Below are 288,358 nucleotides of genomic sequence, written 5' to 3'. Positions count from 1 at the left end.
AGTGGAGACCTCGTCTAGCATGCAAGCGCAGTGTAAGACGCCCTCCAGCTAGATGGTCCGACGACATGGGAAGTGTCTGGATGAGGAAGGCAGAGGATCGTGTGCAATGGCGCGCTCTCGGAAAGGCCCATGTCCAGCAGAGGACAGATACAGGCTAATGATGAGGTATCAAACTGATTTTATTGATTTCTTCTACCATTTAGGAATTAATTCATGACAAATTCATCATGTCCCAATCGCCGGGTACTTTGTCTTACAGTCAGATAGTTATTTTCGAAGGGTTACCCACTAAACGAAGTGACTGGTGACATGATGCTTATTTAGGATGGTGATTCCCATGTTAAGCATGGGAAAATATTAAAATAAAAGGTTTCACTGTTCGTTGTGTGTTTTTGTTACCCAAATAAAGAGCTCTGTGTCCTTGCGTAAAATTTCTAATTTCCAGGATTCTCCCCCAGTGGAAATTAGGTAAGTACCTACGTTTAAATGATTCATGATTTGGTATTTATTGTTATACGTTGCTAAGCTGAGATTAGGTAAAATAGAATATGAAACGGTGCAGTATAAAAAGTTAAAGCTTTCGTATGTCTATTCTGAGCCCCAAGTATGCAACCGTTCCATGTTATAATCTACCTAATATAAGCACATACTAATACTAAGCCGCCGACTTAAAAATATAACTTACATAAACTGCTTATGTATAATAGGATTCACAGACAATAATTCTTTCTTCTATTTACGTTGAAAGATGATAATTCTTTCTAAGTTTACTCTTAGCTGATAATATTTCTTTTTTTATTTACTTTAAGGCAATGATTCCGGACTTATTTACACAAGTTGATAGATAAAAAGCGATAGCGTAGCGGCGCTCTTGTCATGTGAAAGAAAACAAAATAAATAAAGAGATCCGGCTCTTAAAACGTCTGTGTAACACCGGGGGTAGCTTTTGGAAAGTAAACAACGGATAACGACGACACACTAAAATTAGATACTTAGTTCCTATTTGAGTGTTCGTTAAACTTAAATGTTCAGAATAATCCGCTAATACGTACCCATCTATTACTATAAAACTTTCGTGAATAATCTTATAAATAAACTTTGAAAACTATAACCCGACTACTTAAAAAAGGGTCTAACCTTACCTTATCTTATCAGCCGATAGACGTCCACTGCTGGACATAGGCCTCTTGCATGGACCTCCAAGCACAACGATCTCGAGCCGCCAGGATCCAGCGGTCTAAAAAGGACGAAACAAGAAAACAGTTCAGATAGCATAAATACTAAGTATAATGGCCAATGTACAGCCGTGGTCGCACCCATTATAAATGGAGGTGTCCATGGCGTAATCACAGTAGGTAGATTTGGCATAATCGGTAAAAAATATACATACATAACATACATAGACTGCCAAAATCATTACCCTTCCGCTTCGCCGTAGTCGGGTAAAAAGACGTCATGTTTATAACTTTCAAAAAAAGCTTTCTCTAGCTTCTCTATTCTTCTTCTAGCAATCAATTCAGCGTTTGAAAATTACTAGAGAGGTGTTTTGAATTAGTATGAATCTTCATTGAATCACACACTTTATGTATGACACTAAATTATTATTCGTAAGTATGTTATTCTGGTATAACCCAGATAACCACAAATTCGACGTTATGCGAGTAGTTAGGTATACTATAATCCTATAATGGAACCGTTCAGCTAAGTAATTCAATTTCGATTTCCGAAGCCGAACGCGCACTCTGCTCGCCCGATGAGACTCCCTCACCGCACCTCCCCCCATTTGTTTGCGGAAATTAACTGAAAATCTATAGCGTAGGCAGTTAAACTTATACGTATATCGATCCTTTATTGATGTTCTTCAAAATTTTAACGAATTATACAAAAAATATACTTAACAATATCATTGCGTAACAACCGAAAATCTTTAAAAGAACAATTTAAAAAAAAAACTACTAAACTTGATACAAGTGCCTACATCATAGTCGGTTTATGATGGTAGAGTTATGACAAAATAATACAAGTCGAATTGTGGATCTCCTTTCTTTGAAGACGGATATTTAGAATACATAAAATAAGCAATCAAGATTTCACCAGCAGGTTTTTTTTTGGCAAAATTATCAGCTTACGCTGAATTAACCTCCACTTATGGGTATATTATAGAAGACAGGTCTTCCTGATCATTTTGCATTTCTCAGATTTAAAAAATATAAATACCAATTGGAAGAGATTTGTTTTTAATATTGGGAAATGTGTCTTGTTTTATTCACATCTTCTAATACATATTTTGTTTATGGTAGATCAATGTTATTGGTCAGATTGATTACTGGAAATAAGTATCTAAAGTCCATAGTATAGTCTTAGTTTACTTTAGTGTGCCCAAGTATACCTTATACCTACCTAATACAGCATACAAGTGCTTTGTCACCTCTCACTGATTTTAAACAGCATCTTCTCAGAATATCACAAATAGCGCTTCTGAGTAACTCTTGACTTGAGCACCGTGTAGATGTTTGTTAAATTGGACATATGCCTATTGCAATATATTATACTCTGAATGTTAGTATTAGAACTTTTAAAGCTAATAATTTATCATTTGAAGTTGTGGGTTTTTGATTATTTGCAATATTACATAATTGGATTGCGCAAGTAACAGTGACTATCTTATGATTTAATTTTTTCAATCTCTGCAACAGTAGTCAATTATTTGTGGTATAATGTATGCTTTGACGTATAACAGCTACAGCCGTGTTTAATCTAAAATGATTAAGCATTTGCTAGGCAATCCGTTGCGCTGGATTATTTATTGTACATTTCGGTACACTAAAAAGCGGCAGGTGTGCATGGTAACCGGAGAGCGGGAGTCTCGAACCTTTGCGGCATCGTCGACGACGCGCGCGGCGAGATCAAAGCCGCAGCCGCGAGGGTCGACGCACGCGGCTCTCGATCTCGATTCTCGATCGTCCCGCGCCCCGCCCGTCCCCCGCACCTCCCCACAGCCATACAACAATATCTACGGCAACTTACGGTTCGACTTCGATTCGTTTCGTTCCCTTGACTCGGATCGGCGTCGGCGCGCGCAAAATACGTTCAAAGAGAATCTCTATCGCTGGACCGGTTGTTGTTTACAAACGACCAGCGTGCCTATATAATGGCCGTAAATTGCTTAGGCGAAATATCGGAGCTTCGTTCCTCGAAATGTGTTCCTTCCGCATAATTTGTCTGCGCCGAGTTTGAAGTAACTTGAGAAAAAAGTAATTTACATATACAGTGAAGCTTGAAAATATGTCAGTCTAAGTGTCATTTTATGCGACCTTGCTGTATTTGAGATTATGTTTATGAGCTTTTAGTTTTAGCCATATGAATAGTACAGCTACTTACTCGTACCGTAACTGCCATACCATAGCCATGTTATGGTCTTAGATTATTTATTCTGAGGTTATAGTTAGTAACCAATCATTTCCACCAAGGGCATATTCTGCTTTAAGAATAACCTGGACAGATGATAAATAATTCCTAATCAATGATGCCAATTATACCGTATAACTCGTCATTAGCTTCCCATGAAGTTCGTCCTTGAGGCAGCGGAATATCAGGCCAATTCACTAACTTTGACGTATGTTAGTCCAAGGTGTAGTTGGTAATTAATTTTAAGTCACGGAATTTCTTATTCACTATTTATTTAATGCTAATGACAGATTTCAGATTACAGGTAAAAATGTCATCCGGTGCCTACTAACAACCCTTCGTCGGTAAATGACATTGCCCAGTTGACATTGTCATTTTTGTTGGCCTATGTTGTATTCCAAACCTAAGCAAACGCTAATAAATACCTGCCTACCTACCTACCTATATATACAGTTCGTTTTAATATTATAAAGGCAAAAGTGTTAAATACATAAGGTTTTATACAAAAAAAATAGTATTAATGTAGGTAGGAACCTCTACCTACCTCATTATCCCGGAAACTAAATTACTATTTACTAGCGGACGCCCGCGACTTCGTCCGCGTAAATTTCGGTGTCAACTTTACTACTACCCCTACCCTACCCCTACCCTACCCTACCCCTACACCCACCCTACCCCTACCCTACCCCTACCTTACCTACACCCTACCCCCATCCTACCCCTACCCTCCCCGTACCCTATTCCTTTCCTACCCCTATCCTACCCGTACCCCTATTTCACGCCTATCCTACCACTACCCTACCACTTCCCTATCCTACCCGTACCTCTACCCTACCACTACCCTACCTCTACCCCTACCCTACCACTACCTTAAACCCGGCCCTAAACTTACCCTACCCCTACACTACCCCTACGCTGAACTGCCCGTACCCTATCCTACCCTGTAACTTCTCAATCTTACTCCTACCCTTAGCAAAATCGCTCCAGTCCTTCGAGAGTGGTGGTATGACCAAGAGAAATAGAGACTTCTATGCTAATAATATAAAGAGGTAAAGTTCGTGTGGTTGTAGGAGGTAATCTCTGGATCTACTGGACCGATTTGGAAAATTGTTTTACCAATAGAAAGCTACGTTATTTGCGAGTGTCATTGGCTATGTTTGATCCCCATATTCACACGGGAACGGGAACTGCGTAAATGAAAGCGCCGGGCGTCATATAGCGGAATTTCTGCGTCTTTTAGAAATTTTGTATTATCTCCGAAACTATTTAAGTAATTGACATACTGTACAGGGCAAATCTTATCTCCATAATATCCTTGTGATTATTAAATAATTTATTTTAATAAGGATTAAAGTTTAGTTGTATAAATAATGATGTAAACCTAAGTATATAAAATTAATAATTTTTAAAACACAAATGGTACTATATCTGCTAATATATAGAAGATAGATATATGGTGTTGCGGACTTTTTTGTAGAACTTTTAAAGATACATAAAGTCTCCATACATTAATTTCAATTTTACACAATAGTTAAGGCAGCGCATGCGAATAAGTCTGTTTAAAAGGATTTTCAGTCCGACCTGTATGACAAAAACTGTGATAACTCGGCTAATTTATATGATACCAATATAAAATATAGCCTATAGCACTCCCCGATAATGTAGCATTCTACTGGTGAAAGAATTTTTAAAATCGGACCAGTAGTTCCGAAGATTACCCCATTTCAAAGAATTGTTACAAACTTACAAACTTACAAACTTTACCTCTTTATAATATTAGTATAAGTATAAGTATAGTATAGAGCAGGGTAGGCGAACCTTTATGCATCAACGTGCCATTTTTTCTAAAAAATGTTTAATGGGGTCATTGGCGTGCCATCAAATAATTTTGACTTTCTGATTATATGGAGAATAACAATAATAAATACTATCAAAACTCTTTATGAAATAAAGTAAACAAAAGAGGTACATTTTGGAATGTTTTTATTACACGCATAAATTAAATTATTGTAAAATTAGTGTGACTTCTGTTGCTGCAGGTTAGATGACAAATAATTTATGTCAAATACCTACTTTACACATGTTTTATGATCGGCGACGTGCCCAAAATATTGTGTCGCGTGCCATCAATGGCACGCGTGCCATTGGTTCGCCTACCCTGGTATAGAGTATAGATATAGAAGTATAGATTACTAATGATATGGCTGATATTATCTTCTTTCCACACGTCTCCCTTAAGCTTTTCCCTATTATAATAAAATCTCCCTATTTTAATAAAGAATTGGTATAAATACAGAAGCTGTATTTTACTAATACTAGGTTAAATATTATTATTTATCAGAATCCATAGATCGATTGTTACTCGATCTATGGATTCGGCAGTTTGAATTAAATTAATTAACATGGTCGCGTTTACCGGGCGGGCGTGCCACTCAGTGTCTTTACAACATAATTTGCACTTCGGGCGGCAAGATCAAAGTCGAGGCCGTTCGATGGCGGCGCCTTTGATCGCTTCGAGCCTTTGACTGCCGCCGCCTCCGCAGGGCATGCCTCCAAATAGTCAATTTTGGACGCTGTTTTTTTGTAACTATGTAGGTACCTACTACAACTTTCTACAACTATTAACAGTTGCAATTTTAATACAATTTGACCTTGATTTTGACTTTTTAGAAATAACTAAAATTGACGCCTGACGAAAAATGACTTAGGAAGATAGGTACAAAAAAAGAAAATCATTGTGTCAGTAATCATTCAAACATTAACATAAACGCAATAATATTTCCATTCGTAGCTACAAAATGTAAATAGGTACGATGCCTTTGTATAAGTTTAAAGTAGGTACTTACCTACTTATTGACTACATTACAAAGCAACAGCTCGGAATTTCACTTTTTAATGCTCAAGCATCGGCTTAAACTTATAATTCTCTGGGAACTCTGCAGCGTTTTATTAAAATAAGCAGCTGATATCCAAATATAGGTAAGACATTAAAGTGTTTTTCAGCAATAAAACCCATCTTGTTGCAAATTGCTGAATATACTTAAAACATTTTTATTTTCTCGGAAGTGAATAAAAACAAAAAAGTGAAATTCATGTTTACTTTAATGTTAGTAGGTAATATCTACAGCTTGTCTCTTAATCGATAATATTTCTACAAATAGACGCTTCGAGGGTAAAAAGGCATTGTCAGGAAAAGAGGAATTCCTCTCCCATCACTCATTGTTCTGTTGTCTACGTAACGTAGGTAGGTATATATCTCTATGGGATTAGGTAGAGTTTCGAGTATTAGCTCCCATACGGTATGAGTGTTTAGCACATACCTAATTATGTCCAAAATAGGTATTGAATAGTAGCTGACATCCCGCGACTTTGTACTGACTACTAAAACTATCCAGTATCTTTTATTTTTATTTATTTATTTATATTAAAATATTTATAATATACAATACCTACGTATATTATAAATATTTACTACTACTTACTACTTCTTAGCTCACTCACGTCGCGTTAATTTTTCTTAATAGTACACCTTTTGACGATGGTATGCACGCTACTGGCGTCAATTTATATGGACGCTGCACATTCCTCTTATTTCCTTAAACTAAATTATATGTTTCGTCAACGCAGAGATTTTTAGAGCCCTATAAAAGAGCACAAACAGCATGCTTTGTTTCGTTAAAGGCATTCATAAGATATGAGATGGGATTAGGCAGCGATGTCAATGAAAGCTTCTAAGCCGCATGACATTTTCCGACACTTCCCAAAATAATTTACATAATATAATCAGTCGTTTTACACGAAATTTAGTATGTTCCTCACTACTACAGGAATAAGTAGGTACTGTGTATCCCACTGACGAATGCCGCATGAAAAGATTATCGCGAAGCGAACAGACACTCCACGAACTACCAGACAGACAGACGTGGCGGAGTATACTTACACTATGTAATATTTAATGAACCTAAAGAAATTGTATGCAAGGAAAAAGGAATGGAAAACTTAAGTCAAGAATTAAAACGTAATACCACTAACTATACCTACCTACTTAGTAAAGTTAGAGGTCGAAACATGCATTTAACCAATGTTGGCAGGTCTTGCAAGGCTGCAAGCGGTAGCCGACAAAGGGATAAAATATAGAGGTAATTAATTTGATGGCGCGTTGCAAGTCGGCGTCGCGTCGGTGCGATGCTATCGGGCCTCCGCCTCGCTTGGCCGCTCAAAGGGTAAACCGCGTGAGCTGTGAGCAATACGAGCTTCACCAAATATCGACTGTACATTTATATAGAATCTTTGATTTAGATGTTTGTTGCAAATTATTATTTTCGTATGTTCCAACATGCTATGTCTTATTAGGAAATAATTGTATTGTAGGTAAATTACAATAGTTGTGCAGGCTACACGGCCACTAAGGTTTGGTTTTATCATCATCATTATCAGCCGATGGACGCCCACAGCTGGACATAGACCTCTTGCATGGACTTCCAAACACAACGTTCTCGAGCAGCGGCTTGCAACCCGCTTGATGTCTTCAGTCCTCCTAGTGAGGGGTGGAACAACACTGCGCTTCCCAATGCGGCGTCGCCATTCCAGCACCCTGGGACCCTAACGTCCATCGGCTCTTCGAACTATGTGGCCTGCCCATTGCCACTTTAGCTTCGCGATTCGGTGAGCTATGCCAGGGACTTGGTTCGTCTGCGGATCTCCTCATTTATGATTCGATCATCCAGAGAAACTCCACTCATAACTCGCTTCATAGCCCGCTTAGTGACTTTGACTCACTCTAGTCAAGAACTCAGTTTTGGTTTACTTCTCTTTTATATATTTTACTGTAACCACACTTACCTGCCCTAAGGCTCCACTTTGAAAGAGCTTCTGTTTTTGCCCTCTGGTGACTTTGCTATAATACCTACCACACGATACATGATTATGTATTGTGTAGGTACACATTTGAATGAGTTATAATGTTCACATGCACTTTTTGCACACTGAGTTAAGATTTCGTGATGTAAGTAGGTACATAGGTATTTTTTAATCAATTAATTATAATTGGTATAAAGAGAATAAGTAAGTATGTTATTATCTGAAATCCAAGTCCAAGCACATCAAGTAGGTATCATAAAGTCCACCGCACTTCGGACATTCACCGACATTCGTACTGAAGACTCCACAAAAGGAAATAATGTTATGATAATCAAAAAAAGATTCTGAGGTAATCAAATAAATTGTTCAGCTTGTGCCGAGACAATGTGGCGTAGGCGGTCTCGTATAGCGGCGAAACATCAAAGCGGCCGAGATAAGTATCACTGCCGAGTGCCGGCGCAGGCCGAGGGCCGACGCCCCTATTTTTGGATACATTTTAACAGTTTTGCCTTTTATCTATACCTACACGTTGAGTTACTTCTTCTTTTATGGTTAATGCGATAAAAGCGAAACCCATTACCGGTTCTCAATTAATAAGAGACGAATAAAATATTACATTTCCGACGCAAAGATTACTTGGCAGGTAGATTATTATTATGTTTTCGACAGCGTAAAATGTGCTCATGGACTTTATGAATCTTTAATAAGTACCTACCTATTCGGGGTTAGACAAAACATCACATTTATGTACCTAAATTGTATAGGATGAATTGTATATGATATGATATGATATGATACTTACTTTGATTTTACCATAATTATTAGAAAAGCAGACTATAGTAGCGCATTTATTGCCCTCCTACCTATACAAAATACAATTACTTAGAGGTCAAAGGTAATTAGCCAAAATTATTTATGAATTAACTACTTAAAATATACCACCTAGTGTTGTTGGAAGTTTGGAACCTTTTGCCGACTAGGTTGGTAGGTACAATACTGAATACAATAGATTTTTTTTCTTTTTTCTTTACAAGTTAGCCCTTGACTACAGTCTCACCTGATGTTAAGTGATGATGCAATCTAAGATTGAAGCCGGGTAACTTCTCAGGAGGAGGATGAAAATCCACATCTCTTTCGGTTTGTACAAGACATCGGACCTGAACGCTAAATCGCTTGGCGGTACGTCTTTGCCGGTAGAGTGGTAACTAGCCACGGCCGAAGCCTCCCTCCCGCCAAAATGAATTTACAAACAGACGTTCAACAGTCAACGCAACGATAACTTCTCTGACGACTTGAGTAACTCATGGTTGTTCTATCTGAGGACAATCGTTGTACCGATGGGCTTTTTGATTGATGCAACATGTCGAATAAGAAGAAGAAGAGAACTTTCCGATAAAATCCAAAGAAGTACGTAGATATTAGTGGTAGATATAAATGATTGACTCTGTCTGACTATGTATTTAAAACAGCTAGAAATTAACGTTAAATAATAAATAGTTATCTACTTCTAGGTTAATGAGACTGGTCTTTTTATTCAACTCTATACAGTTACATATCTAAACTGACAGAGTATAGGCAGTTATGAAAAATATCTTCTCTGCCGATAAAAATGGCACGTGACTCGGAACAGGTCCTGGCCGGGGCTGCCGGGCAGGCGGCGGCGGCGCGTTTGACATCCGGTTTGTGTCGGCAACGATCGCCCGACGTCGTCGTTGTCACTATGATGTAGCCGCTTTAGCCGACAAAGAGCAGCGGTAGCGGAGAGCCATTGATGTCAGTTAAATCCCTTTGACGTCGCCGACAAGCATCCCTGTGGGAAAAGGTTCGCCCTTTACCTAGCGACACAACCAATTATAAACTGCACGCGTGACGATAGGACAATCTGCGATCTAACGCAGACTGAGATGAATACAGAATATTATTATAATACATAATACAAGTAACTACAAAATATAAATAAAATTGATGTCTGAATCCTAGTACTATACTCATGCAGGTGTTTGAAATTCAAATGTCTTTAATACATACTACACTAACTTTTGCCTGCTGTTGCCATTGTTTTGTCTTATTGACAAAACAATACTGCGATTCAGGTTGTCACTCGACTCAGGTAGATTACCGATCAGGTAGAGAGAATGAAATTTTAAAGTATATTTTTAAATTAAAAAGCAATCTCTATCTAATCAAATACCTAGATACTTAGTCCATAGTTACTAATTACTAAATATAGGTACATTAACAATACAAACTCTGCTTGCCCTTGGTAGTTGTAATGCAATCCAGAACGATAGAGCACTATTTAACCTATTTAAGGACGTTATTTATTACTTTCATTCCGTGCTAATACAAATAGTAACAAATTAACATTGGACCTTTGATTGTATAAAGCATTGGACATAGGAATGGAAATACGCTCCTGATGCAATGTCTGTCCTTGCACTTTGTAGTTGCAGGCTGATTAATAGTAGAATTATTAGAAATCGTAGGTATATCATAATGTAAAATTATTATCGATTTATTGCCTTTTTCAGTATCTATTAAAAGGCTTCCTTCAACTCCTTCCTTACTTTTATTTGCGGCACTTCTAGTACAACACTACGAAACGTTAAAATTCTACACGACTTTTATTATTTCGTCCCTATTTCATTTCCCGAAGTAGTAAGCAATCATTGGTTTACTGCATTTATCTTGCAGTTATCTATACTAATAGGTATACAAATAAAACTGAAGAGTTTGTTAGTTTGTTTGATTGAACGCGCTAATCTCAGGAACTACAGACTGGTCCGATTTGAAAAATTATTTCAGTGTTAGATAGCCTATTTATCGAGGAAAGCTATAGGCTATATATTATCCCCGTACTCCTACGGGAACGAGAACCACGCGGGTGGAACCGCGCGGCGTCAGCCAGTCCATGATATGGCCAATGCCATAGCTTTGTCTTTGTGTTATAAGTATCAATTTCAGTTATTTACATAACTGAACATAGGACTTTAAGTAAATTTCTTACTTCATAACTTTAGGTTTAAGGTTGCAGGGGAACGTCGTTAGATCGTTAGTACGAGTAATCGAAGAAAAGACGGTAGGTAATCCAGGATAAAGTTTCTCGAAGAAGTTTTGCACAGAGTAATCTGATATAGCACACATAGGTAGGTTTTCTATTCCGATATTTCCACAGGCTCTACTAAGTACCTACGTAAGTAGTAATATGTACATATTTGTATAGTAAGTAATTAGTAACTGTAATAACATTTTTATGAGCTTAAAATCGAAAGCTAATTAGATACCTACTTTCTGCTTTCTGCTCACAAGCTGATAAATAAACTGTCGCAAATCAAAGACGCGCGAGTAAATCTCATCAGAGGCTATAATTAAATCTGTGTTTCGTTATATAATAGCAATAATCACACCTCGATGCTATTACGACGGAATCGCTTTTTGAGAGCAGCCGACATGGGAGGGAACTGGTTTCGATGTAAAAAGAAGCGTTCACGCCAGGTGAGACGGCGAGTAGGTAGGTACGGTAATCGTATGTTATTACCGCTTTGAAGTGCCGACGATACCGCGCTTATACCATAGATTACATTTTTTTTAAACTATCACCAGGCTATGCATGCATGGTTGCTTAATTAAAATATTTAGATAACGAAAATGAATTAAGCAAGAAGGGTTTTCGTTTGATTTATGTGTACCTACCTACTTGTATAAACGAAAGTAGGTAGGTATGAATAGGAAAAGGGAACAAATATTTTGTATACTTACCGGAATGTTTTGACTCCCAAAACACTTTAGAGAGAAGTTAAGTACACCAACAAAGAAATCGTGTTTAAAACAATTATTGTACCTATAAATTAATTAATCGTAAATAAAGTAATGTGTAGGTAGGTAAAGTACCTATAACTAATAAAATAATGCTCGAACATTAAAATGTAACCGCTGATCAAAAGTTAATGTTCATTTGGTGGTGGTACAATATGGTTATAGGCAATTTACCTGACGTTCCCTAAATTAAGTCCAATTCTTGCAATAAGGTGTAGACGAGAACACGTGGGCGCCCCAACATCACGCAGCTTTTTCTGCCCTACCCCTAGAGTGTTTGTCAAGCGTAAAGCCAATGAAGCTCGGGAATGAGGTCCTCTAAATAATTGAATTACATACATTAACAAGACAATAATCCATTCCGTCGTATAAAACCTTATTATTATAACAAAATATGGTAGTCATAGTTCATGAACCTTGGCAGGTATGTAAAAGTTCTCAACGCAAAAGCAACCGCAAAGTACTATACCCTTTACTTGTAGGGTATTCTTAAGCTTAAGTATTCTATGCCCTTATGGTGCTCATGTCTTGTAAATAGAATAGTGGACAGTTACACACATATGACATACCCAAACAGCAAAAACCAGCAAAAACATAATTGCTTTGTTTACAAACAACACGCGATGCACAATTTCTTCGAGAAAAAAATTGAGAAATTTACTATTTAAATCTTAGATAAGTTTATATGCACATGACAATAGTGTCGTTGAATGCTATAATTTCATAAAAGTATTCAAAACAAGAAGATAATCGCACGAAATGACCTGGAATGTTGATAGTTGCGTTTTATTTCTGCTATTCAGTGAGCTGGCGCGCAGCCAGCTGCGACCGCTCCACTTCGGACGCGTGGGCTACGGGCATGGCCCACTCGCGGACATATTTACGTCGAAAATTCTTTAATTCAGTCCTTTGTAATACCTCCTTGCACACAATAAAATGGGGATGATGACTAGGTTTGAATATATTGATTTTTATGATACATTTGGGTAAATAAAATCAATGTTAACTAATTTATACATAAAAAGCAAAGATTGACTGGATATTTGCAAAATAAATAAGATTATAAAATTTCAAAATCTACTAAAAATATTTTATCGTAATTAGATGAAAATTCGTACAGTTTTAGCTTCCTTACATTAAATATGACATTTTTTTAATACATGAACTATAAACATAAACGCACAAATAACAAAGATATTAGTAATTTTGTTTGAACGCCCATACAAACCTAACGATCAGCGAGCCAACGACGTCACTAAATCGTGACATTTTGTATGGAGCGTTTTTCAGGGATCCGCGGCAGCGCCGCAAATCTGACCCTTTAAATCCCTGTAGCTCCGAAAGTAATGATCGCAGATACCCTGTTACTTTTACAAAATTGCTTTGCTATTAGTATACTCTTAATTTATATACAATTTAAAAAAACTGTCATCATCCCTATTGTAATGAAAGGATACACTGTAAACTTGGTATAGATTTTATTTACTAAATTCAAGGTTCGTCTAACCCTTTTATGTGGCACTGAGACCAAAACGCATAAAGTTAGTAGCAGTGACGTGCACTTTATAGATGCAAAAAAAATGCAATTCATCCATTTTGCACACTTTGTATGTGTAATGCGTACCCTAGTTAAATACCTTGTACATATGTGGGTCCTCCTTACATCTGGGTCATCACCAAGATCCCCTTCTACGCCTCGTAGTTCAAGGACTTGTCGCCCAGCGAATGAGGCGCTCGCGACTTCTTCTGCTGTTTGTATAAGTGTATAATATAACTTGTAGTCTTAGACCATTAAAAAGCTTGTAGTACCTAAGAATTCCATAAGTATTCATACACAAGAATTGTTCGTCGATGGATTAGGATGCTTTCTGGATCGATGGCCGTAGGTTCGATTCCCACAACTGTAAAATATTTGTGTGACGAGCATGGATGTTTTACAGTGTCTGGGCGTATTTATCTACACTAATATTATAAAGAGGAGAGATTTGTATTTTTATATCTAACGAATAAACTCAAAAACCACTGGACCGACTTGAAAAATTCTTTATCAGGGATTAACACGGATTTCTCCGTATTCCTAAGTGAATGTTCTTCTAGTACGTCATCTATGTATTGAATAATTAATTAAAAATTAGCTATCTTAGTACCCTCTACCTGGCTATGCTTAGAATTACCAGGAATAACGTACTGTGGGGCTAGATATTGAGCATGTGTGTATTGCCCAAATACATTTATTTATTTATTTAATTAAATTAGTTTAACCCTGCCTACATCTAGCCTACAGCATACGCATACCTGTGGTTTAAAATTGACAAGACGACGCAATTAAATGTCAATAAAACCGAACATTTTGATAGATCGCATTTATTGGGGTAGGTAGGCCTTCGGCGAAGGTCCGCAGAAAACGATGATGTAACGTATAAAAGGCTGCTCCAATTTCAATGGCCCGTGAGTCACGTTGTTCAGTTTTATGTTTTATAGGAAACAGAGTAGGTAACGATCGATTACGTACACAATACAGCACTCCGACGTCCAACTTTGTCATTGCCCGAACCTCAGAATGCCACCCAAGTCGATTCCGTTGACCAAGTGCTACGCATTTTGTTCTCTATCATGATAACTACATATTTCAATGGAAAAACCTGTCGTTATCTCGTATGAGTGACAGCTTTTAGATGAACGCATACTTTTATAATGAAGCTTTACTTTTGAGTTCATGGTGTATAAATCATTTGTGATAGGTTCTCTTTTGAAGAGATTTCTTCATTAATTCGCTGTTGCTATATTTTTAAAAGAAGCTTTTTTTAGCGTAGTAAAGAGTTGAGCCTGTTATTTAGAAGTGAGTTTTCATGATAGGTGACTGTATAAAGTTTGAACGATGGTTTTTAGTAGTTTAGGAATTACCTACTATTGATTTTTGTAAAATAACACCTTAGACACAGAAAACATATGCCTTAGATATTATTTTTACTGCGATCCACGCAGGATACAATATCGTTCTATGCTCAAAGATAGTATAAAATAATAGAGATTAAAATCACATGTACTAATAGAGAGTGGAAAGAAAAACGTGTACTTATTTGTCTGATATGGTCTGGCAGAAGTTTTTTATTAAGGATATAAAGCTGTGTTTGTTGTAAGTCATTTTTGGAATACGACCTCATCTTGGTCGCAGATAAATCGTCGACAATAAACCTAACACGAAGAGCTCGTAAAATTCTAATTCCAAGTCGACCGTAGCGTGCCCGGCGCCGCGATCCCTGTGAGAACAAGCTATCATAATATACTACTGTGTAGTACAATGATTATTTTATACTATAGACTATAGTACGCGCGTTAACAACTGAGTCTTAGGGCCATAAATCATTTCTCTATATCTATCTCGCTTGCACTTATGGGTCTTATGGAGCCGTCTAGTGAAGGGTGTAACAATGAAAGACATATTATCGATAAGTAAAGTTTATTATCGTATCTTGTTCACAAAATTAAAAAAATTAACAATATTTGATTTAATATAATACATATTTCATATTATATAATTATTAACTAAATAAAATTAATCTTCATCTGAGTCTTCATCATCAGAATCTTCGTCTTCTGCCAAATTTATTATAAGCGGCGCGTGATCTCTAATTAGAGCTTTTTGTAAATCTTTGTTTTGAAGTTCTTCGGCATGCCTAACACATTTGGCCCAGTCTTCTCGTGTGACATTTTCTATGGCTCGGTGGAGGTGATTTTCGACATCTGCTATCTTGAAGGTATTATTATTCTTCGCAACTTCTCCCTTTACTTGTGCCCAAATTAATTCTATTGGGTTATATTGACAGTGATATGGAGGGAGCCTTATTACTTCATGACCTCGTTCATTTGCCAGATGGTCTAAAGCGTAGACCTTCTGCGGGTTACTGGCTTTTACTTTTCTTATTAATTCTTCAATAATTTCGTTGCTGGAATATGGAATCTTTTTCTTTGTCAACCATTCCTGAATTTCAGCTTTCCTCGTGTTTCTTGTGGGTATCTTTTCCAACTGTATCGAATGATAGCTTGCGTTATCGACAATTATAACTGAGGGCTCTTCAAGTAGATTCAGGAATTCGGAAAACCATGCCATATATGTTTCGCCATCCATTTCTGTGTGGTAATCAGCATCCTTTGATTTCACCGCTTTAAATATTAGCTTCGCATCTGGAACGAAGCCAGTCCTTGCAGAACCCGCATGGCAAACTATTAATCTTTGGCCTTTTCCCACAGGCTGATTCTTGAAACCTCCTTCATCGTTGCTTCCAAGCCACATCCTCTTTCTTGCATGGTTTTGATTAATCCATGTTTCGTCTAGATAGAAACGTGGTCGCTGATCGTTAGTTCTTCTAAGTAAATCCAATTTCCTTAAAAAGTCCATTCTAGCACAAACAATATCAGTTCTTTCCATTAAATATTTACGTCCTTCGCTATTTTTCTTATACTGGAACCCAACCTCCTTCAGTAGTATTCTCATTGAAGTGTTGCCGCATTTAAAATCGGGTAATTGTTCACGGAATTTTTCTAAAATTTTCGCCACGGATGGATACTCTCCATTCTCATAAAATGAAGCTACAGTTCGCTTCAACACACTTTTATCAAAATCGTCAATATTAGTGACGGTTTGTGGTTTCTTAAAATTTGTTCTTGGTATACAGGTACTGCCTGATTGTGATACTTCCGTCTTGATTCGGTCCACTGTCGCTCTGCTCACACCACAAACAAATGCGGCCATTTCACGTGGTTTGTTGAAATTTAGAGAAGCCACTTTATTCGGATCACTTTTCAATTCATTGAGAAACAGGAATACGTTGTGAATCAGTGTTCGAGCTTGAGGGCTAATATCGCCATGTAATTTCTTCAGATCAACGTTAGAAAATAAAGTATCCATAGTGCGCAACGAGTAACACATGAATGTATTTATTTAATTGCAGTAAACACATTTATAGCAAAAAAAATACGCAATGCAATTACATTAGAAACCGACCAATCAGAATCGTCCAAATCATTATTGACTCATCATTAGCACGTGCGCAGGTAGCCGTTTATCGATAATTAGGGTGCGCAGGTAGGCGCGCTGCACATTCCTATCTTTTTTGACTTTTATGACCGGACGACTCAGATGATAACGCGCATACTATAGCTGACGCCGAGCGGTTTCACCCGCGTGGTTCCTTCCGTAGGAATATGGAGATAATATATAGCCTATAGCCTTCCTCGATAAATGGGCTATCTAACACTGAAAGAATTTTTGAAATCGGACCAGTAGTTCCTGAAATTAGCACGTTCAATCAAAAACAAACAAACAAACTCTTCAGCTTTATAATATTAGTATAGATATGTAACGTGCCTACAAAATCACTGCAAAAAGTGATTTGAATTTAGCGACTTCACAGAGCGCACATATGCACAATTTTGTGTTTATTTACATTATTTTTCATTATTTATGTAAGTAACTATGTTTTTACACTTCCTAAACACAAAACTCGACATTGTAGTTAATACTTGGATTTTACGTGTTTAAATAACTCCCGTTGTTCAATAAGCCATACAAATACGAGTATGTCCTGCAGACGACGTTTGCCGGTAGATGTAATGATGATTATGGAGATATGGTTACAAAAAATAACAATTATTTGTATGTATGTAACATAATAGACACCTTTTTAGGGTACCACAGTCCACAAGGAACCCTAATAGTTTCGCTATATCTGTCTGTCTGTTCGTTCGTTCGTCTGTCCGCGTTTTAGTGCAGAGACTAATACAAGTTATACTAGAAAGCTGTAATTTAGTATGAGTACCTGCGAGTATGTACATTAAAATATGAACTACGTCGTAAAATAAAATCTTGTAAAACCTTTTTTAGGGTACCTCCAGGGGGATAATTTTTTAACCCGTTTATTTCGTAGTGTTAGTAAGATAACTAACAACTTAGAGTATGTTATAACTAAAAAGTTGTAATTTAGTATGTATATTAATTACGCCTATAACATTTTTATTGGGGTTCCTTTCCTAAATGCAAAGTGATGATGACCTTTTATCGACTATCCCATGGTGTGGTACCTATCGTTATTTCTATTTTTGTGCATTAAATAAAGGGTTTCAAGTGCTAATTTAATCTACGGAACCCTCCACTGTGCGTGGACTTACACGTACTTGGCCGGTTTTTATAATTTTATCGTACGGTATATGAGTAGGTACGTACTAGGTGGAATGTGACACCAACTTACACAATAAAATTTGAACCCCTACGACTGTTATCTACGTAAGTACTCGTATGTGTAGATATATAATATGTAATTATGTATATCTACCTACATAATTATGTATCTTGCATCCATGCATGAAACTATAAAAAACTGACCTTTTGCAACTTCTGCGAAGCAACGAAGCGAGTAGAGGGTGCGTAACTTCGAATAGTAATTTTTCCAAAAAAACTTTGCCCTTTCTCGAAAACGTCTCTACCAATACATAGAACGACGAACGACGAAGTATAAATTTAAATACATGCGAAAAAATTAAATATCTAAACGTTTAGTTTTTACTATTCGATGCTATGTCCGCATCGGAAGAGAAACGTAGTATACCATGTCCAGATTGAATTGCGCTATTTGGTAAATAAACAAACCCTTTTGTCGATGCCAAACTTTCATAACAGTTTTCAGAACCATCAAACTATTAAAACACGCACAAACACTTTGTTCTTTACAATCCACCTATGGAGAATCATACAAACGTAACATTTTTTTAATTTACACAGGGTTTAATCAAAATTTTTAGAAATAAACGAAATTAAACACGAAATTATGCACACAGATTACATTTAAATGTTAATTTGACGTTTCGTCTCTCTAAGGTTGTGCCAAGTAAAATTGTCACCACAGATTAAAAATGAACGATTTACCGATTTTAAATATCGAATGTATTCCGTTCAGTATCGATATCGTAATTGAGTAATTTGAATAAAGTAATTTTTTCATAGCGCTGTTTAGTTAGTTACGTACTTATATGTTAAAAAAAGATAATGCGTTAACAAGTACTGCCTAAATTTTTTAGTACTCTTTTAATTTATAACAAACAGATACAAGTGAAAAAAATGTTATTTGATAGGTATTAATTAATATGCAACAGAAAGAGGTAGATAGTTAATATCGCGCGTATTTTGACTGTGTGATTAGTGTTGCCAACTTAGAAGTGAGTTTTTAAGTAAAGTGATTTTTTTACAATTGATATAAAATTCGATTAGTAGTAGTTATTTCTCGATATAGTTCATCAACGGCCCATCCCTAGGATGACGTCACAACTAATGTCAGTGATGAATACGGCCATATTTGTTTACATAATTTTGCAATTCTAAAAAAATGAAGTTTATAATTTGTGTGACGTTGTAAGCAGTACCTACCTCGTCATTAACAACCCGTTTTGAGCACGAGTCTCCTCTAAGAATGACAGGAGTTAGGCTTTGGTCCACCATGCTCGCCCAATGCGGATTGACAGACTTCACACACGTAGAGTATTAAGAAAATTCTCTGGTATGCAGCTGGTGTCCTCGCGATGTTTTTCTTTTACCGTTTGAGACAAGTGATATTTAATTTCTTATAATGCACTGAAAAGTTGGAGGTGCATGACCCGGACCGGATTCGAACCTACGCCCTCTGAATCGAAGTCAGAGGTCATATCCACTGGGCTATAAAGTTTCTTTTTAGTACCTACCTATGTTTAATCAGATCACTCAAGTGACACAAGTCCAATCCTTCGCGTATTATCTTGTGCCAGTCTGTGCGAGGTTTTACTTGTACCTACATAGCTAAGAAGAGTTCAGAGTAAACTCTACTAGTCATACAAAGGGCCAGACATAACTCTAATTGCATTCATATACATTTTTGTTCTACCTCATACTGGGTTGTTTGCCGTACTGATTAGTTGGAGGCTTAGATTTGTAAGTTTATTTAGTAAATGTGTTTTCTCACTCGTGCGCAAATAGCTCATGGCTACCTGAAGCTATGCGGTAGTCCGCTTTATGTTTTAGCGCTAAATAGTTCAAATATGTTGCAATGTACCTAAAATACCTGATGATAATGATATAATGATTATAATGTCATCATCATATCATTATCGTCGATCGATGTACGTCCACTGCAGAACATAGGCCTTTTGTAGGGACTTCCAAACATCACGATCCCGCCTGCATCCAGCGAATCCCTGCGACTCGCTTGATGCCGTCACTCCACCTGGTGGGAGAACACCAACACTGCGCTTTTTAGTACGGGGTCGCAATTCCAGAACCATGGGCCCCAACGTCCGTCGGCTCTTCGAACTATTGACTGCCGATAAAACTGATTGTGTGTCGCGATGTGCATAACATTATACCGATCGCGACCAACACACGGTCAGTTTTATCGGACGTCAAGCCGTTAGCACTGCAGGAATGCGGGATTATCGGATGGTGAGTTACTGTGATGACTAATAAGCCATAAGCTTTCTCCGCCAAAAGTAACTGAGTCAGCAAATCACCTAGCAGATTTATCTTGCAACAAAAAGTTTAAATAAGATTTAAAGAGATTACCAGTATGCCTTTACCGCTTATGAATTATAAAACGGTCTTTCTAGAAATGGAATAGATATACGAGCAACTTTGCTTACAAAGTTGTTGTTTTATCCCTTCTACAAACTCTTTTCTTTAGATCAATGCCGATATGAGTGAAGGGGCAAAGTCGCCAAGCTTCCATAAAGGAACTAGGTATCTATCTACCTACAATTATCTTTTTTGTAATCGGTGGTTTAGGGTCGTCGACCGCGCGGAGGCTGCCAACGTAGCGGGCCCATAGCATCGACGGCGCCTTCCTATATCTTAGTCCTAAACAGTCATTTCCATTTCCTATTTTCTTTGGTTTACAACAACATAATACTGGCCGGCGTAAAACCTAGAATTTCCATGCAAAATGATTTTTTACTTCTAAGGTAAACTTGAAAAAAAGTTCTACTGGTCAAGCCCTCGAGTTACAACGAGAATAAAAAATCACGAGTTATACAAAACTGCACATAGAGTGCAAAATTTCATTAAAAGTTTCTTATTTTCGAAAAAAAAAACAAATTGAAACGAAATTACAAATACCTACTCGTATTAGCACAGAATACACGTAATTATGTACAAGTTATTAGTACCTATTTATGGAATGTATACACACGTTTTGTGACGTGCAGTTTATAGATGCAAAAATGCACTGCCTACCCTGCATACCTATAAGTATATAGTGCTTACCCTATTTCAAAACTTTGTGTCTAGATAATAATTTCCTCGAATTCCCAGCGTGTATTCGCACTGCGAGTGTAGAGCGAGCTTTACAATGATACAAGTGAAGAGTATAATTATACATCATCATCATCATCATCATCATCATCATCATCAACATCAACTCATATTCGGCTCACTTCTGAGCTTGAGTCTCCTCTCAGAATGAAAGGGGTTAAATAGTAATCCACACACTGGTCCACTGCGGAATGGCAGACTTCACACACGCAGAGAATTAAGGAAATTTTCTGGTATGCAGGTTTCCACACGATGTTTTCTTTCACCGTTTGAGACACGTGATATTTAATTTCTTAAAATGCACATAACTGAAAAATTAGAGGTGCATGCCCCGGACCGGATTCGAACCCATACCCTGCGAAATCTGAGGCAGAGGTCATATCCACTGGGCTATTACGACTTCAATACACGACGTAAATCAGGATAGTACCTAATATTGATTTAACTGAAATTTGGTAAGTAACTAGAGATGAATTACCTTGGAGCAGAACATGGGCTACTTTTTATCCTGGAAAAATCTTGGGACTTACAAAAAACAAAATTTCACGCGGAGTCACGGGCGTCCGCTAGTATTTTTTTATTTTTTTTTAAATATTTTTACAAGTTAGCCCTTGACTACAATACACCTGATGGTAAGTGATGATGCAATCTAAGATGAAAGCGGGCTAATTTGTTAGGAAGAGGATGAAAATCCAGACTCCTTACGGTTTCTACAAGACATCGGACTGGAACGCTAAATCGCTTGGCGGTACGTCTTTGCTGGTAGGGTGGTAACTAGCCACGGCCGAAGCCTCCCACCAACCAATTAAAAAAAGCTCAATCGGCCCACCCGGGGATCGAATCCAGGAACTTCGTCTTGTGAATCCACCGAGCATACCCGTCAAATATATATATGTACTAGTATACTATAAAAACGAATACCAAAAAGCATCACCGGGGGTTAGCGAAATACGATTGTATAGGGGACGATTGGAATGGTTCGGTCGTAAAATATACGTTTTCTTAATCCACATAAAAGCTGTATGGAATTAATGGAAGTAGGTATAAATTTTCCAATATACCTGATTGTTAAAATATTTTCAGTTAGGTATGCTCATGATTATATATAATAATAAATGTATATTTGTATTGTACACAAGCATTGCTAAAAATGTATATAAAAATATTCTAAAAGGTAAATATTGTAAAAGTTCATCAAATTATTAATGAAAATTGAATTAATACAAAAATAACTTGTCTATTATTTTAAGAACATATTTTATTTAAATAACAAAACCTTTTTTATTTCAAAAATATGTTTACAAAATTGCTAAATAGAAATTCAAGGATCATTATTAAATACTAGGGTGACAATATTTTACGATAATATTATTTATTACAAGTGTAAGTAAGTGTACTCAATTTAAAAAAACAAAAATATTAATCTATCATTGCCTATGTTTACGAATTATAATTTTATTCATAATATGCATTTAGATAATGTTAGTAATTTCCTCCAAGTAGGTATTTACTACTATTTATTGATTCATGAATATTACTTTAAAACAATAACGGTTAAATGAAATCAAATACGATAAAAGAAATTTGTAATAAATCTGAAAGTAAGTTTGATATTGTAGAAATAATTTCACGTTTGGGGCTTTTACACGTGATTATGAAGGGGTCTGAAATAAAATAATAATTCTTATAGGGTTGTGTGTTTTCAGAACTTGAAAGTTAAACGTAGAAAATTCGAGCGATGTTGGGTTTTGTAGATTCATTTAATAATATATTTACTGGAACTTCTAATATTAAATAATAACTTACTGTTACGTTACTTTTACATAAACAATTTTTTTTTAAATTTTTGATGGCAGTTATTTTTATTTAATACTGATTTAGGTACATAATATACGAGTACCTACATATTAAAAGTTGGATCTGCATTCTGCAACCTGAACTAGGTTGCAGAATGCAGATCTATACTTCTATACGTACATGCAGTATGAGATTTATATGTCAATGTAATTTTATGTCAGTATTTATTATTAAAAATGTTAAATTAACATTTAGGGATCAAAATAATTATCTTTAATTCTTGTAATCGTTTGGATTTTTTTGTGATAAAAGAGCATTGTAAAAGATGTAAAACAAAATCACAATAGTTTAACATGAGCAACAAAAGATATATATATTATCATTTTGTGGCATCCCTAGTACCGGTAACGTGCGGCGTCCGCCGCCCAACCCGCGCTGCCCCTTCTCTTCCATCCATCAGTATTCAACTATTCAGTCAGTCACTCAATAACACGCAAAGGGGACGGTTGTACGCTCACTCGCCGCGCCCGATATTCACGCGGACAACTGGGTCACGAGGTCCATACGCGTATTGCCAAAGAACAATTATTTGTTTTGTGTTGTGGATAGTTACTGTGACAGTGTTTTGAGTTTCTTTGTGAATTAAGAAACTAGCGGCGCTTTTGAAGTATACGTGATGCGTGCGTGAGCGCAGCGCATGACGTGCTACGAAACGTTGAGAGCTTCGGCACCCGCCGCGGACGCCCCCATGGCGCACCACTTCGTCAAGTGGTGGCGCAACAAGTTTAGAAATGGATATAAGAAATTCAGCAGTAAGTAATAACTTCACTGAATCCATTGTAACAAAACCCCCTACAACTACACTATTGAAAAGGCACCGAGTCGTCCGTAAACACAACTGAATCGCATTTAGAACGTAGGTATTGAGCATTAATGAATGAACGTTTGACGGATCGCATAACAACCGTGAATATTAACTAGCTATGTAAGTTGTAACGAAAACTTAAATAAAAACACATAGCTCTGTAAGTACTTACAAATATTTACGAATACCAAGGTTAAGTACTCTTTGCTGACCTTTCTCTAACATATTTGCTGTTGTTTTGAAACTTTCGTTTTTAAATTTGTTAAGAGTACACCTATTTTTAAATTAAGAGTGTACAAAATACAAATCTTCGTGTATATCTGCAATAAAGATCTAGATCAGAAAAGAAATAAAACTACAGATCATTAATTGAAATAGTAATTCGATAACAAATCACCAATTTCATTATATACTTTTTTTCATATTTAGAGAGGAGTTAATCATTTAAATCTCTTAAATATCGGATCTTTAATCGTGGAGCTATTATGGCTTGACTTGACTTGCTTGATTAAAAGTTTTAATATTTTTGAAAATAGGGTAACAATCAATCTTATTTTAGTTCAAATTATTGTATTTTGTAATACTTACACACACTACACTGTGTCTACAGGAATTTAGGTATGTAATACCACGACACTGGCATAAATTAAATTAATATTAATTAAGTTGGTCAGTTAGATAGATAGCTAATACAGAAAAAATAAACTATATTATTACGCGTCGTAATTGTTCTAAGACGTTTAAGCCGTAACCGGAACTTATTGCAATTTGATACTTTATATCCGATTGAAATAATACCTCTTACTTAATTTTAAATCAATATAGACAATTTAGACACTTGTACTTTATCTAGGTATGTTGCCCAAATACAACTGAGCTATAAGCTTTGCATATCTGGAATTTTAGGATATTATTGAATAGGTATTTGTAAACAAACAAAACTATCAGACATATTATATGTATTAATATTAATTTCATGCAGAATAAGAAATATTTTATACATCTGAATAGACTAAATCTATTTAGATTATGTACATAAAGAACTTCAAAAAGGACATCCGCTTAAGAGATGACCATCCATTTGATACTACATACTTCAAAGTGAAAAGATTTTCCTTTGATCTTGCTCTATTTAGTTATGACACAAACGTTAGCCGAATATTTCAATTAAAAGATGATACAGTTTTCGTTCCATAACATTTGTTTCACGCATGTCAACTGTAAGGCAAAGTTTGTTGATATAATTTTAAATTCAAACTGAGCCGTGCCGCTCATTTGATTAACTTCAAAGAGAAAAGTTGAAAGCACTCGCCGAAGCGGAGACAATGATACCTTTTATTTGACATCAAAGAATTCTCCGCCCCGAGCTTAAAGCTCTTCTTTAAAGTGAATAATAGTAGGTACATATAGCCAGCCCGCTACAAATTGAAGTAAGCGGCGAACACAAAGATTTTTTTTGATTTTAGTTATGCAGCATTATTTACCATATTTCTCAAGTGCAATTAAATTTTATGATTGTAAACGTTTAAAAATAATAATTTAAAGTTTGAATGAACCTTTGATAGCTGATAATATTGCACTTTTATGATTTTACAGTGCTATGTTCATTAAGAAAGTCGTTTTATATCAATAATAATGAATCCGTGGATATTTTAGACAATATGTCGGTCACTCACTGACCCCTTAATTAACATTTAGCCTTTAAATTGTTAGATCAGCGATAGGTTTGCAACGTTTATAAGGTAATATAGATAGGGAAATACACAGTAACACACGCTGTTAAATAAATAGCATTCTTCATTGATTGATAGGACAATGTAGAAATATTTTTTTAACTCAGACGTGAAAGTAAATATCCCGCGAATTAGCATGTTTAATTGATGATGATGAATTGAACTAACTTCGGCTGAAACTTACTTTGGTTTTTATTATTATAATCATTTCATTTCACCATTTAACAATAATATAACCTTTATAAGATATTTTACCTATTTTCAATAAATAATTAGAACATAGGAGGGAGATACACAAGTTATTGAGAATAGGAAGAGAAAGTTGTTATTTAAGCGAAGCAGATCGTTGTAACTAGCTAGTTATAGCTACTCGTAAGAAATAACGCGCGAGAAAGGGCTCCTAATGAAAGAGAAGCCGAACAATAACTTTGATACTCGGAAGTAATAACAATATTCACCTTACAATAATAACTTTAGTCAAGCGCTGGCCTACATAAAATTAATAACTTTGCCGAATCACTATAAAAGCTTTTAGAAGTTTAACATACTCCAACTTAACCAAAGTTTGAAACCGAAATCAAATTATTACTTTTATAAACAAAAATTAATATGAATATTTTTTAAAATTCTTGTCTTTATTACGCCTACGCCATTCATCCGATTGTCAATATGCTATGATATCGACACGTAAACAGAAAAAAAAAGAAACCTTGGCTGAGATTGTTATGGGATTTTCTTAGTCCAAGGCGCTTTTGGAATCCTCGTAACTTATATTTTAAGTTTTTGACTTTAATTATCACCAAACTAGACGTTTCAAAAGTGAAGCAGCAGAGAATACGTAAGGTAGGAGAAATTTCTGAAAATCAACACGTACCTAAACCTAAAACGTTACTTCTAAAAAACTTTCCCTAATATGATACTATTATAGCCCGGGTATATTAAATATTAGGACCTGTCCTGAAATAAAATTAAAATTGGAAACCCTACATTAGAGTTAATTGAAAATGTAGAAATAATTTTATAATAGGAGCAGGTACCTATATAATTTTATTTTAATAATTTTATAATGTAATCATGAAAAAACATTTATTAATAATAACTTAATAAAGTAACATTAAGTTATTCTAACATTTCAATAGCAGGAATTTAATAGCTTGGAATTATATAGTACGAAAAGCTTCTGTTAGAAATCTATCAGATAAATTCTGAGAACATTTTTAAAAGAAAATAAAATTAGTGGCAGATGTGGGACGGCGAACCCAGAGCTTTAAAGCATTAGGCCCATGCCGATCTCGGGCCTTCCGAGAAACAACTCGACGCCCGCCCTGCGAGCCCCCGTGCGTCTAACGCCAGCCACACACAGCCAAGTATGTCGTCAAGTCTACAGCGCGCTTAGTGAGATAGGCAGTAAATAAATATAGTTAGGTGTATAAAAGTTCGATATGTATGTTGTGGGCTAATTTGTAAAGAATAAAAAATGTTTTTCGCTGTTTTAAGTATGTACTCTCGGACATGGGATACACGCCACAGCCACAAAACGTCGCCACTGACCTCTTTTCTGTAGTTTTCATATGTTTTATATGGACACTAGTAGACGCCGTGCGGATTCACCCGCGTGGTACCCGTTTCCGTAGGAATATGCGGATAATATGATAATGAGATGAAATACCTATAGCCTTTTATATTGGCTATCTAAAACTGAAAGAATTTTTCAAATCGGACCAGTAGTTCCTGAGATTAGCGCGTTCAAGCAAGCAAACAAACAAACTCTCCAGCTTTATAATATTATTGTAGATTACGCCAGTGGCCGCAATACGCCGCTTCCAGGTTTAGGTGGCGGTGTTTGTAGCTGAGCCACTAAGCGGCTGCAGATTTAACAGTAAACTTGGTCGTGTGTGGATGGCGTTACTATACCCGGCCGCACGCTTTACACAAAAATCTTTTGAATTTTGCCGATGGCATTCGATTGACTATTGACGTTGTTGGATTTATTTTGTGTACGTACTTGTTTGTGTACCTACCCACCTACCTGTTTTTTTATTCCTTTTTCAAATACCTAGCTGTGCCTTGCTTTACTCGCATACTTTCCGTTCCTGTCGGAATCTATACTAATAGCATAAAGCTGAAGAGTTTGTTTGGTTGAATGCGCTAATCTCGGGAACTACTGGTCCGATTTGGAAAATTCTTTCATTGTTAGATAGCCCATTTATTGAGGAAGGCTATACGCTATATTTTATCCCTGTATTCCTGCCGGAACGAGAACCACGCGGGTGAAATCGCGCGGCGTCCTCTAGTATCGGTATAAAAGTAAAGTATGTGATATTCCACTCTTTGGTACAGTAGTTAGCATATTGCACATATGGTTTCGGATCACGAGGTGCTGGGTTCGTCTTCTAAGTCGGGGAAGACTACACGGGTGTGAAAACGTGCGTGCGGGGAAGTGAGGTGCATCAGTCGTGGATTTTTCTATCATCGCTTCATGCCCCGCGGCCCGCACGGACCAACAGGAGTGTTACGAACGAAGTTGCCAAGCTCTATGTTAAACTACCGTAGGCATAAGCTATACCGGAACTATACCGGCTATGCAAGATAGAAAGTTGTTTCTCCATTGATTCGTAGTTCATACCTAATGACCGTAAGCAGTGCATTATTGCATCTATGACATGCACGTCACTTGTTCATATCCCCTTTCCTATAAGGAAGGAGGCTGTCCCTGTTAAAATAAGCTAATATTGATAAAGACAACGAGTTCAGTGACTTCATAGATACAAAAATGCCTAATTTAAGGGTTCCATTACGAACTTGGATGGAGGAACTTTTCTATTTTGTACGTTTAATGCATACCCTAGAGTAACTCCTTGTGCCACTGAGGTAAATGATATCTTTCATCATTATCAGCCAATGGTATTCCATTACTGGACATACGACATAGGCCTCTTGCATGGACTTCAAAACAAAACGGTCTCGAATCACCAGCACTCGACCAATACTGCGCTTTTTTGGTGCGGGGTCGCCATTCCATCTTCTTGAACCCCAACGTCCAACGGCTGCCCGACACTTCAGCTTCGCGACTCGCTGAGCTATGTTTGTAACTTTCGTTCGTCTGCGATTTCTGATTCGATCACGCTGAGAAACTCTAAGCTTAACTCGCTCTATCGCCCGCTGAGTGACTTTGAGCCTTCTAGTAATGCCCATAGCTAGCGACCAAGTCTCGGATCCGTAGGTCATCACTGGCAACAGGCACTTTTTGCAGACTTTCGTGTTCGGCACTGAGGAATTTTGGACGTAAAGATGTCGTGGAGTTTCCCGAACGCTATCTTATATCTATCTTAACTTAACTAGCAAACGCTCGCGACTACAACCGCCCTTAGGTCACACGTCAAGCGATTTTCAGGATTTCGTGATTTCGGGACCTTTCGCACTTATTATATAACTAGCGGACGCCCGCGACTTCGTTCGCGTGAAAATTTATGTAAATTTTCAACCCCTATTTCACCACTTAAGTGGTTGAACTTTAAAAATTCTTGAGTCTCATTATATTTCGTACTTTTTTAATGATTTATGAACAAATTTATAAAACTAACTCTTAAAATGAAGGACTTTTCATACAATTTTACAACCGCTATTTCACCGCCTTCTATTTTTATATTAGGGTCAAAATGTACCCTATGTTTTGATCCAAGGTCCCATTTACCACTATACCAAATTTCATCTTGATCAGTTTGAGTTTAGCCGTGAAAAGGCAATAGACAGACAGACATTTATAATATTACTAGCGGACACCCGCGACTTCGTCCGCGTGGAATTCAGTTTTTCACAAATCCCACAGGAACCATGGATTTTTTCGGGATGAAAAGTATGTGTTAATCCAAAGTGAAATCTATTTCCATTCCAAATTTCAGCCAAATCACTTCAGAAGTAGCGGCGTTAAAGAGTAACAAACATCCAAACAAATATCCATACAACGGCCTTTGACGGCCTCCGTGGCGCAGTGGTATGCGCGGTGGATTTAATGACGGAGGTCCTGGGTTCGATCCCCGGTTGGACCGATTGAGATTTTCTTAATTTGTCCAGGTCTGGCTGGTGGGAGGCTTCGGCCGTGGCTAGTTACCACCCTACCGACAAAGACGTACCGCCAAGCGATTTAGCGTTCCGGTACGATGTCGTGTAGAAACCGAAAAGGGGTATGGATTTTCATCCTCCGCCTAACAAGTTAGCCCGCTTCCATCTTAGAATGCATCATCACTTACCATCAGGTGAGATTGTAGTCAAGGGCTAACTTGTAAAAAATAAAAAGTACAAACTTTCGCGTTTATAATCGTAGCATAATAATAGATAAGATAATAAAATATATATTAAAATAATATAATTATAATTTCAGTAGGCACCGAAGGCGAGCGCACGGACACTGAAGAGTTGGTAGGACGAGCAGCGTCCCAGTGCTCTGCGCCGCCGGACATCTTGCCCAGCGAGGCCAGAGCCTTGCTGCAGCCGGCCACCCCGCCGCCTGTGCCGGCGAGGAAGACAGAACCCTACGCCAAGAGGCCGCCTTCACCCGAAAGACATACAGAGGACGTTGATGAAAAGCAGCCTAGACTGCGATTTGAGGTATGTACCTACTAATAATTTAAAAAAAAATTTCATCATTAACAGCCTAACAGAACCAAATGAGGGGAAACCAAAACTAAACTTCTTCAAGGAGAGAGGATACGGAGCATTTTTTTCATTCTTCACAAGTTGGCTCTTAATTACAATCTCACCTGATTGTAAGTGATGTTGCAATCTAAGATGGAAGCGGGCTAACTCGTTGAGATGAAAGTCCAAACCCCGTTCGGTTTGGAACGCTAAATCGCTTGACGGTATGGTACATCTTTGCCGGTAGGGTGGTAACTAGACTAACCAACCAAACTTGGACCAATTAAGAAAACCATTATCGGCCCATCGGGGTATAGAACCCAGGACCTCGCGTCTTAAATCCACCGCGCTGCTACAATGCGGCGGTTGGCTGGCTTAGGGTGATAATGTATGTAATGATTTAACGACCGCTATCAGATGTTAGAGATAATAGTGACTGGGAACTCTAATATAGACCCAGGATTCGAACCTAGAAATTTGTGACCCAAAACCACATTGGACCCTGAGGCAGTTAAAAAAAAATCTTTCGGAAGTCCTAAAACTTTGTGGCACATAATTTTGTTGGTATTTAATGCAGTTTGTTTAAGAAAGATGTACGAGTATTTTTTTAGCAAAAAAATAAACCCATCATAATTTTTAATGCTAAACAATTATGCGAGATCGTTTCCTACAAAGGGTTTAGCGTAAAAGAAATCCGCGCTATATGTTAAGCTTTCTTAAAAGAAAGATTAAAACATAGCGCGGACTAGTCACTCGCTTTAATCTTTCCGTTATAATTCTTTACACGGATTATTGTTATAATAAATGATAATTTTAATAATTCCAATAGTATTAGATCAACAAGATGATTACTGCAATATTATGTAAAAGTATTAAGGGATAAGAGAGTCTTCGACTTATAATCTAAATTCTAATACCATTCAGGCTTAATTCGAATTATCTACTCCTATAAAAATAAAACAATGTAACTATAGGTACTTAACTATTAACTAACTACTAATCATTTAATCTGATCAGTAACTAGAAAGCTAGAAGGTAGGTTGTACGTAATAATATTAGAGAAGGGCTAAAACCGTTGATTATATTTAGATCAAGGTAATAAATAGTAAAGGGATTTATTTCTACATCCTATTGAGTTTGTTATGCTCTTCTCGGGCCAAGACGTAACCCTTTCAATTTTAAGTTTTCGACCAACTATTATCACCATTATCAAATAGCATTATTACCTGACGTTTCAAAAGTGCTTGTATAAGCCTAATTGAAATAAATGATTTTTGATATTGACTTAGTAAAGTTTTAAAATCTATGAAGGAACTGCAAATAATACTTAGGCATGATCAAAGATACCAATGTTCGTTCTAGTATTGGATAGAAACAGGCGGACTAATAACTTTGCGGAATTTCATTGTAACAAATGTCATTGTCCGCAAAATCTTGACAAATATGTGCGACGCTACAGTTTTGGTAAAATTCAACATGGTTTCCATATAATACCTACCGGACCATGGGCCATTTAATATGTTGAATACATATAAAATTGCAGTCAATACAGCCTTTTACTTTCACAATTGCTTTTTACATTGATTGTAAAAGTTGAAAAAAAAATAGTTTCATCGGAATTTACAATGCCTTTGTAACATTATACCTACGTTTCCCAGGAAACGAGCAACTGTCTCTGGTCGTATTATGTAATACCTTGCATATTAATTGAATGTAAACTAAATAGTATTTTATCATTCATAAGTCGGCTACGCTATCGTAGTTAGCAATTTATTGAATAATGAGATGATTCATCTATTTGTGTCGTACCAGTCGCTGGGCGAGCGGCTCGCTTTGTTTTGTAGTATCTCTGTGATCGGAAGGCGCGACTAGTTTCCTTTTAGAGTCCGAGATAAGAACGCCTGTCCTCTACGGCGGACACGCGCTGTACGGCGCCACTGGTTATCGTTAGCTGGTAGTTACGAGCTCTCGGCTTTATGCTTCCTTCTAATTTCAAGATAATTTCGTCGTCAAACCAGTTTGGAGAACTTCAATTATGCACAAATGTGTTCTTCGCCTACTTCAAGCCCATTAACGTGACAAGGCATTCTACAAAATCGGGCTACGTGACAGTTTGGGAGGCATACCTGAAATTATACACATTGTTTTCGTGAAGTTTATCGGGAATCATTTAAAAAATCTCTCCGATTTACGTTTTAGGTCGACCATAGTCAGTGCCGGATAGTAATTTGATGGCTTAAGCTGCAATCTTCCCTTGTTCAATCCGTGGACTACGAAAAATAACAAATGGCAATACCTATGTACCGTTGTTAGAATATGTATCAACCAACCTCAATAACGTGCGGATTTTTAAATTGCTTGAACTTTCGTGTGCTCGTTGTTTTTAGTATATTCTAACATCGAAGAAGTCTTGCAAATTATGCGGCTTCTACCTATGAACTCTATTTAATTAAAAACTTCCGACTATTTTATATCAGTAGGTATATTTTTCAAGGAAATTGGAGATATAATACCTACAATATTTCGTTACAGGAGCTGACTTGCGACGTCGAACTACAACATCCGGAATCGTCGAAACAACAACCGTTGCAGTTTTCTTTTACGCTCTACGACCTTGACGGTCACGGCAGGATGACAAAAGACGTGAGTATACAATCATCACAGCCCTTGAGCCTTGACTATTACTTGTCAACCGTTGAATACTTATTCAATTGAGTGTACATATTTGTCGACAGGATATAGCGGGCATAGTGTCGACTATATACGAGTCGATAGGAAAATCGGTCACAGTTCCGCACTACGGGTCCAAAACAATACAAGTCCGTTTAACGGTTGTACCGGAAGACGGACGACCTCTCAACCCTCGGGATAGAAGAGAAAGAAGAAGAAGACGTCGAGAACAAGCCGACGTTCCCTTGACTCCGCCAGCAGAGTGCGCTGAGCATAGTGAGGATGAGCATCACGACAGACTGTCAAACGATGATGACGCATCCTCGAAGTCCTCGTATTCTGGAGATCGCCAGCCACCGCAGCGACCACCACCATTGCTAAGGCAAAGACCATCTCACCACCGACATGCGAGGAGGGAGCCGCGAGAAAGGAAACACTCGAAAAAGAGATCTGGAAGTTTACAGAGACGGGAGTTGCTTGAAATCATACAGGCGAACATGGAAAAAAACCACATGAGCTTTCAAGCTTCAAGGTTAGTAATATAAACACTACAAATTGTTTTCTTTTGTGAAAATCAAATTAATAAAATTCACGGTAACTTTGAAGATACGAGTACAGTATTTGGAAAATCCTTTACCGTATATTTTACTAAGTACCTACCTAGTTTCTTTTTTCCTGATTGTATCCGAGTGCCGTAGGCTCTTTATGGGACCTCAGCGGTGTCATCGGGGGGTTGTACCTATCTAGTCTTATCTTCTCTTCTGATGTCTAAGCGAGTAAAAACTCCGTTTCGTGCGATTGGTTGGTTGCGTAACTGTCAAAGCGAAGTTTGACTAGGTCCGCTAGTCTTATTATAAGCGGCTTAAGAATTAAAGGTTCTATTTGTCGTCGATAGTTTGTTGTGTTTGTGTACTAACCTATGAGGTGAAGTTGTCAATTGAATAAATCAAAGCGAAGCCTGTTGTGTCACCTAGTTAAATAATATGTAACTTAATAAGACTATAGTAAAATATACTGAGAAAAATTCCAATTGTTATTTGTCTGTTGTGTATATTGACCGTTTTTTTTTTTCGTTTTTACAGAAAGCCCTGCGAAACTGTTGCCAATGAGGAAGAAATAACCCACAAATATCAAAAACTTAGAAATAGATCGTACACTGTCAGCGATAAACCTGCACATGCATTCCAAAAATCAAAAACAGAGGCCAATAACAACGGATATTTAGACTTGGCGAGTGGAGGCGACTCGAACTTATGCAGATACGACAGGTACTTGCACGCAGTGATATGTTCCTCAGCTCGGCACGCACACACGGGCTACCACCAGAAGCATTCGCAGCCTCCAAGACACACCAGGACGCATCAGAACCCAAGGTCTCGTTCACATGATTTGCCCACTCAACATCACTCAACACAACAGCCAAGAGTGCTTCAAATCATATTTTTATAGAATTTAAGTATGGACAGTCAATGTCGGAAATAACTTCATTATAACATACGACATTTGGCTTCATTGCTATATTTTTTATTATCATCATATAGTTAATTATTGTGCTGAGATAAAATTATAAATGATGAATTAGAATCCATGCAAATAGGAGAAGAAAACTCACAATCTAATGGCCGAGTTGACTGTCAATGAAAATATGGGTACGACGTGAGGTGCTTATTCATTATGAACAATTTAAAAAAATAAAAATCATAACTATTTATACTCATATTTAAATAACCGTTTTTAGTAGTGACGTAATGGAAAGTTGAGCCCTGATTTATAATTATCAATGGTAATTTACCTTCAGCTAAAACTCATAACTGCATTAGCCCATTAGACATTACTTTTATAGCATGATTTCGACTAATATTCTATGACTAAATCTATTTTATTTAGAGAAATTTTTCTTTTGGAATCAAATTTTGATCTGCACCAATTTTTTTTCTATATATCTATTTGTATTTTGTACCTCACAATATTCGTATCTAAAGCTTTTGGAAGTGTATTATGAAATGCCAGTTTACAAATTATATATAAGAGTTGTGTAACCATATAAAATGAGCTAAAATAATTAACCATTCCACATTTTTTTAGTATTTAGCTCCAGTGACTTGAATATTTTGAAAAATTCTTTGTAACCATATTGCATTGCAAGCTTTTCTTAAAATGTCTTAACTGTTGTAGTGCCTTACCTTTATAAATGTCTACAAATAATTATTTTATTTGCATAAAGTTTTAAATATTATTATGGACTATTTTGATACATGAATGCTCATTAGTTAAATGTAGCTTGTAGATATTGAAAACTCATTTTAGAGTTAGACTGATTTTAGGTATAAGACTTAGGTGCTCAGTTTGAGGACATTCTATAAGTTAGGTATGTTTTACTATTAAACAATGTACTTAAGCGCTGCCTGTATTTTGATTGTGGCATTTGAAAATTGCTAATGCCATTTTAATTGGTACTCTTTTATTTTCATTGAGTTTGCATTACCAATATCAGTATTCATTATTGTAAGTAAATTAATGAATCTCTAAAATGTTTTATCTACCTCTAATTTTACTTTATTAGCTTAACTTTAATAAATATTTATTGTAACAGCTAAATCCTAAAATTATTTTAGTACTTTTTTGTGATAAAGAGTGATCTGATTTCATGACAATGTTTCACTCGAAAGGTGTTTTTTTGTATTATGGTGTTGTTATTCTTCTAAGATGGAACAATATCTTCCTAGATTTAAATCAAATGTCAATAGCATTTTCAATCATTATGTTAATAATATTACCTACTGATATAATTTTGTATAACTTGTTTTGAATATAAAAGTTATAACTTAAGCCATTGTGAATTAATAGTTGGATCTTGTTCCATTTTAAAAATGTACAGTGTAAAAAGTGCTAGATCTTGTCAAAAATATTTATTGTCAAATATAATCCTGGAAGTTTCAAATACAAAGTTTAATTTCATAAATATGATGATCTTCCTATGGTCCCTTTCCTTATCACATATATCAACAAAACAAAAAGTAAAACAACAGCAGACAGCATGATTGTATTCTCAGTTGGGAGCCCACATTTGTTAACTGCATATTCACTTGGTGATATGCTTACCTGGAAATAATATACCTTCTTAGACTAAATTTAGGTATAGACTATAGGATATACTTGAATTTCTTAGAACAATAACATTCCTTATTTAATTTTATCAGCTTACACAAATAAAAGCTAACCCAACTAACTTACTCTGTACAAAGCAGTTTGTCTATAAGACTTAAAATAAGTTAAAAATCAATGAAAAGATCAATGTTTGCAGATCATGCTTAGCGAGTGATGTATTTTTTTGTATACACAAATATAGTAAAAATTAAAAAAAGTCGTCGCCATGTTGTGGAAAAAAGAAAACACATAAGGCAATGGGTGTCCTCAATAAAAGCATGCTTGCAAGCTAAAATAAAAACATACTCACCAACATGTATTTAGGATCAGGCCTATTCCGCCATGAGAATGAAGGCACTGAATATTCTAGAAATTTCAATCTATCAAAGTGATTGTAGTTGTGCTGAACCAAGCACCCGTGATGTGTGTGTCCACCAAACGCGGCTCGTGGTTTGATTTTAGACACAATGTATTCTGTTGATTCCTTTGATAATGCATCAAATTTTATTCTAAACAATTTGTTTCTCCCTGGCAAAGGTGGAGCATCAGGTTCTGTACAAATGGCATCAGATACTCTGTATAGTGGGAAATGCTGAAACGTTTTAAATTATCTAAACATATTTGATTGATTTGATAATTGCTTTATTCACTGTAAAAATTGGATATGTAATAGACAAGGTAGAGTCCAGAGCATGCAACTTTACACTGATTGTACTGAACTTGAAGCATATTGGCAAATTCAGAATGTCTTGATAAAAGAATTTTTTTAAATAAATGAATGTGTATTTACATACATACTTGCATAAGTATAGGATGGCTGTAGTTAAACCTCAAATTTCCTTTATAACACTGATTTGCATCCTCTGCACATTTTGTTAGATTCTCTAAAATCAATAAATTAATTTTACAGATTGTGATTTTAATATAATGAGAGAAACAGTTAGTTCAAATATACTTATGCTAATTGCTAATTAATTAAATGGAAAAATCTTAAATATACACTTTAATGTTGTTAGTTGTATAATGTTCTTTGTTATGCATCAATCTATACAGTATTTCAAAGAAAATATTTTTTTTTTGTCAATATTTTGTTATTTATACCTGAAACTTTTTCTATCTTTTGCCTGGCTCCAGTGCATAACCTGCATGAGTCTCCTTGCAGTGCCATTGAGTTGAGCAGAACAAAATGGTTTCCTTTCAATATAACATGCTGCACTGACGGAGCTTTTAGAAGCTTTGTAAATCTAACAGCTACATCTCGTCTTATACTGTGAATAATTGTAAAATAATATGTATTTGCTTGCACTTGGATTACACCTCAAATAGAAAACTAATTAGAAAATTACATAAATAAGTAGCTGATAGCTCATGCAAAGTTGTGGAACTTTATCCACATGAATTTAGAATTTTTACTATCTTACAATATGAGCTCTTTGAGTTACCTTTTGATTTTGAAAGATTTTTACTACATCATAACAACAATCTACATTTCAACACAATCAGTTCAGAGATTTGAGCTATATGTTGATACCTACATCAGTAATGGTTGCTTTTTATATAATTATAAGCATAGCAAAATATATTTTAATCTATACTAATATTATAAGCATTAAATATTGTTTGTTTGTTTGCATTGAATAGGCTATGAAACTACTGGACTGATTTGAAATTCTTTCATTGGAATGGGACCTAAGCAGGTGAAACCTTGTGGTGTATGCTAGTAAATTATGTCACATACATTCTCATTCAGTGATTTTCCTCAATGTTCTCATCTCTACTAAATTCATAAAGCCTAAAGGCATGAAGCACCACTATACTTGAAAATCTACAGTTTAATTATACATACTAGTTATGAAATCCAATATCATGATTTCCTACAGCAACAAACATCTTGATATCATCTGGCAATGCAAATAATTTGTGGAAGCGCTCCACATATTCATTGAATTGCTCTTCGTCTGTCCATTCTCCTTCATCAAAAAGGTCTCCTGTGTTATTAATAAACATAATATTTCATGAATATCATTATTGATACTGCACTAAATAATTACACTCTGAGGGAATTAGAGTTACTCATATATTACTACTAGCGGACGCCTGCGACTTCGTTCGCGTGAAATTCGAACTTTCAATCCCTATTTCATCCCCTCCTATTTATATTTACGCATGTTTTATATATAGCACCTCCCTGCCAAATTTCATGTTTGTAGCATGAAAAATAAAGGACTTTTATACAATCTTTTGAGAGCCTTTATACCTCTTTAATCCAGCCCTAGCGCAAAATCCATTCTTAGCAGATACCTACTAACTGTAGACTACATGATACATCCCTGCCAAATTTCACCTTTGTGTGTTGTTGGTTTTCAAGATGTTGTGAGGAATGACCTTTCGCATTTATATGTTAAGATAAATTGGATACCCTTGCTATACTTGAATGTGGATTGTAAGTGTCACTAGTTAGGTTTAGTTAAGTAGTTATATAAGTAAACTGAATTTCAAGTAATGATAACTAGACCTGAATTTTAATAATGTTGTCCAATAATGTACAAATAAATAGTTATGTCTAAAACTCAGCCAGTGCTTCAGTTTAATAAGACAATCCTGTGCACCCCCTGCATTGCAATAGGCTTAACCATAGAGCGGTAAATATGAATCCCCATGCTTTCAGAATATCCCACAAATTTAGACTCCACTCTGAAAATGAGGTGTATGACTGAGCAGTGTAAAATAACATCCCAGCCTAGTTATAATAGCTACACAGTTGTGTATGTTGCTATTGCTATGCAATGTCAGTGTGGGCTAGAAGTTTAGAGCAAACTGAAAGCCACAATGTGCTTCACACCTATACTAAAGCCAAACTTGATGTGGAATATTTATCAACAAAAAAATTAAAAATGAAGCTGAGAAAAATTTCATTTTCATTATAAATCAAATAATAATTTAAATTAACTTGATCCAAAGTTTTTTATGGCTAAATAGTATAAGCCTCCACATAAAGTGTGTATTATTGTTGAAATTGCTCTATATCAACTATGTCACACTACTATATAACACAATATATTTTACCTTGTTACCTTACCCAAGACAAAAACAGCTTCAGGACTATGTAATTTTATTATTGCCTGAAAAGCCTGGTGCATTTGCCATTCTCGTCTCCATTTATCTAGCCAATGTCCCTTGTAGGGACCAAGTAAATGAGTGTCAGCTATGATTAAAGCTTTTAAATCATTTTCTGTATTTGCTTTCAACTTAGGCCAACCACACTGAAAGAAATAAAATCTCAAGATTTATAGGAAAATTTTAAAATAAACAGGGATTTCGGTACAAATAAATCAATTTACCTGCACAATTACTAAATAATAAACAAGGAACTCGCAATATATACCAGTAAAAATTAATCCCAGGACACATTTTATTAACTTTTTAGTAACTCGACGCATCTGTCTGAACAAAATTAAATCTTTTTCATGTATTATATTTCTAAATCACAGTTCCTAGATTGTTAGTATCATTCAGCATGGAAAATGGAAATTATTTAATTTTATTTAATCATTCAAGATTTAATTCATGAATTTTCAAAATTTCAAATCAAAAATGTCAAAATTTACCATAGATTAGGTACTCCAATTATTATACTCACAGATTAATAAACTCCTCTAGGCTCTATGATAACCAAGGAATAAGAGAAGAACGAATCTTCATACACGGAAACGTTGGACATAGCAGCGACATTATTTCCGCTTACGGCAATAATTTTAAATGAAGATTTTTGATTATTTTGGAGTTTACTTCTTAAGAATTGATTTTTCATTTATAGCCCCAGGTATGAAAGAAATATGGGCAGTAAAATTCGTAAGCAGTGTTACGTTTTTCGTGCGCAACCTATTCTGCGCACCTTTCACCATGCTCTGCCGCGAACAACGAGCACATGTGCACGCCGCGGCCTGCTGCTCTTCGGTTGCGTACCTTTCACTTTTCAGGCGTAGGTATTGAGACGTACATTGCATGCTGCGGGGCAACATGCAACATACCACAGACAGTCGATCTGAAAGAGTAAACTCCATTCATGCGTTGACACACACTTTTTTGCATAATCTCTTACGTCCAAAAGTCTTTGTACTGAAACTGAAGTTTCTGCCTCTTGATAATAACCATAATGTAATGATTGTTTTTTAGCTTTACGGCTCTGCATTCTAGCCCTTTTAAGTCTCTATAGCCTTATGCCCATTTTAGAGAAATCGACGGAAACACAGGCGTTACAAGTTATTTCTCAACAGACTTTATACTACTATTTTAAAGAAAGATTTGGTTGTTTACTTTGAATAGTCTCTGAAACTACCGAAACGATTTGAATTCTTTCACTATTGGAAAGCTACACTGTCCCAGGCTATATTTTATCCTTGTATTCCTACAAAACTATGGGAATAATAACGGTAGACTCGACCAAAGAGTAAATTAATTTATACGGTACTCGACGAACTCGACATTCCATGGGGCAGTAATCTCGTTAGGTCCAAGTAATAATAATTAATATTCATTGTTATTAATTATTAGAATTAGCAAATTATATCTCTATCCAAGAATTTCCTATCTCTAGGGCCAAAGTGAAGGTAAAAAACAAACAAAACAAAAGCAGTGTTAGTTTTATTTTTTAAACAATGAACAATATCAATAATAAACAGCCTCATTAACTAATTTAATGCTTATATTATTTGTAATTACAATTATAGTAACATGGACACTGAAAACTATTATAGATGAGTTATTTCATCAATTAAAAATTACATGTAAATTTCTCGTATTGTGGCCTTTGTTAGGAACTCCCCTGAAACGGCTGAACCGATTTATATGTAATTTTGTGTGCATATCATAATAGATCAGTGATAAGGGTGGTCATCCCCAAATTTTTTACAAGGCAAAATAACATTTGCTAGGTCATCTAGTTATAATAGAAAATTACGTAAAATAAAGTTAAGAATAAAAAATCTTAATTTAAAAATTCATTAAAAATTATAAAAATTGTTAAATAATATTACCATAGAATAAAAAATACTTAAGGGTAAATAATACTAATTATTTGGTAAATAATAGGTACATCACATTTATGTAACTGTTTCTAAAATATTTGGTAGGTATTTCTCAAGTTACTCGAGTCAATGTCTCTTCATGAGACGGAATTCAGTAAATTAAATAATTACTTGTAATTATTATTAATAAGTACTGTGGCCTGACGCCTTGACAAATTTATTCAGTATGATATGATTTAAAATTAAACTTAAAAAAAGTAATAAATTAAGAGTAAACATACAAGTATATCCATTAATCATCATCATGATGTTATAGTAGCAAAATATTATTTCACTTGTACAACATCAAAATTAGTCATATAATGCGTCATGCGTTCACGTCATTATTACAAAGTTTTAATGACGTCATTCATAAAAATAACAATATACCGATCTCGATAAACGTGGCTTAAAAATAAAGTTACATCATAGTCCAGGCGCTAAAGGTAATGGTGTGTGCAAAATATAAGAACCGAATCTCAATGGATTTTAGCATGTGCCAGCTCAATTTATTTCCTTTACAAAAAGAAGTACTTAGACAAAGAAAAGTGGACTGATAAGGTCCGAATTACTCTTTTTTTTTGATTGAGCTATTAATTAAGCTTTGATTTATTTTTAACTCTATTTCATTGGTAGCTAGATTTCTGTCGACATATTTTGCACACACGATTACCTATAGCGCCTATTCTACAATTATTCAACACTTACCATAAAACTTGCTATTTAACAAGAAAATAAGTAAGTTAACATTTATTTTGGCTTTTCCAAACATGTCCATAATAGAACAGCCTTCATACTGTTTCTGTAAAAGATCTTGAATATCAATTTCTATGGACTCCATCTCTACCCCCATAAACTTTCCTTTGACGGTGAAAACACCGTTGTGATTCGTTGGTGTAATTTCAAACTGGACATTCTTGAACTGCGATGTGGAGAGACCTTCGATTTCCAGAAGAACTCCTCTTTCCAATAATTTCGCGGCAGAATATTTAATCGTCAATTTGGATTTTATTTTTTTGATATCTTTACCTGATCTTAGACACGCGTGCACACTTCTGGAAAACAGAAAAGACAATAATTATAGTAGCAATTTATAAAGAGAATTTGTAAAAGAAAAAATTATTAGTAATAAACTTAGTCAAAAATAAAAAATGTATTTAAACACAAGAGTGACCTACTTCCGAGACAAAACCAACAGTTACTAATCTTTTAGTTTTTACACAGATTTCAGAAGTCAGTTTTTTTTGAAAATATTATACTTAATACCTAAATTCTCGACACTATTGAGAGCACTTTCTAACAATAATCTAGTTTTTTAATAGTGTTTTGTATTATATTACCATTGTTAAAAATTAAAAAAAAAAAACAACAAATAAACAAATGAAGGAAAAACATGGAAATAATGTTTTTTGTATATTTAAATTAAAAGTGTTTTTACCGTAAAGTACTGTAAATTGTTTGGTCTGTTATTTTAGTACATTTAATAGAATCAATTTATTATAATATATCTCAGACTAATTACATAAGGACTAGTATCGCACCCAAATTCACGAACAAAATTGTCTGTCATTTTAAAGGATTAGGAAGGAGGAAGATTAGGTATCTTATACTAAACTAGAAGTTTTTGACTGTTTTGTACACCATTCAACTACACAAGAATGTATTTGGAGCTCTTTAACAGACGAACACGATTACAATTATGAAACATCGATTCTATAGAGACGATTTTTAAAATCGCATTAGATCGTTGATCATATACTTTAACAGAAAACGTACGTCTAGCGAAGCAGGTCCCTATGTAATTAGTCTGAGTATTATAACAATTCATATTACACTTAACAACATATACCTTTTCCCAGCGTGAAGGTTAGCCAAACAGGATTTGATATACTCGTCATAGGACTTGCATTTCTCCTCGTAATACTTAGTCTTTTCCATTAGACTCAGTTTAGTTCGGGTCAAAGTGGCCAATGCCCTTCTCTGCGCCTGTCTATACTTCCCCTTATTGCATAGATCAAGAGCTATAGAAGTTATTAGAGCTTGATATCCGTCTTCTCGGGTTACGTAACCTTCGTCCTCGAGCATTTGCAGGTTGCGACGTAACTTGGCGATGTGCTCACGCAACGTCATCGCTTCGTCGGGCCGCGCTTGGCCGGAGTATATGCGCCTTTGGACCTTCTCTAGATACTGTTCCTGTTGTTCTCTGGTGGTGCCAATGCAGAGTGCTTCTAATAGATGTTCACCTTTAAAAAACCATCATCATATATTAATAAAATCATCAGTCTTAAGTTATTAACACACGAAAATTAATCAGCTTTTTTAATGACACACCTCTCTGTATTAAAGAGGGATATGGAGCTTTAGCAGACCACGTTGCACCAATGTGGATAGGCGGGCTTAGAATGATAATGTTTAAGTATTTTACAATCACTATCAGATGTACCATCACCATTTTCCCCAGTCCAGAATTAGATAGCTCAAACCCGGGACCTTGAGAGTTCTGAACCCACATCGGCTAAGGGCTAAGGGCTAAGGGACTGTGAATACTACCATATATTTAACTTTATTAACTTTTTACTAGCGGACCCCTTGCGGTTTCACACGCGTAGTTCTCATTCAACGTGGGAATACAGCGATAAAATATAGCCTTTGTTACACTCTGATAATTTAGATTTGTTTTAGTGAACGAGATTTTTAAAACTATGGAGTAGTTTCGGAGCCTATTTGCGACAAACAATCACACAATAAAACCTTTCTGTATAATATTAGTACATAGATAGCAGTAACAGTACTCACCATTTAAAAATGGGATTATTGCAACACATAACTCTTTGGTTTTAATGAAGAGTTTATTTAGATCGGTCATGTCATCTGCGGGAGCTTGAAATTTGTTGACGAGCGCGAGGCAAACTTCTAGTTTAGCGTTCTCTTCTGCGTCTCCTAATTGCTACAAAAATATAGCAAGGTTATTCCTAAGAATTTCTATGCAAGAGTCTTTTTCCTTCTAAAGATTTTAAAAAATCCGGAAGGCGCAGCACCGGGGTGGTAAAAATCGACATATGACCGTCAAATTACAGTAAGCGACACTTTTATGGTATGTGTCAAGTGACATTTTTTCAAAGGGTAGAATTTTTAATTAGTTTCACTAATGATAACGATTTTGGCAGGTAAAATAGGTCAATACCGATAGCGTACAGCATCATTAGTTAATATGGTTATTTACATTAGTAATTTTTTATCGTAAGCGAAATCGCATACACCAAAAGACAGCAAAATTGTTGTATCCAATATAATGATATATGTTAAGTTTCAATTCAATAGCACAAAAAATTTTCTCTTGTAAAATTTGGGTTTTCGGTTACGATTATCCAGCGATAATGGAAAATTCAACACATTTGAAATTTGTGGAATTTTCCATTAACACCCAGCGGATTTATTTTTAAATTTTTAGAGGAAAAAGGCTCATTGAATGAATGCATGACATGCAATCAACCCACAATTTCACCCACTTAGGCTGCCAGTCCACCGAAGCGGAGCGAGGCAGCGGAGCTGAGAAACAGAGAAATATTAACCAATAGAATCGCACAAAATCTCCGCTCCTCTTAAGTGAACAGGGACTTGTGAATTAGTTTAAAAATTTATATAAAACCGGTAGGCGGAGCAGGGTTAAATAAATTAAATCTAACATTTATTTATTTAACGTCTACAACTCAGCTCCGCATTAGTCCGTTTCTCCGCTACGTTTTCTTGCTAGACCTTACTAGCTTACTAGCTTACCAGAGCGGAGCTAGTTCTATTCACCGTGAAAATAACAGAGCCTATGTTGCCGATAAAATGGGGTCCATAGATATTCTATGATACATACTGAAGGAACATCCCGGGAAGCCAGTTGTGCCACTGACGGAACTTCTCCCAAGTCGTCGAGTAATTCGTTGAGTCGGTCGCCGGGGTCCGGCGCTAGTATGTCTTGGTACTCGATCAGAAGGGCATGAGTGTCGACGATTTCCTGCAAACAAATTAAAACGTCAGTTTTTTATGAAAATATTTTTTTTTCAATTGTTACAGCAAAAATAATCCTACTAATATTATAAACGCGAAAGTTTTTATAGATATTTGTTTGGATGTTTGTTACTCTTTAACGCCGCGACAACTGAACCGATTTGGCTGAAATTTGGAATGGAAATAGATTATTCTTTGGTTTAACACATAGGCTTCATCTCGGAAAAATCCATGGTACCCGTTTGTGAATAACTAAATTTCACGCGGACGAAATCGCGGGCGTCCGCTAGTATACAATACATCACACAGTAGGTAAATGACATTTTGTCATTTGTATTTTGATTCGATGTTTATTTTAATAGGTTGATAATAAAGACCATAATGAATAGACCAGCAGGTCTTAATTGAAATCACAATGCATACTTGATTGTGTACATTAGAGCGAATACTAGTATCGAAAGAGGCACAGACTACACGGATGGGATAGATTGATCGGTCCGATCGGCAGAGTGAGTGTCAGTTGCGTGTTTGTCAGTAGACTTTTTGTTATTTTGGAATTTGATTATAAACGGAAAATCGCAGCGAAAGCGCTGACCTGAACAGTAATATAAATATGAGGGTGGTGCAGTAGGGTCGCCTCAGTGTACTCGTCCACCGCGAAGTACTCCTCGAGCGTGGGCCCGCGGCAGCAGCGTCGGAACAACTCCTTCATCTTCTCGTGGCACTCCACGATGAATGGGTTCAGGCAGCGCAGGTGGCTGGACTCTTCGCCGAACTGGAAATAATGTAATCAGTAATTTTTTTTTTCGTAGCGATACACGAGAATACACATGTGGAACTGTGGTACGTATCGGCGCGGCTGGTGAGTCAGAGGCAATAGGTTATAGTCTGGCAAGGCCGTTGTAACACTCCCACGATATGCGGGCGAAAGGGGGAAATACTGCGCGGGTGTGAAATCGTGCGTGCGGGGAAGTGACGTGTTCACATCCCCCATCAGTCGTGGGGTTTACTAGATTGAAAAAAAATATCATTTTTGTGAAGACGAAGAAGTCAATTAATATGAATAACACTCACGATAGTTTAAATTCTAAAATTCTAAAAAAAGACGAAGAAGTGTTTGCATGAAAATTTAAATTTTTAAATATTTCTGGACAATGCCGAGCCAAAACATTGTCGGCCATGATGGTCTGTATTTTAACCGTTTTATGACGTCACGTTAAAAAGTCCAAACGAAGCGAACATTCTGACGTCACAAAATGGACAAGAGCGTTATTGACGTTTGGAAAGTTTAAGAAAATACATGATTTTTAAATTAAGTTTTTTAATTTTTTAAGTTTCTGAACTTTTATTAATTACTTAATATCAATATATTTCGAATACGAAATTAATATTGTTTATATTAAAGATATGAGTCAACTACCCTATTGAAAAACATGAGCCTGTTCGAGCGAACGTTCCGCAGGACATATAAGTTGCACACCACTGTGACGAGAAAAAGACAAATGTCGGTTATTAGCGGCGCAATCAAAAATATCGCTTTCTCTTTTCCCGTTGAAGCAAAAGAGAGAGCGATATTTCAACTCTGCCGTTTTAGTCGCGTCATATTTTCGATTACGTCGCTATTGGCCGACATTTGTCTTTCTCTCTGAACATTTTATATACTTTAAATATGAATAAATTAAAAATACGTAGAAATACTTACTCCTTTCTTAGCAGCTGAGAAATGAAGAATCTTCGCAACAGAGGCAAGATTCTTACGTTGATCCGTCGTCAACCTGGCTCCATTTGGCATGTTAATAATATGAAAAGCATCCGGTGCCACTATGGCCGCATTGAAAAATTGATAGTAAACCAGATTACCGATCACCTAAAATAATATAACAATTATTTTTTTATATGTACCTAATTTTTAAATCAATTTTGAGCATTGAGCCCGTTCCCGTGGGACTTGGCTATAGAATAGAGCAGCAGGCGTGACGTCATCGCTCATCCTCACCATTAAGCTAAGCTAACTAACTAAGCCTACATTCAGCTACGTACGGGGCTAGGCGGTGCAGTGCTCCAGGCAGACAAGCTCGAAACTTTACCCCATTTTCAAAATAAATTTGTCAGGTCGCTAACCGACTTTAATCATGGCAACGAAAATAAACCCTTGAATCTTTTCTATTTCGTTTTATTTCCCAATATCTACATCAAAAATTCATTGCAATTTATGTCTACTGTTTAATATTTTTATTACCTGCCCTGCAGTAAACGAAAAAGAGCTGATGATAAAGTAGCTTAGCAATTTTAATGTATTTTTTTATATTTTTACTTGATAAAACCTAACCAGTTTAGATAGTAGTGGAGCTTCATTTTTTTATTTGCATTTGCCACTGCCAACATTATAATGTATAATTATGTGATTTATGTAGTGTAGCTTACCTTCAAAACATCTTTTTCTGGCGTATGGGGAAATTTAGAAGTCAATGAGCGATGTAGAACACGCGCCATGTACGTTATACAAAAAGGTATCAGTTCTGTTGAACTTGTTATTTTGTCCAAAAATATGGTCACAACAGTTTTTAGCTGCTTAAGAGCTTTGTCCAATTTTGTCTTAACTTCTGGATATGTCAACGCTTCCTCTTGTGTCACAGTATAAGGGAGTTTTCTGAAAATAAATTACAATATAACACCAACAGATATACATAAATGCCATTATTATTGAATGTGTAATTTCGAAAAGGGCACATGTCTGAAAATATAAACAAGTCCAGGAATTTAAAAAAACCAAACCAGTGTATAATTTCTAAAAGTAACTATTGTGTTACATTTTGGTGTTAGTTAGCTTTCGAAAAGTAGTAAAATCATTTGTTTTAAAAATAATCTAAATATATTATTAGATATTTTACGTTTGTTAGATGTAGGTACGTACAAAATATCTGACATGTGCCCTTATCAAAATTGCATATTCATGTATATTTTTGCCAAATAAATTATTTAGACACGTGCATCCCGTCCCGTCTATCAGAGATTGCCTAAAAATATTTGTGGCACGCACCAATTATCCGCGTTTCTTTCATTGCATCCTGTCTCTTTAAATTGACGATATGATATTTTTTTTCAAATTCATTCATTGACAAATGACACTAAATATAAGATTGTCTTTATCGGGTAAGTACATCAAACGCATGCATATAAAGATGTAGGTATCTTACGAAATTTGTCCCGTTGTCGTTTCCAACTCATTTCTCCAAGCTTTGTATATTTCAATTGGCCCTGTTTCAATGTTCAAATCTTTATCCTTTATAATCATTTCCACCAATGGCCCTATAATAGTTTCAAGGCTGTTCAGCCCAGAGAGTTGTCTTGATAAACTGACAGCCATCTTAAGAACTAATGGAGTAGATGCTATTATATCAAAGGGTTTAACGACTTTGCAGCTTATTTCTTCCTCGAGAGTAAACCTGAAGAGCTTCAGTAATAGATATTCATCTCTTGCGTACGCACCAAAGTTATAAAGACTCAATACAACATTTTGTAAAAAAGAATTAGTTTTATTTTGCGGTATACAAAACAAAAGTTTAGACAAATACGTTGGATTTGTTTGCAATTCATAGAATAAATGTTGGTAACCATCCAAAAGGTGTTTACTTTCTTTTGTTAATGATTTCAAACCTTTAACAGCAGTTGTAACAGTCATTATAGGCCCTTTGCCGCTTCGATTTAAGACTAAAGTTGTAGTGTTGTGTTTCACTAAGTTGTTTAACTTTAGACCGTGAGCCGCAACTTCTTGCAAAGCGATGCGATTTTGGACTAACAGTCCTATTTTTAGGTCCATATCGTCTATTTGTTTGGAAAGTTCTTGATTTTTTCGTATAGATTGAACCACTTCTGATTTCAAGCTTTGCAATTCTATTTCTCTGTCATAGTCTTCAGTCGTGAAGTCTAACATGGGCACGAATTTTTTAACTACGCGTAAAGGAGGATTTGGTGAGTGGAATAGGGAAACATATGCATTCCTAGCACGGACACCTCTCCAAAGAGCTTGAATTTTTATTATTTTTTGCTCCTGAAAGAATATTATAAATATTAAATAATAGATAATATTATATTTCGTATAAAAAATGCTGTCTCATACATACCTGAGATTTATACCACGCCCATGGATTTTGCTTTCTTTCTTTATTAAGTTGAGCTTCTATTGCCTTCATTCTGAACAGAGTTGAATATTTCTTTTGAGTTAAAATTCGCCTCCACCATGCTTGTATTCTGATAACATATTCAGTGTGATCCCTGAAGAACTTCAACCTGTTTACTTTTTGTCTGGTCAAATAACCTCTACAATACGCTTGGAATCTCGTGATGGATTTCTCTAAGAGTTTTTGTCTGTAGGCATTGATGTGATGCTTATTAGTCTTTTCGATAATGACTTTGATGTCTTTTTTTGTCAAATAGCGGGCATAAGGAACAAAATCTTTAGGGGTATTCCAACTGTAGGTGTATGACTCCACATCAATGTAAATTGTGTTTCCTGTTTCTGTGTGGCATACGATCCAGGGACAAATGTGATGACCCTTTTTCTTGAGTGCTTTAGAAAACATTTGAAAATACACATCTCTACAGGATCCTTCAACAATTCCCAAGTTAGACAGTTGGGGGGACGTCAATGCTTTCCAAAATTCACTTACGTCATTTTTCACAATGGCCAAATTGAGCTGTACTATCGCATCCGTCAACTCTTTAGCTTTCAAAGATTCATTGTTAACTTCATTAATCGCATTAACGATATCGTCAAACCAGAGATTTTCAGAATCTTTTTGCAACAACCGTTTCTTCAAGGTTCTCATGTATAAATTATACTCTTCTTTGTGCAATGTCATCGGCAATTTGAGACACGAGCTTCTCAATAAACTTATTAAATTATCTAAATTTTCTTCTGCAACAGCTCTATTTATATTGTCAATAACCTCAACCACTGTAAAAATGTTCATTAAATTAATATTATTATAAAAATTTCAAATAAGTTAAAAATTTCTGATGTGTTCATGATTATAATTATTAGTCTAAACTAAGTTATCAGTATACTTACATTCATCATTATCGTCATCTTTCATATTGACCATGTCAATAGTATCCCTTATATCGTCGAGTGTAAGCAATGGACACTCGCATTGTTCCCTTACTTTAACCTGTAAAGCTGTTACCAATGCAGATAAGTAGCGTCGACGGCAATGTGGTCTGAGTGTTTCCAGTTGTATCTGTTTCGAATTCAAAGCTTTCCAAACAGCCAATTCATCTCCTCTTTCAACTGCTGCCGACACGGCCGCAACAGCGTTTAAATATAATGCAGACGCAGCTATTTCGCTTTCATTGAGATTTTTGTCCAACTCACATTTTTCTAGCCTCATTTCTTCAAATAAAAGCGGCACGGCATAACTATCTATTTTAAAATTCAAGCCAAGCTTCGAACTTGTTAGTGCGACATAAAGATCTTCAGGAGTGCCTTCATCTAGTGCCTTGTTAACAGAAGAAATTGCATTCTTATGTTCAATATGCTCGAGCGCTTTATTGTTACCATCATTAATTATGTTTTGGAAAATTTTGTGCCAATTTGTTATGCTTTCAACATCAATGTCTTTACATGACTCGATAATTTCCAAAACGACGTCACAATAAAAATCTAAATTGTTTGGATTGTATTTCTTAATTTTTACCCACTCCTCGTTAAATATTTTATGTAAGCTGTTTACATCATTATTTTTACATGCAGTACATAAAGTTTTCCATAAGAATTTGTAATTTGTAGCAGTAATATGCCCTTGTATTTCTACAAGTGTTAAAAGTTCATCATATTCATCAGGTACATAACTATCGTTTAATGAATGATTATGGGCTACTTGTACCTTTTCATACTTAGCTGATTTCAGTACTTTCTTATACTCATTAATCAGACAATTCTGTACATATTTTATTTTTAAATTTGGATTTAATAAAGCATGTGTTATAGATTTTTCAGAGTCCAATAAATTGTTTAATTCAACTAAAGCATTTTGAGTGGCTGAATTATCAGGTCCATTATTATGAGATAAAATGCCACTTATCTTTTGGAACATTGGTAGTGGATGTTTGCATTTTTGTAGATCTTTTGAAACTGAGTCCAATTGTTCATCTAAAATATAATTATTAAGTAGTGTATTTCTTATAAACCACTTGATATGCAGGTAATTTACTGCTAGTACTTTTTTTTTAAACAATGACAATGGTCTTGACTAGCACGTGATGTTAGGTGATAATGCAGTCTAAGATGGAAGCAGGCTTACTTGGAAGAAGTAAGTTTATTCTATTCAAAACTCATACCTCTTGATGGTTTCTACATGGCATCATACCGGAATATTAAATTGCTCGGCAGGTAGGGTGTTAAGTACCAAAGTCAATACTTAACCAGATAAAACATGAATTTAGAAATAATAAAATCCTAAACTGACTTGCTGGGAATCAAATACAGAATGTCTCTACTGGTAACCACAGCTCTACCAACTGCACCAGAGAGGTCAACAAAAAGAACCATAATTGTAATATTCCCTTGTACATATGGATACTGTGGTATTACTAAAAAGTACCATACTGCCTTTCTTGATCAACAAATTAATTAGAAATGAAAGTAGAAAACGCATGTCATTTCATAAGTTATTTATTAATATATTAACCATTATAAAAAATATATTAACCATATCTAATTTGTTCTAAGCTTATCACTGAAACTTATTTACATTAATTCAAGAACAAGTTAATTATAATTATTATTAGGTGTGAAAGAACTTGTGATTTATACCCTCATTTTTAATTGTTTGTTGGTAAACAGTACTTCTCCAAGGAGGCTGTAGTATGAGAGTAATAGTTATCAAGAACCCCAAATTATGAATTTAAATTTTAGTGTTGGCAGGCAGTTATAGTCTAACTTTTAACATTCTCAGAGCATTCTAACATTCAACAGTCTAATATTTATGTTGTACTTAGCTATGTTACTGTACTGTACTGTTAGACCATTGCTATATGGAACAACATAAATGATAAAACCCTTCAAAACAAAAAAGAATTTTCAAAATCAGTCCATACATGACGGAATTATCGCTGGATATACATTAAAAAAAACTTACATACAGCCGAACATAGAACCTCCTCCTTTTTGGAAGTCGGTTAAAAAATAATAATTACCTGTAAAAACTGCTTTACCAAATACATCATGAATCAAAGGCGCTTTACCAAGTTTAAATAAATGTGAGCTCAAAGCATGGAGACAGTAAATTACTTTTGGCATATTTTTATTATCATATATATCTGTCGTTTCTGGCTGAAATGTCTGCAAGTATAAACATATATACAAATGTTTACAATTAATCAAATAAAGTTCAAATAACAATAGTATGTTTATACACTAAAGGATAATACAAAAAATAAATCCAATGAATATAATTTCATTATAGAACTAGTAGGTTTCTTCTTTTTTGTTATATCTGTTAACATTACTAAATAAATAATACATAAGTGCTTAACACCTATAGAATCTAATTCAATCTTTATGACATCTCGATGGGTATTGCAAAATATTAGATATCAGAGATGTATCTTGACTTTTGTGTATTTTGTGTTCTACTTGTATGCGGCAATACCCGCAGCCACTTCTGGTTTTTTTTTTTGCTTTAAGGTAGTGTCAAACCAGCACAATCATCCACAGGAAACTTTGAGACATCATTAAGTCTTTGTCTGTGTTTCTAGCATATCCTGCAAGGTGCTGTGGTTTCTAAAAAAGAAAACTAAAAACAATTTTGAATTTTAATAACATGCACTTACCGCTGGCAGTTCAGTTCTTTTGAGTACTTGTAAAAATTTATTAATATTATCAGTATGCTTAAATTGCAATCCCATTATCTGCAAATAGAAGTTTTATTCAATTTTTATATAGAAATGAATTATAAATAAAAATGTGATTATTCAATCTTGCCTTTTTCTTATTATCTAATCTAAATATAGAAGTTGCCTGTGTCTTTGCCCAAATTAAAACTTTTTTTTAATCCTCAGGAGCAGTATTTTTTTTTTTTAATGAAATTCACAAGGCACTCATATTATTTTAGTTTCTATGTCCTCATAGTAAGTGCACTTCATAAATGCATAAAAATACTGCCTACCCTAGAGACTCAATACAAACCTATGTTGGCCCACAGAATACATAGTTAGACAAGGTCAAGGAGTTATCAAATTTTTACTTATTGTGCATACCCTAGTTAAGCACGCCACAGATTGGTTGAGTAGTTAGGGCTTAACATATAAACAAACTCACTTTTTCTTTTGTAGGCTATTTGCATACTTTTAGATAATTTTCATTTGTATTTTCAGTTTCGTCAGTCAGTTTCGTTGATGAAATATGAACAAAAAATAATTAAGTTAAAAAGACTATAAGAAGTATGAACATACCTTGTATCGTCTTAGATCAATGTCATAAATTTTGTTTATTGGTAGCAGATCCGGAGCAATGAAATTTCCAAGTTTTGCTAAATATACGCCATTCCGCAAACTTTCCTCAAACTCAACTGCAGGTGGAAGTTCTTCTCTAAGACACGACTCCAACCAAACTTTAGCCTCTTCTAACCGACAAAGATATTCATAAGCGATGGTCCTTTGTCTAATGATATCCATCTCTTGTGCAGTTTTCCGAACATCTGCATCGCCTAGATAATTCAAATTTGTATATAATAGACCTCTACATAGTTAGAAGCTCAAACATGTTGTAAACAACTCAAAAATCTCACAATCGTCGATTTTTCCAATAAGCACGTCGCTATCGTCTTTTCCCATGATTATCGCTGAAACTTTAACTATATAAATAAATGCATATTAACACTTTGATGTCGATATTTTGTTATTCTCTCATTAGCGGACAAATATTTATAAAACTATGAATTCACTTTCAATTTCAAACACACTTTCAATGTTTTCAAAATTATTTGACGGTTGAACCATAGACCATAGAGAAGTATGGGTTCAACCATAGACGAAAATTATTTTTTATTAAGTGACTGTTTTGGATTACAGGATTTTTAAAGTTTTAAAATCTGTCAATCCGTAGACAGAGAAGTAAATATCACGAACCTTAGTTAAATAGATAATCACGAAGAGTTCAAAAATATTGGCGACGTTTCACTTAAATATTATTTTGTTCTAATATTTTTTGTAGAATTTATGATTCTCTACGTTTCTAAATAGGCTACTTGCCTCTTTTGTAAACAGTGTTTAAACTGAACTATGGAAGTATTTTAAGCTATATTTTATTTTGTCCCGTCAATAATAACCAGTAAAAAATTTAACATAAATGAAAAAATATCTACGTAAATTTTTTGCCGCCGAAACACAACACATTAGCAACTGACGTCATTCATAGAGATAACAGCGTGATTGACGTTTGCAGTAATGTGATTTTATCACGTCACCGCAAGCGTCAATCACAAACCGATATCTTGTAACGAATGACGTTACAGTATATGGTTGGCGTTTGCGGTGACGTGATAAAAATTCAATTTTGTTTTATAAAAATATTACAATTACGAGATTATATTTTTCACAAATAAAAATGTCATTAGAGTTTCTAGGCATTTATACTGTCACTATGCCAAAAAATCTTCTTAGTTTTGTACAGCAGGCAAGTGGCCTATTCAACCTACGGCTACGTTTAACGAAATTCCGAAAGACCGTGTACAGATTAGCATCTGAAATAAGTAAATAAATCTCTCTCAAACCAAATAGGTACGTACTCAGAACAAAGAAATAATTCATCTGAGGGTGCAAGGATAGGAAGTATCCCACCCAAATTCAAAAACAAAATTGTCTGGCGTTTATTGAAGGCGATTTAAAAAAAAATTAACGGAATCAATCTGGATTCTAAAAATTTTATCAATCAATCAAAAACGACTATTTTTTAATACTCAACAATTATTTCGTTGAAATAAACTTCTCGATTCTTGTAGTTGTAATGGAAGAAGAAGTAGAGAAAGAAATCGAAAGCTATGAAAATATAACTTCTCAAGTATTACCAGTTTGTACATGTACATGTGACAGTATCGCAATGGCTCAAATTTCAATCGAAGAAACACCAATCTCAGAACGAAAACAAAAAATTCTAAGTACTGTTCAGAGGACAGAAAGTTATCTTCGGGAATATCGTATACCAGAACTAATTCGCTATTTACTTACAATGATTCTAGCTCATTTACCGAATAACCCTATATCTTATCTTGAAAAATTACTTGATGCTTGTATGTTATTTCGTGCAGGACATGGAGTAGCACCGGTACTTTATGAAAATAGGTATATTAGTATTTTAACAAATTATTAGACCTATTTGTGTTTTTTAGCTTTGATAATTGATATTATTTTACTTTTTAATCGATATTATACTTAAATCCATCATTAATCATCTTTGTCAACTATCCTCAATGAGGAGAGGCGATTGAAATATTTGATTACGAGTAGGTAGTACCCATAGATTTACGATTCGGTACACTATGGTAGTACCTTAGTAATTTTGAATACCAATAAAACCGTAGAATTATAATGTAATATTAGGTACTTGTACCGAATCGTAAATCTATGAATAAAACACCTCCCATCACGTCATTGTAAATGGACAATCAATGTGGTTTTAGAGCTAAATATAACTTCGGTAACCTTATGTATCATAAAATTTGTTGTTTAATATTTTTTTCAGGCACTTAGAAGCCGTAATAAAGAGCTTTGACCCTGGCCAAAGAGGCTGGTTAAATGGTGGACAAGCGCAGCGTGTTTATACAACTTTGGGACTTATTAATGAAGAATTAATTGAAGAGAAAATACCATGTGATGTTTTGTTGGATACCTTAAAACAAACTCAAGAGATTGAATTGTTTCAGTTGTTATCGGCTGGTACAGATGCATTTAATGATAAAAATAATAACAAGGAATATTAAACTATTGTGTTGTTTCACATAATAGTTTTCTTGATTTGCTGTGACATCCAATAAAAAGTTTTTCTAATTACAGACCTAATAACATAATAACCTAATAATACATATTATTAACTTCTGGATGACTTGATTCCCGTGTAATTTGGTTTGATCAGTTTAGAATTTCTCGAGAATCGACTTTGACACTACTACCATTAAAATACCATCTATATATATCTATATTTAATTACTTATAATAAAACTGGTCGAATTCTATACATTTATTCGCAATTTGAGATTTTACGTAAACCATTTGCTCAGACCAATTATTTTGATTAACGATCTAATGCGATTATAAAAACTGTATCTGTTGTAATCCTGTTAGTTGGTTAAAGAGCTCCGTAAAAATACCTTTCTGTGTAATTGATTGGTGTAAAAAAACGGGTAAAAACTTCTAATTTAGTATAAGATCTAATCTAGGCTCGTTTTTTTTTAGAAAATGACAGACAATTTTGTTCGTGACTATGAGTGCGATACAGGTCCTTCCATAATTGGTCTGAGACCATTTGTAACAACAAACATTACCGTGGCATATATTACTACTAGCGCCATCTAGCATCTATACTTATAATACGAATTCTGTACGTTTGTACATTCTGTGCATTGAAGATATTTTGAAAATTTTTGTGGGGGGGGCATTAAAAATAATTGATACTTTTAAAAAATGCTTTCGCATTAAATTTTTTTTCCGATTTTTTGTCTGTCTGTCCGTGTTTTTTTATTCGGGCATCACGCTGAAACTACTGAATGAATTCAAATGAAACTTGGCACGGTTTAAGACCGTAATACGGCGATGGTTATAGGATAGTTTTTATTGTGTATTATTGTATATTTGAAAATAAAATAAGAAGGGGGTGAAATAGGGGTTGAAATTTGTATGGAAAGTCCTTTATTTTTAGAGTTACAGTTTTAAAAATTTGTTCATAAATCATTAAAAAATACGAAATATAATGGGATTCAAAAATTTTTAAAATTCAAACTATAGTGGTGAAATGACCTGAAAGTTTAAGTACCTTAAGCTGGGACCTCAGCCGCGACATCTGTGTTTTTCATAATTGTCTAAGTTCCTTGTCCTTGGTATTTGATGTTTGTGGTATTGTGTAATCTGTGATCTTTTATCTTTAGTAGCATCAAGTAGTATCTACCAGTCTGTGATCTGTATCTTCAATCTTGTGATTTGCTTAATCTGTGGTGGTGCTGTGGACGTAGTATCCATTTGTCGTCTGTGGTAGTATCTATTAATCTGTGGTGGTGGTTTTGTTTTGCGTTTGATTTGTATTTTGATAAAAATATTTTTTTCCATTATTTTTACTATAGTGTGAATGAAAATAACTAGTTTATAAGGTATCTAAGGAAAATAACTTAAAAATAAAATGATTGAGTAGAAAAGGAACGTAGTATTTGTCCTACAAGAATTATTAAAAATTAATGATCGTGAAAGAGCGGCATTCGGAATCGGCATTAGGGAATTTCTTTTATGTTATTAAATACCGAGAAAAACGGTAAATTAGCCGTAAAGTATTGCAGACAAAATAATAAAAGAATTCCTAAAGTTCATTTTATAATTTAAGCTTTAGTGTACAATAAAACTGTCAAAGTGAAACTGAAATAATATAATGTTTTTTATTGGAATATTTGTCCATCTCGTGTTTTTGTTTTCTATATTTGATATATACTTTAAGTCTCCTATTGTGAACAATGCCGTTACATATCAACCTCTACACGAGCCACCTGCTGACCGCTTGGTCCTGTTTGTTGTTGATGGGTTGCGAGCTGAATCATTTGTGAATTACACTACTATGCCTTATCTGAGGTACGTTTCTTTATTTGTTAACTTGTCATAAAGGTACTCCTTAACCCTATACTCTGGTCACTAGTCCCAGGCTATGCTCTGAATTATTCTCTCTCACATAACGGACATGATGTTGCACAATGAATCCGAAAAATGCTTAGATATTTCTATGTAGTCTCTTGAGTCAACTGTGATTGTTTGGACAGTTGATGAGTTGGACAGTTCATCAGAATATGGTTTTATTAAAAAAAGCTTAACCCAACACCTTCAGCTTTCTTTAGGATGTTAGATTAATGGTTGGATACAGTTACACAGAAGTTCTTGGTACAGCATGTATTGGAGAAGGTTCTTATTCTGGACTGCCAATGTCCACTGACTGCCAGTTACTAGAGTACTCAAATTTACTAAGAGTGGAGCAGTGGACTGCTACAGTAAATTTTACATCATCATTGTTCAAAATGAATAACAAATGTAATGTATAAAAATAATTGAGAGAAAAAGGATTATTTCAGCTTTGAAAGATTTTTTTAAAAACTCTAACATAGTGCCTCTGTAGCTTTGTTACCTTAATGATAGTTGAGTAACAAAAAAAAATATTTTTCCAGACATGTAGCAAACAACCATGGACGGTGGGGAATCTCTCATACCAGAGTACCAACAGAATCTCGGCCAGGCCATGTGGCTATCATAGCAGGTTTTTATGAAGATCCTTCTGCAATTGCAAAAGGTTGGAAAGAGAACCCAGTTGATTTTGATTCTGTGTTTAACCAAAGTAAATACACATGGTCGTGGGGCACATATGATATTGTAGAAATATTCACAAAGGGTGCAGTGAAGAATAATATCTTTGTTGAGAAATTTGATCCGTACGACCAGTCTTTCAGCTCTGATAAAAATACAACACTGTTAGATGACTGGGTCTTCACAAAAGTTAAAAGTTTTTTCCTAAAAGCACAACATGATAATGACTTGAGGGAAAAGTTGCAAAGCAAGAAAATAGTATTTTTCCTTCATTTGTTAGGAACAGATACATCTGGCCATACCCATAAACCAAAAACAAAGTAAGTGTAATAATCTTGAGTTTTTTTTATAGTAATATTAATGGACCCATAGGCTAATTGGGCCACTAGGTGGAAAACCATTGCCTATAAAGAAGTTAACACTTTGCAGAGCAAGCATAGTAAACATCCTACAAAGTGCTTGCTTGGTTGTCACATGTAACACACACAAATCTATACTAATATTATAAAGAGGTAAAGTTTGTGGTATTGGTAATCTCTGGAACTACTGAACTAATTTTGAAAATTATTTTACCACCAAACAGCCATGTTATTTGAGAGTGTCGTATTTTCACGAGAACGGGAACGCTGGTGAAACCGTGGGGCCTCGGCTAGTACACAATAAAGGGAGGGAAGAAATAGAATATAAATGGTAGGTTATTCAATTTAATTATATATTTTATTTTTTTCTAGAAATTTTTTAACGACTATAAAGTTTGTAGATGAGAATATCAAAGAAATTGAACAAATCATAAAAGATTTTTACAATGATGATGGCAAAACGACATTTCTAATGACTTCTGATCATGGCATGACAGACTGGGGTAACTATGATTATTTAATTTTGTAATAACCATTACTGCATCTCTTTCAGCATAGCTTGCTCATATAGCTATTACAACACTAGTTTCAAGTCACCATTGGTTAAAGCCGTATTAAAACCTTGATAGCCCAGTGGATTTGATCTCTGCCTCTGATTCCGGAGGGTGTGGGTTAAAATCCGGTCTGGGTTGTGGGTCATGAGGTCACGCACCTCCAACTTTTCAGTTGTGTGCATTTCAAGATATTAAATTTTCACATGTCACGTGTAAATGGTGAAGGAAAATCATTGTGAGGTAATCTGCATACCAGAGAATTTGAACTCTTTGCGTGTGTGAAGTCTGCCAATCTGCATTGGGCCAGCGTGGTGGACTATTGGTCTAATCCCTCTCTTCCTGAGAGGAGACTCAAACTCAGCAGTGAGGCAAATATGGGTTGATAATGATATTGATGATGATTGGTAAAACTAAATATATTTGGTACTTAATATTTGACTAAATCTAAAGTCATCACAGAAAAAAAGACAGTTACACAAAAGATGGTACAAGAATGACAAAGAATAGCCAAAAAGAGCTCATTTAAGAATTCTAGAATGGGTTCAAGGATTACTTGAGTAATTGCTCTGAATCTTCAAACTAAATGAGTTTAGTAAAATTAATTGTTAATTAATTATAAGTACTAGAATAAGGGCTTTTTTATTTTAATTTATAGGTTCGCATGGAACAGGTGATGATGATGAAACAAAGACTCCATATGTCTTATGGGGTGCAGGAGTACAAACGGTACAAGATAATCTGAAACAGTTAGATCCAGAGACTGTTTCAATGTTGTTAGAACACCGATATGATATAAACCAAGCAGACTTAACACCATTGATGTCCAGTTTTCTATCTATACCTGTGCCAGTTAACTCTGTTGTAAGTATATGATCTCTAAATATATTGATGGTTGAAGGGAAATAATTACTAAGTGGAATATTTACAACAGGAAAGATATTTAAAGTTTTTAATTTCTTATTAGTCCTATGAGCCAAATCAAATCAAATCAAAAATCATTTATTTCAAGTAGGCTCAGTTTACAAGCACTTTTGACACGTCAGTTGACTATTTGTAAAGATTCTACCACCGGTTCGGAAGGCAGGTTCTGCTGAGAAGATACCGGCAAGAAACTCAACAGTTGCTCTTTTGAAAAAGTCATACAGTATTATAATTTACAATTAATAACAATTACTGTTTACATTTTTTATAGTTTTACTTTCTGTGTGAAGGTGGAAGCTGATCCAACGACCTCCAAGCATCTTTATCATTAAGGAACTCATCAATGATGTAGTACCCTCGACTAAGTAGATGTTTAGAGCCATGAAAGCACAGTGGATATGACCATGGCCTTCGATTCAGACGGCAAAGGTTCGAATCAAGTCAGGGGCATGCACATGTAACTTATTAGTTATGTGCATTAGAAATATTATCTTAATTCTCTAGGTGTGTGAAGTCTACCAATCTGTATTGGGTCAGCGTGGTGGACTTTTGGCCTAACCCCTCTCATCATCAACCCCCTCTGAGAGGAGACATTCGTGCTCAATGTTGAGCAAGACTTGGTTTGTCAATGATGATGATTAGTCCTAAATTTTATATTACCTTATGATCATATTATAGAGATTCAAGGTATTATTCAAAGAATTATAGATGTCAGGTATTCACATTGAGAGATAGTTTTTTGTAATATTTTCAATTCATAATAACAATGGATTTTTTTAGGGTCAGCTACCAAGTGGATTGCTTCAAATGTCACTTCCGAACAAAGCTAAAGCCATTTACAGTAATTGTAGACAAATGATTTCCCAGTATAATAAAAAGAGGTTAGACGTTGAAGCCAGTGCTATCTCAGTACTCTACCAACCATTTGAACCATTCGACGGAAAGAAAGTACAAGAGATTATTAGCTTTACAGAGAAATTATTGCAGGATGAACAATATGAAAAAGTTGTAAAACTCAGTGAAGAGATTATGCATTTGAGTCTTAGTGGTCTCAATTATTATCATAATTACTACCAAAAACCATTACTTTTTACAGTTACTCTCTCATTTATAGGCTGGATAATGTGCCTTCTTAAATTTTTAATTGAACAAAAAATGTTTGCTCAAACAGAAATGACAAGGAATAAGAATTACAACTTAATAAGTACTAGTAAAACTGCAGATGTTATTATAAAAGTGTTTTCTGTCTTTGCATCGATACTGCTATCTCTTATGATACAAGGTAATTTTTTTTATTTAATTTAACTATATAATATAATATATAATTTCAAGTTTTAATTAAAATTCATACTGAAATTTTAAACTTTTTTTTGTTTAAAGAATATTTGCCATATATTTTTTTAATAATAATTTATAGGTTTTTTTTATAAACTATTTCAGTTCAAGGTTTACCAGTTCAGTATCACATTTACTTCTTGATGCCAATATTTCTATGGATGTATGCTTTAACACCTGTCAATTTGTGGATACAAACTTTGTACTTGTTGAAGAATAGGAGGAGAATCTATTTACTGGGCATAGAAATACTTTGTTATACTTTAGGATCTATGGCTTTGGTAAGAAACTTACAAACATCCATGCTAATGTAGAATTCTTGATTTAGGTGTCTTAGATTAGATTTTTATAAAGATAATAGGTGTTCTGTTTGACCTCTTATCTTAAAAGTCGATAGACTAACGGTTATATAACAGCTAGACTATTGACTTTTTAAAGTAACATAAATTGCAAGACTAATGAGACTTGAATTTATATTCCATTATTGATAAAATATCGACATTTATTTATTTATTTATGCATATTTTGTACAGATGACAGTAGATTTATGCATGTGCCTTTTCCTTGAATATATTGCCAGGGGAAAGACCTTCAGTCTTTCTCCTTATCAGTGCCATTCTTATCTAGGCATCTAATCACCAAGCGCCATCTAGTAATAAATATTGCAACTTCAATCTACTCTCAAATGAAGTTATATATTTTTTAATGTAGTAAAAATGTAGACATAAATGGTTAAAATGCAAATGGTAGATTAATTATCTATTAAGAAAGTAATTTCAATTGTTTTGATAAAATCCCTAAGGTGATCAATTTATAATTTTCTTTCAGATTTTTAAAAGTTTTCTTTGAATTAGTTTTTTCAATGTAATTAAATATTTGAAGATATGGTTTTTGTTAAACATTTCAGATTAAATTACCAATGCACTGATATACTATTTTTTAGAAATTATTTTTTAGGTTTTTTAGAAGCAGCGATATGTGCATTAATTATTTTTCTTTCATTAAAATAACCCAATAAAAAAAAAATCTGTAAAAAAATTATAAAACTAAATGTAACATTTTAATGTATGGTGTATCTACCATTTACGTTTTATCCAGTATTAACGGAACACCCTGTATATTTAATAAAGTGCAAGTAGGATAATGTTAATAAAACTCAACAGATTTGTTATTTTTAGCATGTTTGGGTTTTAGGGGTTAGCGCTAACACATAGATGGGTGTTGAGTGTCCCACTGTTGGGGATGGGCCTGTGGCCATTCTTCGCAGCATCAATACAAAGCTTGCCAAAGTGGGTGTGGTTTGCATGGCCATTTGGATGTGTTTCACTGAGTATATTCTCTTTCATGTCTGTGATAGGAAAAGATACTTATATTGAATTAGTGTAAGTAATCCATTTTTTAATAAGTCTAGAGCACACACAGATTACAGAATAATAGGCAGATAGAGCGCACGGAAAACGGCAGTGATGCAGCCATTCCAAATACAAAAGTAATATAATCTCGAGTCAGTATGACATGAAGCGTCAGTAATTTCCAATATTATACAATATTTTTTTGCGATTTAGCTGAAATTTGGAATGGAAATAAATTTTACTCTGGAATTAACACATAGGCTAATTTTTATCCCGGAAAAATCATAGTTCCCGCGGAATTTGTGAAAAACTGAATTCCACGCGGACGAAGTCGCGGGCGTCCGCTAGTTTTTTTTTATATGTAGTTATAGATTATTAGTCTAATATGATATTAATATACGTAATTATTGTTAGTGTTAAATCTTAAAATACAAATTATGTAAAAAAAATTGTACGGTAGGTAGATTTATGTGGATGTTAAGGAGACACACGTGCTTTTTTATGGGTTTCATCCGCTTCACTGCGCGGCTTGTAAAGACTCATTCTGTATCATTCTCTATTCTGTGAGAGCACATTAAAAATAAATGCAACCATTTTCTGTTCTAACTTTAAATAGTAAGATAAATTATTATCATATCCAATTATTTTGTTCTGTTTTAGTGTTTCAGCTGGAATAATTTGGTTATTGATACACAGTTTGTTTATTTGGAGATTCCTACTCTCAAACAGTGCAGATCAAGATGCCATGAGGGAGCTGATTATAAGTATTATTCAGATATTCACTTTAGCAGCATCACTTCAAGCTATATATGTGCAATCAAAGAGGTTTGAAGATCATTTACCGGTTTCACAAACTCTTCAATCTATGTGTTGGATTATATCAGGTATATCAACCTATTTTTAACACTTCTGTTATGGTGATAATAAATATCTATACTAATATTATAAAGCTGAAGAGTTTGTTTGTTTGTTTTTTTATCGCGCTAATCTCAGGAACTACTGGTCTGATTTGAAAAATCCTTTCAGTGTTAGATAGCCCATTTAGTCGAGGAATGCTATAGGCTTTGTATTATCCCTGTATTCCCACGGTGAATGAATGGAATCACGCTGGTGAAACGGGTATAAAGAGGTAAAGTTTGTAGTGTTGTTGGGGGTAATCTCTGGATCTACTGAACCAATTCTATTTTTTTAACCACTAGAAAGTCACGTTAATTGTGTGTGATTAGGCTATATTTTATTCCCACATTCTCACATTATTTGTGAGTGTAGTAGGCTATATTTTATCCCCATATTCTCACGTTATTTGTGAGTTTAGTAGGTTATATTTTATCCCCACGTTCTCACGTTATTTGTGAGTGTAGTAGGCTATATTTTATCCCCACATTCTCACTTTATTTGTGGGTGTCTAAGGCTATATTTTAACGCCGTATTATTCGGAACGTTAACTACGCGGGTGAAACCGCGGGGCTAGTAGTTCTAATATAATGATAACTTGTTGTTGTTTTTGTTGGCCTTGTTGGTCTATCTAGCTTCGCATTATGAGGTCAACATCAACCCATAATCAGCTCACTCTTGAGCACAAGTCTCCTCTCAGAATGAGAGGCGTTAGCCTAGGTCCACCACGCTGGCCCAATGCGGATTGGCAGACTTTGCACACAGAGAATTAATAAAATTCTCAGGTATGAAGGTTTCCTCACAATGATTTCTGAATTGGTCCAGCTCTGGCTGTTGGGAGGTTTCGGCCGTGGCTAGTTACCACCCTACCGGCAAAGACGTACCGCCAAGCGATTTAGCCTTTCGGTACGATGTCGTGTAGAAACCGAAAGGGGTGAAAATTTTCATCCTCCTCCTAACAAGTTAGCCCGCTTCCATCTTAGATTGCATCATCACTTACCATCATGTGAGATTTTAGTCAAGAGCTAACTTGTAAATAATAATAATAAAAATCGTTTTGTTTCAGTATTGCTTCCACTTATTCCACTGTTGTACACCAAAAAGTTTATAAATCGTCTCTTGGGAATAAATACAGCTATTCTCAATTTCTATCTTCTTTTGTCTGTGGCGCATGAAGGCTTGTTTATGGTGACTATGATACTCAATGTGAACTGCTGGATGTTTATTGAATTTAAACTTATTAATTTATCGAATATAAAGGTAAATACATTGGAGTCGTTTACTTTATATACATTTATCGCATACATACATTTGTCGTCGTCAGGATACATTTGTCGCAAGTCCTCTCGTCAGGAGTTGCGTGGTAGAAATTACTTAGAGCAATAAGGGCGCCTTTGCATGCTAATTCTAAGTTTAAATTATTCATTTTGAATGTTTTTTAGTTATTATTATAAATTATCTCTTCTTCTTATTTATATGCATCGAAGTCTACTTTACATACAATTATATGCATCCTTTTTTGAAGTTGTTTAAAAAAGGTATTGTTCTTCCCAGGTAGGGTGTATTTCGTAGACGCTAAAATGCCATACCTATCCTGAAGAGTCATTACGAACCTAGACCTGGACATGGAGGAAGAATTAAGCAATTTATATGTATAATGGCTCCTTTAGTTAACAACGTTGTGCTGGTTGATCCAGCTGTTCTGAAAAGGTAGCCGATGTAATAAGACCATAATCTATGTCTATAGATTATGGTCTTATCACATAGGCTACTTTTTATCACAATACTCCCGCGGTAATGGGATTTACGCGCATAAATATCGTACTCGTAGTTGAGCTTTTCATATGTATATTGCACATAAAAACATTGCCATATACATAAAAGCATATATATTTAAAAATACTCTTTGATTATCTTATTTTGCGAAATAACTTTTCAGATAGATGAGTGTACATTTGAAGAAGACAACTCGAAGAGAGAAAAGCATTTGGCTTGTATAGATCGCAGTGTCAGCAGTCAGGACTTCAGGAGAGCTTTTTTCTTTGTATCCTTTTCATGATTAATTATATTCTTTTTGTTGTTGTCGGATAGTATAATTTTCGGAATCTGTCCTAAATTTTTTATAAAATATTTGGCCATTTTTTGTTTTTCGTTAAATATTTTCCATCTTATAAGGGTACCGTTTTTGTATGTTCAAAACCCTAAAAAAGAAGTACTACCCTTTACAATTCAATAAAACTACACTTCATTGGTTAAGTTACGGTAAGCTTAATACTTGGTCGTAGCTGAATTTCTCAGACTTTTATTAGAAATTATGAAATTTAATTGTGCTGTGTTAAAAATATTTTTTTTTATTTCATATTTTTGTCTTAATCCTTAGCTACAAATCCAGACATTGTATATAATTTTAGCTTATTTCGGCACAGGCAACATAGCATCACTCAATTCCTTTGAAATTCGATGGGTGTTGTGCTTTACAACTTCCTTTCGGCCATTTATTATGACAACTTTGATATTATTGAAAACACTCTCTCCATTTTTAAGTGTGGCTTGTTCGTTTAGAGCTATTCAATATTTAACTAAGGTAAGGGTCTATATTTTCTACATAATTTTTGGCTGGTGGGAGGCTTCGGCCGTGGCTAGTTATCACCCTACCAACAAAGACGTACCGCCAAGTGATTTAGCGTTCCAGTACGATGTCGTGTAGAAACCGAAAGGGGTGGATTTTCATCCTTCTTCTAACAAGTTAGCCCGGTTAAATTCTAACTTGTTAGCTCCTAACAAGTTAGAATTTAACCGGGAAATCAAAATATCTACTCGTAATTTTGACTGCCTAATCACATACCATCAATTCATGAAGCATTTTGTTATTAGATAAAATCTTTTTAACAAAAAAAATGATTTATTTTATTTTTGTGATTTTAAGTCAGTTGAATTTCTTTGTTAAAAAGATTTTGTTTTTCTGTTTTTAGTGTGTCCTAGCACATTTAACGAAAGCGGCACAGTGCGGCCAACTTTGTTATATTTATTTTATCGCTAAATTACTGAACCGATTTTCATGAAAATTAAATAGGACCAATCTGGAAGTTCTACTATTTCAAACAAAATTGGTTAAGAAATTAAGAAATTATGAGGTAAAAGACATCAAAATGAAAACATACGCATCAAATTGAGAACCTCCTCCTTTTTTTGAAGTCGGTTAATAAAAAATAATACTTTTACATAGATTAATAATTTTCAATATATGTATAAAACTTACTTACATTCTAGGCACTGATAAGAATTAGGATTTTTATTTATTTTTTATTGCACCAAACATTAATTACATTGATTTTTATTTTTAATATTGCTTTTAATTTTTATTTTTCAGGCTCCTTCGGGATGCTTAAATATAGTGGTGCTAATATATTCGAATATAATGGGACTCCACATGCTCTATCATGTAAGGAATACGGGAAGTTGGCTGGAGATAGGCACGTCAATATCTCAGTATATTATTGTACAATTAATTACTTTATTTATTGTTTTAATTAATCAAATAGCAAAAGTACTAACTGAAGTCGAAATTCACAACTCAATTTTAACTAAATTGTTTAAAAACAGAAAGAAATATGTGTAATTTTTTTTTCTTCAATTTTATAATAAAGTTCCTATTTTATAAAAATTGAGTAGTTTTTTTGTAGTTACTAGCGAACTTGGCACACATTGGTATGCAATGAAAATTCTCGAGTTATCGTCAACAAATCAAAAGTATGAGAAACTTAATTTTCTTCGTATTTTATTTATATTTTTCGATGTTTTAATAGTTCTAATTAATATTTTTATTCTCTTTCTACAAACGCTACCGCTTCGAAAACTAACATAACAAAATGTAAGGGAATGACAGACTGATCGATAATGATCACGTGACTTGTCGATAGTGAATGTCATTTTCGTAGCTATGGAAATTTCTCATTTTCGAAAAATAAATGAAGGGTATGAAAATCGCCTTGCCACATGTCTACAGGCCAAGGTCATCTCGAATTCTCATGATTTGAAGGCGTAACCCAGGAGCAACGAGGCATACTGGTCATCGTAGACAGAGAAGTTCTCTGTCTAGTGTCTACGCTGTTCGGCTGGTCACACTAGTAAATGTCAATGTCAAATATTTGGAATCGATGACAAATGAAAATGTCAAATCAAGGCAAATTGTCAGCGAAATAAACTTTTACTTGTCAAGCTTGAAAAAATTATTAAAGAATTGGAATTGAATTTTTCCTCAGCCCTCGCCGTGAGCCACCGTGAGCTGAGGCATTCCTGATGCCTCGTTTGCTTAAATTACAGTGCATTTAACACAGTTTCCAAATAAAAAACATAGTTTTTGAAATACTTGTTTGGTCATTCCAAAGTTTCTGTTAAAAGTACGTGACTGTGCCTAATTTTCTAATAAATAGCTACAAAAGATCTAAGAATTACCAGGTTACATGACTGACGATAATTAATTGAAGCAAAACGGGAATAATATTACAAATGTTCAATTCGTCTCTTGCTTTCATTGAACGTATATAACTTTTGTCTCACCATTACCAAATAATTAAATATATGGTGAAACGGCTGCGTATGAACAGCCGGCTTTTTATATTTGTGAGACTTTTAATAAATAGATCTATGTCGAAGACAAATGACGTTGGTTGTACCATCAGTCAAGGAAATGAGGGGTAAGTTCAAACCAAACCTTATGTTACCACATAAACATATATGTATATTATAATATCTTACTTTACGCTTGGTTTAAGCAGTTAGATCTTCTCTCTTGTCTTCTAACTACCAGCCTTTTCTTTTGTAAATGTACAATGTGTACTTATTGTTTTTCAAAATCTGGCAAGGATGAATATATTTTTACAAAATCTTATTATCTTGTTCTACTTTGATTAAGTTTCCAGTTACATTTAAGTACTGATTATTCTCCAGTGTTGCATGTAGATTTCAAGTTTCTCTAGAAAAAATTATCCCATGTCTATATCATTGAATAATATTATAAATTAATTGCTCAATCATTACTGCATGAGTCCCATCCAGTGTTTAAGTGATATACAGTAATAAATTAATTTAGTTAGTGACATTAATCAATTTCTCATAGTTTACAAAAAATTATCTCATTAATGAATTTCCTTTCAGATATACTGATGAAAAGCTGATAAGCCCTTCTGCTACAAGGAACAAAGACCCAATATTACAAGTTCTAAAAAGGTTCATTATAAGTGACACAGACCAAATTGACGATGAAAGCCCCTTATTTTTGGAAATATCTTCTGGAACAGGTCAACATGTGTCCCATTTTGCACCACATTTTCCTGGAGTAAAATTTCAACCATCCGAGGTTGATAAAACTTTATTTAAAAGTATTTCTTACTATGCTTCTAGCTGCTCTACAAATAATATAAATCAGCCCATATTCATAGATATTCAAAACAAATTATCATACTATGGATTTGAAGAAGGCTCAGTAGACTATATGTTTAATGCTAATATGATGCATATTAGCCCTTATGAATGTACAATCGGTTTGTTTGAGAATGCAGGAGTTTACCTAAAACCTGAGGCACTCATGATAACATATGGCCCATACAGTAAAGATGGTGTGATTACGCCTCAAAGTAATATTTCATTTCATGCTTCATTAAAGTCGAGGAATCCTATGTGGGGTATTCGAGATATTAATGATTTAGTTAAATTAGCAGAGGACAATAATTTGTCTTTAATAGACACAGTTGAAATGCCTGCTAACAACATGACATTGATATGGAAAAAAGACTAAGCAAATCTTTCAGGGATTTTAATAGTATTACATTTTGGTATTGTATACATTTTGCTAATATTATATTGTATATTTAACCCCTTACTGCATTTTGTTTTGCAGTAAAATGTTTTTGACAGTGGAACTATGTAATAACAGGTTGGTTTAAGGTGCTTTTTCTAAATTCTGGCTAATATTTAAATATTTTTATCAATGTCTATCTTTCCATATATTATATTATACATATTTATATGGCATTATTTATTGGCTAGGGATATTTCTGTTACAGAAAATAAAAACAATTTAATGTTAAGGGGTTAATAGAGAGCTTTATAGTTATATTTTTACTCAACAATTATTGCATCTGATGTCTAAGACAGTAACATTTTCTGTAATTAGAAATTTTTAAAAGTGGGTCAGGTATGTCTAAAATTATTTCAAGAAAAAAGTACTTGTGTATTGTTTTGTACAATTAGCACAATAATAAAACCGTATTCATTAGGTATAAAAATAGTTATCTAAACTTGTAATATTTATTGAATTTAAAAATAAATCTTTTTCATAATTATTTAATCTTTTCATTAGAAAGTTTAAGAACAAGAATAAATTGTGCCATACTTCAAGTTAGCTCTGATCATGAGGTGTGCGAGTTCAAAAACAGAAACAATATTATAACTCATTTATTACACAGTTACCTATAGTTACCCATATACTGCACAGTTTGGTACTGCCTATATTTTAAATACCTAAAACCATTCACCAATATATTGTAAGTTATTTACTTAGTGTGTAAGAAGGTGAGGGTGTAATTTAGTGCTCACACCTGTTATTTTATATTTTTTTAATAAGAGCATAAAAATATTTGTTTGAACCATAGGCCATTGTTAATCTAATTCTTTCACCAAAAGCTACATGATCTTGGAGTACTATAGCCTAAATTTTATTCCCGTATTCCCATGGAAATGGGAACTATCAGAGTGAAACCGCGAAGTTCTATACTAATACAAATTAGTAAAGTAGAGGTAAAGTGTGTAAGGTTGAAGGGATCTACTAAACCAATTTTGAAAATTCTTTTACTAGTTGAAAGCCACGTTATTCGTCAGGGTGATTTTGTGGCTTAACCAAGGCTTATCCATGTATTCCCATGGACGGTAACTACGCGGGGCATCTGCTATATTTTAAATCGTCGGAGGGGAGTAATTGATATTGGGCATTGGGCAGATCTAGCATTGGCTAATGAAAGTAAAGACTGAAACCAGCAAATTTAAAACAAAATTGTGGGCGTTCCCACAACTAAGTCCCACAACAATAGTGCCATAAATAATCTATTGTCTAAAATAGTGCAAATATTTAAATCATAGATTTACGAGTTTGTACAAGATTTAGATAACTGAAGCTCGATAAATTACAATTTAATTTTTTTTCAAATTGTAGTAATGTAAACTTGTTTTACGCTTTTTAATACAGATTAGAAGATATTTTTTTTGAATTTGCCAGGCGATTTCAGTCTCTACTTTCATTATCCAAAGTACAGTACCTAATGACTAATATTATATAAAATGACGCTAGATGGCAGAAGTAAAGTTTATAAATCTAAAATAAATTAAATTGAACGCGACTATGTTTTAAACTTGCCAGTGACAGCTGACAGGTGATATTTTCAAAATTCAAATCGATTTGTTTACTGCTAATTATGTACTTTAAATTTTAATCTATTACCCACATTTTACCCGACTGCAAAAATTATGAAGGGTTATTGTATTTAGTCGTATAAGTATAAGGTTTTTGTTGCTGAGTGAAGTGAATGTTGCCTCTTGTTTTGAGTGGTTAGTAAAATTAATTTAGCCGCTTGTGTCAATATGTAATTAAAAATAATATTGACTGCAATGCGAGTGCTATTCACAATTTCCTGTTGGCTTCTTGGTTATTCCGATACACTCATATTCATCTAGTCAAGCTTCGGATAAGATAAGGTATAAAACAATCTGTGATGTGAGTTTTGAGAAGGCAGAAGGCACTGTTATGGGCTGGCTACATAACAACTCGACGTGTGGCATGGGAAGACGCGAGAATAGGAGGCGTAGTGTGAACGAACTCGTCATGCCCCCTGTCATGCTCCTCGTCCTGCCCACCTCTCCTTATTTTGTCGGTTTTGAACAAGTGTGAATCGCGACAAATTGCGGGAGTAAAGCAGTGTGTAGCCAGAAAAGGCAACATTGCGGCAACAAACACACACTCCTTTCAGGAGTAGTAGGAACTAGACTAGTAGGAACATTTATCTCATCCTTATTAACTGTATCAAACCTTTTCATCTTTACTATGATGTATTTCCTTCAAAGTTCCTTGTCTTTTAAGTGTTAAATGTTTGTTTGTGTAAATATTTAGAATGTAATAGAATAGAATTAAACAGTTTATATATGTTATGTAAATGGTTCATATTGTTGTTTGTAGGTTAAGGATTACAAAATAATAACAACTATTCAGTAAATCTTCAATATTGATCTTGTCAAACCTGAGCTTACACCAAAAAGTTTTCTTCATGCCTTCTCCATCTATGTGAAACTGGCGAGCTAAGCTGTGCCCTGCCCAGCGACAAAGAATCATTGAATTCAATAGTCAAGTACTCAAACCAATAAACATTAACTCTTTTATAATTACAGGTCATTATTAAAATAAAGTTAAATAACAAAATATGAATAATATGGATACAGAGTTTGTTATGGAGTTATTTTTAGATGATAATGTGTCTACACTGAACAGGCTAATAGTGGCTACAGCAAATGTTGTCAATGAAAATGTGGAAAACATTGCATATATAAATGATTCACTAATGAAAGAACAGAATGAAACCGTGGCCTCTGTGACAAGCAGACATTTGACCACCATTGATTCACCATTGATGATAGAACATGATTTCTATGAGGACACACTGAAGAATTTTTCCCAGGAAGATTATTATGAAAGGTTTAAAATGAATAAAACAACTGTTGAGGTAATTTTTTATCTCCTGAATTGTATTAATTTATTAGTAAGTCTCAAAGCTAAAGTAGCAATGGCCAATGGATGTTGGGGTACCAAGTTGCTGGAATGGTGACCCCGCACCGGAAAGTGCAGTGTTGGTCAACCCCCGACTAGGTGGATGAAGGACACCAAGTGGGTTGCAGGGAAATGCAGATTGACAGACTTCACACATGCAGAGAATTAAGAAAATTCTCTGGTATGCAGGTTTCCTCACAATGTTTTTCCTTCACCATTTTGAGACACATATGTAAAAATTATTCTTGAAGTAATGATTATTTTGTTTATGTTTCAGGCACTTATTAATTTCTTAAACGTTTATGTGAAGCCTGGCTCTTTTATTGTGGAGCTGGATAAGAAGGTGCATGTATTTCTGTGGCTACTAACAAATGATGTGTCTTTTAAAGAAATAGGCGAACTATTTGGATTGCATAAGTCGTCAGTTAGCTACATTTTTCATGAAATAGCAACATTGATTGCGGAACAGAGAAATCAATTCATAAACTGGCCATCCTTGGAAGAACAGCATGTAACAAGAATCAAGGTCAATAGTAAATATGGATTTCCGAATTGCATTGGTTTCATTGATGCCTGCCGTTTGAAAGTTGGCTCCCGGAGAAAGACGAGACTAAAACCGGAGATTATTCTACTCCAAGCTGTTTGTGATGAGAGGCTCATGTTTATTGACATACATGTAGGTGACATAGGGATAACGCGCAAAGGCAAAGTGTTTAGAGAGAGTTTTTTATCAGAGGAACTCAAAAACTTAGTTGATTTTGATAATCATTTGCTAGGTGACTCAGATTTTAAATTGCGAATGAATTTAATTACACCATTCAATTGTGAAGAAGTAGTAACAAGTGAGGAAATGAGGTTTAATGCAACACTTTGGAAGGCACATAGTTATATCCATCAAGCTTTTGATATTTTAAGAGACAGATTTAGAAAGTTGAACCTCATTGATATAAATAAACCTGCAGCTGTGCATACATTAATTTGTGCAGCGTGTGTTTTGCACAACTTTGTGCTCATTCACGAAGGTAGTCCAGTTAAGGAGGAAGTGGTTACAACTGATGAAGGTGTTACTATAGATACAGATGTTGTTGTCACTGCAGCCGAAAAGCGACAGTTTTTATGTAATTATATAAATTATATGCAAAATCCTAAAAACTTTTGAATAAATTATTTCCAATTTGAATCTTAATGAAGTAATTATTATAATTTTTTTAAAAGAATATTTGTCATAATATCTTGAATGAAATATTATCTAAATATGACCAATATTCCCATTTCCCTCTAAATAGTCGGAAAAGACTAGACGACATTATTGCTTCATCATCATCATATCAGCCGATGGACGTCCACTGCAGGACATAGGCCTTTTGTAGACTTCCAAACATCACGATCCTGAGCCTGCATCCAACGAATCTCTGCGACTCGCTTGATGTCGTCAGTCCACCTGTTGGGGGGTTGACCAACACTGCGCTTTCTAGTGCGGGGTCGCCATTCCACCATCTCGGGACCCCAACGTCCATCAGCTCTTCGAACTACGTGCCCCGCAAATTGCCACTTCAGCTTTGCGACTTGTTGAGTTTATTTATTTATTATTGTTTGCCTATAGCGAAACATATATAGCCTAAATTTTTTCATTACAAATATGAAATAGGAATGATCAAATATTAGGCTAAATTTATTTCTGTTTCATTGCCTATGGTAGGTTGTGAAGCCAATCATTTTTCTTTGTATAGCAGATTGAATTTGTTAAGCTTAGATTGCACTTGACTATGTAGTGATCACTTTCAGATGTTCATGATTATGAACACATAACAATTAGGTCAACTGATTGAAGAAGTGATAAAATAAAACCATTTATAATATTAAATTAAAATGTAATAAAATGTTGGTCTACAACAATAACCAGGACAATTGATAAAACCGCACAATATTTATTTTTAATTTATTTATTTTATTATTACAAAGAATATAAATAATACATATCTTGATGTAGATACAATCAATTTAACCTGAATGTATATGTACATTATTTGTATAATGATACAGTAACAGTTTTTTTTTGCAATCGTAATGCAAGTTTCACATAATCAGTTAGTTATCTATAAAATATAAAAAACCTTTTTAAAAATAAAAATTTCCTAACTTTTAAAGAGTTTGTTTCGCCTCATCTATAACTATATAATATATAGAACTCTTTCTAAGGTTTACATAGCAGAAGACGCAGAAATAATTTCCACTTACTTAATAACTTTGTATTGCGGTGGGAATACTTGTTAATTTTTAGATCTCTGGTGGTTCTTTCAGCCTAGCATTCAAATTCACATTTTAGGATACAAGTTCACAAATTTTAATATTAGTAAAACAATTACCGACATAGAAGGACAGAATTTATAAAAATTAAATTGTTTAATATTGAATTATACATATCGCTAAGAAACAGCAGCTTAAGCTATAAAAATAATTGTCTGATTAACTAGGTAAGGGTAAATTAATATACAGCCTGCTGGTCATTAAAATTATAACTCACTTATCAATTTCGTAAGTAATTAATTGTGTTTGTATGATTGTTTTTTTAAGAGGGTACTTATACTATTCGTACAAGTAAGTATTTTGTATGGGTAGGTACAACGTGTCAATTGTGGTATGTTAATATGTAAACATCAGAATGGACCAATCATGATGTTTTTAAAAGATGGATGGATAACAATGGATCTCTCTATAAATAAAAATTTTAAATACATTTTTCGGAACAAGCTTTTATGTGTATGCTCTAACTTGAGTACCAGAATTTTTGCCAAGTCAAATGAGTGTAAACTTGATGAGCTTATAGGGGTTTCTATGGTGCTCTTTCGACTTCCATCATCAGGCCAGTTCCATGTTATTGCATTGTCACCGAAGATATGCAAGTGCAATCATTCGAAAGACAGGAAATGGCCTTATATTAGATTCTAAGATTTCAACCACACAAATAACACGTTAAAAAGCTTGTAAAGACAGTATTAATGATGTTTTTTTTCACGTGAAACTTACGTCTTGATTAATGACTTACAATTTCAATGCCAATCGGGGTCCAGGTTCATTTTCAAAGCTTTTAAGCTTCAATCAGACTAACAAGAGAATCAAAAATCTGTATAGGTATATATTCTCTTCCTGGTGTATCCTACAGTACATTAGGCACTAGATTGGCAACCTACAAGGCACTATGCAGTTAGCACAGCAATTTAACGTATAATAATATTATTATTTTAACAAATTTTATACCATTCACTATTTAAATAATTTCCAAATACTGTACAGCTGACATCAAACCCTGCGATTTATTTTTACAAGAAGGCCTAGAACTTGGGGATGTAGTTTATGCATTTTTTGACTACACCAATCACCTAATGGTAAGTGATGGCGTAGTCTAAAATGAAAGCTTGCCGGTAACTAGCCACCGAAGCCTCCCACCAGCCAAATTTATGCAGATAAACAAACAAAACGGGTATGTTACGTATTTTTACGTATTCAATCGCGCGTCGGTTTGTGGCGACTTTTGCGCTGCGCGTCCGTTAATCGAACACATACTAAAGAGTTATCTAAAGTGTCATTTGCGCTAATCTGAATATGTTCAGCAAATTTAAAATTTTCTGATTTTCCTAGAATGTCCACATTTTTATAATCACCCAAAAACTACATGATGTCATTGTCAAGTTAAAAGTGTGAGTTGTAAATCGCAAGATTTGTATCAGTTGTCATTTCAATATCGTAACAATATTTGTATTGCTCGAATTATCAATTTGGTTAAATTAGCTAATGGTCTTATCAAAACTGTTTTGTCATCTCTATGTCGATGTCCTTAAGCCCAGTCGCTAATATTAGCACTATATACACATTTTTATTTATTTACAAAGAGCTGCTCCGCAAATTTTACTTGCTACTTTACTAACATATGGAATGTATAATTATACCATTTAATACTGAATCGACAATACACGAAGATTTCCTTTGGAATAATGTAAAGTGGAAAGCGGATAAATACAGGCAGCGATTGTCACATTTAGTATTATATGTATCTGAAACCACAATAATCTCCGTAAATGATATGATAAACAAACTACAGGGCATTGAGGCCATTATTAGCTAAGACGTTTACGGTGAAGACAATTATAAGGTATATTATCAATCATATTACGCTTACAAAATGGAATACCTAGGTATATAAATTTGCAAAATTGTCCATGTTGATATTCATTTTATACTTAGATACTTATGAATAGATTTAATTAATCTAACTGATAACGTCGTACACAATAAAAACAGCCCCGTTTTTAAATTACACAAGTGGTTACAGTTTAAAATTCCAATAAAAAGGTCCTTTGTAGAGTTACTGGCGGCTAGTAACGTAACGTCTAAATGCATTTTGTTTACGTTCGTAGTAAAAATTAAACGAGTCTTTACTGTAAACTGTACATATAAACGGAATATTTACAAGTTCTCAGTTCCACAACACCACTTGGCACACTACACACTAAATTGTCACACTTTATCACTTCGCAATGGTACCGTATACAGTTTGTTGGGTTATGTTTCAAATGTAAGTCTTTTTCACCTTCTGCAGGGTACCACACTTCAAGTCTTTGTCGAGGGATTCGGTCGAGTTGCGCAGGTCGAGCGTGCGCTCTTTACCTAGCTCGAGGTGCAGATTGTCTTGTTTGGCGAGCGGGCAGACGTTGGCCACCATGTTGACATTCTTCGACCTCGGGGGCATGTTGTACCCCGAGTTCACATTCAGCGGTGTCTCTAATGGACTGAGCCTGGAAAATAATTGAACTGGTTAATATACTTTGAGAATTTTCTGATTCTTTACTCAATCTCTGACAAAATATACGACTACGCATTTAGGTTCAATAACCTGTATGAAAAGCAGAACCTGAGAAGGTCAGGCGCGTCAATTGATCTTTTTAAAAACCATACAAATGTATACAATCAGCGACCATAAACATCCTTACTAAATGTGCGTCCAAATCAGCATTTGTGTAAATTTTTCAATGTTTTTTTTCAGCCGCTTAATTTAAAAACATGTTGGTGAGCTTTTTTTAAATTTGCTTTGATTCATCTCATGTTTATTTTTTGAGAAAAATAAAACTACCTAAGCATTAGAGGACACTGCACAATTTTCGTGAATTCTCTACATGATTGTATTGTCAATTTATAAAGTCAATGATTAATCCTCACCTGTTTAAGTGGTTGTGTTGTTCATTGAACGGCGAAGTATCCGTGAAAAAAGGGTGACGAAATCGCCGAGAGAAAAGATATCCAATGACGAAGCCCACCATGAGAGTCACTAGACACGACGCCACCACGGCAGTCAGTAAAGCTTGCGCACTGTAGATATTGTTTTCTGCTGCCTCAACAGTCAATAAATCTGGAAAATATATTAATAAATTCATTTACCACGGCATTGGAAAACGCGCCAAGTTTAGCATTAACATATTTTTAGCTAACTTGAAAACATGAGACTATGTTTATTCAAAAAATCACGATCTGATTTGAATGGCTTTTTATTTTTAGACAAACATAATGCGGAAACCTGAGATTTAGATGGGTTTTCTTCTTGATGTCAAATTAATATTATCCAACTTAAAAAAGCTACATTTCACAGAATTCCGTTGTTCTGTAAATCTAAAGATGTTGTGTGATTCAAACGATTAGCTAACATATTACTTTTATATTTGGGCCACGATTACGCAAGGTTAGGAAAAGCTAGTTGCTTAATAAACAACAATGTTTTTACATAAATTTCTCACAAATTCAGGTTGCTGTGATTTTGTTAAGGTTACGTCATCTTAGTTTTTAGTTTTTATATTGCGCAGCCAAGCAAGGGATATTACGTGATCTATTCGATTTGCACCTACCTGTTTCATGTTTATTGTTACTGGAACCCTTTTCCTCTGACAAAACGTTAGTTTCGACTACTTCTATAAGAATTTCATTTTGGATATCGTTATTTGGTAGCAGCCTGTTTGGTTCTGTTTGCGTTGGTTTCTTCGTTGCAGGACTTCTGTTGTTGTGTCTTTCACTCGGTAAGAGTGCGGGTAGTTTATTGCAGATGTCAGTCTTTCCTGTTTCGATATTTTGTAAGAATCTTTCCGGATTCGGGAATTGTCTGTTCCCAACCCAGGCGCATTGTTGTTGTTTGGAATCCCACGCACAATGGGGATCTTGTAGAGCAACGCATTCTCTGTAAACGAAATAAATAAATAAGGAAAATAACACACAATTAAGTCACATCTAGTCACAAAGGACTCTTCCTTGTAACTTGTGTTATAGATTCTAAGACAAACACTCTCCAATATGGATGCAGATGGAAAGATAAAATATAGATATGTTTCAAGTAAAACGTTGTATAAGTTTAGCAATGTCAGTTCAAGAAAGAAAGCAAATTGTATTGAAATCAAACTTGTACACTACGTACCTGCATGATTGAATGTTTGGACAATGTGATAACGTGACAGCCTTTATAATATCTCCGGACGAGACGATCAGTTTCTCGGTAGTGAGAGCGACGTGCATTTGTTTTATCGGAACGCCCGGCGGCAGCACTTGCACTTCGGATATCACAGCAGTTCTTACGGGGTTTCTACTATATTCGTCCATGCTCGAATCAAAGACTCCCTCATTAGACGCTACATTGACAGCTTTAATGACTCTTCCGTCATCTGTGCCGACGTACATTACGTCGTATTTATTACCATTCATCGATTGAACTTGCGGATGGATAGCGATAGCAGAGAATCTGTACTGCAAACTGACTCTTATTAGGACCGGTCGAGCTAAAAATGACGGTACTCCCCTATCCATTAGTGGATGCGTTTTGATAAAGTTTATCGCAGAATCAGATAGTGTCCTGCTGTCTTCTACACACGACCCGGGTTGCGGATGCGGCACTTTTTCTTTTGGCAATGGCAGCCAATTCGAGTTCATGTTCTTTTGGCCCTTAAATGGTCCTTCGAATGCATCTAAAATATCCCTCATGGAAAAGGCGCATACTGCTGATCCACCGATTGCATTCTGTGGCGTAGTGAACACGGCGTAGACTATATCATTTCGGGAGTTGCCACTTCCATATATGCCGTTGATAATTTCGGTTGTCGCTTCTGTAATACACAATTGAATTCCGATAATGTAACTGATAGATCGCCAAATTAAATTTAAATTGCAAATGAAAAAAAAAAATCTATTTAGATAGCTTATCATTAGTTGTTTACTAGATTTAAGACGTGTCAGTTAATTAAGAAAACTTACGAATTTCATCAAAATAGAAAGGATATTCTCCGGCTATCGAGCAGTTCAATCGGGCTTTGAGAAATGAGGTCCATCGATCGTTGAAAGGGTGCGGGCCGCCTTTATCGTTCAAGCAAACTCTCGCTACTCTCGAATATACAGCCTGTAAAATAACAATTTATATAAATTCAATAAAAAAACTTTTACGAACAGTTTATCAGATAGGCTAAGATATTAATGCTCTTAGAACTGTACAAAGTGTATGTATATAATCCAAAGTTATGAACTAACTTTTGTGAAAACAAGTCTCTCCGATGGAAAATGTAGATTTTATCAAATTAATCTCCCAGTTTCTTTTTACTTTAATAAGTAGATAACATGAAACCATGGCGTAACTATAAAATATCAAATTGAATGTACTATTATTTACGTATACTAAGGTATTTACTAAATAGTAGTTTGGTATTAGATGATAACATACCTAAGTACCTATTACTTTACAAAAAGTAGTTTCAAAAAGTGAGTAAAACTAATACATAAGCCTTTGTGATTAAGAAATAATGCAATCGGTAACATAATCGCTATATGCAAGGAAAATGGAATTTAATAGAGTAGACCTCTTAAAATTACAGAGGTAAAGTTTGTGGTGTTGTAGTGGGTAATTTCTGTATCTACTGAACCGATTTTGAAAATTCTTTCCCCAATAGAACGTTGTTATTTGCGAGTGTCAAGAACTTTGCGGGAATTAAGAGGGTGAACCCGTGGAGCGTCGACTAGTGTCCCATAAAATACAGTTTGCATAGAAACTGACCTTTCCACAGTTCATGTACTCCACAGCAGTTTCACGGTAAAAGAAGTAGACATGGCTGGTAGATGACACAGCGCCGACGAATGAGGGGTCGTTCAACAACCGTAGGTCCGAGTGTTCAGTACGCACTGGTTCTCTGTATATCAGGGGTTCCGAGCCAGAGAAATCTGCCGCTGTCGCTGTATACAGGTGGCCATCTGTTGACAAATAGAAGAATTTAATATACGTAAAACAACATGACACCGCCCCTGCGCAGGATAGCGAGGAATCGCTGTCCGCGCGGGGCAACCGGATTTAACCCAAACCCCTAGGCAGAAAAGCCTGAACCCCGGGAGGGGTTAGAAGAAAACACCGGGGGAGCAAGATCCCCCGCGACACGCCCGGGCAAGGAGGCATTGCCTCGAGGCCCGTACCCCCACTCCGTTCACACGGGCCGGAGAAGACCCGTCGTCTCTCATGTCACCGCCCCGACGCAGGATAGCGAGGAATCGCAGTCCGTGTGGGGCCACCGGATTTGACGTAACCCAAACCCTTAGGCCGAAAGGCCACAACCCCGGAAGGGGTTGGAAGAAAGGTGGTGATTAGTGATCGATACTGATTCCAAAAATGCAATCAGTTTAATTTTTGTCTGTCTGTCTGTCTGTATGTTTGTTATAGAAACAAAAAGTAGGTTCTCGACAGATTTTAACGAAACTTGGTACAATTATTCTTCATACTCCTGGGCAGGTTATAGTGTGCTTTCCATCACGCTACGATCAATAGGAGCCGAGCAGTGAAGGAAAATATTGGGAAAACGTAAGGGCTGGATTAAGGATGTCTAAGGGCGGACAAAGTCGCGGGCGTCCGCTACTCGTCGTCTATTACTATGGTCGATTGTTGAAATGATAAGTACATTTTTTGGACTTAGCTGTATTTGTCAGAGGACCCAATTTTATTTTCAAAGAGGAGTTAGTGTATAGTTAAATCTAAGCTTGTGGGCTGTGGGGTTGCAAACGGCGTCTTGACAAATTAGGGCTAAAAAAATAATAAAAACCTTTTTTATAGTTGTTAAGTTAAAAACAACGTTTTGTTTAAATTTTCCCAAGATAGCGGCCATGGGACAAGGGTTGCATTGCATTCTCATAAATTTGTATTTAACCCACCAACACAGTTTACACCAACAGCTCATTGAAAATTCAGAAAATCTAAAAAATAATATTGCCTTCTCTTACAAATGCAAGGTTAAATGTAACTTTTCGATTGGCCACTTAGTTTCGGTCGGATTTGAATAGGTATAAGATTTTCGAGTCACACGAAGGTAGGGTAATATTAAGTACCTATTTTGTACCTGTATTCTATTGAAGTAGTAATTCATTCAGAATCGTGAATCGGTTTTGTGGTTTTGTGATTCATAAGAGTCATTAGAGGTTAGATTAGGTGACGTCTCTTATTGTAATTTTACGTTTACGTAGTATTTGATAATACATTATAAGTTACGACATTATGGAAGCCTTTAGTGTCTAACAATAAAGTAAATTAAATTAAAATAAGTGAATCTAAAAGCTGTTTTTACTAGAGAAAGACAACAATTAATTTAATAATCATTATCGAGTTATCGAGGTTACCAATACTCTCAATTGTCCCAATAAAAATGCAAGACAATAAAGAATCTACCGGTTTCTAAGATGACTATCGACGCTTTTGTCTCGCTTTGAAGCTTAACTGTAATCCGAGTAGTTATTAAGCATTTGTTTAAGACCAGTACCGTTCTCCGTTACTGTCACTCGAATAACTGCACATTAAATCTGAGAGCTGCATAGAAATTGGATATAACAGTAATGGTAATAAAATCGATCCATATCCGAAGTTCGTGCGCGGACAACCCCTCGCGCTGGCGGCGCGGGCGCTGTGCCATCTCCGTCACAGATCATTATGACTTAACGGGAACCATTTTGAAGTTGAACATTTATTTATTTATTTATTTGGGTATTTTACTGGGAGGAAACTTATTCGAAAGTATAAGCCAATACATATTTGTATAAATCAATTTTAGATAAAATTTATTTACTGTTTCATATGACACCCGCATAAAATCAACACTAAAAAAATTTAAAGAGGATAAATTTGTATTTTTGCTTGTAAATAATATACTCAAAACAATAACTAGTTTTAGCAAGATTCTTTCACTAACAGAAAGCTACATTATCAAGTAAAATAGACCATTTTTTATTCCCGAATTTCCATGGAAAAAAAGCGGACGAAACCGCGAGTCGTCTGCTAATTTAATTTAAAAAGTAATTAAGAATCTACTTAATTCTTTTCTGGCTAAGATTTTTATAAACAAAACTAATAACGAAAAAAAATATAGCGGACGAAATTGCTCAGGAAAGTGATATTCATTTTGAGATTTTATTTAAAGGAGTACAACGGATATTATACGTATTATCTCGAAGTTTATAATAGATGTATGAAAAACATACTTTATATTTACTACTGGAGCGGTTGATCCACCATGAATGATGTGTATAGTCTGGCAAGTTCGTTGATAACACTCCTATGATATGCGGGCGACAGGGGGAAAGACTGCGCGGGTGTGAATCGTGTGTGCGGAAAAGTGACGTGCATCAGTCGTGGGTTTTTGAAGTGTTACGAACGAAGTTGTCAAGCTATAGTAAAACTATCTTTCTTTTTTTAATTTACTTACCAGTGAAAATGGCGGTGGAGTTATGTTGCGGGTTATAGGGACACCTGCCAGTGCCGTCGAACTCTTCGAGATGGTGGTTGGGTGGGTGTCGTGCATATCTGCGACACATCGGCTTGAAGGCGTTGGTGCCGCAGACCAGCAGCCGACCATGCGCCCGCGTCGCTACTCGCAGGTAGTTCTGACAATCGTCTGCAGACTTCCCTTTCAGCTGGCAAAGTTCTCTGTGAGCATCTGTGGACTGCCATTCTATGCGCTGCGAACAAAAAAATATAATTATATCTGTTACTTATAATAAATTTGTAGAGAGGTCAATTCTGTACATGAAATATATTTCCAAAATAACTATCAGGGGGTGATTAGTGATCGATACTGATACCAAAAATGTAATTAGTAAAATTTTTGTCTGTCTGTCTGTCTGTATGTTCGTTATAGAAACAAAAACTACTCGACGGATTTTAACGAAACTTGGTACAATTATTCTTCATACTCCTGGTCAGGTTATAGTATACTATAGTATACTAAATTTTTACAGCGATACTACTGTAAGGGCTGGATTAAGGTATAAGGGCGGACGAAGTCGCGGTCGTCCGCTAATTAAAAATAAAAATAAAAACTTCACCGACTATCATTTGTGTGGTGGCGGCCGGCATTTGATACCCATTTTGACGAACTTAATGTATCTGCCATCTAGTGACGGCGGCCATCTTGGACCGATTTTCATCAAACATATAGCTTAGAATACTACTGAACTAATTCACTTTTCAAACATAAAAAAACAAAATGAAAACACTTCATCCGTTCGCGAGCTACGATGCCAGTAACACTCACACAGACACGTCAAACTTAAAACATCTCGTCGTTTTGTGTTGGGGATTAAAAAGAATTCCACGTTGACGAATGCCGGTACATAAAACATAAATTGCTCGGGGAATACCCGAATTGTGTGGGACAAACGGCATACCTAAACAAATGAGAAGCATTACGAGTTAAAACGAAAACGCAAGGTGAGACATTTTGTGGAATACCTATTCATTCATCTGCTTTTTTATTCATTTTTAAAATTAAACAACACAATATAACACTAGGTAAATTTTATTAAGAAAGTAGATTAATTGTACAATGTACTGTGATTATAATGTTTACCAGATCGATCGCACGCCTCTTATGGGATGCGTTGATGCAGTGTCAAAAAAGCCGTTTTCTCAAAACTGAAATTGTTTTCAGATAGATCGCCCTTACAGATACAATAATATGATTATGAGTCACCTAAATCAACTCAAATAACACAGTCTGACACGTAAAATATGTTTTTATAACAATTATTTTGCATAACAAAAGCTCTAAGCTGAACTTTCCGGTAAGACAATGTTAAACAACTTGCATTTTAGTCAATAGTTGGGTTACAACTATGAATAATTTTCCGAACCTTACGTCTATTTCTTTCTCTGCAATCTATTTTTGAGCATTGTTTTTATACCTTTTGCTACGAGTTTTTGGTAAGGCAATGTTATCCAACTTGCCTTTTAGTCAATAGTTGGGTTACAACTAGAAATAATTTTCCGAACGTAACGTCCATTTTTTTCTCTGAAATCTATTTTTGAGCATTTTTTTTACTCTTTGCGATTTGGTAAGTTAAACAATTTGCATTTGAGTCAATAGTGGTGTTACAACGTGGTTAACTATAAATATTTTTCCGTCCATTTCTTTTTCTGCAATCTATTTTTGAGCATTGTTTTTTATACCCTTTGCTATTTTTGTTTATTTGTATATTAAGCGGTATGGTGCGGCGATATCACCGTCATGCAATGCGAATAATTTGACAGAATTGCTCTAGTCACGTTATACCTACGCTGGTGATGGATGTACAGTTGTACACGCTAGGAAAAGTTTACTTGGTATTGACGTCACAGGTTGCGGTTATAATATGTTATATTTTAAAATATCCTTCTAATATATATATATATATATATATATATATTGGTGCTGTTTTTGAAACGCTTATCAAGAATAGTATCAAATATTTTACAATCACAGGTAATATCGATATGAAATTACATAAATTTATCTATTGAAATCAAATATCTATCTTTAAAATTATTTGGTAATGTAATCTATACTAATATTATAAATGCGAAAGTAAGTCTGTCTGTCTGTTACCTTTTCACGGTTAAACGGCTGAATCGATCAAGATGAATTTTGGTATAATGGTGAATGGAACCTTTGAGCAAAACATAGGACTTTGTGACCCTAAAATAAAAATAGAGGGAGGGGAGGAACAGATTTCGAAAGTTTGTATGGAAAGCATAAATACGAAATATAATGTGATTAAATTCAGCCCCTAAAGTGGTGAAATAGGGGTTGAAAGTTTACAATGGCGTCCATATATATATATATATATATATATACACATACAGTAAGAATATCAATAGATAAAGCTCGAAGTGTTAGTGCCACGCAATTGCAACTCATTCATAAGCCAGGCGATAGTCCACGCACGCACAGGAATGCTGTAACGCACTCTATCCGCTTTGTCAACATAAATTATTTACTTCGGGTGTCAAGTGCCAAGTATTACCGTCTGGACTACATACGAATATACCTATTCCAGTAACATCGGTACATTTGAGTTCCTATGATTCTATCTCATACAAATAAGGGATTTATGTTCAAGTGAAAATATTCTCTCTATTTACCCAATTTATTTATAATTCGTCATGGAGAATTAATTTGCTATTTTATTTAAATTTATGCATGTTAATTCTATATTACAGACTACAATAAAAATGAGGGTAGAGAGAATATTTTGGGCTTGTAATCAAGTGCGTATCACTAGGTATATCTAATTGTTTTAACTTGGCACGTGACATATCTACAATGCAGTTGTTAGTCTATAACTCAGCGCAAGATGACATTTTCAGTGCGAGACATCGCAGATATTTCATTTCATAGACTCTATACAGGCAAGCGAATGTGTTGACTTGTCAGGTTAAATTAATAAGGTATGCTTTTGTCTAAAAAGTCTGTTTAAGTCTTTTGAAAGTTTGACGTTGTACAGTCAAGCATTTGACAATAGACAGTTGACAGAACGCGTTGGTGTCAATCTGAAGGAAAGGTGAACTAAACCTCCAGTCAATACACAAACGCCAAGTCTGACAACTGACAACTACCAATATATCCAAAGTAATATGAAATTCCTGGAACAGTTTCACTAGATCTATGTAGTTACAGATTTCTCAGTACTGCTGCGAACTAGTACTAAATACTAATTCCAGATGCTGTGCTAATTTCGTAGGATTTAGAAAATAAACAGTTACCCGACAAATAGGTCGCAACTCGTAACTAAGAATAAGCAGAGGAAGGCTAGGGGCAACGACAGTCGTTTGCGTAAGATTAGATACATAAACCTAGGAGCCAACTGCTTAGGTTTAGTTATTCTCTCGTTGACAAGTTTGCGAAACTACAATCACAACACTGCAACATGACTACTACTGTACTAAAGCCAATCTCTATGTAGAAAATTTGTCAACAAACAAATTAAATATTATAGTAGAAAACTTATGTCATTTTATATCTATTTTTTTTGTTCTTAACTTAAATTGTCAAAATAATTAAAATTTTTATTGGGTATATGACTAGCGATGTATATCCATATTTTTTATATGTTAATAAATATTCCACATCGAGTTACTCACCTGCTCTACATTTTCTGATAAATCGTACAGACTAAGGTTGTAGACTGTGCTCCTGCAAAAAAGAAAAATATTTAATCAGATGTCTCATTTAAAACCATGTTAACAATACGGTGATTCAAAGGTTATTTATTATAGGTAGATACTCGTATGTCTGTAGAACACATGGTTCATGCAATAATGCATTCAGAGAATTTTTCCTTACTCATTTTCTTATTATTTCTTTGTTCATAGTTTTTTCTATAACATACCTACAGTGTAGGTAGGCACTTGTAGGTATGTAGTAAGAATGAATCCGAAAATGTCACAATTTTTTTTTTTTTTTTCTTGACAAGTTGGCCCTTGACTACAAACTCACCTGATGGTAAGTGATGATGCAGTCTAAGATGGAAGCGGGCTAACTTGTTAGGAGAAGGATGAAAATCCACACTCCTTTCGGTTTCTACACGACATCGTACCGGAACTCTAAATCCCTTGGCGGTACGTCTTTGCCGGTAGGGTGGTAACTAGCCACGGCCGAAGCCTCCCACCAGCCAGACGTGGACCAATTAAGAAAATCTCAATCTGCCCAGCTGGGAATCGAACCCAGGACCTCCGTTTTGTAAATCCACCGCGCATACCACTGCGCCACGGAGGCCGTCAAAACTACTGATATCTGACCATGATAAAATTTAACACACATATGACATGTGGAAATTTTGGCAAAGAGAATTTTCCTCCTCTCTTTTCCAAAACGATTACATTATAAGTAATTGTGCAACTCCAAGATTATCAAATGCATAAACTTAATTCTTAATTTTAAGTTTAATTCCCATAATAAGGGTTAGTTTATACTAGTTTAGGTTATTATTTGCAGTGCAAAGTCATAAAGTGAACTAACCTGCCACCAACTAAAATAGAGAAGTCATCTTTGTCTAGAACACGGAAGTGGTTTGGTCCCGTCGTGTTGCCCACAAACTGCTCCGGAGTTTCGTCGCCTGTAACAAAACCAATTCATAAGCTTCCATTTTGATACATAGTAACGTATCTTTGTAGGAATACAATAGAGGTAATATGTTGTGAGGAATTCCTGGAATAGCAAATAGGTCATAGGTTAGTAGATACATTGATGGAGCACTTTGATGAGGAAAATTGCATTTAAAATGTGACATCAGTACGTAATAGATATAAAACATGTAAGTTTACTTTATGGTAAGAGATTTCTGCATTTGAATAATGGAAATTGGAGGTCATATTGACTGACTTGTGATAGTTCTATTTGATCAATATTTTGTTTGTTAAGTTAGTTTGTCCTTACTTGCTTAAATAAACGATTAAATAATATTTACACTATTAATATATACGACAGGATTCGTCATAACAAATCTCAAGAATACCATTATCAAAACATAATGCTAATAGTGAAGTGGGTTTGTGAATAGAGCGACAAAAACAGTCTGTGTTATTAAGAGGCCCAAAGAGAAACATGTCGAAGTAGTCGTGCCTTCGCAATCTAAGATTTCAATCTTATTAGATAAACAAATAAATGGATTCAACTCTCTTAAACAGCTTAAATAAATATAAGAACAAAGAAAAAGTTTAAAATATTAAAAAGTTTACTGAGATTTAATAACGTAACATAAGAAGACTAAATGTAACTAATTAGGTACTAATCCCATTATGTATACAATTCTCTACATTTAGATTTCACATAACACTTTTAGACATGTAGTACTAAAACTATACAATAACTTGTAGTAATTTAGTTCAAAAGTAATTTGTTAAAGAGAGGGTAACCAGATAATAAACTTGACGTTTAACCAACGTTTGTTACTGTCCAAAAGATCTACGAACTGTCGTGGTGTAAACCGACGACTTAACAAACCGCAAGAGCTGACCCGACCTGCATTTTGCGGGTTAGACCCCTTAGAATACTGTCTGTCGGATTTCATATCTATCCTTTATGCAGTGCAGTGAAATGGATAAATTGTTAACACATTTTCACAATAGGTACATACTACATATATAAATTTTATAGATTCTTTGATTATCATCAAATGATTACCTATATAAGCATTATTTGTAAATTTACGAACGAGTATGTTAGAAGTTGATATGGCATAGCAATAAATTAGGTAGCATTGCATTTTACAATTACTCAAATCAATTGAAATTTGCAAGCAAAACTTTGTTAGTGGCATTAAAAATCGCACATTCATGCATAAAACTATGCATGTAGGTAAGCACTTGAGTAATTTGAATGAAGATATTTTTGTTTCTTTAGTAAAATACCCATTTGTGAAACACCAACAATCTTTGAATCAATGTCAGTAGAGCATATGTGTAGAGTTGTCGACTGAGTGAATTTAGACGTTGCTCTTTTCAATGGAGTTGTTATTGTTAACGCTTACTGTGTAATAATAATTGAGCTCGTTAGCTTGAGAGCTGTCTATTAGTTGGTCCTTCATAACCACGCGGGAATACTTCGGCGAGCGTTGTATTATGTTCTTAGGAGCTGTCTTATTTAATTACACATTATAATCTTTATAACAGTTTGTTTTTTTCTTTATTTTATCTCTTGGCATGGTACTTAGATATTCTATGGGGTCAATTAGGCGAAAATCGCTGTGACATTTAGTCTACAGATTTGTGGGAATTGATTGTGAAAGTAAGTATTTCTAATGAAATAAATTACATCTGAGTATGGCTTAGCTTAATTTGTCGTTATTCGCTTCACTAAATATCTATTTTTATACAAAATTGCTTCCGTAGGTTAGTTAAGACGGGTGCTGACGGCGGGACGGCACTAGGTAGATACTAAAGGGTCTTAGTAGTTTCTACGAAGGGAATTAAGTGGAATGGATCGTAAATACGACTGATCACCCGACTGGCGTTGGCAGGCGTTCCCTTTTATGTTCCCCTAACATTTACTTTTCATTTACAACTGTTATTATGTATTGTTGCCTCGTTTTGTGCAAGGGTCAATGTTTTGATTAAACATAATCGATTAAACAAAACTAATGTGTTTTTGTATGCACTTAACAATTATCTTGCCTGATGCAATAAAGTTTATTAATTTTATTATTTTTTAAAGACTACTTTATTTTTTTAGTCGGGTGCCAACAATTTTTGGTTTTATCGCCCAAAAATCGTTTGTACTCGGCTGGATTAATGGAGTAGTGCGAACTAGGCCTTATCCCTATCCTTAGTGCATGCTGAGACAACCAATAAGTGGGTCTGCAATAATTGCCTTAACTTATATAATTCTTTTTATTTTATTATAAGATTTTATTGTAACCTGTTGGTGTCCTGTTTTAAATAAATCTATACTAACATTATAAAGAGGTAAAGTTTGTAAGTTTGTAAGTTTGTCACATTTTTTAAATGGGGTAATCTTCGGAACTACTGGTCCGATTTTAAAAATTCTTTCACCAGTAGAATGCTACATTATCGGGGAGTGCTATAGGCTATATTTTATATTGCTATCATATATATTAGCCGAGTTGTCACAGTTTTAGTCATACAGGTCGGACTGAAAATCCTCTTAAACAGACTTATTCGCATGCGCTGCCTTAACTATTGTGTATAATTGAAATTAATGTATGGAGGCTTTATGTATCTTTAAAAGTTCTACAAAAAAGTCCGCGACACCATATATCTATCTTCTATATATTAGCAGATATAGTACCTTTTGTGTTTTAAAAATTATTAATTTTATATACTTAGGTTTACGTCATTATTTATACAACTAAACTTTAATCCTTATTAAAATAAATTATTTCATAATCACAAGGATATTATGAAGATAAGATTTGCCATTTACAGTATGTTAATTACTGACATAGTTTCGGAGATAATACAAAATTTCTAAAAAACGCAGAAATTCCGCTATATGACGCCCGGCGCTTTCATTTACGTAGTTCCCGTTCCCGTGTGAATATGGGGATCAAACATAGCCTATGACACTCGCAAATAACGTAGCTTTCTATTGCTAAAACAATTTTCCAAATCGGTCCAGTAGATCCAGACATTACCTTCTACAACCACACGAAATTTACCTCTTTATAATATTAGCATAGAAGTCTCTATTTCTCTTGGTCATACCACCAATCGCGAAGGACTGGACCGATCTTGCTAAGGGTAGGAGTAAGATAGAGAAGTTACAGGGTAGGGTAGGGTACGGGTAGGGAAGCGTAGGGGTAGTGTAGGGGTAGGGTTGGTTTAGGGCCGGGTTTAGGGTAGTGGTAGGGTAGGGGTAGAGGTAGGGTAGGTTTAGGGCCGCGCTTAGGGTAGTGGTAGGGTAGGGGTAGAGGTAGGGTAGTGATAGGGTAGAGGTACGGGTAGGATAGGGAAGTGATAGGGTAGGGGTAGGATAGGCGTGAGATAGGGGTACGGGTGGGATAGGGGTAGGAAAGGGATAGGGTACGGGGAGGGTAGGGTAGGATGGGGGTAGGGTGTAGGTAAGGTAGGGGTAGGGTAGGAGTAGGTTTGTTGGGTAGGGTAAGGGTAGGGGGAGGTAGGGGTAAGGTAGGGTAGGGTAGGGGTAGGGTAGATGTAGGGGTTGGGTAGGGTTGGGGTAGTGGTATTGTAGGGTAGGGGTAGTAGTAAAGTTGACATCGAAATTTACGCGGACGAAGTCGCGGGCGTCCGCTAGTAGATAAATAACTTGACTTACAGTAATTTTGCTTATAAGCTGTCTATTTAATTTATGTCGAAGTGCACAAGTAGCAGGAAACGCGGAAGCCAGGAGGACATTTTAGAGCTATTAGGATCTGAAATTTCCATGTGCAACGTAATCCACAAAATCACGACAATACCTAACAAGAAGATACATTTCGAATTGAGAAGAATGCGATGATATTGGTCGACGTCGAAGACAGTAAACGGTTGTTGAACATATTATTAACTTTTATTGACTAAAAACAAGGGAAAAATACAGTCATAACTAGCTGTAATGAATTTCTTTAGTGATGGAATTTGTATTTTGGAGCAAGAAGAAGGTGAAGTTGCACCAAATAATTTTAAAAAGTTATCATTGAAATTCAAATTGTTGAAAAAGCAAAATATTACTTGTTTTTTATTATAGTTAGCGGCTTCGTCCGCGTGTAATTCGGTTTTTCACAAATCCATGAAAAATTAGCTTATGTGTTAATCCAGAGTAAAATCTATTTCCATTCCAGATTTGGCTAAAATTTGGTAGTAGCTTCAGTAGTAGACGTTAAACCGTTTATAATATTAGTAGGATAAGTAACACTTACCATATTTGACATGAATTCTAGCGTTGGCGTCAGGCATCCATGCTTGTGCAGTGGATGCTAGCAATACCAGGACCGCGCGCGCGACGGCCATTTTGCTCAAAACCGATACATTGTTAGAGCAGCCATTGTCACTGCCTCCCCTGTAACAATAAAATGTTTTATGTTTATTCTCGTCATTCTGTTGTTTACATAAGATTTATCCTACCTTTTATTATAGGTTTTACTTATTGAATTACCTGCCAGATGTTTTTACATTCTATTGTTTTACTTAACAATTGGTAAGGTCCGTGTTTATTATAAATGTGATAAAAAGGAAATATTTTGCGGACTACAAAATAAAAATAAAAATTTATTTCGTGACGAATACTTAAATGAAACGTTTCAGGTATATTTCGACTACTCCTCAAAAACAAATATGGAAATAGCAAGTAGGTATATTACATTACATACATAATTAAAGAATAAATTAAATCTGATTATTAACAAACAACAAACAACAAACGGAAGTCTAAGATAAGCAACTAAAACTATCAACATAAAATCAATTTGAAATAAAAAAAAAAGTTTAATGGCGTCCAAGACAAAGAAACAATCCCGTAAATACAACAATTTTCTTTAGATACCTTTTTCAGAATATTATCTTCTTTAGAAGTATAATAAATTAATTAGTCTATTTGAAAATAATTGTAAAACAGTTTTCCTTTCTTCTTTAACTCTTTGAATAACTTTTGTTTTTGTCAACATCTAATTATAAAAGACAAAGCTAATTATTCTTAAGGCATTATCTTTCATTGTAAGTATTTGTTGATTATCAGACAAGATTATTAACTCAGAATAACCAGCAACTATGTCAGTGTTGGCTTAAATGATAAAATTAATATCTATATAAAAAAACTCGCCGGGTAGTTAGTATTAGGTTTTTTTTATATTTATTAAACACGCTAATGGTTACGCGTAGATAACAGTATTATCATTATATTTTATGGTTATCTCAAGTGTAAGCAAACAAACCTGAACTACTTAGCTATCAACGCCTACTAGGCATAAATAAATATAATATGTACTTCGTCTCAGGTTGCCTCATAATATCTATCAGGGATGAGCTTAAAGGGAGGACATGGAAGGCGGTTTGGTCCTACCTACTGGACCTACTTAGAAGATTTGAACAGTGGCGTAGCGTGCCTTGGAGGGGCCCTGTATCAAAATTAATTGGGGGGCCCAGAGAAAGGATAAGGATTTCTTACAAAAGACACAAAAATGCTCGCTTTAAATAAATATGACAGTGACTACCTACTAGGTAGATTGTTTCTAACTTTTTGGCGCACGCTTGACCGAGGAAAAAACGTTTTTTAGTTTTGTCATTCATGAAGTGAATATTCTGCAGTTTTTTTTGGGTTTTTTTCACGACGGCGAGAAACACCAGATTAATTGATTAGTACATTTTACTGATTTTCGCTTGCACACTGCAGGGGTCCCCCTGTAGTCTGGGGGCTCCGTATCATTGATACGGCTGATACGGCGGTAGCTACGCCCCTGGATTTGAAGTCAATCAAACATGCACAGATCGAGGATGAAAAAACTAACACAAACTATATTAAACCTGATTTTCAAAGGTGAAGCAGTGAATTTTAAAAAACGTAACGGAAGCGTAAAACGTTATAACATGAAACGGAATGTCATGTCGGAGTAATTTGTGATTCGGATGTGTACATGACTGAACCTATACAAGATCTAATTTGATCTAAGTTTGAATAATCTTAGCCAATCTGACGTTGAGATAATAACTAGGTAACCCACATTATATATAAGAGATTACAGCATGACAAAAAGTTACAATAAGTGTAATTTCCAATTATTTTGCGAAAAACACTTAATATGTAAGCAGCTATTTGTAATGTAGATTGTAGGTGCTTGTGTCTAACTTATTTAGACCTATGTAATGTAAGTAATGGTACGTAGGCCTTTGATTGTTCTACAAATACATGTAACCTATTACAACAGTGTGCTATGCCGGCGGCGTTTTTTTACGCCCAAAGCTTCGTTATAATAAGTTGAGGTGCCTATTCAAAACTTTCGCATTTCAGGGCTATCAACTTACGTAACCGTATTTCATTTAATTCAAGCTCTTCACAGTGCGCAATTTCGTAGCGAGTTATTACGTTTCGTTGTTTTATTTCCTGCAAATTGTTTATGCCAGTGAAAGTTACAAAGAGAATCTGAACGGGCTCAACATAAAAGAATAATGATGAATTTCACGTTGTACGGATTGCGTTAACCGGTTCCGGAGGTCAGATTCTAATCGGGATTGCTAAAAACTGGTTGCGTGTCAAATATGGGTTGGAATAATAAGCTGACCATAATTAAATACCTGGAAATTGTTATATGGAAGAAGACAATACACGTACCACGGAATTACTTAGATAATACATGGAATTAGCTTCTGTCATTTTTAGTTTTGAAAATTTTGCTATATAATTTTCTATGTTCATTGGTACGTACGAGTATCTTCTTTTTTACATTTTTTTGATACCCTGAGGTTTTACTCGAGTAAGATTAATATTCCGTATTCACAGCGTGCGAGATAAATCTGCTTACTTGGCGATAATTCCCTGCATGTATCCGAGCTTGCTACGTGCACTAGTGCGATTTAAAATGTATCTACTGCGTTTAATTTTACCGTTAAACGAAGGCGTTAAACGGTAGGTGAAAAATTATCATGATAATAAAATCAATCGAAGTAAGAAGTTTGTGCAGCTAATTTTTAGGTTTATATCAGTATCTAAGTATCGGATCAAATTGAAGATTGGTTTAAACAAAACTGAAAAAAAATATCATTCATTAATTAAATTTGTCTTCAATACAATATTTTTATGAACATAATTCATTAAAAATAATCTCATGCGTTTGAGCACGATTATCACGGCAAAGTATAACTATTCAGATAAAAATAAACGAGGCATACAAAACCGGATTCAAGACATTTTATTTATAAAGGAAATCAGTGATGGTCATTAATATACAAAGCATGAGTTTAAAATAATAGTTTATTAAGGGAGACAAGGGGGACAAGTAAAAAAATATATAGATAAAGGATTTAGTATCTAATAGAAGTAGTAAACCGAATTAGCTTCTTCCAAATCAAACGAAACCAGTTTTTACAAACTGATTTCTGTACTTTAGAAGTCTCGAATGCGTCTCTATGTTTCTCTGTATTATAGAGAGCGATAGAGCTAATTCAAAATACACACTATCTAGTTATAAAACATCGTCACAGAACAGCGCTACTGATTAAAGTTTTTGATGGAAAGTTTTACAAAATAAATCACAGCACTATTTGATGTAGAATCTCCATCAACACACACACACAAGCTTAAATAAACAACGGTGCTCTTGCATCGGATGTTATTAAAAAATTTAAACGGCCACTAAAGTTAGTAGACGGATTATTTAGTATTCAGAGCATGCAAAATGAATTCGCTCGGTTGACGATAATTCCTACATACGAGAAGACCGATCATCCTGTATGCATCGAGCTTCGGAATCCTCCCATTCTAGTTTTTACATTGACTATCTTTGTGATCGTGAGAAACTTAACCGAGGTTCTTTTATATTTATTTTTATGCATCAAGCAATTTACTGTACGTTTACCTTTTTGTGCGAGCATCTCGTTAATGTTCTATCTTTGAACGTGACGAACTAGACGTGAGAATTGGTCTACTGTTTGCTATTTATCAAATGAGTCATTAAAAACCTAAACTCATTTGTTTTGTTCAACTTTTTGTGGATATACTTCCGTTGTGCGTCAACAGATATGTATAAGATTGCAAAAATAGGCGCTACTGATAATATTTGATATTGGTAAATGTTTGTTGATAATCTTTGTTTTTTGTCGACGGTATTTGCAGTACTGATAGACTAAATGTCTATGACTATGAGCATAGAACTTTCTTTAGCGTCGTATAGAGTAAATATCTTGTATTGTATTTTTGTTTTACGTGTAATTAGTAACTAATGTATTCACATTAACCCATACAGACCTTAAATGGTAGATAAGATAAATACTTAATTCGGCAGCACTTTTGTTCATTTAGGAATCTTTTGTACCATTAATGTATAAATGAATAGATAATGTGCGCATAATGTTATAAATTTAATGCAATATCAAAAAGGGTTGTAAGTTTTTAATGTAACAGCAGGCGGCCATGAGGCCAGCGCTCCACAGATGTCACACAAAAGGAACCGGGGGCGTGTATAATGTAATATTTCCTACCCTTTATTGGACTTTCAGATTCACTCTCGGCCCGAAATAGTAATTCGATAGTATAACGTCACACCTAACGGCTTTGGCATAGTTCGCTAAGTTAATTCCCCGGCCTGCGTTACATTACGGCAAACCTGTAACTTATCGGCACTCGATCTGCCGGCACCATTACTTGACTTAACAAAGGCGATGTTATCACAACATCGATACCTACCTATATGTTGATATCGTTATTTTCTATATTATACTGTATCAATGAGGTTCTAAATATTTCATTACATTTAGTCCTTGATTTAACATTGTTCAGAGAAGTATCGGTAGGTATAGAGGGATAGAGTTACCATCTCTTTAATTAAAAGGTCTGGATAAAAATACTTAAGTGTCCTTAGTAAACCAACGCCATATCTGTTTATTTCTGTGTAATTATTTTAACAAATTACTTAACTTAATCTTTATTGTTATTTGGTTACTTGATTGTGTTAAGATTTGGTAACCTAATTTTAAAATCTTTCTCTTAAAACTCTCTTAATACATAAACTTATATATTTTTTATTTATTTAAAGACATTGACGAATTATTGTCACGCAATAACTATAATATAGCACAAACGCTGAATATAAAGTATGAAAGACCTAAAAAAGTAACGAAGACATTCGAATGCATATTAAAGCGAAAGGGGTAACGCTATTGAATCATAAATATGTAAACGTATACATTTGGGCAAGAAAGGAACATTCGGTTTGTTGGATTTTGTTACTTGACTGATCGAACGAGTTGAATGGAAAACTTACGTTACAATATTAAGACGAAAAATTGTGTTGCCACGTACTTATTACTCACTCAAAATGTTTAATCGTCTAATAAAGTAAGTAAAGGTGTAAGTACACAATCTAAAAATGACAAGTAAAAATATTTGTTTGATTTTTTCGCTCATAGACTTAAAAAATAGGCAGACGGTATCTCACTGTCAAACTGAAGCACCCTGAAGGGCACCGAGTTTCTAATTATTAGTGCGAAGTGTATTTGCACTATATGTATAGGAAATTAATGGTGGTCGGTCTGTCTTCATATGTGCATCTGTGTGCTAGTCGAAGTGTACGTAATTAATAGTTGAACTGGCATAATTGGGATACGTCACTTTTTAGGTCAGGAGACGGTATTTGGAGTTTTTATTACGTCTATGCGGTCAATAAAGTAAGCTTTGTTGTACGCAATCTAAAAGTGGCACATTAAAATTTCTTGTTTGTTTTTTTCGCTTCTATATTAAGATAATATGTTGTTGTTTTGAAGTTGTTCAAGTTTCTTTGTCGTTTGTGTTACGAATACGAGTATGTATCTAAAGTTTCCCACTGTCGAGCAAGTTTTATATCGGCTTCTCAACCGGATTACGCTCGCATGCGTGTAGCGTGACCAAGGCAGACCTATAATTATGTAGATGCGGTTGACACCCGAGCTCGCAACGTTCGTGGTACTCGGCCTACCCGATCCCACGCTATGCGGGAAGCTGCGGTTATCATATGCCTACACTTGGCAACCCCTAAGGGTTGAAGCGTCGATGTATAAAACTTTTGAAATATCTCTCCCTAGTAATTTTTCTCTTTTTATTTAACGATATTTAAACTGAAATCGTTGGTTCCTTAGTTAAAATACCACTAAGTGTTTTATTTTCGTTTTACCTTTTCTAGATACTAAAGGTAATTTCCTACCTTTTCTGAATACTATAGGTAATTAATACTTAAAAGTATTAATTATTTTTTGTCCCTTTGAGATCGCGTAATGTTTTTTCACTTAACTAATTCCCTAATGGATTTCTTTTATTACTTATTTATACTAAGAAAATCACTTTACTATTACAGTTACTAGCCGAACAAGGCAGTGTGTTGTTCTAAACAAGGTCTCTGAAGTAGCGGTATTCGACCAATTCGGGAACTAATATTCCTAAATAGGCTTAGTTTGGTCTAGTAGGCAGCTTCGGCCCAACATTTAAGACCAAAAGATCTATCGTAAATAGGAAATGCGTATAAACCGATTGGGCATGGGTTTAAAATCGACCATACAACTTCAAGGTTAGTTTGTTTCCTCCTCAAATTGCACCGTCATTCTACCAATAGGAGAGATTGCGGTCAAGAGTTAACTGCTAGTCCAAAAAATGCAAGTTACCTACCTACGTACCTACAAAATTGTATTCAAACCGGGTTACTTATTTTACCGAGGTATAGGTTCGTCGTAGTCTAGAACAATCACCGAGGTAGCTGAATAGTGTGCACAATCGCTTCAACGATTGTGAGGCTTGGCTTAAATGCGAGAAGTCCTAGATTGATAATTGACCCGTTGAAGTATTGTTGTAGTAGCTTCTCTTAGAACAAGCTTTTCGCTTAATTTTATTGAAAAAATATGATTTGAGGAGACGAGAAAATTAAACCGTGCATAAAATATTTATGTTTGCAATATTTGGACCGAATAACTGGGCGATGATCCTGTTATATGTATTATGGCTTGCCTGTAATCTCTTTTATTTTGTTACAACTTCTAAACAGCTAGACCGATTAAAATGAAATTTTAGGTGTATAATGTATGTTTAAGGAGGCTTGGCCTGTAGTAGGCCCTTAAAATAAGCTGATAATGATGATATAGGTAGCACGCCTGAAATATATATAACGTAATATAAAACTATGTACACGAGTTATGAGTACCTACCAGTAAACGTGCACTGGATAGTGGATAACTAGATACGTGTTGGGACTCGAATAAGATTTAATGGAGATCATTAATAGATATGACGAATGTTATTTCTATTATTATCCTATTACTTACTTAGCCCTCATTTTATTGTAAATTGCCCTCAAATTATTGTAATACTGAATTTTCAAAATTACTTAAAAAATGGATCGACAGACAAAAATGGATACACATTTTTTTTTGTTTTAATTATTATAACAGAACAACAAACTATTCAAAATCGGCAATTTCGTACGGGAGTTCCACCACTGTCTCTGATGACATTTGACAGGGATGTATTTTATAGTTAGTAGACGACCGCTAAAAACGGATTTTACGACAACGCCGGATTAGGGAGGTCTGAGGACGGACGAAGGCGCGGGTGTCCGCTAGTAAATATACACCTATGTATCACACATTGCACTAATTGTTATCGTACGGTTATCTGTGGTATATAATGTTTAAATACTGGTGTCATATCTGTATGCCAACAATTTCTACTAGGTATCTTGACACCGTGTGATATATGCGCAATAACCCAGGATGTTGATAATGTGCTCATTCATTACGTATTTCATTTACAAACCGTGGTAATTGTTACTTAAATACTGCTATTTATAAATTCAGCGGAAGGAATTGCTTTAGTGATTCATCGGCGTAATATCTACTACACATTCCTGAGGTACTATAATAAAATGGCGTCAACAGATTTATATAAAGCTAGCGGACGCCCGCGACTTCGTCCAACCTTAGACTATAATCCGACCGTATAAAATTCGTTCTTAGCGGACACTACTATAAACTACCTCCCTCCTAAAATTCTTTTTAATAAGAGAATATCGTGATGAGTGATCTTTCGCATTTATACATAGGTATATTAAGATAATTAATTAATTATACTAGCGTACGCTGGCGACTTCATTCGCGAGAACATCAGTGTGAGCTTTCATCCCACAAATACGTTCTACTATATTTAACTCATGATTTATGCGCCAATTTTGAGTTGATAAATGAAAGACTTTCCTACAAACCTTCACTTCAACCATTGTCGTGAATCATCGGGATAGTTTTTTTTTACTATGAGGATAAAACGAAAGTTTATTCGCGTCTGTATTTTTAAAGGTCGCTTCAGACGTTAGTGTAGTTGCTTTCACCGTGTCAGTAGAACGGGCATGTCTCTAGTGGTTATGTCTTAGGCGTGTTTTGGGGTCGTGTTAACATACAAACCAGTTACCGTACATACGGTACGTTAACATACAGTCAAGTTCCCGCGGGAGGTCTGAACAAACTTATGTTTGTGTCTATGATGCAATCTCTTATGCCGTTCGTCAAGATCGGTTTGTCGTTGCTATAATTATGTACACAAACTTACTTTCACTTACTTATTGCAGTTATAGTTTAGTTTGTCTTTAAATTTAAATTGGTTCTTGAAAAAGTTTTATCCAGTCTTGCGTCATTTAACCAAAGCAATTAACTTTATATTTTCTATATATTTAAAGTTAATTGCTGCTAAGCTTCCTGTTGCACACATATGTACGAGTAAATCCGTCAAAAAATTCCTATAACTGGCAATACCCTAAACCCTGACACATAGATACTCTGCGCCATTATGGTGCTTCAGTTGTTTGACAGTGAAATACCGTCTGCCTATTTTATAAGCCTACAACTACTAAGTATTTCTTTCAAACCGCAAAGGCAACCGTTAAAGGCAAGCAATGATTATTAGCATCTATGGACGCCACTAAATGCATTTTATTTTATTTACTTCTACTTGGTATTAATTTGTTTGTTTTTGTTGTTGTAGTATCAAATCGTAATGACTTGGAGTGTCTTTAATCATCAACTCAACGACTAATCGTCTCTTAACGTGAATAACAATCTATTAATGACGGTAAATATTAATGAATATTGCATTATTGGAAATCCTATTTTAAATTAACAATGACTTCACTTTAAAACCCTATAATTATTAGGTCCTCGTTTAATAATAGTAGCACTTAACATCTAATACTAATCTTATTATTATAAATCCGAATGTGTGTTTGTTTTCTAAGCCACGAAATCGAATAAAAATGATTTCATCAATGGACAGCTACAATATCAGTGAATAACACAGGCTATATTGTATACCTTTATTCCCCCGGGAATGGGAACCTTAGGTTGCTGCAGTACTTACTACATATTGAAAGGTTTTCTACTTTTAATTTGGATGTTTAATAAAGTCATTATCATCTCCTTTACCTTATCCCACTTAAGTGGGGCCGTCAAAATATGATGTTTTTATAAAGCAAACAAACTATCAAACTTACCTACCTACTTCAAAAAGTGGAAGAGGAAATACCTATACCGATTTCTTCGAAGGTGATCTTTGAGATTATTCTTTTTCATTCGGCTTAAGGAAAACCCAAGGGACATTTGAATGACATTATAAAATTTTAAAAAGGTTGCCAGTTTCGTATCCAATAAGTTTTGTAACCTGCTTTTGCAATGCGTAGAGAATTAAATCAAAATTAATATTCAACAAATTCTTCAAAAGATCAATGATCTTATCCATCCACATTTTCGAGAATTACATTGTCCTAATGGTTCGCTTTATTTATTTATTTCAAAATATATCTAACACCCGGTAGAATTATAGTTTCAAAATTATATTTACTTAAAAAGGATTATTCATAGTGTATAGTTCTGTGTAACTTTTGAATACGAATTTTGTCTATTGAAGTTTCAGTTTCCAAGTTAGAATATAGGGTGACAACATCAAAAATCTGTCCAGTACAAAATTTTCAGAATTATTTAATACAGGTTTATATTAAATTATTCTGAAAATATGTACGAGTAATTATTGGCGGGCACAATATGTACAATAGCTCCAACGATATTTCATACTATAAATACCGTTGGGTACCTATACAGTAGAAGCCTAATGTTTTCATGATTATTTAATTGAGTATGTACTTATATTCCAAGTAATATTATAAATTTGGACGTGGAAAATCTGAATGAATTTTGTCACAGAGATAGACAACAGTCTAGAATATTATACAGGGGTATTTTATCCACATACTCGTAAGATCGGGATCTACGAGGACGAAACTGCGGGGTAAAGCTAGTCTGGATATTCGTTAAGAAAGCTCAAGGAATATGAAAGCTAAACATTTAAATATCGAACAAAGCGTCGTAGAGCGCGCTTTGCCTGCTACACCCCGCGGCCGCGTCCGGGGAGCCGACCCACCAATTGCTGGCTGTCCGAACCCCATATCGGCTCATCTATTAGGATAAAAGGGACGCTCGGAAAATGTATGGAGGGTCCGCGTGATTTATGCACACAACGATACCGGTCTGATGTAAAAATAAACGGTTTATTCATTTTAGTTCTTTTAAACTTTAAGTTAATTATTTTTCTACATATTTAATTGCCACTTTAATTACATTTATACTGGCAAACAAATTAACCTTTTAAAACACGCTTTCATGCAAAACTTCTCCACCTTATAATAAGTATGGCAATAATATGCATTTTTTACAAGGTCCAGAGATTAGCACATTTAAACAAACATACTTTTCTGCTTATTAATATTCATATACGTACGTGCAACACGTTTTATGAATGGAATATTTGGTGCTTGGAATATATTAAAATGATAAACTAGGACTTTTTAAAATCGTGAACTGCATAATTATTAGATACAGTTTCTTTACGTACGAGGAATTAATGTTCTTTTTTAGCTTTCTAGGCATTTTGGAATTCTAGGCATGGAATAAAATTATTATTACTATCGAGCCAATCTGTTCGATTGACCATTAATATTTCGAATCATAATAAAATAAAGCTATGTTGAAAAAAAATATCCAACAAAGTCGAAACTCATGGTATTACTACCCGCGTGTCAACAATACACGCACTCTCTCCCCTACTCTACATCTAGAGCTTTTGACCGTCATCTGCCATGCTGAACTTTAAATAATTAACTTAAAAACAGACCTACCTCTATTAAACATTCACCGTCTGGATAATCCAAACACACTTTTTTCCACAGGTCATCGCATACAAACAAACAGTTTTCACTGACACATATAATCGCTATCACAAATACTGAAACACAGTAACGGTCACTGAACACATCGATGTCACTGTATACTCCTCGAGACCGGTTCCTAGTCTGTAGTTACGTATCTGGTTTGGTGTTTACAGTTGTGGTCGCAATTGAAGTTGGCCGCTAGTCGAATCGAACGTATCAACGACTCAACGTACACTCGCGACGCACTCGACTACGGCACTGGCGCGCGGCCACGACGCGCGGGGGAGCGGCTACACGAACCCGCCCGACCAGTTTCTATCTCTTTTACTACATGCGCGTGCGCTGCCCGTCGTTGCCACGTTTACTTCTCGCAGTCGCAACGCGTTGCCAGTTTTACAATATTTTTTGTTTTGTGTTGACGCTTCCAAATGAGGGGCCATAAAATAGAAACGTTGGTACTTTTAGGAGGGTATTGATAGAGTTCGGCGCAATAATTGAAGTGAATAACTGTAAGTCCCTCATAAAGATTGAGTGGGGCAAAAACGTTTGTTAAAGTCAGCGAAGGCTAATGGCAGCAACGTTGAAGCTTTGGTATTTTATTCACTGAAATTACATATTGTTTACTATGTTATTTACTGAAACATCATGAGATCAAAAATCATAAGCTTATTTCGAAATGTCTGTGATTACTTAAGTCCCATAACTTGTCCTTGTTATCTAAGAGAAGAGTAGATAAATACAAAGTAAACAGGACGCTCTATCTTGGCCTCGTAGATATTAGGGGACGCGTCAGGTGCTACCACATGGGCTCTACCTGCGTCTATACTTATTATTATCTACGTCTTGGGCAGATTACCGAACGAGCTTTTTTACACCACATGGTTGTGAAACTTTATTGAGAAGACTAAACCGAGATCCCTTGCATTCATAGCCGCATCTGCTCGATTTTAATGCTATTTTTACGAGATGCCAGTTTATATTATTTTTAAAGTCAATAAAAAGGCTTTTCAGTAGCGCGGCTGTCGTATTTGATTACGAAATATAAACCAATCGTAACAGTCGAGCTTATAGTCGAATAAAGTTGACATTTCTAAGTGTATTTGCATGAAACATAGCAATTTATATTCCAAACGAATTTATTGAAAGACACTCTTTTGGTTATCTTTTTATCATAGATTTCGGCCTAGATACTTGTTAGTACTTTTAAAAAGAAACTTTCAAAATGAGATGAATATATTAAGGATTAAACTACCACCTTCAAAATCTATCACAGCTAGTAAGATATTTACCTGAATTGAATCAACCAAGTCAGGCAGACCTAAATTCAGCGCAATAATTGAAGGACAATGGATTACTGGAACTGGAAAGTCAGATAATAGCTAACTAAAGAACTAACAAGATAAATTCATTGATTGTTAAAGTAGTTTATCCTACTGAAGATCAAATGCTTTGTAATACGATTAAGTGAAAACTGAATAACTTTAATAACAGTTATTATTTGAATAAATGGGTCACATGGAATAGGTAAGCCACATGCCATTCGAGACAAATTTGATGGTGCAAGCGTAACAGTTTCCACGTGTAAATGTACTCGTATTGTACGTTACGGGTATTACGAGCGCATTTGGTAATTAGATATACTATGACATGATACGGGAGAACTTGTGGCAGGCCAACGATATTCGAGTTCTCGGTGGGCGGTCTGCCACTCTGCCTAATTGTATAACCAGGAACCCACTATCTGGTATATCTATATAATATAGCAGTTGTGCTGCATATAACTTGTAATACTTATTTTAAAATTTTCTATCTTCTTTTCCTTGGTTGGTGCATTCAATTATTTCCTTTCCTTTCCTATACCTTCAATTTAATAATCGCTTTCAAGTTGCATATGCATGTCACGCAACAAATACAGAACTTTGTGTAGGTATACCTTAATATTATGGACTTCTGATTATAATTAAAGATTTATATGTATATTAGAAGTGCGACACATATTATGAGCGGAAGTATCGAGACTGTTAAAATTCTCGCTTAGTCAAGGAAAGTCTATTGAACCAAGAAAGGTTTTACATTCAGCTTTTTGGCGTATGTTCTACACTTTTTGGGTTTTATCCAGCTTGAGCAAATCTGCGAGACTGTCCGAATTTGTTCGAACTCTACTACAAGTCTTCAGGTCAGCACTGCTACTTTTTCCACTTATTCGGGTCGCACTTTACTGTCCCGCCGTTACGAGTCATGGTGCTTACTTATATATTCATACATGAACATATTATTATATCGTATTTACAGTGGCATGCAGAATTTCGGTCAGCGTAAGCACTTAGTTGGAACTTTGGGAAATAAAATCCTTGACAACTTTTGGGATAGTATGAGATACTGGGATTCATTTATAAAAACTCGTATTCTAACTTACACTATTCGAACTCTACTACTAGTTCTTGTATTTGTTCTTCAGGTCAGCACTGTCCCTTTTAGTAAAGCTTCTTTACTATGTACCCATTACATATTATATATTGAATATACAGTGACATGCATAAGATTATGGTCCGAATTAGCACTTAGTTGGAAAACAAAACGAAGTTTTTTCTCAATACCTTGACAACCTTTGGGATAGTATAGGATAATGGGGTTATAAAAACTCGTAGGCAACATTTGACGCTTATGAATGTACACTTACCTAATGTGAATTAATTTATATCTATTTTGCGGACAGTAAGGTACACTCCTACTCATTTTATGTTTGCTAACAAATCCTCAATCTCATAACCATTTTTCTAAGAATGGTTGACTGTTTTAATAGTTGCGTACCTAAGTATGGCTTATCCTTCGCAAGAATTATATATGAGGAATGATAAGCAAAAAGAGGTCCACTCAAGATGGCTGATAGGCCGGGCAGGTAGCGCGGAGAGACGCCCTATGGGGAAGGACAACGTTTTGTCTATCATCTACAATTTATTGCTCTGTAACGTGATTTATGTTTTTCTACAATAACTGATTACTTATTGGTCTGTGCATTCAAATGTTCGTAAAATGTTGTATTCTTCTTTGAAGTTACAGAGAAACAGTAAAATTAAACATCTAAATGGAATCCCCACGGAATTCCATAATATTGAATGTTTTTGAAAAGCGTTACTTTAGTAAGTTAAAGTATTATTAAATGTGATATTAGTTACTCGTAATTAGTTGATTAGTTATTTTTTTGATAAAAAAAGTCAAAATAAGATTATTTTTTACGAACAAAGCTTTATTATGATTATATGCGTAGATATATTATTATCTTAGTCTTTAAATGTAGTTTAATTGATGTAAGTAAAATTATTTAATACTAGAAGACGAAGCGCGGTTTCACACGCATAGTTGCCATCCCGTAGGAATACGGGGATATAATATATTCTGGATAGTGTAGCTTCGCAACAGTGAATTCAGTTTGGTTCAAAATGGTTCAGTAGTTCCAGAGCCTATTCAAAACATACAAACAAATAATCAAATGTTTCCTCTTTATAATATTAGTAAAGATATATTAGATGTATATTATAAAGTAAATATATCTAGTATGTAGATAAGTATTGTATATTAAAATAATACGTAAGTGTCAGTAAATAAATAATAATCAAAATATAATCAAGAGATCTAAAGCTTTATTATGTAAATGGTAGTCCACTTTTATCTTAATCTTGTCCACATAAATAAGCAACTTTTAACTTTGGACAGACAGACAGATACAGCGTACTTGTACATATGTATTCTGTGACAGCTTCAGAATATCTCAATAGGTATTTGTTACATTTTAGCCTCGAAACACGTTATCTGATACACAACAGTTTAGGATATCTGCAGGGTCAATTTACATAATATGTGGGTGTGGTCAGTGGACAGAGCGGTTCGTTCATTAAGAAAACCGATAAGGTCCATAATAATACCTTTGGCATATTTATGGGTTAAGGCTATATTTACTCAGACAGAATTAATTATATCTACTAAACTAGTAGGTAGGTAGGTAGGTAGGTACTTACTAAAATATTTTTATCAATGGCTGTCAGAAGCATCATCATAATTTTGGATAGAAGCACTTAAGTTACTTTGCGGGAGTTCATCACGAATAGATAATAATTAATTTATTTTGCTATCATACGCGAAAAGCCGACGAACCCTTGCGACAACGTCATCCAGGTTCGACAAAAACTTCGTACGTTTCACACCGAAACCGAGGCATCCTCAGGAGATGTTGACTCTACAACGTGCAATTGCAAAGGCGTGACGTTGTCGCATGGGTTCGTCGGCTTTTCACGGATGGTAGCAAAATAAATATTTTTTTATCTATTCATCATAATTTGTTTATTTCTTAGGTCGTTATGGGGCCAAGCTTCCCTTCTTCTTACTTCAGAATTCCGGTTGTTACTGAAAATTTCCTGGAAGACATAAAAGCCCAAATCCCAGTAAGCACTGGACGAATGACGCAGACAAATACAGAATTTCAGGATAATTAAAATTCCAGCATTAGTAAAATTTCAGTCAAGTACCTAGGTAATAAGTTATAAACGTTCTCTAAAACTGACTTATCTATACATATGAATGCAAGTACATAAGCATTGATATTTATGCCTACGATTCTACAGTTGCTCTTTGTTTGACATTGGCATTAAAGCTGGAGATGACTATACGATCCGTATACGATCATTCATCATATGATTGATGATTTTGCAATTGATTACAATTGGAGCTATCATGCCTACCTATCTGTCATATTCTTGAGCCTTGAATCCATATGCGTTTTGTGTGCAATTTTAATAATAATTATATGAGTAAGGAGGTATTGGTAAAATCTAATACCTCTCAAATACGTCTTATGGTAATGTTTTGGTTTAGGCTACATCATGGTGGCAGCCACAATATATTTTTGTAAATTTCAAAAGGAAAAATAACCTTACATAGCCTGAATAAATCCTCTAAAAGAGTTTTCCTTTCTAACCGTTTTCTAAAAAAATGCTGTTTAAGCGTTCTGCTTATCTCCATTTCGGTGGCGACAAGTAAATTGAGTTAGTTTTACCGTCGATAAAGTAAAAATAGTTATCTCCCGGGGAAACTCGGGATAGCTTGGTATCAGCTAGATGGAGCATCACTAACGACACATCTCGACGCTCTGAGCTTAAACTACGTAGTGTTTGTATAGTGTATAATACATATACAATTATACGTAATGTATTATAATATTTTGTTATAGCTGGTGAATGTAATGTTAAAATCCAACAATTATTAAAAAAATATTCCTGATTTGTGGCATATAGATAAACCATCCCCCTGGATGCAGTTCAAGTTAGCTCGCTTCCACCTTATAGATTGCATCATCACTTACCTTCAGGTGAGATTGCAGTCAAGGGCTAACTAAAAAAGCTCGAGGCCGTCAAAAAACCATCATGATTCCTGACCTACTACATAATAATACTACCGGTGATTGTAATGCATATTTTCCCACAATTTTTCACAAACATCAATCTGGCTTACTGATCTAGTTTTGTACAAATGTAATTGTTGCGGGCGCGGGAAGGTACATCACGGGCGTTGGTGGACATCCGCTTAATAGCGGGCATTGTATTCGGTCTGCTAATGGTCGGGTAATTGGTCCGAGGTCAGACGCGGTCACCGCCTCACCTGCCGGGCCCACTCTTTCATCCCGTGACAGATAGATCTTGCCTCCCTACATGCGACGGATCTCAACCGTAACATTCAATTACGCACGTAATTAAATTCGGAATACGATTTCAGTAGGCACATACCTACAATACGTACGATATAAAAAGTGACAATCACTTGCTTTTAACTGCTTCGTTAACTGTGGTTAGCTCTTTTCTCCTGACACTGTAGTGACAACAACCGCAATTGCGTTTTAGTTCTGAAAATGCTTTTGTGATTAATTAACTATTATAAATCGTCATTATCGCTACACTCCCTTGAGTCACTAGGTCAAACTCCTCTATAGGAAAGTGAATATGAATATCAGTTACCTAAACATGCTTGTTTAATAATTAGGTACCCTGTTTGAACGTGACAATCGACTTCATTGTACCGGAGGCCCTGGGTTCGAGCCCCGGCTGGGCAGCTTGAGATTTTTTTAATTTGTCCAGGTCTGGCTGGCGGGAGGCTTTGGCCGTGGCTAGTTACCACCCTACCGGCAAAGACGTACCGCCAAGCTATTTAGCGTTCCGGTACGATGCAGTAGAAACCGAAAGGGGTGTGGATTTTCATCCTCCTCCTAACAAGTTAGCCAGCTTTCATCTTATGTTACATCGTCACTTACCATCAGGCGAAATTGTAGTCAAGGGCTAATTTGTAAAGTATATAAAAAAAAAACTACTACCAAAATGTTTGGGTGTTTGAACAGTGGCTACAACAGTTGACATCAAGTTAAACGAAAGTATTTTGGTGGGCGGTATTTGAACAGCATCAGTCGGCGTGGCCTTGTTGGCTAATGCTCGCTGGCCGCAGGAAATGGCTTGTTGTTTCGCAGTGAGCCGTGCCCAGAGTCCACCGGCCGCTGACTCTGATAGGTACCTACTCTTATTGTCGCCGCACACGGAAACCACGTCACCTAAACCTAGAAGCGGCGTTTAGTGGCGTGTGGTCTCAGACGAATAGGGATGATGACAGTTTTTTAAATTGTATATAAATTAAGAGTATGCTAATAATAAAGCAATTTTGTAAAATGAACAGGGTATCTGCGATCATTACTTTCAGAGCTACAGGGTTTTAAAGGGTTTCGATTTGCGGCGCTGACGGGGATCCCTGAAAAACGCCCCATAGACAATGGCACGAACTAATGACGTAGTAGGTAGTAATGATCGTTAGATTTGTATGTGCGTTCAAACAAAATTACTAATATCTTTGTTATTTGCGCGTTTATGGTTATAGTTATAACACATATTAAAAAATGTCACATTTAATTTAAGGAACCTAAAACTGTATGAATTTTCATCTAATTACGATAAAAGATTTTTAATAGATTTTGTAATTTTATAATCTCTTCGCTTTTTATGTATAAATTAGTTAACATTGACCCTATTTATACGAATGTATCATAAAAATCAATATATTTAAACCTAGTTATCATCCCCATTATAAAGGCCTCTAAACCTGCCTGCCTCTGTCGAAGCTCAAGAATCAACGATCTAAACGTTTAGAAAAACTGTTTCTGTAGAATCGATGTGTCATTGTTGTCATCGTTTCCATCGTGTAAAGAGCTCCCTAATAATTCCGATTTGCGTAGTAAAATGGCATAAAAACGGTCCAAAACATCTTGTTTGCTAATAGATGAAGTTAGGTTTCATTTGTAAGTATTTCTAACCTAATTATATCAAATTTTTAATAAAAACAATATCAGTATCAGCGAAACATCGATATAGTAATCGATTATTCTGTGCAACGAGTGGAAGTGATGTGTTTGTTAAATGTGTGAAAATTACACATGTGTGTTATTATAGTAGTGTATAGTGTAAAGACACAAAGTATATTTACTGGTGTTAAATATTTTCGATGTGGGAGTTTACCTTGTGCCTTGTGTGTAAAAAAATATAAACCATTATGGTTTTTATTTTTTTGAGGGGCAGTTGGTGAATATGGGTGCGATACTAGTCCTTATGTAATTAGTCTGAGCGTGCGACACCGACGTAAAAAAATGTTTGAAACTATAGAAAAGAGACTTTGTGTCGGCCGTGGCTCCCGTGTGCGGGGACACTTATATTACCGGACTAAGAGACACGCCGCGGTAACACCCGCGTAGTTTATGTTCATGTGGGATTACGGGGATACAATATAGCTCATGTTACTCACTAATAATGTAGCTTTCTATTGGTGAATAAATCCCTAAAATTGGTCAAGTAGTTATTGAGTAAAACAAAAAAATCTTACTTACTTCTTAAAATTGTATCTTACTTCTTTTTAACCGATTTCAAATAAAGGAAGAGATTTCTCTATTCATCCGTATATACATATGTGTATATTTTTAAATTATGAGTTTGTTTTAAGTTATGAGTTTTCAACGTATGTACAATGTACATGTAATACACAATCACGGCAAGCGCGAGAGATGTACGTACCCACTTCATTCAACAGATCCAATTTGTTTTGTTTCATGTTACGCTATATTCGAGTATGACCAAATTTCATACTCTGTTAACTCTGCTGAATAGGTGTGTGTGTTTTCATGCGTTGTAAAATAGAAGCTAATATATTTTAGCAAACTTTCTACTAATATTTTCATGTTGTTACACTAATTTTGTGATACTTGTAGGTGGGTACTTACATTTATTGATTTGTAAATAGATATATTTGTAAATGTAATTATAATTATAACTCTATCTATTCTTCCTTATGAATACACAGATACGTATATAGTAATGAACAATAACAGTTATCTATTTAAAATTAAATCATTTCTTTAGAGTTTCTTTCTGTTGATTATACATTAATTATAAAATATTCAATTAGATATTTGAATTATCGAAATATATTATATATAGATATTCAAAATCAGATAAAAGAATGGTCTGAAAATAGGCCTACTTTTGAACAAATTTCAGGACGGTACAGAAATGTAGAATGTACTAAAAATCTTGTATATCTATACTAATATTATAAAGCTGAAGAGTTTGTTTGATTGAACGCGCTAATCTCAGTAACCGACTGGTCCGATTTGAAAAATTTCAGTGTTAGATAGCCCATTTATCGAGGAAGGCTATTGGCTATATATTATCCCCGTATTCCCACGGGAAGGAAGGAAAATAAAATAATTTCATTAGTTTCACACAGATCCAGCTTTGCAAATGTATATCGTAGTGTAATTTTTATACTCTTTGATGCGTTGTTCACTGATTGTCATTGGTTGTCAGTAATCTTTGCAAACGAATGTTGTCACTGCAGTCAATGTCAGAGTCAAACAATGACTGAGATATCATTGTCAAATTTCATTATTGTCATTTGCTTTTCGTATTTGTACGTAAGTCAAAGTGTAATCTTTTCATTCTTTTTAATAAACAAGTTTTGAACACAGATAATGATAAGAAATTTAAATCAAAGGGAGCCGAATTATTAACAAGCTGTAACAAGTTAGAATTAAAATTAGATTTGGCCAATGTAGATTTCTCTGGAAATTTGCCTCATAAGTTGTCTCCATAATTGTTCTAATTTTGGCCATTTTTCAGCTCTATATCATCCGTATAATTTGAGCCCAATTTTGTTTGGAGAAAATACAATTAAACATTTGATTCATTAAAATCACAGGTATAAATGTTTAAGTAATGAAACGTTTTAAAAATGGCTTATAATTACACGTACTATTAGTTGTGTTTTAAAAATTGTCACAACAAAACTTCTAAGGAAACAAAATGTCCGGATGGAGGGTGTGTGAGAAGGAGTACGGATGTGCAAAAGACAAGGCAATTAGTTTTTGATGACGTCAAGCTATGCTGAATCTTCCCACGCGCTGTGCCTCTTATCACCACAAATAAATCGCTTTGACCCGCATTGACCGGGCGTTTGTCGCCTCCCTCACTTAATTAAGGAAAGTAATAAAGGCCGTATATATCAAATAAATTCATTTCTTACTGATAAACTTAACTTATACAGCATTGTACAAATTTTCACACTAATAACCTTTTATCAGCTGATATTTACGAGTAATTTATAAAAATTTTCTTACTTCAGAAGGAAAAAAAACGGAATCCCTAAAGAACCACTGTGTTGTACGTCCGTCTGACACTGACTATATCTGTCAATGCCCATTATCTCTCACGGGAACGATTGGACTTTGGAGGTATCTATTGTGTTGGGTATCCATTGAATTGAAATTAAAGCCGTATACTCAGTATACGGTCCCTTTAAGTTTTGAAAAAAAATCAAACTTCAAAGTTAACGTAAAAAAAGATACAGTAGTTTATGCTACATACAATGTATATATTCTCGTTAACCTAGAGTATATTTGGCAAGTATTATAAAATCGTCTTAAAATACAAGTACAGGAAAAAATCTAAAAAACTATAGGTACATTTATCACAATCACAAAAAAAACTTTGTCTTTATGCAAGGAAGTTCCGTTCCAATAAAAGCTTCATTAGCAAAAGCTTAAACAGATTTGAGATTATTTTTTATGATGCATAGTTTTCGATATAATACAATGAAGAATGATTTGTACTGAACCCTCAGTGGACGAGTCCGATTAGCACTTGTGGTTTTTTGTTTTCCTTCCGCAGATAGCTATAAGATATGTTAAGACAATTGTCTTTAATTACATAACATTCGTCTGGCGTATACTGCGGAACAAAATGTATGTAGCCTGTAGGTATACTCAATACTCATACAATCTTGAGAAAATGCAAGTGGGTATTTAATGAGTTTAGTGGCCGTGAGACCGCAAACAATAAAAGTTGCGCCGAAGTCGCTAAATGAAATTTCCCACAAGCTCTCTGCACAATGATACACCTAGGTGTAGGTACCTCTTGAGAAACTCTTTGTGTCAACTATAAAACAGTGTTAAGTACTAATCAGTTAGGACACAAGATAAGGACAATGACCAACTTTATTCTCACGTCGTACAATAGACCAATTCGATAAGGTATAAGAGTTCGCACGATGTAAGTTTACTAAGGATATTCTATATTTTGCATTTTATATTTAACCAATGTTTCTGGTATTTTCTTGTTTTTTGATAAGCCTTGAGAGCTGTTACTCACGTGGTGTATCTTTTACATCGCTAACACCCGAAAATGTTTTACTGCGCATGGTTTAACTAAGCTTTTAGCGTTGTCTGAGGTCCTGGGTTCGATCCCCGGCTGGGCAGATTGAGATTTTCTTAATTTGTCCAGGTCTGGCTGGTGGGAGGCTTCGGCCGTGGCTAGTTACCACCCTACCGGCAAAGACGTACCGCCAAGCGATTTAGCGTTCCGGTACGATGCCGTGTAGAAACCGAAAGGAGTGTGGATTTTCATCCTCCTCCTAACAAGTTAGCCCGCTTCCATCTTAGACTGCATCATCACTTACCATCAGGTGAGATTGTAGTCAAGGGCTAACTTGTAAAGAATAAAAAAAAAAAAAAAAAAGTTGTCTGTTCTGTCGTTTAACTTACAGACCGTTTCATCATTATCAACAGCTTGTATCTGTTCACTGCTGAGGCCTTTCCGAGAGCGCGCCACCACACACGATCCTCCACCTTCCTCATCCAGCCACTTCCCACTACCTTCTTGATGTCGTCGGACCGTCTAGCTGGAGGGCGTCCTACACTTCGTTTGCTGGTACGCGGTTCCACTCCAGAATTACTATACTTATTTTAAATACTTGTTTTATATGTACACATAGAAAACACAATTTTGTAGGAAATAGAATTAAATGTCATAAATTTCGACATTTCCTCTATTCACTCATTCAAGCTTTTCAAAATGCAGCAATTTTAAATTTTGCTGAGTGTGGGTCAAACTTGCGTGGTTATTTTAGATTATTTAGTCCAACCATTTCATCACTTAACATTTAATTGAATACCACCTCAGTTTATATGTTAATGCAATCAATTTCTTTAATGCAATTCGATAGACAATGCTTGTAAGCCATTGTAATCCCGGGTATCTACTCGGTATATCTCTAATGGGTTATCAGAACGTAAGTGCGACTGCTTTAGACGTGATTGATCGATTTTCGTAAGTTCCATTGGTTGATGACCAAACATTTTTCAATGCCTGTTTGATATTCTAGATGTAAATCTCATTTTGAATCGGTAGAGTTCATGTTGAACTTCACATACTCTATATCAGCGGTTTCCGAATTCTTTCAACTTTTTGTTTCACCATTTTTCGGCGGAACCCTAGCTTAAGAAAAAATAAACTAAAGACGGAAATACACTAACGTTTCGTGGCGTGTGGTAGAGCATATTGATTTCCTTCATGGTGCCTAAAATGGAATTTTAGAATGCAATATTTTAAAACAAGTTAATTGAAAATTAATAAAAAATTACGTCAATTAATATTATCATAAGTGAAATTTACAATATGGAAATCTTGAATTTTCGCGGAACCCCTGTGGGCCTTTCACGGAACCTCAGGGTTCCGCGGAACACCTTTTGGGAACCGCTGCTCTATATAATAGAACGTTAAACTTACAATCCAGTTGTTCAGAGATTGCGTTTCTGACGCCTGTCAATGTCATCTTTTTATGTTTGATAATTAATTATTTGTTAATGATAATTTTAGCCCAAAATTAATATATTTGGTTGGTTACATTTTTAATGTTATTAATATAAAAGATATTTAAATATCTCATAGATATTTACATTCACAGGAGTCAGAAACGCAATCTCTGAGCGACCGGACTTTAACAGTCCTTGAGTCCACAAACAAAATATTTATTCATGACCATGCATTACAAACCATGGTGGTGGGACGTTTGACTTTCAAGCCGTGTTCGGTTTCCTTCCAAACAGACTTTGGTTCGTCCGATAACAAAAGCATGCCCCTAAAAAATGACCCGACAAGGTTTTAAGATCGATTCTTATAGGTTGTAATTTTACAGATCGGATATTTCATGAATAAATATTTTGTTTCTGGGCTGATAAAATACTAGCTACCACGGTTTCACCCGCGGTAATCTAAATGACACTTATAAATAGTGTGCTTTCTAGTGGTAAAAGAATTTTCAAATTTAGTTCTAAAGATGCAGAGATTACCCACAACACCACAAACTTTACCTCTATAAGTATAGATATCTAGAAGTTAATTGGCGCATGGAAGTATGAATCATTGCGTGCACTAATAAATTAAATGGACCTAATTATCCACTTCGTTATGGTTACAGAGAGTGTTAGTACAACATAGATAGATGCTAATTAGACAAGCAAATAAAAGGAAATCCTGGCGGCAACGTGTCCTTTTTGTAGTTTCGCGATGTTTCGTGATATTTTGCCGGCAGACAGCGGATGTGGGTAATCAGATGCGTCAGTACTGGAAATACTCGGGCGTGGAAACCATTTGGATGGATCTGGATTATATTATTTTGCACCGTTTGGCGTTGTAAGTGTTTTAATGTAATATTGCGGCAATGCACTCCAAATTGTAGACGAATACATATACCTAGGACATATGATCCAGTAGGTAGGTCCAATTTCGAGAAAGAGGTGATCCGCCGAATCCAACTCGGCTGGGCTGGAAAACTTCGCGACATCTTTTCGTCCGAAATTCCTCAGTGCCTGAAGACAAAAGTCTTCAAACAGTGCGTGTTGCCAGTGATGACCTATGGGCCGCACTTGGTCGCTCTGGTCACTATGGGCCTCATAAGAAGGCTCAGAGTCACACAGTTAGGAGTATCTCTGCGTGATCGATTCAGAAATGAGGAGATCCGCAGAAGAACCAAACTCACCGTCATAGTTTAACGGGTTGCGAAGCTGAAGTGGCAATGGGCGAGGCATATAGTTCGAAGAGCCGATGGACGTTGGGGTCCCAAATTGCTGGAATGGCGACCCCGCACTAGTAAGCGCAGTGTTGGTCGACCCCCCATCAGGTGGACGGACGACATCAAGCGAGTCTCAGGCATTCGCTGGATGCAGGTGGCTCAGTAGCGTGATGTTTGGAAGTCCCTACAAAAGGCCTATGTATTGCAGTGGACGTCCATCAGCTGATATGATGATGATGATGAGGTCTTCTAAACGTGGTTATAAAATTATAATCATCTGTTATGCGTATATTTTATAACGGTTACTATTTCAGCGTCACGAAAATTATGAATCCCAGGTGAAATAGAAATGACACAAAATAGGTGTTATATTTTCTATCAAAGCAAATAGTAACATAGTCCGTAATTACACAAATGGAATGGATTGGAATCGAAACGGTTTAATTTTTAGTAGCAACAGCATTGCATAATCTCGGATGAAATGGGTCGCGAAATGTATAGCTAACAACGTGGAAATTTCAGCAGAATTTAATTACTTACCTATTTCTGTTCATCCATTTTCGTGTCCTATATAATCCTAAAAAGTCCTAGGTTTTACATATACGATGGCAAAGCTTGAAAATAAATTGCGCTATACAATATAATTGGGTAGGTACATACTTCTAAACAGTTAATGTGAAAATGTTGATATCAATAAAAAGCTTAGTTTTTTGTTGGTTATGCTCAGTTGTCACATGCAAGTTTTGGGACAATCCTCATAGGTACCTGAAGCTTAAACTCCAAGATTGTGACTTTACTTATCACCAAATTATAACTTATTTTGCAATAATGTAAAATTAAATAATAATTCTCTATTCTTCGGCTATAAGTAGCCTAGATATTATGCTGCTGACCATAATCTGTGCCAAATCCAGATCCATCTGTACTGAAGTTATAAATGGTGTAACGGACCCAACTTTCTTTTGAATAAGATTAAAATAAGAATACCAGCGTATCCTTAGAGTTTAAATTAGTTTACTTATTTCTTTCTAGATTTAGGTTACTTATTTCTGTTTACCAATCCATGCATGTGGTCGCATGCGCAAAAAATAATTAGTTATAGAAACAACTATTCAATGTGTCTTTAATACAACCAGATTGTAGTTAAGCTACAATCTATTCTATAAATAGCAAACATAATTAAATTGTCAATGGATTTTTTATATGACAAATGCATTTTTATATTTATTTGTTCAAGTCATATTTAGGACCTGGCATTTGGCCTAGATATCTTAAGTAGAGGTCTTAAGTGCTTTTGTAGTTTATAGTGGCTTTTACTTGTGTACCTATATCATGTTTTTTTATCCTTTATAAGTTAGCCTATGACTATAATTTCACACGATGGTAAATAAGTTACCATCATATATGCATGCATTATATATTTGTTTGACCACTATCAGACAAATATATAATAATTTATTTATTTTGCTATCATCAACGAGCTGATGCTGATCGATTCGATGAGAGAAGGAGATGTTGACCCTACAATTGCACATTGTAGGGTCAACATCTCCTGAGGATGCTCCGGTTTCAGGGTGAAACGTACGTAGAGAGTATTTTGTCGGACCTGGGTGACGTTGTCACATGGGTTAATAATGGGGATAGAAAAATAAATAAATTATTATAATTATATTCATGATGAACTTACGCAAAGTAACGCCTGCTTCTATCCAACACTATCAGACATTTATGATGAAGACAGGAACCGGTTTAAAAGCTCAATTGGCTCTCCGAATCATGGGAATCTAACACCACCCAACTTTGGGAAGCTACTGATTATAATAGTATAATTTTAGCGTTGTTAAAAATAAAACCGTTATAATTTACATTGAAAGGCAGGCATATACCTTCTACAACCAGTTAATTAAAATGCTTTTAAAAGGGAATAAATTGATTGAAAAATACAATTTTAATGTAAAAGTAATTCTAGTAATGAAGTTATAGCAGTCAAACGTAAAGTACGTACTGCATAAAACGATTTCATTAGCGGATACAGCGACCACTACGGACGAGCCAGCGAAATATTAAACCAGTATCAAATTGTATATCCGGTGCAAATGTAAGCACTCAGGATGTTTGTAAACTACATTTCCATTTTCCGGCATGAATTAATATTAGTATGAAGGTACATTATACATTATATCATATTTATTTTATTTCTGTTCTTTAGGTATTCATTAATTAGGTAAATGTGTTTGCTTTCTAAAAAAATGTGTAATTACGTATTAAAGTGCAATTATGTAATGCATAGTGTTATAAAGGTATTGATCAAAAAGTGTAAGTGTAGATATGTTTATTTGGTATCCATTATTATTTTGGAATATTATGTCTGACTTACTTGGCAGCTTCGTTCGTAACACTCACGATGGTCCGCGCGGGCCGGAGGGCGTGTAGCGATAAATGAAAAACCCACGACTGATGCACCTCACTTCCCCGCGCGCACGATTTCACACCCGCGCAGTCATTTCCCCGTCGCCAGCATATTAACGAACTTGCCAGACTATAGTTCCCGACCCATATGGGGCTTTTAATCATAAACTGTGTAGTTAATTTAACGCACCGAGAACGAAATGTACATATGTGAATGTTATTCGATTTTCTACTTTAGCATTATTAATAATAATATAATTATTAATTATTATATCGAGTAGTAGAAAAGCACTACGACCTTTAAAAAGTAAACGAGTCATTTTTATTAAACTGATTAATTAATTAATTATTCATAATAATCATTTGAACACCTACATTTTACGGTTAAGAAAGAGTAAAATCGAAAGGCGTATAATTTAAAGTAGGTTACCCACTTCCTTGTATTATTTACGTTTTTCTTTTCAATGGGTTCACGCTTGACACGGAATAACACTTGTTACGTCGAGCGCTACTTCAATCAGCTATTCAAACGTTATTGACAGGTCACAGACAAAATATCCATTAATTGGTCATGGTCAGACTCGTCTATGAAATGTACAACATTCTTTAACCGCTTGGACGATTGTATTTATTTTTATAGTTCACTAGCGGACGCCCGCGACTTCGTCTGCGTGGAATTTAGTTTTTCGCAAATCTCGCAAAAACCATGGATATATTCGGGATAAAAAGTAGCCTTTGTGTTGATTCCGGGTATTATTGTCTATCTTCGTTTTAAATTTCAGCTAAATTGGTTCAGTAGTTGTGGCGTTAAAGAGTAGCAAACATAGAAATATAAATTCAAACAAACATCCATACAAACTTTTGCGTTTATAATATTAGTAGGATTTTACAACGTGGCATGTTAATTTCTTCAGAAAAAGTAAAAAGCTTGCTTTGTGGGTAATACCTATTTATTTATTTATTACTCTTTATTTGTACACAATTAGAATATAAGAGAGCCGTGATAGCCTAGTGGATATGACCTCTGCCTCCGATTCCGGAGGGTGTGGGTTCGAATCCGGTCCGGGGCATGCACCTCCAACTTTTCAGTTGTGTGCATTTTAAGAAATTAAATATCACGTGTCTCAATCGGTAAAAACATCGTGAGGAAACCTGCTTACCATAGAAATATCTTAATTCTCTGCGAATGTAAAGTCTGCCAATCCGCATTGGGCCAGCGTGGTGGACTATTGGCCTTACCCCTCTCATTGTGAAAGGAGATTCGAGCTCAGCAGTGAGCCGAATAGGGTCATGGGCAAGTTAAGCAGCATCCAGCGGCTCCATGAAAAACCAACCAACCTCCAACCCGCTTGATGATGTCCTCGGTATGCCTAGTGGGGGGGTCGACCAACACTGCGCTTTCAGGTTCGGGGTCGCCATTTTAGCACCTTGGGAATTCTATTATATTCACATTATTAGACTGGATTTATATATTGTGAATTGAGAATTGATTGATTAATGTGTGAGTAAAGCGATGTTCTACTGTACAGATCGGCTGGCAGTGCTCTTTTTACGTGTCATGGAGCAACAGTGCGTGTAACCTCAATGATTTGATTGCCTATCTCTGTCGCCCTTCCTGCGAGCCCTTCCGAGCTATCAGCGCAATGACCGTCTTCGCGACGCGTCCAGTAATATTTGCCTTAAGTGGACCTTGAGAGAAACACTTTGTCTCCATTCACGTCGCCTTAATATACCTACAGCAATGTCCTGGTAAACTAATGCCCTACTAAAAGGGATATTTAAATCAAACTAAGTAAGACTGTCTAAGTAAATATACGAGTAGAATACAATTTATAAATGTGTTTGTTCATGCTATTCTTTGAAAGTTACTTAGGAGGAATTTTTTTGTATTCGCCAATGTAAGTAATTATATTTCCATGAAAATATCTTGAAATATGCTATAATTCCCTGGATGTGTTCCTTGTCCTACTATATCTATATTTCATTTTATAAAAGACTAGTTGACCCCACGTGGTTTCACCCGCGTGGTACACGTTCCCGTAGGAATACGGGGATAATATATAGCCTATAGCCTTCCTCGATAAATGGGCTATCTAACATTGAAAGAATTTCAAGTCGGACCAGTAGTTCCTGGGATTAACGCGTTCAATCAATCAAACAAACAAACGAACTCTTCAGCTTTATAATATTAGTATAGATGAATATTATTTCTAGATAGATTTATTGAATATATCTCCATTATATACATCCAGATCCCAAAAAAATCTAATTAAAGGGAAACAGTAAGGAGTTTTGTTAATTATATTTGAGTGTACTTAGTAGGTATTCTCAAATATATAATTAACACTATTTAACAATGTTTATGTAGCAACCGCTCAAGACTTCGTCCTAAAGCAAATACACTAACTAGAAGTTTAATTTAACTTAGTAAAACGTACAATGTTGTATTTGTTCGTGGAATATTTGAACTGCGGCCACAGTCTCGGAGTTTCCTTATGAGCGTTAAGAATATACGGCCGGTACGCTAGGAGGCATTCGCCAGTTTACGCCTCAACTTTCCGGGACCAAAATAAGCCTCAATCGACGGCATCCGTTATTGAACTGCAAGTAGGGTTGCTAGGTCGCCGAAATTAAAAGCCGGACAGCCCAGTTTGGCCTGACATTTGGGTAAAAAGGCCAGACAGCCTACATTATTGAGGATTTTGTGTACATCAGTATCAATAGGTCATTATCAAACCCATATTCGGCTCACTGCTGAGCTCGAGTTTCCTCTCAGGACTCTCTCAGGAGGAGAGGGTTTAGGCCAATAGTCCACTACGCTGGCCCAATGCGGATTGGCAGACTTCACACATGCAGAAAATTCTCAGATATGCAGTTTTCCTAGCGAAGTTTTCCTTCACCGTTTGAGACACGTGATATTTTATTTTTTATAATGCGCATAACTGAAAAGTTGGAGGTGCATGCCCCGAACTGAATACAAACCCATCGGAATCGGAGGCAGAGATCATATCCACTGGGCTATCACGGCTCTATTAATTATTAATTAAACGACAATTTTTTCATGTTAAATCGAGCATTCGTTATTATTACCAATAATTTTGTTCCCACACTCACTCGTCATTCGCTCGTTTGCTAAATGTAAAACCCAACAAAAGCCGGACAAGCCGGACACCGTTTATTTTGGCCGGACACAGAATAGAAAAACCTAACAGTGTCCGGCTTTATCCAGACACCTGGCAACACTAACTGCAAGTAACTGTAGTAGTACAACGGCAGACGAAAATACCCTATTAGATGAACATTCAGCTTTCCAACGAAAAGTAAACTTTCCTATACCGACATAAGAATAGCTTTTCACTCGTCTGTTTGCTATGCTGTAGGTTTATAATGCTTTGGTGTTATTTTTAGTGCTAACAGGCTAGCAATATTTCATAATCGAAATAGGTACGTTCCGTGTTTTAAAAATATTGTCCATCATCCACCGACGTTTATGTGTTTTGATAGTTTTTAATGGTTAGTATAAGCTTGTATGGAATTATGAGCGAACAAATCATGTAAATAATGAATAATGTAATTTATATTATCTATGTCTTTAATGGTATGTGGTGTTTTGTCAATTCTACATAGTCCATTAAAAAATTGCATTTTTCGCATATTATAGTAAAATACATATTTTGTGTGCGATGAAATAGACTTTCAAATTGTCGACAACAAAAGCGAGTTTGTTGCGATTTTATTTACTTAAATCATCATGTTGCAAAAAACATAGGGTAATTAAGGTAATAGCATTATCTCAATATATAGGGCATCTTGCATTTAGATAAACTTACGTTCCGAAGGATAGAAATAAAGCGCGAAGCCGCGTACTTATCTTGGGACGCGATTCCGCTATTTTTCACTCGACGATGTATTTTTATGTCCTAATCGAATTTGAACTTTATGTATAAAGGACGTCAAAATTAAAATGTCACTGAAAACGAAGTTGCCTATAGGCCTTACAATTAAATCGGATATGAATATTGGACACTAAAAGCATGGCTCTAATGCCGATAATAAAATTTATATGAATTTAAATGATATAAACTGAAGACATGGCTGTACGGTTTAATTAATACCTTTGCCTTTTCCCCCTGGGAAAAAATAAAGAAAAATAAAAGCAAAGTTGCAAAGGAAACCGCCGCTCTAACTACAGAATGCAAGGGCAGTACGTAACTAATAAAAGATTTAGTATACTAACGATTACGAGTATAAGCCTGTGACATTGGTAATATTTCTAATATCTACTATATTGTGATAAATATCACCTTTACGTAGGATTCACAGTTTATCCGGGTGCACCGTAAGATCCTTATAGGTCCTAATGCGCTTATATTTCTCCACAGGAAAATAGAGGAGATAAACTTACTTGTCCGGGATTTACAAGTGACGCATCAAGTTAGTGTAGCCGTCGATGGCTCTGCCGTCGGAAGTGGGAACCGGTTCTGAGCATTCCTATATAAATCTACCAACGTACTATCCCTATGAGTTTCTTGACCTTATGGTGTTCATAAAAATAAATTATATCAGATGGGAATAGATACACAATAAGTGTGAATAATCGGTTTCGATACACTCAAATTTATATTGATTACCGACCGGACTGAAAGAATATGGAAGTGATTATAATATTTTTATGGAATAAATAGATAATATAAATTATACCTACCATATTTTATAGTTATAGTTTACTGGTTGTGCTTCTAGGTTTCACTCGCGTATAAAAATATCGCATATAGGTACCAGTAGTGAAGACTAAAATTTTCTCGTAGGTAACTCGTTTGGTTTTTTAGTCTGAATATGTTCTTGGCTTTATATCAGTAAAACTCGTGGATATTTAAAAGGTAACCCGATAGGAATCGGGTTGTTAGGAACCGTCGCTTCTGGTAGGTACTTATAGCTTTATGTATTAGATAGCGCTCCTTAAAAGTCTTAGTATCATATTATTACCTATACAAAGAGAATTTTCACAATAGCGACTTGTAGTTGCTGAGATTAGCGCGTTTGGCCAGCTGTCAGCTTTGTCAGCTTTATAATATGTACTTAGTATCTAATGTATACAGTCTGCTCTATATCTACTAGATATACTATAGTATACTCGTAGCATACGCTTCCTTTCACGAATTGCTCTATTTTAGTCTGGTGAAAACATATTAACCTTCGCTTCCGTTAGCGTGAAACACATTTTTTTCTAAACAATATTTGCCATTACTTTTTTAAAACAATATTTGCCATATCTTTTTGTTTTAATATTATATACATACACTCTAGGATATGTGTGTACCTTTGTACTTACATGTTTCTGATTTTGTGGAATAATATTAAATTTTCATCATCATTTATCAGCCAATGGACGTCCACTGCTGGACATAGGCCACCTGCTGGCCTATTCACTGTTTTGATCTTTATTATCAACCTATTAAAATAAACATCAAATCGATTGACAAAATGTCATTTACGATATGATATCCACCAGTAAGCACCGGATGACATTTTTTTTATATAACCTCAATTTCGTATGTGTCAACTAGCATACGTCAAATATAGTGAATTAGCCTGCTGTAATGACAAAAAAATATCACAAGCAAGCATTCGCCAGCATCAATTAAAGTTTTATTTTTATAATATAATACATAGACCGTACCTAGATAAATTTGAAAATAATTTAATCTCATTTTAAATTACAAATTATTCGACCAATGGATTAAAATTACAAATGGCTTATCAAAACGCATGAATTATTGTGACGGGATAAGCCCACATTATGTGGATGTGATAAGCCTATTATCACATTTACCTATATTTAGTTTAATAATACAATTTTTAATATAAATATATATAATACAATATAAATATATTACAAAGATTACATTATATGCATATATTCTAAAATCAGAGTAAAGTTAACACGACATATACCTATATCCGTGACAAGTAAAAAAAAATGGCTTCTATTGTTATCGAAATTTCAAAAAATTGTACCTATATATTTTAAATACAATAGGCAAAATGGAAAAAACCGAGTTTGGAATCCGAAGCTCTCTAATTTTCTAAAATAGCTGTAAATCTATTTCACTTTTCAGCTTTGAATGTTTCACTTTGACGGCCACATTTGACGGCCTCCGTGGCGCAGTGGTACGCGCGGTGGATTTACAAGACGGAGGTCCTGGGTTCGATCCCCGGCTGGGCCGATTGAGGTTTTCTTAATTGGTCCAGGTCTGGCTGGTGGAAGGCTTCGGCCGTGGCTAGTTACCACCCTACCGACAAAGACGTACCGCCAAGCGATTTAGCGTTCCGGTACGATGTCGTGTAGAAACCGAAAGGGGTGTGGATTTTCATCCTCCTCCTAACAAGTTAGCCCGCTTCCATCTTAGATTGCATCATCACTTACCATCAGGTGTGATTGTAGTCAAGGGTTAACTTGTAAAGAATAAAAAAAAAAAAAAACTTTTATTAGGTTCAATACCTACATATACAATATACAATTTTGTCGACGAAAGCCTATCGGCAGTACGTTTTGATTGGTTAAAAAAACACATTGGGTAACTTCTTGACTGAAATATATTAAGTAACTTCCAAAGGAAAAGACGTTCAGAAGTTTAAGAGTTTATCGCGGACATGCAGACACACGCGTCGGAGCACTTTTTATAATATGACTGTCAGACGCCCCACGGTTTCACCCGCGTAATTCCTGTAAGAATACGTGGATAAAATATCGTTTTGGTTACTCAAAGAAGTACTGACATAGCTCAGGGAGTCGCGAAGCAGAAGTGACAAAATCAAGGCATATAGTTCGAAGAGCCGATGGACTTTGCGGTCCCAGGGTGCTGGAATGGCGACTCTGCACCGAAAAGCGTACATCAAGCGGGTTGCAGGATCCGCTGGATGATGGCGGCTCGAGACCTTAGGAAGTCCATGCAAGAGGCCTATACGTCTAGAAGAAGACGTCCATCGGTTGTTAATGATGATGATGATGACTCCAAGAAGTGTAGCATAAACAGAGAAAAAAATTTCAAAATCGATCGAGTTGTTTTTGAGTTAAATCGTAACTAACAAAAAAAAAACAAATCTTTACCTGTATACCTTTTCATTTGAGTTTTAATAGTAGGTAGACCTTTATACCCTTTTATTTTTTAGTTTATATACCTTTTAAACGCTAATCTTTCACAGGTTAGCGATCTAATACGTAAATGGGTATGGCAGAGGTACAAAGTACCGTCGGCAGCGAGGCACGTGTGCACGTGATCGATCTATCAGAGTTGCGTGACCTATCAGCCTTTGTTCGCGCCGTGACATTCATAATTATTCAGAAAACTATCAGATGTGAGGCAATTTGTTTTCAATAGGCACAGTATGCGCTGATGTTTTTTGCAATCACTGTTCTAGTTTGAATATTAACGTAACTAACTAGCGTATATATTCAAAACCCACTCTAAACTTTTAGTGACATAAGTAACTACTAGCTTGAACATTTAACTGGGTTTAACTTTTGTCAATTCTGTGTACCTACTACAAAATGTATTTTAGCTTGAAGATATAATTAGGAAGAAAGAAGGAAATAAATTTATTTAACACAATAAATAAACTTGGAAGAAAAAAAACAAAATTCTAAAGAAAAGCCAAAAAATTTAGTACGCTCATTGACGCATTGCTGTGGAGCTATTAAGGCTCTTATTTTCCTTTAATCTTTTTTAATTATATATTTTTATAAATGAACATATTTTTCGACAGGACATATTGTTGACTTGAGAAAATTAGACTAGAGGAAATTAGAGAAATTAGAGAATTAAAAACCATGTATTTATAAAAGGGATATTTTATTTTAAGAATGGGTATTTTAAGATTTTAAGAATTTAATAAGTAGTTTAAAGTTAATAACAAATTCAACGTAAATTTGAGGTGCAGCCCTTTTCATTCATTCGTTTATTCATTCAAACCGCGTGTCATTGATAGAGTTGCGAATGTATGAGCTGTCCTAAAGCCGCCGTCCCACGCCTAGCGGTATTAAGATTGAAATTTTCGCATCGCATGGAACACGAGACCCATATTTCAATCACTTAACAAGCCGGGCTATGTACGTGGTTAAATAGAATTTAATGCACTTTTAATGTTTGCTGTGAAACGGTTAACCTGATCGTGCGATCGGTCGTGTAAGTGTTTAAGTAGATGTACCTATTTTAGGTATTGCAATCAATTCTATTATTAACTGTAAACGATGTACTGAGAAATATTCAAAATTGTTTTTATCCAAGAATTTTTTTATATTTAATTGAAGGACCTAATGTCAAGTGGAACACCATCGCCTATAATAAGAGGATCACTTCGCAGTGAATGTACGGAACATTATTTAAAAGTGCTGCGATGTTTAAAGAATTATTATTTGGAGAATAAGAATCGCGCGTCATTAGGATCATCAATAGGATCATCATTAGGATCATCATCATCATAAACATATCAGCTGATGGACATCGACTGCTGGACTTTCAAACACCACTCATCGGAGCTTGTACCTAACTTTATAACACCTAGTTGGAAATCGACCAGAACTTGAAAACTTACAGTACGAAAGGAATGTATAGACCTTCCTTTCGTACTGTAAGTAACTACGTAAGTAAGTGTAAGTACTGTAAATTAAACTTATTAATATCATCGACAATGTAAAAGTAACTTTTGTCAACTCTCTGTTAGTTAACAGGGGAAATTAAGCATATTTCGTAAATGTTCCGCTCAAAAAACACAAAAAGATTTCAACTAAATTCTAAAACTGCTTCTTCCAATGTAAAAGCTTTGGAGAAATTATGCATTTATACGCACCGTTATTAGAAGCGTTCTTTTACGCCGTCAAATTCATGTGCATTTACTGTTTACGGCTCTATGAATTGCTACGTGAATATACAATGGCATGGCTAGTTGTTAGATGACCGCGTAATATCTATGCTACGATAATTTTGATGTAGGTCGCGTGGCGCGCACGTAATTTTCAATGATGTTGGAGCACGTGCCCAATTTGTTTTAAGTGTGTCAATGTATGTACTGGTATAGTATGTAACTATAATAGGACGGTGATTATAATGTATTCTGCAGTGGTATGTAGGTACTTCGGAGGCATATTTATCGGAAGAGTAAATCAGCTTTAAAACTTTGTCACTTAATTTTGGCTGTAGTCTTTTAATTTGTATTAATAGATATAATAGACTAAAGACTGGTGGTAGGCATCGGCCGCGACTAGTGTTCCGGTACGTTGAGAAACCGTTAGAGATATAGGTAAAATAAATTTGTACCTCTTCCAAGTAAGCTACATTCATTCCGTATCGTCACATATCATGAGGTGAGATAGAATTATAGAAGGTACAGCTTCTTCTATAAATAACATCAACCATACATAAACCAATCAGTTACAACCCATCACAAGCCATCAGTACAAAGTCACATTGAATAGTTAGCTTATGGTAGATGAAAACAAAGTACGGATTCATTTTATTAAATCAGCGTGATAAATGCGCGAAACTGCGAAACATATCAAATGTTATCAATGTCACAGGCGGAGTGTCGTAATGCCGAGGCCGAAATAGCACGGAATCTGATCACGCGGTTATTGGATGAGTGTCGGAAGCTTTTCTCCGGCTGGCACATTGTTGATTACAAAAGAGCAGCAATTGAGACGTCAGAGACGCAGGAAATGTTCATATTGAAACTTATGTCTGCACTGCTTCACAATCGTGGGCTCAGTGCGTATATATACGATGTATTATAAAACTTTTTTCAATAATATGGTATGATGTGATTGTGTTAATGCATTAATAATTCTTTTTGTACAATTTCTTATTCTTTAGTGTAATACACAGAGATACATGATAGGCCTGTGGATATGACCTCTGCCTTCGATTCGGACGGCATAGGTTTGAATCCTGTCCGGGGCATGCGCCTCTAACTTTTTAGTTGCCTGTACTTTAAGAAATTAAATATCACGTGTTTCAAACGGTGAAGGAAAACATCGTGAGGAAACCTGCATACCTGAGAATTTTCTTAATTATATAGGTGTGTGAAGTCTGCCAATCCGCATTGGGCCAGCGTGGTGAACTAAGGCCTAAACCCTCAACACTGAGCCGAATATGGGTTGTTTATTAATGTAATACAATTACTTATTACAATTAATTACAATTAATGTAATTAATGTAAACAATCACAACTTTTAATTTTAGTTACGTTTTGTCCGATTTTGTACAAATAAATTGTTACTATAGTACGTGGATGTAAAGTGTTAACCACATTATTAACTCCTTAATAAAAATTAATTTTACATTACGTAAATTAACAGTTTTTCATTAACAAGAAATAAAATTATAACATTACAGTTCAAGATTATGTAATTTTGTACTCGATGGTACGTAAAGAAAGAGAGAAGACTACGAAAAGAAATAAGAGGTGACTTTTAAATGTTGAATGTAAATATGACATCTATGAAGTATGAATTGAATTGAACAAGAACATCCAATACAATTGTAACACAACAGAAACAATGTTTGGGAGAAAGTTACAGAGCACATAACAATCGTTTCCGGTGGTTCTATTGTTTGCAAATGAGTCATCAGTTATGGTATGATAATGTGTTTAAACAATACGATTCATTACGTTTTAGTATTTTTTTATAGACTCCATGACGTGACAATATGTAAAGAAAGTAAACTAAAGTAAAAGAGTAATGGTCTATGGCTGATCTGAACACGCAAAAGCTACTCAAGCTAGGTTTATTTTGCCTATTCATTTGATAGCATTTCAATTTGAACTGAAAGACAATTTATTTTTCAATTTGTCTTTTTGACTGTTGGTTAAAATAATTATTATAATTCTCGCAACGAGAACTATACTCAGTACTTCTTATGCAGAATATTAAACCTAAGTATGAGATAGAAGTAAAATAAGTTATGAAGTCGTAAGATAATATGCAAAACGTATGCAAGATAAATATGCAATATATACGCATATTTGCCTTAAGGATAAAACTACAGAAACAGGTGTCATTTTGAATACTTCCACTGACTTTAAATTAAAAAAAAAACAGAAATGCCATTAAGATTATACTAGCGAGCGACCTCAGGTGTCAATCGTTCTTTATGGTATTAACATGGATGGTCGTGAGAATTGAAGAATAATAACGATTCACTTTCCCTAATCAGAACTAGTGAGCAGTTGAGTCACATAAAGAGAAACTTATTATTAGAAGAAACATTAAGTCTAAGTCTCAATCCCAGACAGGGTCAAGTTGAACGAAGCAAGGCGTCAAGTATGATGCAGTGAAAGCGCAAAATGGGTGAACTTAGCAAGCACTAACCGCGAAATCCGGAGCTTACAGAATGACGAATTGAGTGTTGGTGTCACACTCAATTCGTCATTCATATCCTCCTAACACGAGGGTGATTCAAGGGAAAATGAAACTAATGATGAAGCAAGCATATCCATTCAAATGATCTTTAAACAAGGTTGAATCAACGGATTTGACTCTTTTAAAACAAATTTTATGTTTGGAATCTTTTTCAAGTCTCTAAAATGCAAACTTGGAAGCAGTTGTATTACTGTAAGTAATAGTTACAATGAGTAATAAACTAAACAATGTCAGGTTAGCTAAAGCTTTTACACATAATTTTTTGGAATGGAAACTGGATCTACGCATGTAACGCGGAGTACAGCTAGTGTTATAATAAATAATAATATTATTTTTATAATGTTAAAGCCTGCACCATTTAATTAGCGAGGTGCAATGAGGCACAAATTGGTCGAGGCAGTCGCCCGGCCGGCAGAATCTCATTAACGGTCCAGATTGATAGCCCCTGGAAAATGCTTCAAATTATTTCACGCTACATTGATATTGAATATTCACGACGTCGGCAGTATCAAACTAGTTAATAAGCTCTCAAAATCCTAATTAACACGTCCATGAAAATTAAAAGTCATTAAATGCTGTAAAGGTGGACGAAATTAGAAGACATTTGTTAAATTCTATCGACAAATACATTTCTAATTAAATCATTCTCGCAGACGCTTGAAAGAAGAGGAATGAGAGGAAGAGCGAAGACAGCAAGAGACGATAATGAGTATAAATATAAGTACACATGCAAAGAATGTGCAGGAGCCTAGACTAGAATAAAATTAGAATGATGGAACGCTATAGCCGGCATCTGTTAGTATGATATAATGTTAAAATTAAACATAAAAAAATTAAATTGTTTCCGTTGGCATCTGCTTCTCAAAATAGCGAAGTTGTTTGCTCTAGTTGGCATAAACTACATTCTTTTGTCGCATATTGGATGTGTATTTGAATGGAATTCATAAAATGTGTTCTATGTGTTCTATGACAGGTGAATGTATCGTTGAGTGTTTGATGTGTTTTTGCGATAAAGCCGGTTCACTTATTGTACGCATAGTAACAGGCTCTAGAATGATATTCCTTGAAATGTGGCGAAGTCACGGAAGAGAGTACCTACAGATTACGGTGACTGGCTCAACCATTGTTCCTCAAATCAATCAAAGTTGCCCTTAAATGGAGCAGCAATTTCCAGTTTTAAAACAGGATAAAAATTACGATCCAAAATTAAAAGACTCGAAAAATGCTGTAAGGATTACCTAACCACCGTTGCATACTGATTGATGTACTGGTGTGGAACTAAATACAAATACATAATGAATTTGAGACTTGGTCGCTAACTATGGGCCTGATAAGAAGGCTTAGAGTCACACAGCGGGCGATGGAACGAGCTATGTTAGGAGTATCTCTGCGTGATCGAATCAGAAATGAAGAGATCCGCAGAAGAACCAAAGTCACAGACATAGCTCAACGAGTTGCGAAGCTGAAGTGGCAATGGGCGGGGCACATAGTTCGAAGAGCCGATGGACGTTGGGGTCCCAAAGTGCTGGAATGGCGACCCCGCACTAGTAAGCGCAGTGTTGGCCGATCCCCCACCAGGTGGACTGACGACATCAAGCGAGTCGCAGAGATTCGCTGGATGCAGATGGCTCAGTATCGTAATGTTTGGAAGTCCCTACAAAAGGCCTATGTCCTGCAGTGGACGTCCATCGGCTGATATGATGATGATGATGATGATGATGAATGAATTTGTATATAGTTCCACACATTAGAATATATCATTTAATCTTGAGGAATAAGACGTCAGTAATGTTTTCAAGCACGACTCAGTTATATAAAGCGAAGCTTGACCGGGTCTGCTAGTATTTCAATAAATAAAAGTAGATATAGTTGATAATTTCTAGTAAAAGTCCTAGGAAATTAGTATGGTTGGTAACCCTCAGCTCAAGACGGAGACGTTGATGCTCTCAACGGCCCTAGTCCCTACGAAACATATCCGTATTCAATTGAAATAGGCATCGGTTTGTTACGACTTACGCAATCGAGCATCGACCCTCGCTCAACGAACTCCATTTGTTCGTATTATGCATCAAACGAGTTATGTGCATCTGTCGTCTGCTTACACTATAGCTTCACGCATTCTCATATCTATGTTACTTTAAGTATTAATGATCTGTTATAAACAACTTCGTCCGAGACGGTTTGGTGCTTTAGTTTTTTCAAAGCATGAACGTGTCAGCCCAAGCTTCTAGCATAGCCTAGGTGCTAGCGTACGACAGTTGAGTACTTACGGATGGCAACTATGGTGTTGGAATCATTGTGGCTTTAGGAAGTATCAGGTTTCAAAGGTTTAGACCCTCAAACTTTAAGGGTGTACATGATTTCTCATATAAATAAGCCCCCATGATCCGGACTTCATAGTTACCTACCGTATCAAACTATGGCAGGAGTTCAATATTCAACTTTTATAGAAAGACGAAAGTCAACCACAGACTTTACCCTTAGATTTTTAGAAGATCCCGTTTAATAATGACAAACAATATTCAGTCGTCAGTAATATTTTGTTTTTGTAACACAGTAAACGAAATAGATATTCTCTGAGAGTGGTTTTCAGACGTATCTAAAAGTTATCCACTAGGGTGTTAGTGATAAGGATCATAAAATATGTTCTTCTTAACTTCTTTAGAAAAGTTCAGAAATGCAACCATTACTTAGCTAAAAAGTGACGTAACTTTAAATTTGACTTTTATTTTGTTTTTTATAGGTACGAATTATACAATACAATACGTTAAAAACATATTTTTTTAATAGTTCAATTAGAATATATTTATTCTCGGAAGCAGATACATTTGCAAACCCACGTAAATCTCAATCAGGTAAAAAATGTCATTGTAAACTAGACCTACCACGCTTCTGTACTATAGAAAATCCCCTTTAACTAATTGATGGTATGAAGTTTACAAATGCGTGCAAGAATGCAGTTCTTGCAGATTTAATATTTGTGTTGAAATAAATGTAACGAGTACCCGTTTGCCCTTGCTGAGCAAGTTGACTTAGCTGACAAAAAACCATATGAACGCGGTCGATGGTTTTGCAATGGTGTCTATGTGACACAAATGTATTGCTACGGTTTGGTTTCTGAAATAACTTATTTACTTTGTAAAATGGGATATAGACATATTTGAGCCTTATTATTAGAATATAGTATTGACCGCGAGTTTTTCTGCGAGAAAATTAGACATAAGGTACTTTTGGATTTACTCGTATAATATAACACAACAGAGACACGATTATCCGCCAATTTTAATATACTCGCATCATATTAAAGAGGGTGGATAATTGTGCTTTTGAGTATATTTCGTATGCATTTTCAAGTGCATTGACATGACTGCGATCTCTCCTTATGTTGTCGTAAGTGACGATACATTCTAATATGGTGACGGGCTAACATAAAAGACGTACAAGGTCAATCTAACCATAATAGCTACCAATGGATACCACGCGATGTCAAACCGGAATGCTAAATCGCTTAGTATGTCATTACCAGTAGGATGGTAATTAACCACGGCTGAATCATACCACAAGACCAAACTTGAGCCGATTTATAAAATCTGAATTTGGGCGTCTCATCCAGAATCTCTCTGTTGTAATTAATGGTCTAAGGTTGTAAGTCAAGGCATCGTCAAATGCGCTAGAGAGGTTGTAGTAATATGAAACTATTGCGGCGCAATTTCATTACATTTCAATTTTGTCTAACTCCACCTTAATTCAATTTATATTAATGAAACTAGTTTTGTGAAAGTAATTTTATCATGCATGAAAGTGGTTTCCCTGTGTAAATCCGTCTATAGAAAGACGGTAATCAGATGTGCCAACCTACAAAAAAATTTAATTATGTTCCTTACGGGGAGGATGATCCTTTCTCATCTTTTCAATATGTTTTCATTAAAGAAGTAGGCCTCAGTTCGTTTCAGCCCAGTTCACCCTCATTCACCACGCATTCAAGCATTTGACAACAAAATTATAATGAAAACCAGAACGGTGTAGATTTGTTACCGTGGTAGCAACTGGTGCATTAATTTATAATTGAGTGGTACTTTTACCGTTTACGGCAGTCATGCGGGTTAATGAGACTATTTGAATGCTTTTTTAATCCTAATTAGGAAATAAAACATTTCGGGTATTTATCGCGTTCGCGTCTGAAGTTGTTTAAAAAATTTATTCAAACAAGTTTTTTTGTATTGGATTTTAGACACGCGTTTCGTAAACTTGGGCTTTTTTACTGTTAATTGCCGGATAGGCAATAAACATTATATTCTTTACCTGTGTTTTCATTTTTAATAGACCCTAAACGTGTAAAACTTGTGGTAATTAAAAAACCCGTCGAAAGAATCGTATGTAAATTTTCAATAACTATGACATTGATAGCTAGAATCTCTCAATCAGTTTTATTAGCCCTTATCTACATAAATGCATTAAAAACGTGTATTTCTGTAGACATATAGGTGTGAGGTGGTCACTAAGCGTGTCGACTTCCCTTTTTCGGACCAGTGCGTCCGACCGTTGCTACGAGTATAATAATATTACGTTGCAGTTCGATGCAGATTGAGTTTCATTTGCTCACTACGAGTACTTTGGCTGAATGGATCTCTCTACAGCTTCTATGCTAACTTTTAACTTTAGAAAGTTACTGTCATTTTCAATAGGTAATCTTTCTTACAAACTGACTTCTTAGAGATGGGTCGGCAAGTTGCTTGGCGACATTGTATTTTTCCTTTTCTATAGGTATAGTTGACAGCACAAGCAAATGCTTTATGATAGAGCAACATTAGGTAAACTAGGAAACATCGTGAGGAAACCTGCATACCAGAGAAATCTCTTAATTTTCTGCGTGTGTGAAGTCTGCCAATCCGCATTGGGCCAGCGTGGTGGACTATAGGCCAAACCCCTCTCATTCTGAGAGGAGACTCCTGCTTAGCAGTGAGTTGAATATGGGTTGATAACGACGAGAGCAACATTTTCCTTATTTTTTCTTTAAGTTAATCTAAATCGAATGAAATAAGAGTATTATGTCCCGACTTACTTAAGGAGCTTTGTCACTAATTTTCAAGTTAGAATATAAACCTACCTATTTGCATCTGTCAAAGTCACTTATTTTGGACCCAAATTTATCCCAAAACTGAATTCAAACTTGATCTTAAACAAACCTGCTTTACTTAAAAACCAGTAGAATGAAACATGTACATAGAAACAGCAAAGGAGAATGCCACATCCTGACCCAGTCCTAACATAGGATTTTGCGTAAAATGTAAATTTACAAGAAAAAAGTCAATTTTTTGATACAAATTTTTACTGTTAAAGTCCGGAATAAAAGTCTGCCAAAAAAGTAATTAAATCCATTACGTTATTTCCTCGTAGGAGACATTGTTTACTTATTTTTTTAAAAACCTTATTTCGGCCTTGGATTCGAGCCCTTTAGAGGGTTTTTATTACACTTTAAACACTTTAGGTTCAAAATAGCTGAAATCCAGAGCTGCGAAGTCTGATCAAAATGTAAAAATAAACTGTCATAACACTTTCAAACTGTCAAAACACGTAATTGACACCTCGGAATAATTTGAAAATAATAAAATCACGCTTGTTTTAATGCATTGCATGTGCCTGTGTATTTTTATACCCCTACTTATAACGGGTTAAAAGGTAATATTCGTTTAATAGTACAAAAAATCCAATAAAATGATATATAATATATTGTTGTAAATAATTTTTTTATAGTGGGTTAAACTTCTATACATTGTCTGGCTTGTCCTTTAACTCGCAAAATGTAGCTTTGAGCTACTTTTCCGCATTGGTATCGCTCGGCGCCAAACCTTGTTATCATTTTCTACATATTTCTAACATATTATTTCCTAAGTTTATTACATTTATAGGAATAAAGTAAGCGATATACTGCCTGCGTACACAATACTCGTGTATCTTTTCGCTGGTTGCCCAACAACAGTGTCTCAAGGGAAATACATGGCTAGTACCTTAAGGTGCACGTTGTTTTCACGCACGTACAGTCCAAATGGATTTCAAATTTTCTAGGGACTCGTGAGGTCACGGCTGTCGGCCGTCGTATTCCTTATTTAGTGACATTTTGTGAGGAAGTCATTTATCATTCCAGCTCACAAAAAGGTTTGGATTTGTTACGGGCTTTTTTCGCGCCTCATTATTTACTATTTTTATCAAACACCTAAAGTGTTCGTATGGATTGAGGGGACATTTTGAAACTTATTATTGTACAAGTATTGGATAAAACTGCACACGTGACGGCTAGTGGCAACGTATCTAGTTTAAGATTTATATGTCTCGTATGTATTCGAAAATATCACGCACATGAAAAAAACAATCTTGTTGTGGTGTTTCCAAATACCCATGTAGTTTTTAAATAGGCGGTGCCAGTTTTTTTCGTTGTAATTTTAAGTTGAAAGATGTTCATTCTTTGTGAATGATAATTGATAAAATATTAATAACAGAAACAGTTCATAGAATTTAAAATTTATAATATGTTTAATTTAATATTTATATAGCGATGCTCATGAATATTCATATTTAGCTATGAATTATGGAATGCATGTATATTTTTTATACTTTAACACGGGTAGTTTGCGTAACAGTTAAAGCCCTTTCACATCGGACGTTTTGTAGCGTGGGCGTCCGCGTGATTAAAATAATGTTACGGTCACTCAAAATACCTCAATAAGTAAGCTCAGAGTCACTCAGCAGGCGATGGAGGAAGCCTTGAGTATATTTATCTAATCACATCAGAATTAAGGAGATCCGTAAAGTTACTGACAGAACCCATCGAGTCTCGAAGCTGAAGGTACAGTGGTCGGGGAACATAGTTTGAAAAGCTGATGAACGTTTAGGTGCCAAGGAATGGCAACTGAGCACCGGGAAGCGCTGCGAAATAGATGGACTGATATCATGCGAGCCGCAGGGAACCGGTGGATGCAAGGGTTATAAAAGCAATTGTGGTACATTTAGTTTACATCAAAATATAGTTACAGTCCGCAACGAACGCCTCTAAACTGGCAATAAGCCAACAAAATGCTACTTTAGGTAATAAAATTATGCAAGAATCACCGTTTTCTCTTGAATCCTTTGTTGTTTCTTTATAGTACTGTTAATGATTTGAAGCAACTAACACTATCTTCGTCAAGCTCTATTTTGGTTCGTAGACAGCAATAAATATTAGTTATCCATAATTCGTGTCAAGTAACAAAACGCCTCGCTCATTCTGAATTTCTACGTTCGCCTCAAGTCAAAGAAAATCAAATGGACACGCAGCTTTACCGTGTTATATGTATTTTACGGTTCTTACGAAATATGATCAGAATAAATTAACATAATTATAAACGTTCTAACGGACCTTAGCCCAATAGTTATTGTCCGTCTATATTTGTCATGGTTTAAGAGCTAGTAAACCATGTTTGGTGTCCATTAAAAATATAATTGTGTAACAGAATCAGTATACAAGGGATTGTCTATATAAACTGTATATAGCTACTACTAGCTCTTAAACCTAGTTTAAAAAAAAGTAGAAATAACAATACTTACGGTACACGTAATTACGGCACCGTTAGTATTATTATTTCAACTTGTTTAATCGAAATTAAAGTAATCTTAAATTATAAATGAAAAACTGGATAATCGGCTCAACACTAGTGTGATTTATAGTATAGGTAAGTACTATTTATTTTTTATTTGATTTAAATATCATTAAAATTATAAGACCCGACTACAAAATCTCTAATGGAAAAATTAATGTTTAAAACATTCTTGAATTGAAATGAACAAGATTATAGATTCGTTTCGGAATAGCGATATAGACTTTTTATTACGGTATATACCTATCACAGAATAGATAATTAATTTCACAAATGAATAACGGTGTAAGTAAGTTCTACAAAACGTTCAACACCTCTCAGCCTATTATTCATAAGTGGATGTTGTTCGGAGAATTGGCGTTCTCGGATACTGTTTATTTATGTAATGTTTGTTTGAGACGGGACTCCTTTCAACTTACGCCTATATTTGAATATGTGAGTGTTTGATATGTCGACTGAGAGTCAAGTCAAGGTTCCTAATGGCGACATAATAACACAGACCCATGGATTGGACCTCTTTGGTCCCATGGTATGTGGCTTTGAATCGTGAGTTCCTGGATTTGAGTTCTTTTTTGTTGGGAAATACCTTGGTCGGTCTAAAAACTAATGCGATTATTATTTTTCCCAGAAATTCTAAGTAAATTTTTTTAGCTTGTTGTTGAAAAGTCGATGGTATTCTAGTGCCTCAGATCACATTAAGCCGGTTACTGTCACATAATTTTTAAATGAAAAAGACATAGAAGCGAAACTAAAGAAAATTGGCTCGAAAACTGCATTTCAAATAGGTACTGCATTTAATGAGAACAAATGTTTGGATAAAAAGTACATTATGTACTGGTAACGCTTATTGTACGCACAATGGCCAACTTTAATGGTTAAGTCAGTGTTACCAACTCTCAAAAATATTTATCCCTAAAGTTTGTGTCAAAAACCCCTAAAATCACCTTAATTATTGAGTTGTCCCCCTAAACATATAAATTCATAATATTCATAAGAAAGAAATTTTAATATAATAGAAATATTAAGAAAGAAAGTTTAATAATTTAAAAATATTATAGAATCAAAATAAAATACCCCTAAAAATTTCAGACCCCTAAAAAAGTCCCATCTCACTTATTTATGCTCTAAATCTGGGGGGAAAACCCCTAAGTCCCAGGAAAGAAGGAAGAACGCTTTAAGTATGTGATATTATTTCTTGTAACAGAAAAGTTAAATAGACGAACCGTCCGTGAAGATGGAAATGCACGAAATCACTTTAATCAATTCTGAAAAGAAAGTCTCTCCGAATTAGTCCATGAATAAAGCGCGGATAAAAAATGATCCATGAAATTAATGATGGGCTAAACCAGATCGCCGGGACGGGCGTTCGGTTTCCCTAAAGACCGTGTCATTTGTAACCCGTGAACCGGGTCCCCGCCCTAGCCTCGCGCCCACACTTCGATTACATTTTTGTAACTATAGAAAGAAAGCCTCAAACCTTCCTCAGTATAAAAAAGGTTCAATTTTGTTAGTCCATGCCATGATGCTACGAATACCATAGGTAAATGATGGCTTTTGGATTAAGACAATGTGAATATATCAGTGTGCCTAAGTACGAGAATTCCCAATTTCAATTATTGATATAAATAGAATCAATCGTAAGCCTGTTTTCTAATGAAAAGTTAAGCAACGTCTCTTATGTTATGAGGGGTTAGGCCTATCACGGCTATCCTACCTCAGTATAAAAAGGTTCAATTTTGTTAGCCCATGCTGATACGAGTACCATAGGTAAGTGATGGCATTGGGATAAAGTCAATGTTAATATATATATGTGTCTAAGTATTCCCAATTTCAATCGTTATAAATAGGATTAATCATAAGACTGTTTTCTATTGAAAGTTAAGCAACGTCTTCTATGTAGGTATCTATAATACATTTAAGAGTATGAAGTGTACCTCCAAGACCGTCAAATCTAAGACTAACACTAACATGTGTCACAGTTTTGGATAGTTCTTCCCTTCACTGAGAAAAATTACAATGGAATCAAATAAATCTAGTAACGTGATATAAAATTCAGTATTTTTGTTTAATTTTAACTCTCTTATTCAATATTTATTGGACTAAAACATCTTAAGCTATGTGATTATGATTTGAAAACTAAGTCTTAACGAATAACTTTTAGAGATTTCTTTAAAAAATAAAATTGCCATATAAGGTTTGCGCATTTTCATTTCATTTTCATCACCTTGATACAGCGCAAATGTTTCACTGTTACAAAAACCTTGCCCTGTTCGTCTCCGCCGCGTCGCCCTGGTGCCCGCGTTTCACGGAAGCCATTACTCACTGTACAATTTCTTTTCCATCGGATATCAGGGCGTCTCGTCGCTCATGATCACTGAGGCGACACATTTGTAGCTGTGTTTATCTTGCCTTTTTTGTTAACCCATACCGTAATAAAAGGTACGATATCCTATGTGTCATTAATACAGATCAGTGAGTTATGTTCTATTTGTTTAGATTTTTATTATCATTATAAGCAATGTGACAATTTATTTTTTATTTAATACCAAACAAAAGATCGATAATAATAATAAAAGGTTGGACAGTTTTATATGAATACAAGAACTTTGTGATGTATTCTATGCTACTGATTATTTAATAAGCTAAGTTAGCCTATTGAAAGTATCTTATTAGCCTAGACTACTATTATTAATATGGCCTCGTTTAGACAAAATGCCTATTGCGTTAATAAAAAATCGTTTTAAAAAATGTTGTCGATACATGACACATTTGTTAAGATCTGGCGAATATTGCGCCTAGCAAATTCTTAACAACAATAGATGATTAAGTCAGAAACATGTTCATACCTACATGTGACTATGGCTTTTTCAATAACATGTAGTACGAGTACGAATAGATATAGAAGAATATTTCGGTATTCACTACCTCGTCCTGAAAATCCTTTCGGTAGGAATTGGGAATTGGTTTTTGCCTTACTATCGTCGACGATAGCAGTATTATGATAAACGTCCACTGATGCGCCTCTTATGTATCGGATGTATCGCATCAAACGGATTTTTAATTTTTCGGTAGATTTCTTTTCGATGCGATGCTTACGACGCGGATCAGTGGACGCACTTGAATGACTTGTATACAAAGAATACCACTGAAATCCGTTTGATGCGATGCGTTCGATGCGAATCTGTGGACGCTTGCCGTTATAAGACTATTTAAACCGCTCACTGACTGACAGCATTGGGTATTTTAAACTACCCGACTCAGGCAGATGAATTTTACTTCTTAGGAGAAAGAAAAGTTCAGTATATCATATTCCAACCGAGGATTCGAACCAGGAACAAGTGATCCGAAGCTACACAGGTTAACCACTGGACCAACGAGGCAGTTCGTTAATGTACTTAGATATTCTACCAAAACACAATCTAATTCCTTTCAACCGTTTTGGCGTGATTGAACGCATTATACACGCGTCTTAGTCTTTTAGCTTGTATACGAATTCTTAACGACAGCTAGTCAGTTTGTGACTGAAATATAACGTAATGCCGAGCATCAAAGGGCTTGATTGCTCGGGACATGCAGCAACGCTCTATTTTCGTTTACCTAATCTCGGCTCAAGTCTTTGGCGGCGCGTGAGCCTGCGGGTGTCGGACGTGAATGGCATGCCGGCACACTTCGTAGACGAGCGGCATTGTCAATGCTTATTTATCCATTTCCCCACAAATCCAAGAGAAATTTCCCAGATTGTAGTAAAAAAAATATTCTCTCCACATTTAAATCTACATATTCGGAAATCAAAGAAAAGAGTAAAATTATTGCAGATTTTTTCTTAGAGAGATTAGAAAAAAAAAGTGTGTGTCAGCTCTGACGTACGAATGGAGTTTACTCTTTCAAATCGACTGTCTAAATAGGTGTGTCTTGCCCCGCAGCATACATTATGTACGTCTCAATACTGACACCTGAAAAGCGAAAGGTGCGCAGAATAGGTTGCGCACAAAAACGTAACGCTGTCAAATACTATAACATTTTAAATTTTCATTTCGACTCCAAAAGAAGTCATTAGTGTCGTGTCGACGATAGATGCAGAATTTAAAAAATCCCCACGTATTGAACCAATCCCCACAAGTAGTTTAACTTTGAGTTAAAATTCCCCGCATTTCGGGGAATTCCCCCAAATTGGCAACGCTGTAGATGAGTGAAGACGCTGCCACTCCGTTTGCATCATAACAGCTTTGCATAACACTATTGCAGACACATTGAATGTCAACTATGGCTTGCGAGGCCATGTCCTCCTTAGCGGGTTATATTCAAACCATTTGTTAGTGAGTTATTGTCTTGAAACGATTACTGGTTATGCATTGCGGCGAATCGCTAATGCTATTGTAGCGTAGTCACATTATTATAATCATATGTGATTTATACACATTTTTTTAACATGACTACTTGGGTACATTTAACATATATTTTTTTGAATTCGCTTCATTAGTCATCAGTAAAGTTAGTGGAATAGTAAACGCAAAATCGACAACACGCATTTTCTTTACCCAACCTAACCTCATAAGGATTATGGATATCTCATGTATCATATAGATATTCGTATGGCAAAGCGATAGTCAGTAACTGACATCTGTGAAAATGTTTAAATCATACTTTTAATTTATTAAATTCACTAGAAGAAATATGTCGCGAGGTCTTCACATTTATGTCTCATCCTTAAAAATGTTGTATCCTACTTATGCTAAGTATGTTATGTGAACCTACTCGTAGAACATTTTTAAAAATGATTTTGTAGGTAGAAATATGAAAATGTGTACAATTTAGTGCGGCACTGAGTTCGATGAAACGTTACAAACGATTTATATTATGTATTTTATAAATAACACATAGTTATTTATTTATTTTAAAGATAGTGTAAAGTATTTGCACGAGTGTATTTGCGGCGCCGGTGTTAAGAGCCGTGATAGCCCAGTGGATATGACCTCAGCCTCCATTTCCGAAGGGTGTGGGTTCGAATCCGGTCCGGGGCATGAGTGCACCTCCAACTTTTCAGTCATGTGCATTTTAAGAAATTAAATTTCACGTGTCTCAAACGGTGAAGGAAAAACATCTTGAGGAAACCTGCATACCAGAGATTTTTCTTAATTCTCTGCGTGTGTGAAGTCTGCAATCCGCATTGGGCCAGCGTGGTGGACTATTGGCCTAACTCCTCTCATTCTGAGAGGAGACTCGAGCTCAGCAGTGAGCCGAATATGGGTTGATAAAGAATAACGAACGAATTTGCGACCAAAGTCGACAGCACTTTGTACACTGAGCTGAATGCTGATATCTGATAAAATAAAGTCATCGAGATGTCATTTAAATTGGAGACACAATCATATAGAAAATTTAACTTAAAAACTGTTCTAAAACTACCAGAACACAAATGTTCCGGTAGTTTTAGAATAATTAAAGAAAATCAAATCTAAATACCTTCGCTTAAAATTCAATATTAAAGCAGTATTCAATAAAACCCCAAATTCAGAGCATATTCTACCTTAGACGGATCAAAATAATTCGTTAAAGTTGAATTTGCAAATGCAACTACTTTGAAAAGCCCACCCAAAAGTTGTTTATGGCACTCATTTAGTGAGGACGCTTTTTAGTCGCTTATTGTAAGTCTATTTTTTACAAGAAATCAATGAATACAGTACGCCTATTGTGCACTGTTAAAATGCAATCTGCTAACGTGGATAAGTAATTAAGCAAATTATCTATCGATGAACAATCGGGATGATGTACTGGCGGTGATTCATAAAGAAAACTGAGTCACAGACGGCGCTAAGAGATACACTCAGAATAGCAAGCAACTGACCTTGACTGTTAAGAATCACCCATATTGTTCACTGAACTGTGTATCCCACTTTTAGAATTGTTTAAAAATAGTTTTTCATCGAAGCATATACACTTGACAATAATTTCATTGTTTTCATACACAGAATCTTAATATTCAAATTTAAAAGAAACACTTCAAAGTTATTTAATAGCATCTCAACAATCGCTGTTTTAACAACTACTCATTAATCACTTTACTTTAATTAAATTTTAAAGTCAAAGCTATAGTGTATGCCAGTAATATTCTTAATTTAAGGTATTGGGAGTCGTAAATTGAAAAAATATGCTCATAATAATTTATGATCGAAAGCTGGTTCAGCGTGTCGAAAAATTTAATGATCTGTCTGTTCCTAACTGGGTATAATTTATTTTAATAGGCACAATTTTGCCGCCTTTTGTGTATGTGTCACACACAGTGTGTGTGTTTTAATGAACGTGTGCTAGCGAGCAGTATAGCGCTCAATCGGTATCGACACTCGCACGCTTCGAGAGCTTAGGTCGTGCGGGCGATTCTGTCGAATAAAGATAGATGGGTCCTGGAGGGTCTCCGAGGGGAACAGAGCGGGGTGAGGCATAGGGGCAGGGGGCTAATAGGCTGTCAACGAGGAATCCGGCACTTCAATTGTGATTTGTGCTCTCTATTGGAGATCGCATATCGGATAATTTATTTATTCACTGACGTATTCTTACGCGTATTTTCAACGTAACAATGAAGCTGGATTGACTAGTCAAGGTTATGGTTCACTAATATGGTGAAGTCAAGAATTACTTTTGAAGTTTTGTATGGTAGGCGGTCCGACCGCTTCATACGAAGTTAAGGACAATCTGAGATGCGACTTCTTGCTCGACGTCCCACGGTAGTGTCAGGTGCAAGAGTAGTTTTTTAAGCAATAAAACGTTAACGGTATAAGCTCGCTCCAAACTGGTTTGGTAAACGTGGTTTTGTTATAGTGCTATATGTTTATTTTAACGTTTTACTTTCAAAAGTAATCCAAAAACATTTTTTAAAACAGCTGATTCCATAACGAATATAGACGTTTAAACAAATTGTTAAATTTATGTATTTTAGTTTAATATTTAAAATAATAGCATCATTTAATTCATGTGGGGCTTTGAATGCTGACAATAATAGATTTTATGCGAATTTAACCGTGCGTGATAGTTAAATTTATTAGTCGGTATTGGTTTAGCCACGGGCTAAAAGCTATAGGTACAGTTTGGTATCAGTTTTATGGCTGTAGTTCGAGTGAAAATATAATGAATCAACGTTCAAAGGATTATTATCTATTACTAATATTATAAAGCTGAAGAGTATGTTTGTTTGTTTGCTTGAACATGCTAATCTCTGGTCCGATTTTAAAAATTCTTTCAGTGTTAGATAGCCCATTTATTGAAGAAGGCTAAAGGCTATATATTATCATGCTAAGACCGAGGAGCAGAGCACCAATGAAGAATGTTTCAAAATCGGGGTTTTACTAAAGCTACTCTGTATGCTTACTTTGGGGCTAGATGTGTATTGTTTAAGTATATTTATTTATTTACTATTGAGAGCTTACGATGCGTGCGCTGCGTAAACGGTTAAAGTTTCGTAAAAATCATGTTTGACAGAATTGTTCCCCTTTAAAACTTACAACAAAAAGTCCGCGACAGTTCCCGCGGAATTTATGAAACTGAAATCCACGCGGATGAAGTCGGCGTAAGCTATTGAATAAATATTTAAATCAATGTTTAAAAATATACAACTTAGGATAATACACCTTATCATGTCTACGAGTAATGTAAAAACGGCACCAAGGCCCAGAGGATAATAAAAAAATTTTAATAAAAAAAATTCAACCGACTTCCAACTCTAAAAATAACTTTAACTAAAAAGCAAAAAATAACATCCTACCTATGTGCTACCTTCTGATCAGTTTGAAGGCGGTGCCAAGCCAGTGATGTTTTAATTAAATACGTTTAAACTACAAAATTTCTGTGGTGAATAACCACACACAGAAACAACTTTAATTAAAACACGACACTGGCTTGGCACCGCCTTCAAACTGATCAGAAGGTAGCACATAGGTAGGATGTTATTTTTTGCTTTTTAGGTAAAGTTATTTTTTGAGTTGGAAGTCGGTTGAATTTTTTTTATTAAAATTTTTATTTTTTTATTTTTAGTGTTAGCATACCCACTGCGTGTGTACAGTCACAACCTATCTAAGTGGAAAGTTCTTATCAATACAAAATTATCAAGTCCAAACACAAGATAGCTACTGTGAGCCGTCGAGGAGTTCTCTTCATCACCAGACCCTTAATACAGTCACAACCCATATAGGTGGAAAGTACTCATCAATACAAATTAATCAAGCCCAAACAAAAGGTGACTGCTGTAAATCCTTGACGAGTTCCATCGTCTGTGTTTCGGCTCCATCATCAGACCAACTCCAAACCTTCATAAAGTTGTAGTGGTTTAAAATACCTTATGGAAACACTAACAAACGTACTAGCCGTCTCTACAACTTTCGAAGTTCCCCTCAATTTCTCCAGGATGCCATCATCAGATCCTGACATGAAAAAAATGGGACCACCCTGGAAGTAAACCCTACAAAACAAAAAAAGAATTTTCAAAATCGGTCCATGATTGACGGAATTATCGCTGGACATACATAAAAAAAAAAAAAACATACATACAGCCGAACGTAGAACCTCCTCCTTTTTGGAAGTCGGTTAAAAATGGCTTGAAACTTTTAACAAAGAGATATTCAGTGTCGAAGTTTTTGTTATATTTTTCGAACATTTTATTAAATGGACCAATATTCTATTCAAACATTTAAATATTCCATTTGAAAGTGAAATTTCAAAAAGGGAACTTTTAAAATCAGAAAAGCTCGTTGGTACTTAAACTTAAAGTAGGTACTACGAGTATATACGTTATCAACCCATTTCGGCTCACTGCTGAGCTCGAGTCTCCTCTCAGAATGAGAAGGGTTAGGCCAATAGTCCACCACGCTGGCCCAAACTTTCACGAGTATATGTAGGTAAAGAAACATTTCTGCTAATTAAACATCCTTGTAAAGTTACATTAAGATTAAGACGAATTTGTAACATGAATTAATTTGTAGTTGTTTTTTCAGACTTTGTTTTAGACTTTTATATTACATCCATTTATTACGTCTGCGTAACGAAATTTCCTCTTGTATTCTTGATTATGCTAATTCATTTAGGCCAAACAAAACGCAATTTCAGTTTTGCGGCTGAAGAAAGAACAACGAGGCTCGCATAAATCCGAATAGAGACATAGTGAAGAGTGCTTCACAGAGCCGAGATAAAGTAATGAACTAATTACATTAGATAGGTACGCCAACGAAATTAAGATCGTAAGGCAACGTATTTCTTTTACCGAGAAAGATTAAAGCCAATAAAGAACTACGAGTAGGATCAATTCCCTCATGCTTTCGTCTTCTTTTATTGCTATAAGTTCATATGTTAAAGTATTAATGATAATTTTATACTATAGATCGGTTACATCCCTACGCAAAAAGTGAACCGAATAAATAGGCTACAAAACTGAGCGCACACATGCACCATTTTATCTTAATTCCATTATTTATTTATGTATATATAGTTTTTACACTTCCTGAACACACAACTCGACATTCTGGACGATATTTAGGTATCATTTGTTTAAATAACGTTCGTTGTTGACCACATCTAACATTGATGTGTGGAAATTACCTCTTTTGAGTGCCTCATTTTTCATGACCTAGTAACACATCTAACATAATTTAATATCATTGGCTTCAATAAATATTATTCAAAGTTTTGTAAATAAATGCGGTGGATTTACAAGACGGAGGTCCTGGGTTCGATCCCCGGCTGGGCCAATTAAAGTTTTCTTAATTGGTCCAGGTCTGGCTGGTGGGAAACTTCGGCCATGGCCAAATACTACCCTGCCGGCAAAGGCGTACCGCCAAGCGATGTAAAGAATAAAAAAATTATAATAACAATTAAAAGTGTATGGTTTCTAAAATACTATATATTATCTTCATCTTTCAAATGAATGAATTTATAAGAAAAGCAATTTTAATGTTGTTTTATTAAATGAATTGCTATTATATAAAGCCTAAATAGTAAGGAATAATTTGTTGTATTGATTCTGAATGCAACCTGAACAATAAGAAGCAATATATAGTTTAGATTGTAAAGGTTAAATTACCAAACACAATATTTATTGAAAATATAAGAAGGTCATGGAGGATTAAATATTAATATGATAAAACGGAAAATATGAATTTTCATTATAAAATCTCCATAATGTATCAACACAGAGGGTTATTTAATAGTCCTCTGACGATTATTTTTAGATACGAATGGAATAATAATGTCCATGAATAAATTAAATTTAATGGCGAGTGGGCTTGTTTTTTTTCGGAACCGGTCGGTCGCGTTGAGTTTTTTCGTAATCAATTTTAGATTTGGAGTGCCGTCGTGACTAGAACGCGTGAGTTTGGTCAGCTTCCGCGGCTCGTTGAGTTGAGGTAGAGGGGACAATACCATAATTCTAGCTATAGCTTGGACACTTTGTTCGTAACACTCGCGATGGCCCGCGCGGGCCGGGTCGTGTAGCGATGAATAAAAAACCCACGACTGATGCACCTCACTTCCCCGCACGCACAATTTCACACCCGCGCAGTCTTTCCCCCCCGTCACCCGCATATCATGGGAGTGCCATCAACAAACTTGCTAGACTATATAGTAATGTTCTAAAGAGGTAAAGTTAGTGGCGGTTTAGGGGCTCTGGTTCTACTGAAACAATTTTGAAAATTCTTTTACTACTAGACATCTACGTTATTTGCGAGTGTTATAGGTTATAATTTATCCCCGTATTCTCATGGGAACAGCAGGTGAAACCGCTGGGCGTCGGTTAGTATACTATATTCTACTATATTATAAACGCGAAAGTTTGTATGGATGTTTGCTACTCTTTAACGCCGCAACGGAATTTTCCATTATGTGCAGTTTGTACGTATGATGCCTATCTTAGTCAAAAACCCTATGCACGCCACTGGTGCTAGTAAAATAATTATAATATACAAAAAATAAGATGAGTTTTCAAAATCAGTGAATTGGATTGAGCATATAATTAACAAATATCTGCGATTTGTCAAAACGAAGTTACTCAGTTGACTAGTTGACTTTTGTTAACATACTCGTAATAGAAAATCGTAAAAAATGTTTGTTAAGCTGTCAAATAACAATGCAAGTTCATTAAATAAACAATCTCAGGAACGGAATTATGAAGACACAACCACAACTCGAAGAACAAGAAAATGCACTAAACAATGTAGAGCTTTTCACTTTAGAACTGTAGTTCCAAGACTGTAACAAAGTATCCCTATTTACGTTTCCTTGTAAACGTTCAAATCACATAAATAAAGGCAAGCACAGAAGTGTGTTACCGTCATTATATTATTATGTTTAACAGTAGATAGTAGTCAGATTCATAACGTTAGAAAATCCGAAATAAGAATGACCTTCCTATCTGTTTATAGGATTAAAAGAGCTTTAAATTTGGTATAGTTATATTGCAAATAGGTTAAAAAAAATCTTAGCCCATCTATTATATTATTGATGATAGTTTTTGCCACTTTTCATCCATCAAGCAGATGGGTGAAGTATAAAATTAGAATAATATAAATCGGCCAAGAGTCTGATTTTTAATAACTTTACTAACTTTGTTATTGGATGCACGCAGAAAGCTGCAATTTTTTAGACCGTTTATGACCCAATTTAGCGTATTCAAGGGGATATGCGGAAAAAATCCAGCTATATAAAATCCGGGACAAATTCGTTGGCTTTCGAGGCGGACGAGGGAGGATCTAACGGATTGTTATTGATGCGAGGCGCGGAGTTGGACTATCAGATAGTTTTCATTATGGCCGATCACGCGTGTCAGTTGCGCTCTGCTAAATCCGGGAAAAATCATGATATATACTCATGAGATGGAAACATAGAGGGCGAAGTTATTCACACCAGTACAGTGGATGTAATTTCATGAGTGTTGTTTTCAGTACCGTTTTCTCTTATATTCCGATAAAGTTATATGAGAATAATCAATGTATTGTATGAACTTTATATTTTGTAAATATAAAATGTACTAACATCAGTCCTTATTGAAATGAAGCCTTTGGATAATTTACTATATGATAGAAATAATTAGCTATCGGTCGCGTCCAATTTTATCGATATAGTCGATGGGTCCAATTATAATCTCTATATGAAAAATCATCAAAATTAATTCATTAATACTAGTACTAGTAACTTTTCACCCGCAGGGTTCGTTTAAATCGGTTCAGTAGTTTGAGAGCCCAGTCAATGCAAATAAACAAACAAATCTTTCCTCTTTATAATATTACTTAGTATAGATAGTGTGGATGTTTAGGGCAGCTTGAGTAGTAGAGAAACTAGTACCTACGTGTTTCTTGAAAGAACACAATCATGAGTTCAGAGATTGTATAAACTTAAATCAAGATAAATTTTTTCTGATGGATGATTTTAATTGGTACTTAGGTATTCATAGTCGCGAACAGTTTTCATATACACTAGCTGACGTCGCGCAGTTTCACCCGCGTCGTTCCCGTTCCCGTAGGAATATGGGCACATAGCCTTCCTCGATAAATAGGCTATCTAGCACTGAAAGAATTTTTCAAATTCGACCGGTAGTTCCTGAGGCTATCAACCAAACAAATAAACAAACTCTTCAGCTTTATAATATTAGTATAGATTATATGGAGTTCCAATATTAAGATTGGACTCTGATTTAGGAATAGAATTCTTGCAGACGCTATAAAAGGTTATGTATATGGTTATGTACTTATCACACGAACAACATTTTACTCGTATTACTGACTCTTATGTATCATCTTAGTAGGAACTTTTTATGCCTATGTTCTTTTTACTTTGTGCCTAAGTATCGTATTGCGTAATTTCAGTCGACGTTCGTGATCACAGAAGATGCAACCATGTCAAAAGGTCGTGTCTCACAAAGGTTTGATCACGATAATGCGCCTTACGAAAACACTCACGGAAATATTATTATGGAATATTGTGACCTGTAAAGTTTGTTAATATTCAATTATTAACATGTTTTATCTGGTATATTACTATTTATTTTAAGCCGTTATCCATCGGCTTATGTACAAATATTATTGTACGTTTTTATGGGCAACTAATGACCCAACTAATCTAGACTCAACTAAACTAAAAGCGATACAGACACAGTCAGAGTAAACCACTCTGACTGTGTGTGTATCGCTTTCTTGCTTTCGTTACATGGTGTTTAGGGGCACTAAATAATATTCTTAATTTATTGACAAATGTTCTTTTATAGCGTTCCCACATAGAGAAACTATTTCTAGTTTCTGTTCTAAAGTTTCTGCTTTTGTATAGAGTTAACATCTTGTGGTTGATTGTTTAGTTGTAAAATCCTATCGAGTGGTAGCACAAATCAAATTTATTTATTTCAATTAGGCTACCACTTTGATCGTCTAGACTCTTATTATGTTAAATCTTATAGAGTGGTAGCACAAATAAAATTCAAATTTCATTTATTACAATTAGTTTACAAGCACTATCGAAACGTCAGGTAATTTTTTTCTCTCTCTTTATTTGGTTTACCAACAGACGTACAAATATTACAATTATTGAACATAAATGCAAGGAGCATAAAGATAAAATACAAATCTATTTTTAGGTAAACACCGCACGCAACTGTCTAAATCTAATCTATTTACAACATTAATATTATTATATAATGATTTATTTATATTGCTATCATCCGCGAAAAGTCGACGAACCCATGCGACAACGTCACCCAGGTCCGACAAAATACTCTCTACGTACGTTTCACCCCGAAACCGGAGCATCCTCAGGAGATGTTGAATCTACAACGTGCAATTGAAAAGTCAAAATAAATAAATCATTATATAATCATGATGAACTTCCACAAAGTAACGCCTGCTTCTATCCAACATTAATATTGTAAATCATGGTGAGGTAATTTATAATTACGAATTAGGTACCTAATAGTGATAGTAATTGGCCGAAAACGAAAGTGATGGTAATTGGCTAAAATAATTAGCTAATTCCAAGATGAGATTAGGCGCCGCAGTCGAAGCTCGACATTAATAAACATTTCTGAAAATAACGGCACCATTAAAAATATACGGTTAACTTTAAAATAATGAATATTCCCAAAGCCCGTTCAAGCTCTTGTCATACATTATTGAAGACTTCGGGCGTTCGTGTTTGAAACCGAGCGAAGTGTTTGCCTTTTACTGCGAGAACTTCTACTTGAGGAGACCAGTTTGGAAATTAGGCACATTTATAAAACAGGAAACAGAAACTGGTCTATTTTACGGCCAATTATTTCTATTATCATTATCTAGCGAACAATTTTCTGAGATCTACGAACGCTGTGTGTCACATTAAAAAGCAATTACATTGCTTATTATTGATATTTTATTGCGTAATTTTAATGAAAATACCTACTATTTACTGCACTGGTTATCTGTTTGAACCTGTCTAACAAATCAGATCGAATTACTTTAAACTGTGAATTTATTGGTAAAGATAATTTATTCCACAGTGTAGAAATTTAGAGAATTAGTGATTATAGTCCGATTATAATGTACCTATTAAGTATTACTTGTTGCCATTATAATTTATATATAAATAATAATTAATTACTATTAGAAAAACATTAATTAATGTTAGAATGTTCTTTATTTAGTCCTCTACTTGAATAAATCGGTGCGGTATCGATGTGTAATGACACGAATTATCTACGCCTAAAGGACGTTGGGGTCTCTCAATTATTCCAACGACAAATGTCCCGGAATGTCTAATTTCCTCACGTAATTTAGCCGGAATTCGTCCCCGGCCGACGAATGCTTGGAACTATTTTTATTGTTTTTGCTTGTTTCCTATTTGCTCCGTTCCCCCGGGAACAATATACTCGTAACTTCCAGTTTGCGAAGTAACCGACTTGTCACCGAACATGTGTATTGTGAATTGCACGTCGTTTGATGCTTAATGGTGCAATGTTTTGTTTGATTTCTCCCTTTTTGTAAGTGCCGTGAGAAACACTCTACTAATTGTTTTATTCCGTTCCCTTTCATGATTAATTTATGGTATGGTATGGTTTTGTTTTCTGCTTTTGCTCGTGTTTAGAGTTCCGGAATTAAAAAAATGTTTAATCTGTTTTTCTACATATGAGCTTTTACATTTGTGTGTGTGGGTGCAGTGACGTACACTTCGCAGGTGCAAAAGAGCACTGCCAAGGAATCAGTACAAACCTATGTTGGACCACAGAATAATAGTTGGGCAAGGAATTTTCCAATCTCTACCTATAGTGCATACCCTAGTTAAAAATCGTATGCGCTCCACGGTGTGTGTGTGTGTGTGTGTGTGTGTGTATTAGCACTTTTTAACCAATATTTTATAATAAAAATACGGTTATTGTTCTGCTATTTACTTTTATATTTTACTGAGTGATACAAAAAAACACTAACCATAGGATGTCTGTTCGGAAGTACTCGTAGCTGGTTGTCTTTTCTATTTTAAACTGAAACAAAAAAATAATTTTTTTCTTATAAAGGAGTGTACTTTTTTATATAGTATCAGGTATTTACTTAAAAGAAGGTTTCAACCCTATTATTTAATGTAAGTAACAAAAAAAAATCATTTTCATAATCCTATATGTACTCGTATATTATGTATAATGTATATACGACCTATATAGGTACACTTACTTTACTAGAGTTCCTAGGTAAGTTAGTGGCAGTTGACAGTTACTCAGCATTACCTAGAGCTTAAGTTGCGAAGGCGAAATAAAGGGAGACAAGTGATTTTGGAATGATGCCAAGATGGGGCCCGTCGAGCCCCACTCCATTTGCGCTTTACATAACTTCGTATTCAAGGGATCATTAATCTCCCTAGTTCCACGCCAACCCAAGTTTAATTTTAATAAACGGCTTCACCCAAACTGAGGTATTAATTTACTCACTCTAATAAAATCAAGATTCAAGGTTCACTTAGTTTTCGTTTACAAAAATGGTGCACGATTGAATTAAGTGATCCCAGAACAGTGACTTCGACAACTGCGAACGTATCGATCTAAAGATTAAATTATGCTATAATTTATTTAACTTTGTTTATTTAAAGGAGCTTATATATTACAATGTAATTTGACCGCAATTTCTTGATTTGTTGTCTCTAAGCCCAAAATACCTTTTAGTTCCAGAAAATGATTAGGATCTATAATGTTATGAATTTGTTTACAGAACCTAATATATTACTTATTGGCGGGTTATTATTCTATTATTATAATTTTAGTAATCATGCCATCTGGGAAATCTCGATTTTTCTACTTTTATTTCAGTAGGTCTAGTAGGTAGTCTTATACGTGACGTTAAAATTTATTTTTACGATCTAAAACATTTCTCATATGTATAAATTGTTTTGGCGAAATGTGTTTTTTACACCCATTTGATCTCCGAAGAATGTTTGCGTTGGGTTATGTTATTTCGGCATACGTGTGCGTCAGATTGTTTTGGAAAACTCATGTTGAAGTATTAAAATGAATATTTTTTGGTAGTCTGGCAACAAAAGGAATTTCATTTTGTATTTAAAATTTACATAAACAAAATTTGTACAAAATTTTTCAATTTTAAAAATTTTATTTATAATGTTGTATCTATTTTTTACATCCTAACTAATATTATTAACGCGAATAAGACTTGTTGTTATTAATATTTTTTCCGGCCTTAATAAAATAATACACGAACGAAATCATTATCAAATATTGGTCATCAGAGAGGTACAGGAAAATATATAGAGCAAGCATCTATCACCCAAACAAAATTTCCGAGACATTGTTTGAAAAAATGTACAATGCGTGCGATGCGATTTTAGTATATTCGACAATACGTTTTGGGCATTCGTTTTGATTATATTTATATTATTTTCGTTAATAGAATTACTATCCACTTCTGTATCGTGATAATCACCAATACAGTGTCAGTGTTTCTGGACACCTATAATAATTTGTGCAATAATGAGTACATTCAAGACAAGTGAGTATTATGATGAGTAGGCAGTAAGCCTGTTTTTGTATTGTAATTTATACTTGTGGCTATAGAACATATTTAATCAGCCGATGGACAACCACAGCTGAATCTCTTATAAGGACTTCTAGTTCACGGTTTCGATCACCTTTTGTTGTTTTGTGAAGGGAATTTTAAAAAGTTAGCTACGCTCCATTGAACTCCGTTCGGTAGAATCGGAGATACGGCTCGAAGTCGGATCTGGGATAATGAAGTCGCGGGCATAATCAATTTTATATTGTCGAGATAAAGTTTTACTTCATATTCCCGTAGTCCGTACCGTAGTCGAAGTTACTAAATACAGTGTAAACTCCATATTATATCGTCACACGATTTAACGTCTAACTCGTTATAGCGTCGAAATCACGTGGGTTTTAGCTTGCTTTCCATACAATGATACAATCTGTACAGCGTTACACCCACTCTCTATAACAACAACAATTAAGTAATAAGAAGTATCTTTTGTTGTTAGTTGTTGCCACAAGCTAAGACGGAGAATTTCACTGAAGAACTTACTATAAATTCTTCCAAAGCATCAGAAGTCTGGCATGGAAAATTCAACCGACGTCATAATATCAATGGTAAAATAAGTGGAAGGCGCGAAGTGTTGATGCAAATGTTACTGTTAATGTTACTTAATGTTTTTCTTCTTTCCATATAACGACCACTCTCTATAACTCCATAAAATGTAAGTGTCCCTTTAGTGTCGTTATATAGAGTTTACACTGTATTTACTTGTACTGAGATGAAGTTGCGAGTTAGTATCCTGCCGGTTCTACTACTTTTTAGATATTATTCTAAGAATGTCTATTTATGGTAATAGATAGAGTGTATACTGTTAGGCAGAGCTCTGAAGCGCTAGCCTCCAAAGTATGTTGATACCGAATACCGCACGTTCACAATAATAGGGTACAAGAATTTTCATCCACATATCCCAGGTGTCAGATAGTCATTAAATGAATCATAACTCAACCACAAGTGCTATCGTCGTATTTCTTCACGTTATGGAATATAATACAAGAAATTTACAGCGGCCAGCCTTTTGGGAATGAGCACTAAATGTACGAATTCATCCTTCGTCAGCGAGCACTGGCCGTATTTTATGGTCGGGTCGAAATTGCCGTGTTACACCTGTGTGCGTAGATTTAGTATGCTTTGCTATATTAGCTATATCTAGGATATAAAAATTAATGCTTTTTGGTTTCTGTTCGTGCGTTGCAATGCGTTCCAACTTTGTTGAAACGACTGAATTAAGGCTTTGGGACTCAGAGGAATTTATTGTCGACCTAGGATTCTACTAGAAATCTTTAAAATAAATAGCCACAAATTACATGTTGTTCTTTAGAAACCTAGATTCATGCATATAATCTTAAGAACATCCAAAGCTGTATTCTAGGAAAACAAGCGATTCGATCGCAAAAATATTTATGAGAAGGATACAAATTAGAACAGATTTACATAATTATAAACATTGACATTTATAATATTCAAATTGGTTATAGGAATATTTTGATAACAGATTAAATTATATTCGCAGTGATATTACGAAAAGGATGCTTAAGTAAGAAAAAATAGATTACCGAATGAAAACAAACAGTAATTCAAAACAAACAAAGCTCGAATTGAGAGTTATTTAAGATAAATATTTCTTGTTTATTAGTTAGTTAATTAGAATGTTAGTCGTGATAGCCCAGTGTATATGACCTACGCCTTCGATTCCGGAGGGTATGGGTTCGATTCCGGCCCGAGGCATGCACCTCCAACTTTTCAGTTAAGTGCATTTTATGAAATTAAATATGTATCTCAAAGAGTGAAGGAAAAACATCGTGAGGAAACCTGCATACCAGAGAATTTTCTTGATTCTCTGCGTCTGTTAAGTCGGCTAATCCGCATTGGGCCAGCGTGGTGGACTATTGGCCTAACCTAACTCTTCTCATTCTGAGAGGAGACTCGTGCTCAGCAGTGAGCCGAGGATTATTTATGCAACGTACTACAACGACACCCTAATTAGCGAATATCTAAATTACTAATTGAGACAGCAACTAAATTCGTTTTTAATGTAATTTATCTGACAGTATCAAGCAAATCAGCAACAGCGTATGCCATGAAGTGCGTGATTTAGTGCTCCCAAGGGAAATAGGCTTTTGGTTCTGATGCGGGTAATGCCTTAATTCCGTTTATCTCGCTTTCGGCTCGAGCCCTGCGGTTATCCATACAGCGTTACGCGCTCGATCCTCAGTTAAGAATTATCTCGAAAAAGATATGTTGCCGCGATGAAATAAAAAAGCGCATTTTATACATTATGTTTTCTTTTCATTTACGCGATATATATAGGAAAATCTTGAACATTGTTGTACCTACTGTTCTTATAATAACGTGTTGTAGGTATATATTTTGTTTAGTAACGCCGTTGTTACGAACTCTTTCACATACGTTTTTCCAAAGTTGTTCTTATTTTGTCTAAGAAGTATTACTATCTAATATCATTTTCCCGCATGTGTAAAATAATCTTGACTTTTATAAACAACTAGCTGACGCCGCGCGGTTTTACCTGCGTGGTTCCCGTTCCCGCAGGAATATGGGGATAGTCCTATAGCCTTCCTCGATAAATGGGCTATCTAACACTGAAAGAATTTTTCAAATCAGACCAATAATTCCTGAGATTAGCGCGTTCAACCAAACAGTGAAACAGTTAGTGAACACCCGCAACTTCGTTCGCGTGAAATTGTATTCACAAATCATGTTTTTTTTCCGAAATATCAATAGCTTATATTCCAATTCTGAATTTATTATCGTGATTATTTACTGTTGAAATATTCTGAACTAATAGGTTGTTTTATGCCGCGTAGCATGACAAAATATGACAGGACTATTATGCGGTCAAAATTGGTATGGCATATTCTAAGAATAATCTCTTTTCGTGGCGTAGTGGTATGTGCGGTGGATTTAAAAAATGTCCTGGGTTCGATCCCCGGCTGGGCCGATTGAGATTTTCTTAATTCGTCCAGGTCTGGTGGTGGCAGGCTTCGGCTGTGGTAGTTACCACCCTACCGGCAAAGACGTACCGCCAAGCGATTTAGCGTTCCGGTGCGGTGATGATGTCGTGTAGAAACCGAAAGGAGTGTGGATTGCATCATCACTTAGCTTAGGTGAGATCGTAGTCAAGGGCTAACTTGTAAAGAATAAAAAAAATATCACTATAGTTTAAATTCTAAAATAATATCAATGCATATTTAAATTCTAAAATAACTATAATATGCATTGTCATTCTTAATATCGATACTAAGCTTGCAGCTATTGGTGGTGCTATCAACTTAAAATACAAGTCGCGATTTTTCAGTAAAAATTGGCTTAAGCTCTGTAAACTTGAGATTATGAAAATACATGCAAATCCCTATCGTACCACTCAAACCAGCTACAGCGGGATTATGACTGCATAAAAAGTTAGTAGACATTAGTACGAGTAACTTATGGAGGAGTTCAAATGATCATTAGAAGAGTACCTAGATACCGACTTAGTTATGTGGTTAAGAAGGTACCTACTTAGGAGTAGTTATGTGGTTACGAAGTATAACTCCTTTGTAGATGGAGTTTGGAGGTGTGACGTCACTATGTCTGGAATTAATCTCTCACTAAGAGTTAAGACTCTAGAATGTTTTGTGACTGTTACATTTGCCATGTGGTTACGTTTAGCTTCTTGGAAAAACGGATATAATGGTTACTTTGTGAAGTGAATTACTTAGAGTTTGTGGAAGGGAATTAAGGGTATTTTTATTTGAAATTAACTCAGGTTCATATGTAATTTGTTTATAAAACAATTGCCCTTTTAATGTTTACATAAGTATACTAATGTAAACAGAAAATTGCAAATTGTAATTGTTGTTTCGCTTTACTTTAGTGCGCTCTTTCTCTGCAAGTCCTGTCATCAGGGGTTGCCTGTAAAAGATTGCTTAGCAATAAGGCTGCCTTTGCATGATTTTTTTTTAGTTTTAAATAATCTTTGTTAATTTTTAATTTGTTTTATATTGTGTGCTAGTATTTCTTCTTCTTCTTCTTCTTTAATGACGGGTTTGAGTCTTGAGTATTTAGTTTTTTCTTCTAAGTTTATAGCAGCAGCCCAGAATAATATATTTGTGGTATCACACCGTTGTGCTTAGGAGAGCACATTAAACCATTGATCCCGGTCATTATTATTACCATCTAAAAGTGATCGTTACATAGTCAAGTCATTATTACTCCACGACCGCCAAGTCATATTGGAGCAGTGTTGTGGGTCTAAGCTTTAATTTTTCTTTTCTATACACATACATTTTATATAACTCATTCAATTGATGATGATGATGATGATGATTATGGTTTTTTTCATATGCCAAGATTAAACTTTTCTGTGAACTGCGGTTATTCAGTTTGCTACTTGTAATTTTATTTAGTGTACAACTATCTAGATCAGGCTTATAACAAGGGAGAGATATTATCTTAATGGAAATACAACTCAAGACCTTTTAGCTGCAGCTGAGTTAAAAGAATTTTCTTGATGAAAAACAAACGACGAAAGGCTTTCAAGGGGAAAACTAGAAACACCCACCTATTTTATTTAACCATCTAAAACATCTAAAAATTTGTTTAATATTACATTTGGTAATATAACGCCGAAGTAGACTTGAATAGATAGAAGACATTAGACAATATTTTAAATTGCTCAATTAATAACATCTACACACCATATGTATAAAGTCATCTCTGGAACACAGATAAATAATGTATTACGATTTATAATGTTACTAATGTTGTAAAGTTGTCAGTGATAGCCCAGTGGATACCTGTGCCTCCAATTCCGGAGGGCGTAGGTTCGAATTTGGTCTGGGGCATGCACCTCCAACTTTTCAGTTATGTGAATTTTAAGAAATTAAATATTACGTGTCTTTAACGAAAAAAACCTCGTGAGGAAACCATCTACGTGTGCGAAGTCTGCCTATCCACAATGAGCCAGTGAGCCGAATATGGGTTGATAATGATGTAGAATGATGATGATTTTACTAATAGACTACTATATAGACTAATGATTACACTAACATCATTGCATTAAAAACCAGCGAGACTATTGCTCTACCTACGTAGCAACGTATAGGTATACATACCGAATGATAGAGATGGAAAATGATAGTTGTATGTATATCCATATAATAATAAACTAATACGCTGTAAAATATTTTATAAACAATGATAAGGGAATAATACATGCAAGAGTTCTTGCTTATAAAGGTTATCTGTAGCAGAAAATTGCTTTTCATCTCTAAGGAAATATAATGCCTCCTTGCAAAATTATTTCTCTCGTCATTCCATAGTTTTCTTAATGTTTAATATACACTGTAATATCTAGATACGATGGTTTACATTTATTTTACAATTATGGTTTATTTCAGTAATATTAGTAGTAATTAGTTTTGTTTATTTATCAAGGTTTCATCAATCGTTAAAAGGTAACCGTTTAAAAATAAATGATATTATGAGTCAATCTAGAAGGTTTACGCGTGTACAAGAGATTAATAACAACGGGCCGTCGAACCTGTTTTACGAAGAAAACTGTCACGAAACGTTTTAAATATCATGCCCCAATTCACATTCAAGAGTTACTCATAATAAGAGCAAGTACATTTAAAAAAAAATGGTTTTGTCATAAAATTCATCCGATCAAAATCTTTTTGTTAAATTAAAAAAAAAACAAATTCTAATTTACATAATTCATAATTATAGATTTAGAGTCTGTAGTAGCCAGACCTTTGTGATTTTATAAGAGTCTGTCCCTCCATCCCATGCTCCTACCACACTTAGTACTAGTCCTACAGAGCTGACGAACTTTTAGCCTTTATGAAATGCCAAAAGTCTGGTCATTTTAGTCCACAGGCTCTTAACCCATAACCATGTTATGCTATTCCGGAAGAGTTTAGCGTATGGTCCAACATTTCTTGACTAATCACCGATAGGAAAGTAGAAGAAGAAAAATATTTTTATTTGGTCAGTTAAAATTTAAAACTAAGCTTTTTATTATACTAGCGGACGCTTGCGACTTCGTCCGCCCTTAGACCTCTTTAATCCAACCCTTACAGTAGTATCGCTGTAAAAATGGAGTATGTTCTCCCGTTTTCCCAACATTTCCCTTCACTGCTCTGCTCCTATTGATCGTAGCGTGATGAAAAGTATATTAAAACCTGCCCAGAAGTATGAAGAATAATTGTACCAAGTTTCATTAAAATCCGTCGAGTAGTTTTTATTTCTATAAAGAACAATCAGATTGACAGACAGACAGACAAAAATTTTACTGATTGCATATTTGGCATCAGTATCGATCACTAATCACTCCCTGACAGTTATTTTGGAAATATATTAAATGTACAGAATTGACCTCTCTACAGATTTATTATAAGTATTGATAGATAAGAAAAAGAAAAGCGCACTGGCCAAATAAAGGTCTCCCACTCAGCATAAAGGTGCAAGCTGCAGCGCTGCTTTTCATACGAAGCCAGAAGTAAAGAAATCATTTTCCCAAAGTTGGTGGCACATGGCGTGCATAATTATAATTTTGCTTGCTTGTATTTTGCACCAATTTTACCGCTTCCGTCATCGTACATAATTATTGAGCGTAAAGTAAACAACAACCGGTCGCCGTAACTCTCTTGCAATTATTAATTTTTCACGTACATTATATGCGTGAAAGTAGGAAACCTCGAAATATTAAACTTGACTGACGTTGCATGATATTTAACGGATATTAAAACAAGTTTTAATATATCTTACATATCGTACTTAAGTGTTTGCCAAGACATGTAAGTTCAAACCGACGGTTGGGTGCACTTTTTTATCTCCGTCATTAGGTAGTCTCCAAGTGATCGTATCTTAGAGGAATTGTATTATCACCGAAGAAACAGAAATTATTATAATAAAGGTATGGATTATGTAAGAATAGACAACGTAATTAGGACTACAAGGTCTTATACCTAATTTTTATTTTTAGTAGGTGTCTTGCTATATTGGTGTTGATACTGCAAATCATCATTAGCAACCCATTTTCGGCTCACTGCTACGGAAGAGTCTCCTCTCAGAATGAAAGGGGTTAGGCCACTAGTCTACCACGCGGGCCCAATGCGGATTGGCAGACTTCACACACGTAGAGAATTGAGAATTGAATTCTCAGGTAAGCAGGTTTTCTCACGATGTTTTACCTTCACCGTTTGAGACACGTGATATTTAATTTCTTAAAATGCACACAACTGAAAAGATGGACGTGGGCGTACTGGATTCGAACCTACGCCCTCCAAATCGAAGGCAGAGGTCATATGCACTGGGCTATCACGGCTCTACGATACTTGAAATGAAATCTATGAAATCTAAGGAAATCTATTATAATAAAAAATAACTGTTATAATTTAAAAATGACAACTGGATGTTGTTTTATCACAATTATTTTATTACTATTTATCTCGTTGAGAGATCAGAATGATATAAGTGAAAAAAGTCTTAAAAATTATTAAAGAAAAATATTTGATTAGGTCTAAAAAATAATACCTATCTAGATTATTTTTAACGTGACAGTGAAATTAACTTACGCCTGACTTTAAAAAATGGCCACAATTTTTGACGAAGGCGCCAGCGTGTCGGCACAAAGGTCACGTTTACTTAGGAAAGTGTACAATAAATTATTGCCATAATCAAAAATAATGAATTTTGATAACTAAGCTCATTTCTCCGTACAAAGGTCAATATTGGAATAACGTCGGAGGGAGATGTTTTAACAAATTGAGTATTTAAATCTGTTAGCGTGTGTGAGGTTAGGGGAACGTGTGACACGCAAGCCTCATGACAGTTCTCTACATTATTCATATACGAGTACATTGTTGTTTGTATATTTAGGTACGTAATATGTATGTATGGTTTTACCACAGAATAAAGAATGATCCAGAATGAGTCTTAAAGTAAAGCCGGTAAAACTCATAAAAAATCAAGTGTCACGCGTCATCTTGACATCCGCATATACAATTTTTTTTCATAATTGTATTTTAAAACTTAATACTAACAACAATTACGTAAATTAATAAGTAGACTAATAATAATCAATAAAAACCTATAAAAAAATATTCCCACCTGTATTTTATTTTATTTTTATTAGATTATTTTGGATATTTCTTTCAAAATCAATTAAAAAGCTTCTAAGTTTTGTAAATTATAAACCTGGTTATTGTTTCAAACTTAGTAGTTTTGTTATAAACAGTATATATTGTTTCCTATTTGTTTGAGTATTCACAACTGTAGCATTGAATTTAAAGTTCAGAGAATTTATAAAGCCGAAATTTAGGTTACACGCGAAATATATTTTGGTCAATCAATACTGCCTAACATCAGTATAGTGTGTATGTACGAGAATTAATTATGGGGTAAATGTACAAAGTGAAAGGGGAGCTCAGCACGGAGAGCCCCATGAGTCACTGCGGCGTCCAGACGGCGCCGGCTCGCGACCACGCACTGTCTTAGCTTAGCCTACTACTTCATTAGTCTATTTGTTGTATAGAAGGATAACTAAATGATATGTTAACGCACAGCCTTTCTAGCACATTGATACTCATACACACACACAACTTAGTTCCTTTTACACAGAGAGTCAGCATGACAACTAATGCGAGCTACAGACCTGCAGTTTTAACTGTGCAGTTTTAATTTTAGGTACAGTTAAACTGTTCAGTTAAATCGTCGGTGTGTAGTGTCCGTCAGTTTTTAATGTACAGTTTCTTTCAATTGTTTTGAATGGAATTTCGATTAGATAAAACTGTACAGTTAACACTGTAGATTTGTAAGCTCGGGTAAGAGAGATTTTTTTTTTAAATTGTTATATCTATTTGACCGTAATTATGCCCGGCCCGAAGATTGTGTGATATGATTTCAACCCCTTCCCTCATATAGGAGCGAACGACGTTGTTGTGATATTTATATTACCTTACCTACCTCGGAAAGTCACTTTGTCAAAGTCTCCGACAATTAAAACTAAGGCTAATTAAAACAGTCAGATAAAGCTTTTGTTCTTTTTTAATTTTTGACCAAGATATATATCACGATCAAAGCGACCATCACATCGCTTGTAGTGATTTATGGAAGTACCTACTCATACCAAAATAGCCAGTAGTACCCACTAAAATCAATGTTAAAGTTTCAGCCAACATTGTAGGTACATAAGCAAGGCTGTAAGGGCGGTGAGTAAATCGTTATTTTGTGCCTACGTAAGTCTTGTTTAGCATGCAAAGGGTTTTACGGCCGGACGCGCCGCGTAAATATCTTATGAAGTTCCCGCTTAGGTAGCCCGATAAACTTTCCAGCGTTGTGCTTTCTTTCATTATCGCAGCTCGTGATACGGGATTATAAATAAATGAATCGATAAATTAATATTGGTTCTAGCTACGTCCCACGGTTTCACTTGTGGTGATTCCGTTCCGCAAATATCGGTATAAATGTAGCTTATGCGTTATTTTATTGACCTGTCTATAACCAGGGACGTAGCTACCGCCGTATCAGCCGTATCTATAATACGGGGCACCCGGACTGCAGGGTCCGGGTTAATTTGTTAAATGTAATCCACAATCTCACTGCATCTGGTGCTTCCCGAAAAACAACATAAAAAACATAAATTTGTTTGAAGAGTTTGACAAACAACACATACTAAAACCAAAATTGTCTGAAGAGTTTCACTTCAGGAATGACAAAGCCAAAAAAAACAATTAATTTTCCTGGGTTTCTGGTATTGGCGTGCACCCTAAACTTGAAAACATCCTACCTACATAGGTTAAGAAATTAATACATAGGTACATACATACATAGGTTAAATATGCTTGCTTAAAATAAATATGAAAGAGATTTCATATTTATTTTAAGCAAGCTAACATGTAACTAATTTTATATATGGGCATATATATGTATAGATACAGGGCATGCTACGCCATTGTCTATAACCTAGATTTAATCTAGATTTGATAATAACAAACATAACAAACATTAATCTATACATTATACACTTTCGTATTTATAATTAAGTGTTAGTATACCAAGATAAAGCTATATTAATTAAGTAATATCGCAAATTGTTTACGTAAGGCGGCACCTGCAGAAAAAACTATCAGTTTTCTCAACCGAATTTTAACCTCGGCGATCAATCCTATGTTTTATCAAGCCATGCATAGATACGCAGGAGACATTTTTTAAAAGCGTTATTTTGTGCACAAACACAGAGCACTCTCTATTCCGTCACCATAGTCCGATGGGTCGGCACACCGTTACAGCCGGAAAGTGATCAGGCGCAAAATCGGCTTTGACGTAGGTACTCTCACTCTCACGGAGGTGCACCAACTCTTGATTAAATAAGTCTTTTAAATTGGAATACTTCGATACTTCCGAAATCCAGTGGCACTAATATGCGACCAATCAGATAATCTCTTGAAGAGACATAGAAAAGAGTCAACAAATTACGGCGCTATCGGAAATATCACAATTTATTTCATTGTGTTGGGAATTGCCGCCATTGGTTGAAATTTCGTCCATTTCTCCGAGATATGTCTTGTTAGCACCTCAGGATACTTTTAAAAAGAAAAACACAATGCCTTTTTTTGTTGACCCGACATAACTTCCTCCATATGCGTTCACGAACTAAATAGTCAATGGAAAATTCTTGGTCTTGGAAAAGTTCATGATTAGCAAATCTTTTGTGAGTGATAAATTAGGACATTTCTCACTGAAATTATCGTACCATAAACACTATTCGAAACACTGTTTGCTAATTAATATGAATTCTAACGATTCACAAGCCAATGATTCGCATAAATCTATTTCTGCGATATGACTACCGTTCCGGCGTTTATCCAGCTGATGTTATTGATTGTCCGCATTCAGATCAGTTTGTGGTTACGCTCAAGGCATTAGGCACTCAACGCGTCTACCTTAAGCCGCATAGAGTCAGACTGATCCGTTGCATTCCAGTTACGCTTTGGAATTGGTCTCGTTTACTATTCAAAGCAGTGCAGGCACTCGCGTTCCTGAAAGCTTGTGTTAGATGTGTCTATAGTATTTTCTCTGTTCACACTATCGTCATAATTACATTATTCGTCTTAAAAGTCCTTCAATGACAAACTTCGAAATGTATCTAGTCATCACGATGATGAATTACCAAACCATTGTTTGAAGCCTCAATAGCTCAAAGGTAATGAGATTGGACTCATCACCGAGAGGTCGTGGTTCGATCCCCGCCCGCTGAACTATTGTTGTATCCACTACTAACTAACTATTTTCCGACTAGTTGGAGGGGAATCTTAACGTGTTAATATGACCAAAATTAGGTCATTAGGTCATATTAACAGGTTAAGAGTCCAATGTACCATATGCAGTACATGGGAAGCTTGTACCCTGTATGTCACATTAGCCTCACGTTACTCTACGGGCTCTCTGATCACAAATTAACAGCGTGATTTGAAACGTTAACGTGTTAAAAATATATGACAAATAAAAGGTGATATGGAGCTTAAAGCCTCCGTGCCTCCAAAGCGCGAAAATTATCAGTTGTTTATTATTATATGAAATATTTATTTAATAGATACGTCAGCCAAGTTATTCGGGTAGTCTATAGGTAAACAAGTTACTTTATTATAGTCAGAACATAATAAAGTTGCAGTATAGCTTTTAATATCGTTATAATTATGACCTCGTTATTAATCGTGTACACACCAAGCTCACGATCTTGCACGGTTTTCACGATGTGGCACATATTGTAAAGGAGCCATCTACGTAAATACGTGACTTCAGTTCTCGCAGGATTCGTAAAATCTGCATAACATGACAAGGGCACAAGTCCATTAAATATTATGCAACATAGTTTCAGCTTCGCGTAGATTGAACTTGGGAAACTAGCGCCATAATCTCGAAGTGTTACGACGACTCGTCTCCACGATAATATAAATAAATGTTCCAATAAAGAGAATAAGGGCGATGTGAGACGTACTCCTAGCGGTAGACGCGTTCACGATCTTTTTATAGATGAGGCGCCGCAACACAGGCCGACCAGACGCTCGGACATCGACGCGGCTGGCTGCTAACGCTAACCACGCAGTTTAAAAATAATACTTTATTAAGAAACCAGAGGATGATCGCGATTTCTTTTACGCGACCACATCATAATTTTATAAAATTTTTCATTATACTTCCGTTTCCAAATAAAGTCATAAACAAAGGTATTATCTTGCTTCAAGCTCGAACATCCTGTTGAAATTGTATGAGAATCAGCTAAGCAGCTTTGACAACGAACTTCAAGGGATGATGACAGTTTTTTAAATTGTATATAAATTAAGAGTACGCTAATAGTAAAGCAATTTTGTAAAAGTAACAAGGTATCTGCGATCATTACTTTCGGAGCTACAGGGATTTAAAGGGCCAGATTTGCGGCGCTGCCGCGGATCCCTGAAAAACGCCCCATACATAATAAAAATTTTAATAAAAAAAATACAACCGACTTCAAAACCTAAAAACGTACCCGCTAAACTAAAAAGCGAAAAATAACATCATAATATGTTCTACCTGCTGATCAGTATGAAGGCGGTGCTAAGCCGGTGATGTATTAATTCAAGCCATGTGAGAATATCTTATAGATTTAGATTTTGCAGACAGTGTTGTTTCATGTGGTCCTGTCAGAAATGGCTTTAATTAAGACAACACCGGCTAAGCATCGCCTTCATACTGATCAGCAGGTAGAACATATTATGATGTTATTTTTCGCTTTTTAGTTTAGCGGGTACGTTTTTAGGTTTTGAAGTCGGTTGTATTTTTTTTATTAAAATTTTTATTATTTTTCCATTTTTAGTGTAAAATTTCATCTCAAACGAATACATCAGACCCCTAATGACAGTCACAACCCATCTTGGTACAAAATTCTCTGCAATACAAATTAATCAAGCCCAAGCACAAGGTAGCTACCGTAAACCGTTAAGGAGTTCCCTTAATTGACCTTGGTCTTCATCATCAGACCCCTAATAACAGACACAACTCATATAGGTAGAAAGTTCTCAGTAATACGAATTAATCAATTCCAAACACAAGGTAGTTACTGTAAACTGTTAAGGAGTTCCCTTAATTGTCCTTGGTCTTCATCACCAAACCCCTAAATGACAGTCACAACCTATCTATGTAGAAAGTTCTCATTAATACAAATTAATCAAGCCCAAACACAAGGTAACTGCTGTGAATCGCCGAGGAGTTCCCTCGTCTGTTTTATGGCTCCATCATCAAATCGACTTTAAACCTTCATGAAATTATAGTGCTTAAAAGTACTAAATGGAAAAGTATACGAACACACTAGACACCCATAAAATTTTTGAAAGTTCCCCTCAATTTCTCCAGGATTCCACCATCAGATCTTGACATGATGGCAATGGGACCAAATGGGGGCTATACCGTTTCAAACAAAAAAAGAATTTTTGAAATCGGTCCAGGCGTCTTTGAGTAATCGGTGTACATACATAAAAAAAAAAAAATACCGCCCGAATTGAGAACCTCCTCCTTTTTGAAGTCGGTAAAAATGGTACGAACTTATGATGTCGTAGGCAATTAATGATCGTTAGATTTGTATGGGCGTTTAAACAAAATTAGCGGACTAAGGCCTAACCTTTGTCATTCTGAGAGGAGAGTCGTGCTCAACAGTGAGCCGAGTATGTTAATGATGATGAAGATGAATAAATACTCCTTTTAAAAGAATATTAGCCATAACTTTTTTTAAATAATTATAACCAATACTCCTATTCCTCTTCAATTCGCTGAAAAAGGCTGTGTTAGGAGTGGGCACGCCAATAGTCTAGCTAGTCTAGTCTAGATCGAACCCATACAAGCTTTCGGTTTGAGTTCGACCCTTTTACCTTCGAACTATCGAGGCTTTAAATACTGTTTCCGACTCTAAATTAATTAGTCATTATCTTTCTTATATCTCAGTAAGCGTATTTTTTCGTACCTTCTGTAATGTTATATTGCAAAATATAATACTCGTCGGATAATATTTTTCCACTAACAAAATGAAAGATTTTATCAGCTGGATCTGCGCTGGTAAATTTTGTTTATAAGATAAAGAATGCACGAGATGAAAAACGAATAAGTATACTCACATGATCTCATTCTGAACATTTTCATATAAATATTGTTGTCGAGTACATTGAACTTTTGAAAGGGAACTTTCTCTTCGTTATTATGGTTCGATCATGAAATCTACCGTGACTCTCGTTACCTCGTAGGCTTAATGGTACCTTCATTAGACTTGCGAGGTATGGTATGGTATATATACTTTATAGGATGCAATACGTACCTTTACAAAAAATAAGTTTGGTTAAATATTATAATTTTGTCAATTGATTTGTTTTTATATTGACGGGTTGATAATAAATACCACAACAGGTCAGTTTTCAAAAGCATGATTGATTAACAACGTTCGGAACCCTCGTCACGCGAGTTCAACTCGCGCTTGTCCGGTTTTTTTCTAAATAAAACATTATTGTATTTTATTTAATTATCTTTACAAAAAAATCATGATTTTATTTTAAATATTCTACCATTTAAGTTACAAATACAGTAAAGTTCAAAATCAAGTGGTTTTTATATGGAGCCGAGCAAATTGTTGCGTTAGCAGAAACGTAAATTTAAATTAAAACCAAGTTCGAAAACTTTTGTTCATAAAAAGTGGATTACACGAGTACGAGTAGTTAGGAGTTCAAAATTTAAAATTATGACACCAGTTCTCTTTTACTATCTTTTTAGTTATTTTTTGTGAGGTTTCTGTAGTTAAAATATAGTAACTACTATTTATACTGTGAAAAAGTAAAATTTACCCGAATACAATTAACAAAAAATGTCCTTTACATTATACAAATATATTTACTATATACGAGTATTCAAATTGATAGATAGATATTCTATGATAATAAAAAGCAGCCTAAAATTATTTGTAACGTGGTATTTTATGGAAATTAGTGTGCAAAGGTCATCCTATTTGTTGATACTAAATTATTAAAATTAACCTTGTATTTAATAAAAAGCCTGGATTACATATCAAACACATAACATATTATATAACAGAGTCTTAAATCTTTAGATATTTTCTCACGTTATAAATTTATGAAAGAAGTAGTTTTAGTCCAAAAATTTGATGATCGTAGTAATCTTACTGCGGCATCTCGTACTATAGGTATAAAAGTGTTTAAATACAATTTTGATCATACAACTTGGTTTGTGCACTGCCGTGCGGTTAGGATACACAAAACAAATATACGAGTCGCCCACATACGTCTGTTCCAGTGTGACTTGTTTCACGCATATTATTATGTGATTGCTTTATAGTATCCTATAAATCTTTGCTTTGGTTTTGGTATATACTATCATAGTACTAGTATATTAAGATAACTGCCTCATATCCTGACGATGACATAACGAACGACAATGCTTCACAGCCAACACAAACACAAGCTACACAGCGTCTTCGCCGGCGTAGACGAGGTCCCCGATATCTGACGTCACCCAGACGTGGGCTTTTTAAGTCACGATCTCTGGGGCGCCCGGATTGATACACTCAGGTTAAAACACCCTTCCCGAACGGCCCTCTAAGCTAAGGTTCGAGTCTCAGAGGAGACGCCCTTAGAGAGTCGTTAAGCCCATCTACTCTGCTTCTGCCGTCGGGCCCCATCAGGCGATGATTCTGCGCTCGCCTCAATACGGCACTTGCACAATCAGGAAAAAAAAATACTTATTGGTTCAGTGGTTAGCTAGTTCAGCTACGGAAAATGAAGCCTAGTGTTCGAATCCCGGGTCAGGTCAACAAAAAAAATACGTTATTGGGATTTTTCTTAGAAGAAAAATCTTAATTTCAGCATACACTTGTAAATCTGCGTATTTAGTACACCCCCGTGCCTCAGTGAACACGTAAAGCCGTCGGTCCTGCGATCTTTCACCTGTCATGTAGATCACGAGCATATTTATATTATACTACGAGTATATATTTATATTATACTACGAGTATATATATAATAGTAAAACATTGATTTTGTTGTATATCTGTCTTTAACGACCCTTTATCTCGGGAATGCCTGGAGGTACTTAAAAGGTCTATAGGTTGTTAATAAAAAATATATCTAATATTCTGAAAGGCAATTTATTATGGGCTATATTATTAACTTATTATTCAATAATCTACCGTTTCTTTACGCAGTATACATATAGGGTGACAGTAACAATACCTATTTTGTGAAACTACTTAGTTCATTGTTTTATAGCCTAGGTATTATACGGCCTTGGCTGCGTGGTGTGAAATAATTTATTGTGTTCTGGCATCTGAAACACATGTGTAAGTAACAGTATATTTAGTTCTACGTGAACAATATCACCCACGAACACGAATTACTTTATAGAAACTAGCATAACCCCGCGGTTTCACCCGCGTAATACCCATTCCCGTCAAAATACGTTGATAAAATAAAGCCTATGTTACTCTTTAATAATGTAGCTTTACATTTTCAGAAGAATTTCAAATTGGCCCAGTAGTTTCAGAACCTATTCAAAGCAAATCAACAATCAAATCTCTTCCTTTATGATAAGAATATACATATGAAAACTATCTTTTGATATATATGTATAAAGACGAATCACACCAGTAATAACTAATTTTGGTAAACTTTACATAAAGATGGTTCTTTTACACCAAAGAAAACCTAATTTTATGAAGACGATAAAATCTCTTACGTATTTTATATATTTTTTTCTAAAGCACCCTTGTATGCTTATGTTAGGAATTTGAAATATCATAACATAATAAATTATCTGTTACGTATTTTGTATTTCTTTTATACTAATAAACCCTTGTATACTAAGGGTGCTATAGTAAAAAAAACTATAAGTAAGATTTAATGTTAGAAAACTACTATTTGATAAAAAACAATACGAGAAATGTGGCATCAAAGTTTGTATGAAAAACGTATAATTTATTATGTTAGGAGTTTGAAATATCATAATATTTTTATGCTTTTGTTATTCTGAATAATCCTATTATACGAAATGCGAACGAAGTCATTGCCAACAGCTAGTACATTGTAATCATCATCATCATCATATCAGCCGATGGACGTCCACTGCAGGACATAGGCCTTTTGTTGGGACTTCCAAACATCACGATACTGAGCCACCTGCATCCAGCGAATCCCTGCGACTCGCTTGATGTCGTCAGTCCACCTGGTGGGGGGTCGGCCAACACTGCGCTTACTAGTACATTGTATGCAAATATTATTGTTTAATTTAGCAGCATTTACACGTTTTCGTTCAGACATATTAAGAAAACATAAACAGTAGCTATTTAATGCTTTTTACCACGTTTTTGCAGGAGTGAAGAACTTTCTGAAATATTTCAAAGATACATAAATAAAATGTATCTAAAAAAATATGTAAATAAGTGTCTACTGTCTGTGTGTGCTTAATAGTTATTTACACGATACCAAAACACAAACAAGCTTTTTTTAAACTTTTGTCTATTTGTTTGTTTGTCCGGGATAATCTATGGATTTAAATGGGACTTACGTTGGCGGATAGACAAGGTTATTGAGTATAGGCTATTTTTCATCCTCATAAATTCTATGGTTCCCGTGGAATTTGTAAAGTTATAATATAATGATATAACAAGCAAAACTCGGCGTTTAGCATTTTATATTTCTTTTTTCGCTCTTAATACATTCATTTAGATATATTGTCCTGTTTTGACGCTGTGTGTTAATGATTACTGAACCCAATTAACGTAAAATATCGTTAATTGCCTGTATAATATCTCTATCGTATAAAATTAAACAACAACAGACTAAAAAGGTTTCAACGTAAACAGTAGCAGAGTATAATAAAGTTATTACGTGAAATTTATTTCGCATAATGTTAATGAACATAACAATAAAATGAAAATTAAGTACTTAATTTAAAATTAAGTAATTTTAATTGATCTTCTTTTATGCGTTAACTGCATTTTTGGTAATTTTGATAAAAGTAAAGACATTAAGTTTCTACTTCTCTATTATGTAGGTATACGTAATTACGTAGTTAAGGAGGCGGTAGTAGTCTTACAAATAGTGAAAACGACGCTAAAAAAATGTAAACCTGGAGGTACTTGAAATAAACGATATTTAATTTTGATTATAGGATATTGTAGAAACTGAAAAGGTTCGTCATCCCTGCTTCACACTGACGGTCATTGTGCTATACGGAGGTACATAGGAGCATTATACGATTAGCTCTTGTTGTTTTAACTCGTTCTAAATCGGCGTCTGGCGTCGGTAGTGGGCGTTAGCGGTGAGGCGGTAAATTTTTGACGCCCTTGAACATAACTGCACGGCTATTCCTGTAGCCCGATCCAGGCGTACCTAATAGCCAAATGTTTGCTCTCCAATAATCCAATAATGCATTTCCACGAAGCATTTGCGATTTTATTTGCGTCCGAGTGTTTCGTTTTAACAGTTTCAAAGGTACTTACCGACTGAGTGCGTCAATGCTGTATTTCAAAGCTGTTTATCATGAATGTTCGCTGTTTAGATTCTGTAACTTCGCAATGCGAATCAGGATCATGATTATTATAAACAACAAGATATACAAAATATTACACAAACATTAACAATGATTACTAGGTTTGAATGTACCTATTGATTTTTATGATACATTCAGATATTCAAATAAGATCAATGTCTGGATATTTGCAAAATAAATAAGATTATAAAATTAAAAAAAAATCTTTAGATGAAAATTCATACAGTTTTAGCTTCCTTACATTAAATGTGACATTTATTAATAAATTAACTATAAATATAAACGCACAAATAACAAAGATATTAGTTATTTTGCTTGAACGCCCATACAAATCTAATGATCATTATGCACCTACGACGTCATTAAATCGTACCATTTTGTATGGGGCGTTTTTCAGGCATCCGCGGCAGCGTCGCAAATATGACCCTTTAAATCCCTGTAGCTCCGAAAGTAATGATCGCAGATACCCTGTTACTTTTACAAAATTGCTTTACTATTAATTTATTATGCTTTTTATTTAGCATACTCCTAATTTATACACAATTTAAAAAAACAGTCATTATCCCTATTACGTTATTGCTACAATAACAAAACAAAACAGAATATATTTAAAACTAAAAGAATGTATTTTAGGATAGTTTTACAGAGATAGTACTGAAACCAATAAATAATCGCTTATTTTAAGTATAATGTTTTATACTTAAAATAAGCGAAGGCGCAATGTTCTATTACACTTGTTGGCATTTACGCAGTAGGGAGTTTATGCATAATAATATGCATACGTATTAAACTCGACAAATAAACTCTGCCTAATGAAGAACCTACAAAATGGTAAGTTCAACAAAATTTTATTGATCGACTAATGGTCAGCAAAGTGGCACGGTGGCAAATAACGGTCACCCCGACCGCGTCCCGCCCCTAAACGCGACTTAATTGCAGCGTGGCAAAAACGCTAATGACGGTGAATACTGCCCGTTACGCGTTTAATAGACAACTACCTTCATGGACTCGGCTTACATAGCTTCATAATTGATTGTGTAATAGAATTAGCTCGTTACCGTAACTGCAGTTTGATTTCTATCATTATCATCTGTCTATTTATTTTTGTATAATTACGCACGCATCTTTCATATGAGAGAGGTGCATGGTGCTTCTTAGTTAGGAATGACTTAAAAAAGATAAAAAACCACGTTTTTAGCACGCACTAAAAATTGTAAATATTGAATTTTAGTCACGTGATTATTATTATTATTTTTTATCGTATTCCTGACAGCAAACCCTTTTATTTGATATCCATATCATGGGGGTGGGGCCAGTCCGCCATCTTAGGGAGCTCGCCATATAGGATTTGTAATGACGTTTCATATTGTCATCAAAACTCAGAGCGTGTGCAAAATTTCATCCTCAAATCAAATCGAAGACCAAGAAGTGACTCAAACTAAGATTCCAAGATTTTCTTACATATTTACATACCTACTCGTAGTTACAAGTAAGTAATATAAAGCATGTAAAAATAACAACTTATGTTTCATACAAAAATCGTGTAGAAGTTTTTCCTTCTTTTATTTAGTATTGAGATAAAAATTTTATAAAGAAACTTTTGATTTTTTTTTATATGAACAATAATCTCTTTTAAAATAATATTATGTTTATCAGCTTTTGGAGATAAACCTTTGATAAAAGGAAATAAAATCTTCAGCTTCGGTTTTCGCTATTGAAACCAAAACATGTATTTTCGTTTTTAATAAACTCGGGTATGTAACCTGATGGGCCGAATACCAGATCATGTAATGCCAGTCTTATATAGCGTAAGAATTTCAATACTAGAAGAACGGATTCTGAATGAAATAATCACAGACTGCCCGCCGTCGATTGCTCCATCAACATACCGATATCCACCGCTGTATAGCAATCAAGTTTAATAAATATCGACATACTATTTAGATTATATCATTAGACTACTTCAGATTCTTATACATGTGATTAAAAACCATAATGATACTATACATATATAAAATAGCTTTGTAGATAATTTCAAGATACCTAGGTACGAGTAGGTACTTATTTAATATTGAAAAGTTTACCATCTGAGGTGCGATTCCGCTCATTTTCAATCGACGAACTCTTCGCCTATAACATTTTCTTTAGGGTTACGTAGTCCACAAGGAACCTTTATAGTTTCGTCATGTCTGTATATCCGTCCGTATATATCCTATACTATTACTACTAGAAAGCTGTAAATTAGCATGATTATGTAAATTAAAAATGTGAAAATCTTAAAATGAAATCTTGAAAAATATTTTTTGGGGTCCTACCTTACATGCAAATTGAGGATGAATTTTTTATCGTCTATCCCATGGTATGGGGTATGGTTATCGGTATTTTTGTGTATTACATAAGGGATTAAAGTGGTAACTTAATCTATGGAACCCTACACTGCGCGTGGTCCGACACGCACTTGGCCGGTTTTAATTTGAATTTATACATTATCTTTATAGGATGCTAAAATTAAATGCAAACGATAGATGTCACAACGCTTTAGCTTAACATAATCCAAGGGTTGATACAGGAAGAATTAGAATGTACCTACTCGTAGACGAAGTGCTATGAATCTGTAAAGTATTAGTATTCATTTTCTTGTTTCATCTAATTCTGTTCAGTTGAACCGGTGGTCTGGTAAGTAATCTGGTCTAGCACTAAATCTTAGAAACATTTAACATACGTGCGGTTAACCTATCCATCGTCGAAAGACATAATACATATAATTGTACGTTACCTTATAATAATTTATAAGATTTTCCTTATAAATATATCATTAATACTACGTAAGTACTGAGTACTGAGTACTGAGTAGCAACCTACAGGTATCATGTATTAAATCGCGTTCTTGGAAATTACGTAAGTAAAAGTAGAACATTAAGGGTTTCACAGAATTAAAAGGTCATTTTTTTATAGATGTAAAGCGCTATGTAAAGCACCGATCTCATTACAATTTTTAATAATAATATTAATAAGTGGAAATGTAGATACACGAGAAGAGAATCTGATTGAATACTTTCGTTTATTTTTTTATTTGTCATCTTGTGACATAATCGAGACGCACGGCAGTGCGTCAGCCAAATAGTCGTTCTCTCGACTGATGGATTATTTATAACAAAATTGTATTCGTTTTAATAATTTGGTCACATGTTTGAACAATGTATAATCAAAAGTACAATATAAAACGATTACCAATCAACCATCAACTTCAAAGCCCAGATAAGTACCGACCTACCAAACATTTTTTTTAATGAAACTTTTTACATAGATTTTCAAAGTCCAAGTGTTACAAGCATCTATACTGTATCGATTTTGAACATTCTTTTACTAATATAATGCCACATTATTTGCGAGTGTCATAAGCATATTTTATTCTCATATTCCCTCGGGAACGGGAACTATGCGGGTGAAACCGCGAGGCGTCTGCTTGTACAACATACTTTAATATAGTTTATCAAGTGACTGTGATTAATTCGTAACAGTACTGAAGTACAACGTATATAATTGGATAATACAACGTTTTTCTCAAAGGAATCGGCAGAGGAGCGTAAGAGCAATAAAAAATAATATATCGCGAGAAAAATACACTCACAAGTGATAGTACTTTGGGAAATAAAATATATTTATACTGCGAAAGCGTTATTGCTCCAGGGGTATATTCTAGATCAAAGGGCCATATATGTGTTAGAATAGGATACAAATTAGAAAGGCTCTGTATTCAAATCTCATGGGAATTAGGCGGTGGATGAGTACGGTCGTATCGAGGGAGGAAACTTCAGCAAGCTTATGGAAAATATACGTGAATATATTTTTAATAGATTCTATTTTTCTAGGTAAACAAAAATCGCACCCAAAACGTAGGTATAGGTGGAAAAATGGATCATAGCTAACTTATTTATTAAATCTTATTTGTTATTTTATTGCTACACTTATTTGGTCTTTCAAATTTCTATGAGCCTTGTAGCCTTAGTTTTAGACACAAAACAAAAAATAAAGCAAGAAGTAGTAGTCGGCTTTTTAAATTTTTTTTTATTAGCTTACTCAAACCTTGCAGCAGAATCTCTATCTTTACATCAACAAATAGTCCGTAGTCTAATAAAAAGTCAAATTAGATTTATGTTTGTCTTCATTATTTTTAAAAAGGACCGGTTTAAGGTTTATATTTTTAATGGTCTCCGGCAAACGATTGCAACAAAGCAGGCTACTGAAGCTGTGATTTCTCTATTTATCCGGAATACGGACGGAACGGACTCCTTTTCCATTTACACCTACATTCAGAAATGTATCCTTGCCTATCACTGACCACATCGATCTCCTGGGTGTCGATATTTCGGCTAACATCAACTTTGGGCGGTCCATAGAATCTAAAGCCAAAACCGCGGCCAAAAAACTTGGAATACTCCGTAAGGTTAAGCAGTACTTCTCCTCACAGCAATTACTTACTCTATATCAGGCCCAAGTCCGGTCTTGCATGGAGTACTGCAGCCATCTTTTTGACGGCTCAGCCAAATACCAATTGGCTGCTTTGGATGCTGTGGATCGCCGAGCCAGGAGACTCATTGGCACAGATTCACCGCTTTTGACCAAACTCCAGACCCTTGAGCATCGGCGGAAAGTTGCCAGTTTATCGGTGTTTTATAGGATATATTTTGGAGAATGTGCTCAGGAGCTATTCGATGTCATACCACCTTCGCCTTTTTACTATCGCACCGCAAGACATCGGGTGGGTTTTCATCCCTATATTGTAGATGTCCCTAGGACCCGTACAAAACGCTTTGCGTCTTCTTTTCTCATACGCACGGCTAAGGTTTGGAATACCCTTCCCAAGTCTGTGTTTCCTGAATATTATAACTTGGGTATCTTCAAAACAAGAGTGAATAGGCACCTTCTAGGCAAGCGTGTCCCATCTTAGACTGTATCTACACTTACCATCAGGTTAGATCATGGTCAAACGCGAGCCTATTTGCATTAAAAAAAAAAAAAAAAAAAAAAAGAATAAAATTATACTAAAGAAAGTACTCTTTGTGGACATAGACGGTTTGGGCTTTGGATATCTACTACCACCCAAAGACAATAGTTTTTTTCTGTACTTATTTATGGAGGACACATGGGCTGACAAACTTTCAGCTTTTATAAAATGATAACGATCAAGCAATCACAGGCTCCTAAACTATCGTAAGCTAAAAAAATCTTGTATAATAATCACTAGCAGTTGTCCATGATTTGCGAAAAAGCGTTCGGGATTATGCAGGATGCTGGGGAGTATTTCCCTTATCTCTGGGAACACACTTTACCAAAAAATAATTAAAAATGTTCAAGGAACATATTGTGTTCTTAAATTAACATTTTCAGGGTAAATAATATTTCTTTTGTAAATAAATCTTAAAATGTGTCCCTTATACGCATCCTTATAATTATGACGCCAATTGTTACGTATTTTAAAATGCAAGGATAGATAAAGGCGTGTGTTACATGGATAGTCGGAATTATTTGAATTACTTTGAATGAAAAGGTAAAGAGTTTTTACTTTTTAGTTAAAAAAATATTAGCTATGCAGTTCGGCTCCTATTAGTGGACTCGTCAACACCTTGAAGTTATGGGAAACATTCTCGGGCAACCTGTATAGTTCGGAAATACGCAACTAAGGCAACTATTGAATTGAAACATCGCGTAGCATCTGTTTTATCGCGATTCAGTATAAAAAATACGTCAGCTGTTGTTATGTTTAATGTTTGTAGAGCAATGTCAGGCGTCGGTATAAAAATGGAAAGGTTAGCAGAGTTCAGCAGGCTCGATAGTGTAGTCTAGATTCCCAAAGGAGGTGGACACGCCTTCCTGTGAGCTCTGGGTAGCATAGGTTATGGCACCAAAGGGCAATGCACATATTACTACTAGCTCAGCTCAAAACAGCTCAAAGACTGACGGGGTTTTTTTTTTTATTTCACAATGTTTTAAAGAACAATGAGTAATATTGTAACGAAGTAAAACAAATGAGTTTGTAGGGGGTAATCTTTGGATGTACTCGTACTGAAACGATTTTGTAAATTATTCGATGTATAGAAAGCCTACCGAGTAACATTAGGCTAGGTATATTGTATCCGCGTATTACCACTGGAAAAGGAACTACTCGGGACGTCAAAATATGCCTGTAGGTACCTATATATATGGTGAAAGTACTATACCAAAAATTAAGCAATAATATCACAGGTAATATTTTCTGTACCTATATTGTGTTTGCTGTAGGTATTTACTGGTCCAGGAATAAGGAAGGTTCTTTTAATAAAAATTCTTGTTCTTTTAATATAAAATTATAAGAACATCAAGAAACTGGTTGCAAATGTCACTCGATCCAGAAAAGTTTGGGAGCCTTTGGTGTATGATTGTGAATGTCGCAGGTGCCCTTGACAGCTGCAAAGCGTTTTCTGCACGCGCCACTTATTAGACATTGACAACGAGGAAGAATGCAGATATAGTGACCTGGGTTCGAGTTCTGAGTCGACCTATAAGTATATAGTATATAGTATTCTGAGTCGGCCTTTTCTTTCTTCCGATAAATTCTCAGAAGCAGCAGTTGGGAAAAATTAAATTGGGAAAGATTTTGTCTTATGTTTTATGAACTTTCCTGCAAGTGAGGAAAACTCATGAGTAAATGAATAAGGTATCTACTAGAATTGACATTTGATTTACCTACTTGGTGGCAGTTCGTATCACTCTTGAAGGTTACGATAATAGTACGTATTATGAACTGTCATTTTATAGCCTTGCTATCTTTAATAATATTAAATAATGATGTGCCCGCCGTATCTGTACTATGGTATTAAGTATTCCGCGAATTGCAAAGTGAAGCAAGTTAAATATTGGTGTACAAACCTTAAGAGCGTTAAGAAAAGCTCATTATTTTAAACCAACTTCGTTCCACCAACTTCGTTACGTACATATTTTTAATTAAAGCACCTGAAAACGATCGTGTTCTTCGGTGAAAATTAAATGGTATCGCTTTTGTAATGCGCTTTCAATTAAATGTTCCAAGTATTCTTTGCAGGGTTTTCCTTTAAAGCTTATTGTACGGATTAATCTAGCTAACAGCTTGGATACCTACTTGCTTAATGGAGCGCTAGGAATTATCTTTTGAGCGTTACCTTGCAATAAGTAGGTTGTTAACGATTTTATTTGCTTATTATGTAACTACAGTAATCACACGATACTTTATACTGACTGAATTTAGCAATAATAATACCTACTTAAGGAATAATTCGTACGGAATTGCAAATCAACACTGTTTGTTACGTTTTACCACAGTCGAAGTTCGAAAGATTATTTATATTAATATTTTATTGCTCAAAAATAATAGTTACAAATAAATCATAATATATTTTCTTATTGCTATTAGATGTTTCTTCCAGACGACCTTCAGATAAAGGTGTAATTACTTCATACTTTAAGCAGATCATTTTGTTGTGATGACTGGTTTGGTCTTGAATTCTGACAATATAACTTAGCTTTCTTGGAGAAATGATAGCCCAGTGGATATGAGCTTCGCCTCCCATTCCGAAGGGTGTGGGTTCGAATCCGGTTCAGGGCACGCACATCCAACTTTTCTGTTGTGTGCATTTTAAGAAATTAAATATCACGTGTCTCAAACGGTGAAGGAAAAACGTCGTGCGGAAACCTGCATACCAGAGATTTTTTTTAATTCTATACGTGTGTGAAGTCTGCCAATCCTCATTGGGTCAGCGTGGTGGACTATTGGCCTAACCCTTCTCATTCTGAGAGGAGACTCGAGCTCAGCAGTGAGCCGAATATGGGTTGATAATGATGATGATGAACTTAGCTTTAGAGTTTTCTATGTTCTGTGAGTAGGACTATGATACTAATATGAAATTGACGAGTACCTATTTAAAATCGTAGAAAAAATAATTGTTAAGGAGTTTTATTTTTAACAATAAATGTAAATGCAATTTATGTCTCTAATACACGTTGTCCTAACAAACCGAAAAGCGATATAAATATTATTCAGTAGAGTTTTTTATTAGGTAGGTACTATATTTGCATAACGCGGCAATGGGCATGATGACTAGGTTTGAATATATTGATTTTTATGATACATTCGGGTAAATATGGTCAATGTTAACTAATTTATACATAAAAAGCAAAGATTGTCTGGATATTTGCAAAATAAATGAGATTATAAAATTTCAAAAACTACTAAATTTTTTTTATCGTAATTAGATGAAAATTCATACAGTTTTAGCTTCCTTACATTAAATGTGACATTTTTTAATATATGAACTATAAAGATAAACGCACAAATAACAAAGATATTAGTAATTTTGTTTGAACGCGCATACAAATCTAACGATCATTACATTGCCTATGACGTCATTTTTTCGAGCCATTTTGTATGGGGCGTTTTTCAGGGATCCGCGGCAGCGCCGCAAATCTGACTCTTTAAATCCCTGTAGCTCCGAAAGTAATGATCACAGATACCCTGTTCCTTTTACAAAATTGCTTTACTATTAGTATACTCTTCATTTATATACAATTTAAAAAACTGTCATCATCCCTATTGTGAAAGGCTTATTTATTTTCGAATTTATACAATTTTAATTTAATAAACATTTTTCCTGTTGCTACAGTTTATCGATAATATTTATATGCCTTTTTGGTAAATATTAATGAATGTGTTCTAAATATTGGGAATTCTGTTCATTAAATCTATTTCAAATTCCAACTCTGACTACTGGAATGCTAAATGGTTAAGACGCTTGAAATAACTATATTATTTTTAATATTTTTCAATTAATTGATTATAAATTATAATAAGTACGTAATTATATCCTTTCGACGGAATTTCAGTCACTTCGGCTAGTATTACCAATCTCAATGAATATTTTAGTAATGATTTTAGTAATATACAAAAGTTAATACCTATTCTTTAGTATGTACCTACTATATAGTATGTATTCTGTAGTACATCAATTAAGCTTGCATATCTTACACAGGATTTGGTAATTCATAAACGACAAAACGACTAACCTATTCTCAAAACAGGGTTTTGTTTGTTACTCCTTCATGCAGTAACTATTTAACCGATTTAACTGAAATTTGAAATGGAGATAGAATATGCCCTGGATTAACACATCTGGTGTTGTGAATAACATTTCATGCAAACAATATTGCGGATGTTCGCTAGAATGTAAATAAAAATAGACTTAATTACGTACTCGTGCGAGTACTTACATAATGTAACGTGATAGCCCAGTGGATATGACCTCTTCGATTCGGAAGGCGTAGGCTCGAACCTGGTCCGGGGCATGCACCTCCAATATTTCAGTTATGTTGCATTATAAAAAAATATCACGTGTCTCAAACGGTGAAGGAAAAACATCGTGAGGAATATCTGAGAATTTTCTTAATTCTCTACGTGTGTTAAGTCTGCCAATCCACATTGGGCAAGCGTGGTAGACTAAGCACGAGTCCCCTCATTCTGAGAGGCGACTCGTGCTCAACAGTGAGCTGAATGGCTTGATGACCTACATAAACATGCGTTACGAGTATTTTGCGTAGTGAGTTTTGATGTGGTGGTCTTATATTATACCTCTGATAAATATACTGCTTTTATTTAAGTTCCTTTGGCGAGACTAGTCATCTACGTAAGTGCTCAAATCCTGTAACACTATATTTTCACGGATTTATAATCCGATGGGACGCTACACCGACACGATCTTATATATATCACCGTACGCTTTCGGGTTTTTACAAATAAGCCATGGTTGTTTACCACCAGTCTAAGATTTTCTAGGCTTAAGATGCACATCTTGATCATTAAAGCCGATGGACGTCCACTGCAGGATAAAGGCCTTTTGTAGGGACTTCCAAATGCACGATCCTGAGCCACCTGGCGGGGAGTCCAATACTCCGCGGAGTCGCTATTCCAGCACCTTGGGGCACCAACGTCCATCGGCTCTTCGAACTAAGCCTCAATAGCTCAACGGTAAGAGCGGTTGGACTCATCACCAAGGGGTGGTGGTTCAATCCTCACCCCGGTGGTGTATTGTCGTACCCACTCCTAGCATAGTCTTTCCCGACTAGTTGGAGGGGAATGGGAATATTTGTCATATTATAAAAAATATGGCAAATATTCTTTAAAAAAAAAAAAAAGAACCGGACCCGGACCCCAAAGTTCTTCGAACTGTGTGCCCAGCCCATTTCCACTTCAGCTTTGCGACTCGTTGAGCTATGTGCCGACCAATAACGGAGCAATCGAAAATGTCTCTCGTTACGTTGGGACGAAAGACAGAATATTTCAAATCTGTCGCTATTCAATAGCTCAACGGTAAGAGCGGTCAAACTCATCACCGAGGGGTGGTGGATCGATCCTCGGCAAGTTGGACTATTGTCGTACCCACTTCAAATACAGTATTTCCCAACTAGTCTAACTAGTCGGGAAATGGAAATATTGGTCATATTTAAAAGCAATGGCAAATAATCTTTTAAAAAAAATTGGTATCCAATGTATTTTTTTTTCTCTACACGAAATATGTCCTCAACGCATGCTATCGTCATCAACCCATATTTGGCTCACTGCTGAGCTCGTCTCCTCTTAAAATGAGAGGGGTTAGGCCAGTAGTCCACCACGCTGGCCCAATGCGGATTGGCAGACTTCACACACGCAGAGAATTAAGATAATTCTCTGGTATGCAGGTTTTCTCACGATGTTTTCCTTCACCGTTTGAGACACGTGATATTTAATTTCTTAAACAACGCATGCTATGCTTAGAAAGAATAACCCAAGAATTTCTTGTTTGGATTCAAACCCAGGACTGTGTGATTAAATCAACAAGCTAGAGACTCGAACAACGAGGCAGTCATGCGATTAACAGCAGTCAATTAATTTATTAACATAATATAAGCAGAGAATGTAGTAGGTATCAGTCTACGTTGATGTCAGCTGAGCTGTTAGCCTTGGAGCATTCCAGCTCAATCTCTGACAGAGGCGATACGAAGCAAGAAACCTTCCATTTAATTTTAAAGCTATTAGTATTGAAAATACATCAATCAATTTCAGTAGAGTAAAGCTCGTGCAATTTCAACTGCAATGTTCATTTCGAGCGGTTTGTTTAGCGCAAATATTCAATATGTTTTCTGTGATGATGATTTCATTGCATTTTTAAGTTCCGGAGATTATTAAGTGCATGTCGATATCCACGATTTCGTTCCTATTATATCCACGGGATTCCATTATGAACGTGATATGACCTCTGCCTTCGGTACTTAAGCTAACTTATCCTAATAACTATATACAAATCATGCCCACATGAAATGGTGACAAGAATATTTGCTGCATTTCCGCGCTGGACAGCCAGGCTGATCCTTTGCGCAAACATGAGCCAGCCCGTCTGTCACCAGTTGAGGCAACTAGCCTTAAATATATTAAATAGTTAAAAGTTTTTAAATGTAGAGACTTAAACTTAAGTTCCTTACTGTTACACATCGTAACAAAATTATCATCATCATCATCATTATCAACCCATATTCGGCTCACTGTTGAGCTCGAGTCTCCTCTCAGAATAAGAGGGGTTAGGCCAATAGTCCACCACGCTGGCCCAATGCGGATTGGCAGACTTCACACATGCAGAGAATTTTCTTAATTCACTGGTGTGCAGGTTTCCTCACGATGTTTTCCTTCATCGTTTGGGACACGTGATACAAAATTATAGTTTCAACAAAATATCATGAGAACAGGCTGGCATGTCAAACAAAATTTAGAAACGATGATTACACTCCAAATTGCCTCATTAGGCGACGTGATTGAAGTTTGGAGAGAACTTGCCCTGAATTGTTTGTTACACACTAATGACCCATTACGAAGGCATCTACCTACACGTTATGAAAAAAACACGAAAAATAAAAAAGTAAACTGGATATTTTAAGTTCTTTCTTTATTATTATTATATTATATATTGACGGCCTCCGTGGCGCAGTGGTATGCGCGATGGATTTACAAGATGGAGGTCCTGGGTTCGATCCCCAGCTAGGCAGATTGAGATTTTCTTAATTTGTCCAGGACTTGCTGGTGGGAGGCTTCGGCCGTGGCTAGTTACCATCCTACCGGCAAAAACGTACCGCCAAGCGATTTAGCGTTCCGGTACGATGCCGTGTAGAAACCGGAAGAGGTGTGGATTTTCATCCTCCTCCTAACAAGTTAGCCCGCTTCCATCTTAGACTGCATCATCACTTACCATCAGGTGAGATTGTAGTCAAGGGCTAACTTGTAAAGAATAAAAAAAAAATGTGTCTTAAGGAGCCTTTATGTACGAGTATTAATTTTCGGCTAACATAGCCTTTGGCTAAGAACCTAAATATATTTATTTTCATTAGGACAAAGTATTTAGTAGTTAATGTGTCAAGTTAATGATCAATAAGATCTTAATTAAGTATTACCTATCAATCATTTTTTGACATTATAATTATCATATTATATCGTTCAAGCTGACTATGTCTAATGTCCTAATATTAGTACAGAATCATTAATAGAGACAAACTGTAATGAGCTTACTCTATTATTATCTGTCAATTTGTAATGATTTTACCAACAATCAACATTTTACAAAATATTGAACAGAAGCATTACTTTGCGGAAGTTAATAATGTAGGTATAATGAAAATGAATGTGAAATTATTTTCCATAACCCTCATTGAAAGATCAACTTAATCTACGATAGTCAATTGCAAAGAAGTCATTGCATATGCTTTCCGAGGCACGGGGGTGTAAACACCACACATTTCCCAACTCATCTTACTCAACGTCAGCTACTGACCATCCAATAAACTAACATGCCTGCAGTGCTAACGGCATGACAAAGAAACTGAAAGTGAGTCGCCCGGGAAACCGAAGCGCAGTCTGGCTGCTATGTAGGGTCTGTGAGCAGCTGGCATTACTTTTTAAGAAAATATAGTGTTAATGCTAAGTTAAATTGCTTTGTTTAGCTGTTCGTTTTAAATACTTATTGTAGTTTTATCACAAAACAAAGCAGCTGCAGGCATGTGGACTTATCGGTTCGTGAGTGGCTAGTAGGGACTAGAAAAACTAATGCTCAGTATTTCATTATCCAGCCCAATAGTTGAGCCTACAACCTCGTGATCTGAATCCACATAGACGAACTGCTGCACCAAGGATGTAGATGTTTATGAATAGGTATAATTAGAACATGTGAAAGGATCCTTAGAATTGTTTTCGACAAACACTCAAGACATATGAAGTCACTAATCCAATTCAAGCGTCGACGAGTTGAGTGGTAGGCGTTACTTAATAGCTGGAACAAAGCCTGGATAATGGATATGTGTATCAAATGAAACGTATGAATGATATTTGTCTGCCAGTTCTGAGAACATCGAATTTGTTCTCAGACATGAAAACAATTAGCCTCTAGGTAGATACTGTTGTTTTCAAGGTTTTCTTTATTTTATCTTACAATAGAGACATGAAATCTTGAGATTAGGCCATTTTTACTGGAAATATTTGGATTGTATTATGTTTAATGTCATTGGTTCAACTAGGGTCGACCAACACTGCACTTATCGCAGGGCTGTCATTGCAGCACCTTAGGACCCAACGTTCATCAGCTCTGCGAACTACGTGTCTCGTCTATGGCCACTGTAGCGTCGTTTCACATCAAAAGAATTGCAGGGAACCGCTGGATGTTGGCGGCTCGAGACCATGGCTTGGAAGTCTATATGAGGCCTATGTCCAGCAGTGGACGGCTATCTGTTGATGATTATCATGATGTTAAGTTTAAATTAAAAATCAAAATTAATTTATTTTAATTATGCTTATTTTACAAGCACTTTTGAAAGGTCAAGTTATGTCTTAATTTAGTTTAAATTAATGGTGGTAATTATAGGTGACAAATTAAAATTAAAGTTACGAGACGACAACAAACTCAGCCAAGGTTTCTTTTTTTACAACCATTTTACAAACTTATCTAAAACTAAGTTCGTACACGTTCGTATTATGCAGTTTAACATGATTTTTTTTATCATTTTTATAAATAATCATTAACACTATAAAAAAACTTAATGTTTTTAATAACAGGAACTCTTCGTTTACCTGTCTTTTTGATAAAATCAGGAAAACACTGCATTTGCATGCTTTCAGAGAAACGGGATGTAAGTACGTACTAGAAAGGACCCAATTTTGCTGACCTCCCAATTCCTTATTACCACAATTTATTTTTGTTGTTAGTCTGGCTGGGAACTCTTATCTTGTACCACCTCTAATCGAACCAAGTGATAAATAAACTAAAGAACTAGTTTCAGAAATAAACAGGTATAAAGGGCGCAAGAACTTGAAATATCTACCTCAAATTTAATTAATATAAGCATATAATTTAAGCAGAGGTTTCCAAACTCTCTGAAATTTTTTCTCATTGACCACTTACGTGGTTTTCGTGGACCCTACTTACCAATCCACCTGGAACACTTTGAGAATCTATGGTTTAAAGGAACGAGGTCACTAGATTTTCACTTTATATTTCAAAGAGGTCAGCACAAAATATTACCCAAACAATGTTTTTATTCACCGTTTAAATGATATTTTCGCGAAAGACCAAACAATAAAGCCAGCAAAAACTACAATAAAAACGTTTTTCTTTGTGCAAATGGTTGTTGAAGGAAACTCGACTTTTTAGAAGACTTCAATTGAACAATAAACCAGGCAATTGTGTGAAATTGTTGTATAATCTGTGGAAATGGAGTTACGAAAGTTTCTGGTACCTACTGTATTGTTACATTTAGTTTTTGTAAAACATAACATTCAATTATTATGGGCAAGTAAAAGTAGACCGATATTTATTAAGTACTTACTTCGGTAGAGTTAGTTAATCAATTTTCTAGACATCGTACTTGTCCCTCAATTCAAAATATGAGATCTCGAGCTACGAGCGTGGTTGATTTTAATTTTATTTTAAAGAAAGTAATCACGAAATAACAAAAAATATATTTTAACGATATCCGCAAGGCGGATTAATAACGTAATTGAAAATCTGTAATTTTTCCCCCACCCACCACTGAAAGCGAAAATAGTATTTAAACATCTATTCTTCTTAACACCTAATCTACCAAAGGTTTCCGCGACGCTCGAGTAAATCCACATTGATCATCATGGGCTGACCTATAGCTTGGCAACTTCGTTCGTAACACTCCCGATGGACCGCGCGGGCCGGGGGGCGTGTAGCGATGAATGAAAAACCCACGACTAATGCACCTCACTTACCCCCGCTAAGTTACTAAGTAACTAATTACGCACGATTTTTTTTTATTCATTACAAGTTAGCCCTTGATTACAATCTCACCTGATGGTAAGTGATGATGCAATCTAAGATGGAAGCGAGATAACTTGTTAGGAGGAGGATGAAAATCCACAAGCCTCTCGGTTCTCTCACCAGCCAGACCTGGACCAATTAAGAAAATCTCAATCGGCCCAGCCGGGATCGAACCCAGGACCTCCGTCTTGTAAATCCACCGCGCATACCACTGCGCCACGGAGGCCGTCAAAAACGATTTCACACCCGTGCAGTCTTTTCCCCCGTCGCCCGCATATCATGGTAGTGTCATCAAAAAACTTGCCATACTATACCATTATACAGGCATGACCTGCACAAGTTCATTATAAAGTAGACAATTTTATTCATATGAAGTGCACGTCATTCCAAGTCACATGACCAATGTTGTCATTATGAATTCACTGCTCAAAAGAATAATGAGGGGATGAGTTGCGAGTTACAGCCGCCTACTTGGCTAGCAGAACTAATACAGTTGGAATGATTGTATAGTGTATAGTGATTGTCGTGGGCGACTGGCCGCGTTGGCTGTGGGCATCAATGAGCAGGTGCCACCTCCGCCGCCCACGAGGCAATTATACTTTTAGCGACGATGATAATCGCCCAGTTGTGTATTACTGTAACACATGGTACGTTATTGGATTGGTATACCTCGTATAACCTTGCACTAGTGCAATTTTTGACAATTAGATTACTCTCATGAAGTAACAAGTAAATCTATTATAATATAATATATATGAAGGTGTAGTAGCTGATGGAAAATAACATTAATCATATCTAAAACGGCAACCTTGACACAATGAGCTTAAAATTCAGAAATTAGAAGACTTATCATTTGGAAAACCTTCGCTGGAAAACTTGAGAATGCAATGAAGTTTTGACTACGGTAATAATATATCTGGGATATTTATCTATACTAATATTATAAGGAGGTAAAGTTTGTGGTGTTGTAGGGTGTAATTTTTGGATCTACTGAACCGATCTTGAAAATTCTTTTACCACTAGAAAGCCACGTGGTTTGCATCAATCCCCGAAATATTTTACATTGTACTTAATTAATTAATTGATTCACCGTCAGATAATTTAAAACTATGTTTCAAATGGTGAAGGAAAAAAATCGTGAGGAAACCTGCATAACTGAGAATTTTCATAATTCACGACGTGTGTGAAGTCTGCCATTCCGCGATGAGCCAGCGTCGTGGACTAAAAGCCTAAACCCCTCTAAATCTGAGAGGAGACTGATATTCAACAGTGAGCTGAATAAGGGTTGTTAAAGATGATGTTTCTGCTTTGCTAATCATCCTTTAGTTAAACACACTAAGGAATTATCCGTCCCTACATCTTACAACTACCTATAACTAAAGAAAAACCCTCATCATATACGAGTAGGAGATCTACAACTGTTCATATTAGGTTTCACTCAATGCAAATTTATTAAACAAAAGATTTTATGGGAACAGAGTAATATTCCGTAACATGACATAACATTCGTAGCTAGCATATTTTGGGGACATCTTTCCAGATTTCGCAAGATCCAACGGTTGACCCTTGTCTTACCGAGTCTTAATCCTTCAATATTAAGGGCTCGGGACATGAAATGTGGTCCGCACGAAAGTTACATTCCAAGAATTAAATTTATTTGTCCCTCAGCATCTCGGGGCTAAAGTGTCAAAACTTTAGGGGCAACATTGTTTATAAAATGTGACATGACATTTGAATAGTTGTGACATAAATTAAGAAAAGGAGTCATAACACTTCTGCGTTATTTCGAATGTTTCAAATTTTGGTCGCCATACATTCAAACTTCAAAATGTTTTATGTGACCTATCACAGATATTTTTAGTTCTAATGTACCAAATGCTTGGCGTTTCAGTTTAAAGGTTTTAAGAGTGGCTTTTAATCTTGCTTCGCTTTCTAATTAATGTTATTAATTCCTTTTTTGGGATCGAGTAAAAGAATTAGAGTAATTTCAATTCGTTTCCCAGTGGACTAATCAAGGAAGTTAAGAAAGAGTTGCTATTTACAATTAAATTCAAATTCAAAATTCGTAAAATTTAAATTACTTGGTTTACAAGCACTTTTGAACCGTCATGTTATGTCATTATAGTGGTAATTAAAGTCGAAAACTTAAAATTAAAGTTACGAGGGTTCCAAACGCTCCTCGGTTTGAGAAGAGCCACAACAAATCATCGACAAACAAATCCACAATCGTATTCTTTACAGCGAATTAATATTTACCCAAACAGTTAATAAAATATGCCCAAAATTCACAAAGTTATTGTGCTACATAACAATTTTCAACTTATGGGCTAACAGTTGTCACATAAATCGGCCCGTGTTAAACATGGGAACTACGAGTTATGTGTGTCACTCCCATGAAGAATTTATCACTTTGCTTAACACAAACCCTCCTACTCAGACCGTAGGAGCCTTTATAATGATTACGATGTCTCACAGTGAAACATATCACATATCTACTCTTAAGTAAAGTATTCACAGTAAGTTAATATAGCTCAACGGTAAGAACGGTCGGACTCATCACCGAGGGGTGGTGGTTCGATCCTCGCCCCGTTGGTGTATTGTCGTACCCACTCCTAATACAGTCTTTCCCGACTAGTAGAGGGGAATGGAAATATTGGTCATATTTAAAAGATATGTCAATTAATATTCTTTTATTAAAAAAAAACAAGTTAAGTAGTTACATAAATTAGTTAGATTACGAGTACAATATTGATACGTCATATTTATGAGCCGTGATAGCCCAGTGGATATGACTTCTGCCTCCAATTCTGGAGGGTGTGGGTTCGAATCCGGTCCGGGGCATGCACCTCCAAATTTTCAGTAGTGTGCATTTTAAGAATTTAAATATCACGTCTCTCAAACGGTGAAGGAAAACATTGTGAGGAAACCTGCACACCAGAGAATTTTCTTAATTCATTGCGTGTGTGAAGTCTGCCAATCCGCATTGGGCCAGCGTGGTGGACTATTGGCTAAACCCCTCTCATTCTGAGAGGAGACTCGAGCTCAGCAGTGAGCCGAATATGGGTTGATAACGATAATTTATTAGGTATAAGTAGCTATAGTTATACGACACCTCGATCTAGATCGTTAATGTTGTTAGAAGCTACTTACGTAATAAAATACGACACAAATGAACACAAGCGAAGGGAAATTACTTACCTACTTTTGTTTGCGCGACGTTTTTATAATCTGTGTTCCATCTGACACGTTTTCTATAACAAAGATTGTATTAAAAGATTGAAGCTTTGTTTGTTTGTATTTGACTGCCTCGTTGGTTCAGTGGTTAGCCTATGTGGCTTCCGATCACGATTAGGGTTAGGGCTATGAAATACTGGGCTCTTCTTTCTTCTTGGAATTTTTCAGTACATAACTCCAGAGTGAACAAATCAGAAGAATTACAAGTCACGGTCATTCCTTGAAATAACCATTAATAGCTGATGGAGTCCACTGTTGGACATAGAATTCTTGCATGGACTTTCAAAGAGAACGGTTTCCGCCACCATCCAGCTTCTCACTTCAACCCGCTGCGCTTGGGACCAACACTGCGCTTTCCGGTGCGGGGTCGCCAATCCAGCACCTTGGGACTCCAACGTCCATCGGCTCCTCAAAGTATTTGGCCTGCCCATTGCTACTTCAGCTCTTCATCATTACCTAACATAGTCAGGCGTTATCACCGAATGTCGCCAACCCAGGTTAGACAAGGATTTTGGTAGAGGATTTTGATTTGATACATTTGGTAATGGTTCTTTATTAATAAATTGATACAAAATAAAACTTATAAGTACTAGAGCAAGTACAAATCCAGACGGTTGGCCAAGTATGCTTATCCATACTAATACTATAAAGAGGTAAAGTTTGTGGTATTAGATATAGAGGGTAATCTCTGGATCTACTGAACATATTATGAAAATTCTTTTACCACTAGAAAGCCACGTTATTTATGAGTGTCATAGGCGATAATTATTTATCCCCGTATTCTTACGGGAACGGGAACTACGCGGGTGAAGGCTGGTAATATTTATATTTTTAATAAATAAGTAAAACGGGCTTCATATTTTATAAAACGTGTACTGCCAGCCTCAGCTGAGCAACGGAGTTCATTAAACAAAGATTGTAATTAATATAAGATTTTGAAATTTCTCTAACGAGCTCTCTTGATAGGTACTTAAGTTATTAATCAAGGCCACTGTACAATAGAAATATCGGAGACTGAAATTTAAGCGTTGGAAATTTTAAATCGGTCAAACATTGCCTTGACTTCAAATATATGAGAAAAAAATATTTGCAAATGTGATACACTATACAGTTTTTATGTACAAATTTTGCTGTAATAGGCTTGCACATTTTTCTCATGATTATAAAGTATTCATTTGGTACATTAAACTACATAAAGACATGAGACATCTGCTTTATCAAATCAAAAATCATTTAATTCAAGTAGGCTCAGTTTACAAGCACTTTTGACACGTCAGTTGACTATTTGTAAAGATTCTACCACCGGTTCGGAAGGCAGGTTCTGCTGAGAAGAAACCGGCAAGAAACTCAACAGTTATATTGCAAATATAATGTCAAGATGTTATGTTAATTGTATTTAGATAAGTAAATTAATAAATCGTACGGAACCACAAACAATAATGTAAATGAAATGGCACGCAGTCTAAACTAGTTAATACAGTCTTGTATTATTCTAGATGTCTAAATAATTTGAAATGGCAGACCAAGCAACTGTTGTATTCATTCCAACGAACTTTGATTCGGATTAATAAATACAATTTCACGGCACTTGCTGTGAAAGAAAAAGTATTGGAGTTGTGGAACAAAACGCGGTCAGGTCAGACACTTAAACGATTAATATTGCGTAAGGCAGTATTTTTTGCGTAACAATCATTGACATTTTTTATTGTTTCACCGCTAAAATGAACGTTAACCTTGGTCGCATTGGGGATTAATAATGAAATCAAGTAAAATCGTTAAACGGCCATGTTAATCTGACTGTTAAAATTGATTTATAATCTTCAAAACTTTAAATGCTAAACTGACTGTAGGTACTCATTAAGCTTTATTAGCTTTATTTTGTAACCTAGTCCTTAACTATTCCTTGGATACTAACTACCTGTATCATTCGTGCGCTTCTTAACCGTATTATCTTTATACATATTATGCTTTATGCAGGTAGGTGTAGAGTAGTGTAGGGTAGGGGTAGGGTTGGGGTAGGGTAGTGTAGGGTAGGGATAGGGAAGAAGTGCACATTAGTCAAAGCGAAGCTTGACCGGGTCCGCTAGTACAAAATATTTAAAAGTAAAGTCGTATTAAAATAGATTTTTTGTTTTAAGATATTCCGTACTCACACACGTTTTTGCTTTGCTCTGCGGCACCTTGTTCTCAGGTTATATCTCACTTGGAATGTACATTATACTTGTAGTTGTATAGGTAATCTAACGACACTTATGTGTACCATCTTGTTAACTTCGATATGCAGTATTTACAATATGTAAACCTATGTAAACATTGTATAAGCGCCTCAGCTTCGTCACTATCACCACAGTAACATGAGTCTTTCTCAAACCGACACGTCCTTTGATTGGTGGGACGCAGGACAAAGGCATGACCTCAAATGCGGTCAAGATTTGTGTGGCCTAGCTTCTAGTTAGTTGGATCAGGCTCGTCTCAACTACGTGTGACAATAGTATGTAGCGTATAGGTATACGTAGACATAACAATTGCCAGTTCTAATCGTGATGTTACTTGATTGTCTTCTATATTGATAACCACGTATCACGTAACCTACCTATCAAATATCCTCTACCTGGCTGCTTCGTTGGTTTAATGGTTAATTCAAAATTCATTTATTTCAAGTAGGCTCAGTTTACAAGCACTTTTGATACGTCAGTTGATTATTTGTAAAGATTCTAACACCGGTTCGGAAGGCAGGTTCTCCTGAGAAGAAAACAGCAAATCTCAACAGCTGTTGCTCTTTAAAAAAAAACATACAATATTATACTATTTATTTAATGCTAACTGATCCAAATTGGAATTACTATAGGTAAAAAACCTTTCGTGGATATCATAGAGTAGGTAGATGACAATGCCCTGTTGAAATTGTGATTTTTTTAACAATCGGTTTTACGGAATACGAAATGTAGATGTAGTATGATAGATTTGTTATATATGCTAGGTAACTAACATAGTCAAAGATAGTGAAGTTGCCTGACACTGAATTTAGAATATTCAAATAAGCTGGTAGTGTTGATGATGATCCTATGTCGTATATCCAAATAGTAAATACGGATATTTTCATGTACCTATATATTATTTACGTATAAGTACTCAACATTTTTTATAGAGCAGTACAGCAGCGTGTTATAAATGTTTTTTCAATATAATCATTACAGTCTGGTTAGTAATCATCAAATATGATAATAATTACAGTGACTGTATCCTCTTTTTTACTAAGCGGGTACGGGATTAAGTGATGGGCCGTAAAAAACTTGATCCGTCTTACTAATGATCTCTCGCCGAGATTAGATGCTGATTCGTAGACATAAGAAATAAAAGAGTAATTAACATTAATCAAAGCGATGCGGTCTGTAGAGTAACGTCACGTGCACGCATGGAGATGAATAAACGACCGCGTCTGTGTAAGATGCTGTGTGTGACGCTGATTTATTGAATTTAGACAATGTACTTATTCAATACATCAGTTGGATGCTCGCGGCTCGAGACCGTTTTGCTTGGAAGTCCACGCAAGAGGCCTATGTCCAGCAGTGGACGTCCATCGGCTGTTAATGATGATGGATGATGATGATGATGATGATGATGATGATGATGATGATGACTTACTCAATAGATAAACACGCTTCTACTTCTACTTTAGCTTTACGCAGTGGGTCATCTCTCGCAAGACGAGATTAAAATAAACAGCACTTCTTTTTTCCAGAAGAAAGATACCCAATTTTTTATGTATTTGTATCTTGTATCTGCGCACCCTTGACTACGTTTATGTAATAGTTCAGAAACGAGTTATGGAAACTTCTCTCCAAAGAAATCTAAATACATTAAAACAGAAATGTATCATCGAACACCGCATGAAATTTGGCAGGAAGGTAGTCTATATACTTTTTAATATGTTTTCTATGTCTAAAGTTAGAATAGCCGTCCGTCAAGAAAGGATTTTGTGACCGGGCCGGATTAAGGAGGTCTGAGGGCAGATGAAGTGGCGGGTGTCCGCTAACTATTCTACTAATATTATAAACGCGAAAGTTTGTTTGGATGTATGTATGAATGAGATTTTACTCTGGATTAACACATAGGCTTTTTATCTTGAAAAAATCCACGGTTTCCCGAGATTTGCGAAAACTGATGTTTTTGATGATATTAATTTTTGTTACTCTTTCACGCCTCGACTACTGAACCGAATTAGCTGAAATTTGGTATTAAGATATATTATAGCCTGGATTAACACATATAATACTTTTTATCCCGGAAAAATCCATGGTTCCCGAGGGATTTGTTATAAATTGAATTCCACGCAAACGAAGTCGCGTCCGCTAGTTTATAATATAAGTAAAAATATGGATTTATTCGTACATGGTTGTTATAATCATCATCATCATCATCATCATCATATCAGCCGATGGACGTCCACTGCAGGACATAGGCCTTTTTTTCGGACTTCCAAACATCACGATACTGAGCCACCTGCATCCAGCGAATCCTTGCAACTCGTTTTATGTCGTCAGTTAGAATCACATCGGGCGATGGAAAAAGCTATGTGAGGAGTATCTCTGCGTGATCGAATCAGAAATGAGGAGATCCGCAGAAGAACCAAAGTCACCGACATAGCTGAACGAGTTGCGAAGCTGAAGTGGCAATACATAGTTCGAAGAGCCGATGGACGTTGGGCAGTGTTACCAACTCTCCATAATATTTATCCCTAAAGTTTGTGTCAAAAACCCCTAAAATCGCCTTAATTATTGAGTTGTCCCCCTAAAAATATAAATTCATAATAATTTAGAAATAATAATTATGTTGTAATATGTTTCAAAAGTCTATATTTAGTACAGACAAAAAATTACGTCTTTATCTGAAGATTCAGATTTTTTGAAATCATACATGTTGACAATTAATAAATTTAACAATTTTTTTTATTTGATGAAAATTGCCTGAGTGGTTGTAGAATAACGTAATATTATAAGTCGCTAGCTCAAGAAAGAAATATTAAAATTATCATCAATTTAAAAATATTAAAGAGTCAATAAATCCCTGAAAATACCCCTAAAAATCCCATTTTACTCATTTGCCCCATAAATCTGGGGGGGAAACCCCTAAGTTGGGAACCCTGACGTTGTGCGAATGGCGACCCCGCACTAGTAAGCGCAGTGTTGGCCGACCAGGTGGACTGACGACATCAAACGAGTTGTTATAATGCTAACATAATATTGTTAGGGAACGTTGTTGTTGGATGCGGCTCGAGGCAGGAGGCATCGCGTGACGCAGCGGCGTGGGTCGGTGCCAGCCGCCGGCCGCTCCGCAGCGCTGTCCCGTCGCTGTCATGTTCCTGGTCACGCGACCGGCGAACGAACCTACAAACGCATCTATCATCTTTACAAAAAAACTGAATCGTAAGGAACTTTTTTATGTAAGTACAGTAAGTAACCGAAAGGGGTTTGGATTTTATCCTCCTCCTAACAAGTTAGCCCGATTCCATCTTAGATCATCACTTACCATCAGGTGAGATTGTAGTAAAGAAAAAAAAATGTCCAGTACAGTAGTGTTAGTCTATATACATCTATAATATAAAAATTAATCGCTAAATGCGTTGGTAAGCGCATTACTCTACAACGCCTGGACCAATTTGGCCAATTCTTTTTTTAAATGTTCGTTGAAGTTCTAGGATGGTTTTACGGCGAGAAAAAATTAAAAAGACTAAAAAAAATTTTGACTCCCATACACACGATTCGTAATAATTTGAATTTTAATATGTATAGGGTAGGTGTAGGGTAGGAGTAAGGTATGGGTAGGGTAGGCGTAGGGTAGGTGTAGGGTAGACGTAGGGTAGATGTAGGGTAGACGTAGGGTAGGTGTAGGGTTGGAGTAGAGTAAATAAGGGTTTGGAAAAGTGCACATAAGTCAAAGCGAAGCTTGACCGGGTCCGCTAGTCTATAATAATAATAGTATTGAGACGTAATAACCCAGTAGAAATGACCTCTGCCTTCGATTCGGAGGGCGTAGGTTCGAATCCGGTCTAGTTTTCATTTGTTTTAAGAAATTAAATATCACGTGTCTCAAACGGTGAAGGAAAACATCGTGAGGACACCTGCATACCTGAGAATTTTGTATATTCTCTAGGTGCATGAAGTCTGCCAATCCGCGTTAGGCCTGCGTGATGGACTCAGGCCTAACCCCTCTCATCCTGAGTAGAGTCTCGTGCTCAACAGTGAGCCAAGGGTTGTTAATGATATATATTCTATATGTGACTGGATCGTGGGTTTGAGTACCTATAGAGTCAAGCTATATAACCAATTGAGATATTAGCTCATTTTAGATTCTTAGAGGTCTATTTGAAGTCCCTAAGTGATTGAATGGTCGCTGGATAGAGGCGGATCAGGATCGTTATAGTTGGAAGTCCATACAAAAGGCCTAAGTCCTGCAGTGGATGTCCTTCGGATGAAAGGCCTCTCCGTCGGTGGTCATTACATCACACTGCTCCAATTAGTGATCCTAATTTTTGCATCTGTTATGTTAATCAAGTTCTAATGATTACTATCACTATCACATGTCAGTGATCATCACCGGGACTGCTTTAAAGTGTTCTCAGTGGCATGGTGATGTACACTAACAGGTTGCTATTAAGAAAGAAAAACATAATTTTTCATTACAGAAACTTAACAAAAAACAATTTTAGCGTATTGTTGCAGCTATAAAAGGTAAATAAACTGCGGTTTTCTCACAGAAGCGTGTAAGGAACGCTGTATCTCTAACCTGCTACAAACAATGACCCCGTGAGAGTAATGACAATACAAGAAAAAACAATCTTTACGTACAAGAGTAAATTATAAAGGTATTCTATACAATTTACTTTACAAAGTAATACAAATGATTTAAATGCGAATGTGAGTAAATTATTTCTCTGCTACAGATTTTAAAAATTATACACATATTGAAAACTACATCATCAGCGAGTAACACAGGCTATAGATGGGGCAACTATGCGGATAAAACCGCGGGGCGTCCACTATAGTTGTATAATAATTGCATATACGTACCTAAAGGAGAGTAAATTAATACACGTACGTACGTAGTTCACATGGTCATGATGTGAGCTCATTTGTTGTAGATATGTTTTTTGCAATCTATCTAAACAGCAACTTCCTTAGCAGGAGGCAACGTTATATTATTTACAGACAAGGCGCAGCTGCACAATTCCCGCCATAGGACGCCAGCGCATCCCACACCGAGCGACCAATAGCAGCCCGTCTAACGCATATTTTTATTTGCACCTGCCGGCAAAGGAAGTGTGATTAAGGCGCGCATCTCCATAGATGTCTACAGACAGGGTGCACTTTGTGCATCCAATATCTATACTAATGTTATAAAGCTGTAATAATATTATAAAGTTGAAGAGTTTGTTTGTTTGAAATCGCATATTTCAGGAATTACTGGTATGAATCGAATGAAATATTTGTATCAGATGGTAGTCCATTTATAGAGGATTATCTACCTACCTCTATATTTAGATTATAAAATCACTCTAAATATTTGTATTAGATGGTAGTCCATTTATAGAGGATTATCTACCTCTATATTTAGATTATAAAATCACTCTACGAACAATAGGAGCGATGAGTCATTGCAAAATGACAAAAGCAGTAAAAGTTCCTTTGAGAGTTTGTTCGCAAAATTCATGTAAGACCAACTATTTTATACTATTTATTACCCGTATGTTACGTGCCTACAAAATCACCGAAAAAAGTGATCCGAATTTAGCTATTCCATTGAGCACATAATTATGCACAATTTTGTGTTTACTTACCTTTTATATTTATGTATATGTAGTTTTTACAATTCCTGAACACACCACTCGACTGTGTAGACAGTATTTATGTAATATTTGTTTAATTAAATAACTTTCTTTGTATAAAGTGCGACTAAATGAAATTAAGACAATTAGCCACTTTTGTGTGCCTCAGTTTTGACGCGCTAGTGCGCGCATATCTATAGTATAAAACATTGTAGTGTTAGACGGAATTATTGTTCCTCTCTTAAAGTTTTAAGAAAAATCTTTAATATTCAATATGTTTATCTGTTAAGGTTGATTTTAATGAACGAACGAAGTCGCAGGCCTCTGCGAGTTGATGTATAAGCTGACTTTGTATCTAGTTGTTTTATATGATGCGATAAACCATATTTAATAACATAGATACCTATATGATTAATATTACACGGTGATTAATAAAACATGTACTCGTATGTATATGAGTTAGCATACCAGTTCACGACAGGAAACGTGAGTTGGATTTTATGCATAGCAAGCTGTGCCCCGCGGTTCCACCCTCGTCCCTTTCCCGTGGGAATGTCTCAGTAAAAGTAGCATATAATAATGTTATTCCAGACTTTAATTTAACTTTGAGCCCTTAACATTAAAATTTTAAAAATACAAGGATCTTATCTTATTAAAGTGAATAAATGTAACTAAATAAAAAGAAATAAAAAACCCATGTTTTTGAGCTATATCAAGATGGCGCCCTTAAAGCAATTATGACATGACAATTGACATCAAACGTCAAATCGACTACTGCATTGAAAACGTCATCAATCCGTCATTATTAACCTTAATAGTGTTGCATTTCTTGGAAGATAATGATACTGAGATAATGATAATACTATTTCGTAAGAATTAAAGCAAATTCGTAGATTTGTATAATCAAGTATAGTTAAAAAAAAATTCTTTTATTTCCGCTAGGGTACAATGACTGGACCTAGGTTCCATACAATTTTGGACCATCTCCTTTCGTCCTAATCTGTTGTTATGTTATAAATGGTTTAACCCTGGGTTAGACTCCGCGCCACGAAACAAGTACCTTAGACGCCGCGCTAACGTCTTAATGACGCTCATTGTAATTTGATAATAGCGGTCTTATTGTAATACTGATGCCGATTCGTAGATGTTGTGCATCATATTATATAAAATATTGATAAAACAAAAATTATTACTAAAATTAAATTATATATTATTAATTATTAATTGATAAACTTAAAATTATCTGCTATATTGGAATAGTCACCAAAACGAACAGGTTTACACTTTAAGGCAATAAGACTGTCTTTGCACGTTTTGATTTATATCACCTTTGTGTCTTGTTGGTTTATTAAATTCACTTTTGGTTTCAAACTCTATATAGCACACACACAATTATATTGTGTGTGTGCTATATAGAGTTTAACCAAGTAGGTTATTATAATAAAGAGAGGTACAATATAAACATAAGTACATTATGTATGCGAAGAAAGCTTGTTTCATGTAATTTAAGCTACGAATAATAAAGGTACATTCAAATTATTATTTAAACTAATATTATGTATGCAGCTTAGGAGAGCTTACAAACATGAAATATTAATAGACGAAGGCGGTATATTGTTCCCGAAGCGACGCAATGTAACGATTTATCGCCGGGCCATGAGAACGCGGGCGATGCGAATAGCGGGCGTAGCCATCGGGAGCAGGAGTTGTTTCCGCTCCAGACTTTATATGACTAATTTTGGTTCCTTTTCTCACATAGTAATAGCTGATGGAAACAGCAGACGGCACATTAAGTGGAAACCATCGCCAATAACAAAACAACACTTTGCAGGGCGCATTTGTTAGGAACACGTTTTATTTAGCGTTGCTTAGCGACCTGAGGCATAATGTTATAGCTCCAGTAATAAAAAATCATATCTATCCTTCAAATCGGAACACCTTACTGGTTAAGCTTATACAGCTTGATCGCAGAAATAAGTATGGCAGTAGTACTTCCCCGGACGAGCCTAACATTTACTATAATACTTATTCGCTGTATCAATTTCTGGCGTTCAGTTCATACGTAAACGTGAAAACTGTGCAGACCGAAAAGAAATATGTGTACTTCGATTTCTTTGTATCATTTCTTTGAATGTATCCTATTATTCCTTGTAGGTAAGGTGTTTGCTTATATTATAGGATTGGTCCTACTCAGTCAGTTTCATTTCAGCCCTGAGTGTGTTCGGTATTTTACAGTCGTCGATGAGTCTTTTGCCAATAATACGTCTTATTCGAATTTGAACTTTATATTTATAGGATGTCAAAATATCACTAACAACGAAGTTGTCATGGAAACGAACGATGTCTCAACGCTGTTACTTTACAGATTGCAGGGGCTGGTCACACTGCGCATCACCGCATGCATTATTTAATTGATTCACTAATTGTTGTCGCTATTCGTGGTTCGCATCGCTTATCGCTGCTGACGTGGCCCGTAATTTTTCGATAAATCATTTCTGACGCTATACGTAGTACTTTTTGCTTCGCTTGAATTTTAACTGGATCGAATTACCAGTGGCTACCAAGTCCTACCTAACAATCGAGACTAAACTGAGCTCTCTAATTCAACGTGCACTAAGATGCAGGCGTCTCGAATTCACTAGAAGGATTTGTGTATCAGTTTGCAACGCTAGAGGATTACCTACCTACATTCTATCCTATAAATACAATACTCGTATAAATGCACTACTCACTCTATTACTATTAAGGTTATAGAGAATATATGGACTGTAAGTCACGTCATATCGATTAGGTTCTTTGTAAGAGTGTTTTATCAAAGAAAAAATATATATTTTTTATTGAAAAAAAATACGGAGAGCTACTTGTTAACGACGCGTATTAATAATATTATGTACCTAAATGTATTATGTATATAGTTTAAATAAATGGTGAAATGGAACGCGTGTGGTGACAGCAAACGTCACTTAATGTCAGAAAAATCAAAACGTCACTCGTTGACAACCAATTTGAAAACCAACGACTTTTCCTCCACCCGAGCAACGGTCACCACACACGTATCCAAAGAAATAAGCCAATTTTGCCAAAAGCTGTGTTTTTATTGAGCCTGGCCCTTACACTACTGGAGTATTATGATAATATGTATTAAATTACTGCTAGTACAAGTTTTACATTTTGAAATCCGAACACGTATAGGCATGAACGTTATGAAAACATTTCGTAGGCACTAAAAGTCTGCGATTTTTTATAACTAATATTATTGAATTTTGGCAATGTGTTAACCTTGTAAGGTTTGTGAGTATTAAAGTTTAAACAGAATGTATAGACCTTTTTTTCTAAATACATAGATTTCTTGATTTTGTTGATTGAGTGGACTCAATTTTCAAGGAAACTGCTACCGACAAAAAAACGCATTATCATAATTTCATAATCATACTAATATTATAAGCGCGATAGTTTGTATAAATGTTTGTTTGGATGTTTTTACTCCGTAACTACAAAACCAATTTGGCTGAAATTTGAACTGAGATTTTACTCTTGATTAACACATAGGCTACCTTTTATCCCGGAAAAATTTAAATTCCACGCGTACGAAGTAATGTAATAAAAACTTCTTTGGTTTGTCTTTCCGTCCGACTTTTGGATGTAACTATAGATGAGAGTCTGAGTCACACTTAGATTTTTTGCTTCAACATGATCGAGTACAGGTGGATAATTGCGGGTTATTAACCAGTTTAGTAAAATATCAAAGTAATTAATATTGGAAGTCGTGTATATAATTTCAAATTACCAACCAGTTTCGTCCACTTAAACCAGCACATAGGAAGTAATTGGGCGCGACATTGAATATAATATTACTGCAATACGTTTATTACTATTTTATTTGTTGCTTGACAACTTTTATTGAATGTATGAGTCGAATATCATTATTATCACACTCATTTAAATACAGAGCCAGTTAAATGGTTGCTATTAATATTTTTTTTAATACGAAATGCCGTTTGATATATCTAAACTTATTTATTTATTTAATTATTTGTTCGTTTGTTGTGAAATCGTATTAACTCAATCGATTTTCAAAATTCTTGTACCATTAGGAAGCTATATCTTCACCGAGTTTCATAGTCTATAATGTGTTCTTACGGGAACAGGAACTACACAGGTCTAAACGAGTCGTCTCCTATAAACAGGGTGCTCGGGAGTATTTCCCATAACTCTAGGGTTTTAATCTTTAACAATAAATAATTCAAAATGTTCAAGAAACATATGTCCTTATGAAATCCTATTAATAACGTTTAAAAACGTTTAAAACGCTTCGATAGATAACTCGTGTTACAGGGATAGTCGGATATATTTGAATTACTTTCTACGACAACATAAAAACTTTTTTTAGTAAATAAAATATTAGTTATATTCAATTCGATTCCTATAAGTGGCCTTCTCAACATCTTGAAGTTATGGTACTCCCATCCCGAGCATCCCGTATAAATAAATAAAGAAATAAATATTCATATGATGTGTCTCTTTATCATCACGAGGTCCTGGGTTTGAGTCAAATATATATAAAAGTAACAACTGATTGTAATCGTTACAGAGTCAAAAATCAAAATTCATTTATTTCAAGTAGGCTTAGTTTACAAGCACTTTTTACGTACGATACACCAGGTCTGACTATTTGTAAAGACTCTACCACCGATTCGAAAGGCAGGTTCTGCTGAGAAGAGCCGGCAAGAAGCACAACAGTAAAAAAATCATAGAATATTATAATAATTTACAAATAACATCATTAAAATTTCTTTTAGTTTTACTTCCTGTGTGAAGGTAGAAGCTGATCCAACGGTGTAATAACCTCTCAGTAAAAATCCAGTAGGTAGTCAAATTGTTTGACTCAAATATTATTACTCTAAGCTTCATCATTATTAACCCATATTCGGCTCACTGCTGAGCTCGATTCTCCTCTCAGAATCAGAGGGGTTAGACCAATAGTCCACCACGATGACCCAATGCGGATCGCATTTCTCTGGTATGCAGGTTTCCTCAAGATGTTTTTTCTTCACCGTTGAGACACGTGATATTAAATTTCTTAAAATGCACACATTTGAAAGTTGGGGGAATCCGGACCGGATTCGAACTCACACCCTCCGGAATCGGAGGCAGATGTCATATCCACTGAGCTATCACAGCTCACTCCCGCAATGGAGCAGCGTGATGGGTTTGTGCTTCTTTTCAATCATATAAGCAAAGAGACCTGTAAACCATTAAAATACGAGTAATCTATTGATGATTACATTTATGTTCCTATATGAGCGTAAAAATGCAACCTTGGCCATTTATTAACAATTCATGACCTTTAAGATGCGATAAAGTGATCGCGGTAGCACCGATATATAAATATTAATAAGACTCGGTGTTTCCTTTTAAAAATAATGGCAAGAGCCAGGTTGTAAATTGAAATGGGATGGTAAGATGGCCGCAGGGCAGCCGAGAGCGTGTGGACTGCGAACTGAACCCAGTCGCGTTTAAAATTCAAAGCCAGTAGAAATGTAATTACTTTTGCGTCTGGTCACAGTTCCAATGACTTTTATCGCGGTAATTAAGCTTAATGCCAGATTTACATTCCGACTTTGGGAATCCAATGGAGTTGTGGATGGGTGATCATTGCCTTCAATTAATTTGTTTTAGACGAATTCTGTAAATGTAGATTTTTTCGCGTTTTACTTAAAAATCCTCTAAAATGGACTTGGATATTGTTAATTCTATATTAGGTACTTTTTACCTCTATTAAACTCATAAAAATATGGTTTCTACTACTGCAAAAAAGTTGTCGTTTTCCTACCGCTTACAAACGTGGATATTTTCATGTCTCTGCAAATTATGATATGATTTCTTCATCAGACGTCACTGCAAATTATGATAGCCTGTATTATTTTATGTGATTTTTCTTAAATATTTCTTATATCTAGTTACAATTAATGTTCTTATATATTGATATGATTTACAGTTTCGATGAGTTGTTTGTCATTCCGGGTTTGATAATCGAGACTTAAGTGTGTAACAATGTAAACAACTCTTTTATATTCGTATAAAATATTGTACTCGTATCAAAAACAAGCAAATTTAAATTAGCAGATAACGATCAAACATAAAAAAAACTATCTCATTATGTAAAATAAAATGAATTCATCCAATTCGATGTAATCGGATGTGAATTTCAACAATAAACGCAAACACGAGACGTTTATTACGGAACGGAATCCGGTGAGCAAATAATTGAGAACTGAGAAACGGTTTCGAATATCATCTGAACAAAACGTGGGAAAAAAGCAAGAATTGAGTGTGCATTTCGTACAAAACGAATTATAATTAGCTAAGCAAAGTTATTGTGGATCGCCTCATTGGACGGCGCGCAGGTGTCTCGGCCGCGCAATCAGCAGTAAAAAGAAACGATATTTACAGGCTTAACTTTCGCAGACGCTGCTTCCTGCTCCAAACCGTTTACGTTTTAAAACAAATTTGATATTTCATTAAGGTTTTAACGTTTTATGTTGCTATTTTGCTTATATTCAGCCTGTGGGAAACAGGGAATGATAATTTGATATGCTTATACTATGCTAATGCTTAAAACTTATTCATATTGTAACCATTATAACATTGACATTAGTTTTGTATTCTAGTGCACTACTAACATACAGAACATAGACCACACCTACTTTAAATAATATTATTTAAAGCTGAAGAGTTTGTTTATTTGTTTGAACGCGCTAATCTCAGGTACCACTTACTGGTCCGATTCGAAAAATTCTTTCATTGATAGATAGAGGATATAATAAAAAAACTCAATGCTATGTGTTGGCAATTGGCATTGAACTTATAGCTAAAATTTAAGCTTGTGATGTTTAATCATACTTATGACTAAAATTACCTGCAAAAAAAAAAATAGGTTAACGTCAATAAAACATCGTATTTCACGCATAAACTTACTAGATTACTAAATTGAATTTCATCATTATCAGCCTAATTTTAACGGGCCAGGCTTCCCACCTTAGGAGAGGGGACGTGGAACTATTATAATTAAATGCAATTATAGTCAAACCATTCATTAGGAATGTAAAGTCAATTCTTTTAATTAAAAATAAACACCCACTATGCTAACATTTTCGTTTATGGACATAAATGGTATTAATGCAATAAAGATAAAAATATGTTTCTCGGAATAACATAGCATAAAAAATCTGCAGCAAGGCAAGTTCACATATTCATTTGTCTCGCTTAAGTTCCAATATGGTTCTGTTTTTTTCCTTGTAGCTACCTAGGTTATAGCTAATTCATTTTGATCTTTAATTGTAAGGAGATAGAGTTTATAATCCATAAAATTGTGATATTGTTCTTGCTTTCTTAGCGCAGGTTGCGACTATGTAATATTGCGCTGGTGCGCCGTTCTTGGCCGTTGCAATGTTTACCTTAGCCAGTTTTAAACGAACGCAAACACCAATCGGCCATGTTTTATTTACAGTAATGCTTCTCCTAAGTGGAATAACAAACAGAACTAATCGTGGTGAAATGTACAATTTTAAAATAACGATCCTTGACCAAGCTTCTTAACAAATTAACCCGTAGTTTGGTAGCTTTAAGTTTCAGCTAAAAGTTTGTCTTTAATATATTTTTTAAGATTTTTTTCTCTAGTTTTTGGACATGTTCTTCATGCCCACACTAAAAAACTTATTATCAATTATATACTACAAAACATTATTGCACAAAACCACTAATACGATAAAATACCGTGACGGTAAAAATGTTCTTCAAGAACACAAGTCATCAATCACGCTCTTATTCATACTAGGTATCGCAGTTATAACAACTTTATGCAAATAACTCTTTTTTTTATAATACCACCCGTATTCGTAACAATAGGTCATCGGTGATCTACTTTTACGTTTTAGATAGCTTAACCTAAATTAGAACTGATATTTTGTACATCTAAATGTGTCTGTAAGAGATTTTGATATACTCGTACTTTACTGTCATTTCAAAAGGTCACGTTTGCTGGAGATAAGGTGTTATATCTTCTCGTAAGGAATTCAAGAACAACCCTTTGTATTTCGAAGCACGTAAGGTAAAATGTAGGTTACATTTTGGGCGCCAAAAACCTTGGACATCTTTGAGTGCGAAATACATATGAGTACATATTATTATTATATATACATAGACAAAATAATGAATGTTAATTAACCAACAGTAAAGATTAGTTTTAGCTGTGAAAAGTGTTCACGCCGTGAACATAAATAAAGTGATTAATCATGCGTTTTATTGACAGTATTTTTAAGTTGCTGTATATTCTCGATCCCGTACTGCAGGATTACCTATATAAATTTGTTAGGTTATATATACAACCAAATGGTTCCAGGGCTTAATTTCCAGTTGGGGTCTCTATTGGATTTTATTCAATTCGGTCAGAATCAGCTGTAACTACGTAGCTAACCTAACCATATTTACCACTGGTATATACGAGTACCTAGGTACCACTTCGAGACTAAATTACTTATGAGATATTGTACTTATAGACACAATGTCTCATAAGTAGTTTAGTACACAATACGCAAGCGTGTAGACAAGCATACGTCCATGCTAATAGTTTGAGAAGAGATCAGACGGAAGTCTAGCGGTTTTCTATCTCCGTGTATCTTGTTTTCGGTGTCTCGTTGGCGCAGTGGTTCGAATCCTGGGTCAGGCTACAATGAGATACTGAATTTTCTTCTAAGAAATTTTCGAATACAATACTTAGTTCGAAGTTGGGAAGTCGATGGTGGTACACGGTCACGTTAAGCCGTCGGTCCCGATCGTTATCAGTAAGAATCTGATTGTGGTTGTTACTTTAACATTACCGCCTCGCACTGGAGCAGCGTGGTGGGTCTAAGCTCCATATAATATAAAATGGAGGAAGGGGAGGGGGGCGCTGTAGTAGGCCATTAAAATAGGCTGTTAATGATATTTCATTTTCGTGTAAATCTTAATACATATATGCGAAAGGTCATCCATCATGAAATCTCGAAAATTGCTTGACGTATAAAGGGAGATAGATTATAGTTAGTAGGTGTCCGCTAAGAACGGATTTTGTGGTAGGGCCGGATTAAGGAGGTCAAAGGGCGTCGTATCGTGATAAAAGAAGTCTTCTACTGCAGGCTATAGCTACCAGTATGTTGGAGCCAAATCCTCGAGTTTGTTTTATAGAATTGTGTTGTTATATAATCATGTTGCTCTTGATACTCACGCAAAGTCACGGGCATTTGATATGGGGAGCTAAATAATCCACGGTCACGGCAATACGATAGGTAACAACGCGCCCGCACGCAGATCTAAATCAAATGATATTGATTCGGTATCTGGTAACGTGAAAATGTATCGCTTATTATTTACTGTATATTGCCTCCGATTGCCCTTCGCAATTTAACACTCTCGTTGCATTTACACTTCCCGTTACCACTTTTTGTGTGTGTACGAGTACAAGTAACAGTTAAGCTGTTACCTGTATTTATGTATTTATTTATTAAGTTGCTGAGTAGGTATTTGTTGTGTGAAAAATGTGAATACAAATCAAATCTAGATTTATCGAGTTTACTGTCACAGGGCTGTCACCTATGGCATGGAATTAGTTTAGCCATTCAAAGAGATAGTGCGGAGGGCTCGAGAAGGATTTAGATTTAGTATTAGCACTAAATACATAATATTTACAAGTAGTTTATTTTTAATTTAATTTAAATTTTAATGTGCTTTTTTACGCGATCTTACAAACTAAACTTCGGAATTGAGTAAAGAGTTATTAAGATGGTAAGTAATGATGCAATCTAAGATGGAAGCGGACTAACTTGTTAGGAGGAGGATGAAAATAACACCCCTTTCGGTTTCTACATGACATCGTACCGGAACGCTACATCGATTGGCGGTACGTCTTTGTAGGTACCTAGGGTGGTAGCCACGGCCGAAGCCTCCCACCAGCCAGACCTGGATCAATTAAGAAAACCTCAATCGTCCCAGCCGGGGATCGAACCCAGCACCTGCGTCTCTCCGTCGTTAGGAATCGGCCTCGTTTTCGTCGGTGCAGACGCTGTGTAGCGTTTCATTGTATTGCATAGGGAGCGTTGTTTTTTGTTGCATGATCACCATAAGTATACTTGTAACTGGATACACATTGTCAGGGGTACTGTACTTAAGACGTAGAAAAAGAATTAAGTACAGATAATTTTGCGGCATGTATAATAACGAAATCTTCACCTAAGGTAAGCCCAGCCACGGTTGTAAGTAAGTAAGTACCTAATAATAAATAATGATCACAAACATTGGCGATAACGGCCAATATTAGTTTATCCAAAGCGCAGACATTATATCTAATGAACAGCTGTGTCCACAAGTCTTTCTGGAGTCTATACCTATCGTTATTACCTACTGGGTACTATAATAGCTACTTTATCCAGGTCTGATAATGGACTATTAACAGACCCGGATAAATACAGGCATTACGTTAGTCATCATCATTATCATTAACAGCCGATGGACGTCCACTGTTGGGCACAGGCCTCTTGCATGGATTTCCAAACAAAACGATCTCGAGCCGCCAGCATCCAGCGGCATGCAATCTGCTTGATGTTTTCGGTCCACCTAGTGGGAGGTCGACCAACACTGCGTTTTCTGGTGCGGGGTCGCCATTCCATCCCCTTGGGACCCCAACGTTACGTTAGTAGGTACTAAGAATTTAATTTAGAAGTTCTGCGACGCGTCAATCAGAAGCGTGAGCTTTTGCAGACCGTCAAGACGAGAAAAGTCGCGTATATAGGGCATGTGCTACGACACGAGAGATACGAGCTTCTACAGCTCATATTGATGGGAAAGGTTGCTGGTAGAAGAGGCGTTGGTCGCAGGAAGAAGTCTTGGCTGAGAAACATCAGAGAGTGGACCGGGATCGCGAGCGTCGCACAATTATTTCGCCTTGCGAAGGATAGAGACGAGTTCAAGAAACTGACTGCCAACCTTCGCTAGTCGGAGAGGCACCTTAAGAAGAAGAACAGAATTTAGGTTCATTTCGGACACATTAAATCAACTGCATTTCATTACTCGGAATTCGATGCCCGGAGTTTTGTGATCTGCATCCAAAGAACTTAACCAGTACATTGGCTAATAGTAAGCGATTTTCGGTACCTAAGTTTGTATATATTCATTTATAGGTATACATAACTTGATAGTTAAACAATATCGATCGAAGTTAAAAACGCTGAGTTCCCTCAACTGTCCCGTTAATAACAACTTCGCCAATAGTTAGGCGTTTTTGTATACCTAAGTTTGTAAATATTCACTAGGTAGGTAAACATAAATTATTAAAACAAAATCGATCGACGTTGAAAACGACGAGTCCCGTTATTTCCGTAAACAATAACTAAAATAACTCAATCGCTAATACTGTCGCAACTAATCTATGAAGAGGAATCTCGTAAAATATTTCCTCCTGTACAAAGGTCGTACACAATACGTATAACCAAGAGAAGGCTGCCGCGTTTACGGGATTTTATGGGAGGTAGCAATAAGCCTGCCTTCCTCATTGCGGACCATCTTGATACCAACTAAGCTTGCAATTATATGTCCGTCGTCGCATACCCAACTCAGATGTAATTGCTAGATATGTTAAATCATGCCCGTTATATGGAATTCTCCACATGAGACTAATTGCTGACATAAGACCGCTTGGCGTCGTATGCGCAGGTGTATAGTTGCATCAATCTGACGTGCAATCCACTCCCATAACATTTACTGTACCTGCCTACATAAATAATGTTAAACCTACAATGTACACAGTACAGCTACTCGTAAATAATATGCGCCCGACCGAATTGTTTTTCTGTTTTCATTCACGGCGGCCAATCTCATGGTGACATTAACCATCAACGCAAGAGATGTTATAGTGCACAAGTGTGAGCGCAAGCACAGGTGCACTCTCTTTTCCTTCACTTTCATAGTCCGATGGAAAGACGACACGACCGGTGGAAAATTAGTGCTCTCCGAGGCACGGGCGCATACCAACGCCGCCAACTACTGAACTCCAGGCTGCTACTAAAAAATTTCTTGTAAGAAAAATCCCAATAACGTATTTTGTTTTTGTTGGCCTGACTCGAAGTTCGATCCTTGGACCTTATTGTCCGTAGTTGAACCAGCTATAATATTTACATAGGTACTATATTACATACAGTTTAGAAGTAAGAACACCTCGACTTAAAACGCCAATTAAAAAGTTCAGACCGAAGCCTTCTTATGCCTAATACCAGAACAGTATTGGACAGCTAATACTATTCCCGTATCATACTATAACTATTCTCGATCGCCATCGATGTCCGTCTTCAATCGAGTACAGCCTTATACGAGTATGTTTAATACGGGTTGAACCTACATCTATGGACAAGCTAGTCTACTTGCGCAGGCTTTTATCTCTGACCAATTATTTGATATGTGTTTGAGAATCATTCAGTGAATAAAATTAAAAGAAACGCCATCTCAATATGATGGGCTGATACTTGTATGGTGATGATGATTCATATAGAACTTTTTGAGAAATTTTATAGGTCAAGCGATACAAGCAGGTCATTTCAAAACATAAATTAACGGTAGATATATGAACGAAGTATGGAATATGGAAGTAAATTGAAATATACATTTATGACTAAGCATAAACACTTTGAAAATGGCGTCAAACTTCTAGCACTAACCACTCAAACTTTTTGCGTCAAGGGGCTAAAAAATGGTCGTCCTCCAACAAAATATATTGATGAGCTGTCAGAGTAGGCACTCGTAGGAAACTTCGACAAGAAACTGGTTATTGTAGCTACAGCTTTGTAATGTTGTGGTGTAATGATCATGACCTTTGCGAATTCAACACTAATTGCGCATATATTTTAACATGTCTTATTTTCGTATTCATATTATAAGAGTATTGTGTAATATCGCTGTAATATATGTTTTTTTATGTCATTGATTTAGTATTTTGTCATTTTGGTAAAAATAATAGGTATTTTTCCTTTTAAGTTTGTTGTAGGTACGCATACATTACAATCAAAGCAAATATCGCAATAATTTGCGATATTTTTAATACAGTGTTTCTGATCTATTTATGACAAGGTTAATAACAAAATCATAAAATATTATGATTTATATTTTAAATTATTAGAACAATAAAAATAAAATAAATAAAAAAAACCATTTACACAGACATTTACAGAAATACTAGCTTACAAAGTTTGGTTAGGTTAAGTTTAGTTTAGTTTTACATTAATTTTTTACTATTAATTTGGCTAATTGACGTATTCTAGTTGACATATACGAAATGAGATTCTACTGGTGGATATCATCAATAGGTCATTTTGTCAATTTATTTGATAAAAACCAAAACAGTGAATAGGCTAGCAGGTTATACAAATAGATCAGACTAGGATTTCAATGAAAATAACTATAAATTCAGAGGATTCAGTGGCTTAGCTCAGATTTCTTTGCTAACTACAAAACGAATTTTGGAATCCACAATGGATGCGTTTCAACATCCACGAGAAATATAACACCTACGAGTACATTTCTACGCTAAAAATGAAGGACATTTCATTTGTTTTATATATACTAGCGGAGGCCCGCGACTTCGTCCGCGTGGAATTTAGTTTTTCACAAATCCCTCTTAAACCATGGATTTTTCAGGAAAAGTAGCCTATGTGTTAATCCAGACTATAATATATCTCAATACCAAAATTCAGCTGATTCGGTTCAGTGATCGAGGCGTGAAAGAGTAACAAACATTCATATCATCAAAATCTCGGGAAACCATGGATTTTTTCAGGATAAAAAGTAGCCTATGTGTTAATCCAGAGTAAAATCTATTTCCATTTCAAATTTCAGCCAAATCGCTTTAGTAATAGCGGCGCTATAGAGTAACAAACATGCATACAAACTTTCACGTTTACAATATTAGTAAGACTTAATACTTAATTATTATAAAGCCTACCATAAGATAAACACAATATGCCATACTAACACACCTACACACATGCTTGATTAAATTAACTCGTTTCGGTCTATCAATGTGCGTCCAAACGACTTGGCAGTCTTATTTTATCTGCAACCAATCGATCAAGTAAACCGGCATTACTTTAAAGCTGATCTAGAACAAATCGATTGCCAACTTCGAATGATAAAACCAGACTAAATAATTTATTTCACAGTATTAATTGCATTAACATCGTTTTTCGTTAAGTACTTTTGTTATTGTTGGCTTTCAAACAATTTGCACTTAAATATCAGTTTTTGACGTGACTACGACTTATAATTCGATGGAGCCTGCATACTTGAAAAAAGATAACGTCATGCGTCGTTCCCTCGCTCTAACGAGTATTCAACCATTCCATCAGTATTTTCTGACACGTTCACCTACCGTCAGTAAACCGTCTTTTTGGCATATTTTTATATTCTATATACATCATCATCATCATCATATCAGCCGATGGACGACCACTGCAGGACATAGGCCTTTTGTAGGCACTTCACGACACTGAGCCACCTGCATCCAGCGAATCCCTGCGACTCGCATGAATTCTATATACTTATGTATTCATAATAAATCAAATTAGCTGCGTTTATCTATCTGCCTGATCGCGACAAACTTACAACTACTGAACTTTCTTTCTTTTAAATAAATCGGTGTTACCTGTCATTTTGATTTTTTCGCGTACAAATTCACGAGCGTTCGCTACTTGAGTTCAAGTAATATTTAACTATTTGTATATACATATCAACAATAAAATAAAAAACAATATAAATCCATTTGAGTAAAATTTATTAAAACTTTACCATTTTTGTGGTATATACTTTAAGCATAATAAAATCACAAGCTCTAATCAAAATTTATGGTCTTATAGTGATAGTAAACTCGTTTTACTTACAGGTGTTTTGCATTTCTAGTTCAAAACAAATTGCGGTCGATGACCTCCCACGCGTCTCGACTAATCGCTTGGCTAAACATCGAGCTGAAAGGGTTATTTTGTTGTCTACAATTTAGCACCTCCCAGACTGACTACAACAGGCCTCTATTTGGTTTCCACATTGCATGCAGTTTTGTTTTTTAACCGACTTCCAAAAAGGAGGAGGTTCTACGTTCGGCTGTATGTATGTTTTTTTTTTTGTTTTGCAGGTTTAAATGCTTCGACCTATTAAGAAAACGAATTCTCTGAGAGTTTGGTTCTATATACTTTAAGAAATTCTGAATGGTTCTGTATTATTTAAATAATTCACTAACAGTGTCAACTATGATCAAAAACCCATGCTTCTGAACTTGCGTTTACCTATAATATAGTAATAATATGAGAAAAAAACTGTCGTCAGCGTCAACAACCCATATTCGGCTCACTGCTGAGCTCGAGTCTCCTCTCAGAAACTGTATTGTCACAGAATTAAACTTCTACAAAGCTAGCTTTAGCCTAAATGTCGATAGTCAAGCAGTTTAGCCTATAGGTGTGGATAATCAATCAGTTTGTTTTTCACAAATCCCGCCAAAAGTTTGGATTTTTCCAGGACGAAAAGTAGCCTATGTTTTACTCCAATGAACCAGTTATCATTGTACTAAAATTCGTCTAAATCGTTTCAGCAGTTTAACCGTGAAAATGTAACATACCTAAGTAGGTACACCAAGACAGTTTTTCGCATTTAAAGTATTTGTATGGATAAAGTATTTTTAATGTTATGTTGTAGGTACCTATATAAGTTATGACTAATTAACTAACATTAGTATAATTAGTGATATCTGTACTTGCACACACTTTCAGCAGCATCAAATGTATAAAAAAGATTATTGCATTATTCATAAGCGAGCATTATTCTTCAAGTCCATATTTCGCAATAGGCTAGAGAGCGTAGGTACGAGAATTAATAATATCAGACCTATTTAGATCACGGCTCGTCAAGGGTGAACGTTGATTAATGCGGTTCAGTCTGGCATCGTTCTTTACTATTAGACGCCATTACGCAACGAAGAGAGTAATTAAACGGTACTTCGTAATTTGTATACGCACGCTAGCTGCGAGCTGTGAGCTAGGTGAACGAGCACATAATGAGTTGCGTGAACAGGAACACAAAGTTCCATTAAACACGCTGGAGCAATGGGATTTAAACTCAAAATTTGGTATTAAAATAATGTCAAATATGTACGAGTAATTTGTTGATTTTTGGCGCACCCTACTAGGTGGACCGAGGACAACAAGCGTGTTGGGGGGAGTCCGTACAAGAGGCCTATATCCAGCAGTAGACTTTTTTTTTTTTAATCTTTACAAGTTAGCCCTTGACTACAATCTCACCTGATGGTAAGTGATGATGCAGTCTAAGTTGGTAGCGGGCTAACTTGTTAGGAGGAGGATGAAAATCCACACCCCTTTCGGTTTCTACACGGCATCGTACCGGAACGCTAAATCGCTTGGCGGTACGTCTTTGCCGGTAGGGTGGTAACTAGCCACGGCGAAGCCTCCCACCAGCCAGACCTGGACAAATTAAGAAAATCTCAATCTGCCCAGCCGGGGATCGAACCCAGGACCTCCGTCTTGTAAATCCACCGCGCATACCACTGCGCCACGGAGGCCGTCAAAGACTCCATCAGCTGATAATGATGATGATGATGATGATGATGATGATGATGATGATGATGATGATGATGATGATGACATGATGATGATTACGAATATAGATTAGGTGCGTTTATGTGGTCGTCGCTGATATAAGTATCTTACTAATATTACGCGAAAATTGTATGGATGTTGTTTGGATGTTTGTTACTCTTTAACACCGCTACTACTGAAGCGATTTGGCTGAAATTTTGAATGGAAATAGATTTTACTCTGGATTAAAACATAGGCTACTTTTTATCTCGGAAAAATCCATGGATTTGTGAAAAACTGAACTCCACGCGGACGAAGTCGCGGGCGTCCGCTAGTAATTCAATACTTATTTCAAATCTATTATATAAAGTAACCTATTGAAAATTAATTAGAATTAGTGTATCTTACGCAATACCTATCTGTAAGGAATATAATATTAAAGTCAGACCAGTCAGACAAAACAGTGAATGATTACATTTTGTTCAAATCAAAACCGATCCTAATTATTACTATTCAAATTCAACCTTGACAATAAAACCTTTATTCTAAGCTACAGATTATCTATAATTACAGTCGAAACTATAATTACTTATAAAAGCTTCGGAAGGTCTCACATCTATACAAATAAGTCAAGGTAAATCTAACATATAAAATTTTCAAACTCCTCCGAAACGGCTAGGCCGATTTTGTGTACATATTGGGAAGCTCTGAGAATCTACTCATAAATGATAAGAGTGATTCCAGTATTTTTCTTTGTATTTTGTATATGATTTTGCATTGAAAAATACATAATATTTTAACTTAAAATTTTTACCCTTCTACCATCAACCCGTATTTTTTAATAGCGATAAAGCAAAACTTTTGCTGGATCAGCTAATCAATAAATATTAATTGTAAGATTATTTAAACTAAAAAAGTAGGTAAAACGTGTGACTGTGTGAACTGAACGTATGTAAGTGAAAGCTATCTTTGATCTTTTGATCCCGATCGTGGTCTCTTGGATTAAACTGACGATTTTCATAGCTTTTTCACCTTTAAATAACTTTCTTATTTTAGGCAAACTTACCTACCATGTTCTTAATGAATATTTCTATCCGCGAACATGGTTTTAATTTCTTAGAGTAAAATCCTTATTCTGATGGCAAACTAAATTTTATTGTAAAATTCATTGTTTAACTACATTCTAGAGAATACTTGGAAATGCTTCTAGATTTTTCTACCTACCTACCTTTCTATGAAGGTCATATTAGCTGTATAGACTCTATTAGCATTATCAAGGGATTTGTATTATATAATTAGCAATAACAGCCAGTGTCGTGCATAAGGTATTTAACTAGGGTATGCACTATTAGCAAAAATTGGAAAATTCCTTGTCAGTGTATTTTGAGTCCTAAGAGTATGCAGTGCATGTATGAAGTGCATTCCATATGTACTGAGACAGTAATTGAGTAGTGTAACACTATTATACAATCATATTGAATTGAACATATTTATTCTAGTACCATACCATCCATTATAACAATACACTCTGTATTAGGATGTGTATCATTGTAAAAGTTCCCGCATTCCCATTATGGTGTCGATAGTTGTTCGTAAGACTAAAGGCGATGTTTACTTTCACCACGCCTGTAAATAGGCCTCGTAGCTTTGAGGCAATCAGCCACGTATTGAGTTCAATATTGCTTTTCTCCCGCCGTAAATAACACATTATGTTCAAAAGCTTTTTAGTTTTTGAATTACTAACGCCTTTACACTTTTCTTTATTGGAATATGCGTTGATAAAATATCATGTTTTATCTATCCCTACATTACGTAGAGAAAGTTTGTCATTCCGTGAGGGCATGGGGTCAACACACGGTAGCTTTGTGCGAGAGTTTACTTAACTGATGGTTACGTGGTGCAGCTATACGAGTAAATAAATTGTCTTTTACTTAAATAGTTATTTTTCCGATTGGTTTTAACTTGTTTAGTAGATAACATGAATGGCCAAACTTCAGAATTCTGATGTCATATCCAATAAAACACAAAGTATTTGGGTTCTTTTACTTTTCGGGCTTAGTCCTAATTTTAATGGTCACGTAGCATTATGGTGAGCTTGGGCCATTTTCTGGGTTATGCCACACATCGCAGGGCATTCTCCTGGATGACCTGGTGTACTGGAGATATTGTAATGTGTGGCATAATTTCGAAATAAACGCATTTTTCTTTCTTTATTTTAAAATAATAGCATCCTGACGTGGTGCACTAAGCGTTGTAATTTTTGTGGCTTATAAAGTATACCGTTCCTTAGTGACCCAATAAAACAATACTCAATAAAATTAATGTTTTATTTTATTTTTTTTTATTAAGAAAGCAATATAAAGTATCCTTATAATGGAGACAAGAATACTGGCTGTATTTCTGCATTAGTCAGCCAGGCTGATCCTTTCCGCAAGTAATGTATGTGCCTGCCCTTTTGTTACTAGTCGAGGCAACTAGCCACCGTAAAACGATTGTCAAAATGTTTTCAATAAACGTGCCTTGGCTAAGCGAATTAAGGATATTTTTTGCTAGTACAAAATATGTAATTTGTATGTACTAGCATAAAAAATGTCCGCAGGATTGCACAAAAAACCAGATAAAGCACCCAACTTCATTTCACGCGGCGGCGGTCGCGGGCGGAAGAGTTAACAATAGGAATGGAGAAGCTATTAAAACTCTATAACAACTATATCTCGAACTGTAAGCTATACGAATACGAGAGTGCTACAATCTAAGTCCACAGCGTTTATGGAAAACGGTGATATGCCTCGCTGAATGGATAAGCCACTCAAAAATTTACTCAGCCGGTAACTTGAATTACTAATGGCTCAATATTCCACGGTCAATACTCGTACATTGAGAGATTCACTTATAGTCCAGTCAATTTTACACCTAAAATATATGTACGTATGTTACGTGCCTACAAAGTCACCGCAAAATTGACCCGAATTTAGCTACTCCACTCAGCGCACATATCCAAAATTTTGGGTTTACTTACATTATATTATTTATGTATGTATAGTTTTTACACTTCCTGAACACACAACTCGACATTGTAGACAATATTTAAGTATTTTTGTTTAAATAACTTTCGTTGTATACTATGCGACTAAATGAAATTAAGGCAATTAGCCACATTTGTGCTCCTCAGTTTTAATGCGTTAGTGACTACGAGTATATGTAATAGTATAAAATCTTTATGCACATAGAACATAATTTATAAATAAAATCGAATAAGTCCTAAAAGTCCTACATGCTCTACAATGTTGTGTTTGCTAATTTTATAAAAAAATATGGAAATTTTTCCAGAAAATCGCGATAAAAACATTTTTATTACCTTGAGTAGTTTTTTTCCTGGTACCTACCGGATTAAATTTTGTTCCTAAATATTTTGAACGAGTATAACAATTTTCAGTTTTAAGGAAATTAATGTAACCTCTGATGTTAAAATTGACCGGGCTATTAAGTCCTCACATAACATAAACTCCACGTATTATGAAGTGCGATGCCGTGGGCAGTAATCAGTATTTACTAGGCAAGTAAAACTTAATAGTAATGCGTGGGTGGTTAGCTATAGTGCTCGCTGTATCAAAACGAGATTCTCTGCTGTTTGTATGTAAATGAATACTCTTCTTCATTTATCAAATACGCGCTAACGACTTCAAAACAACATATTTATGTTAATTTATTTTAAATGTCACACTATTGTGGAAAGATAACTAGATGATTAAATGGCTCGAAGAAACCTGTATCCGATTTAATTTATGCCGAAGAATTCGTATTTGTAATATATTTTGCTCTATATGTTGTTATCGCGTAATAATAATGTTGTATATATGCTCTATACAGGCGTGCACCTCATAGATGCAAACATGCACTGCCTACCCTGAGGATTCAGTAAAAATCTGTATAATTGGCGAAGAAATTTTCCATTTCTTACAATTTGTAAGTCTAATGCCTACGCTACTTAAAAATGTTGTGCACGCCACTGGATCTATATTAGAGCAAGCAAAAAATGTAGAGTAATGGAGTCGTTTGTGGTTAAAATTTTGAAGTAGGTGTGGGTTTTATTTTACTGTCGACTTAAAGCGACTTTCAGTATGATAAAGCATTTCAAGCAAAGCAAAGTACATTTTAGTTTATGAGTAGAAAATTTAAAATTATTTATAGTAGGATCGCATTCGTAAAAATAGATAGCCTTTTAAATATTTTATTAACAAGTGGAACTTTGTTATAGAACACAATACACTCTTTACCGCTATACAAAACTAATCGTTTAGAAAAACCATAACAAAACCTCAAGATTTCTTACAATAACGGAAGGTCTTAAACTTTTTTGTTCATATCACAAGGCCTTGTGTTTTTGTTAGAGTTTCATGACAATATAGAGCGATATAAAAACACTCGCCTTACAGACAATGTGTCTCCGATGACACCTCGGCGCAGAACAATGGCTTCATTACGTGCTACAATAACGGCCTCTGCGGCCTCCGTCCTTTACAACAATATTGAAAAATATATTTTAATTGAATCCCCGTCGACCAATGATATTATACTATTAGATATGGCACCAGCGCGGCGAAGCTGAGGCGAACAAAGTCACCCGATTGGCTTAATTTAATTTAGTTGTTAGTAATAGTAAACAACGAAAGTTCTTGTTGTGTGTACAGGAAGAGTAAAAACTATATCATTAATCGTTAACGACCCATATTCGGCTCACTATTGAGCACCTGTCTCCTCTCAGAATGGTGATTTAGTCCACCACGCTGGCCAAATGCGGACTGGCAGAATTCACACACGCACAGAATTCAGAAAATTCTCATGTATGCAGGTTTCCTCACGATGTTTTTTCCTCACCGTTTGGGACACGTGATATTTAATTTCTTAAAATACATTTAACTGAAAACTTGGAGGTGCATGCCCCGGACCGGATTCGAATCCACAACCTCCGTATCGAACGCAGAAGTCATAGCCCATAGGCTATCACGTCTCTTAAAAAACCTATATCGTCGTCATCAACCCATATTCAGCTCACTGCTGAGCTCGAGTCTCCTCTCAGAATGAGAGGGGTAAGGCCAATAGTCCACCATGCTGGCCCAATGCAGATTGGCAGACTTCACACACGCAGAGAATTAAGATAATTCTCTGGTATGCAGGTTTCCTCACGATGTTTTCCTTCACAGATATTTAATTTCACGTGATATTTAATTTCTTAAAATGCACACAGCTGAAAAGTTGGAGGCGCATGCCCCGGGCCGGATTCTAACGTACACCCTCCGTATCGAAGGCAGAGGTCATAGGCAATCACGTCTCTTAAAAAACCTATAAATTAAAGATTAAAATATAATGTAAGTAAACACAAAATTATGCATAATATGTGCTGAGTTTAAAACACTTTGCGGTGGTTTTACACGTTACGTATCTAATAGTACAAAATCATAGCCGTCGACCCCTTCCCGTGTCCCGTGAACTGGATCCATTTATTTGCGCCCCGTTTTGTTGTATTGCGACATTGCCGCAACCGGTCCGCCGAAGGCTCTATCTGTAGCGCCTATAAGCAAAGAGCTGATATACAAAACAGCGCAGCAGACACAATAAACATGAAGTTTTATTACTTGGCCGTGTTCCACGCACGGACGTTAAACCCGCGTATTTACAGGATAGTTTGTTGTGCCGGATAGCGTGGATGTACTGGCGTGAGGGTCGATGCATTACATACGATACATGCATTGTTGTTGGCTGTATACGTTTGCGATAGTTACGTTGTCCAGTTTTTGACATCACTTCATGTGTGTGGAGAATTATTAGTTCTCTGATCAATACGAAATGTTTAAACAAAACACGCGCTCATTCAGTTATCTACAGTAACTCAGACAACAGTATTTTAAATTAATTTAACTGTGACATTTCGGAAAGCAAGCAGTTTAATCTGCATGGTCTTTATAATGCGTATCTGTCTTCCGCTTATAAGTTGGATGCAATCTTTGTGCGTTTCAGAACGTCGTGTGTTAATTTGCCCAACACAAGGTATCAGCGATAACGTAGGGGCGCAGTGGCAGGGCATCGCCTCACGCGTCTTGATACTTTACGCACAGTGTACACGTAGTTATAGTATGCGCGTTATCATCTGAGTCGTCCGGTCATAAAAGTCAAAAAAGATAGGAATGTGCAGCGCGCCTACCTGCGCACCCTAATTATCGATAAACGGCTACCTGCGCACGTGCTAATGATGAGTCAATAATGATTTGGACGATTCTGATTGGTCGGTTTCTAATGTAATTGCATTGCGTATTTTTTTTGCTATAAATGTGTTTACTGCAATTAAATAAATACATTCATGTGTTACTCGTTGCGCACTATGGATACTTTATTTTCTAACGTTGATCTGAAGAAATTACATGGCGATATTAGCCCTCAAGCTCGAACACTGATTCACAACGTATTCCTGTTTCTCAATGAATTGAAAAGTGATCCGAATAAAGTGGCTTCTCTAAATTTCAACAAACCACGTGAAATGGCCGCATTTGTTTGTGGTGTGAGCAGAGCGACAGTGGACCGAATCAAGACGGAAGTATCACAATCAGGCAGTACCTGTATACCAAGAACAAATTTTAAGAAACCACAAACCGTCACTAATATTGACGATTTTGATAAAAGTGTGTTGAAGCGAACTGTAGCTTCATTTTATGAGAATGGAGAGTATCCATCCGTGGCGAAAATTTTAGAAAAATTCCGTGAACAATTACCCGATTTTAAATGCGGCAACACTTCAATGAGAATACTACTGAAGGAGGTTGGGTTCCAGTATAAGAAAAATAGCGAAGGACGTAAATATTTAATGGAAAGAACTGATATTGTTTGTGCTAGAATGGACTTTTTAAGGAAATTGGATTTACTTAGAAGAACTAACGATCAGCGACCACGTTTCTATCTAGACGAAACATGGATTAATCAAAACCATGCAAGAAAGAGGATGTGGCTTGGAAGCAACGATGAAGGAGGTTTCAAGAATCAGCCTGTGGGAAAAGGCCAAAGATTAATAGTTTGCCATGCGGGTTCTGCAAGGACTGGCTTCGTTCCAGATGCGAAGCTAATATTTAAAGCAGTGAAATCAAAGGATGCTGATTACCACACAGAAATGGATGGCGAAACATATATGGCATGGTTTTCCGAATTCCTGAATCTACTTGAAGAGCCCTCAGTTATAATTGTCGATAACGCAAGCTATCATTCGATACAGTTGGAAAAGATACCCACAAGAAACACGAGGAAAGCTGAAATTCAAGAATGGTTGACAAAGAAAAAGATTCCATATTCCAGCAACGAAATTATTGAAGAATTAATAAGAAAAGTAAAAGCCAGTAACCCGCAGAAGGTCTACGCTTTAGACCATCTGGCAAATGAACGAGGTCATGAAGTAATAAGGCTCCCTCCATATCACTGTCAATATAACCCAATAGAATTAATTTGGGCACAAGTAAAGGGAGAAGTTGCGAAGAATAATAATACCTTCAAGATAGCAGATGTCGAAAATCACCTCCACCGAGCCATAGAAAATGTCACACGAGAAGACTGGGCCAAATGTGTTAGGCATGCCGAAGAACTTCAAAACAAAGATTTACAAAAAGCTCTAATTAGAGATCACGCGCCGCTTATAATAAATTTGGCAGAAGACGAAGATTCTGATGATGAAGACTCAGATGAAGATTAATTTTATTTAGTTAATAATTATATAATATGAAATATGTATTATATTAAATCAAATATTGTTAATTTTTTTAATTTTGTGAACAAGATACGATAATAAACTTTACTTATCGATAATATGTCTTTCATTGTTACACCCTTCACTAGACGGCTCCATAAGACCCATAAGTGCAAGCGAGATAGATATAGAGAAATGATTTATGGCCCTAAGACTCAGTTGTTAACGCGCGTACTATAGTATAAGTACGGTCTGCGCGAATAGAAACAGTGGTAGCTTATTGCTGAGATGTCATCGCAAAGTATAGTCGATACTTTGATAGATGTATTAGGTATACATCTAGTGCTGAAATTCGCTAGCTATGTTTTGATTACTGTTATAAACTCCAGCGACTGTTACCTACATTTTAGCAAAAGTAAAACAGAGTTCGTAAAAATATACCTATATAAATTCCGACCCAAAAAGGTAATCAGATAAAGAGATTACAAAGACGGACAAAGCCAAGAATATTCCAGGTGGTGTAATTCCTTTATCATTTTAATTATAAAAGGTACTATCTCGGTCCGAATTCTCTCTAGCTGTCAGCGTCAACATGCGCCGTGAGCGACGCGGTGACTACCGCAGATTGCCTCAACTACAAAAGTTCGTGTTCTGTACGTGTTCGACTATGTTTTTTATTACTAAAAAGTTGAAACAAATGGCTGCTGTTTCTATTATAGCTCACAAATATAAGAAAACTAATGTCGAACAAAGGTTTCACATTTGTTAGGACAACTTAATTAACGAATCAAAATGTAACCAAAATAAGACCCTAGAATGGCAGAGAATGACCTTGAGTGGAGTCACGTAATTGTGAACGATGTGTGTAGGGTTAAAGGTACCTTTGACTGTATACAAACACTCCCCTTTTCCACTCAAGTCACTCTCCCCGCCTATCCCATAAGTAGTAAGTAACCCATAAAGAATTACACAACAAGAGATGTGGACGCCTCGAACGCCACGAGCACACTGAAGCCGTCTGTACCGTAAGTCGTTGCTACGCGGCGATAACATTTCTTTTTTTAACCACCCTTACCCGACCAATATTACTGAAAAGTTGAAACATTTGGCTGCTATTTCTTTGTTCAACCACCCTGACCGATGGCCTAGCTGCAAAGTTCAGGGAAGCGTATTTTTTGTAAGTGGAAATGACACTATGTTTTTTATTTCAATAAAATTTAATAAAAATATACGAAGTACTTTCGTATGAAAAATATATAGATAAATAGAAATACAAATGAACCCTCACTTGAGACCCTTAAGTTAACCCGTGACCCTCAAACCCTAACAAGAGTGCTTACGGTCGCATACCAAAGACATATATGTTACCTAGGTACCACTGAACATACTCATAGTTCGGCGCCAATATTGCATTATAAGTTTACGCATTTGAAATAGATATTTATGGCCTTTTGTTGTAATGAATTGATAAAGATTTTGAAAACGATTTAGTTTTCGTCTAGGTATAGAAAAGAAAACTCTCCAATTGCAAAGTTCTCATTTATGAAAACTTTTAACGATATAATTTATTTCAGAATAAATTTTATATAGCTAAGTGTAACATTTTTCGATATTTGTACTCGTACATTACATTTTACATTTTTTTTACATTTCATTACATGTACATTTTTTAGATATTTTATTTTAATAAAAGACTTTTATTTAAATGAAATATTTAAAGAAAAGAGCACGACATTGTTCGAACGATTCACTCCGCTTTAGATTTGCACTACAAGACAAAATCAACACTTTACTGTTCTCAATAAGGAAAAGAAAACAATCATTAAGAAAATCCTGTATTTACCGCGAGCAATAAAACTCTATTCAGTACAAAATGTCTTGAACAGAAACAATCCAATGATTCAGTCGCTCATTTTAAACTGCAGTAACTCGAGTATTTGTATCCTTTTATTATGTTACTCACCAGCCAACCCAGTGAATATGACCTCTGCCTTTGATTCGGAGGGTGTAGGTTCGAGTCCGGTCCAGGGCATGCACCTGAAAGTCACCGACATAGCTCAACGAGTTGCGAAGCTGAAGTGGCAATGGGCGGGGCACATAGTTCAGAGAGCCGATGGACGGTGGGGTCCCGAAGTGCTGGAATGGCGACCCCGCACTAGTATGCGCAGTGTTGGTCGACCCCCCACCAGGTTGACTGACGACATCAAGCGAGTCGCAAGGATTCGCTGGATGCAGGTGGCAGTATCGTGATGTGTGGAAGTTCCTACAAAAGGCCTATGTCCTGCAGTGGACGTCCATCGGCTGATATGATGATGATGATAATGAATGGATCTTTTTAGCCCCTTGTATAACAATCTACTATTGGCGTACCGGTAGTAGACTCACTAGAAACAGACTTTGACATTTCGAAAGTGCTTGTACATGGCTTGTATGTACTTTAAGAGTATCTATAGTTTGTAGACTAAGCCTACTTGAAAGGAACGTGTTTAATTTGATGTAAAATAAGTCTTCTTTCCGACTTTTATAAAGTACGTAAAATGTCTTAAAGCCAGCGACATTATATTGTACCTACGGCTTAAAACTAATTATTTTATAAGGAACATTAAAAAATATTGGTACCGATCTTAGGTTGGAATTTTAATAAACTTGTCTTTTTATTTTTCCTCAGCATCTATGAAATGGAAAATTACACAAGACGACAGGAATTTCAATAAACGGCTGTTGCTTAGAGCATTTAATTAAGTCTTCCAAAAAATAAAGATTATCAAAGTACGTATCTTTTGTTCTATTTGACACAGCCTTTGGACAATGGTCTCAATAGAATTTGTGTAAGAAATTGCAGAAATTTACATAAATGTTTAAAAGATTACCTGTTTATTCGCAGACGGCCACAAGTTCGTTTAAAATCTTTTTAGCCTTCTTCGACTTCGTCTGCGTGGATTTCAGCTTTTCACAAATCCCGCAGGAACCATGGATGTTTATTACACATAATATAAACCTTCCTCTTCAATCACTCTATCAGAAAAACCGCATCAAAAACCGTTGCGTTTTAAAGATTTAAGCATACATATAGACAGAGAAAGCGACTTTGTTTTATATTACGTAGTGATGAACTATTGCTCAGGTCAATATTGCTAAGATGAAGTACAATTGGTTAAGATACTCATAAAATTACGCCAGTACCAGATACCGTGTCCACGGTTAGAAGGCCGCGTTCTAGCATAGTATTTCTGTTGTATAAGTTGGAAAAAGTCGTAGGTCGCAGTTGTTATGTTCTAAATTTAAAACAATACATAAATACTCTTTTAAAAGAATAGGTACCATAGTACCTATCCTTTATTCTTCTTATTTTATGAGGTGGTACTATGAACATTAAGATATAAGTAGCTGCAGACTGAAAGCATTACCAGTATCGAGCTACGTTCTGCAGTCAATGGTACTGGATATTGGATAGTGGATAGTTTGTCTGATCGTTACAAATGGACGTCTGCCAACTCGAATAACAAATGTGACTGCGTTTCCACTGCGATAATGGTTTAATGCCAAAATAAACGTAACGCTCGTTTCGTTTCAAAAATATTGTTTTAAAACTATGCATACTGCGTTTTGCGTTTCCACATCAAATTGTGTGTACACTGTAAATACATAATGTGGATAATGTGATAATCTCCCCATGTTGACTATGCATTTCACCTAATAATAATGTGGGAAATTAAATGTCTGGTGTACATTTATTTACTCCCTGTTATTTTACCTTTGTCTGCGGATCTATAGCATCATTATCAACCCATATTCGGCTCACTGCTGAGCTCGAGTCTACTCTCAGAATGAGAAGGGTTAGGCCAATAGTCCACCACGCTGGCCCAATTCGGATTGGCAGAATTCACACACGCAAAGAATTAATTAAATTCTCTGGTATGCAGGTTTCTTCACGATCTTTTTCCTTCACCGTTTAAGACAACAAAAGTTGGTGCATGCAAACAAACGAGGTGCATGCCTCGGACTGGAGTCGAACCCACACTCACCGGAATCGAAGGCAGAGGTCATATCCACTGGACTATCACGATATAACCAATAGTAAAGATATTATAACGAACAGAAGATATAAATGTACAATGTTTCTCTAAGCCTACATCAATACCGTAGAACTTTATTTTAATGTATCCCTTACATTAAACATGATTTACTTTATTGCCTAACCAAAAATTACAGTAAAATACTTTAACTTTTTATAAGGTTAACCTATGTTTTTGGAGTTTAGATTCACCACGTTTCTCTGAACTTGTTTGACTCTATAAGCCTGCCAGTCTATCTGGATTATAATTGAAAATTTCTGCCATCAAGCCTGAACTCCAAACAAAGGATAGCATAGCCTGAATCAGCATTTAACCACTGAACTAAGGAGGTATGTTAACCTGTTCAACAAACCATTGAATTAAACCGCGTACAAACAGGCAGAAGCGAAAACGAACTTTGTTTTATACTCTTCAGAGAGTTTACCAACAATTTTAAATTGAATTTGTTTACTTATTTGATCCCCTTATTTTAGGTCCCTATCTGCATAGTTTATTATCTAAACTAGTTACGCAGTCTGACCGGCTCTCATTTGATTTTCGAGTGGCATTATGTTGCTGTTCGAAACTAACTTTTATGCAAGTGAGTTCGGATGGAACAGCTTGTTTATGCATTGCATTTGCATATTTACATAGTTGTTATGGACTGAAATGGCTTCTGGTGGGTAGGAATGTATTTTCTTAACTATCTCTCTTTGAACGACATTGTCAGTAATTAGTTGCGAACCAACCTTATATAACTTACGAGTAATCTGCAATAGTCTTTACGCATTGAAATAGCCATTGATAAAATTAATTTAGTTTTAATTATTTGAGGTAAGTCCAGTGGATATATGAGCTGTGATATGACCTCTGCCTCAGATTTCGGAGGTTGTGGTTTCGAATCCGGTCAGGGGCATGCACCTCCAACTTTTCAGTTGTGTGCATTTTAAGAAATTAAATATCACGTGTATCAAAACACTGAAGGATAAACATTGTGAGGAAACTTGCATACCAGAGAATTTTCTTAATTCTCTACGTGTGTGAAGTCCGCCAATACGCATTGGGCCAGCTTGGTGGTCTATTGGTATAACCCCTCTCATTCTGAGAGAGACTCGAGCTCAGCAGTGAACCGAATATGGGTTGATATAATGATGAAAGTGTTAAGATGATGATCTTTTTTTCGTTTTGATACAATTATTTAAAAAAATATTAATGTAGTGATACTAGATATTGAAGTATCTGAATGTCACAGATATTCTATTGTGCATCTATGTAATTGACATTAAAGTTGCCATTCAAAAATTCTAAAGTCTTTTTGGCTTGGACTTATCATCTGTTTCTTTGGGAATTTTATTTTGTTATTAAGCCCCAGTGGACGAAAGAGATATAACAAAAATAATATTGAAATCGGTCAAACCATTTTGGAGTTGATGAACTATTTATGTACCTTAAACACGCCGAATAATAAGGAACATGATATTTTTTGAAACTCAATCAAAAAGCGCATCAAACCAATGTGGTAGGTACTCTATTAAATATTTCTAGATAAACAAAACACATCAATCACCGGTTAAGATCTCAGATAGGTATTTGTATTTGACTGTTTACATGTTTTCTATTAGTGAATGTTGTGTGCACTTGTCATAGATTTGCATTGCATTGTGCATGTATGGTGTAAGTGTACGTTAAAAAATAGGTACTTCGCGAGTCAGATAATAATAAGAACGGCGACATAGCTGTACTCGTCGACACTCTGACACAGTTACTATTTAATTCAACGCACAGTAATCGCATCGCAGTGGACGCTAAAAATATAATTACACATTGGCATTCACCCCACGGCGCCGGCCCTCTGACGGCGGGCACTACATCCTCACGTGCATCCCAATAAGCGACAGCCTACCCTCCGGCCTACGGATGAGTCTATAATTTTATGTTCTGGATACACAGAATAAAGATGATCCAGAATGAGTCTTTACAAGAGCAGCGTGTACAGAAAAAAACAAACGTCACGCGTCTCTTTGTCATTCGCATATACAAACTTTTTCATATTTAGTATTTCAAAATTAAACACTAACAACAATCACGTAAATTAACATTTTTAGGAACCACTTGGGTAATTTAATAAAAATTAACATTATACAAATAATTTATTTACACACACATGTACTTTGTGATAAGAATTTAAACAAAATCAAAGGTCTAACTCGTTAAACTCAATTCCTAACAATATAATAATCAATAATTAGCAATAAAAAAATAATAATCCATCTTATTTCTTTAGTTTTTCTTGAATAATATTGAAAATTACTGATGCGACGCTTCGTGTCGTACTGACTCGATAATGTATTCGTTTTTGAATTTTGTATTTGGAGCGTCTACGACATCGTCGTGTTCCGAGCGCTCTATCTGGCTATTATTCTTTAATCTTTGTCTGGATAGTAATTCGTTTTAAAACAATGGCGTCCGACGCCGCATATGAATACGTATTCGAAGTCAGGTTCACCTCTCGGCCTGTTGTGAATGGGTAAATGGTTTTTCAAGCAGGCGTGCGTTTAGCTTGTACTATTATTAAATAAGCGCTCATACGTGATCTGGCGGTTTGAGTTTTAGTTGTGATAGTTTTCTTATCGTATGCGTAATTTGCAAACGTTGCACGAGTCTTGCAAACAGTTTAGGTTTGTAGGTAACCATTAGCAGCTTATTTTTGACGGCCTCCGTGGCGCAGTGGTATGCGCGGTGGATTTACAAGATGGTTTTCTTAATTGGTCCAGGTCTGGCTGGTGGGAGGCTTCGGCCGTGGCTAGTTACCACCCTACCGACAAAGACGTACCGCCAAGCGATGTAGCTACGATGTCGTGTAGAAACCGAAAGGAGTGTGGATTTTCATCCTCCTCCTAACAAGTTAGCCCACTTCCATCTTAGACTGCATCATCACTTACCATCAGGTGAGATTGTAGTCAAGGGCTAACTTGTAAAGAATAAAAAATTAAAAAAAATAAAGCAACATTAGGATTGTGTCTTTGTAGGAGAGGGCATTTGGAGTAAGACACCAAGCTGCTTCAATTCGGGTTGACGGACTTAGCATGATGTTGAACTTTGTAATGATCATCACTATTAGATCGATAGTTTTCGGAATCGACGATCGGGGTTTAGCTGTATCCCGTAATAACACCCACGCTATTCCCCTTTATCTGATACTAGCTGCCACCGCGCGGTTTCACCCGCGTGGTTCCCGTTCCCGTAGGAATACGGAGATAATATATAGCCTATAGCTTTCCTCGATAAATGGGCTATCTAACACTGAAAGAATTTTTCAAATCAGTAGTTCCTGAGATTAGCGCGTTCAATCAAACAAACAATACAAGCTTTATAATATTAGTATAGATTTCTGTGGGATTAATTCTAATTCTGAACTGTGATAGCCTAGTAGATATGACCTCTGCCTATGATTCCGAGGGTGTGTCTTTTCAATTATGTGCAATGTGCACGTGCCTAAAACGGTGAAGGATAAACATCGAAATCTGCATAGGTACTTGAGAGTTTTCTTAACTCTCCACGTGTGTGAAGTCTGCCAAAGTCACCCTGGCCCAACAACAGTGTGCCGTATATGGGTTGATAATGATGATGATGAATTCAAATTCAAAATTCATTTATTTCAAGTAGAGCAGAATAAGCACTTTTCAGTTGAGTTTGTCTTTCTATAGTGACTCTCTACCACCGGTTAGGAAGGCCGAATCTGCTAAGCATAGTCAGTGATAAACTCAGCAGTCTATGGAGTTACAACTGACCATGTGCTATTCTAGACAGTAATCAGTGCTGCATTTTATTCAAATCAGTTCACAGTTCTGGCACGCTTGAGTAAAAAATATCCATCTATTCATCCAACCTTTCAATGAAATTAATATTCCATATCAATAATACATACATAATAAGTGTAATAGTAGCAATTATACGCACCTTATAACCTACTGTTTTATATAGAAGTTGATAAGAATAAGTTATGAACATTTAAGTAATGTTTATTCTCGGTCTGTTTATTCGTACATTGACTATTATTGTATCATAAACACTATTATCGTCAGACCAGAACTTTCTCGACTCGGCTTTCACTTTGCACCTATTGCATATAACTTACAACGAGACGGGACAGCAAAGTTGTATCTTTCTGAACTTTGTTTTGCTTCTGTATCTACAGGAAGAAAGAGTTAACAAAAATTGCTTCAAAGAAGATAGGTAGATATGATAAACTTATCTTTCTTGTATAATAAAATAAATGTTTTTCGTTTGTTCTTCATGAATTCACTTATATTGATGCACTCGTATTTTAGCATTAAACATTGATTAAATGTTTAATGCTAAAATACGAGATAACCGCAATTATCATATTCCACAAAGCCAAAACAAAAATCACAATGTCAACTGCGCAATGTCATCTACCTCCATGATATCCACGATGGGTTGTCAGATTACTAACATTAGCTATTCGTAGTGGTTAAATTTTGTGTATGTCCACTAACATACGTCAAGTTAGTGAATTGGCCTATTGAACCCTTTATTCGACTGCTGTACTTATTACTATGATTGTCATGATGACCTTATGCGTAGCATAACGAGCAAATGTAAGTGAGAGATAAAAAAGATAGAATTCTAATCATCATCAGCTTTTTTTCACGGCCATTAAGGACATGGGCCTGATGTCAATGATTCGGGATTTTGTTGACTGTCTTTGGGATTTTGAGCTTAAACAACTCTAATCCGAAGCGGGTGGACGCACTTTAATGCTTACAAAGAATAAAAAGAGTAATAAACTTCTTTAATTAGCTTGTTTTTATATCTACTTAGTCTCTAGTTTATAACGTTATTATGTTAGATACACCATTTATAAACCATAAAAAATCCTCTTCATTATATATTTTAGGGTATATTTAACCCTTAAAAGTTAATGCCATTTCCCAGACGTTGCGCACACTTTATTTATCTAAGAACACCGCAGTGTCATTGTTGTGTTAATCGGTGTTGTCATTTGTGACGGAAAGTTAAAACGACTCGTTAACTAAAATTTTACATCGTCGAGTAAAACAAACGACTGCATGCAATAAAAACTTTCCAAGTTTACGACTATCACAGTAATAACTCCTAAAAGGAGGGTAAAACAGAAATAGACCCAGCGTGTATTTACGATGGAGAATTGGCAAGTACGTACGGTGTCATGGTAATACAATGACATAGTAAATACAGTAGATGGGGAGCAGTAATGTAAACAACGGGATAAACCGCTGCCGGCGTACCTCAGCCGACCAGTTTAATGAAGAGATTTGGCACGACTGCACGAGCTTTAACGGTCTCCGAACATAACTAGCCGGCTAATATCACAACTATTCCGTGCTTAGTAGCGCTCGATAACAATATAATGGCCAAATAAACTACAATTTGTTATTTAATTGGATTTACTTATCTATATCATAAAGTCCTATGTCCACCGGTTCGCATACTAATAGGAAAACTGGGAAGTTTGGATAGAGATTTCGCGGCTTTGTCCTAGCTCCATTGTCGTGAAGTGTTACTTAATTCGTAACTGCTGATTGTAAGGTTGCTAGCACACACAATAATATCATAAAAACACTGTTATATTCTTACACCGTGCACTGTACTGGAGGTCGATTCTTGTTCTTTATACTCGTCGATGTAATATTGGCCTATAACAAGTTATACAATTTGAACTTTATTTTTATGGGATGCCAAAAATAAAATGTCAAAAACAACGATGTTGCCATGGAAACGAGCGATGTCCCATCGCTGTAACTATACAGAATGCAGGGGCTGATTAGGCAAGCATATAGGTTGTCCGCACACTGTTAACAATGTTTTTGAATAATTAAGATTGCTCCTTACTTATACATGACATACTGTTATACTGCTGGTTACAGAAATATTATTGTGTATGTCTGTGTTTTTATAATAAATTTTATCATGCGTAGATAAAAGACATCTTGCGTAGGTACTTAGGAGACAGGATCTTAATTACCACTCCATAAAACGGGCGCTATACCTGAATACAAGAAGACGTGCTTCGAAAATGTAGGCGTAATATCTGCATGCCGGAGATGTCACGTCCAACCATGCATATCTAGCGCAATCAACTCTTGATAGCCCACAGGCCGGTCCAATAGTTAGCCCAGAATATGACGGCTAGAATTTAGCATTTAATTTCCCATGTTACGGAACGCGTCGAGGAAAACTGTGACGTAATTTCGGAGCGCTATTTAGTCGCAGTGACAATTTACTCTTATGCAGTACGCTCTCCGTCCAAACCAGAACATAATGACTTTGGGTTTTGAGTAAAGGCGAACTAACGACATCCATAGTTTAAGCCAAAATTCAACCTACAATACAAAGATGTTCGTAAACAAGGCTTTTTCTCTATAAACACATACTTGCGGATGCCTGCAATTTCGTCTGCGAAGTAATTTAAGTAAGATTTCATCCCCTTTTTTAACCCCAATATATTGTACATTTAAACGCTAGTCAACACTAGTTACCGTGAACATAACTGCAAGAATGACAGACTTTGGGATAAATTTCAACCACTATTTCACCCTCTCCTTTTTTATTTTTTTTGTTTTTAGTATAATGCTTATAATAATTGTATTCTTAATAACAAGTTTTCTAAATATCAAGATAACAGATAGACAGATATACTTACTATCGCATTTATAATACGGTATTTTACGGTATGTCGCATATTGAATAGAAACATGAATGTAAATAATGAAATATATATTCGCGTGTTATGATTTATTTCCGATCGTATCTAGCGGTCCGTATAATGTATGCGTCAATCGTACAAAGCGGCGTCACAAAAACCAAGAATACCGTTCGGTTATTCGGTGGCCGGTACTCTCGACTACGGACACACACACATCATTCAGATTTGAGTATATCAAAGGATTCTAACGTGTTCATTATATAATAGTGTACGAATGTACGTTTACTTACATTGATTGAATGCAGAGGCTAGTAGGTAATTAATAGGGTTGGCGCAACTAAAAGATGTTTAGATTCAATAGTATGTTAATTGATTATGAAACACTCACGTGATATTAGGTCGGAGTATGCCCGACTAGTTTTGAGTTTTAACCGTGTTTCATAATCAATTAATATGAATAACTCTCACGATAGTTTAAATTCAATAGTATGTGTTTAATGGTATATTAAAATGATGACTTACTTGCGATGTGTTGAAGAAACACGCAATGTTATGCAATTTGAAATTGAAAGCTGGGTCATCTTTTTTTGTAGACCTATCTATTTAAATACTAAAATCAATAGTTAGCTTCCGTATGTAGGTCGCCAAAATTAAATCATCGTCATCAAAGTAATACTAATTGGTCTCTTCTGTCTTAGCAGATTGGAGTATAGCTTGGCAAAAATTGTTCGTAACACTTCCAATGGCCCGCGCGTGACGGGAGGGGATGGAAATGCCCCGCGCGCACGACATCACACCCGCGCAGTCCTTTCCCCCCGTCGCCCGCATATCATGGGAGTGTCGTCAACGAACTTGCCAAGCTATAGTTAACTTAAGTTAAAGAAAATTTAATTTATTACTAAATTTAATATGTTCTTCAATTTTTAATAGACACGTGTTATTTTGCGATATAGCAACGAAAATTAGAATAAACATAACTCTATCGTTTTTATTGACACAAACAACCTATAGGTAACTTGATCAGAGATTAAAATCAAGCTATTTAAATCCAGCTTATCTTCAAAAGCGAAAACGATAAAGATTTTTATCAGTACAATTTATTATTGTCAATTTATCGATGCAGTCGCCTCTTAATTTCGTCCACTAATTTGACGTCTCTATTAATTGTAGCAGCCCGTATTCCGGATAATTAAGTCGAGACTACGAATGGGGAATTTTAATTTCGTCCCAATGAATAATTCATGACGCTCGGCCGGTAAGTTGTACGCAGTGAAGTATGGTGACCCTACTCGTAGTTTCGCTACTCAGACCAATTATAAAAGGACCTGTATCGCACTTATAGTCACGAACAAAATTGTCTGTCATTTTCTGAAGAAATCGAGCTTAGATTTGGTATAAATCTTACACTAAACTAGAAGATTTTGCCCGTTTTTTACACAATTAAATTACACAAAAAGGTATTTTTACGGAGCTCTTTAAACGACGAACACGATTACAACTATTTAACATTGATTCTATAGAGACAGTTTTTATAATCGCATTAGATCGTTGATCATATACTTTGACAGAAAAGTAACATCTAGCGAGGCAGGTCCTATACAATAATTGGTCTGAGTTTCGCTATGAACTCCGTTGATAACGCACCGACAGCGAGCGACGCCTGTACTTCCAATTCTACTTCATTTGCATATACTCGGTGCCGTGTAATGCCACCAGAACATGTCGCCTCGACTACTGATGGGTATCAAGGGGGATCAGTTGCTATTACCTCTATATACCGTCCTTAACTATCCTGAAGCAGGGATGGGAATACTCTGCTTTCGTTAGTTAGGAAAGATTTATAATTAGATCTTTAAATAGCTCTTGACTGCTGACTCGTTTTGTTTGATATTATTAAACCCTTGATGGGTTTAATAATACCAAGCATTATGACAAATTAAATTCTGTTTATTTAGGATTATTGTAAATTATAATCGCGTGATATAGTCAGTACATAAAGTACCAATACTTGAATTATTTGAAATTCATTGTATATAATATGTTCTAATAACTAGCGGTCAGTGACAGGTTCTTCTGCGGATCTCCTCATTTCTGATTCGATCACGCAGAGATACTCCTAACATAGCTCGTTCCATCGCCCGCTGTGTGACTCTGAGCCTTCTTATGAGGTCCAAGTTAGCGACTCAACGAGTTGCGAAGCTGAGGATGCAATGGGCGGGGCACATAGTTCGAAGAGCCGATGGACATTGAGGTCCCAAAGTTCTGGAATGGCGACCCCGCATTAGTAGTGTTGGTCGACCCCCCACCAAGTGAACATCAAGCGAGTCGCAAGGATTCGCTGGATGCAGGTGGCTCAGTATCGCGATGTTTGAAAGTCCCTACAAAAGGCCTATGTCCTGCGGTGGACGTTCATCGGCTAATATTATGAACTAGCCGTCCGCGACTTTGAACTTGGCTTGCTAATTATTTTCATACAAGTTTTTGGAGTTTACTCCTTATAAGAAACGACTTTTCATGAAAAATATGACGAATGACAGCGTTACGTATTTTGTGCACATCCTATTCTGCGTACCTTTCACTTTTCAGACTTGTGACGTAAGTATTGAGACGTACGCTGCGGGGCAACATACACCTATTTAGGCAGTCGATCTGAAAGAGTAAAATCCGTGTGCGTCGGAGCTGACACACACTTTTTTATCACCTTTTTTTTTTCTAAAATATGTATTTAAGAATCCTTTATTAGTCCAAACCATGCATCAGGTGATTCAAGAGCTGGTGCTTATTTGGATTAGAGGATAAGCCTTGCCAATCGAGTGGTAATCGCGTATTGGGAACCTTGCACATGGATGAACAATTAGATGGCGTGTATTTCTTAGAAGTCCAAACCTATTGAATGAAATAATCATTATAAGGTGTTAGCCCAGTAGAGCTATAGCTAAAGGTTGTAATGTTGTCAGTCAGTTATCCTTTTATAAATAGAAATCAAGACTCCTATCAAAGGGAAGGAAATGACAATAAAAATCTACTGAAAGATAAATAATATAACACACGCGGATAGAATCAACGTTATACATATGTCGGTAAATAGATGTAGACAATATTGTACCGAGAAATGGAAATCGTTTACTTGGACTATCAAATAATATTATGCGAAGCCTGCCTACTACAGCGTTGGTAGAGTAAACAATAGTCAATTTGTTGTCAATAACAAAAACGTTTTATTTTGATAAAGAAAATTTTCCTTTGCTATTTACGATCCATCAGCAATTAACGAAAAATGGAGAATTAATGTAAAACATTTCGGTGCGTGACAATGCATAATAATCTAAGACAAGTTAAAATTTAAAAAAAAATCAAGCCTCTATATTTTTGAACAGGTACTAGCTAGAATACTTATTAAGTTTTATGTCAGAAATTTTGTCCATTCATGATAGAAAAACACCGATATTGTTAGATTGACTTATCGGATTAAGATTTTAAACAAAACAAAGCTTTTTAAATAGATCTTTTGAACGCGTCAATAAAACGGACAAATACTCACGTCTAACATAAAATATCTCTTTTTTTATTACATCAGGGCTTGAAAATGATAAAACTGATCTAACACGTCATATTCACGCGGTTTCTCCCGCGCAGTTGCCGTTCCCGTGGGAATACTATAATAGATTAAATATATGCCTATGACAATCATAAATAACGTGTCTTTCTATTAGTAAGCGAATTCTCAAAATCGATTCAGTAGATCTAAAAATTAACCCCTACAATACCACAAACTTTACCTCTTTAGAGTATTAGTATAGATGGTTACAATGAAATAAGAAACCATATATTTGTAACTACATACATGCCTGAGAATTTGTACCATACTCGTAAAATGCGTCCCATATCAGATACTGTAAAAGGTGTATTAGAGAAAGACAATTAGAAAGACGACAAAAAATCCTGGAAGCATTCCAGCGAGCTCCTAATTGGATGGGACTACTTACTTCCTTTTAATGCTATCGTGCAGTTTTGCGGGCGGCAGTGCTAACCTAGCTTCTCGTGGGGAGAGCCCTAAATTGCCTTACGACGCGCTACGTCGACTGGGCTACTTTAAAATAAGGTTGGAAACATATTTATAACACACTTGCCAAGGCCCCGCGGTTTCATCTTACTTTACGTTTAAAATATAGAACATGACACTCACTAATAACGTGGTTTTCCATTGTTTAAGGATTTTCAAAATACAGTAGATCCAGTGATTACCTACCGTCTTTATAATAATAATGTACATTTGGGTCTTAAAGCAACTAGACGTGTTTTTGATTATAAAAGCGATTAATTCATTTGAGCCATGGTCTCAATTTTTGTTAGACCTATAAAGGTGAGTGATTCTACTACTGCAAGATTAATATAATTGTCACTAAAAGTGTGTAAAGGCGCATTTTCACCCAAAGAGTAATAAAATTAAACTTAGTCTCATAAATGAGATTAATTACAATAAAATACTTATTTAAGTATAAGTCAAATTATTTTCCAGATTACCTTTGTTGGTTCCTCATTTCGTGGTTTCTACACACAGATCTCTATTCACCTTTCTACCACTAAACCGTCTGGGTTCGGTATTTATTTTTACCTGTTTTACCGTGCCACCTATTTTACCATTTCTATTTTCCACCTAGTATTTTCTGGAAAATATTATCTGAATTTAGTGTTACTTTTCCTAACAATGTACGCTACGTACGTGAGGGGAAACCCTAATCTCCTTTGCTTTAAACACGCCACCGGGTCATACAAAGGTTGAATTTAATAAAACCGCAACTAATTATTATTTTAATAATTACCTGCTACATTTTTATAATAAAGTCGTAAGGTACGGCGATACAGAAATATTTTAAGCCCGAAATTATATTTTACTCGCATAAATTTTTAGTAGTTGTTAATATATTATTGGATAAAGCAAGCTTTACATTAGCAGTCAATATTAAAGGCTTGTTTACTGGCTGTATGTTAGACCTACAAGCGTTCTGTATACAATTTTATCTCTGTCTATTAACATATTATAAATAGAGGTGAAATACTTCATCTTTCCACTGGAAAATAGAGGAGGTGATTGAGAAAAGGCTACTTTTTGAAAAATCAATGTTTCCGTGGTATTTCTTGCGTTGCGTGCTTAATTAATTGTTTGACATGCGGTATTCCGCTAGATATAAATAAAAAAAAAACAAAAAAATTATATTTTAAAAAGATCTATCTGAAACCTTCTAACCGACCAATTGAGAGGTTTTGTTCAGAATAGTGATATGATATACTTTCAAACAAACAAAAAGAAAATATTATATGTTTGAGATCGACTCAAATACTCACTACTTAAATAACGAGTAGGTATGTTAGGAGCTGGGGTGCGATTCCAAAGATAATTTTACAATATCCGAGTACTTAAATGTCGTTGTGCTATTCCGCTATATTTCACTCATATCATTGTGTTCATAAGAATTCGAATTTGAACTGTAAACTCGTCACTTACTGCGAAGTTGCCATGGAAACCAACGGTGTCACAGCGACACCGTTTACAGAAGTCACCTAATTTTATAGGAGATCGTAGAAAAAAAATATGTCAAAAGCTGTACAGTAACAGTACTTTCGACCAAAGAAAAAAAACATTGATTAAGTATTTCAGATCGACATAAACTAGCTATATGTCCGGAAGCGCAGTGTGAACGGTGCCCGAGATTGGGGCGTCATTTTGTAAAGCGGGCATGTCACGCGAGCGCCTTTGTCCCGGGTGACATAGTGCCGAGACCGCCAACGACTGTCGTATAATCTCAGTCAATTGGTCTAAACGAGAATTATGCCAAGGTGGTCCACTGTACCAAACACAAAGACTTTTATTACCTTCTCCTCTACAATGCGCGTACGGACTGGAGCAGTTGAACTATTGCTCTATTAAAATACCCCATTTGGTTAGGTGATTTCTTATTTTATGACATTTGTGGTGGATGATAAGAAGCATTGACGCACTACACAATATTGTATTACTAGCGGATGTCTGCGACTTCGTCCGCCATTAGAGTTCCTTAATCCGGCTCTGTCGCAAAATTCATTCTTAGTTGACGTCTACTAACTAACTACCTCCCTGATAAATTTTATCATTGTTACGTATATCGGTAAACCTATCACGTTTAGATATAATAGAATACGTCAGTTTTGGAGCTTAAACCTACCACACTTTTTGTTTCATTTGTATAAGTATCTTGTTGTAATTGTTCCAAATACGATTATTACTTTTTATACACTAAATACTAGAAGAGAGATCAAAATGTTTAATTTCGTTAACAATCACTATCAGTTGTTAATGATAATGACTTTATCCATGTCACTCCAATAGTTTCTCGATCTGCTTTTAAAAGTTTTTTAGAAGAAATAAAATCGTACTCATGTTTTAAAACCAACTCAATCATAATCGAGTTCATTTTGTAACTCGACTATGTTTTTAACCTATGTTCAAGGTATTAATTACTCCATTTTGTTTATTTACAGTTTTTACTTCCATTTGAAATATTACAGAGTTTCTTTTTGGTATTATTATCTATTGTTTATTTGTGGTACATGTACAAGTACATGAATTGAGAATCACCGTTTAGCATAACTTACTATGTACTACAAATCATATTTTGTCAAGGTCATCTAGCAAACCGACTCATTTGCAACCTGCCAACTTTCTGTTGAACTTACTACTCAGTATAATCCCATTACTATATCCTATTAAATATATTTTAACTTATAAGTATTCTAAATGTTGCTATATTATATATTTTTCTTGTTTTACATGTGTAGACAAGTCCACATGACTCTTTCTAATGTGAGTGAGAAATGAAGTGTTACGAAAAAGTTTCTTTAAAGTTTTCTCTTATGTAATCCATATTTTTGTTTAATTACTTAAGTATGGAATGCGGAATGTTTCGTAAAAACTTGTGATCTCGTCGATTAGCTGAATGACCTTAAAATTGTTGTTAATTCAAAAGAATTTGTTGCAAGATTAGCCTTGATATATTATAGACGTTACGAATTAATGGTATTGAGGTTTCTTCAATTATACTCGTATCTAGCAAAGACTATGTATTTGTGTGACTGTGACTACACAAGTCAAACACTTCAACCGACTTTTCAGAACTGAGGCTACGTTCTAGAGGTATTTGAAAGCTGGTCACAACTGAGAACATACTTCGATGATTACATCATAATTTTCTCAAACTAGTTATTTAGCAAACGATCTACAGTTGATGGGAATTTAACTTAGCGCATCAAGGACTTCGGTTCACCTCTGAACTATTACAGTTATAGTATATATTATACATACTATAATTCTAGAGAGCCGAGGGTGTGGGTTCGAATCCGGTCCAGGGCATGCACCTCCAACTTTTCAGTTGTGAGCATTAAAAAAAAATTAAATATCATGGTGAATGAAGAACATCGTAAGAAAACCTGCATATCAGAAAATTTTCTTAATTCTCTGCGTGTGTGGAATCTGCCAATCCGCATTGAGCCAGCGTGGTGGACTATTAGCCTAATCAATCTCATTCTGAGAGGAGACTCGAGCTTAGTAGTGAGCCAAATGTGGGTTGATATTGATGATGATGATGGTATATTATTACCACATTATCCACAGTTCTCCCTGCCCTTGTACTACGCTAACTGCAACTATTATTTCATCCTCTTTTGTACACTATCTAACATAAATTCCTCTAATACTCTCATCCTTTTTGGTCACACATTTTATGGTCTTCCTTTCCTCTTTTATTCATCAACTTGAAAATTTAATAAACTACCTACTCGTACCTAATAACTTGAAATTAGCTCAATCAGGCCTACGAGTAGGTAGTCTAATGGCAGGTTGTGACTGCGTAGGTTCTTTGTCGGCAATAGAGCATAAGTTATAATCAACAAAGAATTGACATCTAATAATTTAAGTTACCTTAATATATTACATTAATAAATCACTTTTGTAATTAGATCGAGACGTGCGGACCGCGGCTGCCAAAGTCCAAATTGTTACTTTCAGAAAATATATTTTCAGAGCCTCAAAGCCTCGATAGCTCCGCGATATGAAGCTGAACTCAACACCAAGAGTTAAGTATTAGGATAAGTTATCTTAATTTATCTATTGTATTCTTAACTTAAGCTAACTTATCCTAATGACTAAACAATACAAATCATGTTGAATGGTGGCAAGAATACTGGCTGCATTTCCGCGCTGGAGAGTCAGGCTGATCCTTTGTTTTTTTTTTTTATTCTTCACAAGTTAGCCCTTGACTACAATCTCACCTGATGGTAAGTGATGATGCAGTCTAAGATGGAAGCGGGCTAACTTGTTGGAGGAGGATGAAAATCCACACCCCTTTTTGGTTTTTTCACGACATCGTACCGGAACGCTAAATCGCTTGGCGGTACGTCTTTGTCGGTAGGGTGGTAACTAGCCACGGCCGAAGCCTCCCACCAGCCAAAAATGAGCCAGATTTTCTGTCACCAGTCGAGGTATCTAGCCGCAGTGAAATAATTCGGAGGATTTTTTGACACTGCGACTCCATGGCCCATGGGTCTCCACGGCAAATGAAACAAATATGTAACTCTCACTCTCAGTCAGAGAGAGATACTTTTGCCACTTACCGATTTCAGCTTTTTCTGCAGTGGCTCCCGGTTTACATTCTGTCATATGTTTTCAACATTTTTGTATATGTGAGTAATGTTTTGTACTATACCTCGCAGAACTCAATTACAGTACACATTACCCACTACCTACATGAGTTACACGAGCCAAAAATGGATGTGACAATAAGTAAAGGCGGCACTAACAAATTTTATCTTTGTTCAGTGTTGGCGGCTTGTGCGTGGTACCTAATTTGTATTGGACAATCAATGTTCGCGGTCACGAATTGGGAACGTTATGTCTGCTAACAAATTGCCCATTGACTTTATACTACTTGTTACTAGTAACCTTTCCGATTGGAATAGTTTTAAAGCCTCAATGGATCCGTGGTTTTATAAGGTACCGGACTCAACATCGAGAGATCGCGGATTGCAATATTGTCATACCCACTTCCAATAAATAGGTAGTTAAAATCAATAAAAGTCCAATAATTTAAGGGAAAGGAGAATATTGATAGTCGTAACATTTAAAAAAGATACCTACCTAGCAAACATTCTAAAAAAAAATATCAGATTTGGTTTTGATTTATGTTATGTGTATTTATTAAAAAATACCTATTGATATAGATACTTTTTAGAAAGGCTGATTTTTATTTTTCAGTTTATCGAGTTTTTAGTAAATAATGACTAGGTATATAGTATTAATGTCGTAGGCAACCTAGTCATTTGTAAGAAATATTAGTTCATTCACTTTGAAGGTAACATACATACAATGTAGTCGATTGACTTATGTTATTGACATCTATCGTAGTCCATTTTAATGACATAGTTACCTAACAATGTCAGCAGACAAAAGCTTATTATGAGTATGAGTACCTATTGCAAATACAGCGATTGCGTGTTAGCAATACTAATAAGTATGTACCTACCTACGTGTTTATATATAAAAAGTACTCAGTGATGATTTATCCCTTATTATCAGTAGGTCAGTCAGAACGAGGCACTTAATATAAACATATCCAGCTTTTCATTCAGGCAATTTACAATCATGCCTGAGAAACTGTTGCATTTGTCAAAATGGTATACTAAGTATACGTTTAACCATTCGCTGCCCGCGAGTATTTTATCGAAAAGCCTGTCTGCGTTGAAGAAGCCGACAGTCAGGGAATGCGGTTTTAATCTACCGTTGTGAGCCATTTAAAAAATCTTTATATTCCTGTATCGCGCGGAGCATGATACTGTGCTCGCCTATTGCCCTTAGTTTACTTTATATTTTTTTACATGTCACGTAACGGATACGGGCGACCGGTCGTCCATTTAGGAGTCAAGTGGTTACCTAGTCGTGGTTTCATAATGATACAGTTAAGTTGATCCAGTAGTTAAGTTACCCTATGTTGCAATTATGAGATTCTGGGTTTGCGTCCTTCATCGAGTAACAAGATATTGAGTTTTCTTTCTTCAAATAAATTCTCGGTAGCCTGAGCCTGGCCTGCGGTTCTGAAGTTTGGAACTTACTTACGCATTGTAGTAGCGTGGTGAGCTTTAGCTCCATATCACCTTCGCTGCGACTGCGACTAGGCAGATGCATTATTTTCAAAAGCAAACTGCATAGTGCTTGTGTTCTTTTGTAATAATTAAAATTAAAAATAATGCAAAATTAAGCATAAGGACCTTTTTACCGACACACAAAACAATTTTAAAATCTTTATTCTGTATTGTTTGTTTTATAACAATCGCAAAACCATACATTTTCTGTTTTGTATCTCCCTTGCTAAATGTGGGGATATATTTTAGCTTACTTGTGTGCTAACCGGGGGACAAAAGACTGCATAAGACAAGTGGTCTCACTAGCAGGGCTGTGAGAAACAAAGGAGAAAAAAACCTTTTGTTTGTACTTGTTTCAATTAGCAAAGATATTCTATGACACACTCGTAAGATAGCTGCAGCTGAAACATGCTGTTTAGTGTTTTCTTCTCGGTAGTATCAGTTTTGTCAACCTAGGGCTGCAAACAGACTTCATAAATCACTGAAAAATAAAAATAAAATAATCTAATAATTTACTTTTTAACCAATATTTTTTGCTGATTTTATTATATTTTATTATATTACCTGATATATGTGAAGGAAATACCTACTGAAATATAGAGTAGGTACGTTTTTAGAGTTTGTATTTTTTTTTTTTTTGTAAAATCGCTTTTATCATCAAACTGTTCGTGTAATATCTCTATCATCATCAATATGTATTTAAATACGAACTAATTTTTTAAACAAACTCTCGTTAACAATTAAACTGGCAAAAAAACAACACTGGCACTTATTACTCCTTTCAATGGCATGGCATAGGTATTCTTAATGCCAAATAAGTGCCAGCTCTTAGATCACCTGATGCATGGATCAATAGTATTTTTTTTTTATTCTTTACAAGTTAGCCCTTGACTACAATCTCACCTGATGGTAAGTGATGATGCAGTCTAAGATGGAAGCGGGCTAACTTGTCAAGGAGGAGGATGAATATCCACACCCCTTTCGGTTTCTACTCGGCATCGTACCGGAACGCTAAATCGCTTGGCGGTACGTCTTTGCCGGTAGGGTGGTAACTAGCCACGGCCGAAGCCTCCCACCAGCCAGACTTGGACAAATTAAGAAAATCTCAATCTGCCCAGCCGGGGATCGAACCCAGGACCTCCGTCTTGTAAATCCACCGCGCATACCACTGCGCCACGGAGGCCGTCAAATATTGGAAATCATAAGAATCCAATTTTTATTGTAAAGAAAACCAAACTCACTAAACTAACTAATATATACCATAATAATAGGTACCATTCTTCTTTAAGTCTTTCAAGGTAACATAGATAAGTATCTGGTTATCTTTTAGAAAGTCTTTAAGTAATTATATCCAATTGAAAATTCGGCGAGACACTTGTGTGGCCTCAAGAAACGTCAGTAATGGCATTGAGGCTTATAACATACGTCGGTTTTGTCGCCCTAGTTCTGTAGTAATAATTACTCATGAATAAACAAAAAATATCACACTAGCGTGCGAGACTTACGCAATTCACATTACCTGTAGATATGAATACGATATATAGGCGTATGTATTTCCATTGTATAGGAATAAGAGTACCAACATATTTATCTATAAGTGCCCATGTTCCATGTATCTTATTACCACTTACCAAATTTCATTAATTTTAATTAGGCTTGGTTTACAAGCACTTCCAAAACGTCAGGTTATTAGATAATGGTGATAATAAATAGTCAAAAACTTAAAATTAAAGTTGCGAGGGTTCCAAAAGCGCCCTTATCCGAGAAGAGTCCACAACAAACTCATAAAGCTATCACCAAAAGAATACAATTTTTTTTAATTTAATATCTCCACAGGCTTGTACATGCTGGACTAATCGTAGGTAGCAGGTGTTTAATTTACTAATTGATTAGCTCGAAGTACTAATTATATCAAACTTATTCATAGTGAAAAACTTCCAATGATATCGTAGAATTAGATATAAATACACTGGCTATTGATATCTAATAGTTTAGGTCAATAATTCGCTCCTAAATTAAAAGCTTTTAATTTATGTATCCCTATTTTAACATTTTAGGGCATAAAATTACCTACTACTTACCAATTAGCGAATTATGACTTTTATCTTTATTTACTTTATAAGTACTAACCTGTAAACTAGAGTAAATTTAAACAAGATTAAGAAACACTTAACATGTAATAGCATTTGAATTAGTACTCGCTGTTCTACCTAATGTAGTTTCACATAGAGTTAGGGATTTAGAAATTGAAACTCCATCATCTGTTATACAAACAATGGCCATTGTATCACTGAAATTAAACTAGTTCAAATAAACGCAATAGTTAATAATATCGACGCTGATAAAGATCAACAATATTCTCTGGGTAGGTTCGCCATGGTAATACATAAAGCTGGATAATATTATGCTATTTTTATACATATAACCTGTATCCAGTATGAAACAAAATCTACCGGAAAGATCAGGATTACCCCTTAGCTATTAAAATTTGGCCAAGAAGCTTTGAAAAGTTTTATAAATAAATATAACCACTTCATTGATATTGACCAATGAAAAAGTATAACCAAAAATCAGAAATGCTTGGTCATCTTAGTTAGGAAAATTCTCTGAAAATATATTTTCTTTTGAATTTAAAACACTAAATGATGTGCTTTAAATTCACAAAAACTTAGTTAAAAATTAAATTAAATAAATAGAAAATAAACTAAATCAAAAATTACTGCACCGATTTGTATTTATAGTAACAAACTAACATACCTAAAAAAATTGTAATCCGCATTGTAGTCTTTGAAATATGCTTGGACAAACATACGTAGACACTTTGGCAGACATGTTTAGAAGCTGATATAGACTAACATATACAAAATCTGTGCAATTCTCATAATATTATTTATTTGAATTGTTAACCCGCTTTTTTAAGGGGATTAAATATATGTCCTATTTAACTTGGACCTTGCTTACGAGATTAACCCCATGTGGAATGTTGAGTCAATGTTGTTTCAGTCAATGGACCCTTGATCTAGCTTAATTGCTAGATCAAGCGTCGGATACAGAAGGCAGTGATTCTTTAGACGGCGCATATTGTGAGGAGGTTCCTTAATCTGGAGCCCTGACAACCGATTGCTTGAGCACTCAAATGTCACGCAGGAGGGTTGACAATTTCTTTTATAAGCTTTTAATAGTGTTTTGTTTTATATTTTGTATTATTATAAGGACATATAAATAAATGAGAGAGTAATAAGTCCTATTTTTAAATTTATCATGGCATGCTTACTTCAAATGTATACAGCGCTCATTAGAAAGGTGCAAAGCTAGCAGTGTCCAAGTTCAACTGCTTTTATTGGACGGCTAAGTCTGTACATAGATTATATAGACTATCCATTCTTGTGCTTGAAATTACTTGATTGTGTTGACTTTGTTTATTTTATTTTCCATCTAATCGCTTTTATCGCCAAATCAAATAAAGTTGCTTAAGTCTTTTTTGTTTGGTCTTAGCTTATAAAATAAAATTTATGATTTGATAGTTTGGTCAAATACCGTTAAGAGATATTTTTTTCACTAAAACGGTATAGATGTGACGTACACTAGCCTTTTAAGGTGTCAAGATGATAAAACAAAACCGTCACCATAAAATAGAACATCGTAAACAATCATTGTATATTTGTCCATAAAAACAAAGAAAAATATCTAGAGAAAAAAAGATCTAAATAATTTTTCTCTGGTATAAGTAGAGCAACATTAAAGCAAAGCATCCATTTTTTACAATCTAGCCTTCTTTTAAGTAACTAACGAACTAACCACACATTTAGTCGCTACATCTATAGCAAATTTGCTCTACTGATAATATTAATTGTGCACCACCACAAAAGCCAAGAAACAAGGCCTGTAGCCATATGGCACGTCGATTCTCTTTCTACAAACGCTATCGCTTCAAAAAATTAAAAAAAAATGGGAATGAGAGATCCGATCGATAACTTGATCACGTGATCGTTAGCGTTTGCAGAAATAGAATCGCCGCGCTCGCTACAGGCCCAGTTATGGCAATAACATTTAGATATTAACTAAGAAGCTTGCAGCAAATAGAAGTCAGCGGCATAGTACATGATACTACATTTAGAAAAACACCGTTCTTGTTAGGAAAAAGCTAGTTGCGAGCTTCAGTAGAGTCAACATCCTTTTACCTGTAATGAGCTCTCAGTAATTAGGTGAGGGACCATCTACGCTTTACGTAATAATAAAAACAATCTTATTAGAGCAAACTACGAGTAGGTAAACAAAATTATACGCCGGCTCAATTTGTAATTTACTAGAATTTTCATTTACAAAGTAAACATTTTTAGCACTTTTAAAAAAATACTCTGCATTCGGTTCGCAGGGCGTATTTAGTCCGGGGCATGCACCTCCAAGTTTCCAGGTATGTGCTTAATAAGAAATTAAATATCATTTGTCTCAAACGGTGAAGAAAAACATCGTATGGATACCTGAGAATTTTCTTAAGTGAAGTTTTCCAATGGCAACGTTAATAGTCCATCGACTATTAGCATTACCCCTCTCATTCTGAGAGACGACTCGTGCTCACCAGTGAGTATAATGATGATGATAATGTACATACGAGTACCTATTAGAAAATAGTGGGATTGTGCTTAATTTAAATTGATCTTCTAATAGTTAGCGCGATGGTACAGTTACTTAATATTCAGCGACCTATATACGAGTAGGTAGGTATTTACGTTATCTGTATATTCATGGTGTTTGTCTATCATTGGGACGGTAAACTATGATTGAAATCAACTCAAATGTTATATCAATATGTATAAATCCTATTTATAGATATTATAATTCAAGTTTTTTTAAATTATTCTTTACAAGTTAGCCCTTGACTACAATCTCACCTTTGATTAAATATACGTACATATAATCAAAGAATCTCACTTGATAGTAAGTGATGTTGCAATCTAAGATGTAAGCGGGCTAACTTGTTTTGCAGGAGGATGATTCCACACCCCTTTCGGTTTCTACAAAACATTGTAGAATTCTAGATCGCTTGGCTGTACGTCTTTGTCGGTTGGTTAGTAACTAGTCACGGCCGAAGCCTCCCACCAGCCAGACCTGGACCAATTTTGAAAACTTTAATCTGTCCGGGGATCGAACCCAGGACCGCCGTCTTGTGAATCCACCGCGCAGCCCACTGCGCCACGGATGCCGTCAAAGTTAACTAGGTAATTAAATGACGGAAATTGACGGGATTTTAGATTTACTAACAATGCCCTAGTGCCCTGGAATATCATCATCATATGCCCGTATAACATCAGGTGAAACCATTTACAGTTACAACTAGCAGTTACTTAAAACAAACCTGCACTGCAAACTCCGCAGTACAACTGTAGGAAAAGACTTTAAAAAGTTTTCAGAACTTTATCGAAATGTGTCGAGTGTTTCAGTAAACTTTTAATTTAAATTATAAAACTCGATGAAAAATAGAAAGCTTTTGCGTCATAATCAAGACCACATTTAATTTAAGAAACTTTTTCTCCATCTCGGTTGTACGAGTAATTAAAACGGTACAGAGGGTAACAGAAAGATCTAAACTTAAACTCGCCTTATTCATTTCCAACTGAAGTATTTTTTATTTTTAAATACTACCTTCATAGACCAGGGTTGGCAAAAAATGATGAGAGATGCAAAGTTACTTGTAAATTAATTAAAATATAGTTAGCGAATTAGGTTTTCCTGTAAAGGCTAGTTTTAAAAAAATAAATAAATAAAAACTTAGGTCGTAATAGCTTTTTTATTAACCATACTTCTCGATGAAGTTTCATATATTTTAAGAAAAATTACTTTTTTTTATTATTCTTTACAAGATAGCCCTTGACTACAATCTTACCTGATGGTAAGTGATGATGCAATCTAAGATGGAAGCGGACTAACTTGTTAGGAGGAGGATGAAAATCCACACTCCTTTCGGTTTCTACACGGCATCGTACCGGAACGCTAAATCGCTTGGCGGTACGTCTTTGCCGGTAGGGTGGTAACTAGCCACGGCCAAAGCCTCCCAACAGCCAAAAGGTATAGTATGTAAAAGAACATTGCCATAAATTTACCACAATAAAAGAGTCTCAAACCATCAGACATTTAATTTATTATAAATTTTAATCGGTTATAATGTACATAACAATGTACCTTCCTTCGAGTATAAATTTCCACAAGGAAAGAATTATAAGAACTTAAGAAGTTGGTTGAGTTTTTCTACGAAGGAAAAAGGCGTTGTAAAAGAATCATAAGTTAGCTGTGGTACCGAACCACTCATACTCGTAGCCTATCTATCTCAGATCTGACATTAATACTTCCTGACTTCATGTTATCTTGCAGTTGGTGAGCGCTATCAAATCCACGTAGTTGAGTGCACGGCATCGCATGCCCACTTTGTTATTAGCTACGTATTATATCATCACATATACCACGGTCCCCGCGAGGTCAGATCGCGTTGATAAACCAACTCAACATTGCAATGAACACATTCTGAGATATGTCTGTATTCACGATCAAAATAGTGAATAGGCTAGTTGACACTTTTTTTAAAGGGTCTTAAATTGTTCGTTATAGTTCTACCTATTAGATTGAAAAAAAAATATCATATTTTTTTAAAATATAATTTTTTTAATATATTATTTTTTGACAATATGAGCTAAAAAGTTATTGGTCATGATGGTATATCTTTTACCTGCGCATGACGTCACGTAAACCCGGTAAACGCTAAAGTCTAAACCGTATATAAACAAGACGGCAAAAAGCGAAAAATTGGATATGCCTTAGTTTGACGTTTATTTATATATAGTTAGATATATATTATTTAGTTAGATGTCCTATAGTGATATCAAGTAACATCGTGACATTACAAAATGGACGACAGCGTTTTTGACGTTTGGAAGTATTGAAAACCACCTAATTTATAAATTAAGTTTTATAAGAAATCCTTAACTTTTATTAATTAATATCGATATATTTCGGACACTTGTTTTATGTATTATACGAAATTAACATTGTTATTAATTTGTTTGATATGAGTCAACTACCCTAATATGCGGGACGCTTAGTGAATAAAAGTGTAAGCAGTAAAAAAAAAACAATACCCATGACTGTATTTCGATAATTTTCTCACTGCCCACATCCCTAACCTGCAGATTTGACGGTAAACTTGATCGTCAGTGGTTGGCGTTAACTGCGCTTTAATTTTACAACGGATAATACGCGTAGTATATAAAACTAGTTGCCCGTAATAAGTACAATCAAAATCGATCGTAATGCGTTTAATATAAGTTTATGTTTCGCAAAGAATGCGGTAAAATTTTATTGCGGTTGGATTTGATTTAGTCAGTGTAAAGGGTTTGTACCCACACATTATTTATATTGATTTAGCTTTTTCTTCTTACTTAGCTTTTACTTTCTTAAATTAAGTAAATAAATGGTTCCTTCGTTCACATAACAGCAAGATAATTAAGCTATTCTCACCATAGTATATGTTAAGTTTATCTTATTTACAAGTACCTTGAACAAATCTTTCACGCCGAGGAATCAGGGCCTTTAGCCAAGTTACACATCAACTCTCTTTCTACAAACGCTTCGAAAACTAAAAACATCGAAATGACTTATCCGATTGATGGGTTGATCACGTGACCAACCCGTAACCCGTTACATATTGGTAACGTATGTCATTCCCATACATTTTTTAATTTTCGAACTTGGCTACAGACCTGAAATGGTTTACGATTACGTAAACTCCTACTTAGAAAATCATCATCATAATCATAATTAACAGACGATGGATGTCCACTGCTGGACATAGGCCTCTTGCATGGACTTCCAAACAAAACGGTCTCGAGCAGCGAGTATCCAGCGGCTCCCTGCAACACGCTTGATGTCCTCAGTCCACTTAGTAGGGGGTCGACCAACACAGCGCTAACCGGTGCGGGGTCGCCTTTCCAGCACATGCCCATTGCCACTTCAGCTTCGTGACTCGCTGAGCTATATCAGTGACTTTGGTTCTTCTGCGGATCTCCTCATTTTTGATTCGATCACGCAGAGAAACCTCAAGCATAGCTCGCTCCATCGCCCGCTGAGTGGTTTTGAGCTTTTTTATGAGGGCCACAGTTAGCGACCAGGTCTCAGGACTTAAACAATAATTGTTTATATTGCCTTTACAAACTACAAAGTAAACGCAAACAATTTTTAAAACAAAGGCTCTCTTGACACCAAATTACACTAGTGACGATGCGTTAAAAGTAGTGACAATATTATTATTCGCAGTGGCATGGAAAACGGAAGCCAGTACGGCATTCCAGGTCTTGCATTGCGCATTGGAAACGAGGTAGCAAAGCGTTTGGTACGTGTTATGTGATATCATCTCTCTAACGGTGTACTTACGATACATCGCAGTGAATGGCAGACATTATAGATGATTTTGATGTGAGAAATATACTTAGCGACAATTCGATTGGCTTTCATCTTCACACAGGAAGTAGAAGTTGTAATAATTCGTAAATGGTATAATGATTATTTTAAATGATGATTATTGTAAAGTCAACTAATTTTTTTGCCTATTCTTCTCAGTGAACTCTGCTTTCCGAATTGGTAGTAGAGTCACTCTGCTACCAGTTCGAAATGTAATACACTATTAAGTTTATCTGTTTGTATTGTCTATCGTGATAGCCCAGTGAATATGACCTCTGCCTCCAATTTCGGAGGGTGTGGGTTCCAATCCGTTTCGTTGCATGCACCCCCAACTTTCGAGTTGTGTGCATTTTATGAAATTAAATATCACGTGTCTCCAAGGAAATGACAAACGTCGTGGTCGTCCGGAGCTCGTGAAGGAAAACATCGTGAGGAAACCTTCATACCAGAGAATTTTCTAAATTCGTGTGTGAAGTCTGCCAACCTGCATTGCGCCAGCGTCGTGGACTATTGGCCTAACCCCTCTCATTCTAAGAGGAGACTCGAGCTCAGCAGTGAGCCGAATATGGGTTGTTAACGAATGTCGTACTCATAATGCAGCCAATCGCCAAAAGTGGAGGAGCATTGCACAGAAGGTTTCGCTCATCGCTGCAACACGACCACTCCGCCAAGAGTGAACAATTAAGAAGAAAAAGAAGAAGTTTGTAATGACGAACAGAACAACAATCTCAAAAAGTTTGTAAACTTAAAACAAATTTTATATAAAGAATTTCATGTAATTATTTTTTGTTGATCTATTTCTAGATTCCCCGGTTACCAACATCTGCCCAATGAGTAAAATGTATAGTCTAGGTTCGTATTTATACAATTCACATTCAGCGTACATGCTAATATGAAAACACGAGAGCTCTCGCATTTTTAAACCCTGAATACTAAGCGCGAATATCTACCGGTGTAAGGGTGCTTTTCCACCAGAGATGTGCTATGCAGCTGCGAAGATGTGAAATCTACGCTACGAAAATATTTGACCGTTCCACTACTACTAAGCAACTACTGCTACTACGTACTAGCTGTGCGAGAAAGATGCGCTATGAAGATACGCCGCCGCAAAGTAGCTGCGCGAGAAAGATGTGCAGCTCGAGCTACGAGTATGAGATGTATCGATAGCAGGCATCCATAGCACGCATCCTTTCATTAAAAAACACATCTTAGTTGAACCCGTTTCCGCCAGTGCTAAGCTATCTTCTTCTTCTTCTTTTTTCTTGGGCCTTTTCCGCACTTGGCCACCAGGTCCCGCTGGAGTCACTCCAGCCAACCGAGGTCACTCCAGAAGCTTAGCAGGCTGCCCAGGTCGCCGAACGCCTCTTAGAGTGTTGCTAGGGATCCAATGTGTGCTGCACGTTGTTTGGATACACCTCTGCATCTAAGCATAACATGTATCGGGGTTTCCTCTTCCTCTATGCATGCTCTAGTGCTAAGCTATGTGCACCAATGAATTTGATTGGTGGATAGCAAACGCATCCATAGCAACGTAACGTAACACATCTCTGGTGGAAAAGCATCCTAATTCTGGCCGAATGTGTGTTGCATTTCACAGACAGTAAGTACCTAAATGTCAGCATAAAGGCTTGCATAAAACGAATTTAAACAACGAGTTTACAGAACAGCTCTGGATCGTAAATTTCATGCTCCTATGTAGGTAACAAAAGCTTCATACGAATTTTATTCTTCTAACAAAGCATCTAAGATTTTAACTTGATGTATGTACTTACTTACCATGTATTTAAAATATTCATGGTACATTCGTGACGACCTCACCTTTGTTACGTTAAGGTAATGTAGTTAGGTAACTACAAGTCTGTCTTGAGTCTAGAATTACGTAATCATTCATCGTTAAAATCAGAAGGCAGCAAGTACATTCAGTATTAACATTAAGTATTGTAATTTCAATGAAACTTTATCTTTTGCTAGCGTTGTTTACCTTCTCCCATGCTTTGAAACGAAAGAAAAAAAAAGGTAAAAGCCTCAGTGACTTTTTGAAAATCAAATATCCATAAAATTTTCTAAATATGTAATAGTCTCTCCATAGATTTTTTTTTCGGTTAACGGTTTTCATCAATCAATGATTTACCTATAATCTAAAGTTTGTACCAGCTTAAAAAAAATGAAAAAAAAAAAATAAGAAAATTAGTTTATGTATGGACAAAAACGACAATTTGAACAGTCCTGAGGAAAACAAAACAAATTAAGAAAAATAAATCACAGTTTTACGGTTTTAATTACATAAATAGGTAGGTAATATAACACTTACTTCAAAAAATATTGATTAGCATGCTAATTTGACCTCCATACGATTTTATTATGTTGATTCAAGTAATGCCAAAAACCGTGACAGCGAGATTTATGATACAATCTAACAAACCGCTCCTAACAAATTTTTTCAACATTAACAAGACAAGATGTCGATTTTTTACTGTAATGATGTAAGTACTTAAATTAACTGTTACGAGATTCACAACCTCCACAAAACAAAACAAGAAAACTTGAGGTAATACGACAAGTAACTGTCAATTGATCAATCATTTAAATAAATACGAAGATAATTGTAGGGAGAGTGCTAGGATATTGGACGAAGAGCCTGCGATAGCCTGACATGCCTCAGTTAATAAAAGAAAGAAAAATATTTTTATTCTATCAGTAAAACAGTTAGTCCAACTAGTGGAGGGTCGAAAAGCACTGCGCTTTTCAGTGCAGGGTCGCCATTCCAGCACCTTGGGACCTCAACGTCCATCGGCTCTTCAAACTATGTGGCCTGCCTATTGCCACTTCAGCTTCGCGACTCGCTGAGCTATGTCAGTAACTTTGGTCGATCACACACAGAAACTCCAAGCATAGTTCGCTCCATCGCCCGCTGAGTGATTTTGAGCCTTCTAATAATGCCCACAGTTAACTACCAAGCCGCGCATCCATATGTCATCACTGGCAACATGCGCTGTTCGAAGACTTTCGTCTTCAGGCACAAGGAATTTTGGACACTGAGAATTCACATGATAAAATATTAAAATTACTAAAAAAATATTATTAATTATTAAAATTATGTTTTATACTTGGATCATTGAAACCTGCTACTTCCAAAGCTACCACGGTCCCAGGCTTTTGGGACTTTGGACCAGCATGGGCTAACAAACTTTCACCTTCTAGATAAATTATGTCTGGCTATTACAGGCTTTTATTCTATATGGTTGCTAAATGTCAAGACAAGCTTTAGTGGGTAAGAGGTCAGCGCATCTTCGCAACCCACGATCGCGTAAGAAACAAGCTTGCACAATGCGATAGCTTTAAACTTTGTACCTAACTACTTACCACAAAATGCTCGCTGAAACACAATGTAGGTTAGGAGTTTTAGAAAATTTTACTTTCAAATTGTATAGAACACAGTTTCACTTGTTTTCCTTGCTACATTTTGTTCAAGGTACATGTTGAAGTATTAAACGAGTCTCCTTTGCATAGAACATTGTGTAATTAAAGTTATATGTACTTTAATACTTACAATTTGTTTTTAAAGTCTGGGGTTCTTAAGGAGCATGGCATCTTTTTTTTTATTCTGTACAAGTTAGCCCTTGACTACAATCTCACCTGATGGTAAGTGATGATGCAGTCTAAGATGGAAGCGGGCTAACTTGTTAGGAGGAGGATGAAAATCCACACTCTTTACGGTTTCTACACGACATCGTACCGGAACGCTAAATCGCTTGGCGGTACGTCTTTGTCGGTAGGGTGGTAACTAGCCACGGCCGAAGCCTCCCACCAGCCATCTTGCTTGGAATCCAAACTTTACATAAATCTATCGCCTGTGGAAACAGTATGAAAATCCGTTAAGCAAACCAATTTTAGAGATAAGCTCGAAGAGACAGACACGAGAATTGTTGTGTAATGTTACACATCTTTTATCGCCATTTTAATTTTTTTTGGTAATTTAGTTTTAATTGAATAGATAGATTTGAAACAGATTCACTAGAAACATACTATATTGATGCCAAAACTAATCACTATAAAAAGCGGAAGTAATAAAAATGAACGATGATCAATTGGGGAACGTAAAACAAAATTTATAGTCACATTGAAATGAGAATAGTATGTCTCTAAAATCATTTTTTTTAGTGATAGGCCCCACAATTTTATTTGATTGTGTGAAAGGTACAACTTTTTTGCGCGCTATAAAAATATGTTGGTACAAAAACATAAAAGTAACGTAACGAGGAATGACAAATAAAATCCCTCTGTTATTCGGAGAATTTGGAAATGGGCTATGCACACGTAATATCCATTGTGACAACGCGGTTTTTACTCGGGATTAGTGTCAAAGTGACTGAATTTTATGCTCATACATAATAATAACCTCCATTTTCACATATTCATTGGCTATTATTATGATGAATGTGTGAGAAAATTCATATATATATAACATTTGGTGAAAATTGCTACTTATATTGATATACGAGTAGCTATCATGGTGGATTTGGGAATTGATGTTATGCTTAAAGCTTTACGCTTAATATTATTAAATGGAAAAAAAATTGTTTGTTTGTACTTTGGCTCTGAAGCTAATCAACCGATTTTAATGCTTTCACAAAAGCTACATTATCAGAGAGTAACAGAGGCGCACTTCAGGAGCAGGGGGTCCGCTAGTCTAAGTATTAAAATAATATATATTTTTAATAGGCTTTCAGTTGGTACCTACGTACTATCGGACTCCCACAATCGTCTGTTTCAATCATGGGAACCATGATTTTCAGGGTAAATGTAGCATTTGTGGTTATTTATCTATGTTCGTTGTAAATTGTTGACAAATCGTTCAAGTTATTGCGGCGTCAAAGAGTAACAATCACAGATATACACTCAAAATGTCGTCATTACAGCGACGATTAGTGTGATATAACACGATCCGCGGATATATATAACCGCTTTTAAAATATATAGAAGGTATAAAACATGGATTTTTAGGCCTAGTAATAATAGGTGCTTAAAATAAAATACGGGTTCCGTTTTTGTACTACGTACGTTCGGAACCTTAAAGATAAAGAGAATATTGACGTTAGTTGAATGGTGGGTTGTATGTTGAATAGGTTGGGTACGGCGACGTTTCAAAAGTATCTAATATAACAATAACAATAACTGACACAAATGCCGGCTCTTGTGACATTTGACGAATATTGTTACTATATTTAACTGTAGTAATTGATTCGGAGTGTTTTCAGTAAATATTGCACCTACCGAGTGCAATATTTACAGGTTATCCATGATCATGATTATGTACTGCGAGGTACATTATTTTCCCTGATATAGGTAGGTACCTATATGCTCACAATAGAGTTTAATAAGTAGACCCTTTATATTTTGCAATTAGAATACACATTATTATGTGTATTCTAATCGGAAAATACGAAATATAATTGGAATAAATAATTTTAATTTGAGAAATCCAGTCTAGTTATTATAATTATCACGTACTTATTATAGTATGGTTCTCAGTGTATAGTTACTATATTTTTAGCACTTATGTAATATGTAATTTATTTTTTCATAAATGAGTATATTTAGTATATTTAGTATATCTATGTTTTATTTTAAATAAATACGCACATCTTATAAGTTTTATTTTACTACAAGCAGACTCCGCGTGGTTTCACCCGCGTGGTTCCTGTTCCCGTAGGAATACGAGGCTAAGATATGGCCTATAGCACTCGGGGATAGTGTAGCTTCCCAACAGTGAAAGAATTTTTTAAATCGGTTGAATAGTTTCAGAGCCTGTTCAATGTAAACAAACAAACAATTAAATGATTCCTCTTTATAATATTAGGATAGATAACTAGGAACAAAGTCCATTAAACAGCTAGTTTAATAAAACTGACAAAAAAAAATTAGACCTACACAGGTCTAGTATTTAATAGAAGGGGCCCAGCCCAATCAGTTATATAAACTTGGTAAAACAATACATTTTCTTTGAATTTCATTTTCAATGAAAAAGCTAAATGTAATTAAATAAACTTAATTGGGCCTCACCTTTACGACCAATTCTGTATAACAAAGTCGTGGCAGTGGCTACGTCACAACCTTATTCCCACTTCTATTCACCCACTTTCGAGCGCAAACTGGTTTCGACAAAGCGTTCAGTTTTTTCATAGCTCCAGTGCGCTAAAGAGCTGAACTTTACCAACTAATGAACACATAACTCATATAAAACATCATTAACGTATAACATAACATTTAAAATTCACGCATATGTTATGAATAAACGTTTGGGCGTTAAAGCTCGCTTGACTATTTGCTTTGAGATAACCTGCATGACCCTTTCAAACACAGTTTCAATGTAGCGCCGTGAATAATTTCACACTAGCATAAAAACACAGTTTTGTATACAACACGAGTACAAAATACAATAGTCTTTAAAATATCAATGAAATCGCGTCATAAGACAAAAACAAAACCGTCTCGTATCGTAAACACAGACGGCCGGCGTGAGCGCTTCGGAACTTCTCGGATGCATTCGTGAGCTTTCGGTGAAATACATTTTGAATTGTAAGCCGGCCTATTCATTAACTATCACGTAACTATTAAATTAAACATCACGTGTCTCAGACGTTGAAGAAAAAACATCGTGAGGAAACATGCATACCACAGAATTTTCTTAATTCTTTGCGTGTGTGAAGTCTGTAAGATTTGGGCCAGCGTGGTGGGCTATTGGCCTAACCCCTCTCTTCTGAGAGGAGACTCGAGCTCAGCAGTGAGCCGACTATGAGTTGATAATGACCTATTCATTAACTTTGGCGAATAATAGCCAGCTAATATAATTAACATGAAATCAATAACAACCGTATTTTCCGTATTCCATAAAGTGTATTGTTAATGAAAATCAATCAATGTCAACTAGGCAATATACGAGTATCTACCTGTTAAATGTATTACGAATATGTTATAGAAGTAAAGTTTGTGGTGTTGGGGGTAATCTCTGGATCTACTAAACCGATTTTGAAAATTCTTTTACCATTAGAAAGCCACGTTATTTGTTAGTGTCATGGTCTATTTTATCCTTATACTCTAAAGGGAACAGAAATGCCGGCTATTATATAAATGTATATAATATCTACTACATATGATATCCACAAAAGGTTGTGAGATAAAAAATATTTTTTACCTATAATCTCGTTTCGGTATACACTAAATCTTCTTGGAACGCTATTCACTTTATTATATTTCATTAGACACCGGTTACTTATTTTATTCAGTTAGTGTTAGTAATTAATAGTTAATACGAATCACATGACAAAAGAATTACTTACAATAGCTAGTCGTTAACTTTCGCCCACAAAAATAACTCAAAGTTAGTGAATAGGCCAGTATCCTATCCTCTTTCTCGCTCTATCACACGAGTAAACGATAGCGATACTCTACATTGGATCACTGAACCGAAGAGAAACAGAAATAAGTCTTTTCTCATCCGGTGGCCGGCGCGACGCTTGGAAACAGGGTTTGTATTGTTACTTTTTAGCCCATAACAGTCTACTCACACAAAGCTGTGATGTTATTGGACCGTGTGTCTAAATAATCAATTTTGTATAATAGATATATTTTCGATATCGTATTGTAAATGAAAACTTAATTTATTTTAAAAATTCAGGCTATAGTTAATAATACGAGCACCGCCGTCTTAAACTGTGCTGGAGCACACTAGAGTTTAAGGGCCTTTTTGGAAAGTAAAAAAAGCGAATTATACTAACATCTTTTTATGATCATTTATTATAGGTAATAGGTGCCATTAATTATATTCGAATGCTGCTGGTTTTTTGGTTACGATTACGATAACGGTTTCTTTAGGATTTCTGTTGAGCAAAATCTTCTATTAAGTATATCCTTAAAGTCAATATTTTGAGGGATATTTACATTGTCATTCCTTCAGGGCCCCCTGAGAATGGGGTCCTGGGCACGGGCCCCGTGTGCCCTTATGGTAAAGACGGTATTGAAATCGAGAATGAGCTATAAGCAAAATGAGTTAGAAAGGTATCAACGTTCTACTAACATATAATATTACTAGCGGACGCCCGCGACTTCGTCCGCGTGTAATTTAGTTTTTCACAAATCCGTCGGGAACCATAAACTATTCCGGGATAAAAAGTAGCCTGTGTGTTAATCCAGAGTAATATCTATTTCCATTACGAATTTCAGCCAAATCGGTTCTGTAGTTGCGGCGTTAAAGAATAACAAACATCCAGTTTATAATATTAGTAGGATCCTATTTATTTTTTAACCGACTACAAGAAGGGTTGTTTTTGCGCGTATCTTGTAGGTATATACGTACGTATGTAATTGATCTTTTCTTAGGAAATTCCTATTTAGCTATTATATTTTAGAATAAATCCATTTGAGACTCATTTGTATTGATAAGAAATAAATGAATTTGACGATGCTTTGTTCAAAAAAATAAAATAAAAAAATCTCATTTTGAAACACAGTGCATAAATGTGTGCATATTTTGGCTGATGGGAAGCTTTGACCGTGGCTAGTTGCCACCCTGCCGATAAAGACGTACCGCCAAGCAATTTAGCGTTCCGATACGATATCCTCTTGATGTGGATTTTCATCCTCCTCCTAACAAGTTAGCCTACTTCTTCTTAGATTGCATCATCACTTACCGTCAGGTGAGATTGTAGTCAAGGACTAGCTAGAAAAAAAAAAGAAAAAAAATATATACTGGTGCAGCAAGCTACAATTGCATTTTGAATAGAAGTTCGTTGAAGCTGCACATCAACAAAGACTGAACCCTGGTACTCATTATGTGTGACTCGCTCGTAGTCACCACTGGACCATCGAGGTTCAGTTCGAGGCAGGAAATTGATTGCTACAAATATACTAAGGCTACTTGTTTCGATATACTGATCGTATAAATTCTAAATGGAAGGAAACAGTTACTGAACGGAAATGAACACGACCGGTGCAGTTATTAGACTAGGTTATGGATAGAGATATATTTATATTAGGGTACCTAGCCTACCTATTAAGAAACAAATTGCAGGGCGTAAAAATATACTTAACTAACCATAGATATAGTATAAAATTATCACTGTAATTAACTAACATATAAAGAAAAGGATACAGTATTCCTCTTTGAGAGTATTATCTTCATATTACTATCATCTCTTTAAGGCATTAAGTATCTTATAACTTACATAATACCTTAGAGAGCTTAGATTCACGAGTGTCGTTAAAGGATACGTAGCTTCAAGCTATGTGGAAGATGTTATTAGATAAACATTTTGAGTGTTTACTTTGAAATATTCTGTTAAATAGAAACGTATTGGACGTTTATTAATGTGTAATAAATATTATATTTGCTCTTTTCCGCGAAAACTAAACAAATATGTGTAGCAGTTTCAGTTAATAATTATTATCAGAGCATCTTCAGATGTTGATAATGGTTAGATAGATTAAGCATGTCCTGTAGGTGGCATGTTTAATTAACCGACTTCAAAAAAGGAGGAGGTTCTCGAGTCGAGATTTTTTTTTGTATGTATGTTACCTGATTACTCCGGTGTTGTGTTCATTTAAGCCGTTTCTGAAAGAGTTTATATATAAATTCCTAAATCTTTATGATATTCTTACATGGCTTAATTGATACATCATTGGGTTAGCACCGCCTTCAAACTGATCAACAGTTAGAACATAATATGGTATGTAGGACATTTAGTATGATGTTATTTTCGCGTTTTTGTTTTGTCGAAGGTACATTTTATGTTTTTGAAGTTGGTTGAATTTTTTTTATTATTTACAACAGATTGAACAAGACTGTATAAAAGTACGAATAGTTGATTAATAAATCACACTCATTTTATGACCAGTACACAGTTACAAACTTTCAGCATATTTTTCTATCCATTTTCAATTTCCTTCCTTCTCATAGTCATACTCATTAGAAATTTTACCTAACGGGAATGTTACCTAATTTAGAAACGTGTATACTTATTTGTATACTATCTGGGTTCATTTGATAAATGCCTACTAGGCATAGTAATCAGTTCACAATTTAATATAGCAACGTTTAGGTAATTACTTCGCATTTTGATCATGTAATGCCAGAAATTTTCATTAAAACTCTCCCAATATGGAACCACAAAAGCATACTGTACGCATCTCTTGGCTAAAAAGGTTTTTGCTGAATTTTTGTGGACGTAAAATATGTTTAAAGCCCGCTGTTATGTTAAAATGCTACCTTTTTAACCAAAAGGTAAGTTACTCAATAAAATTATTAAAATGAAACTAAAACGAATCATTTTTCTAATTTTTACGGCATCCGTGGCGTGGATTTACAAGACGGAAGTCCTGGGTTCGATCCCCTGCTGAGCCGATTGAATATTTCTTAATTGGTCCAGGTTTGACTGGTGGGAATCTTCTGCCGGGGATAGTTACCACCCTACCGGCAAAGACACCGCCAAGCGATTTAGTGTTCCGGAACGATGTCTATACTAATATTATAAAGAGGTAAAGTTTGTAAGTTTGTAAGTTTGTAACATTCTTAAAATGGGGTAATCTTCGGAACTACTGGTCCGATTTCAAAAATTCTTTCACCAGTAGAATGCTACATTATCGGGGAGTGCTATAGGCTATATTTTATATAGGTATCATATATATTAGCCGAGTTATCACAGTTTTTGTCATACAGTCGGACCGAAAATCCTCTTAAATAGACTTATTCGCATGCGCTGCCTTAACTATTGTGTAAAATTGAAATTAATGTATGGAGGCTTTATGTATCTTTAAAAGTTCTATAAAAAAGTCCGCGACAACATGTATCTATCTTCTATATATTAGCAGATATAGTACCTATTGTGTTTTAAAAAATATTTATTTTATATTCTTAGGTTTACGTCACTATTTATACAACTAAACTGAAATCCTTATCAAAATAAATTATTTAATAATCACAAGGATATTATGGAGATAAGATTTGATTTACAGTATGTTAAATAGTTAAATAGTTTCGGAGATATTATAAAATTTCTAAAAGACGCAGAAATTCCGCTATATGACGCCCCGCGCTTTCATTTACGTAGTTCCCGTTCCCGTGTGAATATGGGGATCAAACATAGCCTATGATAATAGTAGCTTTCTATTGGTAAAACAATTTTCCAAATCGGACCAGTAGATCCAGAGATTACCTCCTACAACCACACAAAATTTACCTCTTTATATTATTAGCATAGAAGTATCTATTTCTCTTGGTCATCGCACCACTCTCGAAGGGCTGGACCGATTTTGCTAAGGGTAGGAGTAAGATAGAGAAGTTATAGAGTAGGGTAGGGTACGGGTAGGATAGGAAAGTGGTAGGGTAGGGTCGGATAGGCGTGAGATAGGGTTACGGATGGGATAGGGGTAGGAAAGGGATAGGGTACGGGGAGGGTAGGGGTAGGATGGGGGTAGGGTGTAGGTGTAGGGTAAGGGTAGGGTAGGGGTACGGTAGGGGTAGGGTAGGGGTAGGGTAGGTGTAGGGTAGGGTTAGGGTAGGGGTAGGGTAGGGGTAGGGTAGGAGTAGGGTTGGGGTAGGGTAGGGGTAGAGTAGGGGTAGGGTAGGGGTAGGGTAGGGGTAGGGTAGGGGTGGGATAGGAGTAGGGTAGGGGTAGGGTAGGGGTAGGGTAGGGGCAGGGTAGGGGTAGGGTAGGGGTAGGGTAGGGGTAGGGTAGGGGTAGTTTACGAGTTTCACGCGGACGAAGTCGCGGGCGTCCGCTAGTCGTGTATAAACCGAAAGGGGTGTGGATTTTCATCCTCTTCCTAACAAGTTAGCCCGCTTGCATTTTATAGCATCATCACTTACCATCAGGTGAGATTGTAGTCAAGGGCTAACTTGTAGAAAGTAAAAAAAATGTCTTAGAGCGGCGCTGAGACTCATGAGGTTTATAAGCTGAATGACGTCCTCATGATCGTAGTTCTAATGCTAGCCACTCATATGCCTGCAGCGCTAACGGCTTGACGTCAAATAAAATTGATCGTGATCGGCATGACATGCATCGCGACCAACACACGATCAGTTTTATCGGGTGTAATAGCAGGCATGTGAGCTTACTTGATCGTCAGTGGCTGACTTTACGTCTCGTCGTCATGATCGTATCATCGTAGTTTGGTTATATGTATTAATTCAGGGATCTTTTCTTTGCATGAGAAGGCGCTTAGATAAAGCTGTAAGACAAACGATGGCTGGTGGGAATCTTCTGCCGGGGATAGTTACCACCCTACCGGCAAAGACACCGCCAAGCGATTTAGTGTTCCGGAACTATGTCGTGTAGAAACAGAAAGGGGTGTGAATTTTCATCCTCCTCCTAACAAGTTAGCCCGCTTCCATTTTATAGCATCATCACTTACCATCAGGTGAGATTGTAAACAAGGGCTAACTTGTAAAGAATAAAAAAAAAAAAAAACGATAAGATGTATAGCTCCTCAACTATAAGTACTTAAAAGGAGGTTTCCGAATACATGGAATCAGTATATTGAAGCCGAAGGTGAAGCTTTTAGAGAAATAAGCTTATGTCCTCAATCATAATACACGGTTTACCTACTTGTACATGTTATCTGTGGTTTACCTAAGACGTTTATTTTCTCACGCCACTGCGCCGCCGCGAATGGCCCAAACCGACAAAAGCTTGGCGACACGGCTGACCGCGACAACCTAACGGTGATTTGTTTACTAACTAATTAATATTAAAGACATATATTATTATTATTTTCCAATAGATTTATTTTTTCTTAAACCGTGAATATTGAATTTCAAATGAGTTTTTAATTAAATTATCAAAAACTCTATAGACGAGCTTTCTGCGCTTAGGGATGTCCTGTTTGATTCTTGTCTCCATCGGCTCAGGTCTTAATTGGATCAGGCCTAGTGGTAGGCTTCGGTCGTTGGTAGCTACCAGCAATTTTGGGAAACGGTTCAGGAATTGTGCCGCATACAGATAGTCAGAAATTTGCGTTGAATGCGTTGAAAACGTTTTATTAATACATGAACCCGCTACCATTTACATTGCACTAATTCTAAACTAGCTGACGCCGCGAGGTTCCCGTTTCTGTAGGAATACGGGGATAATATATATATAGCCTATAGCCTTCCTCAATAAATGTGCTATCTAACACTGAAAGAATTTTTCAAATCGGACCAGTAATTCCTGAAATTAGCGCGTTCAAGCAAACAGTATAAACAAAGTATAGATTAATTATTTCTTAATGCGGCGAACCTAATTCTACTGAGAATTTCTTGGAAGAAAGAAACACTCAGTACTTATTTAATGGATTGACCCAGTACCTAATAAAACCTATAGGAACCCGTGGTCCTATAGCCACATAAGCTAACTGCAGCACAAATGAGTTGCAAAAAGTTTATATTATACTTAACTTCATTTGTTATAATAACATTCGTATCTGGTGCACGTGCTATACTTTTTTTTCTACTCACATATAACTAGACAGCTAAAAAGCTCTATCATAATCAATACAGCGTGTAATGAAATTTAAACGTTGATTGATTTACAGGGGGAACGGCTTGCAGCGTAATTGGATAGTTTGTAAAGGTTAACCGCCACTCGACAACTTATCCACGAAATCAAAAGCAACAAAACTGCATCGAATAAAATGTTATACTTGGGCCACTGACAGTAATGGACGTATTTTATTTTTCATGACGTCATTTTAATTGTATCATAAAGGAACAAGCAAATACATAATACTTATTATGTTTTCTATAAAGAACCACAGTGTTCGCCAGACCTTCGTCATTTTATTCAAGTTAAAAGTCTGTCAACCCATGAACTACCTTATAGGTAATTACGGTAGGCAACTATGGCATTTGGACCTTAAAAGTTTTGGCAGGGAGCAGGTTTTATAGGACCAGACCTTCAGTATCAGGCGTCTTTCAGTCAGGTTATATTTTTTGGAATCCCTGTGATTTGAAACTTAAAAGAAAATGCAGTGACAATGAAAAATATAGGATTAAGCCGAGGATATAATGAAATAATAGCTTTGATGGCCTCCGTGGTCCAGTGGTATTTGCGATGAATTTACAAAACGGAGGTCCTGGGTTCGATCCCCGGCTGGGCCGATTGAGATTTTCTTAATTGGTCCAGTTCTGGCTGGTGGGAGGCTTTGACCGTGGCTAGTTACCACCCTACCGACAAAGACGTACCGCCAAGCGATTTAGCGTTCCGGTACGATGTCGTGTAGAAACCGAAAAGGGGTATAGATTTTCATCTTCCGCCTAACAAGTTAACCCGCTTCCATCTTAGACTGCATCATTACTTACCATCAGGTGAGATTGTAGTCAACTAACTTGTAAGGACTAAAAAAAAATGTTTCCTATATGTTTCATTGCTTTCTGAAGTTTCATGTTTACCATATGCAACAAATCACAGTTAGGAAAACAAAAGATATTTCTGGAAATTGGTAGAGCCGACTAGGTAAGTGAGCGCTCACCATTAAGTGTTTATAGGGGAAAGTGTTAGCTGTAGTTGCTTGTAGGCAATTGCCCTCTGAGTTTTGAACAGTAACTTTTGAAACTGCACGATTCCTTTCTCACTAACTTTATAAAGCTGTTTAACTACAGGTTAAAACAGGATAGCTACACTAGCAGCTAGGTGTATATAAACGCCTCGTACATTTTCCTGACAAAGAAAGCGTTACAAACGAAATTAAAAAAAAACCCTACTTGAAATGGGTAACATCAATTTACATTAATGATAGTTATTATTTACCTTGTAAGCATGTTTACATAGGTACATTATTATTAAATTTACCCAAAAACCGATGTTAGAGACGAAGCTGTATTAAAATTTATTCTTCAAGTATCTTTGAAAGTAACCCAATTGGAACTTAGATACATCAAATACACACTGTCACTAACTTACATGTCCATGTGAACCACTCAATTATTAAAGTTGGTTATATACAAGTTATACTTAATGTATTATATTAGCAGACGGTCGCGATTTCGTCCGCGTGGAATTTAGTTTTTCACAAATCCCTCGGGAACCATGGATTTTTCCGAGATAAAAAGTAGCCTATGTGTTAATTCAGGCTATAATATATCTAAATACCAAATTTCAGCTAATTCGGTTCAGTAGTCGAGGCGTGAAAGAGTAACAAACATCAATATCATCAAAATCATCAGTTTTCGCAAATCTCGGGAAACCATGGACTTTTTCAGGATAAAAAGTAGCCTATGTGTTAATCCAGAGTAAAATCTATTTCCATTTCAGCCAAATTGCTTCAATAGTAGCGGCGTTAAAGAGTAACAAACATCCCAACATCTATACAAACTTTCGCGTTTATAATATTAGTAGGATTTTCGATTACGCGAAGATAGAAAATTTACATATTTTAGCATAATATTCGTAGATAAAGTATATATAGATAATATGTATTTCGCAGGGAGTTTGTGCAATAAGGTATGATACTCGTACTTCAAAGAGCTTGTAACTTTACTTAGCGAGACGAAATCTGACTGTGTAATTTTATAGAGCTGCGAGAGCGTTTGCAACCTGAAGAGGAGTAAGGAGGTCTTCTTACAAACTTGTGCTGCGCGGAAAAGTCATTCTTCGTATAAATAATTCCTTGACTAGTGAGTCTTAACGGAAGATCTCGTGCATCAACATAATATACCTCACGTTACGTTGATCTTCCATGGTTGGGCGCAAGTGAGAACAGAGATCAACGTAACGTAAACGCAATGTAACGTGCGCAAATGTAAAACATAACGTGCGTAAATGTGACGTAACGGACGTAATAACCCTGTGGACATGACCTCTGGCTCCAAAGGGTGTAGATTTGAATCCTGTCCGGGGCATGCATCTCTAACTTTTCAGTTATGTGCGTTTTAAGAAATTAAATATGACGTGTCTCTAACGGTAAAGGAAAAACCTCGTGAGGAAACCTGCACGCCTGAGAATTTTTCTAATTCTCTGCGTGTGTGAAAATCTCAAACCGGAGTTGGGAAATGAGGTTACACCCCGTGCCCTGGAGAGAACGTTCAAGTGAAAGTCCCGGCCATTATTATGAATATCCGATAGTGATCGTCTAATTAATTTAAACTTATACAGCCTAATCCTCAGCGTGGTGAATATAATCTCTCTGTCCTTTAATATAAGCAGGGAGGCCTGGCTCTATACCACGCTGGTATATATTAATAAACATAAGCTAATAAAAAATAAATATTTGGACTTAACATATCTACTCTCCGAGGTCACGAGGAAGGATAAAGTCCAAGTTCCGGTGTCCAGATAATATTTGGGTCCATATATTGGTCTCCATAATGTTTGGATCAATCAATGGTGGTATTATTATAGAAATAACATATTTGTTGGTTATTTTTCTCTAAGAACATTTAAATAAACACCAAAATATATTTACTTTGAAACTTCATCATTATACTTGTGGAGCTCCTAAAGTCTATTTATAACTTGGATGGTTCCTGCAAACATTACTTTGAGCAAAGTCTTTGAGTATTAAGTAAGGATTCAAAGCCTTCGCCATTAAAGGGCTTTAAGTAGTTGCGACTATACTATTACTAAGATTAGTAAGAAGTTTCATAAATACGTCTTAAACTAATATACTAACTACTACTACAAAGGGTTGTCAGAATTAATATTTTGTATACCTCCCTAATACTTTTTCTCCTCTCTTTCAAGTTAGGAAATACTGTGATAGGAGTGGAGATGACAAAAGTCCAGCCACTTGCACTTCATAGATTCATATACGCAATGCTTACCCTGAGGATTCATTACATTGGATTAGTATTGGAGGATTCATTACATTGGATTACAGTATTGGAGGTGGAATTTTCCTTTTTGTACAATTTGTCTGTATAGAGCCTACCTTAGTTAAAAACCTTGTGCACGCCACTAAGTCCAGCAGGCGGGGATCGTGCTACGACCTTTTGGTGATGAGAAATAAATCAGTATTGACAATATCAAACTACGCCAGTCAAATGACGCCACTACGCCAGTTCACTACAAGCCAGCGAATACTATGGGATTCTAAAAGACAATTTAGGTACTCCATTACGCAGTATGGTCTACCTACTAGTGTAATTGCAATAAAAAAATCAAACTCAGTTTATTTAATATTTTTTACGTACGAATATTGATTGCAAGAAGAACGGATGACCAAAATAAATCATTTGTGCCTATTGTGTAGAATTTGGAAATCATAATTAAATATTTATGTAAAATCCAAATCCACGTCCTACGCAGTATGATAATAATGACAAAAGCTGTTCTATTACAAATAAACGTAGCTATTTCACGCTAGTTCGCACAACGCATTAGTAATCTCTTTATCACTCCAGTGCGTTAAAAAAATATCTACTCCTTGAAAATTTTGATAGAAATTGTTCAAATACATTAAATTCTGAACACGAAAAATCATGCAAATTAGTTCAGAGAAGTCGGTATATACAGTATACTCATAATAAAAAGTTATTGAAAACTTTTCACTTACCTCCAGCAAGTTTCAATTCACTTTATCACTTTCAGCAACTATATTTATTTAACTTGCAATGAAAAGTTATATTTTCACTTATTATGTTCAATTTTAAATTAAGTATTACTTGCTTAAGCGTTGTGAATATCAAACAATCCCATTCCAGAGAATTATCTAATTAATCTCAATAAACCTATATTTTCTTTTGAAGCTATCAATTAATTTATTAACATATTAATAAGCGTTACTACTATGTTAGTATGCAATACTTTGTATTTTAGTTTTTATTTCCACTTGAACTCACTCGGTAAAACAGTTCTACATTCGCGAAGTCACGTGCTTCTACCATCCGTCCGTTAACACGCTCGTCGCTTTGGGCGGCCAGTTGGGAACTGGGCGGGCGGCATTCGCGCCCTTGCAAGTTCATGGCGAGTTGAAACGACTTTTTACTGTTACAACGGTCATTTTCTATCCATTTGAGCAATAATATAGCATTTATGAAGCAAGGTGCTTGATACAATAGTAGTGTTTAACAAGACATTAAGTTTAATGTCGATACCAATTTTATTTGTACAGCGTTATGGACTAATTTATTTTACTTTAATAGTGCCTTGACAATTTTTTTTTCTGGTAACAGGTCTCGGCCATGACATATCACACAGTGATTTAGCATTGCGGTAAATATTAGAAAATACTAGCGTACGACCGCATCTTCGTCCGCGTGGAATTCAGTTTTTCGAAAATCTCGCAAAAACCATGGACATATTCGGGGTAAAAAGTAGCTTATGTGATAATCTAGGTATTATCTATCTTCGTTTTACATTTCAACCAAATCGGTTCAGTAGTTGTAGCGTTAAGGAGTAACAAAGATCCATACAAACTTTCGCTTTTATAATAGTAGTAGAATTAACTAATGTTTAGGGATTAAAATTAAATGAACTGTACCCAATCCCAGCGCGAAATTATCTTTAACTGCAATATCACTCAATACCAAAAATGAATATAATTTGTCGTTACATTACATACGTTGCTTACTACGTTGTATTCCTTACTACGTTGCTATCTATGTAGAGAAAAGCACAGCAAAAAAAACCTACATGAAAAAATCTCTGATTATAAGTCATTACAAAATGTTTAGTCAACTAACAAACTCTTATTTTAACAGTCGTTTTACAGAAACAAAAACAACGATAAAGCTTTTAGCCGTCTTTTATTATACTCATTACCCGTAACACTTTCCTAACAATACAATAGCCACGATCTGTCAAAGGTGACCTCTCCGCTGAACCGTGAATCCTCCGCAGAGCTGAACTAAAATGTTTAAAATAATGAAGCCTGATCCCTTAGTATGGCTTTTCACATCTGGTTGGCACTAATGAAATTATTCGTCTAATTCTGGGTAATATGATTGAAATAATACCGTGTTGGAGTTTAAAATACAGTCCAGCTAAATTATTCGGTCCTTTTCACGAAATTAAAGTCACGAACTCGTATATAATTTTTAATGTTTTTTATGTTGATGTTAAAAAAATAAAAAAAAGCATAATCTTCCTTACTTTTGTTTGAGTTTTTGTTTAGTTTCCACACTATTTGAATCGATGATAAAATATTTTTTATCGATTTTCACATAAGCGTGACTATTGTTATTTTATTGGGTTAAAGACTGGACTAGACCAGATAACTAGTTGCACTCGTGTTTGGTAACATCACAATTTTCAAATGAGAATTACGAGTATATTAATGTAAAACTTCAGTAAATTCCAATCATGCAAAACTATTAATTTTCCGTCACGTACGGTTAATTTGTCCTCTAAGTCAATTAGGTATAACAACTTTCAATAAACAAGAGAAGTTACACAAACAATGGTTTAGTTTATTTAGTTTATTGGTATTAATACACCGTTATATTAAGTAACAATAGTTCTAATATTGCTAATTCTAATTCTGATATTTAGTCTAGAGAGTAAACATAATGTGGAGTGACACTGGCATTACGAATCTAATATATTCGAGTACAATTACAGAGATGTATTTTTTTTTTTTAGCCAGCATCTTAATACGGAATGTGTTAAGGTAGCTCGGTAAATATAGTGATTATGGTCAGGTCATGATGTCGCTCTGAAAAGCGGCTAAAAATTACGACACACATCTAAAAAAGGGCCTTCGTCCATTTGTAAAAGCTGAAAGTTTGTCAGTTTACAGGTATGGTAGCCAACTATAATATTCGGTTTTATGGCTACGTGTACGGCTGAAAAGTGGAACAGACTAGTCAAAATTTTTACCTAATATTCTTTTGAAAAATTAAAAATAACTTTTCATTGAGTTCACAAAGGAAGGCCTAACTTTCAGCCTTTCATGGAAAGTCTTTAAATTTTTACTATAGAGGAGAAAATGGGTCATAATGTTTTCGCATTCTCTGGCACAGCGACAAGCGACGTTGTCATTTGCTTAACAATAAGAAAAGGAATTATTTGGAAGCCATCTGCTCGTTAAAGTATGAACCGAAATGTTCTACTTTACACTGCGCAAACAAACAACAAACTCATTAATTTATAGATGATTATCAGTAAATTGTACCAGTCTGTTTATTAAGGTTACAAGTGTAGATTAATAAATAATCCTATTTAAAAAGATAGCCATGTAGTAAATGAAGAATGTAGTACTTGTTATTCCGATGATAATGTAGCTTCCTCAACTTTTCAGATATGTGCATTTTAAGAAATTAAACATTACGTGTCACAAACGGTGAAGGTAAAACATCGTGAGGTATGAGGTTTCCTCACGCTGTTTTTCCTGCATACCTGAGAATTTTTTTAATTCTCTACCTGTGTGAAGCCGCATTTGGCCAGCGTGGTGGACTATTTGGCCTAACTCCTCTCATTCAGAGAGGAGACTCGAGCACAGCAGTGAGCCGAATACTCGTATGGTTTGAAAGGAGGAATGTAGCTTTCTATTGGTGAAAGATTTTTTCAAATAGTTCCACATTTTTTGTCACAAGTTCCACAAGTTTATTCGTTACATGCTAAAATATAAATCTTTCCTCTTTATAATATTACTTTAGATGACAAAGACAAAGCTTGTGTGCAAAGGAAAACATACGTGAAAAATACACGCAACAACCAATCACCTGTGCAAAGTAATGTATCCATTTTTTGTTAGGACTGAGGATTGGACTGACATGGACGTAGTACGAGTTTCTTGCTTAGAGCTTAGAGTTCCAACAGAACAGGTTGCTAGTGTCACGTTACTTGCCATTTTGATTGTCAGTTGTGTTTCCTCAACATGCCAATTAAAAAACAATTTTGTCTGACGTCACCGCTTCTAATTATAAAAGACGTGATGCCAGATGCTTTCTAAACAGAACAAAAATGTAAACGAACAAAAGAAAGTCCAGTTGAACGTTGGTGAATTGAAAATAAATAATTTTATAAACATTTTTGTGGACTTTTCTTTTATAAACTTTACCTATTTAATTGGGTAATAATATAAATAAAACAGATCCGCCTAAGGCCATGCTAATGCCGTATATAATTGTAAAAATACCTGATATAATAGTAAAAATGTTGAGACTAATGTCACGCAAATGAGTCTAATCTCGAAAAAGTATAATACTTTTACATGATAGAAACATTTATTTGCCTATATTTTTACATAAATTACTGTAATAACAACTCTAATAGCTCTAATAACTCTAACTTTAAAACAATTCTAATCTAACTGGGTAATAAATGTCCAAAAGGAAATCCATAAACTGTACCAAATAGCCTATACCAACAATCCCCCAACAAAAATAAACTTATTTAGTTTATTGTTTATTCGGGGTGTCCAGCTTGCAACTATTTTGCATGGAAATATGGTTAAAGGCTAAGATGTAAACAAAGGATATCTGAAAGGGAGCTCGTTATAAATCTCATCACGTAAGTAGTTACATTGTTAGCGATAGTTTGGGCAGGGTATTGGGTAATGTAAACAAGGTTGGGCATTATTCAGGGCAACGCTTGAAGATATTTCAGCTATCTCGGGATCGACATCGGCCTATCGGCATTCAATGTTTTACAAGTGTTCGGGACACTGCAGGCGCGGCCTGAATAGAGACACTGCAAGACAAATGAACTGAAATTGTGGATTCAGCGGAATTTCGGAAGCGCTTACGAGCGTTATATTTGAATCCTAATCATTATGATTTTTCTCCCTTTCATGTTTGTATTCAGCTACTAAAATGACGTTCATCTGCCTCGTTGGTCGACTATTTATAGCCTTTGATTTTGGTTCACAATGGTTTTGGTTTCTAGTCTGATATAATGAATTATCGGCTTTTGTTTGTTCCGTTTTCAGTTATATTTTTCAGTCCGATTTGGCGGTTTGGTGGTGGAGAGATGTTTATAAATAATATATTAGATATGAGCTCAAACAAAAAAAACTTTATATGTACCTATAACAGTTGGTTACTAATTTAACCTCTTTCAGGAAATCTATTAATGAAGAGATTTGGTTAGCTAAATACACTTGTTTGTCTTCATTATACCGTTATCAACCCATATTCGGCTCACTGCTAAGCTCGAGTCTTCTCTCAGAATGAGAGGGGTTAGGCCAATAGTCCACCACGCTGGCCCAATGCGGATTGGCAGACTTCACACACGTAGAGAATTAAGAAAATACTCTAGTATGCAGATTTCCTCACGATGTTTTCCGTCACCGTTTGAGACACGTGATATTTAATTTCTTAAAATGAACACAACTGAAAAGTTGCCCAAGACCGGATTCGAACCCACACCCTCCGGAATCGGAGGTTGAGGTCATATCCACTGGGCTATCATGTATCCCATATTCTAGTCTACATTATAATAATTATTATTAACTATTTAAATACTTACTTATTTACTTATGAATGAAAAGCTGAGTGTGATTAAATCATATTGTATACAACCACCGCATATGCATAGATTTTCAGTTATCCTAGGGGAATCCCCGTATAGATGACCCCGCAGTATCTCTGGGGTATTATCCTGGAATAACTTCTTACTTGCGCTAGCCCCAACATTAATATTACCTTTGCTGCTTACAATATTGTCTTTTATCAATCTTTTTTTTAGAAAATAAAATATTTTTTTTAATTGTATTCGATATACTTATTGATTTCTTTTCTTAGGAAAAGTACTCCAATGAAATATCCTTTAAAATTTTACTTAAATAATCAATAATGTAATATGAAGAAATGTGTACTATTAGGCAAGTATTTAATATGAGTTTACTCGTATGGTGTAAGCAATATAGTAGGACAATAACTGAGAGAGCGTAGGCAATAAAGAGGCAGTGCTTAACAAGATTGTAAAATTATATGCAAAAGCTCAGAATACATAAGTAATTAGTAGATACTTAAGTAAGTAATAAAGTAGATCTAATATATAAAAATCTCGTGTCACAGTTTTCGTTGCCATAATCCTCCTAAACGACTTCACCGATTTTGATGAAATTTTTTGTGCATATTCAGTAGGTCTGAGAATCGGCCAACATCTATTTTTCAAACCCCTAACTCCTAGGGTAGGGTAGCGGTAGGGTAGGGGTAGGGTAGAGGTAGGGTAGGGTAGTGGTAGGGTAGGGTAGGTTTATGGTATATGGATAGGGTAGGGGTAGGGTAGCGGTAGGGTAGTTGTAGGGTAAGGTAGGGTAGGGGTATGGTATAGGGTAGGGGTAGGGTAGCGGTAGGGTAGGGGTAGGGTAGGGTAGTGGTAGGGTAGGGTAGGTTTATGGTATAGGGATAGGGTAGGGGTAGGGTAGCGGTAGGGTAGTTGTAGGGTAGGGTAGGGTAGGGGTAGAGTAGAGGTAGGGTAGGAGTAGGGTAGGGGTAGGGGTAGGAGTAGGGTAGTGTAAGGTAGGGATAGGGAAGAAGTGCAAATAAATAAATTAATAAGTCAAAGCGAAGCTTGAGCGGGTCCGCTAGTATTATATAAAAAAGAATACCTATGCTTTACTCAGAGCAAATATTTCTCATAAAACTCGTATGGGGAAGTAATAGAATTATGAATGATATCCCCATACATTTATTAATTTTGAAAATGTTAGCGTTTATAGGAAGCGAATGGATATGTAACATGGCTAGAGGTCTTTGCTACCCTTCCCTGTAATTTATACAGGTACAGGAGGGTTAATACGTTTGCCTTGCTCTATTATAGTAGATGGTTTTCTACGTAACACTATGTACTAGTACTCTTTGCTTGTTATGTTAACTATACTATGCACAAAAATTAAGGGAGCAGAAAAAAAATCCAAATTTTTGGGGGATTTTCAAAAGCTGTAGCTTATACAAAAATGGTCGTACAGCAAAAAAAAAAAAGCAAATTGTAGCTCTAAGTGTTTAGTTTTTGGATCTGAGTTTGTAAATTTTTTTTTGAAAATATTTTTCGAGTAATCATAAGAAAACCACCGAAAAAAAAATTTTCGAAATTTTTTGGTTTTTTTTTTAATCTACGGACGTGGAAAAATTTTTTTCGGCTCAACCTCCATATGGACCGGATAGCTTGTTTATTCAGATTTAATTTAGTTTTTTTTAAATCTCGATACGAGCATTTCTCGCTGAGATATCGATGTTTGAATGGAAAAAGATCATTTTGTCTTTGATTACCAATATCTCAGCAACCAATGATCGCACAGAAATTTTGAGGTTGGTTTTAAAAACTTGAATAAATTTTCTACAAGGATTGGCAATTAAATTTTTATTTCCCGTTTTTTTTTCCCACTTGATCGAATTTTTGAAAAAAATTAAAGGAGCAAGAATTTCGCTCTGAAAATGTCATAATTTTTATAATGCGGGCTGTTATCAGGAGCAGAGGTGGCAATACGCGGTATTAGCACAACACACACACACACACACACACACACACACACACACACACACACACACACACACACACCCACACACACTTCACACATCTTCGGAGAGTGAGTTTGGAGTCACAAAATACTGTGGAAGTGACGAACGACAGGGTCTCAATCTCTGATAAAACCACACACATACACGTGCGCAAGCACAAAACCGTAAATCCGCCGTGCAACCTCCACGTGGTACGCTTTGGGTAACGCTAATGTCGGCGGTAATTTTTTTTTTAATTTTTTTTGATTTGGGCCAATTGAAAAAAAATTAAATTTTTTTTTTTTGTTTCTCAAAAATTTTCGATTTTTTTTTTCTTAAAATTTTCAAGTCACTAATGCAGAATTGAGAGAAAAATGAAAAAAAAAAAATTTTTTCATTTTTGATAAAAATTATGACATTTTCAGAGCGAAATTCTTGCTCCTTTAATTTTTTTCAAAAATTCGATCAAGTGGGAAAAAAAAACGGTTGGCTGGATTGAATTGAAACTTTGTAGGTTTTTGTGGGTATATTGAACAGTAAAAAGCACACTTAACGTCAGTGGTTTCCGCAATATTTTTGATTGGGCGCTTGATTTTCCAAAAAACGACAAAAAGCCCTTTTTTGGATGCTTTTTCAAATTCATGTAATGATTGAAAAAAAAAAATTTTTTCAAAATTCAATTGCCAATCCTTGTAGAAAATTTATTCAAGTTTTTCAAAATTTTTGTGCAATCATTGGTTGCTGAGATATTGGTAATCAAAGACAAAATGATCTTTTTCCATTCAAACATCGATATCTCAGCGAGAAATGCTCGTATCGAGATTTAAAAAAAACTAAATTATATCTGAATAAACAAGCTATCCGGTCCATATGGAGGTTGAGCCGAAAAAAATTTTTCCACGTCCGTAGATTAAAAAAAAAAACCAAAAAAATTTCGAAAATTTTTTTTTCGGTGGTTTTCTTATGATTACTCGAAAAATATTTTCAAAAAAAAATTTTCAAACTCAGATCCAAAAACTAAACACTTAGAGCTACAATTTGCTTTTTTTTTTTTGCTGTTCGACCATTTTTGTATAAGTTACAGCCTTTTGAAAATCCCCCAAAAATTTGGATTATTTTTCTGCTCCCTTAATTTTTGTGCATAGTATATATATATACTATGCACAAAAATTATTAGTATATATATATAAAAACATTTTTCTATATTGGTTTGCACCAGCACCCCAAAACGTTTTGTTTTTAATTGATGTAAGATATGAAGTGATCGAATGTAAAATATTATAATGCAAAGGAAACAACGACTAACATTTGTTTTTTATCAATCACTCCTATAAATTTGTCCACGTCCTCTCAGTACAATACGCGGTAGGTACACGTACGATTTGCAATAACTTCTGGTTTGACTTTTATTGATTTAGAGTCAGAGCAGCTTTTATGTTGTTGACATAGGGGATATCGACAGTTGAATATTAGAACTGAACTATTGACATGTCACTTGTGAGTGACGTCAAGTATATCTGGGATCACGCACAAACGTACATAAATCTTGCGCTTAGTACGAGATTTGCGAGATCGCAATTTCTCTAGTACAGTCGTCTACGAAAATCTAAACATTGTCATAGTTATTCTACCTAAGGAAATTGGTTTGAGTTTAGATGTTGTTGACAGTTGTTTTTGTCTATCTGTCTGTTTGTCCGGGCTAATCTCTGAAACTACTAAACCGATTTTAATAGGACATTCACTGGAAGATTCAAAATTCAAATTTATTTAGTTCAAGTAGGCTCAGTTTATAAGAACTTTTGAAATGTCAGTTGACTATTTGTAAAGATTCTACCACCGGTTCGGAAGGCAGGTTCTGCTGAGAAGAACCGGCAAGAATCTCAACAGTTGGTCTTATAAAGATAGAGGAGGTTATGGAGCAACATATGGACTACTTTTTATTCCAAAAAATACATGGTTCCCGTATAAATGATATTCTTAAATGATCATAACTGGTTCATAATTTACAATGACATTTGTAAATCTGGTTCAAAAGATCAACTGTTGAGTTTTTTGCCGGCTCTTCATAGCAGAACTTGTTTCCAAACTGGAGGTAGAGTCATTACAAATAGTCTAACTTGAAGTTCCAAAAGTGCATGTAAGCTAAGCCTACTTGAAATAAATGATTTTCTTTTAAATTTTGGATGTAGCCAGAATAGGCTTTACTGTGTTATAGTTTTGGTGGAACTAATAGTTTTGTCGCACTGCTTAGCTATCATTTCCTCAGTGGAAGGACAGCCCGGCGCCTAAGCCAAGTAATCCAAGCCCGCATATTGCTAATGAATCATTTCACGGCGACTTAGCCCGAGATCGCCGCCACCCTGCGGGCTCCATCGAATTAACCTTTAATTTGGTTAAAAAAGAAGAGGTGGTATTATATTCAAGGCTGTCTCGGGTTACCGGCTTTGTTAAATTCGTTATACCTTGTTTCCCTGTAATTTTGCTCGTCCAATTACCTACTTGTACGATATTGTGATGTTTACCAACTAGATTAAAAAGTCTGAAGACAGAAATACTCTAATGTTAGCTTTTTGAAGGTATCATTTTATAGAGACAATTGTACTAGAATTATATAACATTTAAAGGATAATTGGTACAAACTTTGTTGTGACGTAAAACCGTAAAAACAACGAAACTCTCCGCGTAAGTTACCGAGTATTTTTTTATACAACTCAGCATAGACAGTTTAATTTAGGCTTTAATAGTACAATTTCCTAGAACGATATTTTTTTTTGCTACGAACGAATTTGCTAACGAGTGTGCCTTACCTAATGAAGATTTTTTTAAAGGTGATGATTTTTCACTATGAGCTTGTTCCAAAGTTAAGACTTAAAGCAGTAATTTGTCGATAAAAGTAGCGAGAATAATGTAATGAATACTCATCAAAAGTGTTTGTTCGTTATACTACTTCAAAGTTATTGTAAATTGTTGACTAAAATATCAAAAGCATACTTTTTTGTTGGTAAATACAAGTACGTTTAAGTAAACATTTTAGAGGAAAACGGGTCTTAATAAATCTTTTTATACAAAGAAATAGATGTTCCTAAAATAGAAAAACACAAATTTGTTATACTTGTACATGTATAATTCAGAATAACAAACACAATCCCAATGCTCTTACATAAATGAAAACTTTCAACCCGTATTCGCTACCTACGCAGGTCTGCAAGGCATTTCTAAAACTGGCACTCAGTGTTGGTAAAACTTAGAAATAACGTTATGTTTTACTTTTCTATATTTCTTTTTTAATCAATGTACATATCTAATTAGTTTTAATTTAGTTCTTATTTTATAATAGTTTACATAGGATGTTGAACTGTGTACGTGGCAGCACCTGAACTGGGTCCTAACTGTAAAAAAATGAAAATTTATTAAACACACAATAACTAATATCTAATACAGTAATAGAGTAGATCCCTGACTCCAAAACTAGCTGTAACTGTATCTTGGAAGCCAGTGGATTCCCATTAGTGTTATCTAATATATTGAAATCAAAATAATCATAATAATCATAGTATTTTGTCGGACCTAGGTGACGTTGTCGCATGGGTTCGTCGGATTTTCGCGGATGATAGCAAAATAAATAAATTATTATATATCTTTACAAATAGTCAAACTTGACGGTTCAAAAGTGCTTGTAAATAAAGACTATTTGAAATAAATTAATTTTGAATTCTTTTTTCGTACGATTACGGATTTGGTTTTGAAAACAGGGCCTATAAATAATACCCATGCTGCCTCCCAAAGCTACCACAGTTTAAACTCAACAGTTGCCTATCATATTTACTTGAGGTATGAGGATTAACTGTATTTGTATTATAGTTTCTTTAATTACAACAATTAAAATCAGCAAAAAACTTGTTTCATATTGATAAAGCAAAAATACAGCACAAACTACTCGTAAGTTGTTAAATCAAAGAACAATGTAAATAAATGGTTCGACAACATCTGGATTAAAACAACTTTTCGATTGCAAGCCTGCACATCTCTTCCTGGTAACTGGACGTACGTGACACTGACGTGCGTGAGAGAAAAAAACTGGTCCACGATCCTATGTAGGCTGTAGACACTAATGGTAGACGTCCACTGATCCGCATTGTACGTATCGGACGCATCGTATCAAACGGATCGTGGTATTATTTTATTTTTATTATACTTTACAAGTTAGCCGTCTACAATCTCACCTGGTGGTAAGTTAAGATGCCATCTAAGATTGAAGCGGGAAAACTTGTTAAGAGTAGAATGAAAATCCACCCTTTTCAGTTTCTACACGACATCTTACCGGAACGCTAAATCGCTTGGCGGTACGTCTAGTAGGGTGGTTTGACGACCTCCGTGGTGCAGTGATATACGTGGTGGATTTATAAGACGGAGGTCCAGGGTTCGATCCCCAGCTGGGAGATTTAGGTTATCTTAATTGGTCAAGGTTTGGCTGGTGGGCGGCTTTGGTCACACATGGACCAAATAAGAAAATCTCAATCGTCCCAACCGGGGGACCAAACACAGAGCCTCCGCCTTGTAAATCCACCGCGCATACCACTGCGCCACGGACGCCGTCTAAATTTTTTGTGTAAAGAGTCATTGATCGTCCTCCACTAATCTGCACCGTACCGATCGCATCGAACGGGTATTATCTACCGTAAAATTAACCGTTGTTGAGTCCGATACGACAATGCGGATTTGTGGACGACAACGTTTAAGGGTGCTCCTCCACCAGAGATGTGGTATGCAGCTGTGCTGCGAAGATGTGAAATCTACGTTACGAAATATATGACCGTTTCCACCAATACTAAGCTATGTAGTTGTGCGAGGAAGATGCGCCTCCGCAAAGTAAAAACACGGGCTACTGTAGATACTCTGCTCTGCACATAGCTATCCAATCGCAAAAGCTCACATAGCAGGCATCCATAGCAAACATCCAGATCACGTATTCATAGCATACATCCTTCCGCATAAAAAACATATCTTAGTTAAATCCGTTTACACCAGTGCTAAGCTATGTGCACCAATGAATATGATTGATGGATATCAAGCGCATCCATAGCTACGTATCGTAGCACATCTCTGGTGGAAAAGCACCCTAAAGGTCATCACGGATCTGGTTTAATGCTGCCACCTCCATTACTGAAGATAGACCGTAATTAACTTCTAATGGTGTGTACCGGGAAAAAGCCTACGCTCTACTGCCTTTGACATCAAACTAAAACGTTTTTTATCTACTTCCTCGTTAATAAACCTGAGTGGAAATATTACCGAATACATGTTACTTATTGGAAATTGAATTTTATTTTTATAAAACTCTCTTTCCATGTTATTAAATTGTATCGTCGGGTATTATTTTTCCGGGAACCCAACACGGGATTGACCGATTAGGTAATTTAGAAATTAATGGATCGCAAGTACTAACATAATTTCCATCAATTTAAATTTGGCGTATAATATACCGACATCATGATCATCAACCATGTCCGGCTCACTGATGAGCTGGAGTCTCCTCTCAGAATGAGAGGGGTTAGGTCAGTAGTCCACCACGCTGGCCCAATGCGGAATTGCAGACGTTATTTTGCACACATGCAGAGAATTAAGAAATTTCTCTGGTATGCCGGTTTCCTCACTATGTTCTTCCTTCACCGTTTGAGACACGTGATATTTAATGTCTCAAAATGCACACAACTGAAAAGTTGGAGGTGCATGCCTCGGACCGTATTCGAACTCTCACCCTCCGGAATCAGAATCAGAGGTCAAATCCACTGGGTTATCACGGCTCACGGCGGCACGGTAGAACTAAATATATAGTATAACTATATACCTACATACAGTAGGTATATAGTTATAGCTATTCTACAGGTATAGTCGACAGTGAAGAACTTTAGCTAATCAGAACAAAGATAGCTCCAATGTTCATTGTTCATCTTAAATACTCAGTTTCATGAACTTTCCGAATCAAGCATTAAACTTACACAAGCCAAATAGCTGGGGCAAACAAACTTGAATATACAAATTTATTCTGCTCACATTCAATTTACAAAGTTAACCTTCTTATGTTAGACTCTAAGACGGAGAGCCAGTGACAGCCAGACCTTCGTCATTTCATAAAAGCTGGAAGTTTGTCAGCTCATGCTCCTTCGATAGATGAGTACATAACCAACTATGGAGTTTGGACCGTGGTAGCTTTAGAAGATAGAAGTTTTAAGGTAGACCCTCAACCTTTTAAGTATAAAGTGTAATAATATGAGAAACGATATCCCTATTCGTCAGACACTTGGCTTCATGGCAACCCTTCGCTGGAGACCTTGAAGTTTCAAATTAAATTGTGTTTTTCGAAGAGTTGCCGCGAAGCTAAGTGACTGGCGACTGGGAATATGACTTCTCATATTATGCCGAGTAAAACATGGAAAAATTACATTTTATACTTGGACGGTTGAAGGTCTAGATCGTTAAAACTCCATAGTTGGCTACCGTACTTACTTGTGGCATGAGATGAAAAAAAAAACTTTCAGCATTTTTATAATAACGAAGGTCTGGGGTTCACGGGCTCTGAAGTAATACCGAGCGAGCTGTTTTATAGACACGCCGCAATTTGTCAGCCTAGTTACAAATCGAACATTGAGACTTTTACATATTTACACAAATATCTACAAGTTTACATATTTACACAAAGTATTTCGCTCTAATTTCGATAAATTAAGTTAAAAGTATCAGTTCAACATTGTGTTATTAATTAAGACAATCTTAATACAATTAGCAATAGCTATTTGAAGCCTTGAGGATATATGCCTTCGATTCGGAGGGCTTAGGTTTCACTCCAGTCCAAGGCATGCAGCTCCAACTTTTCAGTTATGTGCATTTTAAGAAATTAAATATCAATACAACAGTGAAGGAAAAACATTGTAAGGAAACCTGCAAACCTACTTGAGAAATATTCTCAATTCTCTACGTGTGGGAAGTCGCCATAGTGGTGGACTATTAGCCAAACCCCACTCATTCTGAGAGGAGACTCGTGGTCGTGGTACAGCGTGCTTTAACAGCAACCAATACCAAGCTTAGCTCAAAACACTATCGCCCATATAAACAGACTTAGCTAAGCAGAGTCTTAGCTATAAACAGAATATTAAATAGAGAGATACAGAAAGACCTAGTCTTATAGCATCAATGTTTCAATGAATGCTAAATGACTATAGCAGCTCTAGTTCAACGGGTTCTGTGTATTAGCAATTGTTTGTTATTCATGTGGCGCCAGGCCTTCGGGAAGCGATACCCATTTTGCAGGCCGTCGCAAGTACAAGGTTTAACACAAAGAGCAACGAGACATGCAAATTGCGTCTCTATTATCTGTCGACGGATGCGCCAGAGTGATTTACATAGGAATGGAGGAGGCAGTGCATGATCAGACGAACGACAATTGTCGAATCCTCGCAACCAATACCGTCTTTACAATAAGGGCACACGGGGCCCGTGCCCAGGGCCCTATTCTCAGGGGGCCCTGAAGGACTGACAATATCAATATCCTTCAATGTTGACTGTAAGGATATACCTGATAGAAGAGTTTGCTCAACAGAAACCCCAAAAGAAACCGTTATCGTAATTGTAATCAAAAAACCAGCACCATTCTAAGATCTTTATAACATATTATTATATCATATTATATTTGATTACCTAAAATAAATGATAATACTTAGTAAAAAAATTTTAGTATAATTCGCTTTTTTTACTTTCCAAAAGGGCCCTACATTCTTGTGTGCCCAAGGGCCCCAGCCTAGTTGAGGACGGTACTGCTCGCAAAACTCACAAAACCGCATATTTTTTAGTCGCAAAGATTTTCACACATCAATAAAATAAATTCGTTTATTTCTAGGCTTAGACCGCACAAGTATTTTTGAAACATCAAGATTTTATGTAAAGACTTTACCATCGGTATGGAAGGCAGGCTCTGCTGAAAAGAGCATCATCTTTAGGAGGGAGCTAGAGTAAAGAAATGTTTTGTTTTTTCTCACCGATGATTAAATACTAGGTGTAAATTATTGTAATTTACACAATGAGATCCTGACTACAGGACCTCTTTTTAATATTTACAGGATCACAAAAAGTGAGAAAGAAAACGAATGATTTGAATTTTTGCAGCGGAGTGATTTAATTTCGTGTAGGTATGTATACAGATTTGTCATAGACAATACAGCATAGTGTTATCAAAAATTAATTTTCACAGACAATAAATTGGTAGTAAGGTAAAGTCCGCACTATCATAATATAGGCCTCGACCGTACTATCAAAAAGGCCATACTTTGGAGTTAACACTAGGTATTATTTTATTAACGTCGCAAGTCAAATTTTCGCTACAGACCTCGGCGTATCTTCCCCTGGCATTCACGTCACCGAAAAAACCGTGTCTCACTGAAGACATAACGTTCGTATAGTCACAACCTTAGGAGCTTCCGCGACGTGCAGAGGTCGCGGGCGCCGATCAGGCGTAGCTTCCCTGCGCCGCGCACTGTCATCCCGACCTGTTTGTCTGTTTTTTTCTCATCAATTATTGAATGGTAGTATTATTTTATTTACGTCGCAAATCAAATTTACGCTACAGGCCTCGGTGTATCTTCGCCTGGCGTTCACGTCACCGAAAAAACCGCAACACACTGACGACATAACGCTCGTCTGGTCACAACCTTAGGCGCTTCCGCGGCGTGCGGAGGTCGCGGGCGCCGCCCAGGCGTAGCTTCCCTGCGCCGCGCACTGTCGTCCCGACCGACCCGACCCGCATGATTATAGACGTAAATCTGGAACATTCATTCATAACTTTGGGCGAATTTACATAAACGCTCCATTACCGTATTCTAAATGCAACGTAAATGACGCAACGCAAATGATTATGATTTTGTAAACGTGATGGTACATAAAAGCCTTTTTACGTACGCCACTTTTTTCTATTTATGTACGAGCTCAAATGCTTCGGTACTTATGCTTATTCAAATCTACACATTCAATACATAATTTGTACTGAAAGCTTTTGCATTCGGAAATAAAGAAATACATAACTCACCATCATCATAAACAAGCCATACTCAGCTCACTGTTGAGCGCGAGTCTCCTCTGAGAATGAGAGGGTTAGGCTTAGAGTCCCCAATGCGGATTGGCAGTCTTCACACACGTGGAGAATTAAGAAAATTATCAGGTATGCGCAAAGATTTTATATTATATAATATAGTTGAGTATGCAGGACTGTCCTCACGATGTTTGTTCCTTCACCATTTGAGACATGTTTAATTTCTTAAAATGCACATAATTCTGAAAAGTTAGAGGTGCATGCCTCGGACCGAATTCTTACCTACGCCCTCAGAAGGCAGAGGTCATATGCACTGGTCTATCAAAGCTCAAATTAATACATAAAATGTGTTATTTATGATTAAGTAATATCATCTAAGTCTCACAAAAAAGTCATCTATAGAGAGTCCCATTTAGCCCTCGAACTCGATGCTACCAGTCAGGGCTTTTGAC

At 35.6% G+C, this 288,358-nt stretch overlaps 8 protein-coding genes and 1 long non-coding RNA gene across 11 annotated transcripts; 5 read left to right on the top strand and 4 right to left on the bottom strand.

The window, feature by feature from the left end:
• The first annotated feature begins 23,673 nt into the window (after positions 1-23,673).
• LOC112049621 (protein naked cuticle homolog) lies at positions 23,674-34,597 on the top strand. The gene is made up of 5 exons (XM_024087586.2): positions 23,674-24,021; positions 30,189-30,415; positions 32,975-33,085; positions 33,178-33,644; positions 34,195-34,597. Exons 1-5 carry the CDS (start codon positions 23,907-23,909, stop codon positions 34,559-34,561), a joined length of 1,287 nt encoding a protein of 428 aa, XP_023943354.2. The 5' UTR covers positions 23,674-23,906; the 3' UTR covers positions 34,562-34,597.
• Positions 34,598-36,006: 1,409 nt separating this feature from the next.
• On the bottom strand, positions 36,007-39,781 carry LOC112049622 (metallophosphoesterase 1). The gene is made up of 7 exons (XM_024087587.2): positions 39,601-39,781; positions 39,339-39,522; positions 38,106-38,247; positions 37,361-37,527; positions 37,058-37,143; positions 36,570-36,851; positions 36,007-36,214 (listed from the first exon to the last, which is right to left on the bottom strand). Exons 1-7 carry the CDS (start codon positions 39,697-39,699, stop codon positions 36,068-36,070), a joined length of 1,107 nt encoding a protein of 368 aa, XP_023943355.2. The 5' UTR covers positions 39,700-39,781; the 3' UTR covers positions 36,007-36,067.
• Positions 39,782-40,888: 1,107 nt separating this feature from the next.
• On the bottom strand, positions 40,889-54,300 carry LOC112049618 (ras GTPase-activating-like protein IQGAP1). Its single transcript, XM_024087582.2, has 14 exons — positions 54,114-54,300; positions 53,779-54,032; positions 53,158-53,235; positions 52,522-52,666; positions 50,396-51,475; positions 49,449-50,281; positions 48,522-49,375; positions 47,749-47,974; positions 47,027-47,191; positions 45,920-46,099; positions 45,191-45,331; positions 44,122-44,272; positions 43,175-43,568; positions 40,889-42,380 (listed from the first exon to the last, which is right to left on the bottom strand). The coding sequence occupies exons 1-14, from the start codon at positions 54,157-54,159 to the stop codon at positions 42,023-42,025; spliced, it is 4,905 nt and encodes a 1,634-aa protein (XP_023943350.2). The 5' UTR covers positions 54,160-54,300; the 3' UTR covers positions 40,889-42,022.
• Positions 54,301-54,360: 60 nt separating this feature from the next.
• On the top strand, positions 54,361-56,465 carry LOC112049631 (uncharacterized). The gene is made up of 2 exons (XM_024087598.2): positions 54,361-55,665; positions 56,066-56,465. The coding sequence occupies exons 1-2, from the start codon at positions 55,331-55,333 to the stop codon at positions 56,301-56,303; spliced, it is 573 nt and encodes a 190-aa protein (XP_023943366.1). The 5' UTR covers positions 54,361-55,330; the 3' UTR covers positions 56,304-56,465.
• A 1,116-nt stretch (positions 56,466-57,581) lies between these two features.
• LOC112049630 (GPI ethanolamine phosphate transferase 1) lies at positions 57,582-67,951 on the top strand. Of its 2 annotated transcripts, XM_052886453.1 has the most exons (12): positions 57,582-58,152; positions 58,737-59,192; positions 59,604-59,734; positions 60,441-60,646; positions 61,487-61,988; positions 62,147-62,322; positions 63,236-63,423; positions 64,054-64,277; positions 65,354-65,547; positions 66,227-66,331; positions 66,680-66,871; positions 67,658-67,951. In XM_052886453.1, exons 1-12 carry the CDS (start codon positions 57,956-57,958, stop codon positions 67,904-67,906), a joined length of 2,820 nt encoding a protein of 939 aa, XP_052742413.1. In that variant the 5' UTR covers positions 57,582-57,955; the 3' UTR covers positions 67,907-67,951. The 2 variants fall into 2 exon arrangements, with proteins under 2 accessions (XP_052742413.1, XP_052742449.1); XM_052886489.1 differs by lacking the exon at positions 58,737-59,192.
• Positions 67,952-68,482: 531 nt separating this feature from the next.
• LOC112049629 (methyltransferase-like 26) lies at positions 68,483-70,631 on the top strand. The gene is made up of 2 exons (XM_024087596.2): positions 68,483-68,984; positions 69,445-70,631. The coding sequence occupies exons 1-2, from the start codon at positions 68,869-68,871 to the stop codon at positions 70,082-70,084; spliced, it is 756 nt and encodes a 251-aa protein (XP_023943364.2). The 5' UTR covers positions 68,483-68,868; the 3' UTR covers positions 70,085-70,631.
• A 1,093-nt stretch (positions 70,632-71,724) lies between these two features.
• Positions 71,725-74,285, top strand: LOC112049619 (uncharacterized). 2 transcript variants are annotated; one of them, XM_024087583.2, is made up of 3 exons: positions 71,725-72,036; positions 72,724-73,055; positions 73,377-74,285. In XM_024087583.2, exons 2-3 carry the CDS (start codon positions 72,756-72,758, stop codon positions 74,256-74,258), a joined length of 1,182 nt encoding a protein of 393 aa, XP_023943351.1. In that variant the 5' UTR covers positions 71,725-72,036; positions 72,724-72,755; the 3' UTR covers positions 74,259-74,285. The 2 variants fall into 2 exon arrangements, with proteins under 2 accessions (XP_023943351.1, XP_023943352.1); XM_024087584.2 differs by having other exon boundaries at positions 71,728-71,889.
• Positions 74,286-74,949: 664 nt separating this feature from the next.
• LOC112049626 (semaphorin-1A) lies at positions 74,950-104,052 on the bottom strand. The gene is made up of 11 exons (XM_052887624.1): positions 103,745-104,052; positions 92,780-92,919; positions 88,423-88,519; positions 87,546-87,597; positions 83,854-84,106; positions 81,174-81,367; positions 80,384-80,525; positions 79,554-80,235; positions 78,994-79,319; positions 78,314-78,503; positions 74,950-77,892 (listed from the first exon to the last, which is right to left on the bottom strand). Exons 2-11 carry the CDS (start codon positions 92,868-92,870, stop codon positions 77,667-77,669), a joined length of 2,253 nt encoding a protein of 750 aa, XP_052743584.1. The 5' UTR covers positions 92,871-92,919; positions 103,745-104,052; the 3' UTR covers positions 74,950-77,666.
• Positions 104,053-154,079: 50,027 nt separating this feature from the next.
• On the bottom strand, positions 154,080-261,002 carry LOC128199190 (uncharacterized). Its single transcript, XR_008251861.1, has 3 exons — positions 260,533-261,002; positions 192,843-192,895; positions 154,080-154,133 (listed from the first exon to the last, which is right to left on the bottom strand). It is a non-coding gene; the product is annotated as an uncharacterized LOC128199190 (long non-coding RNA).
• Positions 261,003-288,358: the final 27,356 nt, after the last annotated feature.

Source organism: Bicyclus anynana, chromosome 1 (genome assembly GCF_947172395.1).
Source record: "Bicyclus anynana chromosome 1, ilBicAnyn1.1, whole genome shotgun sequence".
Lineage (NCBI taxonomy): Eukaryota > Metazoa > Arthropoda > Insecta > Lepidoptera > Nymphalidae > Bicyclus > Bicyclus anynana.
The sequence above is the reverse complement of the archived record's forward strand: the minus strand, read 5'-3'. Positions and strand labels throughout refer to the sequence as shown.

Coding starts and splice junctions, on each gene's coding strand:
- LOC112049621 (XM_024087586.2), top strand. CDS start 23,907: ATGACGTGCTACGAAACGTTGAGAGCTTCGGCACCCGCCGCGGACGCC. Junction 30,416..32,974: donor AGCCTAGACTGCGATTTGAG/GTATGTACCTAC, acceptor ATTTCGTTACAG/GAGCTGACTTGCGACGTCGA. Junction 33,086..33,177: donor ACGGCAGGATGACAAAAGAC/GTGAGTATACAA, acceptor ATTTGTCGACAG/GATATAGCGGGCATAGTGTC.
- LOC112049622 (XM_024087587.2), bottom strand. CDS start 39,699: ATGCGTCGAGTTACTAAAAAGTTAATAAAATGTGTCCTGGGATTAATT. Junction 38,248..39,338: donor TGAAGCTGTTTTTGTCTTGG/GTAAGGTAACAA, acceptor TTAATAACACAG/GAGACCTTTTTGATGAAGGA. Junction 37,528..38,105: donor GATATTGGATTTCATAACTA/GTATGTATAATT, acceptor AATTATTCACAG/TATAAGACGAGATGTAGCTG.
- LOC112049618 (XM_024087582.2), bottom strand. CDS start 54,159: ATGGGAAAAGACGATAGCGACGTGCTTATTGGAAAAATCGACGATT. Junction 49,376..49,448: donor GGGCGTGGTATAAATCTCAG/GTATGTATGAGA, acceptor ATATTCTTTCAG/GAGCAAAAAATAATAAAAAT. Junction 42,381..43,174: donor AACCTTCACGCTGGGAAAAG/GTATATGTTGTT, acceptor TCTGTTTTCCAG/AAGTGTGCACGCGTGTCTAA.
- LOC112049631 (XM_024087598.2), top strand. CDS start 55,331: ATGGAAGAAGAAGTAGAGAAAGAAATCGAAAGCTATGAAAATATAACT. Junction 55,666..56,065: donor CCGGTACTTTATGAAAATAG/GTATATTAGTAT, acceptor TATTTTTTTCAG/GCACTTAGAAGCCGTAATAA.
- LOC112049630 (XM_052886453.1), top strand. CDS start 57,956: ATGTTTTTTATTGGAATATTTGTCCATCTCGTGTTTTTGTTTTCTATA. Junction 62,323..63,235: donor CTTTAGGATCTATGGCTTTG/GTAAGAAACTTA, acceptor TTTGGGTTTTAG/GGGTTAGCGCTAACACATAG. Junction 63,424..64,053: donor GATACTTATATTGAATTAGT/GTAAGTAATCCA, acceptor GTTCTGTTTTAG/TGTTTCAGCTGGAATAATTT.
- LOC112049629 (XM_024087596.2), top strand. CDS start 68,869: ATGGTGAAACGGCTGCGTATGAACAGCCGGCTTTTTATATTTGTGAGA. Junction 68,985..69,444: donor ATCAGTCAAGGAAATGAGGG/GTAAGTTCAAAC, acceptor ATTTCCTTTCAG/ATATACTGATGAAAAGCTGA.
- LOC112049619 (XM_024087583.2), top strand. CDS start 72,756: ATGAATAATATGGATACAGAGTTTGTTATGGAGTTATTTTTAGATGAT. Junction 73,056..73,376: donor TGAATAAAACAACTGTTGAG/GTAATTTTTTAT, acceptor TTTATGTTTCAG/GCACTTATTAATTTCTTAAA.
- LOC112049626 (XM_052887624.1), bottom strand. CDS start 92,870: ATGGCCGTCGCGCGCGCGGTCCTGGTATTGCTAGCATCCACTGCACAA. Junction 80,526..81,173: donor AGTACATGAACTGTGGAAAG/GTCAGTTTCTAT, acceptor GTTATTTTACAG/GCTGTATATTCGAGAGTAGC. Junction 79,320..79,553: donor CCAAACATTCAATCATGCAG/GTACGTAGTGTA, acceptor TTTCGTTTACAG/AGAATGCGTTGCTCTACAAG.